This window comes from Schistocerca nitens, chromosome 11, assembly GCF_023898315.1.
Source record: "Schistocerca nitens isolate TAMUIC-IGC-003100 chromosome 11, iqSchNite1.1, whole genome shotgun sequence".
NCBI classification, from domain to species: Eukaryota; Metazoa; Arthropoda; class Insecta; order Orthoptera; family Acrididae; genus Schistocerca; species Schistocerca nitens.
The window spans coordinates 145,171,783-145,460,140 of record NC_064624.1 but is presented as its reverse complement, the minus strand read 5'-3'; the positions used below and the strand labels follow the sequence as shown (position 1 = coordinate 145,460,140).

The 288,358-nt window shown below is 42.6% G+C and overlaps 2 protein-coding genes across 3 annotated transcripts; both read left to right on the top strand.

Moving 5' to 3' along the window:
- The first annotated feature begins 39,549 nt into the window (after positions 1-39,549).
- On the top strand, positions 39,550-76,975 carry LOC126212726 (ankyrin repeat domain-containing protein 1-like). The gene is made up of 3 exons (XM_049940137.1): positions 39,550-39,640; positions 70,337-70,934; positions 76,444-76,975. Exons 2-3 carry the CDS (start codon positions 70,348-70,350, stop codon positions 76,973-76,975), a joined length of 1,119 nt encoding a protein of 372 aa, XP_049796094.1. The 5' UTR covers positions 39,550-39,640; positions 70,337-70,347.
- Positions 76,976-168,177: 91,202 nt separating this feature from the next.
- LOC126213369 (ankyrin-3-like) lies at positions 168,178-275,818 on the top strand. 2 transcript variants are annotated; one of them, XM_049941068.1, is made up of 5 exons: positions 168,178-168,291; positions 230,232-230,805; positions 234,641-234,787; positions 239,809-239,958; positions 275,337-275,818. In XM_049941068.1, the coding sequence occupies exons 2-5, from the start codon at positions 230,243-230,245 to the stop codon at positions 275,713-275,715; spliced, it is 1,239 nt and encodes a 412-aa protein (XP_049797025.1). In that variant the 5' UTR covers positions 168,178-168,291; positions 230,232-230,242; the 3' UTR covers positions 275,716-275,818. The 2 variants fall into 2 exon arrangements, with proteins under 2 accessions (XP_049797025.1, XP_049797024.1); XM_049941067.1 differs by lacking the exon at positions 168,178-168,291 and adding an exon at positions 194,089-194,235.
- Positions 275,819-288,358: the final 12,540 nt, after the last annotated feature.

Genomic DNA, 288,358 nt, shown 5'->3' with positions numbered 1-288,358 from the left:
TGAACATTTACAGCAAGTTACCGTCTTTCCAACACCGTCGCAGAGTTAGCCCTGTGGGCCGACCTTGCAGCTGTGTTAAGGGCAGCCTACAGTTCACAGGAGATTCTGAAAACGTGACGTCATTTTGACGACACAGGCTGAATCGAAGGAGAAACGAGTTGTCTGTCGACTTTCGAGATCGTTCGGTTCACAACACGCCAGGCGAACGTGACGTTCAAAACAATAGCATTCATCTCCAGTAGAGGTAATTGGAGGATAAGCTTCTTCTTTACTGCTGAGTGCGTTAAACCCGAAGTTACACCCTTTATAAACGTGTTACGTGCCCGCCTGCTTAGTTGGGTGGTAACGTGCTTGCCTCCCATGCACTGGGCCCGGGTTCGATTACCGGCCGGGTTGGAGATTATCCCCGCCCAGGGACTGGGTGTTGTGTTGTCTTCTTCATCATTTCACCCTCATCACCGGCTGCAAGTCGTCGAGTGTGGCTCCGAATGAAATAAGACTCGCACTTGGAGGACGAACCCGACTGGGACATCCTTGCCAACAATGCCATACGATCCTTTCCTTTCATTTTTTCCATGTGTTACGTTCTGCATTCATGTGGACCGAGATGTGTACAGGGGAGAGATTAAAGTGTTGGTAAGCATTATCTGCGAAACTTACTGAAAAAGTTGTGTCAACTGTTTTCCCTAATACTCCTTCATCAACACCAAAAAGACTGATCTAAAGGCAAGAAGAATCTGAAGCTATCCAGCACAGAATGCAGTAACGTGCTCATTAAAGTGCCTCAACAAAATAAACTTATTTTTAAAAGCTCTGAATGCTAGTGTGAGGAGTTGATCTGTAGTCAGAAAGGTCGGGCAGCCATTGTAACAGGCGAAGTAAAGCTTCAGCTCATTTACCTTGTGCCCAGTGAGTAAAGCCGTTTCGAAACACCAACACAGCTACCATACCTCTAAAACACGTCACTATCGGTAACGTTTGCTGTAAAAAATGAAGAAAAGCGTAGTATTGGTGGTTAAAGACGTACTTTAATCGGAGACGTTTGTTTGGGAAAGAAGTGGCCTAAAAGAACTAGCCCGTAAATTGTCTTTTATACACTTTACATATGGCTACATTATATGTGTGGCTGATATTACGTTACCTTTCTATTGCGTTGCAAATGTGTCGGTCATATGTATGCCTTTTATTTTGAATGGTAATTTGCTTTGCCAAATTATCAATGTGTGACTATAGAGGGAGAGCTAGTAGATGTACACATCATCGAATATTTCAGAGCATACTGCTGTAACTTAATAATGAAGTCCCATACAATTTTTACAAACGCGAGAAAAAGAAAAACAACAGCTTTGAGATGGCACGACGCGAATCACCTCCTGCTCTGTTAACGCTTGCTACCGCTGCCTCACAATGAACTTCTTGAAGCTCGGCCCCCGTACGGTACCATGAATGTAATGAAGGCTGTAACAGGCTTATATGACGTTTAATTATAACAAATCGGAAACAAAGTGACGTGTTTTTACAAACTTCTCCTTGAGACGGTATACTTTCATAATACGCAATTTAGGACACGAAATCCAACATGGTGTCTACAGGGACCGTGCATCGGACGCTGACGAGTCTAATAACAGTTGCTGGGGTCATCGATAGCCTGCCTGTGACGTCAAAGCAACGTGACGTTTGCACAATGACGTGTGAACTGCAGGTTCGCCCTGTCTTAACTGGGCAGGAACCACCTGCTGAGACAGTCTGCCGCTCGGTGCTGGCTGCACACGTACACACGGCGACCGGACAGCAGGGGGGCGTTTACGGACGTATGGCCATCTTAAGGGCGAGAGGGACGCGGTAAGTGGGCGCAGAACCGCAAAGCAATGCAGCTCGCCTCATGACGAACTACTTTCATTGGAATATACCCTAGAAGAATTCACACAATACGCCAAGTCAAACTACTTCAAAACGGAAGCCACTGTTTGTCAATCATTATTCTTTCAGACAAGTTTGTGTACCGTAAACCCTTGTTATTTATGCCGCAATATTTTTCTCATTATTGTGGAACATTGTTCTCGAATGATAACGAAACATATGAAATGCACTGTAATGAGTATACTTTCATATTCTGACTCACAAAATCATAATTCTATTGAGTAGATGGAAGTGTCGCTAATCACGCATCTTGTGTAAAAACGAAACCTAAACATTAATACGAACCTGGAGCGGGTCGCAAAAACGAAAACATTTCGGCACAAAAAGCACCACCAAGTAACGTACATCTGTACGTAACTGAATACTAGGACTGCTGCTGCTAATAATAATAAGAATAATAAAAAATACAAACTTCCTCAAATCTTCACATTCCAGTCAGGCAAAGTTGTTTATGCTGTCCTTTCTGTATAGGAAATTCGTGGAACACATCTTCACATTCTGGTTGCTGTGTTATGCTGGGGTTCACTGAGAGGATGGCAACACTGTTGACTCATTCCTGTGACGTGGACGACCGCAAGTTAGCCCTCGAGTCTTTCGAGGAACGAGAAAGAGAGCACCGGATGTCCATGCAACACTCTGCACCGAGGACTTTGGGAGGAGGTTTCAATTTCGTTGCTCTTCACGAACGCCCTAAAATGAATATCCTCATCACTCAAAAATTCTACCAATGGATTTGCAGTTTTCTAGCACATTTCAGTGGTTCAGTGTTGTCTCGTCCAGAAAAATTAGTTAGGGAGTCAAAATTGCTGAGTACATCTACTTTTGCACTTTTTGGTTATTTCCTTGTGTTTCCAGGATTTCAAGTACCGAGAACTACTTACTCTTCCCAGAATGTCAATTTAATTAACACTGAAATATAAACCACAAACTAAGCAGTGAACAGCTGCACTCTTTATAGAACCAAATTTAATTGAACCTCGGCCAGGCAAGCGGCCAGCTGTTGGAATGACTGGCGGTGTACTCTTTCAGTTTGAGTGGATACTGCTGAGTGTCGACGCTGGCTACTGCTGTGTCAGTGAGTGTTAGCGGCGTCTCCCGTCACGAAGCTTAACTGCCAGCAAAGGGACTTACTAGCCTCTCTGACGTACACCGCATGTCAAGTAACGGTACTGCAGAAAGTCAGTAATGGACACATCGTCACTACGTAACATCATTACTAAAACGAAACTACCTTTTTCCTTTGCCTGATCAGCTGATTGTTGCCAATTTATTCATATCCATTCAGTTCAGGAGCTGCCAATATAATGCTTTTTCCTTAAAAAAAAAAGAAGAAAAGAAAAGCAACTGCCCATAAACCGCCCCTTAAACTCTGCCGCCCTAGGCACCTACCTTGACTGCCTAGGCCTAAATATACCTCTGGTGTGTGGCGGAGGACACTTAGCGCACCAAAGTCATTCTGTGCTCCGCCGTCGCGTCAGCCTCGCTGTTGCTATTTCCCTCCCTCCCTCTACCTTTTCGCCAGTGTGGCAGCACTGCGTCAGCTGCTCGGGGAAGTCCCGGCCTTTCTCGACTCTGGGCTGGCCGCAGTAGACCAAGTTGCATCATGGAAGCCTCACAGCTTGCATAAAAAGTGCTTACTGCAGCGTCCAGGGAAAGAACTTCTGGAGGATCAGAAGGTGTGACGTCAACGAGGCTTCAACGTTAACCCCTGACTTGTACCGTCCGAGCTGGCTGTGGATGCCTTACGACACATCCAGACGTGCAGTGCTGACATATCCTGTGCTTCACAAATGTAAACTGTCTGGAAAGTTTATTGTGGCATAAACTACACTGCAGACTTCGACATTTATTATAATTTTCGATGAAGTAGTTGGGACCCATTTGTTTGGAAGATACTCAAGAAGCTTCGCACCCTTATGACACAGTGAAACAGTGAAAATTTATGTTGAAACAACTTCTTCCGGTAAAGAAAGTGGTAGGTGAACGACAAATTGAGACGCATACCCGCAGTAAAAACGCTACGTTCGGATAGCAGGTTCATCTAAATGGTTTGTGGTTTTATACAGGGTGAGTCAGGGGGAATAGTGCGTACTTCGAGAAGTGATACTACTGGTGATTCTGAACAAAAGAAATCTTCATATCGACACACACCCCATGAGAATGGTTTCCCTTTAATGTACGTTGTTATTTACTACATTATTATTATGTACATTGTAATTGTTCCCTAAGTGGTACAGCGATGTAGAGGAATTCGAAACGAACAATATCAGATGGGAAACCTGTACTGTGTAAAGTTTCGAAACTATCTGAAACTGGTGTACGATAAGTAAGTAAAATACAGTACAGCGCATGCGTGTCGCTCGAGATTGTCAGTATTCTGTCGCTCTCTTCACACAATCTGTTAGCCCCAGAGAAAATGAATCGAGCCTTTTAAGTAGGAAATTTAATGTACTCCGACCCGTTTCAGACAGAGGGCAGAATTTTGGTGTCATTCAAGAAAGAAGTACAAAACTGACATTAAGCGTGCTCTATCTTGGAAACAACTGTGTGGGTTCTCATAATGTTGCGGTTGATCAGTGTAGATAGAACCGGAGTGGTTCACGTTAGGTAATATCTTGGCCGCAGAGTGTGTCAAAGATTTTACATTCGGTTCCTGCATTACACATACATCGGAGTCAAAGTATTTTCCGGATTTATTTTGTTTCAAAGCTTTTCGACAAACAGATGCGTTGCAAGTGTGCAGCGAAATTGATTCCTACGAACTGGCGATACAGATCAGTGGAACGCTGAAGCAGCCTGTACGTACTGCGTGTCCCTCCCTGCATTTACTCCCGGCTGCTCTCAGCACTTTTGTATTCTGTGTCGGCTCCGTTGTGGAGCGACCAGAACGTCTGAGATGGGCAGACCGCTTGTTTATTGCAGTAACTCTTATTGCTGGTCGTATTTTAATGCCACAAAGTTTGATGGAACACCGGCGATACGAGAAATTTTAACGTCCACGCCAGCCAGCTACATTTTATAGAAGGCTTCTTCCCGCGTATCACAATCGACCAAGGAAAAATTAAAAATAAAAGACCTTTGAAAAGACAAATTAGGTGTGTTACATCCAGGGCCAGGAACCACAGTGGTAGACCACTTTAGAAAAAAAATTAGGAGAAGGTCGCGTGGAAGTTTCCTGACGAAATTAAATTGTAGATGGATTTCACCGAGCCAGATACAGAATGGAGGGTCATGCTATGAAAGCTTTTGTCCGAGACAGGTACTTGTCTGAAATTTGGAAGTCTTATACGAAAATTGTTGTGAGCAGAGGGTCACAGAACCGACTACTCAGCATCTTTCGTCTAAGGCCGTTCTAGCTTATGTGCCCACAGGTGTCGTAGTAACGTATGTTAAAAAAAAGAAAAAAAATAGAACAGAAAGCCGCCTGATCTGAGGCGCCTTGCCACGGTTCGCGCGGCTCCCCCCGTTCGAGTCCTCCCTCGGGCATGGGTGCGTGTGTGTCGTCCTTAGCGTAAGTTAGTTTAAGTTAGATTAAGTAGTGTGTAGGCTTGGGGTGCGATGACCTCAGCAGTTTGGTCCCATAGTTCTTACTACAAATTTCCAAATTTTATGAGCTGCGACACAGATTTTGCAATTCGTTTACTAAAGGAGGAAAAGTAACCAAGTCCTTTGTTGCGGAAGATTTAGCCAAGATTGGTGTGTCAGCTACAACAACTCACTTCTTTGATTTTAAGATGCTGCTGAAACATGGATGTGGATGCTACTCTGGAAGAGAGGAATGGAGAAGCGCTCCCGTATTCAAAAGACTAGTGATCGTTGCAGATGCACGCCATGCCGTACGCCATCTGGATGAGCAGCCATGTTTATCAGTTGCAGAACGGGAAGGCCTGCTGACGATGTCGCCATTTCTTTCTAAACTGTAAAAGGACATCTACACTAAACGTTGCAACATTTCATCACCAGAATGGTGTTGTCAAAGAACTCCTACACTCCGTGCTAACAGTCCTTGGAAGGCCTAACAGTACCGACCGGGCGCCGTGTCATCCTTAGCCCACAGGCAACACTAGATGGGGACATTGAAGGACATGTGCTCAGCATACGTCTCACCCGGCCGTACGTCAATTTCAGAGACCGGAGCCGCTACTTCTCAGTCAAGTAGCTCCCCAGTTTGCCTCACAAGGGCTGAGTGCACCCCACTTGCGAATAGCGCTCGGCAGACCGGATGGTCACCCATCCTTGCGCTAGCCCAGCCCGACAGCGCGTAACTTCGGTGATCTGACGGGGACCGGTGTTACTACTGCGGCAAGGTCGTTGGTGTTGTGAAAGAAACAGGGGTCGATAGAGAGACATTTATTTCGTCAGCTTTAATTTTGTTCTTCTCTTGTAAAAATTTAAACGAAATCAGAAACTGTTTCTGTTGACAACAGCTTGAAACTTCCCCTTTGGAAAATTAATGAATTATTGTGCTACGTTAACTGATTGTCAAACAGCTGAGCAAAACTGAACGCACTCAGACATTACTCTCTTTACTTATTCTGATCAACACTAAACCGACACACAATATTTTTAGTGCAACGCAATCTGGCTTCCAAAAATCCCTACAAAAGAATGGCCCTGACTAACAATAACCTATACCTTTCATGAATCACTTACCTCACAAAAATCTTCGATACTCGAACTACTGCAATACAGCGAGCGCCACTACTGCCAGCTAAATAAAGGATCCTAACTACTGAAGGCTCTAATTATTGATAGGCATACTTAGCAAATGAAAGATTTTGATAGAGAACAAACAATGTATTTAGCTTAATAGTGTGCAAAAGTCATAACACATATATCAGTTCATGACATCCAGTCTTACAAATTTACTCTTTCTGGTGGACACACGTCCAGATCATCCGCTCTCAAAACTCCGCAATCTCTCTCCCCACATCCACCACTGCTGGCAGCTCACCTCCAACTGCACAACACTACACACTGTTCATATCGAACTGCCCAACACTACAATAGCGAATATTCCAACAATGCCAACCAGCCACAAACTGCAGACAGCACAGCCAGTGATTTTCATACAGAGCGCTACGTGAGGTTACCAACATAAAAACCTAAACAGCCTACTTACATAGCCCCCATGCTCCCCACAAAAAATTTTACAAATTGTTTTGGGCAGTGGCCAATAATGATTTGATAAAATTTTTCATAATTACAATAACAAAGATATCAAATGCACACACTTATTGATACACTGTTTGTGGTGTCACCGCTAGACACCACACTTGCTAGGTGGTAACTTAAATCGGCCGCGGTCCTGTAATACATGTCGGACCCGCGTGTCGCCACTGTGGGATCGCAAACCTAGCGCCACCACAAGGCAGGTCTCGAGAGACTGAGGAGACCTCGTCCCCAGTTGTACGGACAACATAGCTAGCGATTGGACGTGCTAAGCCTTGCTCTCATTTGCCGAGAGATAGACAGTAGAATAGCCCTCTGCTAAGTTAACTGGCGACCACCTAGCAAGGCGCCATTTGTATCAGTGCCTATAGCTTACTAATATTCAAGAGAGATGTATTCCAAGGACTAATTAAAAGTTAAGTAACAAGCATCTACGTACTTTTCTTCTTATTCATTTATAAGTCCTCATGTTCCAGACTTCACGCCCGTCTGCGTTAGCCTTGCGTGCCCTATCGGCTACAGCATTGTGTCTAGGCTGTATGGTCTAGACACAACATTATTGGCGACGAGAAAAAGAGTTTGTATTAATTCGTTTGTGTCATGGCTTCGCCACAATCTCCGGATGTACTGTCCGAATTTTTTCGCTTGCAGAATCAGCAGTCGCAGGCGTTATTGGATGCCCTGGGACAGCTCGTCCAGGGTCAACGTGTGCTGCAAAACGATGCGGCAGCCGCCGCTTCATCGCTACCGCATCCACACCATGCTGTTGCACCGCAATTTAGACCATTCGATGCCACCAAAGAGACCTGGCACGAATGGTCTCGCCAGTTCCACTTTCATCTAGCAGCCTACAGAATTCAAGGTAACGAGCGGCAGCCGTTTTTGCTTTCTTGTGTCGGTGTGTCTACCTACCGTGTGATAGTGAAATTGTTTCCCCGACGCGACGTAGCAACTCTGTCCTACGAAGAAATTTTGTCTGCTTTAGATGCCTATTTCAAAGAAACAGTGAATGTCGTTGCAAAACGGTATACGTTCTTTCGTACAAAACGTACGGCCGGTCAGACTAATAGGGAGTGGGTTGCAACTTTGCAAGGACTTACTAGGGAGTGTGCATTTGAATGTGACTGTGGACTTCCTTATTCAGATACAATGGTGCGTGATGCAATAGCACAGAACGTTTCTGATGTTCGCATAAGGGAACAGATTTTGAAACTCGTTAATCCCTCCCTTCAACAAGTGATAGACATATTGGATAGGCAAGACACACTTGACTTTGCTCAGGACTCATTTGAAACTTCGCCAGCAGTGTGTCACATTAACCGGCCCGCCGGGCCCGCTGCACGGGACGCTAAGCAGCCCTCGCGCCCGTTACCGCAGCGGCAGCCTACCTTGCAAACACGTGCGCCGCGTAAGCAAGCAACTGCAGTGAAATCATGCCCGCGGTGTGCCACTAGACATTCGCGTGAAAATTGCCCGTCACGCCAAGCTATTTGCTTTTACTGTCAAAAGAAAGGACATGTTCAAAGTGTTTGCCAGAAAAGGCTTAGATCAGACAATCACAATAATTCCAGGCCCTTTGCTTCGCGCCGGAATCGAACCCAGGACAATCAGGCTCGTGGACCTTCGCCCATGGACATTCATGTAGTTCATTCCAACCAGTCCAGTGACACTTTAGCTAACAGTGACTATGTTCGTCCCACCAAAAGTGTGCGTCGACGTCGCCGGAAATCCCGTAAAGTCGCCAGTGCTTCTGTACCTGTATCAGTTCAAATTGCACGTGACAGTCGCTCTTGTCGTCAACAGGACAATAAACTTTTTGTAGACTTAGACTTTGAAGGCAAAGTGATACCATTCCAGCTCGATACCGGAGCTGCAGTTTCATTGCTCAATCACGACACGTACAAACGACTGGGCAAACCGCCATTGCGTGCCGCAAACGTTAAGTTACATAGTTACTCAGGACAGCATATACCTGTGTTAGGACAGTGCAGCCGAAATTTTTCAGAGCGCGCAATGTTCCCCACGCATTGCGTGATGAGGTCGCAAGAACATTGCACGATTTAGAATCTCAAGGTGTAATTGAACGTGTGCAGGCTTCTCTCTGGGCCTCACCCTTAGTAATTTTGCCAAAACCTTCCGGTAAACTGAGACTTTGTGTGGACTTCAAGGCAACAGTGAATCCACAACTTGTGACTGCCACTTTTCCTTTGCCCCGCCCGGAAGATCTTTTTGACAAACTGTGCCCGGGAAAATATTTTTCCAAATTGGACCTAGCAGATGCGTACTTGCAAATACCTGTGGACGAAGAATCCCAGCGCGTCTTAGTGGTTAACACGCATCTTGGCTTGTATCGCTTCAAAAGACTACCGTTCGGGTGTGCATCCGCCCCTGCTTTGTTTCAGCAATATTTACAAACTGTGTGTGCGACGGTCCCTACTGCTGTGAACTATCTGGACGATATTGTGATCTCAGGAAAGACAGAAGCCGAACATTTGCAAAATCTCCGAACATTATTTCAGGTCTTGCGTCAGAATGGTCTTCGCTTGAGGAAGGACAAATGTGTGTTTTTTGCTCGTGACTTACCCTACCTGGGGCATGTCATAAATGCCCAAGGTATACATCCGAGTCCAGAGCACCTCCGTGCCATACAGGATTTACCTGCACCGCGGAACTTGAAACAGCTACAGAGTGTGTTGGGTAAAATTAATTATTATGCAAAGTTTGTGCCGCGCGCTTCTTCCATTTCAGCTCCGCTTCATCGCTTACGCCGTAAAGGTGTTCCGTTCGTCTGGACGACGGAATGCGACTGCGCCTTTCGCCAGTTGAAATCGGCGTTACTTTCAAATACTTGCCTTACGCCATTCGATCCCCAGAAACCCCTTTTGTTGATGGTAGATGCATCGGATTTCGGGATCGGTGCTGTGCTTGCGCACAAAGATGGCTCGCATGATCGCCCTATTGCCTTTGCGTCAAAATTGCTCTCATCTGCGCAAAGAAATTATTCACAAATCGAGAAAGAAGCTTTAGCTCTCGTGTTTGGTGTTACGAAGTTTCACGATTTCTTGTATGGTCGTCACTTTACCATCATCACGGACCACAAACCTTTGACATCGCTTTTTCATCCGACCAAGCCTGTACCTCCGCGTACAGTGCAGAAATTCATTCGCTGGTCTCTTTTCCTCTCGCAGTACCGCTACGATATCTTGTATCGGTCCACTGCTAAGCACGGAAACGCTGATGCGTTGTCCCGTTTGCCTGTTGCTGAGGATAAAGCATTCGATTCTTCCGAACTTGCTTGCATGTTCATTGATTCGGAAACCGATGACGTGGTCGAATCGTTTCCGATTGATTTTCGTCGTGTAGCTACAGCCACAGCTGCTGACCCTGTCCTTGCTACTGTTTTGCGTTTTGTTGCTACGCAATGGCCCTTGTCAAAGTCACGGATCGAGGATCCTTTGGTTCGCCGTTTTTTTGCCCACAAGGAGAGACTTTTTGTACGACGTGGTGTTTTGTTGTTGCGTTCCGATAATGATCAGTCCAGAGTCGTGGTCCCACGTTCGTTACAGTCCTCTGTCTTAAAGCTTCTTCACCAAGGACATTGGGGTATAGTGCGTACGAAACAACTTGCTCGTCAGCACTGTACTTGGTTCGGAATCGATGCTGCGATTACGAATATGTGCTCCTCTTGCGTGGCGTGTGCCGAACAACAATCCGCACCGCCGCGGAAATTCTTTGCACGGCCGAAAGCCACTTCCCCTTGGCAACGCTTGCATATCGATTTTGCTGGTCCATTCTGGAATGCTCGATGGTTGGTTGTGGTTGATGCTTTCAGTAATTTTCCTTTTGTTGTCCGGATGTCTTCCACGACGTCTTCTACCACAATCCAAGCCTTGTCTGCTATCTTTTGCATAGAGGGTCTTCCGCAGACTATTGTTTCCGACAATGGCCCACAATTCATGTCCGCAGACTTTCAGTCATTCTGCAAGGCCAATGGTATTCAACATCTGACATCCGCGCCGTTTTCGCCTCAGTCAAACGGTGCCACTGAACGATTGGTCCGGACTTTCAAGTCACAGATGTTGAAATTGAAAGAGTCGCATTCTCGGGAGGACGCTTTGTTGCTCTTTTTGTCTTCGTATCGCTCTCAGCCCCGCGATGGTCGCTCGCCGGCTAAATTGCTCCATGGTCGTTCTCATCGCACCTTGATGTCTTTGCTGCATCCGCCACATCAGGTTCCTGTGCAGCGGCAGACTCCTGCTTTTGCTCCTGGCGACGTTGTCTATTATCGCACCTATCGCGGTTCACGGCGTTGGCTCGCAGGGCGCATTCTTCGCTGCCTCGGCCGCGCGATGTATTTGGTTTTGGGGGCCTCTGGTGAGGTGCGTCGGCATCTCAATCAGCTGCGCCTCTGCCGTCGCCTGGGTTCTGCCGCTCCCCGTCTGCTTTCAGCGACGGAGCCGTCCGGTCAGCGCCTTGGGGACCCATCTACTGGCTCGTCTCATCCCCAGGTGTTACCGATGCTGCCTTCCCTTTTGCCTCATGGCGTCGCGCCGCCGCCGCAGACGCCGCCGGCGCCGCCCGCAGTGGACGCTTCGCTGCAACCGCCCGGCGCCTCCCAGGGTCACGCGCCGCCGCTCGCTTCCCGTGACCAGCCGTCCTCCGCCATGGACCTCTTGCCCGCTCCGGACCAGATGTCGTCATCGCGCGTCGGATTCCCCGACGCAATGGAGGTCGACCCTTCGGCCCCTCCTGTCTCATTACGTGCGCATACACCGCATGTTGACGTGCACCCTGGACTAGGTTTTCAGGCGTTTCCTAGCTCCCCTCGGACCGAATGGCCGGGTGCGGGTGGCACAGCCTCGCCTGTTGTTAGGCTCCCCACCTCATCGCATACGTCGACATGCGGTCCTCCCCACGGCGGGCGGAAGCCTTATCTCACGACCGTTCGCCGATTTGCGGGGGAGGAATGTGGTGTCACCGCTAGACACCACACTTGCTAGGTGGTAACTTAAATCGGCCGCGGTCCTGTAATACATGTCGGACCCGCGTGTCGCCACTGTGGGATCGCAAACCTAGCGCCACCACAAGGCAGGTCTCGAGAGACTGAGGAGACCTCGTCCCCAGTTGTACGGACAACATAGCTAGCGATTGGACGTGCTAAGCCTTGCTCTCATTTGCCGAGAGATAGACAGTAGAATAGCCTTCTGCTAAGTTAACTGGCGACCACCTAGCAAGGCGCCATTTGTATCAGTGCCTATAGCTTACTAATATTCAAGAGAGATGTATTCCAAGGACTAATTAAAAGTTAAGTAACAAGCATCTACGTACTTCTTATTCATTTATAAGTGCTCATGTTCCAGACTTCACGCCCGTCTGCGTTAGCCTTGCGTGCCCTATCGGCTACAGCATTGTGTCTAGGCTGTATGGTCTAGACACAACACTGTTGGTCAAAAGCAAAGATTTTCTCACAGTCCATAAAGGCAGTCCTGATCATTCATCACAGTAGTATTTGTAGTTTTTTTTTTCAAAGTCTGAGCAGCAAAACAAAATGCACACGGAAGTAGTTGATTTCTATGCAGTCTTGAAGTAGTGTTGTCCGTTGTCCTTCCAATGGAAAGACAGTGCTGACTCTTGACATGGAGACAGGTAACGGGCCACAACAGAGCAAACCCACGGCAGAGTCAGTCGAAGTTTTGAAGAATATTGGTAGGTAGGTTATCACAGAGCAGACCCACTGTCGTCCTGGTAGAGAGAATGGTATTGGTGGACAATCAAAGGTGCAGACCCACTGCAGTCCTTGTAGAGACGGCCAGCAGCCATCTGTTGCGACTGTGCACGTGCACAGTCACCGTCGAAGAGTCTTGCGGACAATATGGCAAGTCCATATACCACCACTTGTGCACTCACAAAGTTCTTGGAATTGTCGTTAGAACTAGCAATGCTTCCCTTGCTGAATTATTAACACACGTGCAAACACTAACAGTCCCAACTTCTCACATATTGTGCATATACTATGATCAATAGAAACGTGTGCAGTGGAATGGAACTTAATTTGAAGAACTGGTGTCTATACAACTATAAATTTGCAACATAAGAATACAATTACAAAGGTACAGAAAACATCATTAAGAACATAATAATACAGATAACATTTGTGGTAATACAGGATTTATAAAAGAATAGAAATAAACATGTACATCAGTGTTACAGGAATTATGACATAAGTAAATAAATCAGATAAAGAGAATAGTATTCGAAACATTAATTTCACACATGAGCATTAAAACAAGACAGAATAAATAATGTCTACACATCTTTACAAGGTAAATAACACATTATTAGAAAAATTATACAACATAACTCTTATCAGATTGTTCGTCAGGATAGTCAGGAGCGGTGGGTGTTGAAAATGAAAAGTAATGAAGTTGGAATGGACGCTGTTTATTCATGTAACGACGGTACACGGGTGCCTACATAGGGCTGAGCAGCCCCAAGAGGGGTTGCCGTCTGCTCATCAGGAGGTTTGAGGAGAGAGGCAGAGGCTAGAGGAGCCACTACTCGGGGCCTAGGTCCGAAGGTAAGAGAGCGCGGAGCTGTTTCCGAGCCGCCCTCGCCGCTCCCAGACGTGTCCCCACGTGATCACACGACTGATCTCTGATTGGAGGGTCGATTCCTCAACGCGCCTTGCTAGTAGCGTACCCTCGTCAGCGCAACCAACCCGTGGGACTACAGTCACAGAAATTAACATCCATAACATAGTGATATCAATATGTGCAAAAGTTACAAAGTGGCCTGAAGGGCCTGAAGGAAGGGTCCTGAACAGCAAACTTGTGAAGTTGGTGCGACGGCAGTGGGGCGGCGCCATGCTGTGTGTGTGTGTGTCGGCGGTATGAGTGGTGGTGGGTACCCAGGCGATGGTGAGGGACACCGGAGCACAGCACACTGAAACACTCCACCCTCGTGGGGGTGAGACAATGCTCACAGGCCTGAGAAGGGGGCTTCTGCCCCGTAAAATTACTTTGAGTTCTTAAATCTAGGATTACAATGGTAATTACCCAAGTGGGTGAATGAGAACATTACAAAATGAAAATAATTTAAAGAGAAAACAAAATGAATTACATGAGTGTTACGACTCGAGAATTAAATTGGGATTCCATAGACTTTACATAGAAATACAAATTCATTACAATATCAGTTCATTGCCTGACACCTAGACTACAACTTAATTCTAAGGAGTGGGGGGGGGGGGGGGGGGTCATGCCTGATCACATGCACCAAGGTTGGCAGGTAGGTTCAGGTGTGACATTCACCTTCAGGTTGTGGGGGTTGTACTACTTCTAGGAAGGAAGTGGAACATTTGGAAAACCCACTTTTACAGAGTATCCAGGATACTATAATCAGAATCATTACAGTGATGATTACCGAACCAGCGCTGGGTAATACAGCGGTGGTTAATCGCTTGGCTTGCTGCCAATCAGCAATATGAGGCCACTCAGTCAAGAACAACTTGGTTATGTTCCTGGGTAAGGAGGTGATTGATCGATTGGATAGATCTGAATCATTGGTATTCGGTAATTTCTTTAACTTCTCATGGTAGTGGAGTTTAAAAGAGAGTTCAGGAAGGTATAAGATAAATGTGGGAATGGTGACATGAAGGATGGAGTGCAATTGAGTTGATATCCACATAGAAGCAGCGTATACGTCAAATCTTGAACTATTATACACTAGGTCACTATTATTCAGTGTTAGCCGGGACGATTCAGTTTCTGACATTGAACGGTGGCACACCAGGGTGGCGGTGACAGTCTGTGGAACAGCGAATAGAAAACTGTTGCCAACAGGCTGTGAATTATTGGTTGACGAAGTGAGACTAGAACACGAGGACATGGAGGTGTAGCAGTTTCAGCTAAAAACAGTGACATCTCGCACTCAGTAGTGTTAGTGCATAACATTACCGTGGAGCATAAGTAATGTGTTGTGTGGGTGCAACTGGATAGTTCAGCGCGAGAGAGAGTGGCGTGGGTTTGTCGATCCCGACTAACTATTAAAAATTCTTGAGTCTGCCAAACAACATGGTGGTGAAGGGTGGCCCAAGAGTCTGGAAAAGTGTATATTTGATAGCACTCATATTCGCAATTTGCTCACGTGATTGGCAAACCTCATTCGCATCCGAATACCATGCGAATTACCGATAAGTCGGACCTCCAACGCAGCATAGGAAAAGAGGAGGTGGCTTTCCCGCACGGGATAAAGCATTTGCTTAGCGGCCAAAATTTGCGACGACACATTGTGTAGGATGTGCAAGAAGGGCTCTGAGGGTAGCAGGTGTGGACTGAGTTTTCCTTGCAGTCCGAGTTCAATGGCCGAGTGTAACATGTGTACGTGTAACTGTGCTGTGTGTATATTAAATAAAAAAATCTGCGTGGTCTTCACAATGTCCAGTGTGATAGATTACGTAATCCCGAGCGAAGATGAGTCCACTCTTGGTTAAAGGATTGTTAATCTGTCGGTTACAACTTGTATTTCTCTAGTTGTGGCTAACAGGTTATTCTCAAGATGTGTCAGGCGCACCTGTTGATGTACCAACACACCGTGATTAACTTGTGTTTCCGAAAGCGCTTTCTGTGTGTCCAAATCCCAGCGTTTTGCGTCTGTTTCGTCAGGAGTCCCAAAGACAGATGTTAATAATGTACCTCCAACGGGCAACCAGGCTCGTTTGAAACGAGGCCGTGGTACTGCGTCCCTAATACTGTTCAGTTGACTCCGAAGGATTGAAATAATTCTAGTCACTTCCCACAAAGATCGGAGAAACTCGTGTTCCCTCGTCTGCGTCAAAAAGGTTTCATATTTTGACAATTGCTGAGCTGTATCATATAAAGCACGGTCTTCCTCTTCTAATAATGTTAAGTTAACATTAGCTGACACAATAGCATAATGTGGAGTATGCACCAGATTATGACGACGGCCAAAAAGCACGCCAGACGTGGAAGGGTAGACGTGAAATGGAGGCGCCGTAACGGCGACGACGACAACCACTGAGATTAACATGCTTCCCATTTCTGATGATAAATTGACAGCCGTTTTAATGGAGGTTGCTTTCAGCTTCCAATGTTGATAACGGTCGACTGCGGGAGAAAGTAGTAGTGACCCTACAAGTAAAAATTTCCTGGCTTACTTGATGAGTAATTCAGAGATGACAGAGGGGGTACAACGTTGTAGCAATAGTTACCTGGCAAGTAGCGACGATGGATCAGTTCAGTCACGCTTACTGATGAAGAAGGCCACGAAGTAGAATCGCGGCAGGCAACCAACAGTTTGGCAGCCGTGGGGGTAGTAAGGCGGCAAGACAATGGTGTAATTCAACACGAGTATCCGCTGATCAATCACGCGTCAGCAAAAAAAGACGCTGAACGCGGAGGCAGTACTACGCAGCGCAGACTAAGCGTAACTCGCTGGAAAACATTTTCCAACCTGTTATGGCACGAAGGCCAAGTGTCGTTAATTAATTTGAGATTTTGTACGAAGAAGGTTTTTTTTTTAAATGAACAAAAATGAGAAGGAATCCTGTGGTCGCGGTGTAAACCTGCACGGGCTAGGCACCTCCCACGCAATGGCCACTACGCAGGGGCACCCACCACGCTAAGGCTGGACAGGTGAAGTAATTCATAAATTTCAGAAATAATATTGAGTGGTTTTTCAGCTGTAGAAAACCCGAATGAGGGTAGAACACCTCAAGCTAACTCAATAATCATAGGATCGTTACTTACAGAAGTGGTCAATAGAGAGATTAACTGTACTGAAGTCGGAAATGAATGTTAGCGACAGCGAGTCTGTTGCTCGTGAATACAGAGGCTGGGCGTGAAGCAGTGGAGGCGGCGCAGCGCAGCTTTATCAGCGCTGAGCCGGCAGAGTGCTGGGCTCAGATAACAGCGTCGGAGAGCGCTAGTGGCTCTGCGTCCGAGACTAAGACACTGTAGGTGCAACTTAAAAGTAGCAGTTTATTGCAAAGCAATAATAAACGAATAGCTGATGTCACAGAGACGTTTCATTCCGCGTTAACAGAACAACTCAAGTGTTCAACAGGTAAATTGATATTGAATATTGAACGTTGTTGATTAAAAGAAACTGCTACTGAATGCAGTGTATCTCTCTCGCAAAATATCGTGCAAGACGTATCACCTTGGCACGGATACTACGCGGAATGAAGTGATCTTAGAGGAAGCGGAGTACCGTCATTTGATGTCTTTATTAGAGGGGTTAACCCTCGCATAGGTGTTCATGTTAAAGTTGTTTAAAAGAAACTGCTAGTGAACATATGTATCTGGCGGAAATGCTGACCAGCCATACTGTACGTCACATATACCACCCTCTACGGACTCGCGACTAAGCTGAATAATAACAGTGTCAGTTTAGAAGCGAGGGGATGTTGCATTTGGCATCCCTTGCGACGGAATGAAACTGCGTGGGAGGAAGAGCATTAAGAAGACAGATGTCAAGTTTGCACTTGGCGTCCATGACATCGGATAAAACTGCGTGGGTGGGCGAATACTATCAAGAAGATAATTTTTGAAGATACCAAATTTGCATTCGAGAGTGCCGACTTGTAAGAAGTGTTACGAACAGCAAATAATAGTGATTTAAGGTGACTGAAACGGAAGCAGGAAGTGAATAGTGAACGTACAACGGGTAGAGGGTAGCAACATTAAAAGTGAACGGTACGCGTCGCTGAGTGCATAATTGGTGTCGCGAAACGCAATAAAGGCGTGTTGTGGAAAAATCGCGTCTAAGGATTACGAACATTTCGCGGTCGCGAGTGGAACGATCGATTGTCGGGAAGACATCGAGGAAAAGGAGGCGGCAGCAACGGACGACGCAAGGACCGCCACAGATACAGAGGAGGCAGGAGCGCGTGGCAGGCAGATCGAAGGAGCCGCATAACAGCGGTGCGCCGGAGGCGGGCTCGCGGCAGTTCGGAGTTCGATACTCGGGCATAGCGGTCGAGCCAGCCTCAAATTAATGCCACGGCTGTAGAACAACGAAATTTACCTAACGTAAGTCGAACTTTAAACATTCTAGGGGTGACAGATTGGAGATTCGGGTGCAGAAGGGTATGTTGTTGAGAAACGGGAAAAACGTTAAAATGAGTGACCTAACGGAAAAGATAGAGCAAAATATGGCCCAAGCCAACGCAAATTTAGTGGAGAGTAGTGATGAATTGTTAACACTTGCTACGTCTAAAGAGCGACCGGAAAGTGAAATGGTTGATGTAGTAGGGAATGATGAGCAGGGAAAGATGGCAGAAACTTTAGAAACGGCAGAAACAGGGGTTTTGTCTCCCACTGGAAACGTTGTTAGAGAGGGTGCAAACACAGTACCGGAGGCTATACAGAATAGAGGTGAAGAAATGGGCATCAGGGAAATGTTGATAGCTATAATTAATGGTAACAAAGCGTAGAGTAAGAAAATAGAGGAAATTAAGAACAATACTAATAGGCTATATGAGTATATCAAAAAAAGCTGACAATAAATTCACCGAAATAGAGGGAAGGATATCAACAATAGTAAAAGAGCAGAAAACGTTAGCAAGTGATTTGTCAAAGGGGATAACCACAAGTGAGACTGCAATAGTGCATCACAGTAGAGATATCAGTGAACTTAAACAAAGTGTCACAACCTTCGATAAGAATGTTACTAAGGAGATTAAACAGCAAAAAGGGGAAATATCCAAAGTAAACGAGAGAGTCGAGGAAGTAAAGTCAGAATTGTCGGATTTGGTAGAGAATAGCACTGACAGGGTAGCTAGTACTCAGCAAGAAGCCAGTGATTTTACAAACAGGATCACTGATATCTTTGCTGAAAAGGTAGAAAAGAAATTAGATGCTAAATTTAAAAATCTAATGGAAACAGGTAATAATAGTGGAAAAACTAATAATGACGACCACTATCTCAGGGTGTGTACTTTCCATAATTTCAATGTGAGAGGGAAGTTACATCGCAAAGCATTTATAAAGCAATTTAAAGGGGTTTTGCCAGAAAATTGGGATGACAGAAGAAAAATAGGTTGTGTCACTAGCAGAGTTGAAGGGGGCGCTCTGTCGTGGGGAGTGAGAGCAGGAGATGCATGCCAAACTTATGGAGAATTTATTAAGAAATTTTTGGACAAATATTGGTCTAATAGTACACAAGGTAATGTACGTAACAGTATCTTTCAAGGGAGAAATTTTCTTGGGAGTGGGTACGATAGTTACAAAGATTATTTCCAGAGTTTCTGTGAAAAAAAATTGTATTTAGATAATCCACTGAGTGAGGAGGATCTTATTGCAGTAGTGTTGGTGAAACTGCCGATATCTGTGCAAGAAAAGCTGATAGGCACACCTAAAAAGAAAACTGAGGACATATTACAAATCCTGGGTTCGATTCCCGGCAGGGTCAGGGATTTTCTCTGCCTCGTGACTGATGACCATAGATGCTAAGTCCCATAGTGCTCAGAGCCATTTGAACCAACATATTACAAGCACTTGATCAGTTAGATGCTTTATCAGGGGAGGAAACATCCAGCAACGGCTGGAGAGGTGTAAATTGGAGGTCAAGGGAAAATGAGAACTGGAGATAGTTAACAGGAATCACTATAACATGAGGGATAACGAGAGGAGTGATAACGGACATAACAGACGTGGTAGAGGAGGCCGGAACCGAGGTGGTTCGAACAGCCACGGTAACAGACGGTACGAAGAACAGGGAGAGAGATATGAGGGTGGCAGGACCGAAAGAGGTCCCGAAAGAGAAATTACCGAGCAGGAAACCTAGAAGGGAGTTCGTGTGGGGTCCGAACACGAACTCAAATGAACAGTGGACCAATACAGCTCAAAAGGGTAATAAAATAGGGTTGGTGCGATATTAAAGAAACTCTTTTAGAGGAAGATGAAATAGTGAGTAAGGAAGAGTATCAATCGATAATAGATGTGGATATTAATGGTATCGAAGCAGTAGCAGTCATTGATACAGGTAGTCAGTTGTGCGCCATAGCAGAGAGGCTTTCTGACCAAATAAGAGACCAGGAAGAGGTACCTATGTTACCGTCACAAGGAGAGTCGTGGGTGCAGTAGGAGGAAAAAGCAAGGTAATAAAAAACCAAGTGTTATTGGAAGTGAGATTTCAAGGAATTGTATTAGAAGTTAATGCTATAGTGGTACCTGACCTTTGCGTAGGGCTTATATTAGGGATGGATTTATTGGTAGACCATGCAGCTGTTGTAGATTTAGAAGGGGGTAGTGTGATCCTGACGGTAAATGGTACTAGAAACGAGTTTAAGTTTGGCAGGGCCATTGAAGCTAAAGAGAAGGCGCAGGGAAAACTCTACCTGAAAATAATGCGTGAGTGTTTCCAGTGGGAAGCAGATTCGAAGGGGAGTGACTGTAGGAAAGAGAGACGAGAGCCAGTTGAGGCAGAATGGTCAGTAGAAGATATCAAAGCTAAATTTAAAAAAATCGATGATATGGACCAAGGTGCAATAAAAGAACTAGAAGAGTTGCTGGTAAAGTATCAGAAAGTATTTTCAAATAGACCTGGGTTAATGAAAGGAGAACCTTACGAGTTTAAAGTCAAACCGCACCAACCATTCAAACTGAGACCCCATGTCATACTTTTGGCAAGAAGGGAGGCAGCAGAAAAAGAGTTACAAAGGATGATAAAATTGCAAATTATCGAAACATGGACGAGTCAATATTGCAATCCGTTAGTATATGTGACAAAGAAAGATGGTTGAGTGAGAGTAACCTTGGATGCTAGGATATTGAATAAGATAATAGAGCCTCAGAATGATAGGCCAGAATCTCTTAAAGAATTATTGCAAAAGTTCGATGGTGCCAGTAAATTATCTAGCCTCGATATGACTGCCACAGACTGGTAAATAAAATTGGCTGAGAAATGTAAACAGTACACAGCTTTTGTATATAGAGGCAGATGTTATCATTTCAAAGTTCTCCCATTCGGATTGAATATATCGGTAGCATCGTTCATAAGGGTGTTGGATAACATACTGGGATAAGAATTATTGTCTGGAATGACCGTTTATGTGGACGACATCCTGACTGCTGACAGTGATTGGCAAGAGCGCAATAGGATTCTGGAAGACATGTTGAAAGCGTTACCGTGAATTTAAAAAAAATGGCTCTGAGCACTATGGGACTTAACATCTGAGGTCATCAGTCCCTTAGAACTGAGAACTAATTAAACCAAACTAACCTAAAGACAGCACACACATCCATGCCCGAGGCAGGATTCGAACCTGCGACCGTAGCAGTCCCGTGGTTCCGGACTGAAGTGCCTAGAACTGCTTGGCCACAACGACCGGCCCGTGAATTTAACTGAGTCCGAATTTGGAAAGAGCGAAATACAATTTTTAGGACATATTATATCAGCAGAGGGTATTAAGCTGAATCCTAATAAATTGGAGTCTATCAAAGAATTCCCACAGCCAAGAAACAAGAAACAAATAAAGTCGTTTCTCGGTTTGTGTAGATTTTACCGAAAATTCGCTGATAAACGGGTATTAAATGCAAAGTGACTGCATTATTTAACCGTAAAGAATGTACCTTGGGTGTGGACGGAGCAGTGTGAGAAAGAGTCCGATGACATAAAAGAAGCTCTATGTAAAGGGGGAATACTCTACCACCCTCAACTGGACACAGAATTTTGTTTGCCAGCAGACAGTTCGGACTTTGGAATTGGTACCCACCGATTACAAATAGAGACGGAAGAGGGGGTAGAACATCGTAGTATCGGATTCGCGAGTAGATTGTTGACAAAATGCGAGCGTAACTATACCATTACTGAAAAGGAGGCAATGGCCATAGTATGGGCCTTCAAAAAGTTCAGATACTATTTAATGGACCACAAGGCTTTATCTTTTATGAAAAGCTGCAGATTAACACATGGCAGACTCACTCGTTGGGCTATAGCTCTTCAGGAATGCCAATATGAGATACATAGCAGACCTGGCAAAGACGACGTAGTAGCGGACGCACTTTCCAGATTGCCATTGGGGATGAACCAGGAGAATCAAGATTTGTCGGATTCTCGAGAAATCCATTTGTTATATATGAAAGGGGTGGAATATGAGGATAAGATTAAAGGGTATCTGCGGAATATATCACAGGAACAAGAGAAGGACGAAAGGTTGCGTAGAGCAAAGGAGAAATGCGAAGAAAATCTAGAACCACAAGTGAGGCAATATTACCTAGTAGAAAAGGGAATACCATATCGCAGGACTAACCTGGTATGGGAAAACTGGAAGTTGTGTTTGCCTGAATATACCATAAATGAATTTCTCTGGTATATCCACATGAGCTATGGACATTTCGGACCTAAAAAGTGTTCTGAAAAATTGGCAGAAACATGTATCTTCAGTAATACGGTGAAGAGGGCTAGAAAGGTACTGGAAAGATGCGAGAAGTGTCAGAAAACGAAGACACCTACAACTAGTAGCAAGGGTCGGATGTATTGTATTATACCGGAAGAAATAGGAGAGATGGCATCGGCGCATGTATTCGCTCCACTACCGGCCTCAAGAGGGCGGTTTATATACGTTTTTGAGATAATGGATGTATTTTCGAAAATTTTGAGAGAGATGTACAGGGAAAGTAATGACAAATAAGTTAAAAAAAAGATTACGTTCGCACCGTGGATAAACAAAAAAAAAAAAAATTCTGAGTGATAATGGGTCTCAATTTGTATCCAGAGTATGGAAGAAGATGTTGGAGAAGCTAGACACCAAAGCCATATATACAACAAGGTTTGACCCAGCTTCGAACCTGGTAGAGAGAGTGATGAAAGAGCTGGGACGGCTCTGCAGGGCTTACTGCCATGACCATCACACTGCTTGGGGAATGTATATTAAAGAGTTTGAGGAGATACTGAACGATCTGCCACATTCGACAACTGGGGTGTCTCCATATGAGTTGCTAACGGACAAAAAGCCTAGAAATTTGATTGAGAATGTAGTGAAATTCCCAAAGAGATCAAACATGACTGTAGAAGAAGAACGGGAATTGGTGTTAAGCAGGATGAAAGTAAAAGGGTCTTATCGGAAGGCAAGGCATGATAGGAATATTATACCCAAGGAATATGTAGTGGGAGGCGTAGTACTGGTTAGAGCCCACAGGAAATCGTCCAAAATTGACGCTGAAATGAAGAAGTTTTATGAGATCTTTGAAGGTCCTTATGTGGTAAGTAGGGTACCACACCCTAATGTCGTGGAAGTGGCTCACCCTGAGGCGAAAGTAGTCAGAGGAATTTAAAATGTAGTGGATGTAAAACGATATCGTGGTAGTTACGGGGAAGCCTCTTAAGTTGACGAGCATGAATAGCAGCTGCCAGGAAGATATCTCTTTAGCGTAAAAAAAATAATGAAAAAACACTCTGATCCGACGTAGCAACTAACTTATTTGTGAAATGGCTCTGAGCACTATGGGACTTAACACCTATGGTCATCAGTCCCCTGGAACTTAGAACTACTTAAACCTAACTAACCTAAGGACAGCACACAACACCCAGCCATCACGAGGCAGAGAAAATCCCTGACCCCGCCGGGAATCGAACCCGGGAACCCGGGCGTGGGAAGCGAGAACGCTACCGCACGACCACGAGATGCGGGCAACTAACTTATTTGTGTATTAAATATAGAAAGACATGATAATATGGAAAGAGTCTGTAATAAACATAAGGGCAATGAGGAAATGATAATATTTAATCAAAATAATATTTACTTTAAGAGTAGGTCAGTAGGTGAATGACTCAGTGTCGATGAATGAGGGGCGGGGTGTTACGTCACGCGAGGCACCGGTTGGTCTTAATGAGCTTTTCTCTGACCGGCCCAGCTGACGGGTCTGAGAGTGACGTCATGAGGGTGTGTCTACGACTTTGTTTACAAACGAAGGCTTACATACTGACACAGTGGTGTTTAACAGGATGAACTGAAATGAAATGTGGTACTAAATCTTAGTATAATTATTGTTTTATAGCTTTGTTATTTGATTCCCCAGGAACTGTTGTAAAATATTATTGTATTATTCTGTCTAAAGTAGTCTTTTTCTGTTTCATGTACCATTGTAAAGTAACTGATGAATGATGAGATGTAATGTGGACGCCCTTGTAAGCAGCCCAAGGAATCTGGGAAACCTATCCGAAGCAATATCAATTAAAAAGGGAAAAACTGATAATGGCTGTTGCCTCCGGATCCCAGCGGAACCAGTGAACCGAAGAACCCTAACTTCGGGATTACAGTGAATACTGGTTCGAAAGAAAGTGTTGTCAGTGGCGTGCGAAAAAAGAAATAAATAAACCTGTCTTGAGGCATCAGTGTTCAGTGGCGCAGTGGACGGCCTGGTGCTGTAAAGTAGGGCAGATAAATTTGCTGTCTCTCTAAGGCCGGGGCCACACGAGCGGATTGTTTCCGCAACGGTCGACGGCCTGCGGCTAGACGCAGAGCCCTGTAGCCATGCGGCTAGCTGCGGAATGTTCGTGCGGAGAGCCAAATATCTAGTCATCTATTTTGTCTCGAAAAAAATTGTTTCATGTAAACGAAGGAAAGCTACATCCGTCCATGTAGTTAGTTTCTCATTACAACTTATACTTTTCGTGTAACAAATTAAAAACCACTGTTTTGGAACTCGTCTGTGTTCTGCGCTACGCAATGTCTTTCAGTCGATTGTGAGGAAACAATTAGACGAAAAAAATTTATTTTTACGCATGTTATAGCCTGATATCACAGCTTGATAATGAACTGGTTTTCTTTTCGCTGCTGCCCCTGGTTATCGTGATACTTCATAATTAAATAAAATACAGTGCATATTTTGAAAAGTTTGCAGTAAAAAATGTCGTCGCTGGCTGCGTTTGGTGCATTTGAGGTCGTATAATGCTGCGTACGAGTTGTAGCTAAGATATCGAAATTGTTTTTAACACTGGCAGGAGAGCCATATCTATTTCCAGTCTCGAGTAATGGAGTGATATATATTGTCGCTTGGCCGCAGCTGCCTACGGCGCGCCACCCTCGAGGCTATTCTCGCTCACAATGCAGAGTTGTGCCGCGTTTATTTTCCGCATGTCGTCTGTGAAGGCATTTACAGTCACACTTTATGTTAACGTTGCATCTTTAAGAGGTTCATCATTTTAAAAGTAGAAAAATACATTTGCAGATTCAGGTGCAGAGTTAGCTATTTGCTGTATGTGTCATTTTTTCTTGTCTACACTGTTTCATTCACGAAATATTAAATAACTATTATCAACACAATTTTTAAGAAAGTAAGTAAAGTCGACCTGGTAACTGTTTACCTTGCGATTAAATGACAATAGAGACGAGAAAAATAATACACTTTTCATTCTAGTACAGCGCGAAATGTTCTTAGAATGAAGATAGTTCGCTTCGTAGCCGCGAGGAGGTCAAGCAAATAGACTGAATTGTTCTCTCCTTTTTTTTAAGCTGGTAGTCGCGATGGATGCTCGACACTGTGCAGTAGGGTTAAAAATACTGAAAAAGAGAAAAATACACCGAAAGTACTGGGTGCATCCAGTAGTGAGTAGTCGGTTGTTGCAAGGAGCGTTTTACGTTATATTGAACGAGCTATGAGAGGATGAAATGAAATTTTTCAACTATTTCCGAATGTCTTTCTCAAGCTTCGATGAATTACATCACACGCTTAGAAACGCTTTACAGAAGCAAGACACGAACATGAGACTCGCTATACTTTCAATGGAAATGCTGGCTATAACTCTAAGGTAAGTGAATTCTGATGTGTAAGTATCCTGTCTCAGCCAAAAATTATCTCAGCTAAAATTAAAGAAACCCAGTAATGTCTATCACTAGTTTTAACAACACTTTCATTTCAATTAACAAAAAAGATAATGATTAGGTCAATAAACGAACAAGTTTAATTCTCTTTTCTGTATTGATATTGAATGAAATGTTACATGTAAATCTGTCTTTTGAGGATAAGAAACATCAATTAACAGAAAATGAAATTAACAGAATGGACATGCAAAAAAGAAAAGTAACTCTTTTTAATTCACTTTTCTGCGAAAACCCTCTACTTAAGAGTGAGAATCAACAAACTCTGGTGAAATAGAAGGCGATTGTTCTCTAGACGTCAGAATTCTTTCAGCTCGATACTGTTGAGACCGCATCTGCACTAATTGAGGAGCTGCACGCTGGTTGTACATATTTCCTTGTGTATGTAATGTTTGGAAATGACCTGGGCTTACTGCATGCGTTGGTGCATGTTGCATAGGTTGCTGACACGCTGCATAACAGCCATGAAATGGTTGCGATTTTGCATTTCGGATGCGCTGAAGTAGGTGTAAAACTTCCATACGGAATTCTAGTTTTTGATTTAAATCAAACTTACGCAGCGTGGGCAACAAGGAATCAAAAAAGATTTGTCTTCGTCCTCAGCGGACGGAGAACGAATTGGAGGACTATCCAGAAATTTGCATAATTTAGCTTCCAGATCTGTTTTCACTCTTCTCACTTTCGTTTTCTTTTGTGGAACTGATGAGCCTACTGAAATCTGCTCAGGTGTTGAGGTGTCAACTGATGTTACCGGATTGCCGGTGTCGTCTGCTGCCAGGGAAAATTCAAAAGGATGTTCCAAATGCTGAATTTCGTCTTCCTGTAGACTTGAAACTGAATCTCTTGTTTCTAAAACAGGTGCCAAGAACCCCTGCTGGTCAGCGTACACGCATTTTAATATTCATACTGCTTCTGAACCAGATTTCTTGACTTTCCTTACATATTTCCGATAATAGTCCCTAATGTTACGCCACTTCCGTTGTGCCTTCTGGCCTACAAAGGAGAAAAAAAAGAAACGGAAATTTAACGTAACTTTAAAATCTTTAACATAATTAAATAATGACTAAATATTAATCGTAATTTTTGTACATTTATATCTTTGGTTTTAGGTATTTGGCTACTGGTTGTCACTTAGTTGATCTGCACTATACATACAGAATAGGCAAGTCAACAGCCAGTGACATAGTGAGGAAAGTGTGCTGTGCGATTCGGGGCTGCCTGCGTGACAAGTGTCTGCCTCAGCCGACAGAGGAGGTGTAGAAGAATATTGCCAATGGACTCCAAATCCGTGCAAATTTCCCAAATTGCATAGGGGCAATCGATGGTAAACACATTCGGTTGGTCAAACCAAAGACGAGTGGTTCACTGTTTTATAAGGACTTCTTTTCCATTGTTCTTTTAGCAGTGGCAGACTCAGATTATAGATTCGGTTTTGTTGACATTGGTTCGTTTGAAAAAGATTCAGACAGCATAATTTTTAAAAAATCTACCCGGGGAAACGTCTGAACGGAAATACATTGTGTATACCAGAGCGCTCTGGCTTACCAAATGCCACTGGGATAGTATGTGTTTGTTGGTGACGAAGCATTTGGACTGTCAGAACACGTACTACGACCATATGATAGTAAAATGTTGACGTGCGAGAAGAGAATTTTCAACTACCGTTTGTCACGGGCTCGTAGGTACGTTGAATGTTCCTCCGGCATATTGTCGAACAAATGGCGCGTGTTCCAGCGAGCCATGAATGTGAAATGGGATTATGCTCTTGACATAACAAAAGCATGTTGTGTTCTGCATAACTGTGTGCGCGAGAGAGATGGGCACCGAATTGAAGACACATTTATTGTGAATGGATTTAAGACTGCAACGAACTTGGATGAAAGAAGAAGAAGTGTGTCAGCAATAAGAAACAGAGATGTAATGCCAAATTATTTTGTAAGTGAGGCTGGTAAAGTGCCTTGGCAGGACAGCAAAATCTGAGGTGTTACATAGAGCAGAAAATGAACTTTTTTATGCATTTTCCTGAATACTTACAGTTTTATTAATTTTATTGTTCTAGCTTCTTATTATCGGTAATTACACCTGTAAATTGACCTGAGACTTAATAAAACTAACTAATCAGCTATTGTTGACCCTTTCATACATTATCCAGAAACTCGTTTGAGAGCAGTGCTTACTGAACCTGGTTTGTTTAATGTTCTATTTTTAGTGATTTATCACTCTATCCAATATTGTAATTGTCCAAGGCGATCATGTGGCTTAATTCGTGCGATGCAAAAGAATCGATACCATTATTGCCAATTCTTACATATTATTGTCCAAATATGCTGTTCTTTTCTATTGTTATATTTGTGCATTTTTGTTACATTATCAATGTGTAACATGTCAACAATAATAGAAATGCAGGACTTTCTCAACACTTATCATTGTTCAGCAACCTCTGAACAAAAATACTTAACGAGTTCCAGAAAACTAATTCGCTAGCTACGTCGCAGTTCAGATTGATCTTTAAACCAATTGTATTATTCTAATAGTGGACGAAACACTTACCAACGGATTTTTTCTCTGTGCTCGAATGATCTGCGAAATCATCGAATAATGCACAGTAGATTTCATGCCATGCTGCATCCTTCTTATTTCTGTCATTGTGTTCCTCGGTCCTTACATCCCAAATACAAGGCCTTTTTCCAACTTCCATTATCAGAATGTCCATATTTATTTTCTCAATGTCTAGTGGGCACATCGTGGAAGTCACTTTGTAGTCACACGAAGCGGAGCACGCAACCGCCTGCTGCAAATGGCCGCTCTACTCCGCTCCCAGCACTGACTGCTGTCAGCTGGCCCTTCTCCGCACACCTGTCGCACCGCCCGTGTGAAACGCCCAATTGATTCTCGTGACCCACAGCGCTGCGTGTGCCGCAGCGGGTTTTCCGCCTCGCTATGGGCGATGCGGGTGGCAAGCGGCAGAATTCCGCAGCCGCAGACGTTCCGCCCCTTGTGGACTGCTGCGTCTGCCCCATGCTCCATAGCGGTGCGGTCATTTACCGCGCGTCTGACGTTCCGCAGCTATTCCGCTCGTGTGGCCCCGGCCTTAGCTGTTACCCGGGAAACGGCGTCTCGTCCCCGCCGCTGAGCCAAACGTCAAAAGTCGCAACTAATTTTAAACGCACTATCGTCTCACCTATTATTATGATTACTTCCATTTACGTGGGCAGTAAAACGTTGCGCACACGTGGACGGCGCAGTTGTCCCATCGATTATTAATCTCCACCCGTCCAAGCCACGCCCGAGCAAAGCCCATTACTGCACCATAATATATAAAAACATAGAAGTTAACAAACATCACTGCAATCGCCCCATCAATCGTTTAAAGAATGGTTCATAAAACCAACGATGATAGCAAACATAGTTCATTTTACGAGGCTTACATTCACTTTTGAAACATCGGAAAAAGCACGCCGAAATGTTTTTATTTTTATTTTTAAGTATCCCAGCAGAAGATTTCTTCACAAATCTACCCCCATTTCTAACGTTAAGTTACTCTTCGCGCAATGATACCTACCGATGTGACTGATGATCAGCTACCTTTACATAAATCAGACAACGAAACTAAATAAAATAAATCTTCCAAGGAAAACGAATTTTTTGTCATCAAATCTATTTCTTTGTATTTAACCATTTTAGTACGGAATTTAGGAAAAGAAGCTTGAATAATCTAGTCCCTAGCAGTCTGTGTCTTCCCTAACCTCCGACAACAAACAGTACATCTGTGAAGGAGACCACGTATAAAATACGCTGCTGCGACCTATTCTTGAGTAACGCTGGAGTGTTCGGGATACACAATAGGTCGGTTTAAACGAAGACATCGAAACAATTCAGAGCACGGCTATTAGATTTGTTAGGGGTAGATTCGAACAACACGTAAGTTTTATGGAGCTGCTTCGGGAACTCAAATGGCAATACCTGGAGGAAGGTGTCGTTCTTTTCGAGAAATACTATAGGAAAATATTTAGAGAACTGGGGTTTGAAGTTGGCTGCCGAACGGTTTTACTGCCGCCGACTTACATTGCAATGGGAGGGGGGGGGGGAGGAAGAGGAGGGAGGGAGGCAGGAAGATGACCCAGGAGAAATTAGGGCTCATACGGGGGCATGTAGACAGTTGTTTTCCCGCTCTGTGTTTGCGAGTGGAGCAGGAAAGGAAATGACTAGCTGTGCTACTGGGTACCCTTCGCTAATCGCCCTAAGTGGCTTGCGGAGGATCTGTCTCTGCGTGATTACTCTGCTGTTCACAAAAAAGTGCTCGGCAGAGGGTTCAATTAACAACCTTCAAGTTGTCTCTCAACCGTTCCACTCTCCAACGGCTCGCGGCAAAAACGAGCACTTACATTTTCTCTGCGAGCACGATTTCTCTTAGCTTATCGTGATGATCACTTCTCCCTATGTAGGTAGGTGACAACAACATGTTTTCGCGATCGGAGTAGAAAACTGGTGACTGAAATTTCACAAGAAGGTCCCGTCGCAACGGAAAACACCTTTGTTTTAATGATTGCCACTTCAACTCACGTATCGTGTCTGCGGCACTATCTCCCCTACTTCGCGACAATACAAAACGGGCTGCCCTTCTTTGAACTTTTTCGATGTCATCCGTCAGTCCCACCTGATGCGGATCCCACACCGCACAGCAGTACTCCAGAATAGGGCGGACAAGCGTGGTGTAAGCAGTCTCTTTAGTAGACCTGTTGATGCTTCTGAGTGTTCTGCCAATGAATCACAGTCTTTGGTATGCTCTACACACAAAATTATCTATGTGATCGTCCAGTTTAGGTTATTTGTAATTGTAATCCCTAAGCATTTAGTTGAATTTACAGCCTTCAGATTTGCATGACTTATCGCCTAGTCGAAATTTAGTGGATATCTTTTAGTACTCATGTGAATAACTTCGCACTTTTCTTTATTCAGGGTCAATTGCTACTTTTCCCACTATACAGATATCTAAATCATTTTGCAAGTCGTTTTGATCATCTGATGACTTTACAAGACATGTAAATTACAGCATCATCTGCAAACAATCTAAGACGGCTACTCAGATTGTCTCCCATGTCGTTAATATAGATCAGGAACAATAGAGGGCCTATAACACTTCCTTGGGGAACGCCGGATAATGACTTCTGTTTTACTGGATGACTTTCCGTCTGTTACTACTAACTGTGACCTCTCTGACAGGAAATCACGAATCCAGTCGTACAATTGTGGCGATATTCCGTAGGCAGGCAGTTTGGTTAGAAGACGCTTGTGAGGAACGGTGTATAAAGCCCACTGGAAATCCACAAATATGGAATCAGTTTGACATCCCCTGTCTATAACACTCATTACTTCGTGAGTATAAGGAGTTAATTGTGTTTCACAAGACCGATATTTTCTGAATTCGTGCTGACTATGTGTCAATAAATCGTTTCTTTCGAGTTAGTCTCGCGTGACTTATAATCATATGAAATATTTTTCTCTTTCTTTTTACATGAATGTCGTTATTACGCGGTGGGCTTTTCTCAAAATTAATTGCTAATTTGGTTATTAGTTTAATGTTGATTTTTTCTTTGATTTGAATTAAATTGCTTTTTGTAAGACGGTTTGTTCAATGAAAGTTAATCCTTAGCAAAATCATTAATCACGTTAGTAATTGTAAGACACACTGATGTTGTAAAACGTTAAATATAAGTTAAAAAATAATATAAACGTTTTTAGGTTCTTGCCTCGGCTTAACATTTCTACTCAAACATGAGACCTCTAATTATTATTTGCATTTGCCCACACACACGAGAGAGAATAATTTCTTACCATTTTGTTTCGTAATGCATTGTAGTCTGTGTCGTGGCTCTGGATCTCGGCTGTTAAACTGAAAATAAAAATCTTAAAGCTATGTCTTCCGTTGCAGTGGCTGTCGGCTGTGGAAAAAATTTGTATTGTAATTGAAGCGTGCGAATAATTCGCTTCCGCTGATTTCATTAATTAAAACTGCCACGTAATGGCGGCTGTGGCTGCAATTGTTGCGCTGAAAATAACTTGAATTACTGATATTCAAAGGAAGCGGACATGAGATAGGCTTCACCTCTTACAATTAAATCTGAGTAACAGCGTGAAACTGATATATTAGGTGCTTACAAGTACAATAATCCTTACAAGTACAATAATCCTTACACGCGACAGCACTCGCCAAGATGTCCGACTACTCGCATCGAAGACAAAAGAGAGAGTGATAACGGACAAAATATGACAAAACATGGTTCCTTTTCCATCTACGTGGTCCATTATTGTCAGAGAGTACCTTTTTTATTCTTTGCACTCGAAAATGACGCACAGAATTTTATATCATTATAATAATAATAATACACATGAGAGAACATTACATACTGCCTGAGCGGTTAACGTTCACGTATAATTCAATATTAAACGTTTTTTTGAAATTCCACTTTCACTTTTTTGTAATATTTCTACTAGGGACAGTACAATTGCCCCCCCCCCCCCAAATTTTTATGACACAAAATGTACGTATTAGTTCTTTTTTCTCATTAACATTTCCTACTTTACGTCCACAGTGTCCACACACACAGTTTTTACAGGTTTCATTTCACGTGGGTCGCATTTTATCATAATGGCCACAATGTTGTTTCACATTAGATTGATACAACAAATAACACAAATTGAGTTATTTACACAAAAGGATTTCGTATACAATTGTTTACAATGTAGTCATGAACTAAATGAAAATAATATACAATCAAGTTGCCATTCATCATATAATATTTTAAACATTTTGTAGATTGGGTTTTCATCCCAAGGTCGTACTGTCGTTGTGGCTGCTTGTTTTGGCTGTTGCAGCTTATGCAGTGTTCGTTGGCACACAACTACGAGCTAGTCTGATATTTATACAGTCCCAGGAGTGTTAACTGTTCGCTCCCCATTCGGCGCGGCTTGAGAAAAACCCTAGGGAAAACGTCGGCGGAACGACAGACTAACCCACTTTGGCTGTTGTCAATTAATTATTTATACGATGTCAGTTCGGAATTGTGAATGAGCATATGTTAATGAGTACCTATTTGTGACAGTATGCAAAAGAAATGACATTATGACGACAATAGATACACCGTAAGAGAATTTTTGTACGAGGTTTGTCCGGAAAATACGTATAAAAGTTGAATAATGTCTTTATGTTACAGGTTGCAGTCACCGCCAGGTGGGACTACTGCTGTAATCAACCCGATCAACGCTCAGTTCGAGTCAGAGCACTCTGCGTGGAGGTGGGAGTGTGCGGCAGCTTGTTGACAGTCACCCTTTTCCACCTGCCGTCGGCACGGAGCTCTCTCTGATTGAGGAACAGCGCGTCAACATCAAGCTTCTTGCAAAGCTAGGCAAGAATGGCCGTGAGATTTTTGAGTGTTTGAAACAGGTTTACGGAGACAATTCTCTGAAGGAACCGACCGTGAACAAGTGGTTAAAAAGGTTCCGGGATGGCCGAGAAGGAGTGAACGGTGACCCTCGCCCAGGACGCCCGTCGACATCGAGTTCCGATGCAAATGTTGAACGAATTCGGGTTCGTGTTCTTAAAGACCGTAGATTGACAGTCAGAATGATTGCTGACGAGCTGTCAATCTCCAAAACAATCGTTCACGAAATCCCGACACAAAAACTTGAAATGAAGAAATTGTGTGCGAAAATCGTACCGAAGCTCCTTACGCCAGAACAGAAAGCAAAGAGGGTCGAAAGCTGTGAGGATTGGTCGGAAGCAGAGGAACGAAGGGACTTTCTCAACCGAGTCATCACTGGAGACGAGTCCTGCTTTCACGAATTCGATGTGGAGCTCAAATCTCAAAGCTAGGATTGGAAACTAGCAGGAGAACCGAGAACAAAAAAGTCGCGAAAATCGAGGTCCAATGTGAAGACAATGTTGATTGTTTTCTTTGATTCTAGGGGCATTGTTCAGAAGGAATTTGTCCCTCCCGGCCAGAGAGTGAACGGAAATTTTTACGTTGAAATTCTGACACGTCTCAGAGCTCGTGTAGCCCGAGTTCGACCGGAGTTGGCAAAAGGGGGCAGGTGGATCCTCCATCACGACAATGCGGCCGCTCACACGTCGCTCGTTGTGCGCGAGTTTTTGGCCCGAAGCTCGATCACCGAGACAGACCACCCGCCTTATTCACTAGATTTAGCCCCGTGTGACTTCTTCATGTTCCCGAAATGCAGAATGGTGCTTCGGGGGCGGCACTTGGGAGATGTGGAAGCCATCGAGGCGGAAACGACACGGCAACTGAACAACATCACAACTGAAGACTTTCAGCAATGTTATCAACAGTTGAAACGGCGTTGGCAGAAGTGTATCGCGTCTCAGGGCGAGTGCTTTGAAGGAGACCATGTTGTAATACCTGAATAATTGTAAAGTAAAGTTATTATTTAACTTTATACGTATTTTCCGGACAAACCTCGTATATGAGACAGTATCACAGTTTCTGTAGCTATTTGTCGCGGTGTTGCTGGTGTTCTACGTCACGGCGTTCAGCCCGTGGCAGCGCCGGTAGGTGTGGTCTGCACTGTGGGTCCCTGCGGCGACGGAGAGGTCAGCGCCCGCTGGGCATAGGCGTGGCTCCCGCCGGCGTGCAACGTCAGAGTCAGCTGATGGACCGCGCAGCTGGCGATGCGCGTCTGGCTGCGGCGGGCGTGACGGGGTGGGACGAGGACCGCCTCCCCCCTCCCACCTCAGCCCCCCCCCCCACCGTGCTCGTCGACAGGATTCAGCTCAGCTACGAATCACCGGCGTTGTACATGAAACACACACGCATACAACGTAATATTTCCTTCCCGCTAGCGGGAGAGGAACGTTTATTAGTGCGGCAGTTGTTATGAAGCTTTCACGTCTCCGAGCGTCAAGCTAGTAGCATTGTCTTGCAGAACAATATGACATTGATCTTTTTCCTAGAATACCATTTAGATACGACACAGTTTTCGTTATAGAGGTAAAGGTGGATAAATGGGCCCCCACTTTGTTTTTTTTTTTCATACAACACCTTTTATTTTTAGTATAATCACCTGAAATTAACATAAAGCATTTCTCTAGTATGTCCTGCAAATAGTTACGACATGTTTTGGTTTAACTTTTTAATAGTTAAAACAAAATTTTATTTTTCCTGATAGTCTGCATTTTGTTGCGTCAAGAATTTGTGCTGGTAATATGGGCCCCAAGGTAGTTTGAAATGAAAAGAAACAAAAATTTGAAAAAATAATTTTATTTAATTTTTGTGTATAATGAAAGAAAGATTCACTGTGAACATTGTTAATTAGTCTACTGGTGGGATGATTTTCACAGCCTATGCCTAGTCTATTCACAATAGTCACACTCATAAGCATCTTTTTACACGTTACAAATGATCCCCTTTCAGCTGCAGACAATGCACCAACTTGCCTTTTTCCCCTCAGACCGATGACACGAGAAATTTTTCTTTGAACAACGCTAAGACCTGACTCGTCTGCCGGCTGGGGTGGTCGAGCGGTTCTAGGCGCTACAGTCTGGAACCGCGTGACAGCTACGGTCGCAGGTTCGAATCCTGCCTCGGGCATGGATGTGTGTGATGTCCTTAGGTTAGTGAGGTTTAAGTAGTTCTAAATTCTAGGGGACTGATGACCTCAGCAGTTAAGTCCAATAGTGCTCAGAGCCATTTTTTGACTCGTCTACATTAAAAACTCTGTCTGCAGGATATTTGTAGTTACTGAACGCAGCTTCAAGTAAACTGAAGAAATTGTCGACAGCTTGTTTATTAAACTCATTAGCACGTGAAATCGAAGTTGCGGATGGCTTCAAAATAGACAGAATATTTTTGTGCCGTGACATAAAATGGTCAAACCAAGTTCGACCAGAAACTTCGCCCTTTACAGATGGACTTCTTGTGCAAAGCTGGCAGGCCATGCGCCTGACGTCATTTCTGGTAAGGCTGTAGAATTTGGATTCCATAGTGAGAAGATATTTAACCTGTTCGTCCTCAAGTCCCTATGGTAAAACCGGTGGACGGACCAGTTTAATATTAACTATTTCTTCGACCAGTTTATCGATTCGTGAAAGCCTTTGGAGCGTAGAACGAGGGACAGAGTACAATTTAACCGCTTTTTTCAACCCCATTTTTTTCTCTTTAACAGCTACAATAGCATTTGACATATTTGCTTTGTCCCACGATTGCCGTATCGATTTTTTTGGTGGTACAAGATGTCTTCGAGGCATCTGAAACGTAAGAGTAGCAATATTTGTAAATGGTCCCATAAAATCTGATTGATTTTACGGGGCCCATAATACCAGCAGCAAAAGTGGCCCATATATCCACCCTCGACATCTTGGGAAAAACGATTTTGCCTACAGTTAGTTTGGTTAGCAACCGACGTTAATTAATGTGAAACGGCATCCCAACAACTAGCCAGATACGTACCTTACCTTAGTTTTAGTAACAGCATGTTAGAAATTTGAGTTTTATTCAAATAAACACTAACCTTTCAAACTTTTGATGACAGCGAAAAAATTTACAGCACAACTACTCACAAACCATGACAGCTACTACGTCTGCACACTCTATAGTGAAGTTTGGCAACTAGTTCTAGTAGTTCATGTGCTCTCCGCTAGAATTCATGGCCTGTACTTCCAAATATGTAGGGGGTCCATAATACCAGCAGGGGCCCATTTTTCCACCTTTGCCTCTACCTCACTTTTGGTTTTGTTAAGATCATTTAAGGTTTCCACTGCACTAGCAGACACTTTTAGGCGCCAACATACGAGTTCAGCACAAAACATTCGTTACTTCTGCACTTGTTTTTATGGTTCAAATGGCTCTGAGTACTATGGGACTCAACTGCTGAGGTCATAAGTCCCCTAGAACTTAGAACTACTTAAACCTAACTAACCTAAGGACAACACACACATCCATGCCCGAGGCAGGATTCGAACCTGCGACCGTAGCGGTCGCGCGGTTCCAGACTGTAGCGCCAGAACCGCTCGGCCACCAGCGGCCGGCTACTTGTTTTTATATGGATATTATATGGCAAGCTGGATAGAGGGATTGCAGAGGTTCAGTTCGGATTTAGAAGAGGAAAAGGAACAAGAGATGCTGTTGGCCTGTTGAGAACTATAGGGGAAAGATATATGGAAAAGGGTAGAGAAATCTTTACTGTTTTTATAGATTTAGAAAAGGCTTGTGACAGCAGTGGAACAAGCTGATGGATATTTTGAAGAGGAAAGGAGTAGATTGGAAAGAGAGACGACTGATACAGCTTGCCGATGACCACAAACATATGTGAAAACAGTGAAGGGACGTCAGTTCTGACGAAAGACAGGCCGCAGAGGCGAGACTGTACAACAGTAACTTGTAGCAGCAAGACGGTCATTGTCTTAGCGTTAACAATCTACAGAGGGTGTCCAGGACTTGTTTACGTTTCAAGCGTGGGGGAAGCAGCGTCGCAGTTGAGCGACGAAACCTTCTTCGGTAGCACGTCTGTAGTCGGCCGGTCCAGAAAGCTGTAACGGAATGTTTGGCACAGTGATGTTTTCGTGGTGTTTTATAAATTCACGTTTTTATAATTGTACGTTTATGTATTGCTGAATAATTGAAAACCCTTAAACTAAGGATAAATGTAATTACGATGAAGAGATGACCAAATATTTAGCTTTTGGGAGTGAACGATTATGGAAATTATTGTCACTCATATCAGACACTACCATTTTGTAGGGACGAATGCGATTTGGTTTCCATGTCCATATAGTGCATACGAGTCTTAGCCCCTGTTTCACAACAATAAATCATTATCATGGCATGTGAACAAACCGGTTGTCAACGCTCACATAATGCTGACGTGATAATTAAGAAGCCAGAAGACGACAAGTTTTTATATCTCGTCCATGACAACTGCGAAAATAATGAACTGTTTTCATTTGCGGACAGATGGTTTAATAGAGCACACAACTGTTTGCTGTAGGAAGGTGGAAGTGTTATACAAACATGACGCCACAAGTGGTTAGTGGAAGTCAGTATCGTTTTTGAATAATGAAAACGGTACGTAATCTCAGTTGGGAAGAAGATAACTTTTGCGAGTTAGTCTCTGATGCCATAACTCTAAATGAGGCTTTATGTAGCCTAATCACAAAAAAAGTTCAAATGGCTCTGAGCACTATGGGACTCAACTGCTGAGGTCATTATTCCCCTAGAACTTAGAACTAGTTAAACCTAACTAACCTAAGGACATCACAAACATCCATGCGCGAGGCAGGAGTCGAACCTGCGACCGTAGCGGTCTTGCGGTTCCAGACTGCAGCGCCTTTAACCGCACGGCCACTTCGGCCGGCGCCTAATCACAGATACGTGTGCCTCACGGACGTAATTTATCGTTTGCTAAATGAGATTTTCACTCTCCAGCGGAGTGTGCGCTGATATGAAACTTCCTGCCAGATTAAAACTGTGTGCCGGACCGAGACTCGAACTCGGGACCTTTGTCTTTCGCGGGCAAGTGCTCTACCAACTGAGCTGAGCCATGTGTCCGCAACAGTTTTTCTTTCAGGAGTGCTAGTTCTGCAAGGTACGCAGGAGAGCTTCTTTGAAGTTTTGAAGGTAGGAGGCGAGGTACCAGCAGAATTGAAGCTATGAGGCGAGGTTGTGAATTGTGCTTGGGTAGCTCAGTTCGTAGAGCACTTGCCAACGAAAGGCAAAGGTCCCGAGTTCGAGTCTCGGTTTTAATCTGCCAGGAAGTTTCATGTAGTTTGCAAGTTTACTTGCTTATTATGATGTTAAATGTAAACTCTGAATGCTGTTTGCACATTTATTTTTTCCCGTTTTCATATACTTTGCTCCCTAGGAATTTAAACTGCCGACATTACGGAGCGCTAGCAGCAACAGTCAGTCGCTGAGACAGCGACAAAGCTCTGTAGGGTCAAGGAGAATGAAGGAAAAAATAACTTCGGTTTCTTCATTATTACGATCTGTTAGTGCAATTAAATGTGCTGAACGTCAATACAGTGTCATTACGTTTAAAAGTCATTCAGTGACGTCTGTGCAACTTCAGCAGTGTATCCGGCATCGGTAATCGCATTTCGAGAATCGATACGACAGTGTTTACAGCACGAACCAGAAGCGGTACTGGCAGATCGGTTTATGAAGAGCATGTGTATTAGCCGTATGTAGGACTGTTAAAAGTACTTTGCATATTTTCTTTGGCGCAGTTTCCAGAACGGGAAGACAGACATAAAATATTTTTACACTTCACATTTCTTCGGTGTTCTATATTTATAATTTTATACAAAGAGCTATCAGGAGTACTATCGCCATTGTTATGTACCATGTACTTAATCGTTGTGTGTCACAGTGGTGCCCAGCAGACGTATTACGCTTTTTTGCGCTGTTTACTTTTTGAACGACTTATTGTTAAAGAAATTCCAGAGCCAGTACTGCGTGAGCAGACCACGGTCCCCCTGCGTGAAGCCCACATGGCGACTGCCGAAACAGACTGCTATTGGTACCTGTCGCCCTCTCAGCTGTTGGCAGCACTGGCAGCGTGGAAGTGCCCTGTGACTTGAGTCGTCTGTCGCATTTGTAGTGAGCTGTTTGCAGTGTGAGGGTCTGCGAGGGTATTTAGAGCTACAGTTTCCGGGTCGAAAAGTTCTTGTGCAACACGGATATCGTTAATAAGGTAAGGACGACGATTTTCATTGGTTCCTCGTGTGTTGAATTATTTTCTTTTTTGTTTTTGCAAACCCATTGCAGTTGTACAGTCTCATTTTGTTCCCCACCGAGGCTATTGCGTATAAAGCAAACCCTGAAGGTTACTATGCTCTCAGAATGCTAGCGAATTTCGTATTAAAATTTTTGGTGTTTTAAAACTCTACCGAAATTCCGGTTAAATCTGTTTTACTGACTTAAGGCATAAATGAAAAGACGGTCTCGGACGATATTTTTTCCTCGTTTTCGCGCCATTTTGCTGAATTGTTTTTCTCGAAATATTGGATTGTATTCGTACACATCTGATGCATAAAAGAACTATCCTGCTTGTAGGTAAGGAATAACAGAAGGGAATGGTGGAACACAAATATTGTAATGGAATAAAGAGTATTTCTTTTATTATCAGCAGATGCGAAGCTAAGATAGAATCTAACCCACTCAGGAATAAAAACAACTAGGTTCTGTCTGGTCACAGCGTAGACCTTGGGACTGTCAGATCCTACAATTGAAAGAAAATCAGCCCTCAGTCACTGTTTTTAACAAATTAACCTGGTTTCGACTCTGCTATCATATGACTAAAACCGTATGATAGAGTATAAGCACGGAACTGTCGTGAAAGACGGGCAGTAGTTATATCTCATATTATAAAATAATAAAGTAAAATATTAAATATGCCGAAAGAGCATTGGTATAAAGGTATTTAAGATGAAGAAAACTGTGATGGCGAGCCACTAAGGGCTGCTAGATACTTGCGTGGTGCAGGTTGCGAAACGGTCCGTTTTGCTCTTTTGGCATATTTATTATTTTATAATATGAAATATAAGTACTGCCAGTCTTTCACGACGATTCCGCACTTATACTCTATGATACGTTTTTAGTCGTAATTCTGTGACCATGTTATAGAATATAGACCATTCTTTGATTTTAATTCTGAGGAAGACACTCCTAGCAGTGTCGAAACCAGGTTAATTTGTTAAAAACAGTGACCGAGGGCTGATTTTCTTTCAATTGTAACCATTCACTGTCTCTGAACGTGCAGCCATGTACAACATTTTGTCTGATCCTATATTATTCGCTCGGCATCACACTATGTGAGACGATTTTTGATAATTCCTGACTGCGGCATTGAATATTTCGCGAGCACTCGGCTTTACGAAAACTGCAGAATACGGCACTTTACCCTCACAAATATTTAATCCAACTAATCTATTAGTTTGTTTCTCCCAGTCCTGTATTAGCAAACAGCCCGTTACGTCACGCAAATGTGTTGTAGTACAGAGCGCTTTTCCATGTAACTTCGATATTACTGCTTTCCTAGAGTAATGTTTGTGATAACAAGTACGACTGTTGGCTAGTCTTACGTTACATAAGGTTGTGCTCCATTTCGTCTTTATTGTTTTTGTGTAAGTGCAGAAATCAATGAATCCTTACATTGACCTAAAATTGATCCTCTTTCTGGAGACTTCTACAAATGTCAAAATGCTCGCCGTTATGGGTTTTTCACTTCGATTAATAATAGTGTATTTTCAGACTGTGGTTGTGGCTTATACGTATCACAGAACTCTCGGTTTTCATACTAAGGAAGTATTTGAATGGGGAAACAGTACCGCACATTAAGAACCAATATTGAATTTTTTTTTTGATAAAACAGGTCGTACTCGATGTCCTTAACTCTTTATCATTGGTCAGAACGATATCGAAATGCAACATGTGACAGTTGCAGATCGTAGTGCAGTAAACTGACTAACTCGGAATTGAGCAGTAAAATCATCAAACGTAATGGACTGATTTACTTCCAAGAATATTACTTGAAAATGAAAATATAGTATTATTAGCCTCGGCGTATTTGTACTGTAAGAGCATGGACTCAAATATTCAAATTATTGTGGAACCACGTAATTACCATGAAATTCAGTCTGTCGTAGTCGAATCATAAAAGTAATGTTGTTCTCCTCTGCAGCTCACTGCTGTGAAAAATTGTTTGTTAATTGTTAAAGCGGGCGATCTCTGCGCTTCCGCCCTGATTTGGCATTATAGGACGACGCCTAATGGCGTCCGTTGAAGCAGAGGCCGCTAGAGTTGTGGAGCTGTAAACGTCTTAAGAAAAATTAAATGCAATGCAGCTAACCCGAGGGCGCACAGTACATCGAAATAACTCACATATAAACTTTAACGTACTATATTAGCAACCTGTAACTTTCGTGGTACAATATGCCTCTCTTCCGGTTACTAGCAACAAACGAAGATGGAGGAACAACACTAAAATCTAGGAGCGTTCTTCTCCCGTATTAATTGTATATGAGTTATTACATTTAACGAGTTTGCTCCTTGATACTAAGGTTAAATTTATGTTTACAATGAAACAGGAAAATTTTACGGCGCCTATGCGGTCGGTGAAACACGTATGGTTCGTGTAAATTTACTTCGTCGTGAGATACACTTCTCGTTCCTCTCGTTCCAAGTTCTTTTTAGTGTATTTACGACACAGTTGTGGCTTGATAGAAGCTGAGAATTCACGTATATATTCTTGTTAAATAAAACCACAGGAGCTGTTGAATAACACTTCATTAGGATAAATAATTAATCAACTGCTGCTTTCATCAGGAAAGCGATTCTTACAGCTATAGTTGCCTACAATATAAACTGTATTGCTACTACATAGTGCAAGCAATACAGTTTACATCACAGCAAGCGTATCTCTTGATATTAATACGCTAAGAGTAATTTGAACGTCTTTTGTTGAAGTAAACAAAAAATAGGAATGCGAATGATGGTAGACAAACGTTCAGGATCAAGGGCTGATATAACCGACTCCCCGCGTCCCTGAAACCCTGGTTGTGCAGACTGACTGGTCCGTTGCATATCACGAGGTGTAGGTTAGGTTGAAGTAAGGCGGTGCGATCGAGAGACGGGTAATCCAATGGATGTGGATGCGAAATACAGGGATGGGCAACTGATTGCTATTGTAACATAGTCTGTCTACATTGACACTGCACTTAGGTCGCACAGGGTGAGTCAGGAGGATAGGTACACGCTTCGACATGCGATAGTGTTAGTGATTCTGAACAAAAAACTTCATGTGGACACATGCCCTATTGCGAATGGTTTCCGAGATAGAATGTTAAATATCACTTTTGTACGTTCTTCTGTAATGCATCGAAAACCGCACACTCCAACGAAAAGGTCACAGTACGCATTTCAACTGAATAAAATTTGCTACAAGAAAAGGTCCTATTTATTTTTTGTTAAGGACTAGCAGTTCGCGCGGAGAGATGGCGAGAATATTGAATATCTCACACGACGCGAGTGCGCTATAGCTTATGTGCTTTTTCTAGGCCAGTTTGAGGTTTTCCGACTTGATAGACCACAAGCGTCCTGTATGAAAATGTTCGCCTCAACTTTCACTATATTACGGTGGTACGTTGTAAACAATGACAATGAATAATACACAAAATAAACAGAAGTGTACATTGTGTTCTATCTCGGAAACCATTCTGAATAGGGCATATATTCACATAGTCTTTTTAGTTCATAATGACTAATGCTACCACCCGTCAAAACACATACTTTTCCTCCTGACTCACCCTGTATACCGTACCTCCCATATTAAAACCTAAAACTTAAAGGCAACTTCAGCAAACGTTTGTACGATAAGTCTGCCATGAATGCCCTGCCGATGCCACACATTGGCTCTGACCTGTGTCGTAATTTGAGGGGACGCCCTCTGTGCAGAGGCAACACACGACGACATTTGTCTTCCTACTACATTGTTGCTTGGAAGTGTGTGCTGATACTTTTATGTACCTTAGACTGAGAGGGGAGTGTTACTCGGCGAAGCATATGAATGTCTTGTAAGGGGAATAAATTAAATACCTCTTTTTGCTGCAGGTATTTCACACATACTGCATTTTGGTGACTGGTTTACCCGGCTTTTTCGTCATCGGTCAAAGGAGATGTGTAGTACTATTAACGGGTACCATATTTTCGAATTGATAGTGTGACACATCTTTTAGAGTACTAGTCCATTTCCTCTTACGAAATTCGTGCGGCAAGAATCGTCATCTGCAGTAAAATGTACTTTCCGTCTAGATCGGAGAACAAGGTCTCTTTACTGGTCACGCCTTGGATATTTACGATCGTGTGATAGTTTGATCTTCTGCTGCAAATCTGTAGTGTTGTATGGAGCCTAGATTTCAAATTAGTGTTCACTGATCAGTATGCAAATGAGTAGACATCAGTAAATTTGTGGTCGGGATGGAAATTTCATTGTTACCAACATAACGCACACATACGTAGAATTTTCCGTCATTACCAGTGTGACGTCAGTGCCTTCTCTCATGGAAAGAGTTACCTTGTGCTGTGATTGGCTGAAAACAGCAGTCGGAGCACAGGCCAGATTATATTAAATTTTCGCGAAGTGGCATGTTTCGGAGTCATTGCGCATTAAATTGCGCTCTACGAAACTTCAGTTGCTGGTACATTTTAAACGACATAGATACTGGAAAACGGAAACTACCTTCGCTTCCATGCATTCCAGGCACGCGATACGAGCATAAGCTAGGGTTTCCAGTACGTGGAGCTGGAACAATGGTTCTGCTTACGTGGTCCGCTGTGTTGTTGTGAAGACAAAAAGAAATAAAGGAAATCGCGGAAGAGAAGACTTGATGTGACTTCAACACTGGTTAATAGAACGACTCACTCCGTGGCGTACAAGGGCAAGCAAACCCATTTGCTGATTTCGCCTTTCAGCAAAACCGTTAAGAATACATACACACCAATAGTGTGGGAAGGTGTGTTGGGTACGCAGCGCTGTTCTACAAAGAGAAACAACTCGATAATAATATGGACACAATTTTATAGATGGTCCTCTGTAAAACTGTTTCGTTGCTCCAATTTTTAAAAAGATGTTTATCTGGAAATACATTGGTCGTACTTTGTTTTGAGACCATTTACAAAAAGGAATTCCTATTTAATGGTGACTGTGATAACAATCGGCCCGAGAAACCTTTTGTTATTGTTACTGTTTTATATACACTGCGCATCACATCATAATGGAAAAAAGAAAAACGTAATTTGAAATGAGACATTTCTTTTGCTTTTATTGAGACTAAAAAACTGTAGGTAGGCCTACAATTTCCAAATGTAGTTTTCGACAGTATGGGAAACAAATTCTTTCATGAGAGCCACTAGATTTAATTTTTCCTGCCCTGTCCTGATGAACATGGAGGAGTAGAAGGGTGAGTTTCGACGGGATCATCGTTGATCTGAGGCAAGTTTTAAGTCATCTCAAGGCGCTGAATGACCTCTCAGAGGATGCTGACAGTATTAGAACTGCCAGAACCAGAATGATGAGGCGAATAACTTGCTGAATGAACCCTACCAGGTTCAGCAATAAGTTTTCTTCCAGTAGAGGGTACGTTACATTGTTGTATACCGGTCGTAATGGTTCGCTAAATTTCGAGCTGTGCATAAGGGTTAGTCTGTTGTATTTACTCCAAGCAATTCTTCCAAACGCTGTGTAGATGGAGAGATGGAATGTAGATGGGATAATCTCTTTAAATCCTCTTGGTTGACTCTTCAATCAATCTCATTCAGAAGGGGATCAGGAATTTCAAACAAATCCTTTCTAAATTTTAGTGCTTGACACAATTCTTTGGGAACAGTTGGTGTTTCTGTGTCTTTCAATTTCACTGGAATTTTTCTCGGGCGTGGGGTATTTGGGTCTTTCATATTTAGGATTTTAGAATAATCTTTGGATATCTGCAACAGCATATCAAATGGTTCTGTAGTCGTAGGATTTGCAAGAGCTACTTTCAGAACCTCTGTAGAATGTTTCACTGGGATCTGGGCAGTTCCTCACACAGTCCAAACACTTAAGTTGCTACGGTTGTATAAAAACAGTTTCAAACTTTTCAGGCCGCTTCCCATCGCTCCGCAGGACTGATCGTTTGTATCTAAGTGAGCTCGGTACATTCAGTTCGAAAATGGTTCAAATGCCTCTGAGCAGTATGGGACTTAACCTCTGAGGTCATCAGTCCCCTAGAACTTAGAACTACTTAAACCTAACTAACCTAAGGACATCACACACACCCATGCCGGAGGCAGGATTCGAACCTGCGTCTGTAGCGGTCACGCGGCTCCAGACTGTAGCGCCTAGAACCGCTCGGCCACCCCGGCCGGCGGTACATTCAGTATTTCGGTCACTGTCGTCTGCACTCCGTCATAGTTTTCCCTGAAATGTGTCAAAAATATCGCTCTTATAGCACATCGGATGGGACACTTTGGAATCAGTCGTTGAGCATTTTGGTCTGGATTTGTTTCATTGGCACCAGATGGTAGCACATCATCTGCGTACACGTCTTTCCTTTTTCCGGATTCTAGAATTATATTTGAGGCGTCTTTCACTGTTACCAGTACATCGCACGATGGATCACAACTTCCTGGAACTTTTTCGTGCCGCCGGCCGGCGTGGCCGTGCGGTTCTAGGCGCTACAGTCTGGAACCGAGCGACCGCTACGGTCGCCGATTCGAATCCTGCCTCGGGCATGGATGTGTGTGCTGTCCTTAGGTTAGTTAGGTGTAATTAGTTCTAAGTTCTAGGGGACTAATGACCTCAGCAGTTAAGTCGCATGGTGCTCAGAGCCATTTGAACCATTTGAACCTTTCTCGTGCCAGTTCCAATGATTGCTGCAGTGGATGTAAGAACTCTTTGGCCGGTCTTGAAGGGTTTTCTTCACACCTTGTTCCGCCCAGACATATTAGCCGCACAACCAAATAGTGGGTGAGCAAAAACTCAGTTTTAGTGACAGTCATAGAAGGCAGCGGACTGTATAAACGCAGAAAAAGTTTTTATTTCGAGCGCCTCGTGGTCAACAATATGTACACAAAGTGCGAGCCACGTCCGTCGCTCAACCTGTTCTAATTCTGTAAGAAGGAGAATTTTTATACGCCGCACAATTTCTCGCTGGATAATGTGAGCCATAATTTCCAGTACTTGGTTTTGCATCGCTGGCGCCAACCAAGGGTCACGGTGTTTGAGCCGTGTCTTCAGTTCTGGCACATCATTCTTCCTCATCGGAAAGCATCGTGAAGTTCCCAGAGACCGTTTCATGACCTCTGTGTGTCTCCTGTTCGACCCAGGAATCTTAGAATTACTAGAAAAGCGGTTCTGGCTTTATCTAAATAAGTCGGGAGATGCGTGACTTGACCAGTCACAGGTGTGCTATTTTCGCTTTGCTGGAATAATTGCGAGAGACCCTCGATGGAAAAGACTCTCCTCGTTTACCCTTAATTTTTCCGTTGCTTTTTTTCCAGTTATAGGAAACTTCTTTAAGGGGGTAGGACTTCAAACGGGCCGACTTGGAGCACGAGAGGTACCACAGGACATTTTAATTTCCACTGTCTATACTTTTACGAGTAAATCCATAAAACTTTGTCAGCATGACCAGGAAGGATTCAGGATTCACACTCGTAGCAGCGAAAGTTCAAAAACATAACAAAATAATTCTTTCACATGTGAAATTTCATCATTTTTTCACTTACTATTGGCTGCATTTGTTGCTATAGGTACAGTTTTCTTCATAAGACAAACTGTTCGATGAATTTTGCACAACGTACAAACCATACTTACAGTGTCCGAAACTCTAGAATCTATTTAATTTATGAAAAAATGAATGAGCTGTTACGTTTTAAACTTTATGTTCAGAAAAAAAATCTAATTTTGTAGTTAATTATCTAAATTTTTACCACAGTTTTTAATAGATTTGGAAAAATATAGTGTTTCATACACCTGTAAGTATGGTTTGTATTCTGTGCAAAATTCATCAAAGATTCTCTCTTACTTGTGAAGAAAAATGTACCTATAGCAACAAATGCAGCCAACAGTAAGTGAAAAAATGATGAAATTTCATATCTTAAAAAAAATTATTTTGTTATGTTTTTGCACTTACACTGCTATGAGTGTGAATCCTGAATCCTTACTGGTCATGCTGACAAAGTTTTATGAATTTATTTGTAAAAGTATAGACAGTAGAAAATAAAATGTCCTGTGGTGCCTCTCCTGCTCCAAGTCGGCCCTTAAGAAAAGCCGTCTCTTTCTTAGGCCTTCTATTGTTCACTAAGAGGATGAACCGAACGCAGTCATATCAGAAACCACTGCCACTCTCTTCTTTGTATTGTAGCCACGGATAAGCCACAAGCCATTCCGATGTGTGAGGTCTTTCAGTCCTTCGTGGAAATTTGCGCTTCTGTGATGAGTGAAATTTTGTTTCAAGAACAGGAAAACTTGAAGTAAAGCCCATTGTGTTTTCATGCGAGGATGGGTGGGTCTGCGTGTTTGACAGTCCTGTGTCACAACTTTTATGTCCATCGCCTCTACCTCATTGTATGTGCCGCAAGTAAGAGGAATCATCGTAAATATTATTAAACATCTTCACTGGTGTCCAAAGTCAAAGCAAGAAACGGAAATTTTTCAAGGTTACCTAATAGGACTAGAATAAAAAATATTGTTGATACTGTTCAGATTATGTCTGAAGTTTTGAAAATAATTACAATTGGTAGAATTAATGCAATTTCTACATCAAAGATTAGAAAAAGTACTGGGATTAAGAAGAAATATGATCTTAAAAGGAATCACCATAAAACCATTCTAGGTATTAAATTAATTATACCCTTGTTAATTAATAATCTTCGTCTACCTAAACGTTCATAAATAATATTAGATAAACAAAATAATCCAGAAGAACATAAACCATGACGAACCATTAAAGAAAGTGAACCCATACTTTGTTTTGGAAAAAAAACAGTAAAAAGAGATAATAAAGTAGAAACAATGCAAAGAATACAGAACGTAATCAATTGCCACATGCATAACAGTAGACAAAAATGTTCGTTTTTCCCGACTTAACGGATTCGCACAGATCCTGACAACTCGTTAATACGCTCAGTAGGGAGTGTGATCACCTCTGGCACCAATGTAGGCCTAACAACGACGGGGAATGCTGCAAATGATGTCACCAATGTCATACTGAGGGAATAACGCCCTCTCTTCCCGCACAGCTGCTCACGGCTCATAGCGGTGAGGGGATGCTAACGTGATGCAACCTGTTTCCCTGTTGCAACCCAGACATGCGCTACAGGATTCAAATCAGGAGAGCGAGCTGGCCACGCCAAGCGTGCAATATCTTCCGTTTCCAAAAGAAACACCAGCCTCCTGTGCTCACAGAGGTCGAGCGTTATCGTTCATCAAAACAGTCCGAGCCCACAGCACCTCGCAGCAGCCGCGCGTGAGATTCCGTGCTCTCCTCCCAGTACCTGACAGCAGTTAAACCGTGCTGATTCACCAGTACAATTTCGTGAAGAGGTGTTCGAATGGTCAGCAAAATGGTTCAAACAGCTCTGAGTACTATGGGACTTAACTTCTGAAGTCATCAGTCCCCAAGAACTCAGAACTACTTAAACCTAACTAACCTAAGGACATCACACACATCCGTGCCCGAGGCAGGATTCGAACCTGCGACCGTAGCGGTTGCGCGATACCAGACTGTAGTGCCTAGAACCGCTCGGCCCCAATGGTCAACACAATCCCAGCCCACACCATTAGGGATCCTACTCGATCTCGATCTTTTTTCCACAATGTTTGCGTCCCAAAATCGTGTTTAATTTCGTGATTCAATCAGACAATTTAATAAGACAAGCGTTCTAGCACGAACATCCCATTATCATGCGCGCATGTATAGAGAAGCAATAGAAATTCACAATCACCATAACAATTTTAATAGAAAAGAGGAAGTTCTTAAGTTGGACAAAATACGGATGTGGACGTTGCGCCAGCACAATGACAATCGATTGCTCTTAATCGAGAATGATGACACTTCCAAAGATAGGCATGCCGTCGGCATCACGTGACGAATGGTGGTGCCCTCTATGCGCTCTATAAATGCGAGAGTACCTGGAGCCTCAGTGACAGTAGCCGGACGACCTCAGAAGATGTCTCCCGCAGATGGAGACGAAACGTCAGGTGGACATTTTATACCTCGACCACGGCCTCTCAGCCCGGAAGTTGCAACAGAAGACAACCCCGCTTCATAGCTGCCCTGATATCATTGTTGGCGTGGTTTTCCGTTGATCAGAATACAATCTTCCATGCAGAACACAATCGTAACGATATGTTCACGTTTTGTATGATTATATCATATTGAAGTATACACAGGACGGGGAAATACCAGTTTGTTGCTTCGATTTTGGACACCAGTGTATACAGTGAATTACAAAAGCGGTGGAAAACCAGATCTTAAAGCAATACTGCAGTGTAAATGGAAGAACATTAACATCCAACATAAAAAACAAGCGTGCACATTTCGTACCAAATCGATTACGACTGATTATTCATCAAAGGAAACTCAAGCGGAAAAATAAAATATTTTCAGTTGTAAAGGTAATGTGTACTACCATATTTGTTCAATGATGAACTGCCGTGTAAAGCACTGTTTTTGTATTTGACATTCAGCGCCGGCCTGGGTGGCCGAGCGGTTCTAGGCGCTACAGTCTGTAACCGCGCTACCGCTACGGTCGCAGGTTCGAATCCTGCCTCGGGTATGGATGTGTGTGTGATGTCCTTAGGTTAGTTACGTTTAAGTAGTTCTGAGTTCTAGGGGACTGATGACCTCAGAAGTCCCATAGTGCTCAGAGCAATTTGACATTAGGCTTTCAATTGTTAAATCAATTTAAGTAAACAGAACAATGTTTACAGTGTTACATGTAACATTTGTGATGAAACTAGTATGAAATAAACACAACTCAAATCCCGTTTTCTGTGTGTGAATGCTTTTCACAATGGTAGTACAACATGCGGGAACGAAGCTGCACTTGCAGTCTATTAAAAATTCCTGCCAGAAGCGACTGTATATTATTGCTTGCTTCTGTTTTTGTGACAAGTATACAAGTGAACATTGACTTGCAGTATACCACTGAACATTTCCTTTCGTAAGTACTGAATGGCATTAATATACAGGCTGTATCAAAAAGAATCATCTGACTTTAAAAAATCATAACTATTATGTTGTTTGTGTGTGTGTGTGTGGGGGGGGGGGGGGGTGGGGGAGGGTGGAGGGGGGGTGTGTGGGTGTGTGGGTGTGGGGGTGTGTGGACACCGCACTGTTGGAAAGAAAAGTCTCAGAGTTTTAGATGGTTCCCGTTATCAGGGTGTATACAAGGACAAGAAATAAAAATTCCCGAATTTTTCCCGGTTAAAAACACTCTCTCTCCACGGTGAAAATACACTTTTTCCGGGTGAAGTGACAGTATTCTATTCCTCGGAACTGTAAAACTTATCAATCCTTTGAATGGTTATGGTTTTATACACTGGCGTAGAATTTCTGAGCCCTTTTGAAAACGAAACTCAGAAAAAGACCATTTACGCTGTAATTTTCGTATTACGAAAGTATAAATTCGAATTCCACGAAACACCACATGTTACTTTCCGAAGCATTGAAATCGAGATTGCGATACGCTTTTGTAAGCCAGTCATAGCTCATGTCACATGGTTTCGCCAGCCGATACAGAGGATATTCAGAGCTTAGGACACGTGATGTAGTCAGCCAATAGCATTACCACTGTTAAGTAGCGTGTGCACCAAATAGGAAAAGTTAATGGTGTATATTAATATGCATAGTGTTGCTACAAGAAAAGCAGAGCTTTCACATATAATATTGGTCTGTACGATTAATAAGCTGCAAGAGAAGCTAAACTTTCACATACAATGTTGATCTTTCTTTGCGAGTGTTACACTATAAGATACATCACACAAATGTGCCAGTAAAAGTTTTCATACCGACATAAATGTCTGATCTTCTGGGCTCGAAACTTTTTCCATTTGGTCGTCCTCAAATACGTGATTTTTAAATGAGAGTCAAACGCTCTGTGAGTTAAGAAATTCATTGCACATTGTCGCACTTTGTTCATCATGCGTAAAAGGAAATTTACTTTGAACGTACGCTTTTCAATCAATCATTCACAATTATTTTCCCGGGACCTGTTAGAAAGAGGTTCGTTTCAGCAGTTGCTAGCTTGCACGCGCCAGTAAAAATTTTACGGGTAGCATCTTGGTGCTTGCTTATACAGCTAACGGCCATACTTTTGTAACCAGAAGAGGGAGAAGGTACCTGACATGCGCGACTCAACTACGCATGCCCATGGGTCCGCTCGCAACTGCTCACACGAATCTATTGTAAACAGTTTTGACGTCATGCTCATCGGAGACAATTCGTTGTTATGAAGCATTGCATAGTCTTCCTAAAGCCTTAGAGACAAATATTATATGTGAAAGCTTTGCTTTTATTGTAGCAACACCATGTATATTAATTTAAACTATTAACTTTCGCTGTTTATGTGTTCGTGCTACTTAACAGTGACGTTGCTGTTGGCTGACTACATCACGTGTCCTATGCTCTGAATATCCGTTGTCGTCTGGAGGCGAGATCACGTGACATGAGCTATGACTGGTTTACAAACGTGCATCGCAATATCGATTTCAATGATTCGGAAAGTAGCATGCGGTGTTTGGTGGAATTCCAATGTATACTTTCGTAATACGAAAATACGCAGCGTACATGATGCTGCACATCAAAGATATTTCCAAAACGTGTCTTTTACCCCGAGTTTCGTTTTCTAAAGTGCCGGGAAATTCTACGCCCATGTATAAAACCATAACCATTAAAAGGATTGATTAGGGAAAATATATTCTCACTTAACACGGAAAACGCGTGTTTTCACCAGGGAGAAAGTGTATCTTTAACCGGGAAATCCGGGAAAATTCGGGAATTTTTTCCTTTAGATTAGATTAGATTAGATAAGTACTTGTTCCATAGATCATGAATACGACACTTCGTAATGATGTGGAAAGTGTTAGGTTAATAAAAGGTGTCTATACAAGATATTACATTTGACAAAATATTACATGAGTGCGTACGTTAAGGCAGAGTCGCCTTTCTCTGGGCCCCAACTCATGCGGGCTTCCCATGGCATGAGCTGGCTGACCGTTTGCCTGGAGAAGCAGATACTCAACACCACCCCCCACCCCACCCCATTTCCTTTCACGATTCCAGCTGCGGATATGGGCATCTAGGTCAAATCTCTCTTCGCCCAAAAGTGGAATGCCATTTGGAGCACTACTACTCATAGTAATGAATTCCGCACAATCATGGGGTCTAGTGCAGTTTGACGCTCTTCTTTCGACTCCTCTCGGACAGAGTCCTATTTTACGCCGTTTACGCAAAGGTCATACCCAGCTCACCCATTGTTCCCTCCGTGACGACCCACCCACGCAATGTGGTTGAGGAGCCAGACTGACGATATCCCACATACTGGTGGAATGTCCCCTTCTTTCGGCCCTTCGTCTCAAGTATAGTCTTCCCGATTCCTTAAATTTAATAGTAGCAGTCGATCCGCTGATGGTTGAACTGGTCCGCAGTTTCCTCAGTGAAAATTGTTTTTATTTCCAGATATAAGGTTCTCTTTTAGTCTTGGAGCAGGGGCAGGTTGGTTGCGGTTGGGCCTTCTTTTCGGTCTGTGACCCCGTGACCGCCCCTTTTTTCCAGTTTTTAGGTTTGGGATATGAACCCGTGGTCTAGGGGTAGCGTCTTTGATTCACAATCAAAACGTCTTCGGTCCCGGTTTCGATCCCCGCCACTGCCTAAATTTTGATAATCAGCATTGGCGGCCGAAGACTTCCGGCATAAGAAGTCAGCCTCATTCTGCCAACGGCCTTGCCAAAGAGGGCGGAGGAGTGGATAGAGGTTCAGGGCACTCTCTTGTCCTAGGGGTGGGAAATTGCCCCTAAAGGCGGAAGAATCAGCAATGATCAACGACATGAGGATGCAGAAGGCAATGGAAACCACTGCATTAAAGACACGTAACGTGTATCCACAGGACACGTGGCCTTTAATTGAAGAAGTGTCATGATGATCTCTCCATTGGCAAAAGATTCCGGAGTAGTCCCCCATTCGGATCTCCGGGAGGGGACTGCCAAGGGGGAGGTTACCATGAGAAAAAGATTGAATAATCAACGAAAGGATAACGTTCTACGAGTCGGGGCGTGGAACGCAGAAGCTTGAACGTGGTAGGGAAATTAGAAAATCTGAAAAGGGAAATGCGAAGTCTCAATCTAGATATAGTAGGGGTCAGTGAAGTGAAGTGGAAGGAGGACAGGGATTTCTGGTCAGATGAGTATCGGGTAATATCAACAGCAGCAGAAAATGGTATAACAGGTGTAGGATTCGTTATGAATAGGAAGGTGGGGCAGAGGGTGTGTTACTGTGAACAGTTCAGTGACCGGGTTGTTCTAATCAGAATCGACAGCAGACCAACACTGACAATGATAGTTCAGGCATACATGCCGACGTCGCAAGCTGAAGATGAACAGATAGAGAAAGTGTATGAGGATATTGAAAGGGTAATGCAGTATGTAAAGGAGGACGAAAATCTAATAGTCATGGGCGACTGGAATGCAGTTGTACCCCAGGGGGTCCACAACTCTTTTGTGGATACGTGCGTGGCGAGCACGGGGTTCAGAGCCATTGCAGCCTTCTTTCTCTCCAGGGCTGCATTTCCTTTCCCTTCCCCTCCTTTCCCCTCCTTGCTCCTTTCCCCTCGCCCTCTCCTCTCCCTCTCTTGGTGTCCGTGCTTATGTTGGCCCCGCTATCCTCCTGGTTCTGTTGGTTTTCTAATTCAGCTTTGTTGCATAATCATCTCCTTTTGGCATTCCTTGGTCCCCCTCTGGGGTTTGACCTCCGTTACAAAATTTCTCCTCCGTAGTGTGAGCCATTTGGGGAAGAGCACCTTACCTAGTGTCTCCGACGTGCGCCCTCCTAGTACATTCCATCTTTTCTTTCACGTCGTTGTCTGATGCTAGGGTGCATAGCCAGCACGGTAGCCAGCCCGTGTGGTGTGATTTTTCACAGGGACCTCATCCTTCAAACTGATGAGGAGCTTCGGGACAATCTCGGACGGCGGGGTGTTCACTTTGTTCGGCGTGTTCAGAAGGGTCCTAAAGACAATCGTATTGATACTGGTGCCTTTATCCTGGCCTTTGAAGGGGATACCCTCCCTGAGAAAGTTAAGATTATGGTCTATCGTTGTGATGTGAAGCCGTACATCCCACCTCCTATGAGGTGTTTTAAGTGCTTGCGTTTTGGACACATGTCTTCCCGCTGTTCACAGGCCCCTCTCTGTGGTGACTGTGGACGTCCACGCCATGAGGGGAGTCCCTGTGTTCCACTCCTGTCTGTGTAAATTGTCATGGTAGTCATTCTCCACGTTCACCAGATTGCCAAGTATATAAGAAGGAAAAAAAAGATACAGGAGTATGTCCCTTGATCGTTTAACCTACACAGAGGCCCGTAAGAAATATGCAAGACTCCACCCTGTGTCCATGACATCTAGTTACGCCTTGGTTACATCTTCACCCCTTCCTCCCCCTTCCTTACCCCCATCCCGGACCCCTCTCCTCCCCCCCTCCCCTGCGGCTCCCACACCTTCTCCTATGGGCGCTGCTCCCCCTCCCCAGCCGGAGAAGTGTCCCACTCCTTCGGCGTCTGCCGGTCAAGGGCGCCTCTCCAGGGATGCCCCTTCCCGGCACCTTCCAGGTCAAAGGTCTGCTGTCGCGCGACGACCGCGAGAGCCGCGGTCTGTCGGCCCCCAGGTCGCCCGGTCTCTTTCTGTTCCTGATCTTGCTGCAGCTGGCTCCTTCATGCCACACAGCCCTCCTCGACCGCAGCCTGAATGGAAGAAGAAACGTAAGTCCCGGGACAAAGAGCCTCTGGTGTCACCGGAGGTCCCTTCCCCGACTTCACAACCGGATTCTGACCTGTCGTTCATGGATGTCACCCCCTCCTTGTTGGTGACGGGTGGGGACCCGGCGGTATGACTGGATTTAGCGTATTCAGCCCCCATTTAAACCATCGTTCTGTGGTTCTCCAATGGAATTGTAATGGATACTATCGCCACCTTCCGGAATTGAAATCCCTCTTTCGGCATACTCTGCAGCTTGTGTGGTTCTCCAGGAATCTCATTTTACTGATGCTCACTCACCGACCCTCCGTGGTTTCCGTGTTTTCTGTCGAAATCGGGTCGGACGCCTGCGGGCTTCTGGTGGCGTTTGTACGTTGGTCCGTACAGACATTGCTAGCACGTGGATTCCTCTCCAAACTACATTGGAAGCGGTTGCTGTTAGGGTCCACTTAGACTCTGCAGTCACCGTTTGCAATCTTTATCTCCCTCCTGACAGGACTCTTACACCTGCTGCCTTACCCGCCCTTCTTCAGCAACTTCCTCCTCCCTTCCTCCTCCTCGGGGATTTTAATGCTCATCATCCTTTGTGGGGCAGTGCCTTTACATCTAGACGAGGTCTTCTTATAGACCAATTTATTGCAGACCACGACCTGTGCCTTCTTAATCATGGCTCCCCTACTCATTTCAGTGCCGGTCATGGTACCTTTTCTGCCATTGATCTTTCTCTTTCTTCTCCCTCTCTCCTCCCTTCATTACACTGGTCGCCACACGACGACCTTCGTGATAGTGACCATTTCCCGTTAATTATCACGCTCCCTTCCCGCTCCCCGATGGACAGGTTGCCTCGTTGGTCTTTCCAACGCGCCGATTGGCCTCTATACACTGCAAAGGTCGCGTTTTCTCCCTCTTTGTCGTGTTGTATTCATGACGTCCTACGTGACGTGTCTGACGCGATTGTTCGCGCTGCTAGCCTTGCTGTCCCGCGCTCATCTGGACTATTTCGTCGCCGGCAAGTCCCGTGGTGGAGTACGGCTATTGCCATTACCATCCGTGATCGCCGTCGAGCTTTGCAACACTTTAAGAGGCACCCATCCATAGCCAGCCTTACTACCTTTAAACGCCTTCGCGCTAAAGCCCGTTATTTAATCGAACAGAGCAAGCGGATATGTTGGGAACGATTCGTTTCTTCCCTTGGTTCTACTGTCCCTCTGTCACGGGTATGGGCTACACTTCGCTCTCTCCAAGGTTGCCATCGGCAGTCCACCCTCGCAGGCCTTCACCTCCCGGATGGCATTTGTACGGACCCATTAGTTCTTGCAGAACATCTAGCGACCCATTTTGCAGTGGCATCAGCGTCAGCCTCCTATCCAGCTGCTTTTCTTCATCAAAAACAGCGGGCAGAAGCTTCCACCTTATGTTTCACCCCTTGTGAGTCAGAATCTTACAACGAACCTTTTACTGAATGGGAATTTCTTTCTGCTCTATCTTCTTCTCATGATACGGCCCCTGGCCCAGATTCCATTCATAACCAACTGCTTCAACATCTCAGTGCTCCACAATGGCAACATCTTCTTCGGGTGTTTAACCGTATCTGGCTCCAGGGTGTCTTCCCTTCTCGGTGGAGGGATAGCATTGTGGTTCCTGTCCTTAAGCCTGGTAAGAACCCCTATCTGTTCACAGCTATCGGCCAATTAGTTTGACCAATGTTGTTTGTAAGTTACTTGAACGGATGGTAGCCTGTCGGCTCAATTGGGTCCTCGAATCTTGGGATCTATTGTCCCCTTACCAGTGTGGCTTTCGAGAGGGACGGTCTCCAATCGATCATTTACTCCGCTTGGAATCCGCAGTCCGGCAGGCTTCTTCCCACCGCCGCCATTTGGTTGCAGTGTTTTTTGACCTTCGCAAGGCCTATGACACGGCCTGGCGCCATCACATGTTACTAACCCTTCATCAGTGGGGTCTTTGGGGCCCACTCCCGATTTTTATCCGCCAGTTCCTGATCCATCGGTCATTCAGAGTTGCAGTTGGTACTGCTTTTAGTTCTCCACGGACCCAGGAGACAGGCATCCCACAGGGTTCTGTCTTGAGTGTCCTTTTCCTCAGTGCTATCGATGGACTTGTGGCCTCTGTCGGTCCCTTGGTCGCCCCTGCCCTGTATGTTGGTGATTTCTGCATTTGGGTTAGTTCCTCCTCGAGGGCATCTGCAGAACGGCAGCTCCAGGTAGCTATACGGCGTGCCTCTGCATGGACCCTCTCACACGGGTTTCAATTCTCTCCTTTAAAATCGCGAGTGGTCCACTTCTGTCGCTGTACTACGATCCACCCTGATCCAGAGCTCTATCTCGCTGCACAAAGATTGCCTATGGTCCCACAGTTTCGTTTCTTGGGTCTTCTTTTCGACAACAAGCTCTCTTGGCTGCCCCATATCAGACTCCTGAAGGTAGGATGTTTCCGTAAACTCAATGTCCTTCACTTCCTTGCCCACTCCTCTTGGGGTGCAGACCATTCCCTCCTCCTCCGTCTTTATCGTGCTCTAGTTCTGTCTCGCTTGGACTATGGTTGTCAAGTTTATGGTTCAGCTGCTCCTTCCACACTGCACGTGCTGGATCCAGTCCACCATCGTGGTGTCCGTTTGGCCACCGGTGCCTTCCCTACTAGCCCTGTTGATAGTCTCCTGGTTGAAGCTGGGATCCCCCCTTTCTGTTCGGTGGTCCCAGCTTCTGGTGTCTTATGCACTCAGTATCCGTTCCTCTCCCACTCATCCTTCCTATTCTATCCTGTTCCCAGACCATGGACGTCGCCCACCCGACTCCCGCCCTCAGGCGGGTTTACCAGTTGGGCTGCGCCTTGCGTCTCTTTGCCGTGATTTTCAGCTTCCTTCTTTGTCCTGTCTTCCTCGCTCCCTCCCCTCCACCCCTCCTTGGTTAGTTCCTCGGCCTCGAATTCAGATGGATCTCCGCCGCGGTCCGAAAGATTTCATCCCCCCGGTGGTGTTCCGTTCCTTTTTCCGCCAAATTTTATGGGAGTTTTGGGATGCTGTTGTTTTCTACACTGATGGCTCTAAATCTGCTGATCATGTGGGGTATGCCTTCACGTCCTCTGTCGGAACGGAAAATCATCTGCTGCCACCTACATGTGGGGTGTTTACTGTGGAATTGATGGCAATTTCCCAGACCCTTACCTTTATTAAACAGTCCCAACACAACCGCGTTTTGTTATGTACGGACTCGATGAGTGGCCTTCTTGCTATTGACCTGTGTTTTTCACGCCATCTCTTCGTCTCTGCCATCCATGACCATCTCGCTGATATTCACCGTGCTGCTTGTTCCATTGACTTCCTTTGGGTCCCTGGCCATGTGGGTATCCCAGGTAATGAGCTCGCTGATCGTTTGGCTGGGGGAACAGTCACTTACCCCCTGTTTTCTGTAACCCCTCCTGCAGCGGATTTACGGCTTCACATCAAATCCCACTTCGCACAGTCACGGGCCACTTCTTGGGAGGCTACTCATCTGTCTAATTAACTTCGTGCAATTAAGGTGACACCAGGCCTGTGGCGTTCTTCCTTTCGCCTCTCCCGAAAGGACTCGACCACACTGTGTCGTCTCCGCATTGGCCATACCAGGCTGACCAATGGTTTTCTTTTGCGTGATGAGCCACCCCCACTATGTGGTTGTGGAGCCTTCCAGTCAGTAGCCCACATTTTGGTTGAATGCCCCCTTCTTTTGGCTCTGTGTGCTAAGTATAGGCTCCCCAGCACTTTACCTTTGATGTTGGATGACGATTCCCGGATGGTCTCTCTGGTTCTCGGTTTCCTCCGGGAAAGTGGTTTTTATTCTCAGTTTTAAGGTTTTTAATCTCTCTCTGGTGTTGGGGCAGGGCGGTGAGTGTTTGGGTGTCTCCCACTGTAAGCAGTGTTCGGAGATTCCCGATTCCCCTCCCTGACCGAAATCCTCTTTTCTTCCCCTTTTACTCTGTTTTTACCCCTTTTTTTAAGGCTTGGTTAGTCTTCCTATTCCCATACATAATTTCTACATTCTAGCAGTTGTACCTTTTACGTCACAGGTGGTCTTGCCTATGCTGCTTCAGAATAGTGTTGGGTTCGTTCTCTTGCCGACTTCCCTCATTTTTTTTTACCAATGACAACATGACTGCCCTTTTACGTTTTTACCTTTTTCCGTTTTATTTTTCTGACTTTACTGCGAAGTCCCATTAGCGGAATGGAGCCTATTTGAAACAAGGGACTGATGACCTTGCTGTTTGGTCTCTTAAACCTCAAACAACCAACCAACCAATGCAGTTGTAGGGGAAGGAGTAGAAGAAAAGGTTACAGGAGAATATGGGCTTGGGACGAGGAATGAAAGAGGAGAAAGACTAATTTAGTTCTGTAACAAGTTTCAGGTAGTACTAGCGAATACCCTGTTCAAGAAACACAAGAGGAGGAGGTATACTTGGAAAAGGCCGGGAGATACGGGAAGATTTCAATTACATTACATCATGGTCAGACACAGATTCCGAAATCAGATACTGGATTGGAAGGCGTTCCCAGGAGCGGATATAGACTCAGATCACAATATAGTAGTGATGAAGAGTAGGCTGATGTTCAAGACATTAGTCAGGAAGAATCAATACGCAAAGAAGTGGGATACGGAAGTACTGAGGAATGACGAGATACGTTTGAAGTTCTCTAACGCTATAGATACAGCAATAAGGAATAGCGCAGTAGGCAGTACAGTTGAAGAGGAATGGACATCTCTAAAAAGGGCCACCACAAAAGTTGGGAAGGAAAACATAGGTACAAAGAAGGTAGCTGCGAAGAAACCATGGGTAACGGAAGAAATACTTCAGTTGATTGATGAAAGGAGGAAGAAACAGGAGTCGATGTAGAAGAGATAGGGGATCCAGTATTAGAATCGGAATTTGAAAGAGCTTTGGAGGACTTACGGTCAAATAAGGCAGAAGGGATGGATAACATTCCATCAGAATTTCTAAAATGATTGGGGAAGTGGCAACAAAACGACTATTCACGTTGGTGTGTAGAATATATGAGTCTGGCGATATACCATCTGACTTTCGGAAAAGCATCATCCACATAATTCCGAAGACGGCAAGAGCTAACAAGTGCGAGAATTATCGCACAATCAGCTTAACAGCTCATGCATCGAAGCTGCTTACAAGAATAATATACAGAAGAATGGAAAAGAAAATCGAGAATGCGCTAGGTGACAATCAGTTTGGCTCTAGGAAAAGCAAAGGGACGAGAGAGGCAATTCTGACGTTACGGCTAATAATGGAAGCAAGGCTAAAGAAAAATCAAGACACTTTCATAGGATTTGTAGACCTGGAAAAAGCGTTCGACAATATAAAATGGTGCAAGCTGTTCGAGATTCTGAAAGAAGTAGGGGTAAGCTATAGGGAGAGACGGATCATATACAACATGTACAACAACCAAGAGGGAATAATAAGAGTGGCCGATCAAGAACGAAGTGCTTGTATTAAGAAGGGTGTAAGACAAGACTGTAGCCTTTCGCCCCTACTCTTCAATCTGTACATCGAGGAAGCAATGATGGAAATAAAATAAAGGTTCTGGAGTGGAATTAAAATACAAGGTGAAAGGATATCAATGATACGATTCGCTGATGACATTGCTATCCTGAGTGAAAGTGAAGAAGGATTAAATGATCTGCTGTACGGAATGAACAGTCTAATGAGTACACAGTATGGTTTGAGAGTAAATCGGAGAAAGACGAAGGTAATGAGAAGTAGTAGAAATGAGAACAGCGAGAAACTTAACATCAGGATTGATGGTCACGAAGTCAATGAAGTTAAGGAATTCTGCTAGCTGGGCAGTAAAATAACCAATGACGGACGGAGCAAGGAGGACACCAAAAGCAGACTCGCTATGGCAAAAAAGGCATTTCTGGCCAAGAGAAGTCTACTAATATCAAATACCGGCCTTAATTTGAGGAAGAAATTTCTGAGGATGTACGTCTGGAGTACAGCATTGTATGGTAGTGAAACATGGACTGTGGGAAAACCGGAACAGAAGAGAATCGAAGCATTTGAGATGTGGTGCTATAGACGAATGTTGAAAATTAGGTGGACTGATAAGGTAAGGAATGAGGAGGTTCTATGCAGAATCGGAGAGGAAAGGAATATGTGAAAAACACTGATAAGGAGAAGGGAGAGGATGATAGGACATCTGCTAAGACATAAGGGAATGACTTCCATGGTACTAGAGGGAGCTGTAGAGGGCAAAAACTGTAGAGGAAGACAGAGATTGGAATAAGTCAAGCAAATAATTGAGGACGTAGGTTGCAAGTGCTACTCTGAGATGAAGACGTTAGCATAGGAAAGGAATTCGTGGCTGGCCGCATCAAACCAGTCAGTAGACTGATGACCCAAAAAAAAAGATTTGGTCTCATCTTTTATGCATCTACTTTGTGTGCTTAACGTTGATTATTTTATAATTTGACTCGCTGACACGATCCCTCCACTTTTAGCAGACACTCTTTGTTCTGTTACTGACTATGGAATCGCGGGACTGATGACCTCACAGTTTGGTCCCATAACCCCTCTCAATCAGTCAGTCAATCAATCAATCAGTGCTACTGTCCCTTAGTACGTGCTTTAATCCTCAACCACAAAATAAAAAACTTTCTGTGAACACCTTTCACATACACCATTCGACGTAAAACCTCACAAAAACATTGAAACACGGTTCGCCCTCCATCTCGGGGCTATTAAGCAGCAGAAAGCACCATTAACCACAACTAGCATAAACTAATCTCACACTACAGTAAATCAGAGCTTTTCATGTACCTGGCGAGTCTACGCTCTACCAAAAGCGACGAAATAATCAATTTCTACACCAGCTGATAATCTTCTTCAAAAATCTTTTTAAACGACCAATAACTGCTTGGAACACATTTGACTCCTGACCACATTGCAGACTAATTAACGTTTCCTACGTGGGAGCCGGCCTCATCACATCTCTCCCGAGGTCTACAACTCGAGTGATGTTCGGATACAACTACTGCTGAAATTCCCGAAGGACAAGCCAAGAACCACTCTCTGCGAACAGATATATCACGCTAATTCTCTCTTTAACAAAAAGTGTTTCTTCTATGCAGTCACCAGCAAGCGTTCGTTGCGGCCAGCTGCTTCGTAGTTACCTTTGACGCACGCCGTAGTTCCGCAATCGGCTGGGCGTTGCAAGCTCGCCGACTTGACAGGACACGACTTTCCTCGATCATAAGGTGTCAGACAACTGAAACATTTTAACACAAATATAAGAAACCTATATAAACAACTTAACAAACTCGTCATTTTCCTAGCACATAAACATACACTACTGGCCATTAAAATTGCTACACCACGAAGATGACGTGCTACAGACGCGAAATTTAACCGACAGGAAGAAGATGCTGTGATATGCAAATGATCAGCTTTCCGGAGCATTCACACAAGGTTGGCGCCGGTGGCGACACCTACAACGCCCTGACGTGAGGAAAGTTTCCAACCGATTTCTCGCACACAGACAGCAGTTGAAACGTTGTTGTTGATGCCTCGTGTAAGGAGGAGAAATGCGTACCATCACGTTTACGACTGATAAAGGTCGGATTGTAGCCTATCGCGATTGCGGTTTATCGTATCGCGACATTGCTGCTCGCGTTGGTCGAGATCCAATGACTCTTAGCAGAATATGGAATCGGTGGGTTCAGGAGGGTAATACGGAACGCCGTGCTGGATCCCAACGGCCTCGTATCACTAGCAGTCGAGATGACAGGCATCTTATCTGCATGGCTGTAACGGATCGTGCAGCCACGTCTCGTTCCCTGAGTCAACAGATGAGGACGTTCGCAAGACAACTACCTGCACGAACAAGTCGACGGCGTTTGCAGCAGCATGGACTATCAGCTCGGAGACCGTGGCTGCGGTTACCCCTGACGCTGGATCACAGACAGGAGCGCCTGTGATGGTGTACTCGACGACGAACCTGGGTGCACGAATGTCAACACGTCATTTTTTTCGGATGAATCGAGGTTCTGTTTACAGCATCATGATGGTCGCATCCGTGTTTGGCGACATCACGGTGAACGTACATTGGAAGCGTGTATTCGTCATCGCCATCCTGGCGTATCACCCGGCGTGATGGTGTGGGGTGCCATTGGTTACACGCCTCGGTCACCTCTTGTTCGCATTGACGTTACATTTAAGATGTGTTACGACCCGTGGCTCTACCCTTCATTCGATCCCTGCAAAACCCTACATTTCAGCAGGTTAATGCACGACCGCATGTTGCAGGTCCTGTACGGGCCTTTCTGGATACAGAAAATGTTCGACTGCTGCCCTGGCCAGCACATTCTCCAGATCTCTCACCAACTGAAAACGTCTGGTCAATGGTGGCCGGGCAACTGACTCCTCACAATACGCCAGTCACTATTCTTGATGAACTGTGGTATCGTGTTGAAGCTGCATGGGCAGCTGTACCTGTAGACGCCATCCAAGCTCTGTTTCACTCAATGCCCAGGCGTATGGAGGCCGTTATTTCGGCCAGAGGTGTTTGTTCTGGGTACTGATTTCTCAGGATCTATGCACCCAAATTGCGTGAAAATGTAATCACATGTCAGTTCTAGTATAATATATTTGTCCAATTTATCATCTGCATTTCTTCTTGGTGTAGCAATTTTAATGGCCAGTAGTGTAGATATCAAGTTGAGGTGGTACAATCAAGTGATGCGTTTTTTCCGGCATTAAGACGGTTTGGCGCATTACAACAAGCAGCTCTTTCGCGACATCAGCACTGATCGGAGCAAAAAACATCTGTGTTCTAAGGCTGAGTGATCGTTTCCAATTATTTTAGATGACAAAACGGGCGGTAACTATGTTGAGATGCGTCTGTTGAGTGCTTTATGAAAACACTGTGCCTGCTGACAGCTGTTATAACAACACACGAAACCAGATCAAGTTTGGCTTGAGGTACAAATACATACTGCGGAACCTGGGTAAGTAAGAGTTAAAGTGACTGGGCAACGTTTTCCTCATTTGTAGATGTTCTGCTTCCAATTTGTCACATGGGTTTAGATGGGACTTTCTTCACTCTAGGGATTTCTTAATAGAGGTCTGCTACCTTCTCTCCATATTTACTTACATTGACTTAAATGTCGGCGTACTTTTTCAGCATCGATACTTTGAAAGTTTTTCAAGCCCGTATTGTTTACAAAACCATTGACACAAATGTCCAAATGTGTGTGAAATCTTATGGGACTTACCTGCTAAGGTCATCAGTCCCTAAGCTTACACCCTATTTAACCTAAATTATCCTGAGGACAAACACACATACCCATGCCCGAGGGAGGACTCCAGTCTCCGCCGGGACCAGCCGCTCAGTCCATGACTGCAGCGCCCCAGACCGCTCGGCTAATCCCGCGCAGCCCATTGGCACATCTTCATCTTTCGAAAATATGAAAAAAAATGTTTTTGTGCGTTTATTGACATTCAGCTAATGTGTCTTTATCCTGTTCTATCCTGATCAGTGATTTTCCAAGATATGTTTGAATGAACATTGGACCTATCAAAAAATTAAAATCGATATTAAAGATTAAATATAAAATTACACTCCGGTTACTTTTGAGTGCTGTTGGGCATTGTGTGGATGTCACTCGAACCTGAAGGGAATGAGGAACTGGTGCGTTACCTGACACGTATCTGGACATCGAAAAGGGAATCCCTTGGTCGATCTCAACATGCTTATGAATGGAAGTTTTAGGGGCTGAAAATGAGTCTAGTGATTATTCAGAGGTTTGTCATTTATTGTATGAACTATACAGGGTAGTCACATAAGACGTAACACCCTTTTTATTTCGTAAACTGATTACTCATATCGAAACGCAGTTTTCGGCAAATGTTTGAGCGTCGAGGGGCGCACATATTTTTGTTTGGTTAATGTTTTTAGCGCTCGTATCAACGGAGATATTTAAGTGGTACGTTTCTTTCAATGGAACTGTATACTTTTTGTTGTGGTCTTCAGTCCTGAGACTGGTTTGATGCAGCTCTCCACGCTACTCTATCCTGTGCAAGCTGCTTCATCTCCCAGTACCTACTGCAGCCTACATCCTTTTCAATCTGCTTGGTGTATTCATCTCTTGGTCTCCCTCTACGATTTTTACTCTCCACGCTGCTCTCCAGTACTAAATTGGTGATCCCTTGATGCCCGAGAATATGTCCTACCAATCGATCCTTTCTAGTCAAGTTATGCCACAAACTCCTATTCTCCCCAGTTATGTTCAATACCTCCTCATTAGTTATGTGATCTACCAATCTAATCATCAACATTCTTCTGTAGCACCACATTTCGAAAGCTCCTATTCTCTTCTTGTCCAAACTATTCATCGTCCACGTTTCACTTCCATACATGGCTATACTCCATACAAATACTTTCAGAAACGACTTACTGACAGATCTATACTCGATATTAACAAATTTCTCTTCTTCAGAAACGCTTTCCTTGCCATTGCCAGTCTACATTTTGTATCGTCTCTACTTAGAACATCAGTTCTTTTGCTCCCCAAATAGCAAAACTCCTTTACTACTTTAAGTGTCTCATTTCCTAATCTAATTCCCTAATCATCACCCAACTTAATTCGCCTACATTCCATTATCCTCGTTTTGCTTTTGTTGATGTTCATCTTATATCCTCCTTTCAAGACACTGTCCATTCCGTTCAACTGCTCTTCCAAGTCCTTTGCTGTCTCTGACAGAATTACAATGTCATCGGCGAATTTTGTATTTCTTCTCCATGGATTTTAATACCTACTCCGAATTTTTCTTTTGTTTCCTTTATTGCTTACTCAATGTACAGATCGAATAACATTGGGGAGAGGCTACAACCCTGTCTCACTCCCTTCCCAACCATTGCTTCCCTTTCCTGCCCCCCGACTCTTATAACTGCCATCTGGTTTCGGTACAAATTGTAAATAGCCTTTCGGTCCCTGTTTTTTACCCCTGCCACCTTTAGAATTTGAAAGAGAGTATTCCAGTCAACTTTGTCAAAAGCTTTCTCTAAGTCTACTAATGCTAGAAATGTAGGTTTGCCTTTCCTTAATCTAGCTTCTAAGATAAGTCGTAGGGTATTGCCCCACGTGTTCCAATATTTCTTCGAAATCGAAACTGATCTTCCCCGAGGTCGGCTTCTACCAGTTTTTCCATTCGTCTGTACAGAATTCGCGTTAGTATTTTGCAGCCGTGACTTATTAAACTGATAGTTCGGTAATTTTCACATCTATCAACACCTGCTTTCTTTGGTATTGGAATTATTATATTCTTCTTGAAGTCTGAGGGTATTTCGCCTGTCTCATACATTTTGCTCACCAGATGGTAGAGTTTTGGAATACTTTTTATAACTGTATTTTATAATTGCATTGTCTTGAAGACAATTAGTGGTACAGAGTTTGATAATAAAAAATTCGGTGAATTTTTAGAATGTGTGAGCACGGTGGCCGGAATCGGCATTAGCGGTGCAAATAACGTCAAGCAGAGCTCTCGTGCTGCACCGTCAGAATGTCAACATGTTTACCAGTTTACTTGTCTGCCCTGGAGGACCATCATTTTTCCTTCAACATTCGTCACGTGTAGACATGTACAATACGGAGAAGCTGGATATACTGCTTTTATATGGTCAGTGTAAAATAATACCGTACAAACAGTACAGCGGTATAGAGCTGCCTATCCGGATCGCCAATGTCCCACGTCCCAAGCAATTGTACGAATTAAGACGCTAGTGCGGACAGGCTGTTTGAACGTCAAAAAGAGGACAAGAAAAAATACTGCAGTTGCCGGAGAACAAGAAGAAGCTGGTATGGCTACGACGCTAATGAATTCGCACAGTAGTAAGAGACATAGGCTGTTGCAAGGAATGTAGTCTCATTAGCATCCTGCATCGACAGAATTTCCATCCCAATCATCTGTCACATCAGCAGGTACTCGACCATGATGTCGAAAGTCGTACCGAATTTTGTCGGTTTGTCGTTCAGCAACTGGGTAAGGACTCTACGTTTCTCCAGCGCATGCTTTTTTTTTTTTTTTTTTTTGCCGATAAAGGAACATCTACTAACCACTCTCGTGTAAATTTGCGTCGACGGACGTGGAGCGTAAAAGTATGGCGTGGCATCATAGTGAATTACAGTGTGAGGCCTTAATTAATCTCAGGCGTTCTAAATGGGCACTCGTACTCACTCTTCCTGACGAACATTCTGCCGGGTCCTGTAGAAGAGATACCGCTGTATACTGGACAGTGCGTGTGGGTGAAACCCGACGGTCATGCGACTAACTCGTCCCGTGTTGCAACACAAATACTGAATGAGTACTTTCCTGGATGTTGGATATGACGAAATTCTGTTGTCAAATCGCCTGCGAGGTCCCCTGATGAATCCTCTATTTTTTTTTCTTTGGGAGCACTCAAAGATGCAGTCTATGACAAAGCCCCAACTACGTCAGACAATGTGTATCGTCGAATGGCCAGTACATACGCTACCATAACATCCACTCCAATTACGCCTGTTCATCGTTCCTTCGAACGGCAACTGGCCTTGTGCTTTTCAGTCCATAGTCTACAGTTTGAACACATGCTTAAAGGATAAAATTTGTTATGTGGTTTGGATGGTTACTAAATCATTGTTGGTAAATTATTTCATATACGTGTGTACGAAATTGCATTGCAGTGTCAAATAAGTCTACAGCGTGTACTGCACGTATCTGGTAACATTGTCATTAAGCGCTTCCGTTCAGCATGGAACCTTCCCTAAAGATTATTATTTATTTCGCGGCGTACACGTGGTCACGAAAGAATTTTTAATAGAATGCTTAGTTCAACGAATATATCCCCTACGACATAATTTAGAGCAGTGTAGGTAGAGACAGATGTCAGATAACGTGTAGCTTACCTCCAAGATGCGCACAGCCATGTACAGGAAAAGACTGGTCTAATATTCGTCTTCACATTTAGATACTTAAAGCAGTAGTTGGTTTTTGAAGCGCATAAGACCTCTTTATTTAAAAAAAAAATGAACAGTCGATTTCTCTGTTTCAGCTCCTGAAAATGTGGGAGGATACATATATGCATAAATGTGAAATCATTTTCCCTCTGTGATACGCTAGAACCTAGCTTAAAACGTTTATATAAAACATCCGTAGATGAACCAGTATCTAGGTCATATGTAGGTTCGAGGGGAAATAAAGTTTTATCCTCGGACTGCTGGCTTGCCTTACGGTATCTCACATTTTAGGACATTTCTCGAATTTTTTTACGTCAGATTTCGACGTAAACCTTAACAAACGCTGTATTACTGTAACTGCCTTTTCAAGCTATTAGACGCAGTTATAAAAAAATATACGATTAGATTTAAAAAAGGAGACAGGTACCTAAAGTAATCCAAGGTTTCTAAGCAAACTGTTTGGTGTTAAATTCAGTAATTTTTTTTGGGCGACAGTGTTCAAAAACGGATATCAATTTATCAAGAAATATGTTGCATTTATCATAAGCATTTGGCTCGCGGTATACATTTCCCCAATTAACATTTCTTAAACTTTCTCTGAAGTGCTCTAAACATACCGGGCTGACTAGCCTTACACTTTTACTTATTAGTTTCTGAACTGTACACCTGGTGAAGTTGCGCATAATGATCTGATAATCCATTTATAACAGGGAAAGCATGTGTTAGTTTGACATCCTCTTGCTGTCCAAATGCGTTATCTATTAGAGTGCTACTGTCTTGAGCTATATGTGTAGGGAAAATGATCACTGATTCTAAGTAATGTCATTAAAAACACTTCTAGTTCTTGGCCTATCAGAATTGCTCAGAAAGTTTACATTGACATCGCCACAGATTAATAAATTATTTTTGTCTGACAGACAGCATAATGAGTCGAAAATTTTTATGAATAGCTCCCAGACTCCTAATGGGGACCTACACAGATTTGCTATCAACACTACATTATCTAGCTATAGTTCACATGCACAAACGTCAAAGTGCTGACAAACATAAAATTTGATTACTTCTACAATTTTGTACGTATTCGCTTGTTTTGTTTAAATGGCAACTACTCCTTTATCTATGTTAGATCTGCTAGCTTAAGATGCTAAATTATACCCACTTATACTGACTCTTTCCTTCCTCAAAGTTATATGGTGTTGAGACAAATTATGTCACTCTCACTCTTATTTTCGAAATCATTTAAACACACTAACAGCTCATCTACTTTATTTTTGATTCCCCTGACACTTTGGTGAAATAAATTGATACAACCGTTAGCTTTATCCCTATTTTCTGTACATGAAACTTCTTTTACTTTATTTTTTATTGATTATCGTCTGTCTGGACTTTGGCTTTAACCTATAAAACCTGCCTGATATCATTAACCTGCCTGATATCATTAACCACAGGGATCATACGTTGTGAGACTGTGGCCTCCTTACGGTATCTGCTAATAGAGAAGCTAACTTACCTTTCCCCTTCCTATTGAGGTGCAGGCCATGTGTAGTGTAGCCCCACCTACCGATAGCATCAACTGGAACAGCACTCACGTGAGGTTTTGTCCAGTGTCTGGAGCATCCTGTTCAGCTCAGTGTAAACATGCCTTACATCAGTGTTTACCCAGGGCCGATCACAAACCCCTACATTTGTGTGCCCAGTATCTGCTCCTATTTTATCCAGGTCACTCGTAACACTGTACCTTGGATTCATAGCCAGGATGTTTCCTGCTATTTACCTGATCTTAGCTGCATAGCTGACCTACGTTTTCTGTGTGTTAGTAGAAGCAAAACACAATTTATTTCCTCTGCAGTGCGACTGGAAATTCCATAGATGTTCCGTGTGTGTTTCAGGCGTGGTAGTAATGGCAAAATCAAAGTCGGAGAAAGGCAGTTTTGGAAGCGACCTGTGCACACTGCTGGAATCTGGCAAAGGTGCAGATGTGACTCTTGTGGTGGGCGACTCTCACTTACCGGCCCACAGTGTCATTCTGGCAGCGAGGAGTCCCGTCTTTGATGCCATGTTGCGGAATAACATGCTAGAAGCTACTAGTCGCCTTATCAAAATCACTGACGTGCAGAAGGCTGTGCTGCAGCAGATGCTATTGTTCGTCTACACAGACACAGTTCCGGAACTGGAAAGATTTGCAGCGCAACTGTTGGCAGCCGCCGACAAGTACGACTTGCCCCTACTTAAACGGCGGTGCGAGTCGCGAATGGCGCTGGACTTGAGCGTAGAAAATGCTGCAGCTACTGCGTTGGTGGCCACCCTGCACCGCTGCCCAAAGTTGAGGAGCGCCGCTGTGGAGTTCATAGCGCGACACCCCGAGGTGATGGCCGGCAGCGACTGGGCGCAACTGCTGCGGGAGAATGCAGAGGCTGCAGCAGACATCTCCAGTCTGGTGGCGGCAGCATTGCCACGGCCACCATCCAAAGAGACATCGGGATACAGGTGAGTGTGTGCGTGTGCGTGTGCGTGTGCGTGTGCGTGTGCGTTAAAAAAGTTTACCGTTTTGAAGGAGAGTAGTATGGACCAAAACAAGGAACATATGTTCAGGAAGCATGAGCTGAGAAATGGATACCTTAAGAACTGTGGGGATTTGTTCCCCTTCGTTTTTGTGGAAAACATCCCTAGTGCAAGCTATTCGCCATTTCGAATGACTTACTGCAACAGAATGCAGTCGACAAATAAGAACACATTCTGCTACTGTGGAACAGTGGAGTTGCTAATGTAATGTGCTTGTTATTGCATACGACTTGCAACTGTGAGCCATCGCTAAAGCAGGTGCTTACTAAGGCGTCCATTCACATTAGGGTGCTGTTCTTCGTGCCAGACGTCTTCGGGAATTATGCGCTCTCTGAAAAACTCCAGAGTTGGTCTAGCAGTACAGGAAAGTTATTCAATAGGAACTATACATTGCACCAGTCAACTTGTTCTGTAGATCGTGTTAGTCCAACAACTCCGGTCTGTACATTAATGGAAAATCTGCTCTGATATCTTGCCTCCATTATAATTGTAACTGGAAAGATAATGCTACAGTGCAAAAACATTTGACAAACTTTAAGAGATCCATGGATAATAAGAGGAATGTTTCCCTCTTTGTGAAATGCGTTTTGTAGGTCGTTTGTAATAACAAAGAACGTGCTGTAGAATAGATGTTTCTTCATAGTAATGATGAAAAAGTTCTCTCAGCTCTTAAAGTACGCATTTCAGAGTTTATGTTTATGGAGAAGGGTATACGTATCAATTTCAGTTAAGAGACACTACTCCAGGAATAACGAAGTTGAAATGTACAAGCCAAAATGTACCTGATTTCTGCCATGGCCTCGTGTAGCGCTCCGACTAAGAGCGCCCGCTTTCGAACCATGATGACTGACTTCTCACCAGTACCCTGTGATAATTGCCTGTATTGGTGGACATGCAATGGTGCAATTAAATTTGATTCCAGACACCACAAATCCTTTAGATGGTACAGTAATGAAGAATTCCATTTACCTACATGTTTTACAAGCTGCTACATTTACAACAGTTGTTCGAAATAGTGACCCCCACCGTCACTGCAGGCATGGCATTGTTGCACAAAGCTCATGTCATACCACTTCTAATATCCTCTGTGTCGTTTCAACAGCGCTCTAGGCGTAAAGAATTGTCTGCATGGCGATCGACTTCAGGCTCGATAGGTGTCTACTATGAAAGACATTTCACATGGCCCCGCAGGAATAATTAAAGTGGAGTGAGGTCAGGTCAACATGCTTGCTGTGAAACAGTATCTTGTCTGCCTATCTCCTTTTTCCGGGAATGTCTGATCCAGACGTTCGTGGAAATGAGTGTTTGAAGGAAGGTGGGGCTCCGTCGTATTGTAACCACATCCATTGAAGAATAAGGAGTGGGATATGTTCTGGGAACTGTGGTAATATGTCTGACAATACTGTGCACCCTGGCCCATTAAGTGGCGAAGAAGAAAAAATGGCTCTAGTATGTAATCATCGACTCTACTTGGACACACGTAGATAGATAACCTGTGTTGATGGCTTTTTGCAAATGTAATGTGGGATTCTCACCGGCACAGACATGATATTGCATCTTCTTCCATAAAAATCACACATACATGAAGTAAGGATTGACTGTGATGAGCTAAAAGAACCATCGGCTTAATACGACATTAGGTCTGAAGTCGGCAGGAGTTAAAGCGTGCTCATTTTTCCTTAATACTGGAAATATAAAACTTTGAAACATTCGTTTCCCATGCAACTGGTGGTGCTGACTGCAGGCGCCTCATCCACTCAATAACTGCTTCCTCTAAGTCCGTGTAGCTCATCCTCCTTGGCCGTTTTGTATTGTGGTACTAACTGCGCCGTTTCACTTTCAGGTTGAAACAATCTAGGAAACCTGATGCTAGCCTGAAATCGGCTTTGCTGATATTTGGTCCTGTACAACCTTTATGCTTCTTCTTACATTTTCGTGAACTCTAGATTTTATCCTGTGGCTTTGTCCACATACATGTTTGACGTATTTGTTACATCTCCTAAACCGTTACCTTAGTCTATCTCCATGTCCTCGTACTCTCTATTCATCTCCTCCTCACCCACACCTTCTCTACCCACTCCCCATATTCTCCCTTGTGTGTCCCTGTCTGCATCACGTCCTACTCCCTCCCATCTGTATATATCTTCCTGCACCATCTCCCTATTCATATTCTCCTCCCATGTCTCTCCCCCTTGTCCATTCCCCATTCCTTTCTACCCTCTCTCAGCCCATTATTCAACCTGCCTCCTTTCCTCTGTGCATACCCTCTGTCACACAGCCTTTCAGCAGGTGTGGCCATCTGTACATGGAGCCCCTGCTGAACATAGATAAAAAGGCAGATAACTTTTCACAACATGTTTATGGTGTCGTGCAGCATACACGTCAGGAGCTTGAAAACTGATTTTTTTTTACCCACTGACGTGTAAGTTGCCCTACAAAAAATGTCAAGAAGGTATGCCGCATTTCCACAGCCTATATACGATGGGCTAAAAAAACATTTTTGCCAATAGCTTCACTCTATAAGGAAGTTATAAGCCCCCCAGTGCTTATACTCAAGAGGCCAACTGTTGTTAGGCTACAGTTGGTTGGAATCGATCCAGGCGTTTGGGATTAGTTTCCAGACATAAATAAATACACTTTAGGTTCTGAACCTGCTTTGTTCTCAGCTTTATCATAACACTTGTGAATTAGGTAGTCATAAAAACTTGCTTTAAGTGCTGAAACGTCTATCATTTCCAAGTGAAGGTGTAGTCTGTTGCACAGCTCGATTCCAGTTTGCAGTGACCCATTTCGTTTTAATATTGTATTTGAATTTTGGACATTTACTTCCTAGTTTCTTGTGTTAGGTGAGTGAATGTCCTCTTCTCTAACTACAGGTTGCATATCATCAGAGTTACCAAAATACATTACTTGGCAAATTTATAAGCAGAGGGATGGAAGGCCATGGTTTTTTATAAATAGAGCCTTCAATGCACGTCTACGAACTGCATTCACCACAGCTCCTTTCGGCTCTGAAACGACACTTGCTAGTATTAGTTTCCCCCGAAAGATTGCAGCATGTTGCAATACAGATCCTGCTGCCACAGTAAACAATTATCATTTTCTTTGATGTACAGCTTGAGAGAACTATTGTACAGTAACAAATGGTGTTAAGTTTATTGCTTACATATTTACAACTGCCAGGATGAGAAACATAGTAGATACCCTCGGTGTAACAAAGCAGCTTAAATCACTTAATAAAGTCCAGATTGTAAACCAGTCAGGTTCCTCTCACTGTATGCTGATAAAATAACTCCATATTTAGCAGTTATATACAACCACTCGCTCACAGAAAGATCCGTACCTAAAGACTATAAAACTGCTCAAGTCACACCAATACCCAAAAAGGGAAGTTGGAGTAAGCCGCTGAATTACAGGCCTATATCACTAACGTCGATTTGCAGTAGGGTTTTAGAACATATACTGTATTCGAACATTACGAAGTACCTCGAAGAAAACGATTTATTCACATATAGTCAGCATGGATTCAGAAAATATCGTTCTTGTGAAATACAACTAGCTCTTTACACTCATGAAGTAATGAGTGCTATCGGCTGGGGATGTCAAATTATCGTATTTTTAGATTTGCAGAAGGCTTTCGACACCTTTCCTCACTCTGTGTGCCTACCGAGTATTGTGGATTCGTGATTTCCTGTCATCCATTTACTGCACCATTACACACGCACGTCATGATATATGAGACATCATAATTCCCACCCTCAAATCTATTATGACAAACAATATGTATCACGAAGGGCAACACAATGGAGTTTAAGAAATTACAATGGCACATGAACTCCGCTATGACAAACAGTGTGCGTAATGAGGGGCACACAATTTTACCAATGTAAGAAATTGAAATAACACTTGCATAAAGCTAACTAAAATGCCTTGAAGGAAATGTTTATGAGAAGAACAGGATGGGGCCGCAAGGGAGGAGGCAACACAATACTCAACTCAGGTGCACCAAAACAAACAACAGACACCAGGCGGTGCCAACAACGGACACGGAACTGCTCTCTCCGTTGGGGTTCCACCCAAGTAATAGCTACCTGAAACATTTTAATACTTGGAACAGTACACCAGTGATCAACAAATTTAAAAAAATAACATGACATGAAAATAGAATAATTTAAGAAAATCACATATGACTATGAGCTTAAGGTCTTTCGGTAATTAACAGATTACAAAACAGGTAAAGAGGCATGTGCCACTATTAAATCTTCCCTAATTACAGTACTAAATTTCTCAGTGCCCAAGTTGCAATTAACGCAACAAGAATTAAATCATTTAAGTGATAATGTTACTTTATAATAATAATAATAAAATCATTGTATACATCAGAGGACCAAGAATGGGCCGATCAGTACTCCCCAGTGAAGCAGTTCACACAGATGGTACTCCACGGCTCCGAGCACGCAGCCCCATACAAAATGCAACACAACCACAGTGACCCGGCGAACTACCAGAACCACCAGGCAGTCGTACTAAGCCAAAACAAGGACAGACTTTTAAAATAACGAGACCTAGCCCGGGCCAGACAACAGACCAAATGCCGGAAAATCCATAAGAAACCTCAGCCAACTTAATACCGTAACAGTTTATGAACAACATGCAAAACACAAGTCTCAGTCCAAAGACTTCCGTTTAGTCGCAAAGGTGGCTCCGACCCACATGCTGAGGTGCCAAGCGTCGTACGGAGTGCCGAATAGAGCTTCACCTTCGTTAACGGAAAGCGGAAGTACCACAAGACCAAATCTAACTGCGCAAGGCAACCTCTAAGGAGTGCCACTCGAAGACTACGCACTTGAAGATCAGACGTAAAGCATCCTGACTGACGTGCCGCTGAACGACGCACTTCCCTCACCAGCGTCTAGTAGACTAGGTAGAACAGCGTAGCCCATCGGTATACTTCCACGGGACGGTAAACGAGGATAGCGAACCCAGCGACGGAGAGACAGGACGACGAAATGACATCCCGCCGCACATAGAAGGTATTTCAAACTCAGACTCGACAAACTACAACAGGCGAGATTTTGCTCCCCCTGCGAATCAAGTTAAACGGCACACCACGCCGCTGTCCACACTGTTAACCGTAGAATCACGGTCCGGTCTTCCCATCGGGCCCCACTCGGCGTCCAGACGTAAACAACCCCCGCCGAACCGAACTGTCTCCACGCCAGGGCAGCCACCTCTTTCCTCTCCGGCCAGGGATCACACACGGAAAAAGACCGCCTAACGCCAAAGCGCCGTCTGAGTGAAAACTCAGCACTAAGATCCTCAAGTGACACTGTACGGTGGCTTATGGTGTGTGTGTGTGTGTGTGTGTGTGTGTGTGTGTGCGTGCGCGCAGATGTAAGTATTCCATTCCCATGTCACTTCATGTGTTTTGCAGCAATATGCCAGACAGGATGAAGCAGAAGATGGTGGCCAGACTTTTGGAGGCCGCTCGCAGTGGGAGCGCACGAGAAGTGTGGGCGCTGCTGCTCGCCGGAGTGGCAAAGGACGCCCGAGACGGCAAAGGAAACACGGCGCTGCACCTGGCGGCTGACGGAGGGCACGCCATCACTGTGAAGCACCTGCTCGATGCGGGACTGGACGCCAACAGTGTCAACTCGAATAGGAGGACGCCCCTACACCTGGCAGCTCAGAGAGGGAACTCGGATGTGATATGGATGCTGGTGAGAGCGTCAGCACGAGTAGACGCTCAGGATGACAAGGGGCAGACTGCACTCCACGTGGCTGCGAGTGTGAACACTGCTGTAAAAGATGATAGAGTACATGTAGTGAATACACTGCTCCTGGCGGGTGCGACAAAAGATATAACTGACTTACACAAGCGGAAACCTGAGCATTTGGCAACCGTATCAACAAGAACAGCTTTCAGCACTTCCAACACTGTTTCCAGTCCTTACATTGACTTGTAATAAAGTTTTCCTTTATTGTTGTTGCTGTATACACTACATATTTAACTAAAACAGTTAAGATTCCAACCAACTTTGATCAGGTACAGTGATCTAGATGTCATCATGCAGGCAGTGAATTTCGTTTTAGTGTCTAATCCTCTCAAGAATAAACCAACTCTCGGCACACTACTTCTACTTAAACATCTACTTAAACAACATATATCTCCAGATCCAGATGTAAAAGGAATATGAGATCATATAAGTACGAACTTTTTGGGGAAGTGTCAGCTGAACATCACCCAAGACTTCATCCACAGACATTCCTAGCTTTATTTTGGAACCCTTAATCCATGCACACATTGCCTTAGTCATAGAACTGTGTAGTATTTTTGTTAGAAGTTATGATACACATGTGCACCAGTGAATCCAAATGTATAGTGATAAAGGCTATTGTATTTGAATAAAGTTTAAGCCCACAGTCTTTTAATTTTTTGTTTTATTCTGATTTCTGTGCTGTACACAAAACTTTCCTCTGTCCACAAACGACAAACGCTGCTTACGTTGAACAGTGTTTATTCTGGTAGCAGTGTTTAAATAATGTGCTTGGGCTCATACTGCAGGGTGTATACGACCCGGGACAACCGGGAGAACCTGGAAAAACCCGGGAATTTTTTAGAATTCTGGGATGTTTTAGTTTTCAGTTAATTTTTTGTAATTTTGACTGGTAAGAGATAATACTCTAACAAAAGATATTACTGCATCCCGCTACTGCAGAATAATACTGCAGCAATAAAAAATGAGCGAGGAAAAAAAAATAAAACTTAAGTGGCAAAGAATGTGCCATGTATAAAACATAACACAGTGCTCATACAATCGTCTGCCAGTAGAAAAATGTCAGTCTTTAGGAAGCCTATGCAATGCTTCATAACAACGAATTGCATCCGATGAGCATGAACATGTCAAAACTGTTTACTCTGAGCAGTTCCGAGCGGATCCATGCGCATGCGCAGTTGAGTTGCGCATGTACCTTCTCCCGCTTCTGGCTACAAAAGTGTTGCTGTTAGCTGTATAACAGTGTGTATACGACCCGGGAGATCCGGAAAAAACCTGGAATTTTTCCATCCGGGAGTTGTTTAGAATTCCTGGAATATTTCATTGTTTTAGTTTTCAGTTAATTTTTTGTGATTTTGACTGGTAATAACCGATTAACAAAGGATATTACTGTATCCCGCTACTGCAGAGTAATACTGCAGCAACAAAACGTGAACGAGAGAAAAAAAAGAAAGTAAAACTTACATTGCAAAGGAAATGCGCCGTATACAACAACAAACTACAGTGCTCATACAAGCGTCTGCCAACGGCAAAGTGTGTCAAAGGCTTTGAGAAGACTGTAATTCTTTATAACAACAAATTGCCCCCAATGAGCGTGATGTGACAACTGCTTCAATTAGATTCGTTTGAGCAGTTGCGGGCGGGCTGTTGAGCATGCGCAGTTGAGTCGCGTATGAGTAACATCTTCTCCCGCTTCTGGTTACAGAAGTGTGGCTGGGCGCCACTACTTAATATTGTCACGGTTCGGAAATACAGTAAATCTGGGGCTGATGCACACAGCAGTCTGAGTTGAGGTGGGCAGTCACCACGTGACCTGTGTTTACCTTCAATGATTTTGTTGTTTCCTGTTCGTTTATTGCTCTCGCGTTAAATGATAACAAGCGGATTTCTTTGTCCGGGAGCTATCACATGAATTAAAATACGTTCGCGTAGTTACGTAAGGCTAAAATATGTTATTAGTTTCAGATTTTATTTTCACCTTTCTGTGACAGTCAAGCATTAATCGCCTTACAGAACAATGAAGTTATTTTTGCCAGTTTGCTAAAGAGATTTGGCACACTATTTGAAACGAAGTGTTTAATTTCACACTATTGGCTAGTTTCAACTGTTCGCTGCATTTCAAGTGCACGAATGGCATTATGCCATAATAAAGAACCAAACATGAGATACAGTACTGGTATTCCAAGAAAATTTACATACGAATGTGCATTTTAAGCCGAATTCTTCGTTTTAGTATGGTTCACGAAATTTCGACGCTCTTGAAGTATCATCTGATGTCTTGTTTTTATGACGTGTGTAAGATCTTTTAATGTTTTACACTCACGAACATGTGGGCTTCTTACGTCACCATAGCTGCGCAAGCGTGGTGACACCTGCCATCTGGCGCTCTTTGGCAACTGCTGAAACAGGTCGCGGGAAAATATTGCGAATGGTGGTTTGAAAAGCGTTACGTTCAAAGCAGGTTTCCTTTTACACAAGATGAACTACGTGCGAGAATGTACGATGAATTTCTTAAATCACAAAGCCTTTGACTCTGATTTAAAAATCAACTCTTTGAGGACGACCATTTACAAGAATTTCGAGCCCAGAAGATCAGACATTTACGCCGTTATTAAAAATTTCACTGGCACATTTGTGTGATGTTCTTAAGGTGTAACACGCGCAAAAAAGATCAACATTCTATAGTAGTGGAAGCTTAGCTTCTCTTCCAGCTTGTTAATCTTAGAGACCAATATTATATGTGAATGCTATGTATATTAATTTAAACCATTAACTTTTCTTATTTGTGTGTTTGCGCTACTGAAGAGTGATTCTTCTATTGGCTGACTACACTACGTGTCCTATGCTGCCATCAGCTGACGAGATCACGTGACATGAGCTATGACTGTCTTACAAAAGCGCATCGCAATCTCGATTTCAAAGTTTCACAAAGTAACATGCGGTGTTTGGTGGAATTCAAATTCATACCTTTATAATACGAAAATATGCAGCGTACATATTGCTGCACATCAAAGGTCTTCCAAAACGTGGTCCCCCCCCCCCTCCCCGAATTTCGTTTTCTAAAGTGCCGGGAAATTCTACTCTGGTATATAAAACCATACACATTCAAAGGATTGATGAGTTTTACTGTGCCGAAGAAGAGTATACTGTCACTTAACACGGAAAAAGTGTATTTTCACCCGGGAGAAAGTGTATTTTTAACAGGGAAATATCCGGGAATTTTTTTTCCTTGTCCACGTATACACCCTATCAGAGGCATTTGAACCATTTTGGCCTAATAGATGTTTCGTTGAATGGTTTGCACACTGTCTCTTGTTGACCCAGCATTGAAATCTGCAGCAATTTTCAGGAGGGTTGCACTTCTGTCATGTTGAACGATTCTCTTCAGTTGTAGTTGGTCCAGTTCTTTCAGGATTTTGTACTGACCACGGCAATGTAGGAGATTTGATGTTTTACCGGATCCTGATATTCACGGTACACTCGTGAAATGGTTGTACGGGAAAATCCCGACTTCATCACTGTCTCAGAGACGCTTTGTTCCATTGCTCTTGCGCCGACTGCAACACCACATTCATCTTGCCAGCCTGCCACTGTAGCAGCAGTAACTGACCTAACAGCTGCGCCAGACACTTGTCGTCTCATATAGGTGCTGCCAACCACAGTGTCATATTCTGCATGTTTACATCTCTCTGTATTTGAATAAGCATGCCTCTACAAGTTTCTTCGGCACTTCAGTGTAATTGTATTGGGTATCAATTAACAACTCAATTTTGGATTCAAACACTGTCGAAAGTTAACAAAACTAAACTGTACAACAGAATAAATAAACTTTTTATGTAACTTTATTATAGAACAGAAACAAAAATTTTATGATTTTTCAGCTAACTGTTCACCGTATAGCCAGATTATATCGTTTGAACTTGGCTGCGAAGATTTTAGTTGTGCATGTCTTCTGACTGTGTAGAATAATTTCATTTTTCTAGAGGAATAACTGTCTGATTCAAAATTTTCACATTTTTCTCTGAAACACAGTGCTGTATTACGTTCTGCTCCTTACAGAATAGACTTATAAATGAAACCACTATTTTGGTAAAACACAGTTTATATAGAGCAGGAGAAAATGCTAATAACTCACGAATTTTAACATAGTAATTTATTAACAATTGACTCCTAAATGTGTAGTTATGTGCGCCAATGAGCAGTTAGTGTTTGTGTGTAGAACTGGAAAAAAACTAGTCACCTGGCTGTTTTTCGTATGCCACAATTTTTTGGGTGTAATACGTTGAGACTCTTCCCTTCGAGTGTTTATTGTTATCACTGTATACGGGAAAGATTTAGTGTGCATGTCTGGTGAATCAGAAATTTCTGTTGCTGATAAACTGTAATTTGGACTATACTCAGACAGCCCACAGTTTCTTGTATTCCAGAATTTTGTGGTCCTAGTTAGAATGCCTTCGCCTTCTGAATGTGAATTCCACTTCAATTTCCAATTGGGAGATTGTGTCACAGATGTAGTACAGAATATATTACTTAGAGGACTTTGACAAACTGACAACTGCAAACTGTGTAGAGGTTGCGACGTTTTTCAGTTACACCGATAATTTACTTTCAAACTTTATTAGTATTCTCCCCACTGTCGGCCACTCATATTCGTTGGCCCACTTACGTTCTGCAGTTATCCTAGGTCGATGGCACGATTGTTGATGTGACTCACCTGTAAACTGTTCACATGAGGAATAACAATTACTGTAAAAATAAGTAAATCAATCCTTAACATAAAACCCCGAGTTATCTCGTTTATTATTATTTTGGTAGAAACTTTAGATCCCGAGTATACTCGGGCAACTTAACAACAGAGCTTCGAAAAAGTAACAGCCCACTTATAATTTGTCTGAGCACCAGTTCGGCCACTAGAGGGCACCTGGACCTGCATTTGTAACCTGGATGTCGTGTTTCGGTTGATGTGGTAGCCATTAGATATTGTCTCTACTGTGTGCAGCTTTGCATATCTGACAACTAAATGCACGCTTTCAACCTGTTCCCTGTATTGTTGTTTAAGCACTGCTTTCAAAAAAGGATGGCTACAGTGATCCTGGGTTTGACATAGAATTTAGTGGCTCAGAAAGTGTAGAACAATGTGACATTACTCCATTGGAGACAGTGACGACGGATGGTTAGTTGAGTGAGAAGTCTTGCCAGTAGTACGAGATAAACACATCCACTGCGCACCAGCCAGCTCCTCTGAGATTTATGTTCACATCAAATCATTGTGAAATACATGTGTAGACTTTATTGTTACAAGAAAATAACACATGACTTCAAGTTTTAGGATATTTTAGTCAAAGTCCTGTGCACTAGTATACTCAGAATTTTATTATTGGTGATTTTCAAAATTTTGTAAGTCATTTTGAGCTTTAAAAGATACAGGGTGGCGCACGAAATGTCTTACCAATTGTTTCTTCCACAATGTACGACGCACATTATATATCCCACTGGGATCTCTACAGCAGTACCAGCGGAGCTTGGAAAAAACAAATGAGTTACGAAATGACGTGTAATTCACGATACTGCCGCTAGGAGACTAGTAAGCAGCAACGGCTGGCAATGGAAGACTGACGACACAGCAACGATCGGCAATTGTTACTTTTTCACGAAACGAAAAGCCTTGTTGTGACTCAGAGGCGTTTTCGACAACAGTTTAACACACGATGGGTCCCTTGCAAGACAACCATCGACAGGTTGTACGATAAATTTGTACAGGAAGGAACAGTATTTGAAGCGAAGCGACTTCGGCCTAAGCTTGTTTGTTCGCCGCAGAATATTGAAGCGGTACGAGTTGCTGTACAGAGAAGTCCCGGGAAATCGTGTAGAAAGGCAGCAGTGCAACTGGGAATACCCAGACGCTCCGTTCAACGCGTTCTTAAAAGTGTCCTCCGTATGTACCCATACAAGATGACCTGAGCACAGAAGCTCACTGAAGAACACAAGCAGCAGAGACTACTGTTTGTTCAGTGGGCGGTGGACAGGGAAGAAACTCTCAACAACGTTTGGTTGTCAGACGAGGCGCATTTTCATTTAGACGGTGTGGTTAACAAACAAAATGTAAGCTTTTGGGCCACTGAAAACCCACAAGTGCTTCATGAACGACAACATTATGCTCCGAGGATGACAGCGTGGGCAGCAATTTCCAGTCACGGACTCATTGGACCCTTTTTCTTTGAAGAAACTGAACAGCGAGCGTCATTTGAGCATGCTTCACAATAGCTTCATTCCACAGCTACTTGCTACTGCCTTGCCCTTCAACACGCAGTGGTTCATGCAAGAAGAAGACATATTGCAAACACTGTATTGGAGATTTTACACGAGCATATCGACATGCGGATCATTTCACTCAGGTTTCCAGGTCGATTCAATCACGGACAAAATTGCCCCCCCCCCCCCAATAGTCCAGACCTCAATCCGTGTGAATTTTTTCTTTGGGGGTACCTAAAGGAAAAATTTTCCCGAAACGTCCACGTGATTTAATGGAACTCAGACTTATTCTTCAAGCTTGCAGTGAAATTACCGAAGACATGTGCCGTAGGGTAATCACTAACTTCAGTGTTCGTTTGAAGGAAGTTAGGAAACGAAATGGTGTACATGTTGAGCATGTGGTGAGTTAGAACAAATCTGCATGGACGGCTCTTCATTCTAGTTTAAGTTCCTTTCAGATTGTGTTGACAAAGTTTACATTCAAAAACAAAATGGTAACACATTTCGTGCGCCACCCTGTATCTTTAGATGTCTGTATATAATGTCATTCACTATAGGATGCTTTTCATTGATAAAAAAAATATTCTTTCGAACATTGAGGCATGTTGCTACTGTAACAGCTACTGAAAAGGTGCAGTTAGTCATGACTTGTCCGTGATTCATTAACAATTCTGTAATCGTGTATAGTGGTAAAGTTCAACTGATGGTGAGAATGCTTCTTTTGTAGATCCCAGTTTCCCTTCTTCGATAAACATTGGACAGAGAAATACAGGGTATTTCAAAAAGACATTCAGTTCCACAAGACTTTCATCATCAGTGAAGACAGAAATTTGGAGTGAATTTTAGCTTGCACATTGACTCTTAATAGTTTACCTCAGTTCCAATTGTAAGTTCCCAGTAGGTGTCTCCCTTGCGCAGTTAGCCTGTTCATTGCCCACTGTGCCTCAAGTTGAGATGGCAGTAACGAAGTTTTGTATTTTCCATTTCAACTGTTGCTGTGTTCCTTTTTGTGCTGTATCATTTCTATTAATTTATCTGCATTGGCGTATTTAATAATAGTTTGGTGGAACTCCACAAGTATGAATTTATTTATTTATCTCTTGTTGTGATATCACCTTTCTTATCTCTGAAGTATTTTTCTTGGTAATTCACAGGTTACTCACATATCTAAGTAGAGAACAGGATATTGTTGCAAGATTGTTTTCAATTCCAGAACTAAAGTTTATACTTTATGTACTTTTTTGTGAAATTTCTTATAAAGTTTTGCATCCAATGTTGAGCCATTCTACAGTATCTTCCTTCGTAGTCGTCGTCGTCTTTGTCGTTGCCGTGAGGCACCGTTATACCAAGTGGAAAGGCGCGTCGATCTTAGAGCATGAGATGTGGTAACCTTAAGTCATTGACAACACACAACACACAACGGTCACGGTAGCACCTGATTCCAGAATAGCTGCAATAGTTAGGAGCTACGAACTACCCCCTCTTGACCAGGTCCCCAAAACTTAACTCGTAACGAGATCCCTTCGAAGCAAATTGTCATAACGATCGTCTATAAAGGCTTCGTACAACGAGAAGAAATGTCACAGTTTGTGGAATAATAACAGATACGACCAAACTGTCTTGTTTCTTCTGTTTTATTTAACGTAACTTTGTTCACAGTTTTATTTCGCATTCACACTCTGATGTGGAGGATATGCTAGTGCCTGAACCCTAACTCCCGAGTTCCATCGAAATCCTTTGATGAACGGTTTTGGTTGCTCGACACCAACAGTCAATGATAATGATACGGTACTTTGTTAATGACTCTTGTAGTTTAGCCACCGGCCTCCACGAAAGTTTGTTAGGCGTAAGACAATTACACACCTTTCTCTCCGATACGATATTATTAAGAGTTCGCGTAAAAGCTAACGTTTTTCTCCTTTTCACAAACTGGAGCCCGCTCTCCACGATATAATTTAAAAAAACTCTCAATACCGCGTCCCTCGTGAGATGCGTATAGATTTAACCCGGAATTGACCGCCCTGTAGGTGTACTCAATTTAATGACCACACTTCGCTATTCGCGATTTCGTGTAACTAAATGTCCTTTTGTTACTTTGATCGTATACCGTAGTTATTTAAAACTCGCCCCTATATTTTTTTCACAATGCATAATTAGCACTTCTTTATTTCTAAGAGTAAACGAAAAAATTACTCCGTATATCGGCTTCGTCGGTATAAAGCAAAATATCTCAATATGCCCAATTTTACCTCTTTTTATAGGATCGGCTACCTTACTAATTAGTTTACTACATATTATTTCCAATAACACTAAACAGGTATCGCCGTTATATTTTGATTGTAGTCAAAAGCATGTTATTATTATTATTATGACCGCCCAAATCATAAAAAATCGCGCGGCGTGCGTTTTTAACTATAGCTTTACACTCGCCCAGCCTTTATTCATGCAATATTATATATGAAAATACAGACAGGACCGAAAGATCGATCTCTCTACCGTAACCAATAGAGGCAAATACGCTATTCAAGTTCCGTTACATCTATCTTGACTCGTATTGTTACACCATGTCCAGAGCATCTTTCATCTTAAGCCATAAGTTATCAAGAATACATGTTGTGGGGCAGTTGTGACACCGCAGTTGATCTTCAATGTCCTGGACTTCACCACAATCACATTTGTTGTTTGCTTCATCTTTAATAAGATTTGTTTTGACTGATACTACACCTCTTACAACGTGATTAAGTTTTCTCCAAAACTTCCAGCTTGATGTATTGTTGCTGTTCATCTGTTGTGAGACAGGACAGTCGTGTGGGGGCACATTTAGCTAACAAGTAGAGGTCCCCAGCTGAGCGATCGACTTTCTGAAACCAAATATACGGTGATGTAGGTTAAGATCCCAGGTATCAAACCTGCAGCCATTCATTCTGGTTGGCCTTCATTCACGAGTAACTGATAAAAAAAAATTGGAATTTCACACTGTGGTCAATAACGTAAAAAAAGTCGTATTACTGTAACCTCCCAACAGAAAATTTACTCATTTGTAACCTCCCTACAAAATTCTTTCTCATTTGAAACCTCCCTACAGAAAATTTAATAAATAATATGAATAATATTCACATTTAATCTCCCCACAAAATTCATTCACATTTAATCTCCCCACAAAAATTCTTTCTGATCTAATCTAAGCTCAAAATTCATTTACATTTAGCGTAACCTCAAAACAGAAAATATTAACATAAAATATTATTCACGTTTAGTGTAAGCTCAAAATAGAAATTCCTAAACCTCTCAACAGTAAAAATTATAATTATGTCGTTCACATTCAGTGTAATGTCCCAATAAAAAATGAATTCACTAACCTGGTAATAAAACAATGTAACTAACCTCTCAATTTAATTGTCGCTTACTTATGACTTTTCAATAATTCACTGTGAATTTAACCTGGTAAATTTTGGACCACAGCAGTGCTGTGTCATGGCCCTGAAAGATCATTTTGAATAAAAAAGGAAAAGTTCTTAACATGAGGAAGATTATTATTACGAGAGTTTTAAAAAAATTTACATGCCATTTGAGAACATTTTTACATATGGGCAAGGCTGCTTTTTACCTTATTCAATAATACTCAGGCTCAGACATCACTGCACTGCGACCGGGCCAGCCAACACGATAGACCAGACCAGACCAGACCAGACCAGACCAGACCAGACTCCAGACTCCAGACTAGCAACAACTTACTGCTACAGCTACACAGTTCCTACTGCAGTAAGCACTACTCTCTGGTCAGAGATTTTCTTATACCTTTCATATCGCAGGAGCAATACACCTCTTACGTAACCCTCCACTGGGGGGGGCAAAAATTTGGCAGCAACAGTGAGTCAATTGGACTTGCCATGAGCAACAAATTTTTCTAAAATCTACTTAAGTTGACAGTCACAGAGTATATATATATATATATATATATATATATATATATATATATATATGTGTGTGTGTGTGTGTGTGTGTGTGTGTGTGTGTGTGCAGAACATGAAATGAAATAAAGTGCACATGCACTGAATACAGAACATATCAAGCAATGACAAAATGTATACGCAATGAGTACAAAACATTTTAACAAATGACATAAGGTGCACACGCACTGTATATATCTCTACCATTTTACAAGAACTAGGAAAGGAAAGGGAAGGATTGCATCATGGTTGTAGCACAGTAGGTTACACGTAGCTGCACTGAAAGTCCATATATTTCTACAGAAGCACAACACCAAATGAGACAATCTAAAGTTCTCTTCCCTGAAGTATTAATCAGTGTAGCCAAGACACTGAAATGTCGTATTAATATTCAATGTCATCATTTTGGTAGTACATTAGGTACACCAAACAGTGGGACCATAATATCTCCATCGTTCAAGGTGGTGGACAGCATGATGTGTCAACACCACACTCCTGTAGAATTGATACTTTTTCACCAACGTAGAATTAGTGCAAAATCCAAATGTGGTGCTCCATGATCATGAGGATGGACAGGACAAACGGATATTGCATTTAGGTCAGAAGGTGAACGACGTTAAGTTTTACACTAGTCATCATAGAAAATTACACTAGTCTATCAACCGATTTGAGCAATTGTTGGCACTCATTGCCTAGTTACTAAACATTTCTGTACTATGTATGGAGTATTACAGAACAGTATTCATAAGTCATCTGATTACACTAAATATTGGCACTCATTGGCCAGTTACAAACCATATTTATACATTGTTCAGAAGTCATCATTCAAAACAGGAGTTAATGAGTGTAGCATCAAGCTACTGGTATAAATATACAATGGCATGTAAGTGACTTAAGACAAATTTAAAATACAAGAAACAGTGGCATTAATTGGCCAGTTACAAAGTATTCATATAGTTTTATAAAACATTATTCAGTATTATTCAGAAGTCATCGTTCAAAATGAGAGTTAATTACTGGCATAGCATTTATAAAGTATAAGAAAAATATTATTTACAGAAATTATTGGCATAGCATTTATGCATTATTACAAAACATCATTCAGTATTATTCATAACTCATCATTCAAGTGACATAGGACATATTCAAAATGTAAGGATTAGTAACGTCATTTGTCATGAGTCAGCTGTAGCAAGGTTATGAAATAAGTAGAGTATATGTGATCACATTCATGAATGACACACACAAATGGGTAAAAAAATGCAAGTACTAGAACAGGTTTAATAACTAACTGCTTATAGCACATTAATTTCATGAATAGCTTCTCCTGAAAAAAATACAAAATTGATTATTGATTCAGCTGAAAGAAGAATCGCATATTATGCTGAAAAGTAGTGACCTTCGAATTAACAGGTAATGAAACGTGTACTCAATATGTATGTACTCTAGCTGTCCTTTCCAAAACATTCAGTCATTATACCATGCGACATAAGACATACTGTCAAAACGAACTGCAACAAATACTTAAATAACTACATAGCATCTCTTAACTAATATATAAACTTCATCATTATTCTCATCTGCAAAGAAAAACTTAAAAGTGGTGCGTTAAGTGGCCATATAAAATTCATCACTATCATCACCTGTAAACAAAAACTTCATTATTCATATCACCACAACTTCATTATTATCGTCACCTGCAATGAAAAACTTCATTAGTCATTGAAAGGTCTCTGTTGGATTCCTTTCATGTTAATTTCTTAAATCTGTTGTCATTTACGGCATAAATTCCTCTTCTAAATTTACTGTGGCGTTTCTGACTATCTGGGAGGAGACTGAGTAATGGAACGTGTTACTTTTACACATAAACAAGAACGATCTGTCACACTACTACACGTTAAAACACAGTTTATATGTAATTCATGTCACACAGTCTCATACGGAACCTACATCCGCTTTCTTTTATATACTGTATATGATAAGATACTGTTAACCCACTTCCCTTCTGTGTGAGAGGATGAATGAGCAAATGTATTTCTAGTTGCATGCCTCAGGGTAGCAGATAAGGCTGTCTGCTAGAGAACAGTAGGACCAGCGTCGGAACAGGTAGCTACGCTTTCTAAAAGCAAAGAGGTTTCTATCCTTAGTATGGTCCTGTCTGTCCCTTGTCATGTTGGTATAGGAAGCTGCCCCTCTGGCCACTTCCGTTTGTATTTGTGAGCCACCCTCAGGAAGGGACCACGGCAGTCTGTCCGTGGCGAGCGTCTGAAGTGGTAAGATCTCCGGCTAAGCGCGTGTCTGCTAAGTCTGTAGAACACTGGATTTCTTATGTTCAGCCTAAATGAAAATTTAATCACCTTTTATTTCAGGTTTAGCTCTAAAATATCTAATGTTATCTTAAATTGCAGCGCAGTGTAATTCTCGTGTGAAGTTCAGAATATATTCCGGTAGTTGCTTTGTCACTACTTTGTGAGTAAAGTGGAACCATGTGTTGATCAGTAACTCTAACTAAGTTCATCAATCTTAAATGCGAATGTGCATGAGATTATAACGTCTCGTCTTGACAATATTTTTCAATATAGCAACTTTTCTTTATGTTCAACCACGTGGGGTGTACTTTGTGAAACCAGTACCACGTGCTTATACAATTGTTTGACCCATCAGGTTAATAGTAAGACGATAGTAACCAGTTCGAGGTTTTTCTTTTGTAAATTGCTTTTCGATCTAATTTATTTTAATTATCAAAATTATTGTGGAGTTACACTCTTTGTGTAAACCAAGTTGACCACGTGGAGCATGTGGTGTAATCATCAAAGTAGCCCTCAGATATTCTTTTCGGGAAGATTTCACAAAGAGTTGATATGAATTTAGTATACCAGTGTGTGGTAATTACATGACGGACAGGATTGTGCTACGAACGTAACTTCTTTGGGTGAGAATTGAATCGGTTGGTAGTGGTTAATTTTCTCTTGCATATGTTTCAACGTTCTTTGTGTGTTGTTTTATGAATGCAGTGTTGTATGCAGTCTCCCAATCTTGGCTCCATATTTGATGTGTTCCGTAAGATTACAATCTCACATTTTCACAATCCTAAATAAGGCACCAGTTTAGTTAGGAATCAAGTTTAATATGCTGAAATTTCAATGATCAATGTTAAAATAAATATCCAAATATAAACCGATTTATTTCTTTTTATTTAAATTATCTTTTATATATATATCACCAGTTGTCGTATGACTATTAAAAGATTATAATTAATGTTAGTCTGGTTGGGAATTTGGTTAGCTAGACTGGATACCTGGTGAAACAGTTGCTCAGTAATGCAAGGTTAACTTCCCCAGACAGCTCACAGCTTTTAACCCGATTTTATTAACGATCAGCACCGCTTTCATAGTAAATTAAGCAACAACATTACATCATGTTACCATATTCTTCATCACTATTCATCATCATTCATTATCATCTGCAAAAAGACACTTCATTATTCATTTTTCATATTACCATTTACTTCATATAACTATTCATAGTATAGAGTTTCTTATTTCTAGTATATTTCATCACTAAAACTAAGATGTGTAGTTCTGTCTGACAGCCTGCATCAATCGCCTCGTATTCTGAAAGAAAAAAATTAGTTAAGACTGCTATCATACGATGTGTATAGTATATTCTTGTTAATGCTTGTTAATTCTGATCCATTTACTCTTCATCACAAGGTATTCCATTTTCTTTCGTTCATTCCGAAGGTCAAATTCCCATTTCATAGTAATCCACTGTGGTTTGTTTAATTTATTTCTTTTACACGTTATTACCTTGAAAATGATGAATAAGGATTAATATCTTGCATTTACATCTTCTACCCATTAGATAAAGACTTGTTTCTAGTGATATAATGAAGCATACAGCATAGCATGACAGAAAACATATGATGTCAAAAACATAGAGAGTGTTCAGGTGCAAAAATGTACACACAGTCTCATAATGCAGTAGCCAAAAGTGTAGAAAAGTCAAGATATTGAGATATCATAAGGAAACATGTTAAAGTCAACTGGTGTTTGTTATATCTTAAAGATTTCGTAGTGCATACAAACAAAACAGGAAAATAATCATACATACACGAAAAATGGAAAATGTGCACGGTCTGATATATAACGACAAGAAATGACTTTCTTTGTGTTCAGCTTGTATGTTGTGTAGTTGATAGAGGCGAGAGTTGAAGACTTTAATGGAGAAAGAATTTGATAAAATTAATATGTCACTAGATAGAATTGCATAAGTGGTCATAAAATATGTAAGTTTATCTGCAAAAATGTGCATGGTCTGATGTGTAACGACAAGAAAAGCGACCTGCTAACCTTACCTTGCCAGGCACTCATCATCATCATCATCATCATTTAAGACTGATTATGCCTTTCAGCGTTCAGTCTGGAACATAGCCCCCCTTATACAGTTCCTCCATGATCCCCTATTCAGTGCTAACATTGGTGCCTCTTCTGATGTTAAACCTATTACTTCAAAATCATTCTTAACCGAATCCAGGTACCTTCTCCTCGGTCTGCCCCGACTCCTCCTACCCTCTACTGCTGAATCCATGAGTCTCTTGGGTAACCTTGCTTCTCCCATGCGTGTAACATGACCCCACCATCTAAGTCTGTTCGCCCTGACTGCTACATCTATAGAGTTCATTCCCAGTTTTTCTTTGGTTTCCTCATTGTGGACACCCTCCTGCCATTGTTCCCATCTACTAGTACCTGCAATCATCCTAGCTACTTTCATATCCGTAACCTCAACCTTGTTGATAAGGTAACCTGAGTCCACCCAGCTTTCGCTCCCATACAACAAAGTTGGTCGAAAGATTGAACCGTGCACAGATAACTTAGTCTTGGTACTGACTTCCTTCTTGCAGAAGAGAGTAGATCGTAGCTGAGCGCTCACTGCATTAGCTTTGCTACACCTCGCTTCCAGTTCTTTCACTATGTTGCCATCCTGTGAGAATATGCATCCTAAGTACTTGAAACCGTCCACCTGTTCTAACTTTGTTCCTCCTATTTGGCACTCAATCCGTTTATATTTCTTTCCCACTGACATTACTTTCGTTTTGGAGATGCTAATCTTCATACCATAGTCCTTACATTTCTGATCTAGCTCTGAAATATTACTTTGTAAACTTTCAATCGAATCTGCCATCACAACTAAGTCATCCGCATATGCAAGACTGCTTATTTTGTGTTCACATATCTTAATCTCACCCAGCCAGTCTATTGTTTTCAACATATGATCCATAAATAATATGAACAACAGTGGAGACAGGTTGCAGCCTTGTCTTACCCCTGAAACTACTCTGAACCATGAACTCAATTTACCGTCAACTCTAACTGCTGCCTGACTATCCATGTAAAGACCTTTAATTGCTTGCAAAAGTTTGCCTCCTATTCCATAATCTTGTAGAACAGACAATAACTTCCTCCTAGGAACCCGGTCATATGCCTTTTCTAGATCTATAAAGCATAGATACAATTCCCTGTTCCACTCATAACACTTCTCCATTATTTGCCGTAAGCTAAAGATCTGGTCCTGACAACCTCTAAGAGGCCTAAACCCACACTGATTTTCATCCAATTGGTCCTCAACTAATACTCGCACTTTCCTTTCAACAATACCTGAGAAGATTTTACCCACAACGCTGATTAAAGAGATACCTCTGTAGTTGTTACAATCTTTTCTGTTTCCATGTGTAAAGATTGGTGTGATTACTGCTTTTGTCCAGTCTGATGGAACCTGTCCCGACTCCCAGGCCATTTCAATTATCCTGTGTAGCTATTTAAGACCTGACATTCCACTGTATTTGATGAGTTCCGACTTAATTTCATCCACCCCAGCCGCTTTATTGCACTGCAATCTACTGACCATTTTTTCCACTTCCTCAAATGTGATCCTATTTCCATCATCATTGCTATCCCATTCTACCTCGAAATCTGAAACATTACTGATCGCATTTTCACCTACATTGAGCAACTCTTCAAAATATTCTCTCCATCTGCCCAAGGCATCCACAGGATTCACCAGCAGTTTTCCTGACCTGTCCAAAATACTTGTCATTTCCTTCTTACCTCCCTTTCGAAGACTGCTAATTACACTCCAGAATGGTTTTCCAGCAGCTTGACCCATAGTCTCCAACCTATTTCCAAAGTCTTCCCACGATTTCTTCTTGGATGCTGCAATTATCTGTTTGGCTTTGTTTCTTTCTTCAACATAACTTTCTCTGTCTACCTGGGTTCTGGTATGTAGCCATTTTTGATACGCCTTCTTTTTCCTTTTACAGGCTGCCTTGACTGTATCATTCCACCAAGCTGTTTGCTTCATCCTACTTTTACACACTAGTGTTCCAAGACATTCTTTAGCCACTTCTAGTACTGTGTCCCTGTACCTTGTCCATTCCTTTTCCAATGACTGTAATTGACTACATTCAACTAACTGGTACCTTTCTGATATCGCTGTTATGTACTTGTGCCTGATTTCCTTATCCTGAAGTTTCTCCACTCTTATCCTCCTACATATGGACCTGACCTCCTGCACTTTCGGCCTCACAATCCCAATTTCACTGCAGATTAAATAATGATCAGTGTCATCAAAGAATCCCCTGAATACACGTGTGTCCCTCACAGCCTTCCTGAATTCCTGATCTGTTATTATATAGTCAATGACAGATCTGGTTCCCCTGCCTTCCCAAGTATACCGGTGAATGTTCTTATGTTTAAAAAAGGAGTTTGTGATTACTAAGCCCATACTGGCAATGAAATCCAAGAGTTGTTTCCCGTTCCTGTTGGCCTCCATATCCTCTCCAAATTTACCCATAACCTTTTCATACCCTTCTGTTCGATTTCCAATCCTGGCGTTAAAATCACCCATGAGCAGAACACTGTCCTTGTCCTTTACTCTAACAACTACATCACCGAGTGCCTCATAAAAATTATCCATCTTATCTTGATCTGTCCCTTCACAATGCGAATATACTGACACAATCCTAATTTTCTTGCTAGACACTGTCAAATCTATCCACATCAGTCGTTCGTTTACATACCTTATTGCAACTACACTGGGTTCCATTTCTTTCCTGATGTAAAGCCCTACACCCCGTTGTGCTATTCCTGCTTTGACTCCTGACAGGTAGACCTTGTATTCTCCCACTTCCTCTTCTTTCTCACCCCTTACCCGAATGTCACTAACAGCTAAAACGTCCAGCCCCATCTTACTTGCAGCCTCTGCCAGCTCTACCTTCTTCCCAGAGTAGCCCCCATTGATATTAATAGCTCCCCATCTCATTACCATTTGTTTGCCAAGTCGTATCTTAGGAGTCCCTGGTTTGTCAGTTAGAGGTGGGACTCTGTCACCTCCAAAGGTCCGAGGCATTTTGCTCTGATTGTTGCCAGCATCATATTTAAAGTACCAGGGAAGCAGGTTGCTAGCCTTACTTGCCCCGAGTCCCATTGGGTTTTACCCCTAACGGCTGAGGGACTAACCGGTGGATTTGGTAGTCTTTGCCATATGAGCACAAAGGTGACCACGACTCAGAATATGTCCGAGATGCCCAGCCGTATTCCAAAGTAACTGGTATCCCGACTGTCGGGACCACTTACTTGGCCACTCATACGTTGCCCGTGGTTCATGAACTAGGACATGACTACAGGAACCCACACCATGAACCACCTTGCCAGGCACTTGCCAGGAAAAAATATGATAATCATCAGTAAGTAGTCACATGAATATAATTGCATCATTGGTCATATAAAAATCAGAAAATGACATTACAGTGTGATAAATCATAAAGTATGTTCATCAATAAAGGGTTTAATATTGGAGACATGGTGATTGCCTTTACTTTTTCTGGTTCGCAAAATTTCGACGTGTACTACATTGGGGTGAGGAATGCTGCGAATTCTGTATGGACCTGCATATAGAAGCTCAAATTTACTGCATCTACTCTTTCCTCTGTTGGATAAATAATGCGTGCGTACTAATATCTTCTGTCCAATGTGAAAGTCACGGCGTGTACAAACCTGTTTTTGCTATCTTCTCCGGCGCTCTGCGGCACGTTTGATGTTGTTCAGCGCAATGTCAATTATTTCATGGTGTCGTAGTCGACGAGATGTAGGAAAGGATACTAATTCTTTAATTTTGTTAGGTGGTTCAACATTTTTCAGTGTAACTGTCGGAGATGACATAGTAGATTCATTTGGTATGGAGTTAATTACATCCTGGAATGACAGTATGTGTGTGTCCCAATCAATATGTCTTTTATGGCAGTATATTCTACACAGTTTACCAATTTCTTTCATTAGTAGTTCACAAGGGTTCGAAGAAGGGTGATACCTGGATATATAGATCGGAGAAATGTTTCTTGTTCGTAACATACGTGTCCATATAGCAGATCGAAACTGTGGTCCATTGTCGGTAATTACTTTCAATACATGCCCTACATGAAATAGAAAATGTTTTACAAATGCTTTCGAAACAGATGTAGCAGTAGCTTTGCGTAACGGAGTGAAGGTAACAAATTTTGAAGTGAGTTCAACAGCGACTAAGATTTAGCAAAAACCTCTATTAGTTCTGGGAATCGGACCAAAAATGTCTACAGCGCCCATGTGTCTCAATGTAACAGGTACAATGGGATGTAACGGAGGAATATGTGAAGTCTTATCTGACTTAGCTTTCTGGCAGATTTTACATGACGCTAAAACTCGTCGAATACGTTTCTCCATGTTGGTAAAATAACAGTTCTGTCTCAGTATAAGGAAACATTTTCTGGCTCCATAATATGCGTAACTTAAATGAGTATACCAAATTAATTTGTTAACAAGCTCGTCAGGAATGCATAATAACCAGTTGTTGCTTTCAGGGTAAGAGCGGCGAAACAGAATATTATTGCGTACAGTGTCATGTTTTCTAATGGTAACATTATTCCTATCTTGCCAAAGGTGTTAAATTTCTTTCAATACGTTGTCTTTACTCTGCTCTTGTGCTATGTCTCGTAATGACGCCGAAATGAAATTTTCAAATGCAGATTGTTGAATATACATGACGCTGAAATTTGCTTGGCAGAAGTTGGTTGCAATGTCTTGCTGATTGTTGCTGAGAGAACGGGATAGTGCGTCAACTACAATATTTTGCGTACCGGGAATATGAACAATTGTAAAATTAAATTCCTGTAAATAGAGTTTCTATCTGCTTAACCTGTCATGTGTAAATTTTGCTGAAACTAAAAACTGTATAGCTCTATGATCTGTGTAAACGGTAGGGTCCATAAAGAAAATGCCTAAATCTCGCAAATGCCCATACAACACATAATGTTTCAAGTTCTGTGACAGAATAATTGCGTTCAGCAGGTGACAGAATGCGACTCGCAAAGGCGATGTTTTTAATTACTGTAGAACCTTCTTCTTCAATTTCCTGAAAAATGTGTACGCCTAAAGCGGTGTTAGAACTGTCGGTGGCAATGAAAAATTTCTAGTAAGATCTGGATGTGATAAAAGTGGTGCATTCAACAAAGCTTGTTTCAGATTGACAAATTCAGAATGTGCTTGGCTATCCCAGGACCAAATAGTGTTTTTACCCGTCAATTGACATAATCTAGGGGTGTCTAAAGCAGAGTAATGAATAAATTTACGAAAAAAGTTAATTAAACCCAAAAAGCTGCGTAGTTGTTTCTACGTCGTAGGTACAGTAATGTCACGTAAAGCTTGAAGTTTTTCCGTGTCAGGCGCAATGCCTTCTGCTGAAATTACATGTCCAAGAAATTTTATAGAAGTTTTGCCAAAGTGTGATTTGCTAAGATTACCTGTGAGTCCTTGTGCACGAAAAGTTTGTAACAGTTGTTCAAGAATCAAATTGTGTTCAGACCAGTTAGCTTCTGCAATAAGAATGTCGTCTACATACGTTGTGATTCTGTCTTTTAATTCTGTCGGAAGTATAGTATTCAAACCGCGAATAAATGCTGCTGAAGAAATAGTTAAACCGAACGGTAATTTATAAAATTGATACCAGTCACCAAAACAGAGAAAAGCTGTGTACTTTCTGCAGTTCGGATGGAGCTGAATTTGCCAAAATCCCGATTTCAAATCTAATGTGGAATAAATAGCAGTACCATGAAATTTCTATAGAAGTTTTTCTAGTGTCTGTGGGCGATCTGTTTCATTAATAATAATGTCATTGATGTGACGCGAATCAAGTACGAGCTGAAGTGAACCATCCTTTTTCTTAACAATATGGAGCGGGTTTCTGTACGGACTAACTGCCGGTTCAATAATTCCTTGGTCAAGCATAGCTTGCAATTCTTTCTTAACTTGTTCTGTGTGAATGTATGGGATAGGGTAATGTTTGGCTTCAGATGTATCGTGCTGCTTAACTTGAAATTCATACATTGTTGTTGTTGTGGTCTTCAGTCCTGAGACTGGTTTGATGCAGCTCTCCATGCTACTCTATCCTGTGCAAGCTTCTTCATCTCCCAGTACCTACTGCAACCTACATCCTTCTGAATCTGCTTAGTGTATTCATCTCTTGGTCTCCCTGTACGATTTTTACCCTCCACGCTGCCCTCCAATACTAAACTGGTGATCCCTTGATGCCTCAGAACGTGTCCTACCAACCGATCCCTTCTTCTGCTCAAGTTGTACCACAAACGTCTCTTCTCCCCAATCCTATTCAATACTTCCTCATTAGTTATGTGATCTACCCATCTAATCTTCAGCATTCTTCTGTAGCACCACATTTCGAAAGCTTCTATTCTCTTCTTGTCCACACTATTTATCGTCCATGTTTCACTTGCATACATGGCTACACTCCATACAAATACTTTCAGAAATGACTTCCTGACACCTAAATCTATACTCGTTGTTAACAAATTTCTCTTCTTCAGAAACGCTTTCCTTGCCATTGCCAGTCTACATTTTATATCCTCTCTACTTCGACCATCATCAGTTATTTTGCTCCCCAAATAGCAAAACTCCTTTACTACTTAAAGTGTCTCATTTCCTAATCTAATTCCCACACCATCACCCGACTTAATTAGACTACATTCCATTATCGTCGTTTTGTTCATCTTATATCCTCCTTTCAAGACACTGTCCATTCCATTCAGCTGCTCTTCCAAGTCCTTTGCTGCCTCTGACAGAATTACAATGTCATCGGCGAACCTCAAAGTTTTTATTTCTTCTCCATGGATTTTAATACTTACTCCGAATTTTTCCTTTGTTTCCTTTACTGCTTGCTCAATAAACAGATTGAATAACATCGGGGAGAGGCTACAACCCTGTCTTACTCCCTTCCCAACCACTACTTCCCTTTCATGTCCCTCGACTCTTATAACTGCCATCTGGTTTCTGTACAAATTGTAAATAGCCTTTCGCTCCCTGTATTTTACCCCTGCCACCTTTAGAAGTTGAGAGTATTCCAGTCAAATTCATACATAAAACCGGACATAGTACCAGGAACGTTGTCAAAACCTGGAGCTTGCTGTAAAAGAATTTTGTGTAGTTGAGTACGTTCGTCGTCTGTGTTTACATTGCTCTGTTTAACTTTATCAGAAATCATCTGCATAACGTCATAATCGCCTTCGTCTGGAGAATTATACACTCCTGGAAATGGAAAAAAGAACACATTGACACCGGTGTGTCAGACCCACCATACTTGCTCCGGACACTGCGAGAGGGCTGTACAAGCAATGATCACACGCACGGCACAGCGGACACACCAGGAACCGCGGTGTTGGCCGTCGAATGGCGCTAGCTGCGCAGCATTTGTGCACCGCCGCCGTCAGTGTCAGCCAGTTTGCCGTGGCATACGGAGCTCCATCGCAGTCTTTAACACTGGTAGCATGCCGCAACAGCGTGGACGTGAACCGTATGTGCAGTTGACGGACTTTGAGCGAGGGCGTATAGTGGGCATGCGGGAGGCCGCGTGGACGTACCACCGAATTGCTCAACACGTGGGGCGTGAGGTCTCCACAGTACATCGATGTTGTCGCCAGTGGTCGGCGGAAGGTGCACGTGCCCGTCGACCTGGGACCGGACCGCAGCGACGCACGGATGCACGCCAAGACCGTAGGATCCTACGCAGTGCCGTAGGGGACCGCACCGCCACTTCCCAGCAAATTAGGGACACTGTTGCTCCTGGGGTATCGGCGAGGACCATTCGCAACCGTCTCCATGAAGCTGGGCTACGGTCCCGCACACCGTTAGGCCGTCTTCTGCTCACGCCCCAACGTCGTGCAGCCCGCCTCCAGTGGTGTCGCGACAGGCGTGAATGGAGGGACGAATGGAGACGTGTCGTCTTCAGCGATGAGAGTCGCTTCTGCCTTGGTGCCAATGATGGTCGTATGCGTGTTTGGCGCCGTGCAGGTGAGCGCCACAATCAGGACTGCATACGACCGAGGCACACAAGGCCAACACCCGGCATCATGGTGTGGGGAGCGATCTCCTACACTGGCCGTACACCACTGGCGATCGTCGAGGGGACACTGAATAGTGCACGGTACATCCAAACCGTCATCGAACCCATCGTTCTACCATTCCTAGACCGGCAAGGGAACTTGCTGATCCAACAGGACAATGCACGTCCGCATGTATCCCGTGCCACCCAACGTGCTCTAGAAGGTGTAAGTCAACTACCCTGGCCAGCAAGATCTCCGGATCTGTCCCCCATTGAGCATGTTTGGGACTGGATGAAGCGTCGTCTCACGCGGTCTGCACGTCCAGCACGAACGCTGGTCCAACTGAGGCGCCAGGTGGAAATGGCATGGCAAGCCGTTCCACAGGACTACATCCAGCATCTCTACGATCGTCTCCATGGGAGAATAGCAGCCTGCATTGCTGCGAAATGTGGATATACACTGTACTAGTGCCGACATTGTGCATGCTCTGTTGCCTGTGTCTATGTGCCTGTGGTTCTGTCAGTGTGATCATGTGATGTATCTGACCCCAGGAATGTGTCAATAAAGTTTCCCCTTCCTGGGACAATGAATTCACGGTGTTCTTACTTCAATTTCCAGGAGTGTAGTTGTGTACGTACGTATCTGTGAACAATGACAAACGACAGTCTATGTAACGCGATATAGAAATGACCTCTGTACGATTAATTGTTTGTTCTTCTGCAGATAAAGAGTGCTGAAATTCTAAAGCCAGTTGTACATTTTCATCCTTTAACATTAAATAGGAATTTTGAAAGTCAATAATTACGTCGTGTTGTACCAAAAAATTCGTACCTAAAATAACGTCTGTTGTCAATAAGGGAACAATCCAAAAATTTGAGTGGAACGTATGACCTGCAATACAAAACGATAAATGTGTCTGTAATTTAACATCTATTCCTTTACCAGATACTGCTCCTTTTACTTTAGTTTTGCCTAATGGTAATGTAGGATAGGTATTCTCTTTGTTGCATTCGTTGAAAGTTTCCTCATTTATAACTGACATAGGTGTTCCAGAATCGATTACTGCTGAAAATTTGGATGATCCAATCTTTACTTCAATGACAGGGTGTGAAATGGTTTTTTGAATAACTGATTTTTCCTGCAAAAAGAGTGTCTCGGATGTCGTCCAAAGTAATAACATTTTCGTGAACAAGATTCTGTGTGTCAAAAGTATAGCTTACGTTGCTGGAAGATGCAACCTGTACTGTATCTAGTCAAATTCTATCTGACGTGCTGTTATTTGCGGGAGGATGCTGTGGCATTTCAAATATTTGTACTGTTCTGTTATTTCTTCCTGACGTATTACGTTCGGGATGATACCGACTGCCTGGTTCATTCATGATAATCTGTTGTTGTGGATGATTGTGCTGCTGGTAAGACCGACTGTTATTAAACGTACGCTGAAAATTGTGTTCATTACTTTTACGTCTGTCATAATAGTCATTTCTATACAGTGCATTGCGATATGAGTTGAAATGGTGTGTTTTCTGTACGTACTGATTTCCTTGTTGCTGTGCGTTACTATTTGGCGGAGCCGACGCTATACGTGTAGGAGACGAAACATTAAAGCTTGGTTGACCTTGCACATTAAATTGTTGGTTAGGTATGCTAACCAGCTGGTTTTGCTGCTGTTGCGGGGAAAAACCTCTATTGTTACCAAAATGCGGTTGCTGATAATTTTGGCGATTGCTCTAAATGTTTTACATACTGATGATTACAATTTTGTCTGTTATTAAAATTACGCTGTTATTTCTTTTCATTCCGGGAGTGTCTAATGAAAAGTGTCACTTTCGGTAAAACTTGTCATATCGGGTTTTCTTTACACGTTTCTTAATTCTAGATAGATCGATAGTTGAAGAGCTGTTTTGATAGATATGAAAGATAGTAAAAGTGAAGGCAGCAGTGCAGAAAATTAAAGATGAAATAGCATTACTACGGCTCGGGGCCCTGTGCACGCTACGGCACATATTCATCGAGGTTTAATGAATCCCCTGAGGTCAATTACGGGCTGCAAATAAATTTTAGTTTCTGCATTACAGGCAATGGCGGTGAAAATTAAAAAAGCAAATTGTCGTATCCAGGCCAATTCTAGTTTCTGCGTTACAGGCCAAGCTGGAGAAAATACAAAAGCAAATTGTCGTATCCAGTCCAAAGCGTGTACCTGTGTTCTGTCATTATTAAGTACCTTAAATTTTTTTACGGATAAAAATTGCTTATAATCAACGTTATCGTCTCTGTATGTTTGAACAGGTTCAGGATTGTATGATAATCTGTTTGTCTGTGACTGTTCGGAATCTAACTCATGTACTCTCTGTAGATTACCTAAATTATACTGGCTGTGTGAGTCTGACAAATGTTCGGAAAGTGGCGTATGCTGTGATGTGTTAAAGGCTGAAATATTTTTCACCTATCTCACTGATCGTCTGCTGTAAATTTCGGAATTCGGATGTTTGATTAAACGAAATCGATGAAGTATCGTCTGATTTGGTGTCATTATTATTTTCGATAACATCAACACGACTGGCCAATTCATCATATTTTTCAGTCAGTGCTTTTTTAGTATCGCAAGCATTAATTCGTTCTTGTATTTTACGTGCGGTTCTGTTTAATTTCTTAACGTCTGCTTTGATGGCATCAGGATCCCGTATTAGTTCTAATTGTTCAAGTCTGTCGGTCACTGTCTGAAAGTCTACTGTGTGTGTGTCTGTTTTTGTTTTAAGATCGGAGATTTCATCATGCAATTCGGTGTTCAACTGTTTGATTTCGTCTGATACTGTAGCAATATTGTTGTCTACGTATGTTTTTGCTTTCGTAAACAATTTACGCTTATCTTCCTGTCTCTGTGCAGTAATTGTTTCCATGACTTGTTGCTTTACTTTATTCTGTTCCTGTATAAATTTACGGTAACGCGTTTCACTGTTTTGTAGGTGGTGATTAAAGCGTTCGTCAATTTGGCTCTTCTGTTGGTCAAATTTCGCGTCTACCTTCGCATCCAGTGTGCGTGAAAGTTCTGCTGACATTGATTTAAACTCGTCGCGTAACTGTGTTGCGTTTTCAGAGCATTGTTTAGCGACTGCACTAATTTCATCTCTAAGTAATTTAGCAGTGGCTGCATGTGTATTACTTAATTCTTGAGCCACAGATCTAATTTCTTCACTACTGCTCCTAGCACAAGCCTTAATTTCCTCGCGTAATTGTTCTTTAGTATCATGACATTGCGCGGCAACGGCTGTAATCTGTTCACTAAGCTGTTTGGAATTGTTATCTAGTTTTTCATTAATTTGTTTATAATTGTTGTCTTGTTTTTCATTGAATTGTAGCAATAATGCTACAACTTGATCCGAGTCAAAATTACCTACTCTATCCTCTGTGCTGTGTGATGGTGTATCTACATGTGTCGCATTTTGTGCAACAGTTTGGTCATCTTCTAATTCTTGAAAAGGTTTGCCAATCGGATGTGCACTGTTGGTCACTACACCGGAATCAAATAAATCTGACGTATTCTGACTACAATGTTCATTTTCGTTAGAAACATTTATCTGTTCGTTACGTAAATTTTGCAAATCGGGTGTGTCAAGCTGGGCAGTGTTCATTGTAACGGAACGTGCCTCGTCACCAGTTGTTACATTTACTCTGGACATAAGTGAATTTGTTTGCTCATCATTACGATCAAAATCATTACTAGTGATCGGTGGGCACTGATTATCTGTAATTAGGGGATTATCACTATTACTCTGAGTGTCGCTAGTATTATCTGTCAAACTATTCGAGTCGGCTATTTCACTCATTGCACATCGCGATGTACTGTTAACAGTTTTTCGCGGCATTTTTTTACAAATCAAAATTAAGCACAAAAATGAAACAAAGGCAAAGCAAAAATGGAACAAACACAATTACAACAAAGAGCAATAAATTGCCGAAGATCTGTGAAAGAAAGAGTGACAAATCAGTAAATGCGTTGCGCCAGAAGCAAACTACATTTGAGTAAATAAGAGCAGATATATGACTACTTCTCAGAAATTCACAGGGAATACGATCCTGGCCGGTTGTCGCCAAGTGTAAGCTCCCCACAAAAAAAAAATTAAAATAAATAAATATTATTTGGTTAATGATTCTAATTTTTTGTGTAACCTCAGAACAAAATTGGTTCCCATTTATAATCTCCCTACAGAAATTCAGTCACATTTAACCTCCACACAATATTTGTTTCCCATTTAATGTAAGCTCGAAACAGAAAAATTCCTAAACCTCGCAATAAAAAATAAATTCAGTAACCTGGTAAATTTTGGACGACAGCAGTGCTGCGTCATGGCCCTGTAAGATCATTCTGAATAAAAAGCAAAAATTCTTACCTCGATAAAGTCGCCAACTATCTGCTCTTACAATAGCTTTTTCCGGCACAGCTCTGTGCAATGCTGGCCTATAGATTTCTCATTTATGAAAGGAAGCAACTGATTTTTCTTTTGCAACAATCGGAATGATCGTGGGTTGGAGAAATTAGTAAATTCTTTAAATTGAAATGAATGCCTGTTAGAAATTACTTTATATCACAAAGATTATTATTAGGACATTTTTAAAACATTTACATGGGAGTTCACATAACAATACTAGACATGCGCGAGGCTGCTTTTACCTTATACTATAACGCTCAGGCTCCGCCATCGCTGCACCACGACCGGCCCAGCCAACACGATACACCAGACCAGACTGCTCGCCAGCAACAACTTACTGCTACACAGTTCCTACTGCAGTCAACACTGCTCTTTGGTCTCAGATTCTCTTATAGCTTACATATCGCAGGCAGCGCATGAGCAATCCATCTGCTCGAGTGCGTTAGCAACAAATTCCTTAATCATGGACCTCTTACACAGTGATTGACATTAATCACTCTTAACGACCAATTTAAAACACATACAGCTTTTCTTTTGACGTACACGGAAAACGACCGTCATTTAGGGTTTTTTGTTGTTGTTGTTGAAATAGGAGTCTTAAAAGTAATTGAGGGTTGAATACTCATTTTAAAAATTTGATCATAAAATATGCAATAAGAGCAGGGGGTACAAAGTTTGTGGTTTTACTTTACAATGGCGTTATCCTTTGGTGTCACTCGAGTCGTTAATAATTGAAAGTCTCTGTTAATATAGTGTTTTTTTCTCTACACAGTTTCCAAAGCCCTCGGAGTTGGTGCAGCAGCCGGTAGTCGAACGTGTACGTGGAGCCAAACATGATCAAATATTCGTCGAATTTCAGAATGAGCTTTTCACTCTGCAGCGGAGTGAGCGCTGATATGAAACTTCCTGGCAGATTAAAACTGTGTGCCGGACCGAGACTCGAACTCGGGACCTTTGCCTTCCGCGGGCAAGTGCTCTACCAACTGAGCTACCCGTCCTCGCAGCTTTACTTCTGCCAGTATCTCGTCTCCTACCTTCCAAACTTTACAGAAGCACTCCTGCGAGGTTCGCAGGTCCTCAATGTAAGCAGGAGATCCCAGGTTCGAGTCCCGGTCGGGCACACATTTTCAGCTGTCCCCATGAACGTATGTCAACAACACTGGTCGGCAGCTGATACTCCACAGCACGTCTACGGCCTATCCACCTTCCTGGTACATTTTCGTCGAGATACGCCCCAACACGATTTTGGTAGTGGGCTGGGGCACTATCTTGTTGAAAGTAAACTCTTCCGTCTCCATACAAGTCTCGGATGGCAGGTAAAATGGATGTCTGAAGCTTCGGAAGGTACACCTCACCGGTAACTGTACCGTCAAAGAAGAATGGCCCAATCAAGCCCCGGTAAGACAACCCACATCACACATTTACTCCTGGCAAATTCACGGCTGTGTGTGCATGGACGGTCGGATTTTCGGCGGCCAAGTAGATGCACTTGCGGCGATTTACTGTACCACTGAGTTTGAACTGTGACTCATCAGACTACACAATCATCTCTGCAAACTCTTCATCGTTGTCCACCATGTTAGTAAACCACTCGCAGTACTCCAGATCCCTCACCAACTGAAAACGTCTGGTCAATTGTGGCCGAGCAACTGGCTCGTCGCAATACGGCACTCACTACTCTTGACAAACTGTGGTATCGTGTTGAAGCTTCTTGGGCAGCTGTACCTGAACACGCCATCCAAGCTCTGTTTGACTCAATGTCCAGGCGTATCAAGGCCGTTATTACGGCCAGAGGTGGTTGTTCTGGGTACTGATGGGTACTGATTTCTCAGGATCTATGCACCCAAATTGTGTGAAAATGTAATCACATGTCAGTTCTAGTATAATATATTTGTCCAATGAACACCCATTTATCATCTGAATTTCTTCTTGGTGTGGCAATTTAACGGCGAGTAATGTATTATTGAATTCTTGTGTTCAAAAAAAGAAACGGTGGTGATCGTCGATAAACGTTTGTGTGCAGTGTATGGCGACGCTGTAGTTGATAGGAGTACAGTTGGACCATGGGTAAACAAAGTCACAGCCTCAGGAAGTGCAGAAACAGAGCTCCACGGTCAGCCACGCTCGGGACGTCCTGTCACAGCCACTGCTCCAGACGTGATGATCTTACAGATTCCGTTATTCGTGCCGACAGGCGCACCACAACTCGACAATTGGCGGTACAGTTGTCGGTCAGCATTGGAAGTGCGTCTGCAATGATGGAGACTCTCGGATATTCAAAGAGGTGCTCACGATGAGGTCCACGAATGCTCCCAGCGGACCACAAGATTCAAAGAAAGGCCTGGCACCCTCGGACTTCCATCTCTTTGGGCCGCTTAAAGATTCTCTACTTTGAAGATGACGAGAGTGTCAGTCACGCAGTGGAAATATGGCTACGCCTACAGCTTTTATCAGCAGGGAATACACGCTCTTCCAGGACGTTGGTGTACGGCCGTAGAACGTGACGGAGACTTCGTAGAAAAATAGGACATGGACCAGACAGGTTGATGTATGTTGTCACCAAATTCTGACTTTTAACGAATATTTTGTGAGAAAAAAATTGTGGGGCATTACTTATTGAACGACCCCCGTAAATCTCCCGATTCACTAGGGATTGCTACTGTAGCTAAATTATTAAAGTAACATGCGTCATCGCGTGGACTTTGAGCTTGGATTCAGCACGAAAAGCGTATGTTGCAGAGCGTGCATTTCTTTCAGTGGGAGCAAATAAGTATTTAAAATATTTAGATGATGAAGTAAGGCCTCGGATTTGGAATGTTTTCCACAAGTGCTGTTTTCAAATGAACAAAGTTACAATAATATGAATTATATATATTTGCTACACCGCAATACCTCAGTTTGAGCGTACTCTAATTGCATTGATCATTTTCATACATGACGTTGTTGTTGTTGTGGTCTTCAGTCCTGAGACTGGTTTGATGCAGCTCTCCATGCTACTCTATCCTGTGCAAGCTTCTTCATTTCCCAGTACGTACTGCAGCCTACATCCTCCTGAATCTGCTTAGTGTATTCATCTCTCGGTCTCCCTCTACGATTTTTTCCCTCCACGCTGCCCTCCAATACCAAATTGGTGATCCCTTGATGCCTCAGAACATGTCCTACCAACCGATCCCTTCTTCTAGTCAAGTTGTGCCACAAACTTCTCTTCTCCCCAATCCTATTCAATACCTCCTCTTTAGTTACGTGATCTACCCACCTAATCTTCAGCATTCTTCTGTAGCACCACATTTCGAAAGCTTCTATTCTCTTCTTGTCTCAGCTATTTTTCGTCCACGTCTCACTTCCATACATGGCTACACTCCCAACAAATACTTTCAGAAACGACTTCCTGACACTTAAATCTATACTCTATGCTAAGAAATTTCTATTCTTCAGAGACGCTTTCCTTGCTATTGCCAGTCTACATTTTATATCCTCTCTACTTCGACCATCATCGGTTATTTTGCTCCCCAAATAGCAAAACTCCTTTACTACTTTAAGTGTCTCATTTCCTAACCTAATTCCCTCAGCATCACCCGACTTAATTCGACTACATTCCATTATCCTCGTTTTGCTTTTGTTGATGTTCATCTTCTATCCTTTCAAGACATTGGCCATTCCGTTCAACTCCTCTTCCAAGTCCTTTGCTGTCTCTGACAGAATTACAATGTCGTCGGCGAACCTCAAAGTTTTTACTTCTTCTCCGTGGATTTTAATATCTACTCCGAATTTTTCTTTTGTTTCCTTTACTTCCTGCTCAATATACAGATTGAATAACATCGGGGAGAGGCTACAACCCTGTCTCACTCCCTTCCGAACCACTGCTTCCCTTTCATGTCCCTCGACTCTTATAACTGCCATCTGCTTTCTGTAGAAATTGTAAATAACCTTTCGCTCCCTGTATTTTACCCCTGCCACCTTCAGAATTTGAAAGAGTATTCCAGTCTACATTGTCAAAAGCTTTCTCTAAGTCTACAAATGCTAGAAACGTAGGTTTGCCTTTTCTTAATCTAGCTTCTAAAATAAGTCGTAGGTTCAGTATTGCCTCCCGTGTTCCAATATTTCTACGGAATCCAAACTGATCTTCCCCGAAGTCGGCTTCTACCAGTTTTTCCATTCTTCTGTAAAGAATTCGCGATAGTATTTTGCAGCTGTGACTTATTGAACTGGTAGTTCTAATTTTCACATCTGTCAACGCCTGCTTTCTTTGGGATTGGAATTATTATATTCTTCTTGAAGTCTGAGGGTATTTCGCCTGTTTCATACATCTTGCTCACCAGATGGTAGAGTTTTGTCAGGACTGGCTCTCCCAAGGCTGTCAGTAGTTCTAATGGAATGTTGTCTACTCCCGGGGCCTCGTTTCGACTCAGGTCTTTCAGTGCTCTGTCAAACTCTTCACGCAGTATCTTATCTCCCATTTCATCTACATCTACATCCTCTTCCATTTCCATAATATTGTCCTCATGACATAATAAAATAAAAATACATTTCAAATTTGTAACATCCACGAGATAAATTTTAGCTACAGTTCGACGAGAGGAAATTATCTCTCTAACAGTTATAAGCATTATCTATCCGACATATACAAAACAGTGAAATAGAACAAAACGATGATAAATATTAATTATTTATACAATATTTTATGATGTAATTGGACATATCGATGTGTATCATACAAAGACAATGAGAATTGTAAATTCCTTTTATGATCCGCGTTTGTCTTCCTTTGTTTTTACCTTTTGTTGGTTGGCTTTTGTAGGTTGCGGACGGAAGACGCATATCAAACTGAGGTCTGTTAAGAAATTGTAATTATTTGTTAATTATTACTTGAGAGTAGAGTTCCTTATTATTATAAATATGAGTGAATAATTATTTGTAACTTTAATTCCTCTCTCAATAAGCATGATCTGTTTTAATTATTTCTTTCCGCTGCAAGGAGCGCAGCCATTGATGATAGTGATTTGTACCACATTTTTATCTGTGTTTCTTACGAAAGTATCAAAGGTTTGCTTGATGAAAATTAGTCTAAATAGTCCACAATATAAAAGTAAAGTTTAATAATAAGCATTAATTCAAATACTTATCCTGTTAAAAGGAAATTTGCTCTAAAAATAGAAAGTCTCTGTCAATTGTCTGCCGCCATCTTAACAATTATCTCAGCGGCAAATTCAAATTACGCAACTCTTCAGATATAAATGCGGAAGGTAATAAAAATGTTAAAGATAAATGTGCACCGGTGGTCCTGAACTCATTTTAATGAAAATAGTTCGAATCAGATTGGTTGTTTAAAAACAGTGCTCATAGCACGATCCGTATAACAAACGTTTCTTGCTGATGTATGGAGCCGAAATTAATTACGCACGAGTTGCGAAGGATATTGTCTCAGGTAACATACGTCAGTGTTGTGCGCGGCTGATATTCGGTGGTTTTAAAGATCATTTTGCTGAAGACAACTGTTCCCATCATAATCAATAATTGTATACAATTTGTTGTATGAACTGTGATTTAGTGACTCGTACACAACTTACAGACAACACTTCAGCACAACGTTAACTTTGAGTTCTTCAGCAACTTGACCAAATCTTTAGCTGGGAGAAAAATTATTAAGTAATTACTCGATGTAATGAAATAAGATTATCATTTTCATTTACAAATTAGTTAAATTCCAAACCACTGAATAACACAGCGAACGCCACAGCTGCTTGAAGTGCACCGCGTGCATGTCTCTCAGTGGGAGCAAATAAGTATTTACAATATTTAAACGATGAGGTAAGGCCTCGGATTTGGAATGTTTTCCACAAGTGCTGTTTTTAAATGAGCAAAGTTACAATAATATGGTTCAAATGGTTCTGAGCACTATGGGACTTAACATCTGTGGTCATCAGTCCCCTAGAACTTAGAACTACTTAAATCTAACCAACCTAAGGACATCACACACATCCATGCCGGAGGCAGGACTCGAACCTGTGACTGTAGCGGTCACACGGTTCCGGACTGAAGCGCCTAGAACCGCACGGCCACACCGGCCGTACAATAATATGAATTATATGTAGTTGCTACTTCTCAGTACCTCGGTTTGAGCGTACTCTAATTGCACTGAGCATTTTCATACATGACATAATAAAACAAAAATACGTTTCAAAGTTGGGAGGCAAGCTCAGGGAGAAGGTATAGACTGCCATATGAAATATATAAACATATAATGAAATACAAATACATGCAGCTGGAGGTCCAGAATCCTACACTAAACACAATAAACATTTTCACACATTTCTCAGTAGTAGCTAGAGCACGAGCTGTCGTGATAGATTCTCTCTCGTTATCTTAGTTCTGCTTATAGGTTCACGTGAAACTAATGAGCAATGTGCGCCTAACTATCAACCTTATACCTTAAGGCGCGTCATGAATTCCGATATTACTTCTGCTTGTTGCTGAGACACGATCTTCTTGACAACCTTTGCCTCTCTCCAGTGCTTTAATACTGGGCGACATATTCATTGGTTATCTTGTATCATTACGTGTTTTGTTCCTTTGTGCCAGTACTTTTCGTTACCGTAAGTCCTCATTGACGACCTCTGCGGTGATTTATTCAACCTACTGTAACACCTACAACGCCTCTCGGTGTTAATAAACCAAAATAGCTCCCAAATTAGCTCCCATGCCCTCGAAATATAAATTCAAAAAATGTCCCAAGCCCCTCCACAAGTAGTAATTTACGAAATAGAAATAAGAGACAAATAGAGGAAAATCTACAGTAGAAAAATAATAGAAAAAGAAAAGAATTTTAATCATAAATTTTGGAATCATTGGAGGGGGAAAAACGATAGAAATGGTTAAATTATTAGTTATTCTTATATATGACAAAATCAATGTTATAGTCACAGAACGTAGGTCTTGAACACCAAAGATACCGTTTACTAAAGTATAAATACACATACAATGAAATTATGATACTCCAGTCTCTATCCTCTAGTCCCTTCGAAGTCAATTAGGACGTACAGCTTTAGGAAGCAACAACAGGAGCTTTATTAAACCAGGGCGCAAGAATAAATCGCGACGAGATTTTTTTTGGGAAGCATTAATTTCAGATCAGAATTAGAACTTTTGTCATATTAACGTCACTTCGTGTGAAGATTTAAATATTTTACGGAATTAACGACTTTCGGACAGATTCGGACTTTGTATTGTGATAGTGGAAAAGCTTTACTTCACGTGACTAGTAATCATAGTTCGTGACAGTTTATGGATATTAAACGGGAACAATCGTTTTATCGAAAGTGGCAGAACATTGTTTAGTATCTCTGATATTAACGGGATTCCAGATTAGATACTTATTCAAAGAACCCCTTTGAATGCGTTCGTGTGAATGAACTGATTTATTAATAATTATTGTTAAATAAAATAACGGGTCAATTTGAAACTGACTATTCGTCTCGAACTTTACTTCGATTTAGGTTCATAAATAATCAGGTTACGTGATTTTCACCAAGAATAAACTACAGACTAGTAACTGAAACAAGTGAACGAGAATCTATTGAAAACACTTATCATGTCTGAGAACATATGCTGTTACAGCGTGTTTACCTGTAAATACCACATTAATGCAATAAACGCTCAAAATGATGTCCGTCAACCTGAATGCATTTGGCAATACGTGTAACGACATTCCTCTCAACAGCGAGTAGTTCGCCTTCGGTAATGTTCGCACATGCATTGACAATACGCTGACGCAGGTTGTAAGGCGTTGTCGGTGGATCACGATAGCAAATGTCCTTCAACTTTCCCCACAGAAAGAAATCCGGGGACGTCAGATCCGGTGAACGTGCGGGCCACGGTATGGTGCTTCGACGACCAATCCACCTGTCATGAAATATGCTATTCAATACCGCTTCAACCGCACGCGAGCTACGTGCAGGCCATCCATCATGTTGGAAGTACATCGCCATTCTGTCATGCAGTGAAACATCTTGTAGCAACATCGGTAGAGCATCGGTAGGAAATCGGCATACATTGCGCCATTTAGATTGCCATCGATAAAATGGGGGCAATTTTCCTTTCTCCCATAATGCCGCACCGTACATTAACCCACCAAGTTCGCAGCCATCGTGGATTTTCCATTGCCCAATAGTGCATATTATGGCGGTTTACGTTACCGTTGTTGGTGAATAACGCTTCGTCGCTAAATAGAACGCGTGCAAAAAATCTCTCATCATCCCGTAATTTCTCTTGCGCTCAGTGGCAGAACTGTACACGACGTTCAAAGTTGTCGTCATGCAATTCCTGGTGCATAGGAATATGGTACGGATGCAATCGGTGTTGATGTAGCATTCTCAACACCGACGTTTTTTAGGTTCCCGATTCTCGCGCAATTTGTCTGCTACTGATGCGCGGATTAGCCACGACAGCAGCTAAAACACCTACTTGGGTATCATCATTTGTTGCAGGTCGTGGTTGACGTTTCACATGTGGCTGAACACTTCCCGTTCCTTCAATAAGGTAACTATCAGGCGAACGATCCGGACACTTGGATGATGTTGTCCAGGATACCGAGCAGCATACATAGCACACGCCCGTTGGGCATTTTGATCACAATAGCCATACATCAACACGATATCGACCTTTTCCGCAATTGGTAAACGGTCCATTTTAACACGGGTAATATATCACGAAGCAAATACCGTCCGCATTGGCGGAATGTTACGTGATACCACGTACTTATACGTTTGTGACTACTGCAGCGCCATCTATCACAAAGCGGAAAAAGTGGTCCAACTAAAACGTTCATATTTCTTTACGTACTACACGAATATGTAATAACAAATTGAGGTCCCTATTTAAAAAAAAATGCGCCGTTGACATCCGTTTGACCTATGGCAGCTCAATCTAGTGGGCCAACCATAGCGCCATCTGGTTACCCCCTTCAAGCTAGACGAGTTTCGTTCTTTGTGGTTTTTTTCGTTTGACGCTTATTTCGTGAGATATTTGACCCGGTCACTATCAATGGACCAAGCTGTATAACGATAACAAAAAACCAGCGAGTACTACAAGTCGGTATTGATTCTACCTCTGCGCCAACGAGCCAGATACATTCTCTAACGTTTCTCAGTCGCGTGAATATTGTTTCGCCGTAGCGAGCCCGGGCGAGCAGCTGGTGCTCCGGAGGTATGCCCGCTACGGACGCGATATCGGAGCCTGCTGACTGCAGCACATGCCACAGGTATCGCGCGGCGCCACATCTACTCTGCCGAGCCGCTCTTGGCTGCAGCGTCCAGCGCCTCTATACAACGCAGTTAGAAAACTTTGCAATGCGGGCATAGTATTCCTTTTCCACACCAAAATAGGGTAGTGATCTTACCACCACAGTTATGTGTGTCCTCGAAAAAAAAAAAAAAAAACCGCTTCAAGCTACTTTTCATGATTTGCCACGCTGACTTGCGGTTTTCGGATTTCAAGGTAAGTTCGTCGCTGGAAAAACAACTGCAGCCCTCTGTGAGAATCTTCGACGCAGCGTAACAGCTCGTAGGGTATTGCAGGTAGTGTAGCGACCCTTTTTTCTCTCCCGACTTCCGTATCTTTGCATGAAAGTAGGTATGTTAATTTATCTATACATTGACTGGTATTGGGGGGTTTTGTTTTATCCCAGCTGGTTTTTAAGTTAACCCCAGTGAGTCACTACACGTATAGTCTTCCCAGTTCTGAAGGAAAAAACCATAAGTTGATTATATGATAGCGGAACAAACACTGGTAGCAGTTATTTCTGTAAAATATCTGGGAGTATGCGTACGGAACGATTTGAAGTGGAATGATCATATAAAATTAATCGTTGGTAAGGCGGGTACCAGGTTGAGATTCATTGGGAGAGTCCTTAGAAAATGTAGTTCATCAACAAAGGAGGTGGCTTACAAAACACTCGTTCGACCTATACTCGAGTATTGCTCATCAGTGTGGGATCCGTACCAGGTCGGGTTGACAGGAGAGGTAGAGAAGATCCAAAGAAGAGCGGCGCGTTTCGTCACAGGGTTATTTGGTAACCGTGATAGCGTTACGGAGATGTTTAGCAAACTCAAATGGCAGACTCTGTAAGAAAGGCGCACTGCATCGCGGTGTAGCTCGCTGTCCAGGTTTCGAGAGGGTCCGTTTCAGGATGAGGTATCGAATATATTGCTTCCCCCTACTTATACCTCCCGAGATCACGAATGTAAAATTAGAGAGATTCGAGCGCGCACGGAGGCTTTCCGGCAGTCGTTCTTCCCGCGAACCATACGCGACTGGAACAGGAAAGGGAGGTAATGACAGTGGCACGTAAAGTGCCCTCTGCCACACACCGTTGGGTGGCTTGCGGAGTATAAATGTAGATGTAGATGTAGATTCACTTCAACTACGTTTTGTGACGTAAGGATACGGCTGGGAATACTGCAGCCTGCTGAGCTTGTTACGCATAGTCACTTTTAGATGCTCGAGTCCTCTTACCGTGATTGCAGCTACAAAATGAATGGCAGTTACCGCCCTACTTTGAGCGAAGCATTACTGAACACTATCGATAACTGGTATTACTTACATGGAACCGAGCGAGGTGGCGCAGCGGTAGCACACTGGACTCGTATTCTGGAGGACGACGGTTCAAATCTGCGTCCGGCCATCCTGATTTAGGTTTCCCGTGATTTCCTTTTATCGCTTCGGTCAAATGCCGGGATGGTTCCATTGAAGGGCACGGCCGACTTCCCCATCCGTCCCTAAACGCCGGCCGTGGTAGCCGAGCGGTTCTAGGCGCTCAGTCCAGAACCGCGCGATTGCTACGGTCGCAAGTTCGAATCCTGCCTCGGGCATGGATGTGTGTGATGTCCTTAGGTTAGTCAGGTTTGAGTAGTTCTAAGTTCTAGGGGACTGATGACCACAGATGTTAAGTCGCATAGTGCTCAGAGCCATTTTTTTTTCGTCCCCAAACCGATGGGACCGATGACATCGCTCTTTGACCCCCTCCCCCGAATGAACCAACCAGCCAACTTGCATAGTATCCTGAGTAGAACTTCGCGGTATTTGTGTCTCAGTATGCGATTATCTCAATATGCGATTTCTGCTTAGTTTCAAATCTGTATTAGGAGTACGTATACTCGGGCAGGATTTGACTATACTGGTGTATTATATTGTCTCTCTCTGTCTTTCTCATGTAGTTAGGATTTCCACGAAAATGAATATCATAGCGGGCGATCTTGGAAAAATATGGATCTCCGTTAACCACTCCTGCTAAAGTGACAGATTAGAGGGGAAACCTGCCGGGAAATGTTAACTGAAATTTCTAGTGCGGCTGGTAGATTTGTGTTTACTCAAAACTACGTCCTTTATGGTTCTGCTTGTTCAGTCGCACAACGGAGTCACATTGCGTAAGAAACTAGAAATACTTTCCTTTATCCAATGAAAGCTATCAGCATTAGCTTGCATGCTAGGCTTTAAATGGTAGATTGTGCAGAGTGGTTTCAGCTGAGCTCTGAGCAGTCTAATTTTGGACTTACACTATGTCATCAAAAGTATCTGGACACCTGACTCAAAATGACTTACAAGTTCGTTGCGCCCTCCATCGGTAACGCAGGAATTCAGTATGGTGTTGGCCCACACTTACAAGGGGAGGCCGCCAATTGTGTAATTCAGATTCGATTCATACTGTGCATAATAAAAGCTCACGGCCAGATGTGTAATGTGGCAAAGCACCAAGATGCACTTCTCAGCCGTTGCCGAGAAAATCGACAGTTAGAAGAAACCGTTACGGTGAAATACTCTCTACGATTAATAATGTTCTACAGCGTCGTGGCGCAGCGGTAAGCGCTCGGGTTCGTAATCCGAAGGTCGCCGGATCGAATCTCGCGCCATGCAACATTTTTTTATTATTAGTTTTTTGTAATTCAAATATATATATATATATATATATATATATATATATATATATATATAAACTATTAATGAATTGCTTATGCATGTTGGTGATGGCGGATCGCTCTCCAATTGTACCGCCTCCATTTTTCCGTTTGTTTAACAGGGTGTACCAAAGCTCTCACGTCCGCACTGATTTTCGACGATGTTATAAGTTGCGCTAGAGACCGCATCTACCTTCTTTCGAAGTTAGCAGGCAACTACGCTGTTATGCGGCGGCTCGTTTCGGCCCATTCAACATCTGTCCTTCAAGTGTAACGAGCGAGTAACGGAGTTTATATTTCATACCTGCCACACCAAATTTGTGTTCGTGGGGTTTCTATTCAAATTCGAACGTTTGACTTACGCTTTTTTCGGAATATCGTTTCTACGTCTTCCGTTAACTATACGTGGTTAACATTATGAAGACAATTAATAACATTTGTGAAATACAACTTTGTTTGCGGAAAACATAATGATGTTTGAAGTCGCCAGTTTTTCCACGACAAACAACTTATTATATGCACAATTGTTGCAACTGATTTCTGGGAATTATATACAGGGTGTTTCAAAAATGACCGGTATATTTGAAACGGCAATAAAAACTAAACGAGCAGCGATAGAAATACACCGTTTGTTGCAATATGCTTGGGACAACAGTACATTTTCAGGCGGACAAACTTTCGAAATTACAGTAGTTACAATTTTCAACAACAGATGGCGCTGCAAGTGATGTGAAAGATATAGAAGACAACGCAGTCTGTGGGTGCGCCATTCTGTACGTCGTCTTTCTGCTGTAAGCGTGTGCTGTTCACAACGTGCAAGTGTGCTGTAGACAACATGGTTTATTCCTTAGAACAGAGGATTTTTCTGGTGTTGGAATTCCACCGCCTAGAACACAGTGTTGTTGCAACAAGACGAAGTTTTCAACGGAGGTTTAATGTAACCAAAGGACCGAAAAGCGATACAATAAAGGATCTGTTTGAAAAATTTCAATGGACTGGGAACGTGACGGATGAACGTGCTGGAAAGGTGGGGCGACCGCGTACGGCAACCACAGAGGGCAACGCGCAGCTAGTGCAGCAGGTGATCCGACAGCGGCCTCGGATTTCCGTTCGCCGTGTTGCAGCTGCGGTCCAAATGACGCCAACGTCCACGTATCGTCTCATGCGCCAGAGTTTACACCTCTATCCATACAAAATTCAAACGCAGCAACCCCTCAGCGCCGCTACCATTGCTGCACGAGAGACATTCGCTAACGATATAGTGCACAGGATTGATGACGGCGATATGCATGTGGGCAGCATTTGGTTTACTGACGAAGCTTATTTTTACCTGGACGGCTTCGTCAATAAACAGAACTGGCGCATATGGGGAACCGAAAAGCCCCATGTTGCAGTCCCATCGTCCCTGCATCCTCAAAAAGTACTGGACTGGACCGCCATTTCTTCCAAAGGAATCATTGGCCCATTTTTCAGATCCGAAACGATTACTGCATGACGCTATCTGGACATTCTTCGTGAATTTGTGGCGGTACAAACTGCCTTAGACGACACTGCGAACACCTCGTGGTTTATGCAAGATGGTGCCCGGCCACATCGCACGGCCGACGTCTTTAATTTCCTGAATGAATATTTCGATGATCGTGTGATTGCTTTGGGCTATCCGAAACATACAGGAGGCGGCGTGGATTGGCCTCCCTATTCGCCAGACATGAACCCCTGTGACTTCTTTCTGTGGGGACACTTGAAAGACCAGGTGTACCGCCAGAATCCAGAAACAATTGAACAGTTGAAGCAGTACATCTCATCTGCATGTGAAGCCATTCCGCCAGACACGTTGTCAAAGGTTTCGGGTAATTTCATTCAGAGACTACGCCATATTATTGCTACGCATGGTGGATATGTGGAAAATATCGTACTATAGAGTTTCCCAGACCGCAGCGCCATCTGTTGTTGAAAATTGTAACTACTGTAATTTCGAAAGTTTGTCCGCCTGAAAATGTACTGTTGTCCCAAGCATATTGCAACAAACGGTGTATTTCTATCGCTGCTCGTTTAGTTTTTATTGCCGTTTCGAATATACCGGTCATTTTTGAAACACCCTGTATGTGTGTTTATACACACATTTGAAATACAAAAAACAAATACTAAAAAAAAAATGGGTTGCATGGCGTCGTAGAGAGTATTTCACCGCAACGGTTTATTTTAACTGTCGATTTTCTCTACAACGGCTGAGAAGTGCACCTTGGTGCTTTGCCGCATTACACCCCTGGCCATGAGCTTTTATTATGCGCAGTATGAATCGAATCTGAATTTGACAATTGGCGGCCTTCCCTTGTTAGCCTTGCTGACAGCTTCCATTCTCGCAGCCATACGTTCAATCACATACTGGAAGGTTTCTTGGGGAATGGCAGCCCATTCTTCACGGAGTGCTGCACTGAGGAGAGGTATCGATGTCCGTCGGTGAAGTCTGACACAAACTCGTCGTTCCAAAACATTCCAATGTTCTGTAGGATTCAGATCAGGACTCTGCGCTGGTAGCCGGCCGGTGTGGCCGAGCGGTTGTAGGCGCTTCAGCCTGGAACCGCGCGACCGCTACGGTCGCAGGTTCGAATCCTGCCTCGGGCATGGACTTGTGTGATGTCCTTAGGTTAGTTAGGTTTACGTAGTTCTAAATTCAAGGGGACTGATGACCTCAGAAGTTAAGTCCCATAGTGCTCAGAGCCATTTGAACCATTTTGTTGTGCAGGCCAATCCATTACAGCGGTATTATTGTCGTGTACCCACTCCTCCACAGGCTGTGCATTGTCAACAGGTGCTCGATCGTGTTGAAAGACGCAGTCACCATCACCGAATTGCTCTTCAACAGTAGGAGGCAAGAAGGTGCTTAACACATCAATGTAGGCCTGTGCTGTGATAGTTCCACGCAAAGCAACAAGGGGTGCAAACTCCCTCCATGAAAAACACGACCACAGGATAACACCACCGCCTCCGAATTTTACTGTTGGCACTACACACGCTGGCAGATGACGTTCACCGGACATTCGCCTTACCCACACCCTGCCATCGGATCGCCACACTGTGTACCGTGATCCGGCACTCCACACAACGTCTTCCCACTGTTCAATCGTCCAATGTTTACGCTCCTTACACCAAGCGAGGCGTCGTTTGGCATTTACCGCCGTGATGTGTTGCTTACGAGCAGCCACTCGACCATGATATCCAAGTTTTCTCACCTCCCGCCTAACTGTCATAGTACTTGCAGTGGACCCCGATGCAGTTTGGAATTCCTGTGTGATGGTCTGGATAGATGTCTGCCTATTACACATTACGATCCTCTTCAAATGTCTGTGGTCTCTGTCAGTCAACAGACGAGGTCGGCCTGTACGCTTTTATGCCGTACGTGTCTCCTCACGTTTCCGCCTCACTATCACATCGGAAACAGTGGACCTAGGGAGGTTTAGGAGTCTAGAAATCTCTCGTACAGACGTATGACACAAGTGACATCCAATCACCGGACCACGTTCGAAGTCCGTGAGTTCCACATAGCTCCCCATTCTGCTCTCTCAAGACGTCCAATGACTAGTGAGGTCGCTGATATACAGTACCTGGCAGTAGGTGGCAGCACAATGCACCTAATATGAAAAAAGTATGTTTTTCTGAATGTCCTGGTACTCTTGATCACATAGTGTAATATAGCGGGCGCTCTTCCTAATATACTCCAGCTACAGTGACAGATTAGACGGCCTACTGCCGGGAAGTGGTAACTGAAATTTGTAATGGAGATGGTAGATTTGTGTTTACTCATAACTACGTCCATTACCGTTCTGCTTCTTTAGTCACTCAATGGAGTCAGGTTGCGTGAGAAACTTCACTACTGTCCATTAAAATTGCTACACCACGAAGATGACGTGCTACAGACGCGAAATTTAACCGACAGGAAGAACATGCTGTGATATGCAAATGATTAGCTTTTCAGAGCATTCACGCAAGGTTGCCGCCAGTGGCGACACCTGCAACGTGCTGACATGACGAAAGTTTCCAACCGATTTCTCATACACAAACAGCAGTTGACCGGCGTTGCCTGATGAAACGTTGCTGTGATGCCTCGTGTAAGGAGGAGGAATGCATACCATCACGTTTCCGACTTTGACAAATGTCGGATTATAGCCTATCACGATTGCGGTTTATGGTATCGCGACATTGCTCCTCGCTTTGCTCTACATCCAATGACTGTTAGCAGAATATGGAATCGGTGGATTCAGGAGGGTAATACGGAACGCCATGCTGGATCCCAGCGGCCTCGTATCACTAGCAGTCGAGATGACAGGCCTCTTATCCGCACGGCTGTAACGGATCGTGCAGCCACGTCCCGATCCCTGAGTCAACAGATGGGGACGTTTGCAAGACGACAACCATCTGCACGAACAGTTCGACGACGTTTGCATCAGCACGGTTTATCAGCTCGGAGACCGTGGCTGCGGTTACTCTTGTCTCTGCATCACAGAGAGGAGCGCCTGCGATGGTGTACTCGACGACGATCCTGGGTGCACGAATGGCAAAACGCCATTTTTTTCGGATGAATCCAGGTTCTGTTTACACCATCGTGATGGTCGCATCCGTGTTTGGCGACATCGCGGTGATCGCACATCGGAAGCGTGTATTCGTCATCGCCATACTGGCGTATCACCCGGCGTGATGGTATGGGGTGCCATTGGTTACACGTCTCGGTCACCTCTTGTTCGCATTGACGGCACTTTGAACAGTGGACGTTGCATTTGAGATGTGTTACGAACCGTGGCTCTACCCTTCATTGGATCCATGCGAAACCCAACATGTCAGCAGGATAATGCACGACCGCATGTTGCAGGTCCTGTATGGGCCTTTCTGGATACAGAAAATGTTCGACTGCTGTCCTGGCCAGCACATTCTCCAGATCTCTCACCAACTGAAAACGTCTGGTCAATTGTGGCCGAGCAACTGGCTCGTCACAATACGCCAGTCACTACTCTTGATGAACTGTGGTATCATGTTGAAGCTGCATGGGCAGCTGTACCTGTACACGCCATCCAAGCTCTGTTTGACTCAATGCCCAGGCTTATCAAGGCCGTTATTACGGCCAGAAGTGGTTGTTCTGGGTACTCATTTCTCAGGATCTATCCACCGAAATTGCGTGAAAATGTAATCACATGTCAGTTGTAGTATAATATATTTGTCCAATGAATACCCGTTTATCATCTGTATTTCTTCTTGGTGTAGGAATTTTAATGTCCAGTAGTGTAGAAATATTTTCGTTTATCCAATGAAAGCTATTAGCTTCTGTGGTGGAACTGATATGGCGGATTGTGCAGAGTGGATTTAGGTAGTCTAACATTGGACTTAGTTTAACCATTGGGCAATTTCGTAACCGTTTATTTGATAATGGATTTTATGATTTAAATTTACCTTTCAATAATTTTTTGTCAAGTTGGGATAATGGGTGTGTTTTAAGAAGGGGGCTAATCTTCCTGTTATTACAGCAATGCACACGTGAGCAATTCGTAAACAACAAGCGGACACGTGCGTGGCCGGACAGCTGAGCGCCGAGTGACGTCAGAGCGATGGCCGCCGCTTGGGGCTGGAAGTGGTGGGGGAGCCGGCGCGCATTCGAAGCTCAACACGCGGGCGGCAATGTAGCGTGGCTCGCCGTTTCTGGCTGAGTTTCTCCTGCTACGAGGATGGAAAGACGTTTACCAGGCAGTCGGTAATTGATACTCTGGTGTAGAAATCTTTAGTGACACGCTTATGATCTTGTCCCCTGTAAGCTGGCGAGACTAAGCTTGTCCTTATTAGTTTCTTGTTGTACAGAGTGAGTCACTAACTATTGCACTTCTATTTTTACGGCGGAGACAGTGGCAGTTTTGGAAGCACTTAAGTTTGTCTCTAGCACTTCCTTCCCCAAGATATTCATAGTATCTGACCCTCAAAGCGTTCTTAAAAACATTCAGTACAGTCGATGGAACAAAACAACCAACAGTTACATCTTGGATGTGATATCTGGATATATTCGCAGCACACACAAGGGCCGGACGATCCATTTGTTGTGGGTACCTTCCCACTCTGGCATCCTCTACAATGATGAAGATGCATTAGCCAAACAAGCGGCAACCTTAGGCACCGTCCTGGATCTGCACCTTGCTTATACAGACTACTTACGTGAAGTCAAGGATCACGCAAGACAACAATGGCAGGAAATGTGGAACGTTTCTCAACAGACAAAAGGCGGTTATTACGCAGCGCTACAACCTCGGATTCCTTCACAGCCGTGGTTCATGAGGACACATCTGGACCGATCCACGATTTCTACCATCATAAGACTCCGCTTCAATCGTGTCTCTTTCCCACAACATCTACATCGAATCAACGTTTACAGTTCACCAGCATGTGAGTGTGATCCTGAGTCGGAAGCTGATGTCAACCACATCTTATTTATGTGCCCCAAATTGGACCGTGAACGGTTGGTCTTTCTGAAGACATTGCTGAGTATGGGCTACCATCTTCCTCAATCAGCTTCTTCTCTTTGTGTACTAAAGACGTTCGTCTATATAAAGTGATAGTTAACTTCATCAAGAGTACTGGTCACAATCTGTAGGTTTTAATGGTGTACGTATATTATAAATATGTCTTGCTGATGAAGATATTTCAGAATTGGTGTGAATTGTAAGCCAAGAAACTTTTAATTATTTTCCAATTCAATTCAATTCAATTTTTAAAATATTATGTACAAAACTGTAACAGTTAAGCTTTTTATTCTTGTAAATATGCATTTCTGTAGTTGTTTATTCAATTATGTGTACATTGTCACTATGTGTTGCCGATGACTAAATTGAGTACACACTCAAAGGCCAAATAAACAAAAAAAAAAAAAAAACTATTGCCACCAAGAATAACTCCGAAAGTATGATAGAAGCTGGAAAGTTTGGGGGACAAATGTTGCATGGGACAGCGGGGACCATAATATGACGTTGGTTTTTTGTTGCTAGGTGGGGTCGCGTCATGATTGTTTTTCATGTTTCTACGATACCTATCTACATCAGTGGTATAAAATGATGGACGCAGTCCAAATAAGGAGGATTTGGTTTTTCATTTTTGCCTTAAGTAATTAAATTGTTATGTTTTCTTAATTTAAACAACTTTTATGAACAGTCTTTCATAAAACATCGATAGTTAAGAATTTGTATTTGAAATGGAAACAGGAATTTCGCGTCCAATATGTAATTAGAAACAAGATGACGTGCATTATTCATAGAAAATTATGATGACTTTTTTAATTTCGAGATGTCAGTATTTCAAATTGAACGAGAAAAAGAAGAGTTGATGCTGCAGAGATCTGAACCAACACACGAATGATCGCATTTAGTATACAGTCCATTATGTTACCGACTGCGCTACACATTCCATTCGATATTGTTTGTCATCTGCGGTATATACAACGCTGGGAAAACTTCAAAGCCGATTATCACCGTAAATTTATGAAAAACCATTAGGAACAGACTATTTCACGGCTCTTTTTAACGTGTTTCACTACGGAACAGAAAGCAGCCTCAGCCATTTTGATACTGCACGTTAACAGCGCAACAATCAGAGCACAACGCTGCAGAGACAGTGACTGTAGACGATTTTTGAAATAAAAACTACACAGCCAAAGCGTGATTAAGAAAAACGTTGAAGGCTGTTAATACATTTGAATATCTTAAAGTTTAGAGAAAGCGTTTGACAATGTTGACTGGAATACCCTTTTTCAAATTCTGAAGGTGGCAGGGGTAAAATACAGGGAGCGAAAGGCTATTTACAATTCGTACAGAAACCAGATGGCAGTTATAAGAGTCGAGGGACAAGAAAGGGAAGCAGTGGTTGGGAAGGGAGTGAGACAGGGTTATAGCCTTTCCCCGATGTTATTCAATCTTTATATTGAGCAAGCAGTGAAGGAAACAAAAGAAAAATTCGGAGTAGGTATTAAAATCCATGGCGAAGTAATAAAAACTCTGAGGTTTGCTGATGACATTGTAATTCTGTCAGAGACAGCAAAGGACTTGGAAGAGCAGTTGAACGGAATGGATAGTGTCTTGGAACGAGGATATAAGATGAACATCAACAAAAGCAAAACGAGGATAATGGAATGTAGTCGGACTAAGTCGGGTGATGCTGAGGGAATTAGATTAGGAAATGAGACACTTAAAGTAGTAATGGAGTTTTGCTATTTGGGGAGCAAAATAACTGATGATGGTCGAAGTAGAGAGGATATAAAATGTAGACTGGCATGGCAAGGAAAGCGTTTCTGAAGAAGAGAAATTTGTTAACATCGAGTATAGATTTAAGTGTCAGGAAGTCATTTCTGAAAGTATTTGTATGGAGTGTTGCCATGTATGGAAGTGAAACATGGATGATAAATAGTGTGGACAAGAAGAGAATAGAAGCTTTCGAAATGTGTACTACAGAAGAATGCTGAAGATTAGATGGGTAGATCACATAACTGATGAGGAGGTATTGAATAGAATTGGGGAGAGAGAAGTTTGTGGCACAACTTGACTAGAAGAAGGGATCGGTTGGTAGGACATGTTCTGAGGCATCGAGGGATCACCAATTTAGTATTGGAGGCCGGCGTGGAGAAAAATCGCAGAGGGAGACCAAGAGATGAATTCACTAAACAGATTCAAAAGGATGTAGGTTGCAGTAGGTACTGGGAGGTGAAGAAGCTTGCACAGGACAGAGTAGCATGGAGAGCTGCATCAAACCAGTCTCAGGACTGAAGACCACAACAACAACAGCAAAGTTTTATTTAACGTAAGTTAGTTATAACGTATCTAATACATAAGTAGGACCTACTTTCAAGAGAGTAACACCACCAGTGTACGTGTGCTACGGCTTCTGACCAATCATCGCGTTTTTGTTTGGTTGGATCAGATTTATTCTTATGATGAACGGATTATAGTGCAGTACGATCCGGTAACTGAATTTCGGCGTTCACCGGGGAGGTGATGCGTAATAGAGGGAAGGGGCCCCCGTAACTAGGGGTGAACTTTTAGTTCGGCCCTTTCTTACCACGGGATTTCGGAACAATACCAGATCATGGGGTTTATATTGAGGCAGTGGAGTGCCTTTGTTGCCGCATTCTAGCTGTTTTTGCGTGGTTTTAATATTGCTGCGTTTAACTTGGTTCCATATGGCTTTGATACGACGGGCTAGCCTTTTCACTTCGCCTGTGTTGAGGACAGGGGGAAATTTCTCAATCTCAGATGGTGAGTTCATGGCTCTCAAATAGACTGCTCCCTGTGGGGAGTATCCCTCTGCCACATGGACACGACTATTGTACATTGGGGCAACAAATCTCACATATCTGTCCCAGTCTAACTGGGTCTTCCCTACACGATACGACAGGATTCGACCAATAGTTTGTGCATTTGCTCCAGGCGCCCGTTGGCTTTAGGGTGAAAGGGTGTAGTTCGCCACTTTTTGATTCGTAACATTTCGCAAACTTGTGCAAACAGTGTCGACATAAAATTTGAGCCTTGGTTTGTGACTATTGCGTGGGGACTTCCGAAAGGCAGAACCAAGTGACTGACAAAGGCGCAAGCAACAGTTACAGCAGTCATATCTGCAAGTGGTACAAAAATTAAGTATCTTGAAAACTGATCAATAATAGACAATATACAGGGTGTTTCAAAAAGTATATACGTGTTACAAAGTATTATGAGGGCCACTCGAAAAGAAATGCACACTATTTTTGTAAAAGTACAGTTTTAATTCTGCACGTGTAAAAGTTTTACAGTGTGTAGATACTGAGGTACCCGTGGTCTACGGTGCCGGCACGGTAGCTCAGCGTGATCGGTCAGAGGGTTTAGCTACCCTCTGTAATAAAAAAACTGTGTCAACGGATCAACGAACAACCAGAACAAGTGTCACAGGACGTCCGCCACGAACAAAGTCAAAGAACAATATAGAACAAAATGAGATTTAAAAAAAAAGGGGGTAGCGTCTTTGATTCATAATCAAAACGTCTTCGGTCCCGAGTTCGATCCCCGCCACTGCCTAAATTTTTATAAATAATCAGCATTGGCGGCCAAAGACTTCCGGCATAAGAAGTCAGCCTCATTCTGCCAACGGCATTGCCAAAGAGGGCGGAGGAGTGGATAGAGGTTCAGGGCACTCTCTTGTCCTAGGGGTGGGAAATTGCCCCTAAAGGCGGAAGAATCAGCAATGATCAACGACATGAGGATGCAGAAGGCAATGGAAACCACTGCATTAAAGACACGTAACGTGTATCCACAGGACATGTGGCCTGTATTTGAAGAAGTGTCATGATGATCTCTCCATTGGCAAAAGATTCCGGAATAGTCCCCCATTTGGATCTCTGGGAGGGGACTGCCAAGGGGGAGGTTACCATGAGAAAAAGATTGAATAATCAACGAAAGGATAACGTTCTACGAGTCGGGGCGTGGAATGTCAGAAGCTTGAACGTGGTAGGGAAACTAGAAAATCTGAAAAGGGAAATGCAAAGGCTCAATCTAGATATAGTAGGAGTCAGTGAAGTGGAAGGAAGACAAGGATTTCTGGTCAGATGAGTATCAGGTAATATCAACAGCAGCAGAAAATGGTATAACAGGTGTAGGATTCGTTATGAATAGGAAGGTAGGGCAGAGGGTGTGTTACTGTGAACAGTTCAGTGACCGGGTTGTTCTAATCAGAATCGACAGCAGACCAACACCGACAACGATAGTTCAGGTATACATGCCGACGTCGCAAGCTGAAGATGAACAGATAGAGAAAGTGTATGAGGATATTGAAAGGGTAATGCAGTATGTAAAGGGGGACGAAAATCTAATAGTCATGGGCGACTGGAATGCAGTTGTAGGGGAAGGAGTAGAAGAAAAGTTTACAGGAGAATATGGGCTTGGGACAAGGAATGAAAGAGGAGAAAGACTAATTGAGTTCTGTAACAAGTTTCGGCTAGTAATAGCGAATACCCTGTTCAAGAATCACAAGAGGAGGAGGTATACTTGGAAAAGGCCGGGAGATACGGGAAGATTTCAATTACATTACATCATGGTCAGACAGAGATTCCGAAATCAGATACTGGATTGTAAGGCGTACCCAGGAGCAGATATAGACTCAGATCACAATATAGTAGTGATGAAGAGTAGGCTGAAGTTCAAGACATTAGTCAGGAAGAATCAATACGCAAAGAAGTGGGATACAGAAGTACTAAGGAATGACGAGATACGTTTGAAGTTCTCTAACGCCATAGATACAGCAATAAGGAATAGCGCAGTAGGCAGTACAGTTGAAGAGGAATGAACGTCTCTAAAAAGGGCCATCACAGAAGTTGGAAAGGAAAACATAGGTACAAAGAAGGTAGCTGCGAAGAAACCATGGGTAACAGAAGAAATACTTCAGTTGATTGATGAAAGGAGGCAGTACAAACATGTTCCGGGAAAATCAGGAATACAGAAATACAAGTCGCTAAGGAATGAAATAAATAGGAAGTGCAGGGAAGCTAAGACGAAATGGCTGCGGGAAAAATGTGAAAACATCGAAAAAGATTGTCGGAAGGACAGACTCAGCATACAGGAAAGTCAAAACAACCTTTGGTGACATTAAAAGCAACGGTGGTAACATTAAGAGTGCAACGGGAATTCCACTGTTAAATACAGAGGAGAGAGCAGACAGGTGGAAAGAATACATTGAAAGCCTCTATGAGCGTGAAGATTTGTCTGATGTGATAGAAGAAGAAACAGGAGTCGATTTAGAAGAGATATGGGATCCAGTATTAGAATCGGAATTTAAAAGAGCTTTGGAGGACTTACGGTCAAATAAGGCAGAAGGGATAGATAACATTCCATCAGAATTTCTAAAATGATTGGGGGAAGTGGCAACAAAACGACTATTCACGTTGGTGTGTAGAATACACTCCTGGAAATTGAAATAAGAACACCGTGAATTCATTGTCCCAGGAAGGGGAAACTTTATTGACACATTCCTGGGGTCAGATACATCACACGATCACACTGACAGAACCACAGGCACATAGACACAGGCAACAGAGCATGCACAATGTCGGCACTAGTACAGTGTATATCCACCTTTCGCAGCAATGCAGGCTGCTATTCTCCCATGGAGACGATCGTAGAGATGCTGAATGTAGTCCTGTGGAACGGCTTGCCATGCCATTTCCACCTGGCGCCTCAGTTGGACCAGCGTTCGTGCTGGACGTGCAGACCGCGTGAGACGACGCTTCATCCAGTCCCAAACATGCTCAATGGGGGACAGATCCGGAGATCTTGCTGGCCAGGGTAGTTGACTTACACCTTCTAGAGCACGTTGGGTGGCACGGGATACATGCGGACGTGCATTGTCCTGTTGGAACAGCAAGTTCCCTTGCCGGTCTAGGAATGGTAGAACTATGGGTTCGATGACGGTTTGGATGTACCGTGCACTATTCAGTGTCCCCTCGACGATCACCAGTGGTGTACGGCCAGTGTAGGAGATCGCTCCCCACACCATGATGCCGGGTGTTGGCCTTGTGTGCCTCGGTCGTATGCAGTCCTGATTGTGGCGCTCACCTGCACGGCGCCAAACACGCATACGACCATCATTGGCACCAAGGCAGAAGCGACTCTCATCGCTGAAGACGACACGTCTCCATTCGTCCCTCCATTCACGCCTGTCGCGACACCACTGGAGGCGGGCTGCACGATGTTGGGGCGTGAGCGGAAGACGGCCTAACGGTGTGCGGGACCGTAGCCCAGCTTCATGGAGACGGTTGCGAATGGTCCTCGCCGATACCCCAGGAGCAACAGTGTCCCTAATTTGCTGGGAAGTGGCGGTGCGGTCCCCTACGGCACTGCGTAGGATCCTACGGTCTTGGCATGCATCCGTGCGTCGCTGCGGTCCGGTCCCAGGTCGACGGGCACGTGCACCTTCCGCCGACCACTGGCGACAACATCGATGTACTGTGGAGACCTCACGCCCCACGTGTTGAGCAATTCGGCGGTACGTCCACCCGGCCTCCCGCATGCCCACTATACGCCCTCGCTCAAAGTCCGTCAACTGCACATACGGTTCACGTCCACGCTGTCGCGGCATGCTACCAGTGTTAAAGACTGCGATGGAGCTCCGTATGCCACGGCAAACTGGCTGACACTGACGGCGGCGGTGCACAAATGCTGCGCAGCTAGCGCCATTCGACGGCCAACACCGCGGTTCCTGGTGTGTCCGCTGTGCCGTGCGTGTGATCATTGCTTGTACAGCCCTCTCGCAGTGTCCGGAGCAAGTATGGTGGGTCTGACACACCGGTGTCAATGTGTTCTTTTTTCCATTTCCAGGAGTGTATATGAGTCTGGCGATATACCATCTGACTTTCGGAAAAGCATCATCCACACAATTCCGAAGACGGCAAGAGCTAACAAGTGGGAGAATTATCGCACAATCAGCTTAACAGCTCATGCATCGAAGCTGATTACAAGAATAATATACAGAAGAATGGAAAAGAAAATTGAGAATGCGATAGGTGACGATCAGTTTGGCTTTAGGAAAAGTAAAGGGACGAGAGAGGCGATTCTGACGTTACCGCTAATAATGGAAGCAAGGCTAAAGAAAAATCAAGACACTTTCATAGGATTTGTCGACCTGGAAAAAGCGTTCGACAATATAAAATGGTGCAAGCTGTTAGAGATTCTGGAAAAAGTAGGGGTAAGCTATAGGGAGAGACGGGTCATATACAATATGTACAACAACCAAGAGGGAATAATAAGAGTGGACGATCAAGAACGAAGTGCTCGTATTAAGAAGGGTGTAAGAAAAGGCTGTAGCCTTTCGCCCCTACTCTTCAATCTGTACATCGAGGAAGCAATGATGGAAAAAAAAGAAAGGTTCAGGAGTGGAATTAAAATACAAGGTGAAAGGATATGAATGATACGATTCGCTGATGACATTGCTATCCTGAGTGAAAGTGAAGAAGAATTAAATGATCTGCTAAACGGAATGAACAGTCTAATGAGTATACAGTATGGTTTGAGAGTAAATCGGAGAAAGACGAAGGCAATGAGAAGTAGTAGAAATGAGAACAGCGAGAAACTTAACATCAGGATTGAAGGTCACGAAGTCAATGAAGTTAAGGAATTCTGCTACCTAGGTAGTAAAGTAACCAATGACGGACGGAGCGAGGAGGACGTCAAAAGCAGAGTCGCTATGGCAAAAAAGGCATTTCTGGCCAAGAGAAGTCTACTAATATCAAATATCGGCCTTAATTTGCGGAAGAAATTTCTGAGGATGTACGTCTGGAGTACAGCATTGTATGGTAGTGAAACATGGATTGTGGCAAAACCGGAACAGAAGAGAATCGAAGCATTTGAGATGTGGTGCTATAGACCAATGTTGAGAATTAGGTGGACTGATTCGGTAAGGAATGAGGAGGTTCTACGCAGAATCGGAGAGGAAAGGAATATGTGGAAAACACTGATAAGGAGAAGGGACAGGATGATAGGACATCTGCTAAGACATGAGGGAATGACTTCCATGGTACTAGAGGGAGCTGTAGAGGGCAAAAACTGTAGAGGAAGACAGAGATTGGAATACGTGAAGCAAATAATTGAGGACGTGGGTTGCAAGTGCTACTATGAGATGAAGAGGTTAGCACGGGAAAGGAATTCGTGGCGGGCCGCATCAAACCAGTCAGTAGACTGATGACCAAAAAAAAAAGAGATACTTCCTTCCCGCTTGTTTTCAAACTTAGTTCAACCTCTTCCCGTGAGTGGCGCCATCACAGCATGGCTTCAAGATGGTTGCTACACTTGACGTTCGTCAGAAGCAACGTGCTGTCATAGAATTCCTGTGCTGTGAAACGAGACAGTGGGAAACATCCACAAGAGATTGAAAATGGTGTACGGATATGCTGCACTACAGTTAGCCAGTGGGCAAGCAGGTTACGTGATGAAAGCGGGCACGGCAATATTGAGGATTGTCCTCGCAGCGGCACACACTCCAGACAATGTGCAGAGAGTTAACGAATTGGTGACTGCTGACAGACGCATCACAGTGAATTGTCACGCTATGTTGGGATAGGGGAAGGAAGTGTTTGCAGAATACTGAAAGTGTTGCTGTTAAAAAAGGTTTGTGCCAGGTGGGTTCCCAGGATGTTGACACTGGCTCACAAAGAAACAAGGAAAACGGTTTGCAGCGAAGTTTTGCAACAGTACTAGAATGGTGGAGACGAATTTCTTGGAGGAATTGTGACAGGTGATGAAACATGGCTCCATCATTTTTCACCAGAGACGAATAGGCAATCAATGGAGTGGTATCATGCAAACTCACCAAAGAAAAAAAAAATTCAAAACCACGCCTTCTACTGGAAAAGTTATGGCTACGGTGTTTGTCGAGTCCGAAGGACCCTTGCTTGTGGACATCGTGCCAAGTGAAACCACCATAAATTCTGATGCATATGTGACGACATTGAAGAAACTTCGAGCTCGACTGAGTCGTGTTCGACCACATCGGCAAAAGCAGGATGTTTTGCTGTTGCACGACAATGCACGGCCACATGTCAGTCAGAAACCGTGGAAGCGATCACAAAACTCGGATGGACAACACTGAAACACCCCCGTCTTACAGTCCGGACCTGGCTCCATGTAACTATCATCTCTTTGGGAAACTGAAAGACTCTTTTCGTGGAACAAGTTTCGAACAAGGTTTGTGCACACTGCCAAACAGTGGCTCCAACAGGTTGGTCCAGAATTTTACCGTGCTGGTATACAGGCGCTGATTCCAGTACGGCGTAAGGCAGTTGAGAGGGATGGAAATTATGTGTATAAATGCAAATATTGTTCCTAAATGATGTATCTACACACTGTAAAACTTGCAAACATGTAGAATAAAAGATGGATTTTTTAAAAAATAATGTGCATTTCTTTTGGAGTGACCCTCGTATTTTGTCCAAGCTATCCATCGCTGCGCCTCGTTTGGCAGTTGGGGAAACGAATACATAGTCTAGTTTATGTTAATAGCCGCTAGATGTCACTTGTCTTCTGTTTTGCTTGGTAACCACCATATGTTTGAAATGGCTACTCGGCAGCAGAAATCATTTTCTGATATAGAGGTTGCGAAGTGCAATTCCGTGATTACAGTGCAAAGACGTTTCAGGTTGAGGTACCAAATTAATCCTCCGAATGGGTGGAACATTCGCAGATGGTGTCGACAGTTTCTAACTACAGGACGTGTGTGTAAAGGAAAGAGGCCTGGCCGCCCCCGTGTTCCTGAAGAAAATGTGGCACGAATTCAAACTGCTTTCCCACGTAGTCCTTCAATACCAACTCGTCGTGCCAGTCGTGCCAGTCGTGCCTACAACAACCATTTGGCGTGTTTTGAGACGTCGGTTGGTTATGAAGCCGTACAAGTTACAGCTGTTACAAGCTCTGCGTCCTGCTGACAAACGCGAACGTGTTGCATTTTATAACGAGATTCTTGATGCTAAAGACAATGGTAACAGTTCAACTCGTCATGTTCAGTGATGAAGCGACATTCCGTGTTATACGCCAGGTAAAAAATGTTGGAATTTGGGGCCTACAGAAGCCACATGCAGCCATTGAGCATGTACGAGATTCGCCCAAAGTCAGTATGTTTTGTGCGACATCCCGATTATCAGTTTACGGTCCATTCTTCTTCGATGGAAAAACGGTTGTCAGCAGTATTTCGCTATGGTACAAAACTGGTTGTTTCCGTGGCTGCACAAAGACAATTTCATTTTTCAAGAAGACGTGGTACCCCCTCACCGGAGTCGCCAAATGCGTGAGTATGTGAATGAAATTACAATGAAATGAACACCCTTAGCTGCTTACAGGCGTTGACATACGTCAACGGGGACAGATGAAAATGTGTGCCCCGACCGGGACTCGAACCCGGGATCTCCTGCTTACGTGGCAGATGGTCTATCCATCTGAGCCACTGAGGACACAGAAGATAGCACGACTGCAGGGATCTATCCCTGGCACGCCTCCCGCGAAACCCACATTCTCAACGTATTGTCCCGCACTACATTCGTAGTGCCCCCGCCCATTATACTCATTACTCGCGGCGCGTTGCCGATTCCCGTAAGAGTTCGGGCACTGTTTGTGCATCCGCACAGAATAAGAAGATGGTCAAGTGGCCGGTGAGCATTAACTATGTCCGAAAGAACAGATACCATCGGTGTCGTACTGCCCCCGCCCATTATACTCATTTTTCATCTGTCCCCGTTGACGTATGTCAACGCCTGTAAGCAGCTAAGGGTGTTCATTTCATTGTAATTTCATTCTATCGAGCAGCATGGTCACCGATGGTATCTGTTCATCTTAGTGTATATATATACACTCCTGGAAATGGAAAAAAGAACACATTGACACCGGTGTGTCAGACCCACCATACTTGCTCCGGACACTGCGAGAGGGCTGTACAAGCAATGATCACACGCACGGCACAGCGGACACAACAGGAACCGCGGTGTTGGCCGTCGAATGGCGCTAGCTGCGCAACATTTGTGCACCGCCGCCGTCAGTGTCAGCCAGTTTGCCGTGGCATACGGAGCTCCATCGCAGTCTTTAACACTGGTAGCATGCCGCGACAGCGTGGACGTGAACCGTATGTGCAGTTGACGGACTTTGAGCGAGGGCGTATAGTGGGCATGCGGGAGGCCGGGTGGACGTACCGCCGAATTGCTCAACACGTGGGGCGTGAGGTCTCCACAGTACATCGATGTTGTCGCCAGTGGTCGGCGGAAGGTGCACGTGCCCGTCGACCTGGGACCGGACCGCAGCGACGCACGGATGCACGCCAAGACCGTAGGATCCTACGCAGTGCCGTAGGGGACCGCACCGCCACTTCCCAGCAAATTAGGGACACTGTTGCCCCTGGGGTATCGGCGAGGACCATTCGCAACCGTCTCCATGAAGCTGGGCTATGATCCCGCACACCGTTAGGCCGTCTTCCGCTCACGCCCCAACATCGTGCAGCCCGCCTCCAGTGGTGTCGCGACAGGCGTGAATGGAGGGACGAATGGAGACGTGTCGTCTTCAGCGATGAGAGTCGCTTCTGCCTTGGTGCCAATGATGGTCGTATGCGTGTTTGGCGCCGTGCAGGTGAGCGCCACAATCAGGACTGCATACGACCGAGGCACACAGGGCCAACACCCGGCATCATGGTGTGGGAAGCGATCTCCTACACTGGCCGTACACCACTGGTGATCGTCGAGGGGACACTGAATAGTGCACGGTACATCCAAACCGTCATCGAACCCATCGTTCTACCATTCCTAGACCGGCAAGGGAACTTGCTGTTCCAACAGGACAATGCACGTCCGCATGTATCCCGTGCCACCCAACGTGCTCTAGAAGGTGTAAGTCAACTACCCTGGCCAGCAAGATCTCCGGATCTGTCCCCCATTGAGCATGTTTGGGACTGGATGAAGCGTCGTCTCACGCGGTCTGCACGTCCAACATGAACGCTGGTCCAACTGAGGCGCCAGGTGGAAATGGCATGGCAAGCCGTTCCACAGGACTACATCCAGCATCTCTACGATCGTCTCCATGGGAGAATAGCAGCCTGCATTGCTGCAAAAGGTGGATATACACTGTACTAGTGCCGACATTGTGCATGCTCTGTTGCCTGTGTCTATGTGCCTGTGGTTCTGTCAGTGTGATCATGTGATGTATCTGACCCCAGGAATGTGTCAATAAAGTTTCCCCTTCCTGGGACAATGAATTCACGGTGTTCTTATTTCAATTTCCAGGAGTGTATATATATATACAGGGTGAGTCACCTAACATTACCGTTGGATATATTTCGTAAACCACATCAAATACTGACGAACCGATTCCACACACAGAACGTGAGGAGAGGGGCTAGTGTAACTGGTTAATACAAACCATAAAAAAATGCAGGGAAGTATGTTTTTTAACACAAACCTACGTTTTTTTAAATGGAACCCCGTTAGTTTTGTTAGCACATCTGAACATATAAACAAATACGTAGTCAGTGCCGTTTGTTGCATTGTAAAATGTTAATTACATCCGGAGATATTGTAACCTAAAGTTGACGCTTGAGTACCACTCCTCCGCTGTTCAATCGTGTGTTTCGGAGAGCACCGAATTACGTAGGGATCCAAAGGGAACGGTGATGGACCTTAGGTACAGAAGAGACTGGAACAGCACAAAAAGTCCACATGCTAACACCTTTTTATTGGTCTTTTTCACTGACGCACATGTACATTGCCATGAGGGGTGAGGTACACGTACATACGTGGTTTCCGTTTTCAATTACAGAGTGGAATAGAGTGTGTCCCGACATGTCAGGCCAATAGATGTTCAATGTGGTGGTATCATTTGCTGCACACAATTGCAATGTCTGGCGTAATGAATGTCGTAGACGCCGCAGTACATCTGGTGTAATGTCGCCGCAGGCTGCCACAGTACGTTGTTTCATATCCTCTGGGGTTGTAGGCACATCACGGTACACATTCTCCTTTAACGTACCCCACAGAAAGAAGTCCAGAGGTGTAAGATCAGGAGAACGGGCTGGCGAATTTATGCGTACTCCACATCCTATGAAACGCCCGTCGAACATCCTGTCAAGGGTCAGCCTAGTGTTAATTGCGGAATGTGCAGGTGCAGCATCATGCTGATACCACATACGTCGACGTGTTTCCAGTGGGACATTTTCGAGCAACGTTGGCAGATCATTCTGTAGAAACGCGATGTATATTGCAGCTGTTTGGGCCCCTGCAGTGAGGTGAGGACCAATGAGGTGGTCGCCAATGATTCCGCACCATACATTTACAGTCCACGGTCGCTGTCGCTCTACCTGTCTGAGCCAGCGAGGATTGTCCACGGACCAGTAATACATGTTCCGTAGATTCACTGCCCCGTGGTTTGTGAAACCCGCTTCATCGGTAAACAGGTAGAACTGCAACGCATTCTCTGTTAATGCCCATTGACAGAATTGCACTCGATGAGTAAAGTCATCACCATGTAATTGCTGATGTAGCGACGCAGGAAACGGGTGAAAGCGGTGACGATGCAGTATGCGCATGACACTACTTTGACTCAGTCCACCGGCTCTCGCAATGTCCCGTGTACTCATGTGCGGGTTCACGGCAACAGCAGCTAACACACCAACTGCACTCGCTTCTCCTGTGACGGGCCTGTTACGGACCCGTTTGCGTGCTACGACCATACCTGTTGCATACAGTTGGCGGTAGATGTTTTGCAATGTGCGGCACGTTGGATGCTCTCTGTCCGGGTACCGTTCTGTATACACCCTGCAAGCTTCAGCTGCATTTCGTCGACACTCGCCATAGATGAGTATCATCTCCGCCTTTTCAGAGTTCGGATACACCGCGGTCACAGTTCCTACAACACTACACTATCACAGACGTCTGGTAACACGGTGTACTACAGTTGGTCTGCTTGCGGAGACGAATGCAGAATAACAATAGCAGCAAGCGCTACATGCGGACACTGCGACAGCTAGACCAAACCCCAACAGTGCACTACAGCCACATCCGTAAACACGGTCGTCATCGTGAACATGTCCCTACAGATGCTGCTCGCCGACCGTGGCCCGTGTTTGTTACAACACGCAACTGAACGTCGGAGGTTTCATGCAAAATGGTTCAAATGGCTCTGAGCACTATGGGACTTAACATCTGTGGTCATCAGTCCCCTAGAACTTAGAACTCCTTAAACCTAACTAACCTAAGGACACCACACACATCCATGCCCGAGGCAGGATTCGAACCTGCGACCATAGCAGTCGCGCGGTTCCGGACTGAACGCCTAGAACCGCTAGACCACCACGGGCGGCAGGTTTCAAGCATCAACTTTAGGTTACAATATCTCCGGATGTAATTAGCATTTTACAATGCAACAAACGGCACTGATTACGTATTTGTTTATATGTTCAGATGTGCTAACAAAACTAACGGGGTTCCATTTAAAAAAACGTAGGTTTGTGTTAAAAAACATACTTCCGTGCATTTTTTAATGGTTTTTATCAAACAATTACACTGTCCCCTCTCCTCACGTTCGGTCTGTGGAATCGGTTCGTCAGTATTTGATGTGGTTTACGAAATACATCCAGCGGTAACGTTAGGTGACTCACCCCGTATACGGAATCTGTGTAGAAGTAGGTGCATGTGAGAGATTCCGGAAGGATCATAGAGATAACTTGTTTTACAACTAACAACGTTCAGGTGCCCACTCTGCAGCAGTTCGTTTGTAAATAAAAGTGCACGTCATTGTTGTTGTTATTATTAGCTCCAGCAATAGCAGCAGTAGTTGCTGTCACCTTAACAAGGGAAACTCCCGTTCGCAACCCCCCCCCCCCCCCCACATTCAGTGGTAAGAAGACCCAGTGGATGGCCCGTCAAAATCTGAACACAGATCAAGTATGAAAACAGGAACAACTTGTACTGGAATTAAAAAAAATAAATAGAAAAGCAAAATGGAAACAGTGAACGGTCCAAGAACAAGAACTACGATATAGAACAGCCAAAACGAAAAATGGCGTCGTGGTTAAGTGGATACGTTGATCAAACCTCTCTCGTGCTTTTTTTTTTTTTTTCAGCGCTTCGCTTTATTCAAATTTGTGCCTGTGTCGCTGTGTAACGTCCGTTTGCTACAGCGAGTTGTAAGATAGGGACCCATAATGACAGCTGACTCTGCACAGCTACTCTATTAGCAGCCGAAAGGAAGCGGCTTTCCAATGGGAACCGCAGACCTTTGATGACAAGGCGACATGTCAGCCGAATCCTCCACCGGAGAACATGTCCGCTGTGCCACACGCGGCGTTAGTGAGAGTATGAGGGTCCTATGAGAGGCGTCTCTTAGCGACGCACCTAATTTGTACGACCGGTAACTGAATGAGATACGCCTGCTTGCCCTACATAGGTGTTCGTAAGAATGTGAACGTGATCACTCCCTGATGAAGGCAACAGTTTCATAATCACACAATTTCTCTGTGCTCAGTCGAAACTATTTTTTAACTTTTTGAAGTTGCGTTTCTTTTTGGAAGCTTTGACTTTTGAATTCCTTTGTTGTAACATAGTTCATTCCCGTTTATTTGTTGTTTTCTTTTCTGTGAGACTATAATCCTCCTACCTCTCCAGCTAATTATGATTTCCTATATGACCTTGTACTTAAAGACCCTAATATTTGGAGAAAAGGCATTTACTCCGAAGTATAATGCAAAACCGAGTGAAGTAGGTGAAATTATAACCGAATCGCCACTGCTAAGTACTTTACCAATGACGAAGAAACAAAGTTCGGTTGAATTATACGTTTTTACCACGTAAACTAATTTTTAATTAACAGCACTTAGTGGAAAATCTGGAAAAAAAGGATTTCAAAGCACGTCATTAATGAAATTACAAGTTCCTCACTGGAACAAGAATAATTAAATTGAAACGGAACTTTATGCTCGTAAGCAATCTTACATAAGAATAGTTATTGGCGTATTGAGTTAGGAACAGTACCTAAGGCACACTTTCAAGTACTTCACACCAGGCATATCACAGTAGTCAGGTAACAATCAAACAGCAAACACATAAACATATTATATTAATTTCAAACGATCAATTAAAGTAAGATTGTTTACTGGCAGTGGAAAGAAACTTTTTGTTACGTTACTCACCGTAATACTGATTGTCGTAATTGTAGCAAACAGAAAGGTTGTTTGAATTTACTCATTGCTAAGGACTGTCATTTACCTAACAGTTACTCAGATATTTCTTTGCAATAAAAGTTATAAATTATGCCACAAGCTATAAATTAGTGTGTCTTGACAATGAAATTCAGTGTGCAACTTACGTAATGTTTTACTACCAATCTTTTATTACGAAAGCTACTCTATTTTTAGCAAAAGAATCAATACTGGCTTTTGCATCATTCCATTTCTCACATTATTCGTACTACATCCAAAGATTTAATTATTACATAATTGACCAAAAGTTGGAAAAATTACGTTTTGATAATCCACTAAGTTAATGATCACTTCATTTTCAGTTCATTTTCTGATTATCTTGCTTCATACAAAGGGATAGGATGGATACCACTTGAATGAGACTTGGAAAATTATTCACGTGACCATATGCACGACAACCGTGTTATTTAAGCAATAGAAATCCAACTAAGCTGGTCAATCTATTACTCTTCTCGTTATAAAAAGTCTACATCTGACTTCAGTTTATGATGCCGTTGGTTTGTCGAGTGGCTGTATTTAACAGTAAAATAGGGCACAGGTTGATCTTCTTGCCAATAACAAGGGCCCACACTACTCTTGATTTTATGTGGATTACTCTTGCTGCATTTGTGCTGTTCCCAATAAATGCTGTGGCTTGCCTACATTATCCGCCAAACCAACCATTTCAGTTTTCACTGCTCTGCACTTCGGAAACAGACTTTTTAATCTCCGTGCTTCCGAACCTTTTTTTGAGGGGGGGGGGGCGAGGTGGGCGGGGGGGGGGGGGGCGCTTGCGTGCCCAGTGGTAATGCATTTACAGTTTATTGCACTTTTTGACAATATGTTTTCCCTGACAAAACTAGCTTGTCTACTCATGAAATGTTAACATCCCATGCGTACTTTCTTTCTTAAATAACAAATAGCATTTGTAACTTGACAACATATTTACAAGAATAATACTCAGCACAACTAATAAATCAAACTTCTCAAAATATGGTGAAAATGTATGTTCATCCACAGAGTTGTGGTGTTATAAGACGTCTATGTGGTATCTCGCTTGCTCTCAACATTCATCACATTTACTTGTGACATACTTAATCGTTTGCGTAGTAAAATGCACTGAAATTGGCATCAGCACCGACTTTTCCATATATTCGTTTACAATCTCATTCTAATGTTTCTGCTCCACCGCAGGTTTAAAAACAACAGTTTCTGATGGAAAACATCAGAAGTAAGTGACTGGTGTCAAACAATATTGCGTATCGCCTAATGGGTCTGCCTCTACAGGAATTGCTGTAAGTAGGCTGTTTAGGTTTTTATGTTGGTACCGCCACGTAGCGCTCTGTATGAAAATCACTGACTATGATGTGTGCAGTCTGTGGCTGGTTGGCATTGTTGGAATATTCGCTATTGTAGTGTTGGGCAGTTGGCTGTTAACAGCGCCTAGCGTTGGGCAGTTGGAGGTGACCCGCCAGCAGTGGTGGATGTGGGGAGAGAAATGGCGGAATTTTAAGAGCGGACGATCTGGACGTGTGTCCACCAGAAAGAGTAAATTTGTAATACTGGATATCACGAACTGCTATATATATTATGACTTTTGAACACTATTAAGGTAAATACATTGTTTGTTCTCTATCAAAATCTTTCATTTGCTAACTATGCCTATCAGCAGTTAGTGCCTTCAGTAGTTTGAATCTTTTATTTAGCTGGCAGTAGTGGCGCTCGCTGTATTGCAGTAGTTCGAGTAACGAAGATTTTTGTGAGGTAAGTGATTTGTGAAACGTATAGGTTGATGTTAGTCAGGGCCATTCTTTTGTAGGGATTATTGAAAGTCAGATTGCGTTGCGCTAAATATATTGTGTGTCAGTTTAGTGTTGATCAGAATAAGTACAGAGAGAAATGTCTGAGTACATTCAGTTCTGCTCAGCTGTTTGAAAATCAAATAACGTTTATCAGCACAGTAATGTGCTAATTTTTCTAAGGGGAAGTTTCACTGCCTTACGTTTACAATAGTGTTTTCGTTGTCAGGACGCCGAGAATCTGGGCTCCTTTGTGCAACGACATGTTCCCCACTATCATAACTACTGAAGCACCCGGTTTCTTCATTCTCTGTCCAGTTCTGTATTGGAACATCTCACTGATGATGTTTATTTCCCAAAATTCCTTCTCCAGCGTCCACATTTTGTGAAGACTTAAAACCAGAATTAATGAAGCATTTTCTAATTTTTTCGCTTCATTCCGAGCACTTTTAATCCAGTTAACAGCGTCACCTACGGTCACAAGCTTGGTTAGCTCATATATGCATGTGGCGGTGTCCATTTTCGCAACTACGGAATGCAGAACCATCTTTCAGTAATTTAACATAAAAGATCGGATCACTCTCTGGTCAAGAGGCTGAAGATACGATGTTGCGTAGGCAGGAAAAAACTTTTCTTCCACGTTTGGTAACTTTTCGCTGCAATCGCATGGTGTATTAGCTACAAAAAGTAGTAATTAAAATTCTTCTGGGCACGTGCCCTGAGGAAGGCTGTTGCAATTCCGCCGAAACGTCGGTTTTAGTTTATTATTGTTGTTAGTTTTTAGCAGTGATGCGGCATAATACCCAGAAGAATTTTAATCACTATGACACCGGCCGCGGAAGCCTACATTCTTATATACAAAAAGTAGTATTTCACGATTGTGAATGCCCATTTTGGAATTTAAGTTATTCACCCAAGAACGGAGAATGTCACATGTCATACGTACATTTTTTATTTGCATTTTGAAACACCGTCAACGATTTTGTGTATCTATCACTAGTCGTTATAATTTTTCACTGCAGAGGTTAGCTCAAAGACCGATCGTTAATCTTTGTTGCGCCGTTTTGCTACCTTCGCACTGACCACTCTTCACAGTAAGTATACATTAAGTTTGTTTACAACTGCGAGTAAAGACGACCATCAGCTATAGAGTGCAATGGCGACAGTGAAAATTTGTCACAGACCGGGGCTCGATCCCGGCTGCCTGTGCAAGTCTCCGGGCCAGACGCAAACTCCCACGTGTCGTGAACCACGTGTCTGTGACCTGGACTCGTACATCCATTATGTCTGTCCAGACGTCCTCCTTGAAAGTCGCTTGCCCAGTATTGGTAGATGTATACTTCGCAGTTAGTGTTTTGTCTGAAATAGCATTAAAAAATCATTTACGTCGTAAATGTCGCTATCACAATAGCCACTTGTTTTTACTCTAAGTTTCGACTTCCAGTCCGGTACCACATCTTGACTAACTGCTGATCTTTCTCCACAGACTGCTCAGGAAGCAATTCTGTATCGAAGACGAAATCGATCTGCCCAGACGATGTTTGTATCGAAATCAGGAAGTCCAAGACAAGAAGCAAATTTAAGAGCTTTTTCTTGTAGCGCGGCAATTCTCTGGCACATGCTGTATTAAATCACTCCAAAACAGCATTATTAACGCCTTCAGTTGGTTGCTACCGTCTTTTGCATGAATGGTGCAGACCCTGGCAGTTGACCCTGAACGTAAATAAATGTAACATATAGAGCATACATAGGAAAAGAAATCCACTACTGTACAGATTAGATTAGATTAGATTAATACTTGTTCCATAGATCATGAATACGACATTTTGTAATGATGTGGAATGTGTCAGGTTAACAAAAGATGTCTGTACAAGATATTACATTACACAAAATATTGCAAGACACTAGTGTGTAAGTTGTTTTTTTTCCCTTAATTTAATATCGAAAAATTCAGCCAGTTAGTAGAAGGAGTTGTCATCTAGACATTCTTTTAACTTATTTTTAAAGTTAGTTGGCTATCTGTCAGGCTTTTGATGCTGTTTGGTAGGTGACCAAAGACTTTCTGTGCCAAAGTCAGATTTAACCCTGCATAGTGAAGATCATCCTTTCTCCTGGTGTTATAGCTATGCACACTGCTACTACTTTTGAACTGGGTTGCATTATTAACAACAATTTTCATAAGTGAATATGTATACTGTAAGGTTACTGTGAGGATCCCTAGATCCTTAAATAGATGTTTGCAGGATTACCATGGGTGGGTTCCAGCAATTATTCTGATTACGCGTTTTTGAGCAATTAATACTTTTCTACTCAACGATGAATTACCCCAGAATATGATGCCATACGAAAGCAGTGAATGGAAGTAGGCATAGTAAGCTAATTTACTGAGATTCTTATCACCAAAATTTGCAATAACCCTAATAGCATACGTAGCTGAACTCAGACGTTTCAGCAGACCATCAATGTGTTGCTTCCAGTTTAACATCTCATCAATGGACACACCTAAAAATTTTTGAAAATTCAACCTTAGCTACAGACTTCTGTTCAAAGTCTATATTTATTACTGGAGTTGTGCCATTTACTGTACAGAACTGTATATGCTGTGTTTTATCAAAATTCAAAGAGAGTCCGTTTGCTGAGAACCACTTAATAATTTTGTGAAAAACATCATTTACAATTACATCACTTAGTTCTTGGTTTTTGGATGTTGTTACTGTACTTGTATCATCAGCAAATAGAACTAACTTTGCATCTTCATCAATGTGGAATGGTAAGTCATTAATGTATATCAAGAACAGTAAAGGACCTAAGACCGAACCTTGTGGGACACCGTACTTGATAGCCCCCCCCCCCAGTTTGAGGAATCAGCTGTTGTTTTAACATTACATGAACCACTTATTTCAACTTTCTGCTTTCTTCCAGTTAAGTATGAATTAAACCATTTCTGCACTGCCCCCCTCAAACCATAATGATCCAGCTTCACCAAAAGAATTCCATGATTTACACAATCAAAGGCCTTGGAGAAATCACAAAAAATACCAATGGGTGATGTCTGCTTATTCAGAGCATTTAATATTTGATCAGTGAAAGCGTATATAGCATTTTCTGTTGAAAATCCTTTCTGAAAACCAAACTGATATTTTGTTAGTACTTTATTTTTACAAATATGGGAGGCTACTCTTGAATAAATTACTTTCTCAAAAATTTTTGATAGACCTGTCAGAAGAGAGATTCGGCGGTAGTTGTTGACATCTGACATATACCCCTTTGTATGCAATGGTTTTACAACGGCATATTTCAGTCTATCGGGGAAAACACCCTGCTCCAAAGAGCTATTACATACGTGGCTGAGAATCCTACTTATCTGTGGGGAACAAGCTTTAAGTACCTTGCTGGAAATGCCATCAATTCCGTAAGAGCTTTTACTTTTCAGTGAGTTTATTATTTTACTGATTTCAGAGGGAGAGGTTGGTGGAATTACAGTTGTTTCAAACTGCACAGGTATGGCCTCTTATATTAGTAGCCTTGCCTCTTCTAGTGAATATCTAGATCCTATTTTCTCCACAACATTTAAAAAATGATTATTGAAAATATTTTCAATTTCTGATTGTTTGCTATTACACTTGTCATTCAGTTTTATGGCACTTAAGTCTTCCTGTGCTCTTGGTTGCCCTGTTTCCCTTTCAATAATATTCCAAATTGCTTTAATTTTATTATCAGAGTTACTGATCTCAGACATGATACACATGCTTCCGGACTTTTTAATAACTTTTCTTAGTACTGCACAATAGTTTTTATAATATTGAACAATTTCGGGGTCAGTGCTCCCTCTTGCTGTTAGATACAGTTCTCTTTTACGGTTGCAAGATATTCTTATTCCTTTAGTTAGCCAAGGTTTTTTATATGTTTTCTTGGAATTATGTTTAACTATTTTCTTGGAAAAACAATTTTCAAATACCCTTAAAAATGTATCGTGAAATAAGTTATATTTCAAGTTTGCATCAGGTTCCTAATACACTTCATCCCAGTCGAGCTGCTGTAGGCTTGCCCTAAAGTTTGCAATATTTATATTGTTAATTGAACGCACTGCTTTGAAAGTCTGATTTGATATACTGCATGGAGCTATGTCATATACTGTAACTAGCTGTGCACCATGATCTGAAAGACCATTCTCAACAGGATAAGCATTTATGTCCTTAAACTTGACTTGGTCTATAAAAAAGTTATCTATCAATGTACAGCTGTTCTTTGTTATCCGAGTAGGAAAATCAATGACAGAGCTCAAATTGAAAGAACTAAGTAATACTAGAAGGTCATTCTTCCTATTACACTCTTTCAGGAATCAACATAGAAATCCCCACAAATGATAATTTGCTTCCCCCTGTCTGACAGATAGCACAACAAAGCATCCAAGTTTTCTAGAAATAGCTGGAAATTCCCTGAGGGGGACCTATACACTGTTACAATTATGAAAGTGCCATCATTTAGTTTAAGTTCAGTGGCACATGCTTCCATATGTTGCTCTACACAAAATTTTTTAGTTTCTAAATTTTTTACACTGTGGAAGCTTTTGACATATATGGCAACTCCTCCTCTCATCATATTATCTCTACTTACATGTGCAGCTAATTTGTACCCATTGATGCTAACCTTTTGCATATCAGTGACAATGTGATGCTCAGACAGGCATAGTACATCTATTACATTCTCGGTTTCTATATCTTCTAAACAAAGCAGAAGCTCATCAATTTTATTCTTCATCCTCAAATATTTTGATGAAATATACTAACATTATTTTTCACTTTACTTTTGTGAGTATCTTGAACTTTTTTAACATCTTTAGTACTTGCTTCACTGAGTTTCCCACTGGACACTGATCTTACACTACACACAACATTCCTGATTGACCCAGCTCTTGGGCTACGCTACAGGTTAGTCTTTCATCACAACCAAGACATCAGGACAACATGGACAGACAGTCCAATAAAACACTCTGACAAGTATTTTTCAGTAACTGCATAACAAAATAATTGGCAAATAAGACAGCTAAAACAAGAGGAGAACAGAATTTTCATTATTTACTTTCAGTGTAATACACATTTCTTTTTCATCAGTTTTAAATTCACAAATAGACAATATTTAACTGAGAGACCAGTAATTTCTATTCTGGAAATAGAACATTACTGATGTTAATACACACAACATTCCATACTGACATAGAGCCTTGGCAATGCTACAGGTTAGTCTGTCATCACAATCAAAATTTCAGAGCAGGATGGACAGACAGACCAATAAAATAAACTGACAAGTTTTCATCTATAACTACGGGGCAGCCTATTTTCTTGAATGATTTGGTAAAGGATGAGCAGAATGTAATGTTACATATCTACTCACAGTGTATTCCACATTTTTTATCATTCCTTTAAAATTCACAAATCATATATATATATATATATATATATATATATATATATATATATATATATATATATATATATATATTAGAGGGAAACATTCCACATGGGGAAAAATATATCTAAAAACAAAGATGATGTGACTTACCAAACGAAAGTGCTGGGAGGTCGATAGACACACAAACAAACACAAACACACACACAAAATTCAAGCTTTCGCAACAAACGGTTGCTTCATCAGGGAAGAGGGAAGGAGAGGGAAAGACGAAAGGATGTGGATTTTAAGGGAGAGGGTAAGGAGTCATTCCAATCCCGGGAGCGGGAAGACTTACCTTAGGGGGGGAAAAGGACAGGTATACACTCGCACACACACACATATCCATAAATTCTCGTCTGCAGAAGGAAAAAGGCGGACATTGCTTTGATACCGGCGGCATCAGTAATTCGGTGAGTAAATTCGATAAGAGCCAATCATGATGTCCGATTCATTCACATCCTTTGTGCTGGGATATAGGGGCCTCTACATAGCGGATGGGACGTTTGTGTGTGTTGAAAGCAGGAAGGGTAACATGCGATAGAGGGTGTGCCTCGTTAGGTCCACGAGGGAGACTGCATTCGACATTATTCTGCGCTATTTTCGTAAACAGGTTCTGTTAGGGCAAGAATTTTCTTGCATACAAGCTGAGACATCAAGAAAAACGAGAATTAACAATTTCTGGGACATTATACAATTTCCGTGAGGTCGGCTCAGTTCTTATTTTCACATAGTCGTGTGACATGAGTATAAGGTTGAGAATGTTGTTAGAAGTGCTTGCGACAATCGGCCCCCGCCTGTGCTTAGACAGTGATCTATTTCCGAATAAGGAGAACGCTCTTACTATTAAGGGTGTTTTCAGAAGCATGCCACCTTGTGGCGTCTGTGCTTTGAAAATAGGTCTTCGCTCCCGTACGATCGCAGCATAACACTATTATAGACCAAGGTAGGTTTAATAACATAAATTCTTGTCCTGTTGAGAATGGGCTTTCCGATCATGATGCTCAGCTAGTTACAGTATATGACATAGCTCCATTCAGTAATTCAAAACTACCCTCCAAAGTTGTGCATTCAATTAGTGACTGAACAATTAGAAATTTCAGAGAAAATCTTCAGTAGTTAGACTGGGATGTGGTGTACAAAGAACTCGATACTAATTTAAAATATAACTTATTTCATGATACACTTGTAAGAGAATTTGAAAACTGTTTCCCCAAGAAAGTAGTTAAATCTAACTATAAGAAACCATGCAAAAAGCTTTGGCTTAGCAAAGGAATAAAAGTATCTTGTAACCACAAAAGGGAACTGTATCTAACAACAAGAAAGAGTAATGACCCAGAAACAGCCAAATATTATAAAAACTATGGTGCTACATTAAGAAAGGTCATTAAAAAGTTCAGAAGCATGTGCATCATGTCTGAGATTAAAACCTCTGAAAAAAAACCAAAACAATTTGGAATATTATTACAAGGAAGACAGGGCAACCAACAGTGCTGGATGTCGGCATCACCATCAGAGCGAATGGAAACTTGATAAACAACAAGCCGGAAGTCGAAAACATTTTGAATAATCATTTTTTAAATGTTGTAGAGAAAATAGGATCTAAATGTTCATTAGAAGAAGCAAGGCAGTTAATGGAAAAGTCCTTACCCACACCATTTGATACAATTGAAATTCCGCCCACCTCTCCTTCTGAAATTAGGAATATAATAAACTATCTCAAGAATAAAAGCTCACATGGAATTTATGGCATTTCCAGCGGGATAATAAAAGCTGGTCCCCAAGAAATAAGTGGGATTCTTAGCCACATATGTAATAGCTCTCTGAACAGGGTATTTTCCCAGATAGACTGAAGTATGCCATTGTTAAACCACTGCATAAAAAAGGGGATACGCCTGATTTCAACAACTACTGCCCAATCTCTCCTCTGACTGCCTTATACAAAATTCTTGAAAAAGTAATGTATTGTAGAGTAGCTTCACACCTTTGTAAAAATAAAGTTTTAACAAAATGTCAGTTTAGTTTCCAGAAGGGTTTTTCAACGGAAAATGCTATATATACTTTCACTAATGAAATATTAAATGCTCTGAGTAACCGGAAGTCACCCGTTGGATTTTTTGTGATCTATCAAAGGCTTTTGATTGTGTAAATCACAGAATACTTCTAGCTAAGCTTATGTACTGTGGTATGAATGGGACAGTGCTCAAATGGTTTAAATCGTACCTAAATGGAAGAGTGCAGGAAGTTGAAATAATCAGTTCACATAACATGCAAAAAACTGATGATTTCTCAAACTGGAGAACAATCAAGAATGGGGTGCTGCAAGGTTCGGTCTTGTGTCCTCTGCTGTTCTTAATATATATTAATGACTTGCCATTCTATATTCATGAAGATGCAAAGCTGGTACTTTTTGCTGATGATACAATTATAGCTATCACACCCAACAGACAAGAATTAACTGGTGAAATTGTAAACGATGTTTTTCAAAAGATCATTAAGTGGTCCTCTGCAAATGGGCTCTCATTAAACTTTGACAAAACATAGAATATACAGTTCCACACAGTAAATGGAACGACACCATTGATAAATATAGACTTTGATCAGAAATTGGTAGCTAAGGTAGAATATTCAAAATTTCTAGGTGTATGAATTGATGAGGTGTTGAACTGGAAAAAACATACTGAGGATCTGCTAAAACGTTTGAGTTCAGCTACTTATGCTATTAGGGTCATTGCAAATTTTGGCGATATACATCTGAGTAAATTAGCTTACCTCGCCTATTTTCATTCTCTGCTTTCGTATGGCATCATATTCTGGGGTAACTCATCATTGAGTAAAAGTGTGTTCATTGCACAAAAGCGTGTAATCAGAATAATTGCTGGAGCTCATCCAAGATCATCCTGCAGACACTTATTCAAAGAGCTAGAGCACTGTAGCCTCACAATATATATATTCACTTATGAAATTCGTTATTAACAATCCAAACGATTTCAAAAGTAATAGCAGTGTACATGGCTACAACACTAGGAGAAAGCATGATCTTCACTACTCAAAGTTAAATCTAACTTTGGCTGAGAAGGGAGTAAATTATGGTGCCACAAAAGTCTTTGGTCACTTACCTAACAGCATCAAAAGTCTGACAGATTGCCATATCGCGTTTAAAGGGAAATTAAAAGAATTTCTTAATGGCAACTCCTTCTACTCATTAGATGAATTTTTGGATATAGTAAGTGGATAATTTTCCCAACCCCCCCAAAAAAAGAAATTAAAAATATTGAGTGTCATGTAATATTTTGTGTAATGTAATGTCTTGTATAGACACCTTTATTAACCTGACAAGTTCCACATCATTATGAAGTGTTGTATTCATGATATATGGAACAAGTACTAATCAAATCTAGTCTAATCTAATCTTATCCAAGAAAGCGGTCAAACAGATGAGAGGGATGATAGTGCCCTCTGGTGCCGGTACTGTGTACTAGCTCAGTTGGGCTCTGGACATCGTGGCGTACATATTGGACGACGGTAGAGCCTCAAATTGTTGAGATACAGACTGGTGCATGATTTCGACAGTTGCTGATTAGCAATCATGTTTGCAGAGTCTTTTAGTGATTCACGTGTCTGTAGGCTGTGTGACGTGACCCCAAGCATGTCACAGTGTGTGTTTTGTAACAGTGTAATAAATATACTCCATTCCTAAATAAATTGTTCCAAAATAAATAAAGTACACTCCTTCCTCTCTCCACCAGCCCAGTGCAAGCTGAGGCCTTCTTCCACGAATCCCTAGGAAAAGGGTGTCGGATGACTTACGTTAGTCCAAGTGTCCTTTCTTTTCGCAATTTTCTTAGGGTAGCAGAGGTAGCCCAATTGACCTATCTTCCCGCCAAAATTCAAACTTCCCACCTGCTCCTAGGATGAGGTGACAGGTTAGTGGAGGTAGCTCGAGTGACCTATCTTCCCGTGATTTTCTTAGCTTAGTAGATATAACCGTGGTGTGATGAATTATCCTGTTTTAATTTGAACTTCCCGCCATTTTGGTGAGGGAGGGAAGCGTGGCACTTTCCCGCCAAATTTCAAACCTCCCGCCATGGGTGTGTGGCAAGGGGTGTGGCACTTGCGTCATCAGTGACGTCATGGACTTCATCTGGAGTCTACCTAGTTTGGGATGACGTCCTGGTCTGGGGTGACCTACTTTGGGGCAACATCCTGGTCTGGGATGACCTACTTTGGGGCGACACCGGCCTTGGGGTGATGTCCCCCTTCGGGTGATGCCCCCCTTTTCACCCTACTGGCGGGATGTTAGAAAAGGAAGTATCAGAAAAATATGAGTCCGATCCAAGAATTTAAATTATTTTGTTATACGAGTGCATTCTTGTGTTTAAAATGCTCATTGAAAGCCGTTTGTCACCAGTTTTCCGTTTTATTTATCAAGAAATGATGCCTGGTTTGCCTACTCCCTATCCTTCGATAATACTGTGACTTGCCCCCTCTCCCACCCAATTCCACTAGTTTATATCGTGGTTACACCCTTCGATTTCACATTCATAGGGACAAACCGTGAGGTTATTCCCCTGAGCAGATTCTCAGAGCAAAAGAGTATTCACTGAGAAAGTTTGCACTTTCATATGAATGAAAGATTGGAAGCGTATTCTCCGACGAGAGAGTTTCCTCCCCACTTCCTGCCCACCTCCCTGAGAAGGTTCTCTGTGTGTGTCGTCCGCCGTGTCACGCACAGAACGCACGCGTAACGCCAGACTTCATTCAGCTCGCTCAAACAGGCAAATCATTTGGTGTACAAACATGGAACTGGGATCAGTGTGTTCTGGAAGAGGCACTACGATCGATTTCACTTTTACGTGGGGCAACGAACTATTAAGACGATTAAAGACAATTTAGAAAAATGCGTTTTCTGCGATCTTATCGAATTAACGATATGCGGGAACCTCTTCTGTTACTGAAGTTAGGTGAACACATTATGTGAATGAAATCTTAAAATTACACGATTTTTCATCTACTCCAAAGCGGAACTGTGGCAGAGCTTTCTAACACTAGATAATTTTGATTGAATACGACGCGGAACGATCTGCTCGCGTGTCAAGGACGCAAGCGATCGCCTGTGGGGTTCGTTACGAGAAACAGATCGCTAGGTTTGTACTCAACCAGCTGATAATTCTTCTGATTCGTCTACATTTCTAACGTAACAAGATATTAGATTTATACTGTGAGAAGACATGATTATGAATATCCGGTAATGTCAGCCGCACAGTTGTTGTATCTATACCAAAGTCTTCTCCTACATCACTTTGAAAAAGTGTTTTAATTTTCACTTCGTTTGGAAGGTCACCCCTCTTTTTTTCATGATTTTCTCGAAGGAAATGCTCCAGGCGCCAAAAAGTCGGTAAAAATTAACCTCAACAGAACTTACTCAGTTTGATGTATGATACAAAGATCACTTCAAATAACAGAGAATGTTCTCGACTTGTGATAGGCTCCTCTAGTTTTACTGATACGAAATGTTCTTTGTTTTGAGCGACCTCCCCCACACCTTTTACTCAAGCTGAGGACGTTCTCGGACGGTGTAATCCTCCGACTCGCTGGGAACGTTCTCCAAAGTTTAGAATATAAAGTAGACTCTCCGTCGTATTCATACGACGGAAGGTCGCGTTTTTGTAAGTTGCACCAAACCATGATGACGCACACTCATTGAGGTAATTCGGCTCAGAAAGTTTTCCTACTGGTTGGCAGCCAATACTGGACTTGCAACAGTCTGTTTCAGAAATTGTTACGTTATTCACTCTGAAGCTGCAAATCGAAATGTATAATTCTATCCCAAATACAGCAACACTACTTGTGACCAACGTTTACCCCACAGGATACAAAGTACTTTTTTCCAAGGTTTATACCTTATACCTGTGAATTTCTGCGGGCTTTTGGCAGAATCGCGTGGCACCAAGACTTACTTAGGGTCTTTTCAGTTAATGGGGCCCCACACTGGATTGTCAATCAGCAAAAACGTCGTGTTACATAGTGCTTCCGTGTTTATTTCTGTTCCTTTTCTCTTTAACCTTTGCTCCATTCACTTTGGGTTGTCGAGATCAACTTCTCTTCCATTTCCCCCACCATCGGCGTCCCTGCGACAGTGCCACTCTCACTCCAGTCTCGCGACTGGAGAATTGAAGTCGACGTCTGAGCGAGATCTCTGCCACGACTGGAGTTTAGCGAGGAATACGACTGAGCAAGTTCTGGCAGCCCGAATTATGCACAACTTTTCTCCTGTTTTTTAATTTACGATTTCCCAAGACATTTGCAATTAATTTTCAAAGTTACTACGATCCCATATCGTGATTAAAGTACTTTAAAGAGAAATCTTGTAATTCATTTGGAGTTGTGAATAATAACAAGCCCAACACCACATTGCATTCGAGCACTGCAGATGGGGGGCGCCACGAACTTGTAAGTCATCTTCAGCCAGGTATCCGAATACTTTTCATCACATAGTGTATGTGAAGGCATCGTCAAGATCTAAAATGGATGTTCCAGCATCCAGAAAGTGCAGAATTGTCTAAGTCTACGACAGATAGGTAGCAATTATGTTTTCCAGTCATTAAACAATCGAAGCACACAATGAACATCAGTACAGTAGTTACATGTGTAATGAATTTGATCTGAAAATATACTATGGAAGAAACTGGTTGACATGGCCAAAGATGAATAACATGTCTATGTTGGACAATCCATGTTCACAGGAAGATCATAGATACATAGAATCAAACATCTTTGGAAGAACTATGTTATCTGTGAATACATTTATAAATAAATACATCTGTGGAAGGGCAGTGTTATCTGCGACCGCAAGGTGTAAACAGTGTGTTTGCAGAACAAGAATATGATATCATCCAGAAGAGAATACTCACGTTATATACAAGTTTAAATTAGAAACACGTCCATATGTCATACATACCATGCTACAGAGAACTGCGAAAGTTTGCTATTAAAATATTTTGCGTCGTAACCAATATGTTGCAGACCACTAGAGTGTCAGGCCTATGGCCTGAGTGCCAAAGTTGATAGCGATATGAATCAACATATTAGTAGCTCAAATTCGTGCAGTCTCTACTAATTGAGTTCTAGGGAGACGATAACCCAAGATTATGGGACAGTACTGCACTGGTGTTAAGGATGCGAATTACATTGTCTCAAGGACGATAAAGACACCCCATTTAATGATACATTAACAGAAAAAAATGAATAAATTCTAGTGTCCGATTTCACCCTCGGCTTTGACCACAGAGTGAGGATTCAGATGCACGGAATTTATTTTCTATTGTCGACATACATTGCCACCGCGGACATGTGATCTTGGGGTGGCATAGGTTTCTCCATAAAACGTTCTATAAATTTTGAATGCCGCCATATCGTTAGTATAGATAGGTTCCCTTCGTATGTTTTGTGTATTTGGGACAGGTGTTTTGTAGACACCTTACCAATTTGAATTTGATACCTAGAATAAACTATTCTCACAGCTTTGATGCGCAAAATGAGCGGGCATCACGTCACAGCACCGTCACATCAGCGTGCATTCACACTGTCTCTCACGTCACGTAACGTCAGTTCACTTAGTCCGTGTCAGAGTGTAGTATTGCAACTGAGGAACTACGGTTATTAATGGCCAAACCAAACCTCATAACGTATGTTCTTGATCAGTTTTGTTTGTTGAAATACTGAGATGTGAAACAATATTTCAAAACATCGACATTTCTGTGCTATGGAAAAGAGGGCGTCTGTTCTGTTATTGTCATACCTGAATAATTTTTCGCTTCCAGATATCTCACATTCCTTGTGTTAAAACATCCAGTGGAAATAATTCTAAACCTTTACAATTTGCCACGAAAACAACATACAATAATACAATAGAGATTAAGAAGATACAAAAGCACAAGATCAACTACTATAACACGAGCGAGCGCCGCAAAATAGGTTAACTTACGATGATAGCAGACGATGATACCGTCGACACTTCCTTGCCGGGAAACCTTGGCCTGCCGTGACGTGACGTGACGTGACGGTCTGTTGATGACTTGTCTGAATGCCGCCATTTCAAATGGATTGCGGAATGTTATGACTTGACAATTACGGGACATCACGGCCACGGTGAACTGGTCTTAAAAAGAGTCATCCTGAGATCATGTGACAATTTCGGCTTAATGTTGACAACGTGTGCAGCACGAAATGCACACTCCAGAGATTTTTCTACACTGTGGCTTTGACCGACGTCATATCTGAGTCACAGACTCTACTTAGAGGCGACATATGAAGGCAATGAGATTTATTCCTAAACCAAAGAATGTATTTCAGAAAAGAAAGATAATACACATACATACAATAACATCCCATTGCAGCTCACGCGATTAATTACATTGTCACAAGTTACATCGGAAAGAAATTGGGGTAACAAAAAAGAAAGTAAGAACATAAAAAACATACATGCATTAAATAAATTATTATCACAGTTTACACGAGCAAGTGAAAGAACCATAGCTGGCCTTCAAAGTCCACTACAATATCACTCGTAGTAAACTCGTAATCTACATCTACATGCCGGCTGTTGCGACCGAGTGGTTCTAGGCGCTTCAGTCCGGAGCCGCGCTGCTTCTACAGTCGCAGGTTTGAATCCTGCCTCGGGCATGCGTGTGTGTGATGTCCTTAGGTCGGTTAGGTTTAAATAGTTCTAAGTCTAGGGGACCGATGACCTCAGATGTTAAGTCCCATAGTTCTTGGAGCCCTCTACACCTACATGAGCACTTACAAATCACACTTACGTGCTTGGCGAAGGGTTCATTTACCCATCTTCACAATAATCCTCGATTATTACAATCATGAACAGGGCGCGAAAAAACGAACACCTATATTTTTCCGAGCGACTTCTGATTTCCTTATTTTATGATGATGATCGTTTCTCCCTATGGAGGTCGGTGTCAAAAAAATATTTTCGCATTTGGAGGAAAAACTTGGTGATCGAAATTTCGTGAGAAGTTTCTAGAACAACGAAAAACGCCTTATTGTTAATTATGTCCGCTCGAAATTCTGCATCACGTCTGTGTCACTCGCTCTCCTATTTCTTGATAGTACAAAATGTGCTGCTCTTCTTTGAACATTCCCGATGTAGTCCGTTAATTATATCTGAACGCACCCCACACAGCAGCGCTCCAAGAGCAAACAGACAAGCATAGTGTAGGCAGTCTCTGTAGTAGATCTGTTGCATCTTCAGCCAATAAAACGCAATCTTTGGTTCGCCTTCCCCCACAACATTTCCTGTGTGTTCTCTCCATTTTATGTTGTTCGCAATTGTGATTCCTAGGTCTATCTATATCTGGATCCCGCTCCAGCTACTGCCAGTTCTGGGTGCTGACGAGTCCTCTCCATTTGGCTCGGTCCTCCCACCACTTTTCTTCCTCCACATGCTGCCAGGTCACACCTCTCCTTTCCACAGATATTTTCACTCCCGTTTTCCACCGTGTTTTTGGGCGCCCTCTAGGTCTTTTTCCATCCATCTTTAGTTCTTCCATAATTTTGGGGAGTCTCTGCCCACACAACCTCTTAACATGCTCGTACCATCTTAATCTCTTTTTTTCAGTTTCTTCTCTCATGCATTCTTGTTTAAGGTCCTTTCTGATATCTACGTTCCTTACTCTGTCCATTCTTGTTTTTCCCTTAATTCCTCTGAGAAATTTGATTTCCCCCTGCTTGCAGTTTGCTCCAGTCCCTTTCTGTCATTGTCCATGTTTCTCCTCCATAGGTAACAATAGGGAAGCAATAACTCTCATACATAAGGAGTTTTGCTTTTTCTGAAACTTCATTATTCCAAATCAGGTGTTTTATTGTTTGGTAGAAATTACCTCCCTTCTGTAACCTCCTATTAATTTCGTTTGTTATTCTTCCATCACTAGACATTTCACTCCCTAAATAAGTGAAACTGTCTACCTTGTTGAGGGGTTCTCCATTCAAAGTAATATATCCATTGATCCCTCTCACTCTTCCAAATACCATTACTTCACTCTTATCTTTTTTTAATCCATACCTTTTCATTATTTCCTTCCACACATCAAGGTGTAACTGTACATATGCCTATTTATCACCCCATATTACCATATCATCTGCAAAAATCATCGTTTTGTCTTTTTCTTTTACTATATCTTTAACTGTCCCATTCATTCTCTCCATCACAACATTAAAAAGTGCAGGAGATAGAATACTTCCATGTTTAAGTCCTTGTCTAATTTCGAAGTATTCAGAGTTCCCTAATGATCTTCTAATTCTATAATTGTATCCTTTGTACATTGTCTTCATTACATTAATTTATCCATCTTCTATATCTATTTTCTTCATTTCTTACCAGAGTCTTTCCCCGTTAACTGAGTCATATGCCTTTTCTATGTCGAAAAAAACAATTATCACCCTTTTGTTATATTCCCAACTTTTTTCTATCAGTTGACAGATAGAAAATATTAGGTCGATTGTGCTTCTTCCTTTCCTAAACCCATGCTGTTCTTCACTTAGCTCCTTTTCTATCTTTCAGTTATTCGATTTAGTAAAATTCTTTCAAAAGTCTTGGCTATGTCACTCATAAGGGTTATTCCTCTGTTGTTTTTACAAAGTCTTTTTGCCATTTTTTAAGATGGGAACAACGTCTCCTCTTCTCCAATCATCAGGTACTTACTATTTTACACTTTGAAGGGTGCGTATCGTGCCACCACCTATCGGGTTTTCATGAAACTATGAGGGCTCAAACGGAAGTATTCCACGATTCCCCACAACATATTCCTCATTTCTTTCAAGCAAAACTGGCGGAGGAAAATAAATGTGCTGCATTACTTACTTAATGCCTCTGGTTAACCCTAAATTACAAATACTGTAATTACTCCGAAAGTACTAACTAGATTTTGAAGAGCGAAATGCTGTAGACTTGGTCTGTTTCAGAACTACGATACTAACAGCAGAAACTACAACAGTCCTATTGCAAAAAGCTAAATTGATACCGATATCCCTGCGATTAATATAACTATGAAAACAGACTGTACGTCGTTCACCGAAGCCTTTCTCACAGTGTTTAATATGGGGGCAAATCGTATTACAGTATCTTAAACGAGTCCAGAAATGTGACTTGTGGTGCTCAGCTGTATCACTGTGTGTCTTGGGATGAATGATCAGTGTGCTACAGGTGGCTTCACTCGCTTTATGGGCGACTGTCGACAGCTCCACATGTGAGCGATCGTTCGGTGATTGGAGGCAAAGTGACTCTGGCGCCGGAAGGCTACGGCCTCTGTCATTTAATCACTAACACGTATTATGCACTTTCCTTTCAAATCCTCACGATACAAAAGACAACCAAAAAACCCAAGATCTGCGGAGTACATGACATTCCCTCAGAGTCACTAAGATGCTTGGCTACGCCAGCCAGGATAAAACATTCCCCCCCTGGTGTGCAAGACATATGAGGCAAGCAACGTATCCTCAGAGTTCAAGAAGAACGTAACGATTCCTGTCCCAAGGGAGGCAGGTGGTTACAGGTGCAAAGACAGCGAAACTTCACTTACCTGGCCCTCCTTAATTCAGATATGTCGCTCATCTGAGTAACTATATAGTATAGGATACCGCAGAGGGAATAATCGATGGTGACAAACACTAAATTTAAATACAGCCACTGGCATACAGGGATCCAAGCGCAGTGGCAGTTAACAAGTCAACATCGAGTTGTGTGGTTTGCTTTATTGGCCCATCTGTTGCGAGTATAGAGGGACATCAAAGAGAAGGAACGTGCTTATGTCCACGGTCAACAAGATAGTTGTCATGCAGAGGATGGATAAAGTAGAACTGTTGAACAAAATTGTTGTTTAATTTGTTGTTGGAGCTTCAACGATGTCAGATAGGAAGAGGAAACGGAAAGAAATTGAACACCTTTGTTTCGAAATGGTGAGTTCTTATGGTGATATTACATCCTTTTGTTCGTCTACGGCCAATGTAAACAATTCAGCAGGGACACCTGTGTGGTCCTGATGAGCACAAACAATGTACGAATACGTCTAAAATTAAATCCACCGGTTATTTCACTGTATAAAAGCCATTGTACTTCTTCTGTATCTTCGCAAAATTTAAGTGAAAGTAACTTACAATTTGTGTGTTGCCATGAAAATAAATTTAACGTGTTTGAATGGCATTTAACCAATCTCTTCTGTTTCTTTCATTACCTGGTTACCCCTGTCCCACCTACATACACTCCTGCGTCCACACGACTGCTCTGCAATTCACACTTACCCAAGTGCCAGGCAGAGGACTCGCCAGACCGCCTCCGCACCCTGTCTGCACCGTGCCTTTCTCGAACACCACGTGGATGAAACGACCACTTAAATGTGGTGTGTTGTCTCTTAGTTCAACACGGCGATCATTTCTCCCTGTGTAGGTGGGCGTCAACAAAATATTTTCGCCTATCATATCCGTGTCACTCTGGCCCTATATCGCGATAACATGAAATGAGCTGCCCTTCTCTCAGACTTTTCGGTGTCTTCCGTCAGTCCTATCTGGTAAGGGGCTATACTGCACAGCAACACTCCAGAAGAGAACGGACGAGTTTCGTGCAGGCATTCTCTTCACAAGACCTGCTGCATCTTGTAAGTGTTCTGCCAATAAACGCCGACTTTAGTTAGCCTTCCCCGCAACATTATCTATGTGATGGTTCTAGTTTAAGTTGTTCGTAATTGTAATCTCTAGGTATTTAGCAGAATTGACGTCCTTCAGATTTGTGTGAGTTATCGTCTAACAGAAAACTACCGGATTCCTTTTAGTACTCGTGTGGATCGTGTCAACTGCTGCTTCTCGCATCAGACAGATATTTTGTACTTTGCAGCTTCGTGTGGCGAGAGTTTCAAATTGAAACCTTTTGTTTATCGTAACTTCACACAAACGGATTTTTTCCGATAGCGTGAGAGGTGTTGAATTCTTGGGCAGCATTTATACTTGCTTTGGGCTGCATGCGACTCGTGCGCTGTGCGTTGGACACCCCTGATGTAGATTAACGACAACAGTGGGCGCTGTAACACATTATTGGGTAACGCCAGGTAGGACACCTGTTTTAGTCGATGTCGTCTCGTCATTTACTGCGAACTGTGACCTTTCTGACCGGAAATCACGAATCCAGTCGCTCAACTTGGACGGTACTCCGTAGGCGTGCAGTTTGATTACAAACATAGTGTGTGTTCCAGAATCCTATAGCAAATCGACGTCAGTGATATGGGTCCGTAATTCAGCGGACTATTCCTGTTCCCCATCTTGTGTACTGGTGTGACTTCTGCCACTTTTCGGCCTTTAGGTACGGGTCTCTCGTCGAGTAAGCGATTGTATACGATTGCTAAGTACGGGACTGTTACATCTGGAAACTAATTGGTGTACAATCTGGACCTGAGGACCTGCCCTCATTAAGTGATTTAAACTGCTTAACTACTCTGGGGATCTGGACTTCAAAGTTTCTCATATCTGTAGCTGTCATTGATTCTAATTCTGGAATACTTACTTCATCTTCTTCGCTGAATTTGGGAAACCGCTTTTAGTGACTGTCATAGGAAACATCAGAATTCCTATCGCTGAGTGCGGGTGGTAGCTGTGTCTTTGCTCTGGTGTACTTTTACTACGACCTGAAACTCTCTGATTTTCTGCCAGTTTTCGAGACACACTTTCTTTGTGGGAACTATTAAACTCATCTCGTGTAGAATTCCACGCTAAATTTCCAGCTCCAGTAAGGACATCGCCAGTCACGATTTTGCGTTCTTTCTGTCTTGCGACGTCGGTACCACACTTGGTAGTTCTCATGCACGAAAGGCGTACCTGTCAAGTGAAGATGTCCATGACCCTAGGTATTAGAGAAGGCAGTTAGTCCTGAGTACACATTACATTTTTACCGTTTCTGTTTGATCAATGTAAACCGTATCTGAATCGTCTGATAAAGAATAGTGCCATCAAAAGGATGTGAAGAAAGGCGGGAGAGAGGTCAGACACATTACACCAAATAGCTAAAAGGGTTGTGACTAAGACGATACCTGAAAGTAACTCGTACAAAAACATTATGATGCAGCCATGTTAAAATCTCAAGCACTTTGGAATTGCTATAAAGGTCCCATAAAGCTTGTGAAAGCTATCTAGAATCGACTGGAAAATCCCCTACTTATCCATGTCAAAGACGATGGAATACACAACATAACCACGGGACCTGTGCGAAACACGCTCGCTGTTACAGTTTTAAATAATGTCAGTATTTCGAATAAGTTTAGTCATTGGTATAAGGGTACTTGGAGGAATAAGAGGAAACATTTTTAAAAACTAACCGAACGACGTGAAATAATAATCGTGGATTATGTATGATACGTTCATGTTTCCAGAAATGTGTTTTGCATTCGGACTGTTTGTCCCGGTTTGTACGAGTGGCAGAGGTCAGGGACTGTCAGAGCATCCACGTAACCTGGAACTTCCACTCGGGAGACATTTTCAGTTACAGTGAGCACGTTAGATCATGGTGGCTCTAGGTAAATCAGAATTGAAGGTGGCAATGGCAGATATGTCTGTCGTTTCAGAAGGTGTACTCGATTAGGAAAGTCAACTTGTACAATGGCAGATACAGCGGATAACTGCAGCGGCCACAGACATTACCTGTTACTGTGCTGTATACAAACTGTCCAGTTAATAAGTGCTTTACAACAAATAAAATTATTTTTGTAGCAAGGTGGTATGAAGAGGCAGACTGTGTTTCCTGTTTAATAGCTTCGTAAAATATAGGTGTGAAGCTCGGCATCCGCCATACCCTTTTGCGTGTGACAGTTGAGTGTCCTTTATGCTAAATTTTCCGCAAGTAGCAAATTCTAGTGCAATACTGATATGGAATGACAGAAGCCGGTTAAAAAACTTTCTAACGATACCTCATTTACCCCCGTACGATTAGTATGTGTTGAGAAAAAGAGATGTTGGCTTGTCTACTAGTATGAAAAATAGGCCTTAATTTGAGGAAGAAATTTCTTAGGGTTTAGGTTTGGAGCACAGTTTTATATGACCGTGAGACACAGACTGTCTGAAACCCAGAACAGAAGAGAATAGAAGCATGTAAGACGTGGTGCTACAGGAGAATATTGATAATTAGGTGGACTGATAAAGTAAGGAATGAGGAGGTTCTCAGCAGAGTTGGTGAGGAAAGGAATATATGGAGAAAACAATGACAACAAGAAGGGACAGGATGGTAGGACAGCTGTAAAGACATGACGGAATAACTCGCACAGAACTAGAGGGAGCTGTAGAGGGTAGAAACTGTAGAGGAGAACAGAGACTGGAGTACAGCCAGCAAACAGTTGAGGACCTGGGTTGCCTGCGCTACTCTGAGGTGGAGAGGTTGGCGGACCGCGTCAAACCAGTCAGAAGAGTGATGAGTGAATAAATAAATAAACAAACGGTACGGAGTGTCGAATAGTGGTGAAGACAGCGATGATGATACTCAATGACAATGACTCAGAAACGTCAAGATGTGAAGGGGACGTCAGACAAGAAGTGATAACTGATTACAATGGTTCCGGTTCGGTAATTTCGTGGTCCGCTAATTGCAGTGTAGATAGGAGTAAATTCCGTTCGACACGAAATCTAGATGTAAAACTTTCTTTGGAGATCCTCCACAATCACCTTTTTATGACAGCTTGCTAGCAAAGATGGCGAGTGAGACGAACAAATGTGCTGAACAGTTCATAAACGCACACCCTGGACAAATTAAAACAGTGATCGTGTGTTAGAAAATGGGTAGAAAAAAGTATTGGGGAATTGTAATCTTTATTCGATATCTTATTCCTCTCAGGGATTATTTAAAGACTTTTGAAATGTACTATTTGAGGTTCCTTCATTTTAATGACAAGAGTGTTTTTTGTTCAAAATGACTCTGGTATTCCCGCTGAATTGTGTAGATACAGATCCGTCATTGATCATCTATAGAAAACATTTGAGGAGGCTTTTCACTCCCGGACATGAGTTATGACATCATAAATCGCAGTTAATTGTGGAAAGGGCGGGACGTCTATCAATCTCGCTTTGATATTAAATAGTTTCGCTTGTGTAAAGCAGGTAGCGATTCTTTGTGACACTTTGTAACTTGCAGTGGAAAAGACATTGTGTTTAAGCCACAATATAGTGAATATCCTCTAGTGTCTAAAGTCTTTGCTTCACCCATGTTTTAACAATGGATATACTTTGCCTACAGACAGGTTCTATATTATTAATGAGCGGTTCGATTTTCTCGTTTCTAAAAGCAGTGGCTGCATTGGAACTGTTAGTATTAACGGGAGGGAAGTGCTGACAGCTCTGAAGGAGGCAAAACTCGAGAGAGGTAAATGTAAGACCTCTTACAGAGGGAAGCTGATGGCAGTGCGGTGGCGAGACAGCAGAGACGTGTACACGCTTTCCTATGTTTACAGTGGCGAGCTGCGGCAGACTGAGGAGATAAAAGTGCAGTGGAAACCTGGAGTCATACTGGAGTGCAGGGACAGAACGGCTGGCGTTGATTAGCTGACCAATACGGGACCAGTTATTCGGCCACGAGCAAACGTCTTAGAAAATATATATGCAGCGATTTGGCCATTTCATGGACGTAGCAGCTCTGAATCCGTACCTGTTGTACAACCGACTTGGTGGTAAAATTCCGAAGACTTGAGTTTCAAATGAACCTCACAGAAAGAGACAGTATCGATGTCAGTTGATGCTCTCAGCGTGGAACCTTGACAGGTGTCGGTGCCGACACGTCTGGTGGGACGACTTCTTCCGGAATAACACACACAGTCTTTCGCGTAAAAGCAGGCACCGACGCGAAAATGCCGTGTGTGTTGCCAGTCGGGAATAAGCGAGAAGAAAAGCACGTGTGTTTTGTGTAGAGTGCGAAGTTGGGGTTCGTGGAACACGATGCTTTGAACAGTATCATACAAAATCTAATTTGTAATAAATTTGTTCGACAAAGCTGCACATACACTGATTCCACCAATATTATACTCCAAAATATCGAATTATATTTATTTTTATAAAAAGATCGTTATTGTGGAAAGCTGGAAACTATTTTCTAATAACAGTCGCCCAGCTTGAAAAACTGACGCCAAAGCGCCGACCGAGGTGAATCTGTGACGTAACCTACAATTTACTCGTGAAGCAATAATTTTTATAACTGCAGCTTGCTCCTCTTAAAGGAAGAGAACGTAAACACATATTTGAAGCATGAGAAAATATATCTCGTTTGCTCTCTGTTCCTGTCATGATGGACAGTCTCTTTGACACGTAACAATTTTATATGCAGTGTAATGATTCACAGATTCTCACACTTCTATCGATGTTCTAATAGACGAATATTTCTTTCAGAGTAATTGTTTTTGCTTCAAGAGCGAATCTGTTGTAAGATTCTTGCCGTTTTTGGCAGAGATGTAGCAACAATTGTGGAATTGATGTGATCCGTGTTGGAAAAGTTTAATTGTTTTTGATGTCTTATTACCACATTTGTGTGTTTTTCATTTCATCAACAGTTGTGTTGGCTTATTTCGTACCTTACGTAACGCAGATACTGCATTCCATAGAAGTTTCCCATGTCTCGCGTTCATTGATCCGACTGGAGGTGTTGTGAACAAAACTTCACGTCGTCGAATAAATATACGACGTCTTTCTGCTGAAGGTCAAGTCTTCCGCTGTTTACTAGCCTTTTTGATTCCCTTGAAAGAAAACGACATCCTTCATTAAATATATGTAACTTACAAGAGAATCGTAAGTAAAAAGTCGCGAAATGTACCACTTCATACCTCCCACGGTCCTTAGGAAATTAAAAAAAAAATGAGGTGTAATGTTTTAGTTACTGCAGATTTTTACAGCATTACAGACGTTCCCTGTTGAAAAACTGTGTTACAAATGAATCTAAATGATGCTATTCGCATTCCTCGTATCTCGCATTCAGAACTATAGCTTAGTGTCCGCTTGGAGCGCTGCTGTCAGGGATGCATAGAGAGCGGGAAGGAGTGTGGGCAGTGTGTGTGTTGGACTGCGGCGACATTCACCACGAGGGGAGCAGAGGCGGGGGCCGCCCCCTGCACGCGAATGAGGCGCTTCTGTCTCCAGCTCTGTCTCCCTCCCTCCCTCCCCCCACTTTCGCCGTCTCTGTCCATCTGCCTGCCTATCTGTCTACGTATCTGGAGGACGCAGCATGGTATCTCGGAAGGAGACTTACCAACAGGTGTGGGAGTAGCTTGAGACACGCCTCAGGGACGTGTGTTGCATGCACTGCTGTCCACGTCGTATGCTAATGACCTTGGAGGCAATGTTAACAGTCAGGCCACAGTTGGTGCAGATGATACATTCTCTATAATGAAGGAGTGTCTGAAAGAAGCTGTACAAATATTTATTCATATTTTCACATGATTTCAAAGTAAAGGAGGCTTCGACAAATTGCTAATAAGCGGGAAGAAATGTAAGGCTAATCGTGTGACGGTGGCTCGACGAACACCCTGCCATCTACTTCAGTCTGTTTTGCAGAGAAGTTACGTACAAAATTGTGCTCTTAAAAACACGCAAAAACGTCGTATTCTAAGGTTGTTGTAATATTAATGAGTCACTTTTGGAATCAGTCAACTCATACAAAGACATGGGTGTGGCACACTGAGGTGATATAAAATGGAAGTATCACATAGTCTCAGTTGTTTGAAAACTAGATGGCAGAGTGGACGAGACACTGGATGAATGCGGTGAGTCTACAAGGGAGACACCTTACTAAACAGTCGTGTGGTCCATCCTAGACTATCGCACGAGTGTGTGGGATCCATTATAAAAAGAACTAACAGGGAATATTGAACGCGTACAGAGGAGGGTAGTGCGAATAGACAAAGTAGTGTTTGCGTGAAAGCCTGCTTACAGGAAATTCCAGAGCCAGCAGTGGGTGAGCAGGGCTCAGCCGGCGTGGGGACGTGTGCCCAAGTTCTGCGAGGGGCTCTCCCACACCCTCCCCCCCCCCCAACCTCTCAGCCCCTCCTCAAACACAGCTAACATATCTCCGTGACGTTCAAAAGAATTCTAACTTCCGTCATTAACGTAGTACCAATGTATCAGCAGACTGTTACCGCAGGGGACCTACTGTCGTTGCAGGAAAATAGTTAATTGGAGAAGAAATCTTAGTAGTTATGGTTATTACAAAAATGTTAATAAAAGACTGCTACGGCAATCCTTCCAATTCAATGAAATTCAAAATCAGGTAAGGTTGACAAATTTTGTTCAGGATATACGCTTCAATGTTTTCATCACTCGACTGTGCTCTGTGTTCACAACAAATTGAGTGAGTTGTAGGTTATAAACACAAAGGGTGTACACAAAACATCTTTTCCTCGCTATTTGAAGAGCAAATTCATGAATACTATCTTCAGAACTCAATTTTGGAACCACGCCGTGTTCTATTGACAACATGGGCGACATGCCGCTTCGGAAATAATTCTTGACGAGCTCTGAACGTGGAAAGCTTGTTTCAGCGGAGGCGACAGTTCCTGACACGGCTGGCAAAATACTGTGGGCGATGTAAATCCCGTGAAACGGGTTTGCAGCGTCATTCGAGTATTTCAGTATTAACGTAGGAGTTTTCACGTCATCGTGCTGAAGCAACACTGTATTTCGAACATTCACAATTTGTTTCACTTAGCTCTTTCTCAAGGTTTGTAGACAGGATTTTCAATTCTTCGTCCTGTATATATTTTAAACTGTCTAGAGAAAACAAAAAGTCGAGTACTCCGAAATACTTAGCCATTTGGCGAAACCTCTCTTTCAAACTTTTTAACACTGTCTGATACGACAGGGTAGAGAAAATCGATCCTATATGTCTCCTCCAGAGGTGTACATGTTCCGCTTTTAACCCGCCCATGCTTACCCGGTGGCCAGGCGGGCAGGCCGCCGCGCGTTGTCAACAGAACGGGCAGGCTGCTTCACTCCCAGCCAAGCCAAGCAGAACCCAACCCGGGCAGGCTGCGGGAAACTTGCTTGCCTGCCCATATCACTGCTGAGCTGCGCTACGCAGCCGTTTACTCTGCGTGTGTCATTGTCGTATTATGAACGTTAATTAAAAGTTTTTATTTTACCTGAGCACCAAAAGACAAACCCCAACATTATATATTAATTTCAGGTCAAAAAATATTGGGTTTTATTTGTATATTCTTCCTTTACGCGTATATTTCGGGCTTATTATCTATATAAATAAAAATGAATTGCCAAATGTGTTGATAAGCGTAAAGCTCGAGAACGGCTGGACCAATTCGGCAATATTTTTTTTCCTGTGTTAGTAATTCTCAGGACAAAGTTTTTATGAAATAAAATTTTTCGAAAATCGACCGAAAAATTGGAAAATTTGAGAAAAACTGAAAGTGCGTTTTCATTGTGTCCGTGTGTTTGTATTGCATACAATCTTGATGAAATTTTGACCACTATACCTTGAAACCAAGAGGAAGGTCACAGTCGACATAAAATTTCGTAGGGTGCATGGCAAAGGTTACTTTACCTAACGGAATTCGACAAATTGTACGTTTTTATTCCGATCTTAATGAAATTTGGCACACTTGATATTCAAAGCAGGATGAAGGGCGCTGTCTGCTTAAAATTTTGAATCGTGCCTGGCGGAGGGTACTTTACTTACACACTTCTACACCAACCTACAATTTTATTCCGATCTTGAAGAAATTTTGCATACTTGACCATCAAGAGGAACGTTACTGTCTACATAATATTTCGAACAGTGTATGGAATAGAGTACCTTACAAAAGATTTTGACATCGTTTGCGGGTTACCATGAAATCGTATTTTTTAAATCTGTCCCTTTCAGGAAAGGTTTCCCTGTTGGCACTTTGAACTCCACAGGACAGGGAAAAACACTGTATCTTCACACACAGTGCACACACAACACGTGAAGTGGGAAAGTACGGCAGGCATATGTTTCAACTGACGACAATAAAAAATCATTCTGTGGGAAACAACCTGCTGACGAGTGGGATGTAGAAATGGCGCGGACAGGGGCTGAGAAGCAATGAACCGAATATACGCATGGGCAACAGCCATGTGTTGACAATAAACAGTACTGTAGCGCGTCGGTATCACAAAAACCCTGGTTCCCTCGACTCCGGTGCGGGCATAATTTTATGACAAGGGAACCTCCCCATCGCACCCCCCTCAGATTTAGTTATAAGTTGGCACAGTGGATAGGCCTTGAAAAACTGATCAATCGAGGAAACAGGAAGAAGTTGTGTGGAACTATGAAAAAAATAAACAAAATATAGAAACTGAGTAGTCCATGTGTACGATAGGCAACAACAAGGAGCATATGAGCTCAGGAGCGCCGTGGTCCCGTGGTCAGCGTGAGCAGCTGCGGATCGAGAGGTCCTTGGTTCAAGTCTTCCCTTGAGTGAAAAGTTTACTTTTTTATTTTCGCAAAGTTATGACCTGTACGTTCGTTCATTGAAGTCTCTGTTCACTGTAATTAGTTTAGTGTCTGTGTTTTGCGACCGCACCGCAAAACCGTGCAATTGTTATTGAAGTCGCGAGCTATATTCGCTGGATTCATATTGCCCACGGAATACATCTCACGTATTTAATGCACTCTCGTCCAAAGTAGTGAACAGTCAACTGCCAGCCAGGGAGCCTCGTTAGCAGGAATACTCGCTCCTCCGTGCGCTGTAGTCGACTGGCGTCGTTTGTTTCGATGTTTGTTTAGGTGTAGCGTCCCCATACTACGGCGCAGTTACCTCGCATCGGACGGACAGATAATAATTGTCTAAAAATTAAAAAATTAAACTTTTTACTCGATGGAAGACTTGAACCAAGGACCTCTCATACCGCAGCTGGTCACGCTAACCACGGGACCACGGCGCTCCTGAGCTCCCACTCTCCTTGATGTTGCCTATCTTGCACATGAACTACACAGTTTGTATATTTTGCATATTTTTTTCATAGTTCCATACAACTTCTGCCTGTTTTCTCAATTGATTTGTGTTCAGTTTTTCGAGGCCTATCCACTGTGCCAACTTATAACTAAATCTGAGGGGGGTGCGATGGGGAGGTTCCCTTGTGAGAGGTACTCAAGTGGCCACAGCAGTGTCACAATGAGCGTAGAATTGGATTACATTACGCTAAAAGTACATTCAGAAACGTGTTACTTAATTTTTTTCAGCTTGTCCGCAATAACAAAATTAGGGCGACAGTCTTCGTATTACATTCGCATGTTCTGCGCGGGGTCCCTGGAAGCGCTGCCCGCTGTGTGAGGCCCCCGTAGCAGACTGCAGTTGGTACCTGCCGGCCTCGCAGCCGTTGGCAGCACTGACTGCGTGCCACAGCCCAGGCGTCGGTCGCATTTGTAGCGAGTCGCGTCCAGTGTGAAGTTCTGCGTTGCGATTTCGTGCTGCTGCTGCTGCTGCGCCGAGAATTTCTTCTGCTACACCCACACCGTTAATAAGGTAAGGACGACTGTTTTCATGCGTTCCTGTAGTGTTGAATTATTTTGTTTGTTTTCTTTTGGTTTGTTTTTGCAAAGTCACGGTAGCTGTAAGGTTTCATTTACGTTCACTATGGAGACTAGAGTTGGGCAACACGGTTCTTTTTCCCGATTCGATTCCTACGATTCAATCTCACATTGCGAATCGATTCCTACGATTCGTTCACGATTCTTTCACGATTCATTCTAGTCTGCAATGGCACGATTCTTACGGAATGCAAAAAGTTCTACATCTTACTCACATATAGCAGGACATGTCTGAAATTGTCAATGGGGTTAGAATCGAACTGTGTCATGACGAGATATGCCAGAAATAGTTTATTTATAAGTAAACATGCATATGACGTTACAAGTGTGATTCTCGATTTATACGTGTAATGCCTTAATTGATGAAAGGACACTATGTCTAACCTAAAACATATCTAGGATGACTGTTACTATTGGATGTACGGTAAGTCCAACGTGTTCGTATTCGGATAATGTTATACCGCCATCTCACAAAATTTTGATACACCTCTACTGTAACATCCAATAGTAACAAAGATTTACGAAATTGCGATGTAAAATACTTATTGTGTAAAATCGAGTTTTTCGGGAAACACGGCAATATAGATAAACTCAAAAATCAAAATCCATATCTAAATATAAAATTTCATCCAAACTGTTGAAGCCGTTCCCAAGAAACAAGAAATTCGCGTTTTTGTTTTAAAAAATCTTTTGTGTAAAATTGCATGCTGTAAGGAAAGACACCTATATACAGATAAACATGAAAACCAAAACCTTAACTACATTCAATACATACTAACAAAGTTTTACTAGATGGCGTCATAAAAAGATGTGAAATAGCGTTTTTATAATATAAAATTGCGTTTTTACGAATGGAACTACGTACGATATATATATATTGTAAAATTAACTTTTTACGAAAGAATGGAACTATGTAGGTGAACTCAAGACCAGTCTAAATACAAAATTTCATCCAAATCGTTAGGGCCGTTTTCGAGATACGCGAAATATAACACATAATTCAAGTGCTATTGCTCGTGTGTAAAGAAGGTGTGTGTGTTTTGCATTGCATCTGCAAGAAATAAGAGGTACGTATTTATTCATCATACTTGGATTTCTTGATTTTAATCTGTATTGGGAGCTGTGTACTCGCTGTATATCATTTCTGTCATCACTAGTTCGTGCATTACTCGCGCAAACTAAGCTGACGTCGGCGCGGTGGCTGATGGTAGCGGTAGTAAATGGGAAATGCCTTTACGCTCGTTCCCGTCAGCCACCGCCAAGTGTCAGCTTGGTTTTCACGAGTAATATCACGGCCCACGAACTTAGTTTGTTCGTTCCGAGCTTCCTCTGTTCACACGCATCCTCCACTTGACTGCCATCCGGCGGTCGTAATCATTCGGCACGACTCGGCATGATTCGGAAGTTCCCTTCGAAGCATAGCGTACCAAGAATCGATGAATCGTTGGAACTTGGAATCGTCACGACTCGGAAACACGCAATCGTTCTTACGATTCTTTTGAACGACGATTCGTCCGTATGACGATTCGATTCTTACGATTCTTTATTTAGAGTCGTTCAAATGAACGACTCATTCACGAATCGCCACAACTCTAATGGAGACTATCGCTTATAAAGCAAACCGCGTTCGGTTATTACGCTCTCAAAATACTAACGAATTTCGTATTACAAATCTTGTTATTTTAAAGTCCTACCGACATTCCTATTAATTCTGCTGTTCTACGGACTTTAGGCATGAGTGAAAAGCGTAGGCTCGGACGAGATTTCTACTCGTATTCGCGCAATTTTGTTGAATTTTTTTTTCGTTCGTATTTGTTCGTATTTGTACACATGTGATCCATAAAAGGATTATACTGTGTGTTAGGAATAACAGAACAGAATGACGGAACACTGCTTCTGCAAGTAGATAAGATGCTATGGCAACTTCGACTATTGAGGAATTAAACAATTACTTTCCGTCAGGATACTGCGTAGACCTTGGGACAGTCTGATCCTATTCCTAATGGCTTGAAATCAAACCAAGCTAGACGCATTTTGACAGTTCCATAGTGGAGCATTGAATCCGGTATTTCCCGAAGCAGTCAGCTCCACGAAAACTGCCGAATTTAGTACAATTGATCTGTTAGCTTCTTTCTCCCAGTCCTGCATTAGCAATCGTCAGCACGTTAAGTCACGCAAATGTGTTTTAATACAGAACGCTGTTCCATTGAATTTCGATATCTTCACTTTTCTAGAGTAATGTTTTTGGTGACAAGGTAGTCTGTGGGGTAGTCAGTAAGACTGTATGTGTTAGTGCAGAAATTAATGATTTATTACGTTGACCTAAAATTGATCCTCTTGCTAGAAATGTTGTCAAAATTCCCGGCGTTAGGGGCTTAGTCTTCACTTCTGTTAATAATCGTGCATCTCCAGGCAGTGACTGTGCCGTACACTTACCAAAAAAGTAGTCGGTTTTCTGCTAAGGGGTATCTGGACGTGTGAAGCAGTGCCCCACGTAAAGGACCAGTACTGAAACACTTTGGTAGTAAAACCAGCCATCCTCAGAATCTTTTCTGATACGTGTTTGTCAGTGCTCAGAACGATATCAAAATACAGAGTATCAGTTACAAATCTCACTGCAGAACTCGACTATTATGTATATTCTTGATGGAACAGTCCATAGCTGTACTTTCGGTTCATAGCGTGCACGCTGGACACTACGAACAGGCAGTCCACCTGTGGACTGTTCCATCAAAAAATAAGTTGGGAGAAACTGAAGATTCACATACATGTTCTTGTCAAACCAAACGGGTGCTGCTGAGTAATACTTTATTAGGACAAATAAAGAATTATTCAACTGTTGCGGCTTTAAGAAGAACGCATTGTTACATCTGTAGTTGCCTACAGTATAAGGTGTGTTGCTGTTGCGTAGAGGAAGGAATACACAGTTTATATCACAGCAAGCGGATCTCTTGTCATTAATACGTTGGGAGTAATTTCATCGTCTTTTGTGTAAGTAAATGAAAAATAGCAATGCAGGTGGTTGTAGACAAACTTCCACAAAGAAGGGCTGATACGACAGCCACCTCCCTGAAATATGGGTTGTGTTGATAAATTGGTCCTCATCCATAGATACATACATACAATTGATCCTTGTTGCATAGAGCATTAATACATTTCGTAATGATGTGGGATGTGTCACTTGAACATGTTTTCTTTACACAAAATAGTAAATATTTTTATAGTTAATACTTCATGTCTAAAGATTCATCTGTTCAGTAAGGTCAAGGGAAGTGTCCGATTCCAGATGATATTGTTTAGTGGTATTTGGGGAGTTTTTTGATGTCGGTTTTTTCGTCTTTTTGTGCGGTTTTGTATGGGGTGGGCGTCTAAATTTGTTTGTATTTAGTTTGCCCCCACCTAAAACACCCCGTTTCCCGCGCTTGTCCCGTTAGTGTCATTACGCTTCTTGTGGAAAGTGTGTGTGTGTGTGTGTTTGTTTTTCGATGTATTTTCGTCCTCACAATGTGTACATAGCGACTTTATATGCGCCATATTGGAATCGTGGTTTATGGTCGTTTCCGCCATATTTGTGACGTCATGGGTCAAAGCAGACGGGCGGGATCGGACGCTTCCGTATTTCCATAATTTTCTTTTCTTTTCAATGTTGGTTAGATATCTGCCGGATTTTTAATGCTATTTGGCAAATGACCAAATATTTTTGTGGCAACATAGTTCACACCTTTTTGTGACAAAGTGAGATTTAATCCAGAGTAGTGAAGATAATGGTTTCTTCTAGTGTTGTAGCTATGCACTTCGCTGTTACTTTTGAATTGGGGTGGGTCATTAATGACAAATTTCATAAATGAATATATGTACATCGAAGGTATTGTGAATATCTCAAGTTCATTAAATAAACGTCCACAAGGTGATCTTTGGTGGGCTCCAGCTGTTAGCATGATCACACACTTCTGTGCCATGAATACTTTTCCTCTTAGTGACGAATTGCCCCCAAATACGATACCATGTGTAAGCAGTGAATGAAAATAGGCATAGTAGGCTAATTTAATGATGTTCATCACCAATATTTTGCAATAACCGCAGTAGCCTAAGTAGCTCAACCTAACTATTTCAGCAGATCATTGATGTTTCTTCAAACTCAATTTCTCATCAGTGTACACATCCAGAAATTTTGAATACCCTGCCTTAGCAACAGACTTGCGTTCATAGCCTATATTTATCAGTGTTACGCCATTTACTGCACAGAATTATATTCACTGTTTTTTCTCAAAATTTAATAAGTGTCCACTTGCAGAGAACCACTTAGTAATTTTGTGAAAGACATTATTTACAATTTCCTTGAGTGTGATTACTGTACTTGTATCATTAGCAAAAAGAAATAGCTTTGCATCTTCATGAATGTAGAGTGGCGAGTCATTAATGTATATTAAGACCAATAAGGAAACAGACTGAACTCTGTGGGACACCGTTCTTGATACCTCATCAGTTAAAGGACTCTGCTGGTTTTCGCAGACTATTTGTACTGTTAGTTTCAGCCTTCTGCTTTATTTCAGTTAAATATGAATTAAACCATTTGTTCACTGTCCCACTCAATCCACAATACTGAAGCTTGTCTAGAAGAAATTCATGATTCACACCATCAAAAGCCTTTGAGAGGTCACAAAATATTCCAATGGATGAAGTTCGGTTATTCAGTGCATTTAATATTTGATCAGTGAAAGCACATATATAGCATTTTCTGTTGAAAAGTCTTTCTGAAAACCAAATCGACATTTAATTAGTACGCCATTGTTACAGATAAGAGATTCTGCCCTGTGAATGCATGACTTTTTCAAGAATTTTGGATAAAGATGTCAGAACTAAGACTGGGTGGTAGTTGTTAGCATCAGACCTATCCCCCTTTTTATGCCGTTGTTGAACAACAGCGTATTTCAATCCATCTGAAAAAATTCATATGTGGCTGAGAATCCTACTTATTTGTTGGGAACAAGCTTCCAGTACTCCGTAGCACAGCAAGAGGTGTAGGTTGGTGTGGAATAAGAAGGTACGGCTGAGAGACGGATAAGAGCATAAACGTGAATGCGAAATAAAGGGTGGAGCATGTACTTGTCATAAGAGCAAACCAGATGTAAACAAACGCAAGCGCGGTGACTGGTCAGCAGCCGTAGCTCTCTTACCACTGGTGGTGCTCCGCTCTTGGAAGTAGGTCCAACTTAAATGTTTGATAGCTCATTAGTATGTCAGTGTGGAAGAACCTTTCAGACATTCTGACGTATTAACAGCCATCAACGTCTGTCTTAATCGTACTTTACCTACGTAACTTTTATCTTAAAAATTATGTACAGTCAGTGTCTCTGTAACCAGTACTTGTGCTCTGATGGTCTCGCTGTTCATACGTACCGCGAAAATGGACGACACTGCTTCCTGCTTCGTAGTGAAACACGCGCCTGGAACACCGTTAATGGCGGGAAACAAGTAGTTAATGTTCTTCACAAGATTACAGACAAAAATCAGCTTTTGACTTTTTCGAGTAGGACTATGTATTAGTAATAAGGGAGGTGTTAACTATATGCGTGGCGTGATAGACAGGGTCGTAGACTGACCATCGTGTGTGCCGGCGGGCGGTGGTTCTACGCTCCATGTGGTGCGTAATTTTCTTTGTTTGGTTTGAATACCTAAAGCATTTAAATATGAAACTCATCACATCTACATATACATCTATACGGTTACTCTGCAATTCACACTCAAGTGCTGGGCAGAGGGTTCATCGAACCATTTTCGTACTACTTCTCTACCATTCCACTCTCGAATGGCGCGTGGGAAAAAGGAAGACCTATATCTTTCCGTTACAGCTCTGATTTCTCTTATTATCATGATCATTTCTCCCTACGTAGTTGGGTGTCGACAAAATATTTACACATTCGGGAGAGAAAGTTGGAGATTGAAATTTCGTAAATAGATCTCTCCTCAATCAAGACTGCCTTTGATTCAGTGACTCTCAGCCCAACTCGCGTCTCATATCAGTTACACTCTCACCCCTATTTCGCGATAACACGAAATGGGCTGCCCTTCCTTTAACTTTTTCGATGCCCTCTGTCAACCCTACCTGGTAAGGATCCTACACCGCTCAGCAATATTCCAGCAGAGGATGAACAAGTGTGATGTAGGCTGTCTCTTAGTGGGTTTGTCACATCTCCTTAGTGTTCTGCCAGCAAAGCGCAGTCTTTTTTCGCCTTCTCCACAATATTATCTATGAGGTCATTCCAATTTAAGTTGCTCGTAATTGTAATTCCTAGGTATTTAGTCGAATTGACAGCCCTAAGATTTGTGCGATTTATCGTATACCCAAAATTACTCGGATTTCTTTTAGTACCCATGTGGATGACCTCGCAATTTTCTTTGCTTAGTGCCAATTGCCACTTTTCGCACCATACAGAAATTCTCTCTAGGTCATTTTGTAGTTGGAATTGATCGTCTGATGACTTTACTAGACTGTAAATTACAGCGTCACCTGCAAACAATCTAAGGGGGCTGCTCAGACATGTCCTAGATCATGTAGGTAAATCAGGAACAGCAGAGGGCCTATGACACTACCTTGCGGAACGCCTGATATCACTTCTGTTCTACTCCATGATTTACCGTCTATCGCCACGAACTGTGACCTCTCTCGGAGAGGAAATCACGAATCCAATCACACAACTGAGACGATACTCCATATACACGCAATTTCATTAATACTCGCTTGTGAGGAACGGTATCGAAAACCTTATGGAAATCTAGGAATATCGAATCGATATGAGATCCCTTGTCGACAGCACTCATTACTTCATGGGAATAAAAAACTATATTTTCTGAATCAGTGTTGGTTATGTATCAATAAGTCATTTTCTTCAAAGTGATTCATAATGTTACAGTACAGTATGTGCTCCAAAATCCTCCTGCAAATTGAGGTCAGTGATACGGGTCTGTAATTAAATGGGTTACTCCTATTTCCTTTCTTGAATATTGGTGTGACCTTTGCTTCTTTCCAGTCTTCAGGAACAGACCCTTCGTCAAGTGAGCGGTTGTATATGATTCGTAAGAAAGGCGGTGTTGTCTGCATACTCTGAAAGCAACCTGATTGCTATATCGTCTGGACCTGCAGACTTGCCTTAGTTAAGTGATTTGTTTCGCAACACCAATCTACTTTTGTCACTCACGCTAACAACTGTTCTGGTTTCGAATTCTCGAATATCTGCTTCGTCTTCTTTCGTGAAGGAATTACGGAAAACTGTATTTAGTAACTCCGCTTCGGTGGCACCATCATCGGTAAGGCTGCGTTCACACTGCCGGCCCGGCCGGGCCGCCGCCCGCTTTGATATCAAACACAATGGTTCTGAACTGCGGTGTTCACAGTGGCGGCCGGGCCGCGCCGACACGGCCTCAGCCTCCCGGAGCCGAGCCGGCCACACCCCGAGTGTCTTAATATTGCCGGCGCGAGCCTGTGGAGCAGCACTGCAGCTTCTGCGGTACACGCATCACTCGTCTCCCTTCTGCTCTCATCACAAGTGTGACTGCACACGTCTTTATTTCAAGATGTTACCTCACATTTCACAATCAGTGAGGAAAAATTACGTTTATTACAATGATACTTGCGAAATTACTTTTATTTCATTTATTTAATCTACTGTATTTACATGCATTTACAGCAATGGCTTGCCAGCGATAGCGGCCCTGCCGCCACTGAACAGATCGCATTTACTGGTAAACGGAGGCAGATACGAGTGTCACTGAGGGTCGGAAATGTGTCCCTACCAGATGACAATGCATTGTAAAGTCATGCTGTGGCACATTACTATAAGCTGTTGTCTGTGACATCTTTTTGCGATGTTCTTACTTTAGTGAATGCGAAATAACATATACATCACATTAACTTGTGTCCATCAATTTGGTATCAGAAATTCGCCTAGTATGACAGTAATTATGCAGTTTCCAGATTATGGAACGAAGTAACCAAGGAGTGTGTTTCAGATAGTACACAGAAATGTAAATAAATTCCCTTTATAATTTTTTTGTTTTATTTACAATGAAATGAGATACACAAAAATACAGTAAATAGCTAAGTACTTTCAATTCCTAAATTTATTTTTGATAGGTTTTTTAATTATTTTAGGTTGCATTTTAAAACGAAATATTCAACAAAAGAGTTCCTGACAGTTTTCGAACGTAATACGGAATTTCTGTTGAATGTGGCACCAGCTTTCTGCATATCTACATCCATACTCCGCAAGCCACCTGGCGGTGTGTGGTGGAGGGTACCCTGAGTACCTCTATCGGTTCTCCCTTCTATTCCAGTCTCGTATTGTTCGTGGAAAGGATTGTCGGTATGCTTCTGTGTGGGCTCTAATCTCTGATTTTATCCTACATCTACTACATCTACATCTATACTCCGCGAGCCACCTTACGGTGCGATCGCGCACACATACAGACGATACATTTAGGTTTTTTAATGGGTTGATTGAAACACTGTCCCACTCAGCCTTGGTTTCATTGTATTCATTTCCTGAAATAGACTGTTTGTAAGAGCTATCCACAGATATTTCTAAGTGGAGATAGGGTCGATCTAAAGAATGTAATTATTTACAGCTTGCGGTACTACTCACATGAACTGTAAAAGCGATAAAAAAATGAACTTTTTGCGCCTTAGTCAAACTTAGACATAGAAACATCTGTAAATGTATTCATATTTTTTAACATCTGCTGTTTATTACATGCAACTAGAAAGAAATCATGTAGAATGTTGCAAGCTTTTATTACAATGCATCAGGAGCAAGATCTCATCTTAGATTAATATACTCTTATCTCTTAGTTCGAAATACGAAATGTACACAACACTAATTGTAGGATGTTGATGACAAATAATTGTCTTTTGTGATGCAACGTGTGGCTAATTATAAAAGCATAGCAGATGATTGTCCAGTAGCCGAGGGAAAAATTCTTGTACATTTGGATTTATCTAGACAATGAGACCATTAAAATAATAAGAGGGACCGACACTAGGTCTACGCTGATCACTAGTAATTAGTTTTTTCTGTCCTGCATTATATGACTACACTGAACCAAGCTGTAACCGCGCGAACTCAGTGGCTTGCGGACGCGGCACTGACGTCACTGAATAGCTCGCATTACTTGAGACCAGAGACAGACATCAGTATCATTATCATTTCAAAAACTTTTTGGTACTTTAGCTACATTTCATTCCCAACAATGTATGGTCTAAAACGGATCTAACAGTAAGCTACCCGCTACATAACTTTTTCACTACAAGATTTGTAAATAAAGTGCCCAACGTTGGCAAATAGCATCATTTCACAATGACTGTTAAGAAATATGAAAAGATAAATGATTCAATACGAGGCTAAGATGTTACACTACCACGTGTACAAAAATCAGATTTTTTAGCCGCATACTTTCTTCAAAATCGGTTGGAAAGCGTTACGAAACGAAGAAGTCACGTGAAACGAAAAGTAGACTTTTTCTTTTTTCACGGCGTACGTAACGCTTTTAAGGAAAAAATAAGTTAATAAAACGATGTGGCGAAGACTTGTATACCGCTAAGAATTTTTGAAACATGAAAATCGGAGAAGTGGATTTTCCCCCATTTCGCCGTCCCGGCGCGGCGCGCAATGCGAACGCAGCCCAACTTCTCCATCGCTATCGCGCAGTGGCGGTGTTGACTGTTTTCTGCCACTGGTGTACTTTACATACGACCAGAATCTCTTTGGGTTTTCTACCGTGTTTTGAGACAATGTTTCATTGTGGAAACTATTAAAAGCATCTAGCATTGACGTCCGCACTATTTCGAGCTTCCGTGAAACTTAGCCAGTCCTCGAGATTTTGCGTTCCTCTGAATTTGGCATGCGTTTTTCGTTGCTTATGCAACATTGATCTCACGTGTTTTGTGTACCATGGTGGATCAGTCCCGTCTCTTAACTTAGGTGGTATGAATCTATTGCTGTCGATACTGTATCTTTGAATTTGAGCCATATCTGGTCTACACTTACATAAATAGCTTGGGAGGAATGGAGACTCACTCTTAGGAAGGCATCAAGCGAATTTTTATCTGCTGTTTTAAATCGATATATTTTGCGTTTATTTTTAATGGTTTTGGTTGATACGGTTTTGAGCCATATATGGCAATTAACTCATACGTCAGCAATTTTGAGAAAAATGCACATCTTGCAGTTTACAATTACATATCACACGAAAATTTCTCGTTTTTATTGCAAGTATACATTCTTAGAGATATTTTATAAAAGATTGTTAAAGATTGTTGAAGATAAAACATTACGTAATTAAATTTTCTGGAGAAAAATAAAAAGTCAAGTACTCTGTTTGAATATGCCCATTGTTTTGTAGGACAGATGTGGTTTCACATGAGCCAGAGTGATAAATGTTGCAGAAAGATGGAAGACAATTTTGACGGCGTCGAGCACGCTGTAAAAATGAAGCATTTTTAGAGTTGTGATCTTAACACTGCAGTCTGAACCCGGCAGAATTGATATGGAGCCAAGTTAAGGTATTTGTCGCGAGAAATAAGACATTACGCTGTCAAACGTACTGCAACTAATGCGCGAAGCTTTGTGACACGTCGCTGCCAAACGATGGCAAACTGCAGAACAGCACTTCACGAAAGAGGAGGAGGAGGAAATGTGGACATTTTTCTGGCTTGGGGTTCTGTCTCTGATAGACTCGTTATCAACGTAGCTGTGCTGAAGTGTGTTCAGCGGTGTCCGATGTGGAAGGAGTTCAGAGATTACCAGACAACTGACTCCGATACCTTCAGTGGCTTACGTATTTTACTACAGTGTGCTTTTACGCCACGCACAGCTCATGTAGAAAAATTACCCTCGTTAGTCACGAATTTTCATCACTCCTGCTTTTAATTAAAATACTATGTTCGCTAATATCGATGACATGTTAAATTTTCCGTCCGGTCACCTAAGGAGAAAACACCCGAGTTTTACCATATATTATTTCCTTCTGTTTAAAAATTCACATCCACAGCTGTGTTGTCCTCTGCTCGTCTCTTTCTACGTCTGAACTGCCTCTGCTCACACCAGTGCACGTTAGCTGGACCACTCGCCCGGCCAGCGCTGTCAAAGCTAAACGCGCCGGTAAAGCTGTTGTCCCGTATTACAGCACAAGTCGATACGCACAGCATAAAACGAACCCTCATCATCGTACTTGATTGCACTTGTGACCGCTTGGTTTCCGCTCCACCTGAAACTAAATCCAATGAGGTTCCAGCAAACGCGGAAGAGTACATAGTGTAATGTTTACATGAAGTTTATTGTGATGGACGGACTATGGTCCCATGTCCAGATTTGCAATATACTCAGCGCACTTTTCCGCATATATCATGCCTTCCAAATTAAAACCTAACACTGCTAGGGCACAACCACGTACCGTAAAACAAGACTCCCCACCGAGTGTCCTAGCGATGCCACACACTGGTTTTGACCTGTGTCGTGATTTCACGGGACTCTCTCTCTACTCCCAGTGCAGAGCCAGAACACAACACTGACGTTTGTTTCCCTCCCCCATTGTTGCTTGGAAGGCAGGGTGTGCTGACACTATTCTGCAGCTGCGACTGAAAGGGCAGTTTGTGATTTGGTGAAGTGTATGAATGTGCTGTGATGGAAACAAACTAAATAGTCCTTGTTACTACACGTATTTTACGCATACTGCATTTTGGTGAGTGGTTTATCCGGCATTTTCGTCGTCGGTCAAAGAAGATCGGCAGCGGTAGCAACAGGTGCGGTATTTTATTATTCCTAGTGTGGACACATCTTGTGGAGTACTGGTCCGTATTTCCTTTCACGAAATTCGTGCAGCAAGAATCGTCATGTGCTGTTAAATGTGCATTCAGTCTGCATCGGAAGACAATATCTTTACTATTCACTCTTTAGGTGTCTCTGATCATCTGATCTTCTGATGCAAATCTGTAAAGTGTTATATGGAACCGAGAGTTCAAATGATGGTTCACTCATCAGTATGAAAATGAACAGACAGTAATAAATATGTCATCGGGATGGAAATTTCATTTTTAGCTACGTAATGCATACGAAGTTGTACGGAGAATTTTTCCGTCATTTAGACGTCAATAACTTTTCTCATGACTTCAGTTCTATCGTTTTGTGTTTGTTGGGAAACAGCAGTCTTAGTAGACGCCAGGTTATATTCAGTTTCCGCGAAGCGTAAGTGGTGCATTTCGGAGTCATTATTTATTAAATTGCACACCACGAAACTCTGTGATACATTTTAGGGTACATAGGTATTGGAAAACTGAAACGCCCTTTGCAAGTGTGCAGTCCAGGCATGCAGTACGGAGCATTGCACAGCGTCTCCAGTACTTGGAGCTGGAACAACGGTTCTGCTCGCTTGGTCGGCTGTGTTCCTGTGCAGACAAACAAAGGAAATGGCGGAAGACCAGACTTGATGTGGGCCGTCAAGACTGGTTAAAAAAAAAGAAACTTATCCCACGGTTACTCCGTGAGTTGACGACATTTGCACGTGACTGTTATAATTATTTATGCATGGAAAAAGTTGTCATTTGTCATGGCTGCTACTGGATATGAGGTCCTAAGTTCCGTATTATCAAACAGCACCGTTTCAAGGCAACAGTACATGGAAGATACGTAAAAACACGTCACTTTCTTTCGGAGGTGTTATAATCAGACGTCATAAGGACATATCGGCTGCTAAAGCCTTCATTACATTCAGTTTACGGTGCGGGGGCTGATCTTCCAGCGGTTGATTGTGAGGCAGCGGTTGTAAGCGTTGAGTCACAGAGCAGAGGGTGGCTACGGAGGTGACTCGCGTCACAGAGTAACATATAGTAACATATACAGAGAGGAAGCCCCCCCTAAACCACTGTCCCGGGGGTGTGCTCGTAGTTCCGTTAGACGACAGTAGATGTCAGGCGTGTCGCCTGGTTAGTTTCGGAAGATCACGCTAGAGACGCTTCGGCAACGGCCTCCCTGACGTCAAGGGTAGCGTGGTGGGGTGACAGAGGGGTGAGACCGAGAGAGCGTAGCCGCATCTGTGAGGGCAACAACAAGCAATACTATTATAGAAAATTTGGGCCAACGCTTTCGGCGAGCGCTTCCGCGTGACGTCACTGTCGAGAAGAGACGATTTTTCACGTTCGTGCATGGCCGTATTCCGCTTAAACCACCATTAATTTGCTAAACTGAAGGGCGATGTAGTAAAGATATGAGTTCGATTGAAACTTACCTACACAGGGACTTACTGCTTCCTACGGCAATGAAATTATCATATTGTCTTTCTAGTAATGACAGATGTATAACTACGTATTTTGGATCACCTTGACATATACATTCTATTGGTTAACATTTTCTATGAGATAAGTTATAACTTGGCATCCTTCAGTCGTTATTAAGTATTACACATTTTTAATAGTACAGGAAACGCAACAATCATAAGAGCTTTCAGTTTCTAAACGCAGTTTCGTCAAAATCAGCAATAGTGTATAACATTTTTTTCGTGCAGATATTAAGTAGAAAGGAAACGATATAATTCCATTTACTTGTCATTTCTGCGTTTGATGATCCTGAAGCTTCAGTATTGATCGCCGTACTTCAACAATTCAACAACAAATTAAATACCTTAATCCCATCTGGAATGAACTGCGGAAGCTCTCCATGTGTGTGCTCCTCTCTGCAGCTGTTTAGCCCTCATTGTCTTTGCCGACGTGTTAGGTGCCTTATCCGGATGTAGGCACAGTAATGATCTTAGTGTAAATTGCGGAGATCTCTTGAGAAATAGTTTGAAGCTTTCGATTAAAAGTTTTGGCAGGTTTTTATTCACATCTGCTTCTTTACACAGAGAGCTGCGTTTGAAGAGACGATTAAGCTAGGACGAGATAGTTCCTCAGTTGCTGCAGAGCTTATAGGACCTTTTGATATTACTATTATCTTGTCACTATGATGTCCAAGTGATTGCTCTATGGAGTCGGATCTGGAAGAAATACATCCAGTGATGTATTTTTGCGTCTCTTTCGTGGCCAGCAGTATACAGACTGCTTCCAGGCTCCATATTAACCACATGCAATAACAACCTGTACCTTTCAAATAACTTCCGGGAATTCAGCCAGATAACACTTTCAGCGACCGCCGATATTTCGGCGGGAGAACACCCCGCGATTTTCAAGGCAAACTGCTGAAAGTGTTTCCTGGCTGAATTCCCGGAAGTTATTTGAAAGTTGTATACGCCAGGAGAAACTCAGGTCTCACAACCTGTACCTGGCTATGTGGTCCGTATACGGCGTCACTTTCTTAGTCGTAGCATATGCCAATCATTTCATCAAATTCTCAACACACAAATTTTCTGCTTCACTTAAGCTTGTTTTTTGCTTACTCGTGAAGTGCTTTTAGCAAAACTTTTGTGTACTTTAGTCGTCAGCACTGTGTAGATACTTAATGCTTTGCATTACTTCCTCTCTTTGCTTAACGCGTGAAACAGTAACGCGTGAAACAGTAATAGCGGATAACAATATACTGAGAACGAAAAGCAAATTAAACACTGAATTGTTTTCTCTCAATGGTGATAATTCTTCATTAAGTTTTTTTCATTTCATCCTCGATAATACCTTTCTCTCATTCCATGCTTTGATCTACTTTTTCTAGCATGTTAAGTGCACGTTTACGAGTTTCACGAGCTTATAGAATTTGCAGTCGGCTTTCAAACCTATTTTGGTTGAAGTTTCTTTATTTCAGCTTGTAGATACTGTAAACAAACGTCCTCTCTAAAGTTTTTGCTACAGGCAGTAGCATTTTTAATGTTAATGCTGTCACTACTGCTACAGAGCTGAACCCACTGAGCAAATGTTTCAGGAATTCGAGGGAACTTATGACAAGTAATACTACTGCCTTTTAGTCTTCTGATTACAGTTTTCACACACAGCCGTAGGACAATTCGGCATTATTAATGTCAAACATAATGAACAAAATCAAAAGAAGACAAAAATAAACAGCAACAACATGAAACTTTATCGCTTCAACACGTAACAGTGCGCGCGAACCGTGCCGAGCTTCTCGACGGTGACGTATTGCGCAGATCGGAGCAGTTCTGCGCAGACACTATGGGCCCTACCTGAGGCAGCAAAGCCTGAGACAAGTTCTTCACAGTACGTGAAGACAGACCTTTTGAAATAAGCAATGTTGGAAAATACTTCTAACAAATAATGGAAAGGAGCGCCGCAACAAAATTTTGCGCTTCTCCGCTGTGCGCAATTTTGGCTGTAGCAGCTGGCTTATTCTCTAATAGGGAGCCGTGATGAGCCAATATTCATAGCTAGGTTTTATGCCGAAAACTGGCCTTCTATAACAGACGTTACAACATAGTGTCACAAGACAATTATGTTACATAATTCTGCATACAGCTGCAACTGGCAGCAGTAACATGTGTTGCAATTAATGATATCTACTTTATCCTCATTTCATAGGACATAGGAAATGAATAAAAACGCCGACCAGTCACATAAGGATCAATAATCTGCTTGAATACGATTACACAAATAATCGCTCCTTTAGTCAGCTCATGCCGATTCATAGAATGATTTTAGGTTCGGTTTGTTACGAAGAGTGCGTTTATCGTTGCAAATGACTGAGTTAGGTGTCTGGGCATTTAACTAATGTCTCAGAACTGGATGGTGCCCTGTGCCGGCATTTGAGGGGAAGTGGTGGTGGGGATTTCCACTGCCACGGCCTCGTGTGCAGTTACCTGCTGCCCGCTGTCCGAGCAGCTTCGCACCCCAGCGCCATCCCGTGTCATCTGACAGAACTGCTGTAATCCCCCCGTCCCGCACCCCTGTCCGCGTCAACAGGCCCTTACGGAGGTTGCCTGTCTGTATATCTTTGTCTGTGCTCGCGTCCTACCATCTCACCTTCACGTTTGTAAAGGTTCTGGGACTTCTTTATTACGTTAATTGCAGTTAGTTCTTAAATATTATTTTGTACATACAGTAGTTCCCTCTGTCTGGAGGTGTGCGTATCAGGTCTGGGTTGTCGTTGTCAATAATTTTCAAATCTACATATTAAGTGTGAAACTCGCAAATGCGAATAAATATTCACACGTTGATCATCTGGCAAAGCAAATTACCGTTCAAAATAAAAAGCATAGAACTGACTGACACATTTGCAACAGAATAAAAAGGTAGCGTAGTCTCAACTATACATAAAATGTAGCCATATGTAAAGTGTAAAAAAGACAATTTACGGGCTAGTTTTTCTAGGCCACGTCTTTCCCAGATAAACGTCCATTTTACTACAACAAATGTTACCGATAGTGACGTGTTTTCGAGATGTGCTAGCTGGTGTTAGTGTTTCGAAACGGCATTACTCACTGGACACAATGTAAACGAGCTGATGGTTTACTTCGCCTGTTAGAATAGCTGCCCGCTTTTTCTGACAACGGACCAACTCCACACATCAGCTTTCAGAGCCATCGGTGGAAATATTGTGGCTATGTCAGGCCAATACAGGTGACTTCTTCTTTATCGTCCGAGCGTGTTGATACCGCAGACGTGAGGGATGTCTTGCTGCAATCCGTAATGACAAATGAGAAAGGCTCCTAAGAACACGCCCTGTCTCTAAGCACTGCAGCGCCACCACACAGAGGTCGGCATTGAGCCAAACAAGGACTCGCTCTGCTCAGTTAGTGACCTGCGATGAAGCAGTCCTCATCTAGTTAGGACACGAGTGCTATTAAAGTCTCAGATGGAACTGTTTTGTAAATGTTGTACTTATACTGTAAGGGATCAGTTTGTAATTGTGTGCATCAAGTGATGCTTTATTGTTCGAAGACAGTCATAAATATTCGGATCATCCGTGTGGCAAAGGACTGTATAAAGTTAAGTAAATCTTATCGTTCTTGTAATAAAGTGAACTAATGTTTCATATGTTGTAGTTTCAAGCATACATCTCCTAGGGCAATCAAAGAGCATACAGCTATGCCTGAACGACTGTAGTTTCTCCTGGTAGTAACAACTTCTTTAGCCACCTAAACATCCCAAGACAAAGGGGAATAGCGATTAAGCAGTGGAAAAGAGTGACTTCATTACCGCCGAAAAAGGTGAAGAGCCAGCATTGGGCAAGGTGCTGGTGGTTTTTTTATGGTTGGGAGAATTGAGGGAGGGTCTGCCAAGGCGGTTTGTTAACAGATTATGCTTGTAAAAGGGAACACCGTCACAGGAGCAGTCTACTCAAATCTCCCGACTAAGCATCGTGGAAAGTTGTCCAAGGAGGCGGGTTCCTACACACACCTACAGCAGTATCCGACAAGCCACCTAACGGTGTGTGGCCGAGGGTACTTCTGATACCACTAATTCACCCGCTCCCCCATTCCTTGTTCCACTCACGAATGGCGCGTGGGAAGATTGATTGTCGGTATGTGTCTGTATCAGCTCTGATGTCTCGAATTTTCTCGCCGTGGTCATTTCACGAGATGTGGCTGTACGTAGGAGGAAGTAATATCTTGATCGACTCTTCCCGGAAAGCGCTCTCTCTCTCAATTTAAATATTAAATCATTCAACGAAGCATAACGGCTCTCTTGTAAAATACCTACTGTTGGATTAGTTGAGCACCTCTGTAACGCTCTCGCGCCGACTAAACGATCCTATGACGAAACGTGAAGCTCTTTCTCGGATCATCTCTATCTCTTATCAGTACCATCTGTTAAGGATCCCAGGTTGATGAACACCACCAAGAATCGGTTGAACAAGCGCCTTGTAAGCCACTCCCAACACTTTAATCTCTCCCTTATCCACAGCCCGATCCACACGAATGCAGAACTTCTGTCTTCAAAATGACGTCGCGTTTGCAGAAACTCCTGTTGCCCTTAACACAGCTGCAAGGTCAGACCACATCGCTATCTCTGCGGAAGACGAAATATTAATAGTAACCTCAGACTTTTTTCAGATCCAGTTATCTATGATGTATTGTCTGAAAGAAGCTGCATAAATATTCAGTCAGATCTTGATAAGATTTCGTAGCGGTGGAAAGACGGCAACTTGATTTAAATGTTCATAAATGTAAAAATGTGCCTCCAGAAATCTAAAAAGTAGTATTCTATGACTATAATATCATCGAGTCACTGTTGGAATCGGCCGACACATAAAAAGTACCTGGTATGAGATGGAATGACGACCTACGCTTAGTTGTGGGTAAAGCAGGTGACAGACTTCCGTTTACTGGTAGAATACTGGGGAAGAGCAGTCAGCATACGGTGGACTTTGCTTACAAACCACTCGTACCACCGGTTCCAGATTTTGCTCAAGTCTGTGGGACCCGTACCAAATAGGACTAACAAGGGATACTGAACGTATACACAGAACGGCAGCACGAATAGTCACAGGTTTCTCTCACCCGTGGGAGTGTAACAGAGTTACGCAATGAACTGAACTTCCAGACTTGTAAAGACAGACCCAAACTATCCCGGAAAGTCTGTTAAAGTTTCAAGAAGCTGCTTTAGATGGTGATGTTAGGAATATACTACAACCCCCTACGTATCGCTTACATAGAGATCGTGAAGACAAGATTAGAATAATTACTACACGTACAAAGGCATTCAGTCATTCTCTCCATTCGTGAATGGAACAGGAAGAAACATTAATAACTGGTGCAGTGGGACGTACTCTCTGCCACGGTCGTTTGCAGAGTATATAGATGCAGATGTAGATGCAGAAGATGATGTTTAGCATCGTATTATCACAGCGTCTTTCGTAGTTTCGGGCCATTCTCGTTCTAATTTTCTTCTGTTTTTTCATCGCAGTGCATCTTAATTTTCGTTTCACCACAGACGCAGGAATTCTGCTGTAGATTTCTTCTGCACTTTCTTGAGCCGGCTATTCATCCACAGTTGTTCCTACCTGTACTTTAGTCGATTCCAAGTTGAGCTCCCATTTATCTCTGTCAGAATTATCTAATTTCGTTCCTCGTTTCAACTCGCAAGTACTTTGGATTTCTAAAATTTTTAATGATTCCAGTTTAAGTGGTCTGCCTGTATGTATTTATCATTCGCTTAAGGTTTCTGTGCAGGTTCTGTATCTGGAACATCGAGCGTTTCCGTAACTGTACTTCCCACTTGCAAAACTCCTACCATTTTTTTCTCACCGAAGTGTCTAAGTAATGCCCGTACTTGGATTTCCTATGTTGTCAATCAACCTTGACATTTGTATTCATTGCGTCCACCGGAAGATAATGGCGTATTTACAGCTACACGTGCAAACTGAGGCAGTCTGTTAGTGGTAGATGAGTGGAACTCAGACATCTGACGATAGTGAAATGACATTCTTTGAAGCCGAGACATTGAAGTTTCGCGACGGATCACAGTGGAATCCTCTTTTTCACAAGTGTTAGGACATTCTTAAAGTAGTTTGAATAGTTACTGGGAGTTCTTTCAGAAGCAAATGGGTTCGTTTTACCGGCGATGATCTTTCTAGAGTTGACAAACTTTTTCAGAATTGCCGTTTTTATACAAAGCATCATCAGGAAAAGAAGGGTGAAGTACGAATAAAGCTTCGTAACTATATTTTCCACGTCCACTGGTAACAGGTCTGCTGAAATTTCGATACCGTTACATCTGGCGGCTGCCGTGTAGCTCACACAGACTGTTTCTTCTCAAACTCCCTGCGGGTTGAAGAAAACGTTAAATTATCCTTCGTGATGAAGTGCGCTAACTGAAAGGTGAACCTCGCACCGCTTCACACTAAATTGTGGGACACACTGCGAGGGTAATCGTGTGGCTAACTTTGTTCAAAAATAAACAAAATAAAAATCCAAGTGCGGCGTTCACAGATCTGTTTACTACAGTAGTGCGACACACTTCGAATTACACCCGAAAATATCGGCGTTCAAGCGTTCGCACGGCTTTTAAGTACAAAACATTGTGAGCATTTCAAATCAAAATGCCTGGATGTGAGAACGTACTGTTGTAATCTTAAACTAGTGTAAACTCTAATGCAGTCCTCGCTAGTAACATTCTGTATTACGTAGCTTATAATTTTATAATCAGTTTGGCGTTTTAATTAACGAAAATAGAAAATTTTTATTTTTGATTTCTAATCGGATGAAAACACTTCTAATCACAAGAAGTTAAAATCCGGTGCAAAAAAGTGCGAGTTTTCAAATTTTAAATGAAATACAAGCTGATTGCTCGACATTGAGTTGTACTGTTGGTGTACACTACAGTTTCTTCCTGAGGGTGTTTTTGTTCTGTCGTTGCAACTACAAAAATGCGTGACTTTTTTCACCAGACGCGTTTCGCTTTGTTGACGAAAAACATTATCAGCTGTACCTTAGTAAAGCGAAACGTGTCCGGTGAAAAAATCACGCATTTTTGTAGTTGCAACGACAGAACAAAAATACACTCGAGAATTATGAAGCAACTACGGACACTACGGCCACACAAATGAAGAATTTATAGTTTCTTCATTTCAAAATAAGTAATTTTTCAGTTTACTACAAAATTTTAATTAATTACGAAGTTCCTTATTTTGGCGCTATTAGTAAATAAAAAACAAGTATTAATGGCGCTCGGGAATCTTGAAATTCTATTTTTTGCAGTGTTCTTTAGAACTGAATCGTAGTTCATCAGGAAACTGATTTCCGAAGACTGATTTTGAAACCCTGTAAGTGTGTGGAGAGTCAGAGGGCAGAGCAGAGCGGCTGGTGAGGCCGCCTGGAGAGACTCGGTGGAGCCCTGGAGAGCCGTCTGTGTCGCGAAGCGCGGCCGGACAGCTCAGCCTGGAAGTAAATTTGACGGAGAAGGGGAGGGTCCAGTTCGAATCTTGGCTCTGGGGCACGACGTCTCGTCGCACAGACTTAATTTGTGGCTGTCGTCTTCTTGTAGCAAGAAAGACGACTGACTAAATTTTTCGGAACGCTAACTGCGCGGCAGATGTGTCGCCACGAGAGAGCGGCAGCAGAGCCAGCGGCACGGATTGAGGGGGAGCAGGCGCTCCGTACCCAGGACGTGGTTCCGGTGGACGTATTCCTGAAACACACAAAAACATTCCATTACGAGGTACATAATATTTAAATCAGAACAATTACGTCAGCGTAACGAATGTAAACACAACAATTTGCAATAAACCTGTCACGAGTACTCACGACGGCCACTTTCACCCAGAAGCCATACTTCCCCAGTCATCGCATCTTTCAGAGCGATTCTTGGGTAGGTGCCTTACCAGGATAATTTCTTCTCATACTTTTTTATTTAGTCTTATTCCTTCCAGGCCGTCATCGTAAGATTCCGATCTCGCCGTTTCTCCTCTTACAAAGATTGTTCTTAAAATATGACTCAATGGCCTTGTGGAACCTTTACATAGACATCGAAACATACGGTTGATGACAATCTTACCACCGATATACGGGTATACAGAATATTTTATACCAGGCGAGGGTGTTCCAGCCTTGTGACTGCCTACGCTCTTATCTTCGCTTCCAATGTTACCGGCACGTAGTGGCGTTTCCCGGACCACACTTGACCTTCCCGTACTGGATCTGTGCAATACGCTTTTGCATTACACGTATCTGGCGCAGATCCATTTTCCGGTGTTTAAGTTAGAATTTCCATCACTCTTCTTTTTAATTACACTACTATGTTAGCTAAGAACGAGAGAATGCTAAGCATTCTGCTCGGTCAGCCAAGAAGCGTGCGGTATTGCTGGAATAGTGCCGAACATTACTTCATTCTCTTCAAAAATTAAATGACATTCTAAGCTACGTATATTGTCTGCTCGTCCCTTCTCACGATTTAACTGCAACGTTCAGATTACGGCAGGTTAGTTGGACCAGCTCGCTGGACAGTGTTGTACAAGTTAGATCCGCAGCTAAAGCTGTGGTCCCGTATTACCGCTCAGCCGACGTAGCGGCAACGCACAGCGCAAAACGTATCCTTACTGTACTGCAGTCAGCTCGGCTGCCGCTCCTCGTCAAACTAAACTCGGTGAGATTCCAGCAAAAGCGGAATAATACACAGTGTAATGTTTACATCCGGTTTATTCTCATGCTGGTCGTAGAATAACGGCCAGCTAATGTATTTGATACTGTAAATTCCAGAGCTTCTCATGGCAGTCTGGTTCACTTAAAGAGCGAAACCGGGCAACAAAACATACTCAGTGCGACCGGTGGCTGTCGTCAGAAACTTGCACAGCCGTTCCAGACACACGGCTGGTCGCTGCTGAGCCGACGAACATCGGAGCACCGGCAGTGGGGACCCGGCGGCAACCAGACGGCGGCGCTTTGCTGTTCCCGCCAGCAGACCCAGCTGCAGGCGAGGCCGGCCGGAGTTGCCGTCTGCACACACTGAACAGTTCTCGGCCTCTTTTCCGACACGAGGAAGCGGGGTATTTGCGGAAATTGCGATAAAAAACGGGACACTAGGCAAAAAAAAACATATTCTGCATATATGACTGCATTGCTTTACCAACATACATAAAAACTAAACTTCATACACATAAAGACACATTCTAACAATGCGCTTCAAAACATGATTGTAACGCCACTGCTTCATTTCATAATTCATTGTTTTTCCAGAAAATGATTACAATTGAAAATACTGAGAAGATGATAGAACGATTTCTGACAAATGAACGATAATGTAGACATCAAAAATACGCAAACAGTTCAGCTACTGTACGGCGTGCACTGCTAGTAACTTGGTACTTGTCAGAATACCTAACAGCTTTCGAAAGCTCTGACTAGGTTAGTAGCAGATTGCAGAAATCTTTGCAGGTGAGATCTTCATAACGAGTCTCAACTATTACAATTGCTTCAACAGTTTGTCGTAAAACGGTTTCTCCTAACAATCCAAAAGGAATTCACAGTTGAAAATGCTCTTTCCACAACAGCATTTGTGCCTGGTAAAGCACGAGCAAACCTCACATGCGTCTCTATACTTTTACATGAAGTACCTGTACTTTAAAGTGTATGGAATACATCACACCATCTCTCAAGAGTTTCCAAATTAGTTTTTTCCCATTCCTCAAGTTTCTGGGATACAAGTTTGTGCAGGCATCCTGTCTCAACTGAAATGTTGCACATCACTCTACTGTCTTATGAATTTCAGACAATTTAAAAGTTGAGCCCAAGAAACGGAAATTTTTAGTGTTACCCAATGAAACTATTTCAGAGAATGAAACACACAAGTTCCCTTCTCTAAATAAGTCACAAAAGTGTCATAAAACAAATTGATAACTGGCTCGTACCGGACTGAAAATGCCTTCCTTTACCCAGTTAATTAAAATCGAAAAAATAACTGAATACCAAGTTTCCTGACAACGATTTTTCTTTAAGCAGCTCTCTCTTCACCTGAATGTGTAACCGAAATCGTGGTTGTTTCAAACTTTTGGATTGAATCTCAAAATATTTTCATTAGCTTTGTGTGAAATGAGGGCAAAGACGTGTCCGTGGATTCTCACAAAATTTGCACCAATGTGAGACACCTATCCTGAGACAGAAAATAAGATTTCAGAGGTTTATACAGATCAGTAACTCTTGTGACTCCCGGCAACAATGACAACCATCTAGTGTTAATACTACGTAGAACTTGTTTGTATTCAGTATCAACGAAATCACAGAAGTATTTCAGTTTCTCCACACGCTGAGTGTAAATGTGAAAATACTGGAAAAATTTAATTAGCTGTCGTTTCTGTGTGAGTGGGAAGAATTTCTGCACTCGACCTCCGCTCTGTACCACGTGGACAACATAATGGATGCCTTCAGTGCTCATCTCGAGAACGCTGTTCAGTTTGCAATAAACATTGTTTGTTCCTGCAATCTTGTGCCTATCAACGTTGAAATTACAATTATATGCACGAAATGTGACAATCTCGTAAACTATATTTTTCTTTTTTAAAATACCCAGACTACAGCTAGCTAATAATGCTACCGGTTCTCCGCCATTGTTGATAAGAGAGATTCTGTTGCGCTGACCAACTTTCTGAACGAATGAATTATCCAGCTAGAATCGGTACCAGCTTTCAGGTTTTGTCATTTGATGCGTCAGCCATCACAGGCAGATACTTTGCATCTTCAAATCCTGACTCAACTTAACACACTGCGTAAGGCCATAAAACGTTCACTAAGATGGACTCCCATTGTGTCCCAGAACATAAGCGTTTCTTCTCAAACAGGTCTCTGATGACAAGAACCATGCAGTCCTTTAACAGAAAATACGTGTAAGTACGTGTATGTTTTGCGGTAACGGTGCTTTTATGTTCGCCTGTTTGTAGTTCATTCGTACTAACAAAGCAAGTTACACTGTCAGTTCCCGAACAAACTGCCAACAGGTGCTTCATTGTCTTCGTGTGATGCGTTATATCGGCAAGCCTTGCATGTTTATTCAGTGGAAAAAACTGAACGACGCAGCACACATTTTACCTTCGCATAGTCGTGGTTTCCTTCAAAAACGCGAACTCGTCTTCCATGGATTTGGAGGAAGACGACTCTCGTTTCCCCACAACGGACAACAGAGAATGGAGCGCACTGAAGCAAGTTTGCCGAATCTAGTGTTGAAACTGCCGCCTGCTTCTCGTTGTTCTCTCAAACAGTCCGAAGACATCGTGTCGGTCGCATCTTCTGCAAATGTATGTCATCTACCAGTGAATAGCTAGTTCGTAACTGCAAGTACAATTGCACGTTGATAGCCCTGTAACGTTCTTTAACGAAAACTTGTTACATCCGTCCGTTATTTCTGCAGTAGTAAATGATGGATACGAATCGCGAAGCTCACGCTTGAGTCACTTTCACCGAGCGTGATGACCGGAAATCTTCTGTTCACACCTCTCCTCATCCTGTGACCAAAATACAGCTTCTGTATTCCATCTTTGAATTCTAGGCAAAGCAAGACTCCCGAAAATCTTTAAAAAAAACATGTGTGTCATGCGAAATTGATGTAGAAATAATTAAAAGCAGAAAATGAAACAAAATGTCACTTCTGATTACGAAAAAGCGGGGCATTTTGCCTCCCATTGGATAGTCAACGGGACACAGAACGAAAAAATGGCCATTCCCATTAAAGACGGAGCTTCTGGTGACGCTAGCCTAGGTCCTAGTGTGTACATGCCTTAAAATGGCTTCTACATGCGACACCTCATCGGAAAGACGAAAACCGAATTTCGCAAACTGCTTTTCGGTCTCGTGGTTACATGTTAAGGCCTGAAACGCATTTTCTGCCCACGGCACCAGGATAAGAGCTGTTACAGTATCTGATTTAGTCTGTGCAACTGCTATTCCTATGCACGTAGACGAGGTGTAAATAGTTGGTCTAATATTTCTACTTGTCCTTCACTGTACAAAAAGCCGCTCTGTCCATATTACCTGAAAGTTTTTCAAAATAAGAAGAAACCTCTCAGCCCAAGCACGTTTGAAAACCGGATGCGTTTACATGGAAGCGAAAATAGATTGCGGAATTGGAAAACAGGCAACTAGAAGCGGTTTACAAAAATCGATTAAGGCTTTATATAACCACCCAGAAGCGGTATCGGGAAGTCGATATAAGAAAGCCGTTTTTTGGAACGCCATGCGAAGGGGGTGTGTGGTGCCAGCTGTATAGCGCGGTACGAGATAAACGGACTGAGGCGGTGGAGGAGGAGGAGGCAGGCGGCCCGGCAGTGCCGACACCGACACCTTCGCTCTGCTGAAGGCTTTCCTCGCCTGCCGCGCGAGCTGGCAACGCCGCCCCGTGACGTCAGAGCTGGGTGGGGGCAGCCACGCGCCCCGGCTGTCGGTGCGGCCCAGTTGTGACGCAGCAGCCGTACGGAGAGCAGTGCGCCGCCAGAGCATCTCTTCTCCGCGAGAGTTCCAGACGAAGGTAAGGCGGGCAGCTGGCCTGTGCTGTAATTTCAGGGAGCTGTGGGTGTTGTTCTGCACGCTTTTGTCTGGTTTGTCGCCTAACTCACGGCAGACCTGCTCCTAATCCATTGTCGTACTTTGATTACTAAATAGAATTGTTGCCAACAAACGAATGGCGAATAGCGTGTTAAATTACCCTGTCGAGTGTTTAATAATTCGCTGCTTGTTATTTGCCGTAATACTGCAGTCATCTGATCGTTGAAAGCTTCCATTAGAATAATGTGGAACGAACGGAAAATAGCGCCACATTCCGTCGGGCATTGTTTCTATGTGCCTGTAGTCCCTCGCAGGTATACGTTCTGGGTGTTGACAAATTTTTAAATTCAGATAAATGTGATAGCTCGAAATTAATAACGTCTGCTATGTAACAGCTATGCTCATCAACACATTCATCAGCAGCTGTCCATAATAATAATAATAATAATAATAATAATAATAATAATAATAATCACTTCTCTGCAAAGAGGAAGAAATGGTATTGTTGATTTTGTTGTTTTGTCCAAAATTAAGTAGTTTATGGTAAGAACGGAATAATATTTGAGCTTCCACTACCCTCCGTTTCGCGTTTTTTGTGTAACTTTCAGTTTTCGTGGTTTTGTATTTTTTTCGGCAAGGTTCCTAATTCATGTGTTATCTAATAAACGTCTGGGCCGAAAATCCTGTTGGCTTGTCACGCTTGATTTCGTCATTTTCTGTGACAACGGATTTCGTCTTGAATGCCGTAAATTCTTTGCGGCCAACTTTTCCAGGTAATTTTCTTTTCTGTTAGCACTTAATACACGTTCAATAGAGTTCTCGTTGCTACTCCACTAGAAAGCCGATTTCTTCACAGTAGACAGCCAACTCCAGACAGAAACAGCCGTTTGCGTAAATGATTAAATTCAGTTTGTACCATTTGCCGACAAGGTGACTTGACTAGAAGACAAGTGAGGCGCTAAGAGCCGTAACGGCCAAGAGCACTTAGTCTTCGACCCCCAATATTTAAGTGAATATCAGAGAAACCAGTGACAGCTCTCAGTGAGTGTTCAGATATAAGTACAATGTGGCCCTACAGTACAGATAAACTGACCCAACAGATGTCAGAAGCATGAATAAATTCTACTGTCTAACAATGGACGATTAGGTGCTTCATGGTTCTCAGCCCCACAAATGTATTACTGTACGATAAATTCCAAAACATCTCGTTCAGAATCTCAGAAAATGTTTTTTTCCCCCTCTCAGTATAACATACGCTGATGTCCGATCTGATTTTGCTATGTACAGTGTGTGCCTGTGGTGTATGCTGCCGCTAGCGGGATTTATGGCGAACGCAGATAAATTTGCTGCCGGGTGCTACCAAGTGGTGGCATTGACGTAGGAAGTAATTGAGTGGTAAGGGCTAGCAGTGCACGCCGCGAACCGCGGACATTGTTCATCAAACCCTATATATTCGGTCGGTAGGGAATTATACGCCACGCCAGTTGCGCATGTGCAGAAACTTGTATAAGGCCCTTTCCCACCAAAAAACCGCGGGACTGGGCCTCGGTTGCCACGTGCGTCGCTCTTTGCACACGAACCGGTGCCGCGCCGCCAATCACAGACCGCACTGAGCGTGACGTCACTCACACAACCCCGGGCCACACGAACTTTGGCCGAAGCGCTCTGGCGTAGACGCGGCGGCAGGTATGAAACACTTACCATCCGATTTAAAGGAAACGGTTCAGTGAAAAGATTTTATTCTTCTGCGTCTTACGGCCTGATGCCTTTTGTCGGTAAAGAACTGACTCTTCGTCGTGGTTGCGTGCTCCATCGTATTTACGTAAACCATTACACGAATTTTTAATGAGCTTTCAGAAGTGAAAAGCCATTGCGTGGGCTTTGCCTATAGTTCATTTCAGATAATACATTATTGCGTATGAAATACAGTCAACATACCGAAATTGTTTTTAAAGTTGAGAGCAGAGCGGTAGCTATCAGCGTTCTCGAGATACTCAGTGGTTCGTCGGCGGGCCGCCCGCCATGCGGCACGCACTTCGCCCTGCTCCTCGTCAACCACGTGGCTCTTATCGGCCCCAGATTTCCTAAACCGTTCAAGAAATCGAAACTTTCTTTTTTTGCGAATGGTAACTTCTAATGATTCCAATATTTCGTCGGATGATAAATATCCAAAATTTATTTACCTATCGAGATGTGAAGGTAACTACAGTTTTTCAGCATGGATCGATTTAATTTTTTAAACGGCATTTGATAACAAGCGAAATGAGAATTGCAGTGACATGGAACACTTTCATATTTACAATACTCTAACTTGACCTACAGAAACTAATTTGATGGTATGTCATAAGATGTAATTTACTAAGTATGTACAGCTGTTGATCGTTTCCTTTGGTATAATGAATCCTTTTTTCTTGCTGCAGTGTACTTTATTTGCTAAAGACGCGTTTGGCCTTTGCTTTAAGGCATCTTCGGTGGAATGTAGAATGATTCAGTTAGTTTTGATATGTGACGCTTGTAGGTTATAAAAGTTAATCGTATTTTTGTGTGAAAAGGTAATTACTTAAACTTAAATAGTTTTTGGCGCAAATCTGCGTTTCTCCTCACGTGGTCAACACATTTTTGTGTTCACTCTTTTTTTCTCGTGTCAGTAGCTGTTGACATTTTGCCAAAAGCTGTAATTTAAGGTCGTAACTACAGTGTGTTCAATTCATGTCTCCACTTCTTTCGTTTATGTACATGCTGCCAACCCAACGAATTATATGCTGAAAACTGGTTGTTTACTTCTGTTCAGTGACAGTTACAGAAAGTTGGAAGTGAATGCAATAATTGTCAGAGTGGTTGAAAAGTTTGGTGTTCAGCCGATTTCAGTTTTGGTTTAAGTGTTTTGTGGAGGAGTTCATGTAAGAGTAATTCACTACTTACATTAGTAGATAAAATAGTAGAATAACATTTCAAAGGATGATGATTATTACCAGAATACTAACACCCAACCCCTTTGTCCCTACTCTTACATGAACCCTTCAAAAAATATTTAAACAAAAAATCGAAAATCAGCTGAACATGAAAACTCTTAACTACGCTCTGGCAGATACTACTTTCGCATTCAACGTCCTATAACGCACCCTAACTACACACACACACACACACACACACACACACACACACACACACTCAAAGGGAACAGACTTCAGTTTCAGCATATACATCGTTAGGTTGGCAACGTGTAGATAAACAAATCAAATAAGAGACATACATTGAACACACAGTAGTTCCGACTCTGAATTAATTTTTGTTAAAATATCCACCGCTAGTGATGGACTAATTATGCTCCACACCAAATAGCGCAAAGAATATTAAAATTGTAAAGAAAAAAAATTAACGTGAATATGTGCTTATGTCGCAGCTTTCGCTCAGTTCATACTCTGTACAAATCAAACCTGCATTTGGATTGGACTTCCTTAACTCCTGTGGAGGAAGCTGTGCAGTATACTGCTGCATCCATTTTCAATAAGCTACCGCTCGAATTCAAAAATCTTAGTAGTACATCACCCACTTTCAAATCGAAATCGAAGTGTTTCCTCATGGGTGGTCCAGTCCTTCTATTCTGTCGAAGATTTCCTTGAAAAATTGAGGTGATTGTTGTTGTATTGTTCGTTGACTTTATGGATTGACTTTTTCGCGTTCGTTAACATTTTTTTTTGTCATCACTTTTATGTTGTAATTTCATGTACTGACAGGCTCCATGACCTTGGAGATTTGCTCCTCAATTTGGCCCTACGGAGCTTGACGTGTAAACAAAAAAATAAACAATAAGAAAAAATGTCTGTGTACTGCCAGTGCATTCTAAAGTCACGGATAATACGTAACCATTCATTGTTTGTTGTCTCATGAAGGAATACATGTGTTATGGAAAATGCTACAAATGGCAGAGTGGCCAAAATGGTTATTAACCTGTGTGTGTGTGTGTGTGTGTGTGTGTGTGTGTGTATGTATACGACCTGGGAGATAAGGGAAAAATCCGGGAATTTTTCATCCGGGAGAAAACCGGGGAAAACCGGGGAAAACCCGGAAATATTTTAGAATTCCGGGAATTTTTCATTGTTTTAGTTTTCAGTTAAATTTTTATAACTTCGATTGGTAAGAACCAGCGCTCTAACAAAGGCTATTGCTGTATCTCGCTACTGCAGAATAATACTGCAGCAATAAAACGTGAACGAGAGAATAGAAAACGAAAATAACACTCGAGTTGCGAAGGAAATGCGCCATGTGCAACATAAAAACACAGTGCTCATACAAGCGTCTGCCAATAGCAAAATGTGTGAAAGGCTTTAGGAAGACCTCGTGACGACAAATTGCTTCCGATGAGCGTGACGTCACAACTGCTTAAATTAGTTTCTTTTGAGCAGTCGAGTCGCGTATGAGTAGTACCTTCTCCCTTTTCTGGTTACAGAAGTGTGGCAGTTAGTTGTATGAGCAATAGCAGCAAGCAGCCAGGTGCTGCCCGGAAAAATTTCACTGACGCGCCTAAGCTGGCACATTCACGCATGCGTAACAGGCCCGGGTCTAGGGGACGAGTGGCAAACTGCGGTATCTGTCCCGGGCAGTAATTTCGGGGGGGGGGGGGGGGGGGTAAAATTCATATTCTTGACGAAAAAGACATCGTTTCTCAAAGCGCCTAGCATCCAGCACACGTTGTTGGACTATCGAGTCTTCATATGATTTTGAACCGCATCACTAGGATTTTGAACATTTTTGAACAAATTATAAGTCGATTCCTGAATGAATCATAAGTTCAAATTTTTGTATGCGTGCGTAGTGTACGTGATGTGTATGCCAGGGGAATCCCCGTCGCATCTAGAAATAAACTTTCCTGCAGACAAAAGGGGACAGGGCTACACAAGCTGAGCGGAACAAAGCCGAACGGGTGAATGCCAATCGCTGTTTATATGGTTGACTAAGATTGCGAATGATAAGCGTTGTTATAATTATTAGCGAAATCCATAGGCTGAGACTACCAGAGCGGAAATAAACGAGTAACAGGAATAAGAGGTAAGAAAGATTACTTATTATCTTGTCGGTGGATCCATGAAAAGGAAATTCTGACAAGGAAGTTTTGGCCAGACCGTTACACTAGTAAGGGCCAGTCGTACAGTCCCGGATAGCAGCCGCTAAAGCTGTATTCTGGTAGTGGCGCGGAAAGCGCGTTGTACGAATACGTAATAACGCCTGACCGGAGAATAAACGTGGGGTAACTAAACCGGTGATTGAGGTAAGGTTAGTGGAGTTAAGCGGAGAATAATTTTTGACACTGGCAGGAATAGTTACAAAATAAGTGGTAACAAGGTTGTTTGTTCGGACGAGGAAGGAGAAGAAACGGCGACATCACATATTACGGAAAAATTTGAAGATTCCAAATTTATATCAAGTTTCGTACTACTACTTTTCGATCTCCTGCTTGAGAAGCTAGTGTGTGTAATTGAAATGTGTAACTGTTTCCTAACACAAAAACGTTTTGCTTGTAGGTGGCCGAATAACGAACTTGATATTGGCGCTTGGTGAATTATATTATGTGGTGTTATAAAAAAATGCCAAAACATCTTGTTTATTTGGTGTGTGTAAAAACTGCTGCAATATTATGCAGGCCTATTTCGTCTAGCAGTGACAAAATACGCGTAATCATGTGCAGAAACCACAGTAGTCTTAGTTACTATTTGTATTAACAGCTTTTTCAGTACTAGACAGCGACATATCGTTTTCTCATGTAGCAAAACGTTTGACGAACTTTGATGAGGGAATAGATTCTTTCCCAGAAAAGAAAGCACGCCATGTAAAGCTGTAGCAGGAGTAGGGAGAAAAATGCTAGGACTTACGGATTGAAGAAATGTGTACTGTCATGCTTGTCTTTTGTATTTCCTGGTTTTATGTATCCTATATATAATTTTGTCACAAAACAGCAAGTTGTTAGCTAATAAGCAATAAAGAGTGCAAATTTTGTAGAGAGTTCTTGTTCTTCGGATTACAAATAATACCATCCAATATTAATTCAGTTTTTTTAGGAGGGGCAGGTGAGACAGCGCAGGACATTTTAATTACCACCGTCTTGAATATAGTTTGGTGGCTTCCATTACACAATATTCCACGTTTGAATTTCACAGAGCGAAATACTGTGACGAGCGATAGAAAAATGCTGTGTGGAGAGGCGTGGCATTGCACTTTGGCACACTTCTGACCAAATAACATGTCTCACATTTCCTCGAACACGTGTGTTTTATAGATCAAACCCTTCAGAAAGATGTGCGCTACAAAATGAACATATTTTTTGAAAATATGAAAAAAAACTCTTGTATTACCCCGGTTCGTAAATATCGTAGATACAGGGGCTATGCACAGAGCAGTCTTGAGTTGTGGAGAGGTGGGTAGTCTCCACGTGGCTCATGTTTACGTTTTAGTGATTTTGCTGTTCGCTCTTCGTCTATTGCTCTCGCATGAAATGAAAACATAACGGATTTTTTCTGTGCCCGGGTGCTATCAAGTGAAATAAAATATTCACATAATTACGGAAGGCTAAAATTTATTACTTTAAGACTATTTTTGTTTTCACCTTTCTGACAGTCAACCATTAGTCGCCTTGCAGAACAATGAAGTGAATTTGCCGGTTTGCTACAGAAATTTGGCTTTATTAACCTTTTCCGCAGAGGCAGTTAACTTATTTGAAACGAAGTGTTTATTTCCACATTATTAGCTAGCTTTAACTGTTCGCTGAATTTCAAGTGCACATTTTCATCTTCTAGCACGTTTTGCATTATGCCATAATAAAGAACCAAATATGAGATAATACAGTACCGGTACTTCAAAAAATTTTCATCCGAATCAGGACATGCAAATGTGCACTTTAAGCCGAATTATGCATTTTAGTATGGTGCACGAAATTCCCATGCTCTTCGAGTATTCTATAATGTCTTTTTTTCTTTTATGACATAATGTAAGATCTTTCAATGTTTTACACACACGAACATTCGGGCTTCCTGCGTCAACGTAGCTGCGCAAGCGCGGTGCGCCTCTTACATGTCGCTCTCTGGCAACTGCTGACACGATCCTATTTCTAACCGCTCGCGGGAAAATAATGCGAATGATGTTTGAAAAGCGTTACTTCATAGTAAATTTCCTTTTACGCAAGATGATGTATGTGCGAGAATGTACGATGGGTTTCTTAAATCACGGAGCATTTGATCTCATTTAAAAATCAACCCTTTCAGGACGACCATTCAGAATAATTTCGAGCCATGTCGTTGTTACAAATTTTACTGGCCCGTTTCTGTAGTGTATCTTAAAAGTGACACGCGCAAAAAAAAGAAAGAAAAAAAAAAGAAAATATTATATGTAAAAGTTTAACTTCTCTTGCAGTTTATTAATCTTAGACACTAATATGTGAAAGCTTTCCTTTTCTTGTAGCAACACTATGTATGTTAGTTTAAACCATGAACGTTTCGTGTTTGTGTATTCGCGCTACTTGACAGTCATGTTCATGTTGGCTGCCTACATCATGTCCTGTGCTCTGAATATCCACTACATCGACTGGCGAGATGACGTGACATGAGCTATGACTGGCTTTGAAAAGCGCATCGAAATCTCGAAATTCAGGGAAAAAAACAAGTTTTTTCCGCCTGATACGCAGTAACATGTACACTTTATATTTTCGTGTTACGAAAGTATCAATTCGAATGCCACCAAACACCGCATGTTACTTTCTGAAGCATTGAAATCGTTTCCTAAAGTGCCTCGAAATTCCACGCCGGTGTACAAAACCACAACCATTCAAAGGATTAATAAGTTTTACAGTTTCGAGGAATAGTATGTCACTTAACACGGAAAAAGTGTATTTTCACCCGGGAGAAAGTTTATTTTTTATCGGAAAATCCGGGAATTCTTTTTCGTTGTGCACGTATACACCCTGTAATAACCTTCATCATTTGCTGACAGTCGCCATAAGAAAACTGCGTTCAAGTCATAACTTTCCCCTAACCTATGGCTGTTTGCAGAAACTAATAGAGATATCACAAGAATATGTGCTAGAGGCTACATTAAACAAATATTCTGGCAATAAATACGCAACTGACGTACGTAATGAAAAGTTATGTTATTTGCTGTTGGGCTTCATTAATAGGAAAAACAATTCTTACGTGTGTTGATAGTGTTCCACAGTAGTCTATCCTCTGCAGGCCTCTTCATCGCCACGTAATTACTTCATCCTACATCCATTCTAATCTGCTTGCCATTGGCAAGCCTCGGTCTTTCCCTACAATTAAGCCTCCATTACCAAACTGAAGATTCCTTGATGCTTCATAATATGCCCTGTCAACCAACTCCTCTTGTAGACAAGTTGTACCATAATTTCCTCTTCCTCCTCTATTTAATCCAGTAACTCTTCTTTAGTTATACGATCTTCGTATCTATCTTCAGCATTCTTATTTATTATCACGTTTAGAAAGCGTCCATTGTCTTCTTGACAGAACTGTTCATCGTCCATGTTTCACTTACATAGCTGAAAGCTGAAGGCTACGCTCCACACAAATACCATTATGAAATACCACTCAACCATTAAAATTTATTCGATGTGGACAAATGTTCTTTTTCAGAAACGCTTTTCTTGCTACTGACTGTGTGCACTTTGTATCCTCTCTACTCCTGCTTTCTCAATAACTGCTTCCCTTCAAAGTCATTGGAGTTTGGTTTCTTTACAAGCTGTAGATAATCTTGCGTCCCTGTTTTTTACCACTGATACCTTCGGAGCTTCAAAGAGTGTCTTTCAGTTAATTTTGTCAAAACCTGTCTTTAAACATGCAAATGCTATAAACACAGGTTTGCCTTTCTTCAGTCTGTCTAATTAGCTGAGTGGTAGGATCAGTATTGTCTCTCGTGTTCAGACATTTTACAGGAATCTAACATTGCGCTCATATCAGTTCGTATAGCCTCTCCTCCTCTCCTCTCTACATACTCCTTCCGCCATATATCCTTCTCTTATTTCCTTAGTTCTGGATACCCAAATGAGCTTTCGGCAGTTGCTTCTCCTTTGAGCAAAGTTTTCTTTCTTATTTAATGTCGGCACCCAAGTTTTCAAAGTGCAAAATCGCTTTTGCGATTTTCGACTCTTGTCAGCGTATTTTTAGATATCTCTGTTCCCCATGGTCTCCTTTATTTGCTACGTTTTTATATTTTTTTGTCTATTAAATTAAACATTCGTGTTTCATCCAAAGATTTCAACTGTACCTTTTTCCGATTAACATTCTCTGCTGCAGTGACCAGTTCTTCTCTCAATGAAGATATCTATTCGTATTGTAATCGAATCCTTCCTCTGTTTCAATCAGCCGTTGCGTGTAACATTAACGAAAAACTCTGCGCCTTAACCCTTTCAGGTTCCACGTCCTTAATCTGCTTCCGTTTACTGTCATTTTGCGTAGTTGTAAACTGCAGTCAGTAACCAATAAATTATCGTATGTGTGCGTCTGTACCCGAAAATGGCTTACAGTTTAAAATCTGATTCGAAAACTGTTCCAAGGCCGGCCGCGTTTGCCAAGCGATTCTAGGCACTTCATTCCGTAACCGCGCGACTGCTACGGTCGCAGGTTCGAATCCTGCCTGTGTGTGATGTCCTTACGTTAGGTTTAAGTAGTTCTAAGTTCTAGGGGACTGGTGACCTCAGATGTTAAGTCCCATAGTGCTCAGAGCCATTTAAACCATTTTTTTTTCTGTTCCACGTATGTATTATTCTTTCATGGTTATCGAGCAAAGTGTTTGCGGTCATTACATTATGGTCTGTGCAGAATTCTATCAGATGGATTCCTCTTTCATCCCTTCCCCCTAAGTCTATATTTTCTTACTATTTTCTCTTTTTATACCTGCTACCGTATTCCAGTCTCCCACCGCATTTTAAATTTTTGTCCCGCTTAACTGGGTAATCTCTTTTACCGTACATTGTTTCAGTCTGTTCATTGCCTGTGGCGTGAATGATAGCGTTATGTCTATCTTGGTAATGATGTCAACGTTAATGGCAATTTGGAGACTGAGCAGAATGAATGTTGTGGTTCTCTTCATTGGCAGTTGCAACAGCCAACTGACGCTACTGTCAAGTAGTAAATGTGAGGGCAATCGTAGCATGCTTTCGATTGCGATAGTAAACGCAAATTACGAGTGTATCATTGTAGACTTCGGAAGCAATTGCCGGATATCTGGTGGTGGTGCTGTTACAGTGAAACACCGAAATCTGGAGAATGTCGACTTTCACCGGTGAATGTCAACATCCACGTAGTCGCTTAGTGTATGTCCGAAATATTTCCTAAACACCCTTATTTCTGACTTAAACCGGTAAATGTTGACATTCACCATGCACTAATGGTGAAAGGTGAACATGTTGGAGATTTATATTTTCTTCTCCGTAATTCAGTCGCTATAAAACGTCACAGATGTGACGTAACTTTTTCGCCCCTTTCTGAAAGGAATGACCAAGAACTTAAAATACACAGTACATTCTACATGAGAAAAGAAAATAATATAAAAAATTACTTAATTATATGATTCAAATCTTATTTATTGCAACAACTTGAACTATTATGCCACTTTGAATTGCACAAGAGTCCCTTGCTTTTACAACTGCATTATTATTTTTTTGGGAACTCTTGCTCTTGCAACGATGCCTTGTATAGTCTTGCCCCCCCCCCCCCCCCCCTTCTAGAAATAGCTGCAGCTGCTTGTCCCAGCGACATCTCTTGAAAAGAAATCTCATCTATGGAAAGTAACTTTTGTTTCCAAATTACGAACTGATTACGTGTGTAAAGCTGCATGAAGGTACCATTTTTATTTGCCAGTTTATAGAAGTCGGAGTCTTCTATTCCCACAACAACCGCTAACACATTTCGGCTATCTGTAAGACTACGGTCGACATCAGGGACTCGTATTCGTACATTATCACCAATTTGAGCAGGAGGAAATTGTTTTTGTGAGGTTCGTAACATCTTTGTTGCTTGCAGTAGAAGATTTTCTTTCGCGGCCGCTCGTTTTGTAGAAATCAACTCTTGTTTTTCAGACAGAATTTGATGTGAAGACGTTGTAAGTTGTAGGTCTTCTTGAATATTTTTCTTTGGAATGTGGTTTTCGGTATGACCACAGCTAAACTTTTTTTTATATAAGCATTAACAGCTTCTTCAAGCTGTCTTTCGGTTTCAGAAGTATTGGCACTTTCTTAGAGTTCTTCAGTTTCAATATTTGCGATGTGTTGGCCAGGCAAAAAAGACGATGCTATGCCTCTTCTTGTTTTAACGCCATACATGGCTTCATAAGGACTTTGGTGTATTCCTTCGTGGTATGTAGTGTTCTTGGCAAATTGAACAAAGGATAAACCATCTGACCATTTATTTGTGTCGTTACCGTTCATTTATGCAGTTAGCGTATTCTGTACATCCTGAATGGCCCTTTCAACTGAGTCTTGTTTGAATGTGACGAGGCTTTCCATGAACTATTTTAACATCTTTCCACGTAGCGCATATTTCGGATATGACTTGATTACTCTAGTCTTTACCATTATATGACTGCAATATTGCTGGTGCACAAAATGTTAAAAATATTCAAAGAACGTGATGCGCTACTTCTTCAGCGCTTTTAGTTTTCAAAGGTCGTAGCTGGACAAACGTAGTTAAATGATCTTGACACACCATTATGAACACATATATTCGCCATCTCTGACTGCAGATCTATCAGATCAACTTGACATCTTGAGTTCAATTCAGAACTAACCATTGGCTTCACAACAATACCTTTCTTAGGTGCACTGCGTTTCATTTGACGCTGTTTGCATAAATTTAAATAAAACATTACAAGTCCATACGTAATATTTTAGTATTTATCTTGAAACTCTTTAGGCATGCATGTTCTTCCTCCGTGGCCTATTCTGATGTGAGTTTCATATACTAGACTATACTGTACAATTCCTCATTGGTAAGATAATATTGTATGTTCGTTTCCCCTAGTTTCGATGGTAAAATTAACTTCTCTTTATCATTAATTTTTAAAGCATCAAAACGTTTTAATCGTCAGTCGTTTTAATCGTCAGTCGTTTTAATCGTCAGTCGTTTTAATCGTCAGTCGCTTTAATCGTCAGTCGCTTTAATCGTCAGTCGCTTTAATCGTCAGTCGCTTTAATCGTCAGTCGCTTTAATCGTCAGTCGCTTTAATCGTCAGTCGCTTTAATCGTCAGTCGCTTTAATCGTCAGTCGCTTTAATCGTCAGTCGCTTTAATCGTCAGTCGCTTTAATCGTCAGTCGCTTTAATCGTCAGTCGCTTTAATCGTCAGTCGCTTTAATCGTCAGTCGCTTTAATCGTCAGTCGCTTTAATCGTCAGTCGCTTTAATCGTCAGTCGCTTTAATCGTCAGTCGCTTTAATCGTCAGTCGCTTTAATCGTCAGTCGCTTTAATCGTCAGTCGCTTTAATCGTCAGTCGCTTTAATCGTCAGTTATCCAAAGGTGTGTTGCATTTAATTTTAGCGGAAACCACTTCAGAAAGCGTTTTAGAACACTTTTCTTGAGAAATATAAAAACAGGGTGTCTTCTCCATTACCCGCAATTAATGCATATAACTTTACATGAAAAAGACCACGATTTACTGCTGTATCCATTTAGTATAAATTAGGGTACCGAAAAAAAAATTAAGAAAACGTTGCTGGCGTTATCAAAGCTTGCGTAAGACTGACAAAGCTGATTGACTCCGAGCAGAACAAAGGATTTGGCGGGAGAGAGCCAGTTTTTTTTTGTTTTTTTGACTCTTATGTTTTGGACCTCCACCAGAACATATCTGTGATTGTCGACACACACCGGAGAGGGTCCGAATGTACAACAGTGTAATGAAATCTTCTATCTTTCAGCGACGTATTTGGTATCTGTTGACATTCAGGGGAGAAAGTCGACATTCTCCAATTTCGGTCATTCACAGTAACAGTGATATTGGAAACACAATATTTTACAAAAGGCTGAACAAAAATAAGTTAAAAATGACGTGTGAATCTTGTGTTACGGGTTACAAACTACCGTATGTTTTGTAGGACATGAAGCCTTCGCCATAAGGCATATTTCATGAACACCTGTAGTCGGAAGGATAGTGGGAGGATAGTTTTCAGTTATCGGCTGTCCGGTTGCCGAAAAATTATGGAGAAATAAAGTTGCTTATACTCGGCACCAAGGAGTCTATCAAGTTCATCATCCGAAAGTGATGCGAGAATGTAAGAGACGAGGACGGTTTTGCAACAGAATATCAAAATAGATTCACAAAATATTTGTACCTTTATGAACGTCACGGACAAGCGCACTGTGAAGAAAAAAAAAATACATGAGACGGCCAGTGACGAGTGTCTGAGAAACATCCACTTGCCTGGTCGCGGCAACACCGACTCAGAGGCAGGCCTCGGGGCTTGTTGGTGACGTCACGTCAGCTAGGCACGGCGAACGCCAGGTGTGTTGCAGGCAGAAACGTAATGGTGGTGTCTCCCACCCTGACACAGGAAAATGTGAAACTATTGGCGGTAGCTGACCAACACACATTGTTCTGAGAGATTTCTGCAATCAATTAATTGTGCAATTCATTACACTTGTTCACAAATAGTGTACTCCTGAACTTAAATTTCCGCCTGTTTTAGGGATTGACATACAAAAACAACTTTATGGACCAGAAGCAACAGAATTCGTGCTTCTTTACCTTATTTGCAAATCTGAGGAAGTTACGTTTGTACTGGGTTCCTTTTACAAGAAACTGTGAACATATTGGTGCTCTTCTTTAGGTATCTCGGTTGACTATGGGGTGACGAGCACTGAATGTTAATGAAATATCTTGCGATTGAACACGCTGGAGGAGGGGGTGGGGGACAGAAGAAGAGGCAAAAGAGATACTTGTTTTATCAAATGCAATTTTTTTATCTTATAAAGTTTCTCAATTCAGTTGCAAGAGGGGAATATTTATCTTTTCTAATCTGCATGTTCAAAAAATGTTTCAGCTCAGCAGTATTTTCGATGTACGAAGCTATTTTATTTCCTGTTTAGAATTCGTTTCGTTCAAAACGTCTGTAATCTAATGACTGGCAACAGTTGGACATTTACACATGTAAATTAGTTCACATTTTCAGTGAGGATGTCAAACGAAAATAAATAAAAGAAACGAGTTCATTGTAAGGGGGTTGGGGTAAGTTTCGATCACAAAATGGATCAAGTAAATATAGTTTCTTGAATGTAAAATTTCCGAAGCTTGCGATGGGGCAAATCACCTTCTCATATTGACCTGCGTTTGTTTCAACAGGATTCAGTAATTCAGAAGTAAGGTCTTTATTTGTAGCTGTACGATAGTATGAAAATATTTCATCTAAATAAAACTGCAGAATCCAAAACAACACCAAACAGTTAGTCCCAAAATGAGAGATTCATAGTGATAAGCACGCCCAGGCGTTTCTGCCTGCAACAGACGTGGCGTTCGCCGTGCCTAGCGGACGTGACGTCACCATCAAGCGCCGAGGCCTTCCTTTGAGTCGGTGTTGGTCGCGACTGCTCCAGACGTTTAACTGCTGGTCGTCTTTCGTGTTTCGAAAGGGCGGTTTACACGTCGCCTGGAGAAGGTGCACAAGTACTAAGAAACTGAAAATAGCGAATTCTCGTGAAATGTGCCGAGTGATGCGTTTGTTTCGGAGCAACGTAGAGGCAATATTCTTGCGTCCCGCCTCCTGGTGACACGGAAATACTACGTTGGGCCAGTTTCCCAGCAGAGTTCACCAGCGCAATTCGCCCAGAAGAGCTGCGTTCGCCTACGAATGTGGCACTCGTTGAAGGGGGAATGTCTTGTGCCGCCCCCCCTCTGGCGGCGCCACCTCGCCAGCCCACTGCGTGACCCGCCCCCGCAGTGGAGCTGACCGCGCCAGCTGCGGCGTGCAGCGGGTCTCCCTCCTCCCTGCCACAGCAGGTTTCAGCGCGCGGCATGCTGGGCTGTTTCCCCCGTCGCCGCGCAGACCGCCGGTCTGCCGTGTGGAGTGGGGCGGGGCGGACGATGAATGTACTTTGCTGCCGCTGTTTGCAGGAACTGTGTGACTGCCTGAGGAACAGAAGAGACCAAAGTTCAGGGTGAACAAATGGCTGCAAAGAAGAGACCAGTTCTGTCACTTAAAGCTGCTACCAGTTCTTGAGTGTGACGATTTCAGGGACTATCTAAGGATGGATGAAGAAACATTACAGCCGCTTTAGACCTGTACACATGGTCGGACAGGGGTGGACGGAAACTGTCGCTGACAGGTACAGATTGTTTCTACAGCTGAAACCAGGGTCATGTCGTATTCCCAGCCCAGACTAAGTGCAGTCGAAGCTGCCGACACAGACTGCAGCATATCGAAGGGCATATCTGTCAGTACGACATGCAGTCCGTCTTGTTGTCTGGAGTCTGTTACCTTCGTTCACAAAAAAGTGTGATACCTGTTTTGGGTAGTGATACGCAGACATCAGTTCAAAGAGATAGAAGCACAAACTAATTTCATAATGAACTATATTTGCGGTGTTTAACCTGTAAGGAAGAAGTCGTTTTCAGATTGTCTAAGTGGTGCCAGACAGTAGGAATGAACACGAAACTCTCCTGCTAACGCCATTTACGAGAGCAGCTTGCTACTGAACTCAGAATAGAAACGAAAGAAAATTTCGGCTACACTCAGGAAAGCCCTCTTGCGTAAGAAATGTTACTGCGTCTTTGCGAAACAAAACCAGAGCTAAAACTGCCGCTGCCCAGCGTGGTTTGGAGTAGAGAAAAACCTTTGTCAAAGTGGACAAGCCATAGCTCCAGTCGCTTGTTTACGCTGTCACAAGAGTATTGTGGGAAATCGTAACCCATTAGTGTCCGTCAATGCACGATAATTCCAATTGCATATTCCAGTGTACTCAACGAGATTCTAAATCGAAATACAGTGGTACGTAGTTACTCTGAAATACGTTCAACTCGAGGTGACAACGTCCGTCTTAATACCATGTCCGGGTCACACTACAATGCCCTTCAGAGGTGCAGGCACTCTCCTCTCGCGATTACAGCTGTGGTAAACATTTCGAAATGGATTCGCATTTTACGAATCGGGATTGACGTGGGCTGTGAAAGTTTGTTCGGCATTCGGGTTACTCCCGCACCGGCATAAATTTTAGTATTTCGCAAACAGCGGCAGTCAAGCCAGATCCGGAAAATACGAATACTTTTCGAAATAAATGTAAAACTGTTTCGCATCTAAATGAACTTACGAACGTTTTTACTACAGATATGTTTGTAGCGCCTACCAACTTGCGTATCGTGAAAAAATCAGAATAAATGACGATTTCGGGAGTTTTTCATTAGTGTCTCACATATTATGCTTGTATATCTTCTGTATAAACGAGGTAACTTAACAATGAATCGTGAACACTGCAGGGTCGCTTATACTGTTGTAAAACATAGCTGACATTTTAATTTCGAGAAGCACTGTAGATGAAACTCGCATATCTACATTCGTTTAAGGTTGTGTCATAAGGCGTGAGCGGGTAGCTCAACCGGCTTCCTCGTCGGAATCCTCCTCCGGGATATAAACTCAAAAGCCAGAATACTCGGGTGTGGTTGCCGTTTTGCTGAGAGGCGCAGAAGCAAATACTCCGGCTGCAAGGCCGAAACACTGAGGAGACACACAGCCACTGCGAGAGAGAGAGCGGTCTGCTACCGGGGAGCGGCCGCCCGCCGAGGGCAGCCCAGGCTCCACAGAGGCCGGGACTTCCCCGGGCAGCTGGCGCAGTGCGGCCACACCCGCGGAAAAAATGTACCTGTTGCTGTGTGGGAGAGGAGTGTGCGGCAGCGAGGCTGACGCGACGACGGAGCGCAGAACGGCCTTCCTGCCCCCAGATTCCAGTTCGGGAAAATGGGAACAGATGTATCGAAACCGACACTTTTTAAAATAATTGTTTTTTGCACATTTTCTCCAGAACACACTCCACACAATAAAGAGGAGTACTTTTCAGCTGAGCGTGCAAATCTCAACACTTTTTATGAGACAATGCTGTCTTGAAATCACGGCAGCTTTCATCGTAATTGAAATAAGTGTACAATCCGTTTTTAGTAGATCAACTGAAGCTCTGTTTCGCTCATCCCTCAGTGTATTGTTCGTCATGGAGAAAACTTTCTTCATGAATGCATTTGAAGAAAATGTACTTTAAAACACTGCACAGTCTTGATGCGCCAATCATTTCTATAATGCAGACTCACCTCGGTGTTGTTGTCACAGCAGCCAACTTTGCTCTCAAGTGCTCGTTCCCTCCCCCCAAAACAAATGGGGAACCATAGCATTATCTACACCAAGGAAATCAACAATGCAAAGTGATCCGTCTAATTTCAAAATATTTTGAAGCACAGGATTTTTCCAAGTGATATGCAATCCATTAAGGACAGAAAGTTAGTCATAAAAAAACGAACTATTTATTTCAATATTTCACACAGACCTTATATATGTCTGCATTTTTCCAGTCGCGTTTGTCTTTCATGTGGGATCTGGTCCTCCAATTTGTCTAGCAACTGTTGCACCATATAACAAAAAACGATAATTTATCCTACGTTCTACCTCCATTTTTATTTTCCTTATCACACGGTATATTTCACAAATTAAGTTTCTTTTTTTTTTTCTTCAAAGTTGAGTACACCCTTCGAAAAAATGTCATTTCAGTTTAATAAGTCACAGCTGCAAAATACTAACGCGAATTCTTTACAGACGAATGGAAAAACTGGTAGGAGCCGACCTCAGGGAAGATCAGTTTAGATTCCGCAGAAATGTTAAAACATGTGAGGCAATACTGACCCTACGACTTATCTTAGCTAGATTAAGGAAAGGCAAACCTACGTTTCTAGCATTTGTAGATTTAGAGAAAGCTTTTGACAATGTTGACTGGAATACTCTTTCAAATTCTGAAGGTGGCAGGGGTAAAATACAGGGAGCGAAAGGCTATTTACAATTTGTACTGAATGTAGATGGCAGTTAAGAGTCGAGGGACATGAAAGGGAAGCAGTGTTTGGGAAGGGAGTGAGACAGGGTTGTAGCCTCTCACCGATGCTATTCAATCGGTATATTGAGCAAGCAGTAAAGGAAACAAAGAAGTTCGGAGTAGGTATTAAAATCCATGGAGAAGAAACAAAAACTTTGATGTTCGCCGATACATTGTAAATGTCAGACAGCAAAGGACTTGGAAAAGCAGTTGAACGGAATGGACAGTGTCTTGAAAGGAGGGTATAAGATGAAAATCAACAAAAGCAAAACTAGGATAATGGAATGGAGTCGAATTAAATCGGGTGATGCTAAGGCAATTACATTAGGAAATTACACTAAAAGTAGTAAAGGAGTTTTGCTATTTGGGGAGCAAAACAACTGATGATGGTCGAAGTAGAGAGGTTATAAAATGTAGACTGGCAATGGCAAGGAAAGCGTTTCTGAAGAAAAGTTTAACATCGAGTGTAGATTTAAGTGTCAGGAAGTCGTTAGTGAAAGTATTGGTATGGAGTGTAGCCATGTATGGAAGTGAAACATGGACAATAAATAGTTTAGACAAGAAGAGAATAGAAGCTTTCGAAATGTGGTGCTACAGAAGAATGTTGAAGATTAGGTGGGTAGATCACGTAACTAATGAGGTATTGAATAGGATTGGTGAGAAGAGTTCATGCACAACTTGACTAAAGGAAGGGATCGGTTGGTAGGACATGTTCTGACGCACCAAGGGATCACCAATTTAGTATTAGAGGGCAGCGTGGAGGGTCAAAATCGTAGAGGGAAACCAAGAGATGAATACACTAAGCAGATTCGTAGTGGGAGATGAAGGAGCTTGCACAGGATAGAGTAGCATGAAGAGCTGCATCCAACCAGTCTCAGGACTGAAGACAACAACAACAAGTGCAAGGAAAATTGAACATACAGTTCCACTAAAATAAGTTGTATTCCTGAACTATACACACCTATCAAGTTGTTTTTGATATAGCTGGGGCAATCATCTACACTAGGAAAGTATGGCATAATTGCAGGAAGATTTTTGAACACACTTTCTATGGCAGGCTTTAGGCTTACCTACCTTGCAGGTACATATCTCGACAAAGCATTGTATTTCGTATCAACAAATTGAAAGAACTCTCTCAACTTAAATAACCTTTTAGATGAATTTAAGAAATAGTTGAAAGTCTTAATTACTAACATTTCAGTATCTGTTGACATAGCGTTCGTACCACATTTAAAGCAATTACGGAGTATATGTGTGTGTGCAGCAATTTGATTTCACTCTCCCACGATTTTCCTTTTTTAAGTGAACATAGTTCCTCTTCCCACAGTTTGCATTTGCATTGTGTACAGGAAAACTTGAAACCTGGGACAAACTCGCCTTGTGTTTTGGAATCGAGAATTCTGTGCTTGCGCATGGAAGCAGCTTACATAAATTGGATAACTTTTTTGATTAGGCTACCTTTGTTGGAAGCGTCATATAATGCCTCACATTTTGTTTTCCCACTCGTGATTTTACTTGCAGTTGTCGAATTCGGGCATAACTGAGAAGCCGGCCGGTGTGGCCGTGCGGCTCTAGGCGCTTCAGTCTGGAACTGCGTGACCGCTACGGTCGCAGGTTCGAATCCTGCCTCGGGCATGGATGTGTGTGATGTCCTTTGGTTAGTTAGGTTTAAGTAGTTCTATTGGACTGATGACCTCCGATGTTAAGTCCCATAGTGCTCAGAGCCATTTGAACCAATAACTGAGAAAAACACTTCTACATTGCAGTGAGAGCTGACATAGCTATGATGTTGTTCAACTGCGTAAAATGCGAATGTAAGCTCAGACTAGTTATCTGTAAACGAAAAAGAAGCAATAGTAATAGCGTTTTTGTAATCGCCTAAGCAGGTCTATTATCACCTTGAAAATTAGAAATGTTTAATTAGCATTCAACTATTACATTCTTCTTGAAGTCTGAGGGTATTTCACCTATCTCATACATCTTGCTCACCAGATGGTAATGTTTTGTCAGGACTGGCTCTCCCAAGGCTGTCAGTAGTTCTAATAGAATGTTGTCTACTCCCGGGGCCTTGTTTCGACTTAGGCCTTTCAGTGCTCTATCAAACTCTTCACGCAGTATCGTATCTCCCATTTCATCTTCATCTTCATCTACATCCTCTTCCATTTCCATAATACTGTCCTCAAGTGCATCGCCCTTGTATAGACCCTCTATATACTCCTTCCACCTTTCTGCTTTCCACTCTTTGCTTAGAACTGGGTTTCCATCTGAGCTCTTGATATTCATACAAGCGGCTCTTTTTTCTCCAAAGGTCTCTCTAATTTTCCTGTAGGCAGTATCTATCTTACCCCTAGTGAGATAAGCCTCTATATCATTACATTTGTGCTCTAGGCATCCCTGCGTAGCCATTTTGCACTTTGTGTCGATCTCATTTTTGAGACGTTTGTATTCCTTTTTGCCTGCTTCATTCACTGCATTTTTATATTTTCTCCTTTCATCAATTACATTCAATATTTCTTCTGTTACCCAAGGATTTCTACTAGTCCTCGTCTTTTTACCTACTTGATCCTCTGCTGCCTTCACTACTTCATCCCTCAGAGCTACCCATTCTTCTTCTACTGTACTTATTTCCCCTGTTCTTGTCAATTGTTCCCTTGCGCTCTCCCTGAAACTCTGTACAACCTCTGGTTCTCTCGGTTTATCCAGGTCCCATCTCCTCAAATTCCCATCTTTTTGCAGTTTCTTCAGTTTTAATCTACAGTTCATAACGAATAGATTGTGGTCAGAGTCCAAATCTGCTCCTGGAAATGTCGTAAAATGTAAAACGTGGTTCCTAAATCTGTCTTACCATTATATAACCTATCTGAAACCTGTCAGTATCTCCAGGATTCTTGCATGTATACAACCGTCTTTCATGATTCTTGAACCAAGTGTTACCTATGATTAAGTTATGCTCTGTGCAAAAGTCTGCCAGGCGGCTTCCAGTTTTATTTCCTAGCCCCAATTAATATTGACCTATGTTTCCTTCTCTCCCTTTCTTACTCTCGAATTCGGATGACCCATGATTACTAAATTTTCGTCTCCCTTCCCTACCTGAAAAATTTCTTTTATCTCATCATACATTTCATCAATTTCTTCATCTGCTGAGCTAGTTGGCATATAAACTTGTACTACTGTAGTAGGTGTGGCCTTCGTGTCTATCTTGGCCACAATAATGCGTTCGCTATGCTGTTTGTAGTAGCTTACCAGCACTCCTATTTTTTTATTCATTATTAAACCTACTCCTGCATTACCCCTATTTGATTTCGTATTTATAACCCTGTATTCACCTGACTGAAAGTCTTGTTCCTCCTGCCACCGAACTTCACTAATTCCCACTATATCTAACTTTAAACTTTCCATTTCCCTTTTTAAATTCTCTACCAGCCCGATTAAGGGATCTGACATTCCACGCTCCGATCGGTAGAACGCCAGTTTTTTTCTCCTAATAATGACGTCCACTTGAGTAGTCCCCGCCCGGAGATCCGAATGGGGGACTATTTTACCTCCGGAATATTTTACCCAAGAGGACGCCATCATCATTTAACCATACTTTAAAACTGCATGCCTCCGGGAAAAATTACGGCTGTAGTTTCCCCTTGCTTTCAGCCGTTCGCAGTACCAGCACAGCAAGGCCGTTTTGGTTAGTGTTACAAGGCCAGATCAGTCAATCATCCAGACTTAACCACGCTTCAGCTAAGTAGTTTGTATTTCAAACACCGTGTGCAGCCACGGCCCCTGCAGCGTTGTGCTCCCACTGTCGCGCTGTACGAAAATGGCCGAGGCTGCTTCCTGTTGCGTGGTGAGGCGCGCTCGTGGAACACGGGTAAAAAGTGCCGATAAATTGGCTGTTCTTGCTGTTTGTCATAAATTCAGAGATAATCGGCTTTGAAGTTTTCCGAGGGACTGTCACATATAGCTACAACGTAACTAAAAGTGAATGTACAGCGGGGCGTAATGGCTTGGTGAATTATTGCAATACATGGTTCGCTGGTTAAAGTACTGCGCCTCGGGCAGGTTTGTCTCGTTCAATTTGAATTACCTGCATCTCGTATTTGTAAAAATCATCATTTTTTATGAATAATGCAAAACTTCCTGTTTTTAAGTGCATATTGTACGCGAAATTTCATTTCAATTTTAAATTCTCAACTATCGATATTTTATGAAAGACAGTTAACAAATTGGGAAAACATAACAATTTAATTATTCAGTGCAAAAATGAAAAGCTAAATACTCCTTATTTGCACGGTGTCCGTTCTATGCCACAGATGTGTGTCGTAGGAACATGAATAACAATAATTTTCACAGCATCGCGCACAGCATACAAATGAGGCATTTGCTACTGTACCATTACAGTATGAATCCAACAGAACTGACCTGGAGCCGACTGAAGTTATTTGGCCCCAGAAATGAAAAGACTGTTCAGCTCCCAGACGTACTGGAACTAACGCACGCAGCTCTTTCACCGGATCGGCCCGCGCAGAGCCACCGTGAAATTGTGCCGACTTTGAGCTGTAATATCTCGGGCAATCGTTTTTGTAAAGAAATAAAATTCGGCCGGCCATCTTGTACAACTTTATGCGTTCTCCTAAGAACCATATTCAGCCAGAAAATTGTAGGTAAATCGGCCAAAAAATTAGGCACTCGAAAAAATTTTAGTTTGGCTTCTTGCATCTCCTGAACTAATGCTATGACGAACGTGAAACTTGGCATGTAGTAACCTAACAACAAAAGGTTCTTAAATACAGAGTTACATTTCCAAAGCACTTTCCAGTACTGAATGAATTAAGCACAGAATTGAGGATTTCATAAAAACGTCAAAAATGCGGTATTTTCATTCCGATTTTGCTAAAAAAAACTGTGCTCCATAGAACATACTAAGCTGTACAACTGGAATGAAAGTTGGTCGCGAAAATCAGGCCCGAAAACAATGTAAACTTCGGGTTAGCATGTCTAGTAGTGTGAACGCATGATGAAAATGAAATTTAGAGTGCAATGGATTGACTGCATAAAGATAAGGAAAAAATTTTTATTCCCCTACTATTTTCGAATAATCCACAAATTAGTCGAAAATATGTTGATTTTCATGAAAAGATGAAAGCAGGTTGTATTAGACACTCCTTTTTCAAATACCGTTTTCTATTAATGGTTCAAAGCCATTCTCATTCGAACAACAAATTTTAAGCCCCCCACCCTCCCCAGAACAGAGTTTAATTTTCAGTATTGACCGACAACAGAGGCAAAGTAGCAAGAAAAATCGCACTGAGAAGAGTTTTAACATTGGCGTGTTGTTTCTCGTAGATCGAAGCCGTTTAAATCAGTTATGGAAAACATGTTTTGTTGTACAAGTAGACAGTGTGATATACATTTGTACTGTTAAGGATGGAAGAATATAAGTGTCCATGTTACGTGTTAATAATTTAAATATACTGTATGCAGATTAATGAAGGGTTTTGTTATACTGGCGCAATGTACTCGGCGTAATTACATTTCACACAGTACAGATATTGCGCCATCTCAATCACCAATGGGTCCGTTCATTTGCCAGTAAACTGCTACATATGAAGTCAGGCTTCGTTTAAATAATTTTACACTTGTTGCATCTACCGGGCTTTGGCGGAGATAAAAATAGGTTTATATTTCTTACATTTTTGCCTTTTTTTTTAGTGATTTATTCAGAAGTGTGAATAAATTTTCTCAGAGTTAGTTCCCAATGATGAGTAATGCTTCTTTGTATGATTAGTCTCAAACCAGGGTGCAACACGTAATGGAACGTCGCAAGTTTTGCATCGGTATCCAGTTTCCGGCGCACTTACTGTTTCGTGCAAACCACGCATCTGCGCATTAGCGTACTTTCCTGCGAATGTTCACTCACAGCAGCCGGGAAATGCCTCCGTGTGAATCGCAGAGGATTCTCGTCATGGCAGTACCTTCCCCTACCAGCTTTCCTCCGCTCTGTAGCATATTTTTCTACAATCTCCCTTACGAGAGAAAGGTGAAACTCTGCGGGTGCCAGTTTTCGCCCTGTTACCACCGGTGGAGAGCATGAACATTTAGAATGCACAAATCCAGAATGTGAAAAAAAAATACTTATTACGCGCTGATTCCACTGACCTCAGTTACATGTCACAACGGTCAGCTGCACCCATACTAGAATTGTTCTCTACAATACATTGCGGTTTCTCTATTTTTTCGTCAGTATTTGTCAGTCTTCTCTGTTTCAACCATTCGTGTTGTGTGACTTCCGGTCATTATGTACACACGTCTCTCGTATCGCACCACTTGATTGCAAGGACCTTGTCAGTTTCTCCTCGTTTTAATTTCGTTTGCAGTTTTGACACGTTACGCCTGTTCTCACGAGTAGTGCCACACGCGGCTGTTCCATGATGTGAAGCCAGAGGAACAGGTCCGGCTGCAGTACCAGCCAGTCATTGACATACAGAATATGACCCTGTTCCAAATATGGTCCCAAAAGAGTTGCCACTTCGTCGCCACAAATTGTAGAACTCAATTTCTGTTGGTGCGTCTGTATACACAATAAAATTTGAAATATACCCACTGTGACAGTTACACAGTCCGAATGTCTTTATTCCGAATCTACTTCGCTTCGTTGGAATAACTTGCTTAAAAGATAATCGTCCTTCGAACAGCAAGAGACTTTCATCTATACAAATCTTGTGATGTGGGCGACATGAATTACGAAATGTCTTACGAAATTTGCCAACACTAGCCCTAATTTTAAATAGACTGTCACTTAACAGTACTCGCAGAGTTATCACTGAAGTGTAAGATTCTCAGAAGTAGACAAAAACGGTCTCGGGACATAATTTCGCTGAAAACTGGTGTGTTCAAAAGTGTATCTCTGGACCAATAAGCAGTTAATTTTAGCTTCTGAACCTGCGCCACCAGAAGGCAAACAGCAACAAAACGATACATTTCCATTTTGACAGTCGAGAATTCACAAAAAAATGGTTCAAATGGCTCTGGGCACTATGGGACTTACCATCTGAGGTCGTCAGTCCCCTAGAACTTAGAACTACTTGAACCTAACTAACCTAAGGACATCACACACATCCGTGCCCGAGGCAGGATTCGAACCTGCGACCGTAGCGGTCACGCGGTTCCAGACTGAAGCGCCTAGAACCGCACGGCAGCACCGGCCGGCGCAGGAGAATTCAGATTCTGTAGTATTTTCTCTGGTGTAAACGTAAAACCGAATTTGTTTCGTCTGCAATAAATTGAAAGTTCTTGAGACATAAATAAAAAAAAATGAAAGAATGTTTGGGTCAGTATCTGGTATGTGTCCTGAACTCGTCATCAAAGTAATGGTTTAATGGCTGGAAATCGGTTTCTTTCCAGTCAAACGTGTCACGTAAGTGCGCATTTTTCTGAACCGTTTCACTGTCGCTTTCTGATTCCTCGGATTGAGAGGAACTGCTGACTGTAATTCTCGCTCTCCCCTCTGACATAAATGGCTGAGGACTACAGCTTCGAGATTCTGTTGAAGACCCATCACTGTTAGCAACGTCAGATAATTCACACCCACTGTCGCTCTTAGTGCGCATATCCAGGATTTCTTTATCTGTGCAACCACGGCGACGTGACATTTCTCACGTAGAAAACAAGAAAACTGACGAAATTACAGGAATGTAAGTCGGATTCTGCAGAGAGCGAACGCAGCAACATGCACTCTCGAACTACACAGTCAGACCACTGAACAGCTACGAGAAGAACAGGGCGGAAAGACAGCTGTGCGTGTACGCACGTCCGTAGCGGCCAGGAAGCTGTGCCTCGGCGCGCCTCAACTCTGCCGGTGGCGCGGGCCGCGTCAGCACTGCCCGTGGCGCCGCAGGCAAGAGGCGAGGCCGCGCGTGTCCAGGGGAGGCGTGACGAGCTGACGAGTCTGCCTCCGATGCACACCGTCTCCACACTGACCGAAGTTCGTGACGTGGAATGTAAACACTGAACGCAATTAACGACGTTTACCCTCTCATGTGGAAATTAAAATGCGATTTTTAATGGTTTGTTCACTGTTACTCTTCCCCATGTCCTCACAAATGTTTCATTGTCCTACCATGGCTCACTTCTCATGGGAGCTCTCTCGTGCGGTGAGTGTAACTACAACACCCCCCCCCCCCCCACCACACACACACACACACACACACACACACACACACACACACACACACACACACACACACCAAAAGTTTAGCCGTTCCCAGAACTCCTGAAGATAGACGTTCACTGTGGATATCGTATCACAGACGTCACCGAACCCATCCAGAAATGTAAACAACGATGCATGGGCAGCGCCTGGTAGACGGAGCGGGTCCGACAGCCAATCAGTTCCAGCCATTCCACCTGGAAGGAGGTACACGGCTCGTGTTGTATGTAGTTTCCCTTTGTGCTGGGAAGGGCTCTCAACAAGGGAAGTGTCCAGGCGTCTAGGAGTGAACCAAAGCGACGTTGTTCGGACATGGAGGAGATATAGAGAGACAGGAACTGTCTGACATGCCTCGCTCAGGCCGCAGTGGATGACCGCTGCCTACGGATTACGCGTCGGAATAACTCTCACAGCAACGCCACCCTGTTGAATAATGCTTTTCGTGCAGCCACAGGACGTCGTGTTACGACTCAAACTGTGCAAAATAGGCTGCATGATGCGCAACTTCACTCCCGACGTCCATCCCGAGGTCCATCTTGGCAGCCACGAGACCGTGCAGCGTGGAACATATGGGCCCGACAACATGCCGAATGGACCACTCAGGATTGGCATCACGTTCTCTTCACCGATGAGTGTCGCATATGCCTTCAATCAGACTGTCACCTGAGACGTGTTTGGAGGTCAGTCTGAACGACGTACGCCGCTGGTGGTCACGGAAGGCGCCGTAACGGCTGTACGATACGTGAATGCTATCCTCCGACCGATAGTGCAACCATATCGGTAGCATATTGGCGAGGCATTCGTCTTCATGGACGACAATTCGCGCCCCCATCGTCCAGATATTGTGAATGACTTCCATCAGGATTACGACATCGCTCGACTAGTGGCGAGCACGTTCTCCAGTCATGAACCCTACCAAACATGCCTGGGACAGACTGACAAGGGCTGTTTACGGACGACGTAAACCACCAACCACTCTGACGGAGCTACGCCGAATCGCCATAGAGGAGTGGGACCATCTGGACCAACAGTGCCTTGATCAACTTGTGGATAGTATGCCACGACGAATACAGGCATGCATCAATGCAAGAGGACGTGCTACTGGGGATTGGAGGTATTAAAATCTGGACCACCACCTCTGAATGTCTCGCTGTGTGGTGGTACATCATGCAATGTGTGGCTTTCGTGAGCAATAAAAAGGACGGAAATGATGTTCATGTTGCTGTCTATTCCATTTTTTCTGTACAGGTTCCAGAACTCGCGAAACTCAGGTGAGGCTAGACTACTTTTGGTGTGCGTGCGTGCGTGCGTGCGCGCGTGCGCGCTCGCGCACTTCAAATAACTGACATCGTCAGTTGAATCAAGATTATTTCGTGAGATTAACGATTCTTCCCTTTGACTTTTATTGAAGTTAGAATTTTGCCTCGTGTAGGTTTTTCAGAGGCATTTATTTTATACAGAGAACTTATGACCAAAACGTCTGTGGCAAAAAAGAGTGAGTAGAATGGGAAAGCAGTCCAAGTAGCAAATTTTTGCATTTTATTTATTTGATGACTAATTTCGGGCCGAGACCCATTTTCAAATCATAGCATTTACGAACATGTCAATGTTCGTAGTGTATTTTTGAAACGTTCGGAAATGTCATTTCCGATTATGTTACGACGATTTCAAAATGCGTGTCGGCCCGAAACTGGTCATCGAATGAATAAAAAGTAAAAATTTGCAACTTGGGCTGGTTTTTTATGTACTGATGAATAGTAGTTGTTGCCCTATGGTACTGCAGCATGCTGGAAGTTCGCAAAAGAAAATGTGTTTGTAAGGTGCAGTAGCTGCTGTTAATTTTTTCCAGAGGAAATCTGTTTCTCACATGTATAACACTCCAGAATGATTGCAGCTTGCCGTACTTCAGACATTTGGTGGGTGATTTGATAAATGTAATCGATACCTCTTGACCAGCTTTTTCCACTCAACACTGATATGGGTTCTGACTTTGAGACACGAACAGGTTTTAAGTAGTCCTTTAAGGACTGCATGGTTTTCGGAGGTTGCTGGTTAGAGTGGGGAAGCAGAGCCACTTTGCCGGAGGACAGGAGAAAGTGTGTCTTTTTCAGCAGGAAGGCCGTCCTGGTTTTTAGTCGGGCGAAGTGTCTCATATGTTACTTACAATGCAATAGTGTTGCACAATCGCAGATCCCCGACTAAGTGCATAATGAAATGCATCGTATGTGTCAGGATGGGCACTGACTGTTGTTGTGAGTGGTTCTGCCCATTAATCACTTCACGATGTCTGCATACAGGGGGGAAAAAAAAGACGAAAACTGACGTTTGATAGACACACAGCCGTCCATTTATGTAGCCTCACAGTTGCATTTGTGTGCGCTGGTGACGTGATGACGTTCAGAGGGAGCACATGGTCGTTTCCTTTCAGCTCTGCAGGAAGTTTCAGTACAGTAATGCAAAGTCTATAGTTACCGCCGATGGATGATATATTGCTCATAATTACGGACTCGCTATGTATTACCCGAGTTGTTTACGTGTGAGAGCAGCAAGGCCCTTATATTTACTGGAGAAACCAATCAGTTAGTCCCTTAAAAGATAGTGTGATTCTTCCTCCTCCCAAACTGAGTCTCACTTATCTACACCCTTGAAACGACTGAAGTGCATGGCAGTGGGTACATCCATCGTATCACTTACTAAAGTGCGCGTCATTTATGTTGGCGGCCGAGTTTAGGTTCATTCTGCGCATCTGACGTCACAAAATAGTCAGCCAACGAACAGAGAACGTTGCCAGATCCCGACTGCAGTGCAGAGCATGGACGAGTGTCTTCAGTTTTAGAAACGTTCAGTCATAAATAAAGTAACTGAACGAAAGCAAGGTCTTGATAGCAGACTTTCTTTTATAGAAAGTTTGGAAAAAGCATTGTTTGTACCAATTGCTTCATATTCTATTAATTAAACCAAACAAGCAATAAGACTCCTAGTTCAGGCGATAGCAAGGAAACGTGTTTGTTTCAATCTCACGAAGCGCTTTTTCGCAATAAAGAACAGCGGTAATTGTTTATTTCCAATTGTACTTCGACGAAGCGTCAATAATTCATAGTCATACCAACATTGTTTGTCAGTATTTTGCGTGACGCTTTAGACTCCTCATGGCGTGCTCTACATAGATGAGTTGCGTTAGCGCAACGGGTAAAGTGTTGGGTTTCTACGTGAAAGGTTACGAGTTCAAACCTTGTGCGGTGCTTAATATTTTCATTATTCAAATTGAAATTTATAGTGCTTTGTCTCTTCATTAACCCTTTCGCTGCTGCAGACACGTGCTCCCCGCATTCCGCGATGTGCGCGATTTTGTCATCACTGCACTGCTCGCCTGTGCAGACACATGGTCTTCCCACTGCTTTGACACACTTATCATTCTATTTCACAAAAACTATTTGCTCCAAAAATTAGATTTTTACACGTCTTCTTGACTGATACCTTCCCCCCATAAATTACTTAATTTTGTTTCGATGTCCAACGCAGTTTTTATGCAGCATTAAATGTAGTAAACCATTGCACGAAATTTTGAAGAGTTTGCACAATAACTGGGTTGAACATCGAAACAAAATTGTCATTTATGGGGGGAAGGTATCAGTCAAGAAGATGTCAAAATCTAATTTTTGGGCCAAATAGTTTTTGTGAAATCTAATAAGTGTGTCAAAGCAGTCGAAACACCATGTGTCTGCACAGGCGAGCAGTGCAGTGATGACAAAATCGCCCATAGCGCGGAATGCAGGGAGCACGTGTCTGTAGTGGCGAAAGGGTTAATGCGGCCGTGGTGGCTTTACTTCATAAACTGCGCGCTCCCCCCTAAACGTAAGCTTGCGTACTGTACTATGGCGCTGCTTCTCTTAGCGCGTGCGTCGTGTGCAACTGGCAACGCAGCAATCTCCCGTGTCTGGGCGGGCATGCGCGAGCCGCCAAGATAAAAGAATTGAACTATAGGACTTTTTCATGGTCCATTCACGTTCAGGGGTGTGTGAAGAATCATTAAAGTGCCTCTGTGTGTGTGCAGTAATCAGTCTTCGTGATCTGTGCGAGAGCAATAAGAATGGAGTTCTGATGTATTCGCACAGTCAGGATTTGACGTTGGTTCTACAGACTTTCTAAATGTGCTTTTATGGAATATTGTCTCCTCCAGAAATAACCTGCACTCAGTGCAGTCCTTAGCTCCTCGAAAAGCATGCAGAATGGCAAAATTCTGGACTGATGTAACAATTGCGGCATTCCAATAAACCTTGAAAACAAAAGTCAGTGAAATCACTCACCCAGACGCAGTATAGAAACATTCCTATAATGCATATAATGTCTCGTAATCAGCACGAAACACGCCGCGCAGTGTTTGCGTACGAAATAAAATGTTCACATGCGAATATCTCCTAAAATAAATCACTCACAAATCTCTAGCTTTCACAAAATATTCAGTACTGTAGTCGCTCTTTGTCAACGACAAGAGAAGCAATAAAACGCGCAAATTTCTTTATTTTGGAATAAACTTAGGCGTTTACCAGAAGATGGCTCCCGAACGACTTAATAGACTCCTAGATCGGAGGCACAAAGCCATACTCGTACGCACGGGATATGCTTAACTCCTATTGGCTAATAAATTAAACAACCAATCAGATCATTTCGAGCACTTGTACACTTCAGGTATTTTTAATGTCAGCCAATCAGATTACTGCAGGTCATTTAGACGAGAAATCACGTAATTCCGAAACTAAATAAAATTAAACGAAGACAAAATTAGATTCCATTCCGCAACATAAATTACTTACAAATTTAATACGCAACGCCCCTTCTGGCTGCCTTTTACAAAACCAAACAAAGTCGGACATACGTCACAAATTCCACTATTGTACAAGAAATGTTCTCACACATACATTTACTTAATTTCCATAAAATTTCAACGTATCTCGTCAGACCCTGCAAAACACTTCGATAACCATAACACAATGAAATAATAATTTTCCAAAGTACTTTCTATTTAGTCAGAAATCTGTGGTAATGAAACGAAAGGAAATTCCAGACAATTAGATCTTATGGACCTGTACTTCTGGTTGTAGTTTCAATTGATGCTATAGATGAATCCATCACAGTCGTCCCTTGCGTAAGAATTTATATCTCCGAAAGTACTGAAGTTATTCACTTGAAATCAGCTGGGCCAGCGTGAGAACCAAAATTCTGCTCTCCTCCCAGCTCCGTGGTAAGCTACGCTTTCGATGTAAGATGACAATTCGTAATAATTAGCTACATTGCAAACCCAGAGAGTGGTTGAAAAAGTGTTCATATAGCTGACATGGCCAGTTTGATCTGGTTGTTTCGTTAAACTGATAAAACTGACCGAGTGAGTTAACAGTTGATCAGCCACTCACGTCTTGCTGCATCAGTGACCTGCTGTCATCCGTGTACTGCTTGCCGTGGAGTGCATCCTTCGTTGGACCAAACAGACGGAAGTCGGAAGGTGCGAGATGCGGGTTGTTCAGCTGTGAGTGATCCATCGGTCACCTTGAATGAGAGCACGTTCCCACATCGCAGCAGTCACAGCCGTCTGCAGCTGACCGACACGTGGAGGTCGGCCAGATATGCACAACCTTGCTGCGACGATGACGCTGCTAGGCCGGGCGTTGATCACCAGTAAGCTCCTCTGACGATGACAGACACATCGCACTACGACTCGCGGTGCTTCTGTTCACTGCCAAATCTCCTCAGACGTTCTGCAAGCGGGTATGAAGATCTCCGATGCTACGGTTTTCATCCGAAAGAAACTCGGTGACAGCTCTCTGCTTCGGTCGCAACTCCTTTACGGACGCCATTTTGGAGGCTACATACGGTGCTGTCAGCTGTTGGAATTCCATGAAGCTGTAGGGGCTGAAGTGGGAATATTCCACGATGTCTCACAAATTTCGCATTTTTCCCACAGAAATTGGCCGAGAAAAAAGTGTAGCGTTGCAGATCGAATGCCCCCGTAGTTTTATAATTAGCTCAGTTGGATGATGATTATGCTTACGTATTTTAATCTGGGTCCTTGATCTTGGTGTCGCTAGATTCTTCACAATGCCTGTCTTCTTCTCAGCATCTGGTAGCAAGAAATGCGTGTCTTTCAGAATAGCTCCTGCTTAGATTTCTCCCTGAGGTCACTGGAAATTTGTTTAATATCGTTCTCGGCCGAAAACAGTAACATCTTATTGATATCTGAGCTGCTATCAATCGCACAGTGAAGCTGTTACCACAGCCAGGACAGACACACAGCCAAACCAGTTACAGAAGTACTGGCTTGCACGTCAACTAGTTCCGAAAATGACGAAGAGATTAAGGAAATGCTTTTTGAGAGAAAAGAAATTGGTCAGATCATTAAACGAGATGAAAACTAGTAATGAGTCACTCGAAATCGATAGGCACAATACGAGGCGGAAGTAAGTTGGAGGAGAAAAGAACTGAAGTAAGGGAATGAAAGGGGAAGCTGCCTGGCAGAATTTTGCACAGAGCGCAATTTAACCACTGTTAACAGTTCGTTAGAATCATGAAAGACAATTGTGCACATGTTAGGAGTCAGAATGCATCTCACTATTTGACACACACTATATAGTCCTAATATTTACTATTACTTAACAAATAAAAATGTGCTCGGATGGAACCCTGCTTCTCTCATAATGACTCTGGTAATTGCGAATGTCCATTCCAATCAGCTGGAAATTTTTTTCCTGAAGCAGAGATTACGAGTTGCAATTTGCATTTTAATCAACGACGTGGAAAGAAGTCCCCTCTTAAGAAAAACGTAGAAAGACATTGTTATCTAACAATCTATCCGGAGTACGATATATTGTCTTAGAAATATTGGATCATTGTTGGCTGTCTATTCAGAAAATACTGTCTGAAAAACTAGTTTCGTCGATTATTTATTTCTGGACCAGTTGGTTGATACAGACCAGATGCCATCAGAGATGTGGAATTACAGTGGAAGGCCCCATCACATCGAAAACGCCTCTGAGGGGTGGAAGAAAGTGATCTATTAATATCAAAAGCTCAGGCAAATGTTTACTCATTAAAAAAAAAACTTCGAGAGGGCGTAGAATGCTTTTGCTGATTAATTTCTAATTTGGATGGAAAAAGAATAGAGAAGTCTGCAATTCATACTGATGAGGCGACTGTAAATATTCCAAATTGATGGCACCGTGAAATCGTTTGACTTTTGTGACCCACACACGGAAATTACACTGTAGAAGAAAACATCACCACCATTGGAAATCATATAAATATTGAAAAGTAGTTTAATGCACGTCGTACTCATTGGAAAGCTTGTAAACAACTTTAATGATGGACGAAATGAAACCACTTCCTCATGGTTTTTCTGGGAAATGACACACAGACAGCTAAATATCTGTTGCAAATTGGAACATTCGGTAACGAAGACTGGTAGGGCTACCTTAAAGGTCATGCCTCTTCTAGGGCACCAGCACGGCACTCCTATTGAGAGAGACTCTATGAAGAAAAACTTGTGTGGGTGGGCAGCAAACAAAACCGGTGCAGAAGACACAAATGACAAGCAGCCACATCCACTCATTCGCCCTTAGTCTGCAGACCTGCTGCAGACCACTGCACGGTGTGTGGTCGAACCACTGTCCTCCCGAATGAGAGCCCAGAGTGTCTCACCGCCGCGCCCTGCATATCCAGTCCACTACTTGCATTTCACACACGTTTCTCTGCCGGTTACATGGCGCAGACACGCACGAAGATTGTCTCCAAAATATGCTGAAGGTGATCGGGACCATGGCTCTCTGTCTACTAATAATTCACACGCGATTCCGCTCAGTATCTTGGCAAATTTGTGATTACCTAGAAAACCGTTTGAGTGAAAGAATCTGCGAAAGCTCAGTGTAAACTAGTCGCATTGTGAGTGTCTCAAAAAAGTAGAATACTACACCACTGATCTCCGGATACATTAAAGATTTATAAGACAATGACGTCTGTTTCTTAGACGAGGAACATGTCGATGCTCAAAGACTGTACAGAAATGTAAACGGCTTTACAGCTTTTACCGCTATGTTTAATTACATGCAGCACCATTTGGATGTAGGAAAATACGGTAACAATACCTGTAAACAACAGTAAAAAGTCGTTCATTATGCGATTACAACGCCAGTGTCCAAAGTTTTGAGCCTATAACATTGAGTGCATACATGGAATGGGGAGGCGAAAACACAAAGCGATGTAAAACGGAAGCAAATGTACAACTAACTAATGAGGGATGGGGAAGGAAGACTTGGGTTGGTCGGGTGGCTTCCAGAAGCCTGTAGTGTACGTGTTGGCCTGCGACCCTGCGCTGACCTCCGGCGCTACGCTCTGTACAGCACTGCCTCGGCGTCTCGATCCACGTCGACCTGGCGTGACAGAAGCCTTCGGACGAATTCTTAGGCACTCTGCTAGCACCATAACGATCCGGCAGAGCTCTTACGCTGGTGGAATGGAGATGCTGATTCGGCACGTTTCGAAAAAAGTGGACGCCGTGCTCGCGAAACCCACTTGTGTGAATTTCGGAAACCGGTTTACACTGTAGTATGTGGAACTATTTCACTGACTCCGTCGTTTGCCCCCACATACGACCAGGAGAGTAAAGAGTGATGTCGGAGCTGTGATAGAGCTTAGTTTGGTTTAGCCATGACGTATCTGTCATGTAATAAGTATTCGTACGTTCCGTGGGGCAAAGATGCTATACAAACACGTCCACGCCAAAAGGAGATACAAATATATATTTGTGCGAAAGTTCCACAACACATGTTCTGGAAATGGAGACAACGAGTTTCATTCCTAAACTGCTCAACCTGGAAATACCTTGGTACACCATAGCTTGCAACATTCGGATAAAATGGCGACATGATTTAAGATTGTATTATGCAGCATTCTTTACCACGGAGGTGGGCGCTGCATCTTTTTCTGAAGAAAGAAGACGCAGATATCGATCTGTTCAAAGGAGAGTTAAAGATACCAATGAATTTAGACTTACAGTGGTTCAAAACGGTTCAAATGGCTCTGAGCACTATGGGACTTAACATCGGAGGTCATCAGTCCAATAGAACCTAGAACTACTTAAACCTAACTAACGTAAGGACATCACACACATCGATTCCCGAGGCAGGAATCTAACCTGCGACCGTAGCAGGCACGCAGTTCCGGATTGAATCGCCTAGAACCACTCGGCCACGGTGGCCGGTCACGTTTAATCGTGCCTACCGTGAGACATTGACCGAGGAAACCGATTTCTGCATTACATGTGCATTGCTTCTGATGAGGTGTCACGGATCTGAGGAACCTGAGATAAGGAGGAAGAAAATATTTCTCAGAGGTGCCACGAGCTTGGATTTAAATATAAGTCCTGTAACTTTAGTGCTGAAAGAAGTTTGTTGCTTTGCCATTATTTTGCTATGACATATATAAACCATCTTTTGACTGAGAACAATAACATTTTTAGAAGGTGAAAGCAGTCTATCATAGCACCACGCTGGTAGTTATAAACCTTAGGTGGTCACAAAGCAGTACGGACCCTTGTCATTTTAATGAAACTGGTGACGTTGCAATTGATTCAGGGTGGACAACACTCACCAGCTGTTGTTTCATTTCGTACAGGTCTGCATGCGCCTCGTACAAGTGTTGAGGGTGCAGTGTGAGGGCTGCTCAGTGGCACTGTGTTTCAGGACCACCCACCATGTCGGCAGTTACGGAGGTTCAGAACACCACAACCGAGGCCCTGGCCGCCCTGGTAGACGGGGGTGAAGACGGCCTGGTGACGCTGGTGGCGGGCGAGACGAGGGTGGCGGCTCACAGGGCCGTGTTGGCAGCCGCGAGCCCCGTGTTCGCAGCGATGTTCGCGCACGACATGCTGGAGGCCAGCTGCGGCCAGGTGAGCGTCGACGACGTGGAGGGCCCGGTGCTGAGGCTCCTGGTGGCCTACACGTATACCCTGCAGGCCCCCCAGCTGCCCGACACGGCCCACCAGTTGCTGGCAGCGGCAGAGAAATACGGCTTGTCGGCCCTGAAGGCTGCCTGCGAGCGGCAGCTGATCTCGCAGTTGGCCGTCGAGACCGCAGCGGCGACGGCCGTCACGGCAGTGAGGCACTCGTGCCCGGACGCCACCAGGGCTGCCGTCGCCTTCATAAAGGACCACCTGCAGGTGATTGCCACGCGGGGCTGGGCGGACGCTCTGCTCGAGTACCCGCAAGAAGTCATTGAAGTCTGCAGTATGCTCGGTGAGCCACCAGCAGAAGCCAGGTAAGCATGATTCCCTTTTTGGCAGTGCTAGTGTGAATTTGACGTCGTCCTTGGTTTGTTCGCTGCCTTGGTTTGTTCGCTGCCTTGGTTTGTTCGCTGCCTACATAACATAACACCTTAATGTCATCTACTTTCTGATCGTCGGTCACGATGCTAAGTCTCTCGCTGTTTTCACTTCTTCTGCTTCTTATCAATTTCGCCTTTCTCTGATTTACTCTGATTCCATATTCTGTACTAATTAGACTGTTCATTCCATTCAGCAAACCCTGTAATTCTTCTTCACTGTCACTGAGGGAATCAGTCATCAGCAAATCTTACATCATTTCACCATAAATTTTAATTCCACTCTACAATCTGTCCATTATTTCCGTCATCGCTTCTTCGATGTATAGATTGAACAGTAGGGGCGAAGGATTACATCCCTGTCTGACATCCTTTTTAATCTGAATACTTCATTCTTGGTCTTCCACTCTTACTTTACCTTTTGCCTCTTGTACATATTGCAAATTACTCGACTTTTCCTATAGCTTACATGTATTTTTGTCAGAATTTCTAACATCTTGCACCACTTGATATTGTTGAACGCTTTCTCCAGGACCACAAATCCTATGAACATCACGGAACTTCAATTTTCTTTTCCATTCTCCTGTGTATTATTTTTGTCAGAAACGTGGATGCTTCAGCTGTTAAGCTGATTGTGCGATAATTCTCACACTTCTCTGCTCTTGCAGTCTCCCAAATCGTGATGATTATATTTCTCTCAAAGTCAGATTGTATATTGCCAGACTCATACATTCTACACACCAGTGAGAATAGACATTTTGCAACCTCCCCCAGTGATTTTAGAACTTCTGATTGAATGTTGTCTATACCTTATGCCTTCTTTGATCTTAAATTTTCGAAAGCACTTTTAAATTCTGATTCTACTCACCAATATTTTCCATACCGACTCCTGTTTGTTCTTCTGTCACGCCATCGGACAAGTTGTTGCAATCAGAGAGGCCTTCAGTGTACTCTTTACAACTATCCGATCTCGCCTCTGTATTTAACACTGGAATTCCCATTGTGCTCTTAATGTTACCACGCTTGCTTTTAATTCCGTGGCAGATTGCTTTGACTTTTCTATATGCTGCGTCAGTCGTCCCAAGAACTATTTCTTCTTTGATTTCTTCACATTTTTCGTGCAGCCAGTTCGCCTCAGCTTCTCTGCACTTCCTATTCATTTCATTCCTAAGTGACATATTTCTCTCTTACTGAATTTTCCTGAATATTTTTGAACTTCTTTCTTTGATTGATCAACTGAAGGATTTCTTATATTTTCCATGGTTTCTTCGCAGTTAGCTTCTTTGTACCTACGTTTTTCTTTCCAACTTCTGTTACTGTCGTTGTTAAAGATATCCATTCCTCTTCAACTGAACTACCTATTGAGCTGCTTATTATTGCAGTATCTGTAGCCTCAGAGAACATAAATCTCATCTCTTCTTTCCTTAGTACTACTGTATTCCACTTCCTTGTACATCGATTGCTCCTGACAAGTCTCGTAAAATTCAGCCTACTCTTAATCACTGCTAAATTGTTAAGAGTCTATATCTACTCCTGGGTATGCTTTACAGCCCAGTATCTGATTTCAAAATGTTCGCCTGACAATAATATGGTGTGACTTTAAACCTCCCATATTTTGATTCTTCTCCAAGTATACCCCCTCGTCTAGTGATTTTTGAACAGACTATACCAGCTATTAAGAGGATAAATTTACTGTAGAACTTAACTAGCCTTTCTTCTCTCCTATTCCTTATATCAAGTACATATTCTCATGTAACCCTTTCTTTTACTCCTTCCTCTACGATTACATTTCAGTCCCTCCATGACTGTTACATAGTACTGAATTACCTGTTCAATATCCTCACTTTTTCTCTCTCTTCACCTTCAACTTGCGACGTCATCATGTATACCTGAACTATGCATGTTGTTGGTTTGCTTTTGATTCTCACGAGAACATATCTATACTCACTTTCTGCCCTGCCTTTCTATTGATACTGAATCCTACTGCTGTTGCTACTACCCTATTCTCATGTGACCAGAAATCCGTTTCTTATTTTAGGGCTTCCCAACCACATTCGAACTCCTCACTTTCCAGCTCCCGAATCATAGAATGTTATCCTTTCGTTGGTTACTCAACCTTTTTTTCGTGGTCACCTCCCTCTTGGGCCACCTCGCCTGCTAGTTTGAATGGGGGACTAGCCTTTTGCCAATAGAGAGGCCGTTATGGCTCTTTTTGAATCACATGCCACATGTCATGTTGATGCACGTTATGTATCTTTATGCAGTGGTTTACATTGCCTTCTGTATCCTCACATTGTTGATCATTGCCAATTCTTCCTCATTTAGGACCAGTTTCCGACCTCAAGGGAAAGAGAGTGCCCTGAACATCAGTCGGCCCCTCCGCCCTCTCTGGAAAGACTGTTGGCTGAAAGAGGGTGACACCTTATGCTGGATGTCTTCAGACACCAATGCTGATTATTCTTATTCAAAATTTAAGTGATGGAGAGGTTCGAACCTGGGACTGAGGACTTCCCTGATTACTAAAAAAGATGATACCCCTAGGTGACAGGCCCCAAAGAGCAGGGTATGACTCCCTGAGATCCAGTAAAGCAGGAGCTATGAGCACTGGGGCTAGTGCACACTGGGGGGAAACAAGAAGAGAATAATCCAGCCAGCACAATAACATTGTCACACACAATGCTGTGTCTTACAATCACATTTCCTTCTCGTCTCTGTTCAGCTATCGCCCTGAATATTTTCCGTGCATTCCCTTTCACTAAACAGACAGGCAATCTCTGCCCTCCTGCCTTGTTTGAAGTTCTCCGTGGCGTTACCAAAGGTCGTCCAGGGAATGCCATCAGGTTTCCTGCAACTGGGATACAGCAGATCATATTGGCTGTCCACCTACAGGTGTAAGACATATCTCCCACAATGTTGTTGCCTCTGTCTCTTAGATACATTTACTCCATATAAGTCTATTTCGTTTCCTTTTCAACTTTTTTTAAATCCATATTCAATAGACTACAGGTTACTTCACAAGTTGGAACCATTGTCCATACACGGTCTAACCCATTTTTTTCTTTTAATGGTGGTCTGTACTGCAAACTGCTCAACAAGAAAATTGTTTAAGAAACACATCACCACTGCTATCTTTTCAAGGAATCGAATTATGAAGACGTTAGATACATATAGTCCTATTTGCTTTACTGAAATGCAAATTTTGAATATACTCTCCATAAATTTTATAGCATAGCTCTTGTAATTCTTGTCCATCTTCTTCATTCCCTCAGGCTCCACATCAAACAACCCCTGCATATCCAACAGTAAGTTGATGCCCCAACTTATCAGTTTGTTTCCCTATCACTGGCTCTCTCTCGCTCTCTCTCTCTCTCTCTCTCTCTCTCTCTCTCTTCCTCCAGTGATATAATTCAGCATCCATATATCAGTTTTCAGATTACCTCACAACCAAAAGTAGCAGCCAGTTGACTTTAACTGCTTCTAAATTCTGTCTGATAGTTGTTCTGTCAGGGCAGCAAAATTGTTTGCCCTTAAGTTTGGGATTTGGTTTGTGCTTCATTTTGAACAATTTGTTTTGCATCTTAAGCTACGCCAGTGGGGAATATAGCAGAAGTAGTGCAGAAAAAGACCAGTTAATTGGTGGCACAGTCACATTGACAGGCTGGTGTTGTTGGCACTGAGTGTTCTGTTGCCCCAGTGGACAGTCCCTCAGCTGTACCGCCTGCAGTGAGCCCCTGTGTGAACACGCCCACCCACACAGTGTTTCTCTGTGCAGCTCGCCGACCGCCGCAGGGGGCGGGTCCATCCCCAACTCTGACCGTCAACCCCGCAGCGGCCACAGCCGAACTCCTGCTGCAGCTGCGCCTCCCATGTCTGCCCGACACACCCCTCCACCTGATGACGCAGCCGTCTCGCGCTTCCGGTGAGTTGTGTTACCACACGTGCCGAGGTCTTACCCTCACAGTACTGCTTATTTTGGCATTAACCAGCCAATATAGTAAATAAAATAAAATACAGATTCCTTCAGTTTTTGGATAGAGGTTACAGCTGCCAATAAACGTTACTCCTTTCTCACTTTTTTGGCTATGATATTTTGTAGATTGAGCACATATGCAGAAGATTTCTCATTCTCTGTATTTGCCGTGAGAATTACGTTCAGTTCAGAGTCACTCAACTGTAGTTATGTAGGAAGTGTCGCATACAAATCATACCCATTCCCAAAGATTCTTTATATATTCATGTGTTGATTCTAGATTTTGTTTCTAGTGATTGTGTGTCTTACAAATTGATTCTGAATTAAATGGGTGTGGAAACGGGATTTTTCACACAATTCCACTCAACATAACTTATGTGAATGGTTGTAGATATAAGTTATTGAAGACACTCAGGAAGAAATGGCGAAAAAAAGGTAAACAGAAATACAAGTAATAATGACAAAGTTAATATTTAGTACCGGAATGAGGATACAGCTTGTTTTGGGTATGTCTTAAAATGTCATTCGAATATTCCTTAAATGGTTCTCTGGTCAGTTACATCTGTAGTGACTGTTGAAAATCTGTGCCGCACTGGAAGAGGAACCCAGATTTGCTGCTTATTGCAGGCAGTCTCCTTGAGCAGTAGGCTGCTTGAGCACACCTCCACTCAGCTTCTCATCTACACTTGCACAAGAGTTTATCCCAGGGGACTTGTGGGAAGAGTAGCAAAAGGGAAATCGAATCGGTGGATGTGTTTATCTTACTGCAGAGGATGTACATGAGAACCTCTGGTGGTGGTGTCTGCAAACCATGGGTAAAAAACATCATCCACAATGGTAATTCCATCTACGCCAGCAAACGCACTCAGCTGCTCTCGATAAGTGAGAAATGCTATGGGTGTGGCTGAGTGGAGATGCGTACAGCACTGTATGGCTCGTCACTCGTAAACAAACTCCTGCAACTGATGGATGATGGAGGTCACCAGGTGTCATGATTAGTACATTCTGTCATGCTCGTCCAGTTACGTTTAAGTGCGCACCAGTAATGTGGTGTGTTATCGTTAAGTCACTCTTCTGGTGCTTTAAAAGTTCCTGTATAGCTGCCTTAGATATTTTGGATCCATCAGGTAGTGTAATGCCTGTATCCAAGAAACGGTTCCGTAATAACTTTAACAGGTGTGGTACATCGAAGAAAACCCATACATTCTTGGTGTCATCTGCTTGATTTACGAAATAAATTCTCTCTGTATCGACAGACAGTTCCTTCCAAACTTTTATATTTTTTCCGCCCATATCACACGTCACAGCAACAACACCGATTCCAGATTCCTCAACTGCATTAATGATGTTCTGAAGCAAATTACTGGTCATCACAGTGTCAAAATCATAGTAAACTGGTTGTTTCCACTGCTTACACAACCCACGTATCGTGCAAACTTGTACATTGGAATGTGGTCCGACTACTATGTCTTCAGACGAACCGTAACATATGCGGCCATCAACATTGATTACGTGAAATTTCAGAACGGCTAGTCTCTCCTGAGTAGTAAAAGTGTGTGACTTGGTTTTCAGTAAACACAGGATATCTTCAAGAATACCAAGTCTGCATTTAAATTCCTTCGTCCATTTCTGAAGGGTTGCCCTGCACGGCAAAGGAATTTTTCGCTTTAGCAAATAAGTGTATGCTTTAGGTGACAGAGCTCTGAAAGTAAATGCATGGGCAATGTCCTCTGAATTCCACTTTACCCTTTCATTTTCGTTTAATGGAGATGTTATTTGCGCTGGTGTAAAACACTTTGACAATACACTATTTATACTTTTGTGCAATTTGACTTTTTCTTTCGCGTCAGATGACTTTTCTGCCCGCTTCAACGAAAGAACACGTCAGAGATCGCTCGTTTCACTTCGTAAGGCTGCATCACATTTTCTTAGTGCCGCTTGTTTCATGCATTCAGTTGTTTAAAAATTCAATCTCGGCACTCAGTTCCTTAATTTCCAAATCCTTATTCACTACTTCAGTGGGTTCATGAACGCCTTTCAGTCCAGTGCCATTGTTTTGTTGTTAACGGAGGATGCTCCTCACTGGATGAGCGTTCCCTTTCCCTGGAGGTTAATTACAGCCTTTACAAAACATTCTTTTCCTTGTTAACCCATAATCAACTTTCACTAGTGGCCTTACCTACCTAATGTGTACTTTCGACTTGATTTTGTAATCGATGAAATAAAATCACATAATTGTCACCTGCCTTACTGGAATTATTGTAGCCTATGGAAATTTTTGCAGGAAATGTTTCTCCCACCTGAGCAGCTGTGATCTTCTAAGAGTTTAGGTTTCACCAATACTAGATCATACAAAAAAACTTGGTGACAAGTATCAAACTTTCAGAACGTTCTCCTGGTACCTTTGTTGTATTAATAACTGCAGTAGTGTGGTATTGTGTCAAGGAAAGTTAATTATTTTCTAGTTCTTTATTTTTGTGCTAGGGGCATATAATTTTACTAAGAGAAGCGATGTATTTGATTTATAAGGAAATCAATCATAGGCAGTCACTGTTGTTCTGAGAATGGGTCCATTGTTGTTCTCGAAGTGGATTCCTTTTGTTATAATTTCTGAAGAAATTTATTTTTTACTTTGAGGTGGTACTAAGCAGCTTTGTTTATGCAATGTAATGTTTTTTTGAAGAGGTCATTCATTATTGTAGTTTCTTCTGTTACTATTAACACCACCGGTCATTGCAAAGACGAGACTTGTCTTCAGTAAACGTAGCTTACGTAGCACAGATAATCCCTCCAGATAAATTCCAGGTGGTAAAAGGCGGCCTAAAAAAAGTATTGTGCAATTGCGTAAGAAAGTCCATAATTTTTTCTATGTAGCGTACTACATTGATGCATATTGCCTAAAAGGGCCACCCATAATTTTACTGAAACAAGTAGATTCATGCATAAGATCATAGAGATTTTGTTTTACATGTTCTCATACAGGTTGCAATAAGTTTAGTTATCAGCCATAATTTTTTATTGGAAGTTATAAATTATTCTTGGAGTGACTTACTGAATGTTGTACTCTTGACGGTCATGAAGATTGTTGTTGAAGCCTTTGAAATTGGTGCACAAAGTATTTTGTGCGTGTATGTGGTAAGTTCGCTGAACAAATCAAATCAGAAAATAATTTTCTCATTTTGAGTTGGTTTGTCTTGATGTGGTGGTTTACTAGTATGGCCCAAATGATTACTGGCAGACGTCATGAAATGTGACCAGTTAACCATCATACAACACTTTAATTCAATAGCAAATATTGCGGAATAAAGAAAGAAGTAATTTAGTGTTAAATGTCCTATCGAGCGCAAGACCATAAGAGACAAAGCAGAATCTACAGCACTCAAATGTGGGAAAGTAAATCGATAGTGGCATTTCAAGGGAAAGGTCACAGCATTTGCATTGATCAGTTTAAGAAAAAAAAAAAGGAAAATGTAAACCAGGATGGTTGGGTGGACATTTGAGCCATTGGGCGTTAACGTCAAAAAAGAAAATGTTTGGTCCTTAGAATAAAATGTACAATCAGAGGCTAATGAGTCCTCAGAATGTAACAGTATGCATCTGGTGTGACAAAGGCCTTTTGTGCTAAGAAATTGTTCCCAGGGATATGTCCATAGTAGTAAGCATCCGTTGTATTCGTGGTTGTCTGCAAATAATTTCATTGTGTCATTTGAAATAGTAATATGTGCTCATCAAACCAAAGGTGAAAAGTAATTTTGATTTTTATCGCCTCTATGTGTCTTGTCAACAATGACGGGTGGTGTTGATTTCAACTGTCACACAAAACTTTTCAAGCCATCATTTCAAGTTAAGACATGTCACTCGTAGCAACTGGCAAAAATGAATTCGATAATAAACATTTTCTTGTGTGCAGTCAACAATGATGAAGCATGCAGGCTTAGATTCCCACTCCACACAGAACTTTCCGTAAAGTTATTTCCGTTTCAGACATGTGCACATCTCGCTACAGCTAAACTAAGCAGATGTTTAATGTGTATTTGTGGTTAGAAAACAATGATAGGTGCTGGATTCAAATCCCAGTAAAGGTACAAAATACTTTCTCAACATTTCAGATTTTCATCCTGCTATATTTGGATATGTAATGTATTATTGCCCTTGGTTAACAATTCTATTGTTTGCTGGGTTTGAATCATCTAACACAAAACTTTATGCTATGTCATTTCAACATTTGCACACACATGCTTCCGTGTGGCCAAAATGATATTTAAGATCTTTCATACTTACTTAAGAGACAATAGTTGCTTAATTGTAATACAAATGTCTTAGTCATGTAATTTCAAGTTGAAACTTAAGTTTCTGGAATGTCATTTATTGCAATAAACTTGAGTTTACAAGTGTTGAAGACTGTCACCTGATTATACCAGGTTTCGTGATATTTACATTATCGTGACATTAGTCTGATTGTGGACTCGGTATTACAGATCAATTTCTTCAAGTATTGTCTTGTAGTAACCATTTTGTAGAGTGAAATGCCCGTACTGAAAAGAGATCGGAGGGACTGTAAGACTGTAACATTATGTGGGTACATACAAATTAGGTGGAGTGGAATTCAGGCCGTTTGTATAGATTTGATGGTGATAGTACCTGAGCTGACTTCTCCAGTAATTCTGTAATTGAGTTTTTGCAAATGTTGGGCATTGTATGTACCTTCTGGCTGTACTTTGTTTTGAACTACCTGTTGTATGGTGTTCAGTGACTGCCGTGGGAAGCTCGGGAGGTGCAGTTGATAGTTACTAGCTTACTGGTCATTCATTTGTATTAACGGGAGCCCTATCCCCATATTTGGCACATGTCGTCCATTAGTTGCCAGTGTGTGGATGGTCCCTCAGCAGTGCTGGCCATAGGGAGGCACCCCCACATCCCCACGAGGAAACGCCAGCCAGCTCACACCCTGCCTCTCTCTGTATGTGCAGCGCACCAGCCGTTACGGAGCTGAGTACCACAACCAGAACCACCACCACCTCCGCCGCTGCCGCCACCTCTGCCAGCGCACCTCGCCAGACACCTGCTGCTGCGCGGCCCACGAGTACTCAACCTGATGAGGCCACTGTCTCTCAAATGCGGTGAGTTCCCTCAACACACACACACACACACACACCATTATATGGTAGATCAGACATAAATACTGAAAAGCCTCAGAACATACATTCATGGGTGGTGTCCTCAGGACTAGATCATAGTATCATGGGAGAGAGGTTAATTAAGAATAGGTTGGTAGAGAAAATAGCTATTGTCAACAGTTCAGTGACTTATTCTCATCAAGATCAGCAAACCAATGCCAACAATAATTCACGCAATGTGATCCACAGAAAATTTAGTGGCAGGTAGGGTGAGTGCACTGAATGTGTAACACTGTGTCAAATGAGATAATTGTATGTTACTCTGGATGTATTCGAATGGTCTAGCAGAGGTCACACATAGACACACATTTATGAGAACATTTATGGTTCTCGTCAGGAATGAGACGGGAAAAACAACCCAATAATTTGCTATAAAGTTTCTGTTAGTAACAAAAAATACACTCTGCAAGCACCAACCAGAAGCAAACATCAGCAGAGCCTTAGAGTGTCAGGGTGTGGTCCACCTTGGTTGCCCCACTGCTGTAACAGCCAGTTCCAGTAACCACAGACATGCAAAACAGAAACTCTGCCTCCTGTTGACAATGTCTGTCTGTGTGAGCAACAGATTTGCAGTGCCATGAGCACCCAGAATCCAGTCATTTGTGGTATGCGTTCCTCTCTCTGTCTTTCCCTTCAGTTTTTAACCTCAACAAGTACCTCTAGTGCCACAGCAGTTATTCCCTGATGCCTTCAAATATAACTTACTATGCTGACCCTCGTACTTGTCACAGTTTTCCACATACCACACTATCCTCACCTGTTCTCCAGAGACGTTCCACAGTTCTGTTATGAGTTCACCTAGTTTAAACATCCTTCTATAGCACCAAACTTAGAATGCTTAGATTCCCCTCTTGTATTTTTCCATAATCCACGATTAATTTTTATGCAGTACTGTGCTCCAAACATACATTAAGGGACATCCAATACAAATTAAGGCCTATCCTTGGTATTAGTAACTTTGTTTTACAAGGAATCTCCTGCTTTCCCCTGCAACATTACTCCTTATAACAACCACGCTCTGTCCCTCAGTGTAAATTAGCTTCATGTGTAATAGTCACTACAAGCAGTCTACTGTGTGGTCCTTAATTCTGATGTAAACTTTGCAACCAATGTTATTTCTGCTACTCCGCAATACTTTCCTCTTTCTTCCATTCATTAATCCTGATTTAGTGTTCATTCAACTATTTATTACATTCATAAACTCTGGTGATTCATTCGAACTTTCAGTGAACACAGAAATATCACCAGTGAATTGTATTAAACGAAATTGTTTTCACATTCAGTTTTAATTAAATTCCTGGACGTTTCTTCAATTCCACCAATGATTCTTCAGTGTTCATCTGAACATTTGTGGAGACTACCTGCATCGTTTTCTTTAATCATCTTTGATTCAGAGTACCAATTCTTGTTGATTATTGCTCATATTCTATGTTATCTGCTGTACCATATACATACCTTTTAGAGAGAAAAAATTCACTGTTTCATGCTGTCAAATGTCATGTAAAGATCTACAAATCCAATAAATATCTCTTGATTTTTCTGACACATTCCTGCCACTATAAGGTTGAAGGTCGAGTTGACCTCCCTGGATCCATTACTCCAAATTTAGCATCCTCAAACAGATCATCAACTTTGTCTTCCGTTCTTCCGGATGTTGTTATTTTTGTCAGTAAGTTGGATTCATGAGCTGTTTAGCTCATTGTGCGTAAGCTATCGCACTTACTAGCACTTGGTCACATCTGTAGTGTTTGGATGTCTCTTTCTGGCTGTCTGTTGTTATGATTTGTGTCTCATCGATTATATAGACAGACGTGAAAATTCATTTGATCACCATTCATTATCGCATTATCTAGACACTCATAGAAGTTAAAATTCACATTCCATTCCTGTGTACTTCTGTATCCTATTTATTTACACACTGAATTCACGTAACAACTCTCTTAAAATTTACTTCACTCATTGTCATAACTAAATTGTGATCTGACTGTACATCTGGTCCTGGGTACACCTTAAAATCCAATACCTGATTCTATAATGTGTGTCTGGTTGTGATGTACTCCATCTGGAAATGTCTTTACCAACTAAAGCTCTGCCTCCCTCCTTAAGAGCTGAAAATGCCAAGATACCGAAGCAGCCATACAAATGTCACAGAACACAGGGCACAGCCTTGCAGCAAGTCAGCCATCCACATGTGGTGGAATGGTGCAGGAGGGCTCCTCCAAAGGGAGTGCTTGTAATGGCAACACCGACCACCATAAATGGCAGTCAGTGATTACATTAAACCTCTATGAGGAATTTTTGTGAAAGTTGTGACCGTGAGATAACGTAATGGGAACAGTATAATCAATCTGTTTGACTGGGATTCATTTCAAAACACTCCAGCAGAGTATAACCAACACTAAAAAGATGGGTGAGGAACAGATGTTCTCCAGCACAAAAGCAAGTCGTAATATTACATATTAATATGTGTTGTTGTTGTTGTGGTCTTCAGTCCTGAGACTGGTTTGATGCAGCTCTCCATGCTACTCTATCCTGTGCAAGCTTCATCTCCCAGTACCTACTGCAGCCTACATCCTTCTGAATCTGCTTAGTGTATTCATCTCTTGGTCTCCCCCCACGATTTTTACCCTCCACGCTGCCCTCCCAATACTTAATTGGTGATCCCTTGATGCCTTAATATGTCACCAGCCTAATTAGGAATTATTGTCAAACAATGTAATAAAGCTCAAGGCAGTGCTAAGGCTAACCTAACTTTCCTTAACGCCTACTAAACTCTTTCTTGACATCTGTTCGCACTAGAACACAGTAACCTAACCTTGCAGATAAATGTAGTACTAACTTGGAAGTCAGGACGATGTACCTTGAATGAACCAGATGCAGCAGTTAATACAACCGGTCACCAACACACATGATACTAATAGCATTACTGAACAGGGCAGAGCATGAAATGATTCTGATTTAAATTGGGGTTTATTATGATCATACTCTACAACATAATTGCTTCGTAGAGTTTCTCTATGCCATTACATGAACCAGCTTGCATTAAAATAGCTAACACAGTAAATATTTCTTTCTTGAGCTCAGTTTGAAGCAATTAAACAGAAAGCAAATCTAACTACAGTGGCTCTGGAGGGACCTTTGCTTTGCTTCATAAACCAACTAGCCTAGCACATGAGGGCTATTAAACTTTAATGGTTTGATGAACCATGCTCATTAACAAAACTACACAAGTGTGTATGGGAAATGGTGAGTATTGTCATGAATAATTATTTATTAAGTGAAGCACAACAAAATATAACTCTTCAAATAACAAATGTGCTTTGAAAAGCAGTCTTTTAACCTTCTCAAAATATGGTTGACTGTGCAAATGCCAAAACAATTTTAAATTCAAGTTCAAACACGTACTCATAAAATGAACAGTGATAAAGCTTTGTAATTCTGATCAAAGTGCATAATTAATAATCTTTTTTACTTCTATTCAATATTATTATTCTTTTAACTAACAACTTTACTATTTACTGGTACCTTTTTAAGTAAGGCAAATTATTTAAGAAAATGATTGCAGTTCGATTTAAAAACGCACTGGCAGTGTAGTATTTCTCAAACTATAAAACTGAACTTTAAACACAACTCCACACATCAGGAAGTAATCACAACTATTTCTGAATAGTCTTTTCATAATAAATTAGCACACTTGGAATTAAATTCACTAGGATAGGATTCCTGGTGAGGTTTGTGATTTGGGATAATCACAGGTGCAAGATAGAGCTTTTAGCAATACCATGATTATTATTAAAATCAACCAAATTTCACAAATACCTGGTCCATTTACGGAGTGCCAAATATAAACATTTTGGTGGAAGGCTGGTGGCACTGGTGGCGTGATTTGCAGTGGCTGTTAACATGACGGCGATGTAGTCATGGCAGTACTGTTGGCCTCGCCCTGTTATAGATCTTCTGAATTATATTTTTGCAGGGCCGAAAACCGTGCCATTATACGTGGTATCACCAAATGCAGAATCAAAGGTGCATAAATAACGCTCTTAGCTCCTCTGCCTCAAAACTGCAAGAATATGAGCCACAATGTTCCGCTACTGCCAGTGAGATATTAACCACAGCACTGCTCAAGCCAGACTCCTTAGCCGTCGCAAGGGACAAGTTGCCGCTTGCGTGAACGACACCTTTTCCATTCTGCCAGGCTACTTCTGTAGCTGCAGGGATTCCCCACATTTTTTACATTCAACCCTGCATTCCCTAACTATGGACCAAGTCATTTACAGTGCATTACATAATAATCATTCCAGTAGTTATTTACATTAACAAGCTTAATTTAAACTTTGTTCCAAAAGTTCACATAACTGAAATATGTATACATTATCAAAGAATTTCCATGACAGATAAAACACTCTACATATGACAGATACAGCACTCTACATAAGCAACTCTACAAATAGAAACATCAATACAAAGTAGGTCAAAAATGGATGTTACATATGCCCCATGGTTCACTGAAGATTCCTGCTAGGCAAACATCAATAACACCTTAATGGTACCAAGCAGTTGAAAATAATAATCACTTCATCCAGAGTTGAGCATGAAAAGAATACATTAAAACACTATACACCCTATACACTTCATTACCAAAACAAGAAAGCAACCTTATTCAATTATGTACACCTGTCATAACTGACTCTCATATTGTGAAACAGAAAGTTGAGTAGTAAGCAAAATTCATCTGTATTGCCAAGAATATTGGGTAGCATTTTGTAAGCATTCAAGAAATGTAGGTATACACATACAAGTATACCCCCTACATATATCACAAGCAATTCGACCTTGTACATGCAACACATCCTATAGCGTGATTTTGAAGTTACAAAGGAGGAAACTATCAATGCTGATTCTAATAATAGTAGTCCATTCTTTGATATTTACATAAACAAACAGATTTAAACTGAACTTACTATTCGTTTCTTACTGCCTTTATTTGAAACACAGTCCCTCTTTGAAAACTGTAGCAAAACACATACAACACTAACAGATATGAAAATAAAATAATTTTGATACCTGCAATAGGAACTTGCACTGCATTTGACAACATTAACAAATTACATATTACATTAATCAATTGGCTGCCCATTTTGGGTTTTGGCAGTCTATTACAGACAGTTTTTTTTGCCCCACTTTGGCAAGTCTTCTATGCTGCCCATTCTGTATTTAAGGCATTCCACATTTCTTTTCAATTTGACAACATTTGCTTGTAGCTCTATCAGTACAGGGTATCACAAATTTAGAACAGTTTTTAGAATCTGAAACTTCTAAGATAGTAACAGCAATTTTACATACGTAACCTTTTTATAAGAACATAAATTACAGTTAAATACAGTATAGTATCTTCATAAGATAGATACATTATTTCATCTACAGCATAATATACATTTTTAGTCTGATATGATTTCTTCATTTATTCATTCCTAGGTACATACAGTTTGAGATTCACTACATTATGGACAACAAGGAGCTTCTTCGACTCTGGGTAGATTAAATAGTAGGCATTGTTGTGAGGTGTGTCTTGTCCTGTGAATGGCCCATTCTATATACATAAATTTAGATATTTCGTGGTTAAGTTCACTTGATTATTCATGGGTCTTCAGAAGAACATAGTCTCCAATTTTGAACATGGCAAACTTCAGGTTGCTATTGTGCGTTTTAGATCTCGTTTCGGCTTTGTTTTTTCTTTTACCAATTCTTTCTTCTGGGCTAATCCCAAATCTGTAAACGGTGGGAACTCTAGTTTTTCCTCATTTAAACATTTGCTCTTAGTATTGAGCAGAATTTCCCCAAGTGTGAACTCAGTAAACCCATGAGGCAAGGTCTTCATTAAACTGTCAAATTCACATACAAATCTGCCCTACGCTCAGTGGTTATGGTGACAATAGGTCCTACATAACCATGCTATTTCCCTCGTATACTGTTCAACAGGGTTGCTGCCTGGATGGTAGGCCGCAATATATTTAGTTTCTACACCATTCTGCTGCATGCCATCTTTCCAGGTTTTGGAATTAAATTGGGGCCATTATTGGGCAGTACTGCACTGGGTTTTCCAATGGTTCTTAACCTTTTTCAGGAGATGCAATTTTATAAATTTAGAAAATACTTCCAAAATCAGTAAAATACATTTACAATTACCAGAAGTTGTGGGGAGGGGTCCATACAGGTCCACAGACAGTAAATCCATGGTATCTTTAGGTAACGTGTTCTGCATTGGGCCTTGATTAGTTCTATTGGTTACCTTAGCTCTCTGGCAGATGTCACAAGACCTAATACATTGTTACCTTTCGACTCGGACTATTGGCAATCACTATAACACTAGCCAATTTATCTAGACACTCCTTTGGCCCAATGATAGTGAAAATTATCTGACTTCTGTATCAAATTGGGTAGGCCAACACACCATCCATTCTTCAGTAATGAAGTCTTTCCTCTCATACAAGATACTTTTAAAAATCAAAGTTTATTTTCACAGATTTCAAAGTTGGATGCTCATTTTGATGATATCGCATGCTTTTGCAAATCTGTTCACATTCATGTTTGCCTGAACTTCTTCATGTAATTAATTTGCAAAGTTCCATCTCCATTGCATTCCTTGGGTACTTCATCAGTACCATTGGGACAATTCATTGCCACATAATTTTTTGTACTCTTTACATAGCAGATTTCATAATTAAATTGTTGCAGGTATAAAGCCCATTTGGTGAGCCTGCCATTTAGAAGGCAACAATCTTTAAGGAATGTTTGAGCTTTGTGGTCAATGTGTGATGATCTTAAAACCCCACCAATCTATAAATTTCTTGAGGTCCCATAATATGGCCAAGGCTACCTCCTCTGATATGGTGTAGTTCCTTTTGTTTCCTGTCAATGCCCTGCTGGCAAAAGCTATAGTTCTATGTGCTCAATTTCCTGTGCCATTTATCTCCTGGAAAATTTCAATGCCAATCCCATAGATGCTACTGTCAGTATTCATATTGGAAGTCTCTGACAGTACTGGGTGATGTAAAACATTATCATGTCAAAGTTTAATCTTTAAAGATTCACAATCCTGCCGACTCTCATCTGTCCAAACAAAAGCACTAAATCTTTTTATAGATTGTTCAAGTGTGGATTATTGAAGGGTTGCCCCTTAACAAATTTTCTGTAAAATCCACACCAACCTAAAAAGGCTTACAACTGTTTCCTATTTTTTGGTGGGGGAAATTTTTCTAAGGCACGTAGCTTTCTCCAGGTCCTTATAAATGCCGGTATTAGTAATTATATGGCTCAAGAATTTAATTTCTAATTTTACAAGTTCACATTTCTATAATTTTAAAGTGATGCCTCCTGCTTGAAGAGCAACAGTTTGGAGCTTTTTTTGCCAGTTTTCATTGGAGATAAATAAATCATCTACATAAATAGTTAACCTGGAACTCAACTCCTCCACTAACACAAAGTCCAGAGCTCTAATAAACACTGCCAGAGAGGTATTCAGTCCAAATGGAACTACTTTGTATCGATAACATTTCCCGGTAAACAGGATTGCCTTATATTCATGCAATTCTAGACTTAATGGGATTTGCCAATAGCCAGCAGTCATGTCGAAACTGGTTAAATACCTCATTATGAAATTTTTGCAACATTTTGTCCAGATTTTCAGGCCTGTGCACCTCTTTTTACTTTGTTTAGAGTTTGTGCATCAATGGCAACATGTACTCCTCCATCCTTGTTTACAATGATAAGTGGACTGATATATTCGCTGTTACTGTGTTATATCACTCCTCATTCCATAATCTTATCTGTTTCATTCTGTATGTCCTGTTTTTTAGAAAAAGGTACCGAATACGGTTCCACAAAGAATGGATCATGATCCAGAGTTGCAATACAGTATCCAAAATTAGCCAGTCCGGGTTAGCCGAAAATGATCAACTGTTGCTTTCTAAGATAGTAATAAATTCTGCTTTCTCAGGGCCGGCCAGAAATTCTGCACACGTGCGGTGCTCCTGCACATGTGCAACTTCCGGGTCACAGCGTGCATGCCGCAGCCGCCAGCGTTCATGTAGTGCATGTTTATGCACAGATGTCGCTTTATGCACTTGCTGGGGTAATCTGTACCAGCGCATTCTAGTGCTCTTTCCACAGCTTGCAAGCCAACCATGGGAAGGTATTTTGCGTATTAAAACATTTAAAATACTGTCACAGTCTACTCATTGAGACGTCTACTTTTATGTTACCAGTTTAACCCAGTAAGACAAGAAATACAGTGACAGCACGCAAATGCGCGTAATGTTTTTGATCTAGTATTTAAGAAAGAGAGCAGTCAGCGACTTACAGTGAACCTTATTCATGATTTCAAATGACATTAAACTAATGCAAAGTTTCCTATAACTAATTCTCGGTGCCCTCAGTTACACCCACATAATTTCTGTCTCACTGACCTCTGAACAGAATGATAACCGCAGACCTCTCGATCACCTGCTATTTCAATACTATTACCAGTTCTGTCTAAAATCTGCATAATAACCGACAATTAGATGAAGGTTATTGTTTATCGACTTCAGCTGAGCGTAGCCCTTCACACATTAAAAAAACCCTAAATGTAAGTATACATTGGAACAATCGGTTTAATGAGCAATTTTCCTGATAATGTACCATGGAGCAGAATGATGCAATTATGCACAGTTAGTAAACAATAATTTTTAGTAATGAAAGGAATAAATCCAAACACGTTTATCACTGGTCATGAGGAATGATATAGTTAATATCGGGCATAAAAGCTCAGCTCATTGACGAACGCAAGCAGTTGTGAAGATTTTCATCACTTATGCTTGATAGAAACCTTGATTTATTCATTTTCATCACCTAGAAAAACCTTTCACAAACATATGTCAACCCGAACATGGACATAAGTCTTGCGGCATCTTTGTGCCGGCGTGGAAATTCTTGTTGTGAAAAATTTTCATAGAATTCTTTTGAACTTCGCACTGCAAGGAACTTGTCCTTCAGTCTTGTATTGCAGTGTAGGTCGATCAGTTCCATCTGTAGATCATTCGGAGCATCTTCAACTGACGACGAGAACGGTCTAGCAAAGAGGCGAATGGCAGGAGACACTCGTATCATCTGCAAATTGTGCTCGAAATTGTTCCTTAATTATTACAATTTAGCACTTTCATGGACCAGTCCAAGAGTCGGGAAATGTGCAGTGTTTTCTGTCATTAGCTGGCGCTCCCAAAGTGCAAGCTTCCTTTAAAAGGCATTTACTTTTTCCAACATGTCAGAAATTAAATTATTTTCACCTTGCAAACTGACGTTCAGGCTGTTCATGTGAGACGTAATGTCCACAAGAAATGCAAGGCCTGATATCCAACAAGGGTCTTCCAACATAGGTTCACTTTTTCCGTTCTCATGTAAGAATGTTACTATGACCAAACGTAAATCAAAAAATATTTTCAGCATTTTACCTCAACTGATCCAGCGTACTTCAGTATAGTAAGCTATGTCGCCGTACTCCGCTCCTAATTCCTCCAAGAACTGCCGAAACTGGCGATGCTTATGCCCATGTGTCTTCAGGTAGTTTACAGTATGCACAACAATTTGCATGACGTTTGCTAAAGTTACTGATTTTGCACAAAGCGCCTCTCGATGCAGAATGCAGTGAATTCCATACGTCTCATTTGTGCGCCCTAGCTTTTGGCTCCATCTGTGGTCACTGAGACTCACCGATTCCAATCCATACCGACACCATCAATTGCTTGCTTTCTCGACAGCTTGGAGTAAGTCCGCACCTGTAGTAGTCCCTTTCAAGGGTACTAAGTCCAAAAGTCCTCTGTTACAGAAAGTGCGTTATCGACACCTCATATGTATATCACAACTTGGGCTGTATCTGTAAGATCTGTTGCTTCATCAAGCATAACAGAGAAAGCAACAAAGTCTTTTGCCTTATTTACTAGCTGCCTGTGCAGATTGCCGGCCATAGCACTGATACGTCTTGTCACTGTTCGTTTGGATAGACTGTAAATTTCCTCAGTAGCGATTCACGAAAAGAACACCTCCTTTCCTCTAGAGACTCCCACCCGAGTTCCGGAAGCATTTCCGTAACACTCGCGTGATGATGAAACCTACCAGTAACGAATCTATCAGCCCACCTCTGAATTGCTTCTATGTCCTCCCTCAATCCGACCTGTTACGGATCCCAAACGCTCGAGCAGTACTCGAGAATAGGTCGCACCAGCGTTCTATAAGCGATGAACCACATCTTCCCAAAATTCTACCAATCAAGCAAAGACGACCATCTGCCCTCCCCACAGCTGCCATTACATGCTTGTCCCACTTCATATCACTCTGCAATGTTACCCCCAAAATATTTAATCGACGTGACTATCTCAAGCGCTACATTACTAATGGAGTATTCAAACATTACGTGATTCTTTTTCCTATTCACCTGCATTAATTTACTTTCATCTGTATTTAGAGTTAGCTGCCATTCTTATCACAAATCCTGTCCAAGTCATCTTGTATCCTTCTATAGTCACTCAACAACGACACTTTCCCATACGCCATAGCATTATCAGCAAACAGCCGCACATTGCTATCCACCCTATCCAAAAGATCATTTATGTAGACACAAAACAGCAGACCTACCACACTTCCCTGGGGCACTCCAGATGATAGGCTCGCCTCCGATGAACACTCACCATCGAGGGCAACGTACTGGGTTCTATTATTTAAGAAGTCTTCAAGCCACTCACATACTTGGGAACCAATCCCATATCCACATACCTTAGTTAGGAGTCTGGAGTGGGGCACCGAGACAAACGCTTTCCCAAAGTCAAGGAATATGGCATCCGTCTGATACCCTTCATCCATGGTTCGCAAGATTTCATGTGAAAAAAGCGCAAGTTGCGTTTTGCAGGAGCGGTGCTTTCTAAAGACGTGCTGATTCATGGAGAGCAACTTCTGTCTCAAGGAAATTCATTATATTCGAACTGAGAATATGTCCAAGAATCCTGCAATAAAACGACGTTACGGATATTGATCTGCAATTTTGAGGATCTGTCCTTCTACCCTTCTTATATACAGGCGACACCTATGCTTTTTTCCAGTCGCCCGGGACTTTACGTTGGGCAAGAGATTTGCGATAAAAGCTAGCTAAGTAAGGAGCCAATGAAGTAGAGTACTCCCTGTAAAACCTAAATGGAATCCCATCAGGACCTGGAAATTTATTTATTTTCAACCCATTCAGCTGCTTCACAACCCAAGGGATGTCTATCACTATGCCCTCCATATGGGAATCTGAGACTCAAACGGCGGTATGTTTGTACGATCCGCGTGCGTGAAAGATTTCTCAAATGCTAAATTTAAAATTTCAGCTTTCGTTTTGCTGTCTCCGGTTGTCAGGCCAGACTGATCAGTGAGTAACTGGATGGAAGCCTTCGACACGCTTCCCGATTTTACGTAAGTCCAGAATTTCCTTGGGTTTTTAGCAAGATCTTTTACAAGGGTATGACGGTGGTAGTGGTTGAATGCTTCGCGCACCACTCTTTTTACAGCAGCAAGAATCTCTACTAACTTTTGCCTGTCCTCATTCTCCCGATCTTTCTTGCACCGTGAGTGTAAGTGCCTTTGCTTCCTGAGCATTCTCCGAATTGCGCTGTTAAACCACGGTGGGTCTTTTCCGTCCGTAACCCACATTTTTGGCACATACTTGTCCAATGCGTGATTTGTAATGTGTTTAAAATTTGCCCGTAATACTTCCACGTCCATCGTACCGGAAGTCAATGAAGTTGATTCATTTACTAAGTGGGATGCTAACAACTGCTTATCTGCTCTTTCTAGTAAAAATACTCTGCTAGCCTTTTTCACCGAGTTTTTAACTTTCATAACCATAGTCGTAATGACAACATCATGATCACTAATCCCTGTCTCAACACTGACACCATAGATAAGGTCTGGTCTGTTCGTGGCTACCAGATCTAAAATATTTCCATTACGCGTCGGCTGTCGATGTAGCTGCTCAAGACAGTTTTCGGATAATGCGTTCAAAAGTAATTCACACGACGGCTTGTCTGTACCACCTGTAACAAATCCACAGACATCCCAGTCTATACTAGGTAGGTTGAAGTCGCCTCCGACTAATATAGCATGATCTGGGTACTTCTGCGATACAGAATGTAGACTCCCTTTGAATGATTCTAGAACTGTGACGGTGGAACCTGGTGGCCGGTAATAACACCCCACAATTAACTTTATTTCCCCTAGCCCTGTTAAGCGTGTCCAGAGAACTTCACAATCACACTCTACTTCGACCTCAGTAGACACAACTGTCGACTGCAATGAAGACACCACCACCTCCTACGGTGTCTAATCTGTCTGTCTGATACACATTCCAACCCTCACTAAATATTTCAGAACTTCCTATCTCAGGGTTCAGCCAGGTCTCAGTTCCGAGAATAATTTGCACGCCACACGCTTCCTGGTGGGCAGTTAACTTTATTCCGAACACACTGGAAATTTACTGCTAATATCTTGATAGCTGAAGTGTCTTTACACAGAGCGCGTCCTGATTTCTCTGCCTGCACGTCGACTGGTGAGTGTTCATCAGGACACCTCGCACTACTGCGTAGCCTAAAAAAAAAACCATGTGCATGCCACCAGTACTCTGCTACCCGAGTAGCCGCTTCCTTTGTGTAGTGCACCCCTGCCCTATCTAGGGGCGTCCCACAATTTCCCACCCAATAGCACAAGTCTAGAAATCTGCAGCCGAGACCATCACAGAGCGGACGAAGTCTCTGGTTGAGACCCTCCACTCGGCTCCAAACCAAAGGACCCCGATCTACTCTGGGAACGATGCTGCAAATAGCTCTGCTTGCACCCCACGCGCGAGGCCAGCAGTCTTCACCAAATCTGCCAGCCGCCCGGAACCCGAGCGACAGGCATCACTGGTGCTGAAGTGAGCAACTACTTGCAGAAGACTGCACCCCGTACACTCGATAGCCGCAGTCAAGGCCGCCTCCACATCTCGGATGAGGCCCCCCAGCAGACAGACAGAGTGCACGTTGGAATTCTTTCCAGCCCTGTACGCTACTGCCCTAAGGGGCTCCATCATCTGTCTAACGTTGGAGCTCCCAATAACCAGCAAGCCTTTGCCCCCGTGTGGCTGCTCGGGCCCTGCTGAAGGAGCGGCCACCTGCCCACTGCCAGGATGAACGGGCGAGGCCAGCCGGCCAGCCTCCACATTGACCCTCCGCCTCGAGCAATGCGAATGCGTTGCAGTCCGCCACTCACCCTGAGGTGAGTCCTTTGCTTTTTCAGAGTACCTGCCATTTCTCAGTACTTCTCTGTCAAGGTTTCGGACACCAGGGGTAAACGGGACTGGGTATGTTGCCGTCTTGCTTGTACCACATAAACAGGGAAGTGGAGCCGCCGCCGTTCATTTAGGACACATGTCTAATAACAGATGTCACTGTCGTTTGCTGTCGCACATGTGCGCACATGATCAGCACTTCCACATCTCTGCATACTCATTTCCACTTTGACCTTTTTAATACATGACACATGGTCGTGTAACTGTTTTCATTTCTGAAGAAGTCCTAAGTACGATACATGTGAATGTGATGCTTTCAGTTTATCTTGTTCTCATCGTGACAGCTGGTTAGTCCAAAGACTGTGTTTATGTATACATTTTCTGGGAATTACCTTTTATTTTGAGTAAAGAGGTCCACGTGACAGTTTTAGATTATGCTCTGGTAGCGCCGAAAATAAGCTGTTGCGATCCTGCAGTTGCTATACTCAGATTCCTATGTTTCATGCTGTCCATCCACCCTACACTTTTCGTCAGACTCTTTTTCCGCGCCCTTTATAATGTTGTTTGATGGCAAACCTCGCTCCACCAGCACTGCTTAAATTATTCATTTCTTAGGTGCGTTATGCATTATCACTGAATGACCGCCAACCCGGGCGTCGGCCTACATTCCGCCAAGCGTCAGCAGCTCGTGGTCTTGCCGTAGTGTTCTCGGTTCCCGCGCTCGGAGTCCCGGGTTTGATTTTCAGCGAGGTCAGGGATTTTCTCTGCCTCGAGACGATGTGTGTCCATCATGTCATCATCATTGGTGTCAACTGAAAAGGATTTGAAATACGGCGGCCGAACTCCCACGCGTGGGGCCTCCCGCCCAACAATGCCAAATGATCATTACATTCCGCCATGTCACTAGAAAGCCAGCACACTATCTACAAAATTACGAAACCAGCACCATACTTGAATAGTGACACATTACTGATTGTGAGCACATTCAGACATTAATCACAAATTCACGTGGTAGTAATGCAGAAGCCGAATTGACTTTTCCATTAATTCCCCGTCTAATGCAGCCCACAGACCTTTGTCGCTACCTCAGCGAATGATTGTTGCCGCTAGCGCCGAGGAAAGTTGGAATTCTAAACTCTCCCGCAAGGCCCAAAAATCTCTAAAGTTAGTACATACTCACAGCACTGGGTAGGACAAAGTTCGAACATAATGTACGAGGTAGGACTGGCAGCTTGCATTACCAAATACAATTTTTTCTTCTGTTTGACACAGTTGCACTCAAAGTTTTTGATTTGTGGGGACAATTTCTACATAACACTGTCGATCTCAAACACATGCCTGCAAACAATTTATAGCTGTTAATGTGATCTTCACAAAATTTTTCATTCCAGAAAAATTAGACGTTTCCCATTAGTGTAATTAACATTGGTCTCTGTCGTTGGAAATGCTAAAGTACAAAGCAATTAGGGCACGCGTATATAATAGCAATAACTAGTATTTTTATATTTGTACGGATTAGTAACACTTATTCAGGTCCAGTAACGTTACTAAGACAACTGGTGTAAGTTTCATCTAAACGTACTTGTACAGTATACTGAATACGACATTTCAGAGCCCGTGTTATTCCGAGTCACAGTGCGAAGTTCCGCTGCATGTGCTTGCTGCGTCTCCAATGGAACAGGCACGACGGCGACTATAGCGTGTACTCGTACTTCTGTACATGTGAGGCATTTTACCTGGAAGTCGTTTGCCTGATGTCGGCGAGTAAATACAATATTGCGACCGGTCGCGATAAGCGGGAAACACGGCTTCGAGTCCCGGTCCAACACAAACTTTCACTGTCGTCATTCCACTGTACATCTGACGGTTGTCCGTATTCGCGAGTGCGGAAGCGTTTCTCGTATTTCGCAGCACCTGTAGTCACCGCTTTGCCCGTTCCTTCGGAGGTGCACAGGAACTTTGCACCGTAATTCGGAATACCACAGGCACTGCAATAACGCAAGTAAATTCAATGTTAGTCTGTATCCGTAAAGATAAGATTGTGGCGGTAACTCTGTCACTGATGCAAACTTCCGATTACCCTTCCAGGAAAAAAAGTCAAATGTAAATACAACGCATCGAAAGAAGCCTAGCAATGGGCAATTCCGTTGAGTTTTTAGTACTCAAAGCGACATAAGTGAACCCCTGTATCGTAGTCGTATCTCTGCGTAGCAACGTAAACAGAGACTGCAGTTTGGTTCGCACTGCTAAATAATTTAAAAATATATTTTTATTACGGACAGTTGTGCTTTGGGCGGTGTCAATTATCATTCATAGCCTTTAGACAAGCAATTACACAAAAGTTTCGTTTGTCTGGGACCAGAATAGCGGCTTTTGCGGCCGTCCTGACCGGGCGCGCTGTGGCGCTTCTGTTTGGGTTTTACGACTTTACGTTCAGTCTCTGCGTTACAGTGTTGTGTAAAATTGATTCTGGTGATGCAGCATTTTAGTTTCCTTGTTTTCGCGAGCTGTTAACTGCTGACATGGCAACCACGTTTACTAGGAAGCTTATCCTAAGATTTGGATTTGACAAAGCAGCCCGTAATGTTCAGCCAAGTTAACTGGAAACTCATGACTGGATCGTTGACGTTATTGACCTTACTTCGGATCAGACACACACTTCTTATTATAACTTGGAGCAATACTGCTTTTTTGTGAAGCTGCTTTCCTCGTTGGTGCTGGAACGGATTTTGCAGAAATTTGAAGGAAAAGCCGAATTCCGCCATCGCGATAATTCGGTGAGTGGAGTTACCATTTCAAATGCTGATGTTGATTATAAACAAGTCAGAGAATTTAATTTGCCCCCTGAGGTAGAAAACTGCTACTTAAAAGACGTATTATCTAAATATGGTGACATCAGGCAAATTTGTAATGAATGATGGTCAAGCCAGCATAGATTTGTTCTGTCGATATGCATGTCAAACACAACATTCCATCTCATATTTTGGTTTGTGGCTACAAAGCGCACGTAATATACAATGAACAGACTTTGATTTGTCACATATGAAAGTGCGCATCTCCGGCAAAACTGTCCAAAAAAAGTGTTTGTATTGCAGAATAATTTACAACAGCGTGAAAGGTTATCATTGGCTGATCTTTTGACCGAAAATCAATGACGAGTGGCGACCTTTCCAGCATTACGCGAAATGTGGGCGACGGGCCACAAAATACTCTTTAAGCATTTCCACCTTTACTCAGGAAAGACACTGCAGACAATCCGGCTAGAAAAAGTAGTATAGCCACTAACAAGAGACGTCGAACTTGTAACGGCAGTAGCACAGATTTCACACAATATTGTCTGCATAGATTCAAACTCTTGTCTCAAGTGCATGAGTAGACAAATCGAATCCGCCACCATTACCGGAACAGGTCAAAGTGACGTTCTGTAGCGCTGGGCGCACCATTAGATGGCAATGCGCTCGTCTTGGTGACGCAACAGCGCCGCTGCAGTACCCGTACGTCAACCAACGCAGACAGATTCACTCGCAGATGCAACTGAAACCAAACGTGACGAGGTAGCGAGTGATTGTCAACAACAGGCGACGTCACAGCCCAAATCCCAAGACGAAGAAGCGGAGTTTTACAGCAATAACACACAAACAGCAAACGAAAGTGATCATGGAAGTGACGGGGCGTTGGAAGAACGTTTGCAAACTGCGTCTGCGCCGCCTTTGGCAGACCAGACGAGACGGTGGCACACGACTGCCACTCAGATCCACCGACACCGCCCTCAGTGGAAAACTGCTCAGGGGGTGGGCGGAGCAGACATTTGGTGAAGGCCAGACTCGATGCAAATCGCAAGAAAAGTAAAAAAAAAGGTTCTAAAGCAAACCGGGACAGTGGTCTCCAGTCAGATTCTCAGGAAGTATCCGGCATGGAATGGCATGAAATGATAGACTAGCGGGAAAAAGGTCACTCCCCTATGTTAGTCATATATGATTACCACGTTAAACATTAATAGGATACAGTCGGATGTTAAAATAGCTGCTCTGAAACAGTTTCTGTATGAGTCAGCGACGGATATTGCTCTCCTACAGGAAGTGGTATTCCCACAATTAAATTTGTCCAGTTACGTCGATTTTTATAATATTTCCACTGAGACGAGTGTCGCACGGCCATTTTAGTTAGAGAAGGCATCCCCGTAGATAACGTTGATAAATTAGAGTCGGGGTGAGGTATTGGAATAAACGTAGCAGGAGTCACTATAGTCAGTTTATATGCTCCTTCTGGCAGCAGTAATAAAGCTGCAAGAGCCACATTCTTTAATGAAAGCGTAATTTCTTTACTGAGGAAAAACCCCCTCCAACTTAATAGGGGGAAATTTTAATTGTGTATTGAGTCGAAAGGATCAAACCCCAACTTCAATTACTCAACTGACTTGAGACGTCTCGTTGCTGATTTAAAAGATGCGTGGGAAATAAAATAACCAACAGTGGTGAACTTCACTCATATTGTTGCGAATTCATGTAGTAGAATAGACAGAATTTACGTATCGGAAAATTTAGCAGATAAAGTACTGAAAACAGAAACTGTTCCCGTTAGTTTTTCCAATCACAGTGCGTTGTTGACCTGCGTAAGTTTAACACCACAACCTACCAGAAGAGTAAGAAGCCAGTGGAATCTAAATATTTCGTTATTATCAGAAGACGACTTAGAAGATGCCCTAACCAGAGCTTGGGAAGTGTGTCTCCATTCACTGAACAACTTTCCAAGTGTGATAGAATGGTGGACCCAACGAGCGAAACCGAAGCTAAGGAAAGTTTTAATATCTTTCAGTACAGATATGGCCAGAGGAAGGAAACAGACTGTAGAATTCTACTGCAGCGTGCTAAGGGAACTCTACGATCAGACAGATGCAATTCCTACAAGATTAAAAGACACCAAGCAAGTAAAAGGAAAATTATCAAGTCTGAAACTTAAGAAACTGGAGGGACTTGAAATGAAATCCAAAGCAAAGTCAGTCACTGAAGATGAGACTGCTGCATTGTACCACCTTGTCAGACACGCCAAGAGTAGTAGTTTCGTGGATGAACTTCAGATTGACGACGGTACCATACTCACCACCCAGAAGGAAATAATTACAGAGATCTCAGTGTATTATGAACGTATGTATGCGTCAGGGGAAACAAACGAAGAAGAATACGATGAGCTGTTTGGTGCATATCTTCCATGAATATCGCGAGGAGATGATAACATTTCTTCGGACATCACCAAGGAAGATGTATTAGAAATCGTGTGCAGCTCCCCCGCTAGGAAATCTCCAGGATCTGACAGACTGCCCATTGAATTCTATAAACGATTTTGGACCCTAATAGGAGAAAAGTTCACCGAAATTGTCAGTGAAGTCTTACAGGGGAAGCCAGTGCCTGCAGAGTTCAAACAATGCTGCAAAAAAATGAACAACCTACGGTCGATTTCGCTTTTAAATTCGGATTATAAAATTATAGCTAGAGTAATTAACAAGCGCTTTACGCCATGCACCGCTGACATCATAGGTCAACAGCAGACTTGTGCTTTCAGAAGGCAGCAGACTTGTGCTTTCAGAAGGACGATTGTACAAACTGCGGCCTTGTATCGCGATGTCATTGCGCTAGCGCAGGCAAGTAACATAAAATGTGGACTGCTTTTCATAGACGTCCATAAGGCATTTGATCAAATTAATCACAAATACCTGATAGAGACAATGCGTCAAATGGACTTCCTGCCAAAAACCATCTACATCCTCGAGAACGTGGCTATGGGTGTTACTGCACAAATCTCCGTTAGCTCTCAACTGACAAAACAAATTGACATAAAAAGGGGTGTTACCCAAGGAAGCCCCTTATCCATGCTCCTGTTCGACATACCGCTGGAACCTCCCCTGAGACAGCTACAGCACAGGCTGACAGGCATTACCATGACCGTGGTAGGCGCTTAGGCTGACGATGCAGGCGTAATCATCAGAGACCAAACAGATGTGACACAACTAGAGATGGTACTTGCAAAATACTGTTCTGCACCAGTTGCGAGGGTAAATGGAAACAAAAGTAAATTTCTAGATGTAAAGCGGCTTGCTAACTTGCGCATTGAGTGGGTGAACCATGTTAATGAAAGCAAAGCCCTTGGAATAGCATTGACAACTCCCCTTTTAAAAATGATAGCAATAAGTTGGTGGGAGGTGGCAAGAAAAATCAAGGGAGCTTTGATTGAAAACTGTCAACGTAGCATAGACCAGTTCCAGAGAATACTGTTTATCAACACGTATATTTTATCCAAGGCCTACTGCATAGCACAGGTTCTCCCCATTCCATCAATGGTGGAGAAGGCGATCATGTCCACCTTAGCAAAGTTCTTGTGGAAAGGGGAATTGTTTCAAGTGCCGGTAAAGACAGCAGTTTTGGATCCACGCAATGGAGGAATGGGTCTGACATAAAGTGTAAAGCGATGGCATTGTATGTTAAACGAACATGGGGCATAATGTGTAATGATCCAGGGTGCACTACAGCAAAACTATACGACATTGTCAGGCCAGAAAGTGTAGAGCCGCCGATAAATATACAAAAAATAAGTTTTAAGCTAAAACACATTAGGGAGTATAATCTTGAACTAAGTTATCTCAGCAAAAAGCTTTTAAACTACAAAAATGTTACAGCAAAGGCGATTTTAGCTGAAAGACGGAAACATGAAAATATGGAAAATGAATTCGAGAAAATACTTAAATATCAGAATCACAATAAGAACTGTGGTAACATGCTCCGAAATGTATTCAAAAGAATGAGTATAGGTTAGGAACTGGATTCGTAGTAGAGGGAATGGGTTGGGTTCACGTTCCCGACCCCAACCTCACCTGCAAGTCGCACATGAAAAATAAATCAGTAGTACAGCAGATACAAGAATATGACGGCAAACATCTGGTGTCTGATATAAAGGAGTATCTTGAACTCCCCAAGGATGCGTTTAGAAGGCTGGAACTGACAAACATAAAAGGCAGTGAAGGATTTTGCGATGTCGCTGTTCGGGACTGCTCCTCTGTCCACGTAATTTACCCTGGAAGGAACACTCGTCAAGGATTTACTGAATGAAATTATGATGATGAACCTCAGGCTGCAGAAGAAGAAAATGTGCGTGCTGAACTGCCGCCAGTTGAAGGTGACAGTGAAGGTGCTAATTTGTGCTACTGCTAAAGACTCATTCTGTGAACACTGTAATGTAAGACTGCAATTATCTGCCACCTCATTTATGTCATTTCTTTCTTTTTGTCCAATAACACAAATCATGGCAGTGGGTTTTCCATTTTCCATTGTAAAGTACATGAGGAGAAACATTGGTTTTTTAATCAGAATAACAAAGTCGATTGGGAAACATTCAATTTTTATACATATAATAATGATAAACAAGAACCGCAGTGGTAATTATCGTAAAAACAAACAAAGCAATAATTTTTGCGACATCTTGCGCAACAAATAAAAACGGGCGTTTGCAATAAATCTGTAGAAAAACATGCCCCATTAACATTTACGAAAATGTTCCTAGTTTCTGATAATTTTGAGGCAAGCCAGTCATACTGAATCATGTCTCGGAATATTGGTGACGATGATTGATGGAGAATTATAGAATGAATTTTGATACAATCTTCCCGGGAATTATTTCACGATTCTCCTGTTACAATGCGCTGCAATTTTGCAAGTGCTTTACGAAATTTTTAACTTGCCTGTAAAAGTAAACATCACAAGTTTGCACCAAAGAAGTGCATTTTTGAGGTATGACTTTTAGAGACCAAGTTGGCATATTTTCGTCATCTTGAAAAATTGCATCATATGTCTCCGGAATCGTTTGAACTCCCCAAGAGTCAATGAGAAGTAAATATTTACTCTCCCCGACGAAAGATTTTAAATATTTGCGGAGAAAATTCATGCATAAAACTGTTGTTCCTTTTCCGGACTGCGATGATGTTACGATGACGTTCGTATAAGTATTGCCATAGCCATGTATTAATTAGTGAATACGAGGTCCGAAACGACCGGTCGCTTCTTGTAAGCATATGAAGACATGTGGGAGCAGTTTTCCGGATAATGTTGTTGAATATTGTGCGGTGTACGAATGCGTCACTTTATTCAAATCCGACTTTTTCACGAAAACTGTTTTACTTACGTTTTCAGTGAGATTGATATTGGTATCAAACAATAGAATTTTTAATATTAAACAATATTCGAATGTGTATGTAAATATCTTTTTCTATAATTAAATTTGAAGTGATATATTTTACATCGGTAAAAACATTCTGTACGCAGAAAACATGTGTTTCCCTTTTGGGTCAGTATGTATCGCATAATCCTCGTCGTGGTATTGAGGGATTAACCGGCACGTCTGCCGACGAAAGGCCTCCGCAGACGCCTGGATGGCCTCCATTGACGCCGCCTCTTTTTTCGAAACCAGTTTCGTGATCTTGCGTTGTGAAATTCTGTGCTTCTGTTTAAATGCCGTGACCTATCGATCAGACGCCTTGAATTTGAAATCGCCGAATTGTGCAGCCGCAACCAATGTCCATTGCTGTAAATTTCTTGTCGTGACTTAAGGGGATACGGAATCGGATTTTGGGTTAAAAAATCGAATTTTTTTATTGGCGTATTATATTCTGCCATGTTTCCTCTTTAAAATGACGTATCATACATAGCTCTACTACAATTATAACTATTTTATTTTTATATATTTGTGAGATCGGGTATTGCGCTCTTCACAGTGGTATAATGTTCGCTATGTCAAATATCTGGGAGATGGTGACTCTAAAGCATTCAAAGAAGTTTTGGAAAGCAAACCATATGGGAACAGTGTAAATATAAGCAAACTTGAATGTATAGGACATGTGCAGAAGAGAATGGGTGCCAGGCTGAGAAGGTTAAAATCAGTTATGAAAGGGAAAAAACTAGATGATGGGAAAACCTTGGATGGCAGAGGAAGAATGACTGATTCCATAATAGACCACATTCAGAACTGCTATGGCCTTGCAATCAGGCAAAATACAGGCAATCTTGAAGAAATGGGGTGAGCTATATGGGCTTTATATTTCCACACCGCATCCACGGATGAGCATCCACAACATGGTTTGTGCCCCAAAGGTGAAAACAGCTGGTGTAAATACAATAGGGGACTAACAACAGGAGAGAAATACATTCACCACCACAGTCTACCATCAGCCATCATGGCAGAAATAAAGCCCATTTTCAGAGATCTGGCTGACAGAAGTCTTCTGATGAAATGTCTTCACGGAAAAACGCAGAACCCCAACGAGTGCTTGAATAGTGTGATATGGCATCGTCTCCCAAAAACAGTGTTTGTCGGAATTAATACACTACATTTTGGTGTGTATGATGCTGTGGCAACCTTCAATCTTGGAAATATAACTAAATGCCAGGTCCTTCAAAAGTTGGGTATGTGTGTTGGTTCCCGTACGGTACGTGCTATGTTCTTTTTAGATCAGCACAGACTAAGGCATGCTGATAATATAATCAAGACATTAGTGAAAAAAGCAAGACAGGTGCAGAGGGGTGCCAAAAGAAGACTTGAAGATGATTATGAAGACTGTGAAGGGGGTATTAGCTACGGATCAGGAATGTTTTAATCTTCTTTCTCCGTTTCCCGTAAGTTTACTTTTTACTTCATCTAGGAACATTATCTCAGGTACTGGTCAACCTAGAAGTCTGAAATTTTTATGACGTAGTGACATAGGTCCCTATTACATACTGAAACAACGATTTTTTAATTACTTGATTTACAAAAGACTTAGGGGTGATAGTCTAGTAAAAAGCGATGGAAAAAATTTACTTAAAAATAAATGTACAATATCTCTGTAAGAAAATACTTTGACAATAAACTGTTGTTTCAGTATTGTTGTAACATATGAATGCACATACAGTAAAATTTTTACCACTCTGTCTCCAGTAGTTTGTGAGAAAATGTTCCCTATAGTAGGCATATATTAACATTGCGGGGATAGGTGATTCCGTATCCCCTTAATGATGTTGCTGTCTTGCTTCCACAAAACGGTCGTAGGTCCACGAATCTATCGCCTCAAATTTATCCATTCGCGTACCACCACTTTTAATATCTTTCTCCCATTGGGAAAGATTCTTTTCTCTTCAATTGCCGGATCCTTTTTTCCCAACGTCGCCAAGGACCACGTGAGGTGCGCTTTAGCAATATTCACGACTTTGTAGGCTATGGGAATCATGTCACTTTTAAATCTTTTCGGTGACGGTTTATATTCGTCTGGAGACGAATCATTTTGTGGCACTTCGAACTGTTCGTCGTTCTCCTCACATTCTTCACAATCCTCATGAGCGTGAATTAATTCCTCTTCAGTTACGAATGTTTTTGCGCCAAAAAGTTCCAGTGTATAATTATAAAGTTCTCCGGCCAATAACATAGCATCGTGAGAGATTTCTTCTGAAGACGTCGATGCAGTTAAAATATTTTCCGTCAACAGCTTTTCATAATACACCACTGCGCCCTTCAATCGTAATTTTGATAGATCACTATGAACGGACTCTTCAGGAATTTCTTCTCCTATTCCAGATGAGCCAGCAACTTCTTCAGTCGTGTTTAACCGCGGATCGGAATAACACGTCGAAATTTGAAACAGGCATGTCCGTTCACGACGAAGTCGAAAAACAAACTGCCGTTTACTTCTCACGGCTCGCGCACAGTCCTATGCGCAGATGACCGTTATAATCCCAAGGGGCCCTTACAAAGCCCCTTTAAACCTTGAAACCCCATGAAACGAAATTGAACAACGAGCACGAATATTTTTCAGTGAATGAAAAACTTTACATTCTAGGGCTAAAATAATGTCAGTTTGAGAAACTTTTTAATAATTGTGGAATAACAAAAGAAAATGAAACAGAAGAAAAAGAACCCAAGGCCTCTGGCATATGAGTCCGAGCCCTAACCATTTTTTAAAATTGGTCATAACATTCCACAGTAGTACATAATTATCAACTAACATTTAAAAGTAATAAAACAAACGAAAATTACAGGTTCCTTGACATATTAGAAGAAATCAAGGCCTAAATCAGATAGTAATGTTCGTCACTTGATAGTATTTGTTTTTCAAAGATTAAATTCTCGTTTCTTCATGTTCTGAATCGCACAAACGAAAATGGAGTTCACATGACGATTCTTCTGAGGAAGTTGGCGTATGTATCATAGTAATTATTTATGCGTAGTAGCTTGTGATGCTGGTCGGAGATGTACGTCCAAAAGTCTCCTTTGCTCCTTTTACTTGACAGCAGGTAAAACACCGCGTGTCCCTTCAACCAGTTGACGGCATTTTTCTTTGAGGTGGGGTATAATTCTTCTTCCGGGTATAAAAGGCACGTTGGCGTTATCAAATACGGCGATTTTCTCTGCATAGTTGATAATATTTTTTCTGATTGACAACCATCTATTATTTGCATTTCCACAGACAAATTGCTCATCTCTGTCAATCAGGTTGCAAGTGGTACACGAAGGGGAATCAGCCAGATGAATGGAATGTAGTGTGGAGTTCGTTGAAAATTTCCTATTCACAAAATAATACCACAATGACTTGAAGGGGTCCTCTTTCACCACGCAAAATTTCGGACAAATCCCCGACCCCGTGGTCGTGCCGTCTCCTTGTGAGTTATGGTGGGGAGGTGGCTAACCTCCACGTGACCTGCGTTTACGTTTAGTGATTTTGCTGTCTCCTCTTCGTTTATTGCTCTCACGTCAAACGAAAACAAAATCGATTTCTGTGGCCGGGAGCTATCAAGCGAAGTAAAATACATTGATTAGAGTACAGTAGACTAAAATATGTTATTAGTTTCAGAATTTATTTTATTTCCACCTTCCTGACAGTCGGACCTTAATCGCCTTGCAGAACAATAGTTATTTTTGTCAGTTTGCTAAAGAAATTTGGCTTTTATTAATCTTCCTCGCTGAGGCAGTGAATTTATTTGAAACGAAGTTTTTAAATCCACATTATTGGCTAGTTTCAGCTGTTTGCTGCATTTCAAAAGTGCACGTTTTCATTCAACCAATTATTATGTTACTAGCAGCTGCAAACACGATTTAAGTTTTGACAGAAACTTGTCCAGATTTTAGGTATAATCTACCGTGGTTGCTTACATACTTCAGCACTCTCCCCATAAAATCTGCAGGAATGCAATCATGCGAGACGAAATGAAATTTCGAAACCAAAGACGAGAGTATGTTCGATATCTGACCTTTGGGTTGACACAAATTTGTGAATAGACGCGAAATAGTATGAGCGTAGAATCGCAAGTGGAGAGGCACATCCTGCAGAAATCTGCGCACTGTACCGTGTTGGCCTTTCGTGCAGCTGCCTCTTAACGTGATCTTATTTCGGCGATAACAGAACCAAGTCAGGAGCACGCCTTAGGTAGCCAAGGTGGCCACTGACTGTCGATGTGGACCAACAAAGAAATGTTTCGAACAGGTTTTAATCGACCTCCACGGAATCGGAATTTTCCACTAGTGCGGAAAGGCCTTCATTACGACACAGTCATGAACCAATGCTCTGTGCAGACGGGTGTTTATTTGGAATGATTCTTGTGATGGTCGGGGCTAGGTTCTCACATAAGGCAATCAATTTAAGAAGTACAAACAGCACATCATCACCTCTGGTGACGTCATTCGAAAAATGTAGTGTTGCACTGTGGTTCCAAACGGACATAAGAGACGTGACTTTGCTACTTGTTGCGCGAGAGTCCTTATAGGTTGGGCCATGACAGAGCCCTAACCATGCCAGGTTGAAAGTCAGTCACCAGTAAGCTTCCTTACGCGAGAGTGTTTTTTGATGAATGTGCCACTCATCGTGCAAGATCACTGGGCAGCTGATTCTTAGTTTATTTCGGCATGTGATGTGGAAAATATCGGTGCTGGACTGAGATTCAAACTCGGATCTCCCTTTTCGTCACGTCTGATGCCTTTGTGTTGATACTTTCCACCGTTCGCTGCGCGGTCTGCGCGGCTGCCCCCGTCAGAGGTTCGAGTCTTCCCTCTGTGATGGGCGTGTGTGTCGTCCTTAGCGTAAGTTAGTTTTAAGTTAGATGATGTGACGGAGGGTACCGCGAGTACCTATCGGTTCTCCCTTCTATTTCAGTCTGGTATTGTTCGTGGAAAGAAGGATTGTCGGTATGCTTCTGTGTGGGCTCTAATCTCTCTGATTTTATCCTCACCGTCTCTTCACGAGACGTAGGAGGGAGCAATATACTGTTTGACTCCTCGGTGAAGGTATGTTCTCGAAACTCCGACAAAAGTCCGTACCGAGCTACTGAGCGTCTCTCCTGCAGAGTCTTCCACTGGAGTTTATCTGTCATCTCCGTAACGCTTTCGCGATTACTAAATGATCCTGTAACGAAGCGCGCTGCTCTCCGTTGGATCTTCTCTATATCTTCTATCAACCCTATCTGGTACGGATCCCACACTGCTGACCAGTATTCGAGCAGTGGGCGAACAAGCGTACTGTAACCTACTTCCTTTGTTTTCGGATTGCGTTTCCTTAGGATTCTTCCAATGAATCTGTCTGGCATCTGCTTTACCGACGATCAACTTTATATGATCATTCCATTTTAAATCACTCCTAATGCGTACTCCCAGATAATGTATGGAATTAACTGCTTCCAGCTCCTGAGTTGCTATATTGTAGCTAAATAATATGGGATTTTTCTTTCTGTGTATTAGCAGCACATTACACTTGTCTACATTGAGATTCGATTGCCATTCCCTACACCATGCGTCAATTCGCTGCAGATCCTCCTGCATTTCAGTACAATTTTCCATCGTTCCAACCTGTCGATATACCACAGCATCATCCTCAAAAAGCCTCAGTGAACTTCCGATGTCATCCACAAGGTCATTTATGTATATTGTGAACAGCAACGGTCCTACGACACTCCCCTGCGGCACACCTGAAATCACTCTTACTTCGGAAGACTTCTCTCCATTGAGAACGTCATGCTGCGTTCTGTTACCTAGGAACTCTTCAATCCAGTCACACAATTGGTCTGATAGTCCATATGATCTTACTTTGTTCATTAAACGACTGTGGGGAACTGTATCGAACGCCTTGCGGAAGTCAAGAAACACGGCATCTACGTGGGAACCTGTGTCTATGGCCCTCTTGGATCTCGTGGACTTCTAGTTTCCAGAAAAGTCATTATACTCGAACGTAATACGTGTTCCAAAATTCTACAACTGATCGACGTTAGAGATATAGGTCTATAGTTCTGCACATCTGTTCGACGTCCCTTCTTGAAAACTGGGATGACCTGTGCCCTTTCCCAATCCTTTGGAACACTACGCTCTTCTAGAGACCTACGGTACACCGCTGCAAGAAGGGGGGCAAGTTCCTTCGCGTACTCTGTGTAAAATCGAATTGGTATCCCATCAGGTCCAGCGGCCTTTCCTCTTTTGAGCGATTTTAATTGTTTCTCTATCCCTCTGTCGTTTATTTAGATATCTACCATTTTGCCATCTGTGCGACAATCTAGAGAAGGAACTACAGTGCATTCTTCCTTTGTGAAACAGGTTTGGAAAAAGAGATTTAGTATTTCGGCCTTTAGTCTGTCATCCTCTGTTTCAGTACCATTTTGGTCGCAGAGTGTCTGGACATTTTGTTTTGATCCACCTACCGCTTTGACACAAGACCAAAATTTCTTAGGATTTTCTGCCAAGTCAGTACATAGAACTTTACTTTCGAATTCATTGAACGCCTCTCGCATGGCCCTCCTCACATTACATTTCGCTTCGCGTAATTTTTGTTTGTCTGCAAGGCGTTGGCTATGTTTATGTTTGCTGTGAAGTTCCCTTTGTTTCCGCAGCAGTTTTCTAACTCGGTTGTTGTACCACGGTGGCTCTTTTCCATCTGTTACGATCTTGCTTGGCACATACTCATCTAACGCATATTGCACGATGGTTTTGAACTTTGTCCACTGATCCTCAACACTGTCTGTACTTAAATCAAAACTTTTGTGTTGAGCCGTCAGGTACTCTGAAATCTGCTTTTTGTCACTTTTGCTAAACAGAAAAATCTTCCTACCTTTTTTAATATTTCTATTTACGGATGAAATCATCGATGCAGTAACCAGTTTATGATAGTTGATTCCCTGTTCTGCGTTAACTATTTCAAATAGTTCGGGTCTGTTTGTCACCAGAAGGTCCAATATGTTATCGCCACGAGTCGGTTCTCTGTTTAACTGCTCAAGATACTTTTCAGATAAAGCACTTAAAAAAATTTCACTGGATTCTTTGTCCCTGCCACCCGTTATGAACGTTTGAGTCTCCCAGTCTATATCCGGCAAATTAAAATCTCCACCCAGAACTATAACATGGTGGGGAAATCTACTCGAAATAGTTTCCAAATTATCCTTCAGGTGCTCAGCCACAACAGCTGCTGAGCCAGGGGGCCTATAGAGACATCCAATTACCATGTCTGAGCCTGCTTTAACCGTGACCTTCACCCAAATTATTTCACATTTCGGATCTCCGTCAATTTCCTTCGATACTATTGCACTTTTTATCGCTATAAACACGCCTCCCCCTTCACTATCCAGCCTGTCTCTGCGGTATACATTCCAATCTGAGTTTAGGATTTCATTACTGTTTACGTCTGGTTTCAGCCAACTTTCTGTCCCTAGTACTATGTGCGCATTGTGACCGTTTATTAATGAGAGCATTACTGGGACCTTTCTATAGACGCTTCTGCAGTTTACTAATAGCTTATTAATATTGTTATTCCCCATTGCGTTTTGCCTACTACTACTTTGTCGCGTCTCAAGAGGGGTCTTGTCGGGCCTAGGGAGGGAATTCTCTAACCTAAAAAACCCACATGTGCACTCCACACTTACTCCGCTACCCTTGTAGCCGCTTCCTCACGCCTGACCTATTCAGGGGGACCCTACATTCCTCCACCCGATAGCGGAGGTCGAGAAATGTGCACCCCAGATCTCCGCAGAATCGTCTGAGCCTCTGGTTTAAGCCTTCTACTCGGCTCCAAACCAGAGGACCGCGATCGGTTCTGGGAACGATACTACAAATAGTTAGCTCAGATTCCACCCCGCGAGCGAGGCTTTCCGCCTTCAGCAACTCCGCCAACCACCTGTACGAACTGAGGACGACCTCTGAACCCAGACGGCACGAGTCATTGGTGCCGACATGAGCAACAGTTTGCAGTCGGGTGCACCCAGTGCTCTCTATCGCCGCAGGCCGGGCCTCCTCCACATCTCCGGTGAGACCCCCCGGCAAGCAGACAGAGTGAACACTGGCCTTCTTCCCCGACCTTTCCGCTATTTCCCTAAGGGGCTGCATCACCCGCCTAACGTTGGAGCTCCCAATAACTAATAAACCTCTCCCCCCGTGTGCCTGCTCGGACCTTGCTGAAGGAGCAGCCACATGTCCACTCACAGGCAGAGCGGGCGATGCCACACGGCCAGCCTCCACATTTACCCTCCGCCTCGTGCGCCGCGAACGCCGCTGAACCCGCCACTCCCCTTGGGAAGAGGGTGGCCCAACCGTGCCCGGTACCCGCGAGGATGTCTCGACAGCAGGGACAGTGGGTGACGCATGTGTACACCTGGGGTGTACCATGCGACGCACCAGACTCCCCACTGCCGCTACACTCCGAGGCAGCAGCCTGAAGACGGCTGACCGCGGCCATAAACACGCTCAGCTGTTCGCGGACAGTGGCCAGCTCCCCCTGCGTCCGTACACAGCAGTCACACATTCTATCCGTCCTAAGAAATCGATTAACTGTAGAGAGTTAATCAACTTTTAACTAGACTGCTAATTCACTAAAGGCGGCTGATAGGTAACTGTGGTTACTAGACATTTCTTGTAGAAGTAGCACTACCAGTCTAAGGACTGTATTGAAAACACTAGCACTACTGGCACTATGGCTGACTAAAGGGACTCTCTCTGACTGTATTCAAAACAAACACGAAATCTATAGAACACTATTACTGGCACTCGACAATTAAAGCTTCCTAAAAGCAAAAACACACGGAGGAAGCAGTGACAAGTAAAAAAAATACAGTTAATACTTACATTAAGGTAGCTCGCTGCACAGCAGACGTGACGGAGACTGCAGTTTCGACGACACTGACACTAGTGGCACTATGGCTGACTAAAGGGACTCTTGAGATCAGTTATTGTCCTGAATGGTGGTTACAAAATTAATGGTGCGCGTTCTTGCCTGGAGAGTGAAAATGATAATGCATGAGGTGACTGGCCCGTATCGAACTACGGTGGGTAGAGACAGAACAACTATTCAAACTGTCCGTGAATATAGCGACATGGTAGCTGCGGCACATGTTCACACGCTCGAATGCGCCATAAGGTCGCTCGATTTCGGGAATGCTTTCGGTAGGGTGAGTCACCAGTGCCTTCTTGAAACAATGACCGTACTGGATTTTCTGCAATATTTTGTCCAGGTAATTGGTATAATGTTGAAGAACAGCAGTTTGCAAATCATGATCAGTGGTCAGCTAACAAGGCAGCTCGCACTCAAAGAGTTGTGTTCGACGAGAGGTGGTCCTGTGTGGAGGGCCTCGTTCGCCACTGCCGCTGAGGCCCTGCTAGCCGCTCTGCAGAAACAGCTACGAGGGCTGCACGCATGCACACACACACACACACACACACACACACATACCGCCACAATATCGTGTGTAGGTCATACACGGGTGACGGGGGTCTCGTGATCTCCGGCGAGAGCGAGTCGCAGAAGGCGTTGCAGGTCACCAACAAATACCAACTTGCATCAGGTTCAAAGCTAACCAACACTAAACCACACATCATGAATGTGGGGTGCGGAATATCTTTGCGAAACATGCGAGACCTCAGTCCAAGTTGTGGTCTGGACTACAGCTCTAACGTAAATCGTACTGCAGCTGCAAATTCTAAGAAAGTGCTTGCCAGCGTGCCAGTTGGAGTCAAAGAACATAGAGAAGGCATGACGACATCCAAAGGCCACACTTTGCACATATGTAGATGGTCTCTAAAGTCAACTGTGTGGCACATGTTTTACCCATACCAGGTGAAACAGCAGCAGGATTTCTGACATCTTTGGGTCATTTTGTAACTCGTGGTAATATTTTTAAGATAAAGTTTGACACGTTGACCATCTCAGGCGGAAACGGGGGGGGGGGGGGGGGATTAAATATTGCCGACTTTGGGAGATGCGGAAGAAGACACAGACGACCCTCACGCCGCACTCACCAGACGAAATTACTCCCACTGTCTCGAATCCACCCATAGATGTACGGCACGTCGCCAATGGCTTTTATCATTTTGAACAATTTTGATTCGAACTCAGTTATACTCAAACCAGAGTTTGCCGTCGAATATGGTAAGTCAAGAGCATGTATGTGGAATTAATGAGAAGCAAAAGCGGAAACGTGACTGTACAAAAGTAGCCACACTACAGCTGGAGGGCCATCTGGACAAACATCAGCACCCCTCATCTACCTACAAGTGTGAAAACTACTCGGTAGAGGGCAGTAAACAGGAAAGTAGCAACCAAAGTGAAACTTGAGGCAGTCCACCTGGGTGGTCGGCAGCACGTGAGAGAATTACGACCTGATAGCAGGCGAGGTTGGTACGCGCTCAAGTGAACGACATCTGGTGAGTTATCACATAATTGTTAGCCACGATAACACGAACTCTACTCCCAGTACCTTGCCTTACAATTTTTTTGAATCGTAGCGACGTGCCGTGTGAATAAAGGAATGCTGTAAACTGGCTAAGAGGACAAACAACGTACCACCTGCCAGCAGAGGGAAAGGAGACGGGCGGGCGCTGGGTGGGTCGCCGCACGCACGCCGGCCACAAGCGGGCCACGGGGCGGCGTGTGCGTCGCTGAGGCGGGAAACTGCGAGAGGAACTTCGTAACATGTTTCAGTACATACAGTTACGTGTTACAGTGTGCAAACTGAATAGAAAAAGGCGTGACCGCAAGAACATCATAACAAATCGTCCTTAAGCTCTTTTGTGTTAAACGGTGTTTCTTACTGCCTTATTTATTTTTAAGGAAACAGAAATCTAATTTAAAATACATAGGTCAGAAGCACTCTATTTTGTGTTGAAGGAATCTCGGAGGAAAAGCTGGTCCTCACGACAGAACACGTGGTACTTTTTAGTTCACTTTATTTCACTTCGTTCCGTATGTCGAAAGTCCTTTTAATGAGAAGCGACTGCGCTGATTCTGCTGTTCTCCATTACACTCATCTTCACCCGCTGTATCAGGAATCGCAGCACGGAGCTTCCAGCGCGTGCAGTACTCGGGGATGGCAGAAGACCAACTTGCCAAACGAGCCTCGGGAACCGAGGCACTGGGCGAGTTACAAGATGTTGAGAAATAAATCGGAAAGCAAACCATCGTGAACACGGAACTTGGAAGGCGTCGCTCTCAGCTGAGTTAGTGTGCAAACATGGTCTTTCAGATGATATCCTAAAAATTAAAAAAAATTAGAAATAACAAAATAAAAGAATTATGCGCGAAAATAGCGCAGCGACTCGGTGACAGGTATGGGGGAGGCGTCGTGGCCAGACCTCGGAATGGATAAAAAATTAAATGAAAGAAAAGGGGTTAAGGGCGCGAGTTTCTAGTCTGCATGTAGTGGATTCGAATACCGCAACTCGCATGAATTTTAATTCGTGGTAATACTTGCTAGTTAAGAAAAAGTTGAAATGATTCTTGCTACATATGCTGAAGGTCTGGGTTCGTTTCTCACATCCGGCAATCATTTTTAACAAGCATAAGCAGCATCTCTCCCACCTCTCTTAACCTGGAGGAGAGTCGCTACAGGTTGGGTCCTGACAGAGGCGGAAGTCATGCCGGGTCGAAACTCTGTCACCAGTCACCTTTCTTAAGCGATATCTTTTTAAATCAATGAGCCAATTGCTGTACAAGGCCGCAGCGCACTTGACTTTTACTGTATTCGAGCCTGAGACGTGGAAAATATTGACGATGGACTGGAATTCGAACTCAGATCTCCCTTTTCGCCACGTTTGATCACTTTCAGGTGATGCATTTCCACTGCTTCGTTGTCTCCACTTGTCTGCAAAGTCATAAAGACATTCACAAGAGACACATCCCTGGGTTCGAATCCTGGCATGTCACTTTAAGTTGCAGCATGAGCTCAGCAAAATACATGTGAGAAATTATTCTGATTTTACCGATTCTCTGGGCTTTGTTAACAATAATGGTGGTACTGGTTTCGAGTCCCAAGTCAGACGGGCAGCTTTTCGTCCTGTCGTGTCAGTTTAACATGCCACTCCTAGCTACTGGTGAAAGAGAATAGTACAGTCGAGGTATCTTTGTATGTAGTCAACAACGATGTGTCTAGGGTTCCATTCCTAGTCAGCAGAAAATTTTCATCGTTGTATTTAAAATTATGACATGTCCACATTTCGCTGCTCAACGTCCATGCGTGACTAGAAGTCAGTGTGGATAGGTGTTGGTTTCGAATGCCCATAACGCAAAACACTTTCGTCTGCTGGTTTTTGTCATCTCATTGCTGGTTAAAAATGACGGTTTCTCACGTTTCATTGTGCTTAGTTAACCATCCGATCAAGTGCTGCGTTCGAATATCCGGGAAACACAAAACTTTATGGCAGATCATTTCGAGTTTGAACTTGCACACTCTTCGTTACTTGTGACTGAAACCATACTTGACATATTTCTTCTTTACTTGTTAGATTGCATTCCCGGATAGTAGCGCAGTGAGAAAACTTTCGTCGTGTCATTTAAAGGAGGATGCTGATTTCTGAGGTTTCATTTATTACAATAAGTTTGAATATGCAAACGTAATGGCTGTGTAATGTCCAATAACACGTTTCCTGGTATTTGCATTACCGAAGTGTCAGTTTGCATCTAAACTGATGGTCGCACAGAGCAGTTGTCTCTTGTGGCCTCATGCAGTGAACGTTTTGTACAGGCAAAGACTGTACCGAAAACAGAGCAGAGGAACAATGTTACGAGGACTGATTACAAATCAGGCGAAACACAATTCAGATCGTTCCATAAAGTTTCTGGCGTGCAGCCGCATAAATTCAGCCTCTCCTAATATTTCGGCCGAACACCGTCCCGCCATCTCCAGAGTGAGCTGAGGTGACTGACGCTGGCACACTTGGTCCGTTCTTTTAAACCCGAGGACCGAACCACTGAATTTATGCGGCTGCACGCCAGGAACTTTGTGGAACAGTCCTTACGCTGCAAAAACATCAAGATGGACGACAACTGAGATCGTTCAGATGATTGAGCATGATAGCACATGTTAAATACATGTGCGTGTGCTATGAGGCCATAAAATCTGACGCATACACACAGTTTTTTTATGGGGGTGGTGTTGCCGAGTTTGTGTTTATCTCTCACATGTTTTGAATAAATTGTTGTCTATGTGTCAGAAAGTTTCAGTGTTTGGTGAGGCTGAATCAAGAAAACTGCCGGTAACTGCAGTGAAATTTTTTTGCCTGCGTACCAGGAAAGTGTGTGTCTGAAAACCAGGAGATGGGATTCTTCTTGTGTGTGACGTCTGGCAGTGAAGCTGCAGACAGAGACCAGTATCAGCTGCAAGATGGCTGTTCTGTAGTGGAGGTGAGCGACTGGTTAGGTGTAGCGTCCCGAGAGCGAAGGAGCTGACTTGCAGGAATGAGTGTGACAAAATGTGGTAATGAAATTCTTTCAGAGGTTGTATAATGCTATTTGTAATGGACGATGAATGAAGATTTTCTTATGAGAGGGATAGAACAGATTTGCTGTAATTTAATACATACACACAATTGCGCACTGTTTTGTACTGTGGGAGGGGGATACGGTAGGTTTGTTTCAGGACAGATTTGTATTCACAACAGTTGTTTCCTCGTGTGGCTGTTTTCCCCATTCTGTGTGTTGTGTGTTTGTAGCAGAGAGTGGCAGTTTGTGTGTTTTGTGCAGGAGCCTCTCTGCAGAGGAGAGGGGCAGGAGGCTGGTCCAGGCGGCTAAGCAGCAGGCAGTGGGGGAGCTGAGGGCGCTGATCGCCGCAGGGGCCGACGTGGCGGCGAGGGACGGGAGTGGGCGGACCGCCCTGCACTGTGCAGCGGGCTGGGGAGACGTCGAGGCGGCGAGGCTGCTGGTGGGGGCGGGGGCGGCGGTGGACGCCAGGACTGACGGTGGGTGGACGCCGCTGCACTGTGCGGCAGCCAATGGCCACGCAGAAGTGGCGGCTGCGCTGCTCGTCGCGGGGGCCGACAGGGGGGCGACAACTGGTGATGGGCGGACAGCGCTGGACGTCGCCAGGCGGTGCAACCAGAGGCGCCTGGTGGAGATGCTGTGATGTGGCAGACAGTCCAACGAACTCTGTGCAAAAAGCAGGAACTGAAAGAGTTTGTAGGAGAGTAACATTCATAATTTTTTAAATAAAGATCCAAAAAAACTCAGTCCTATTGCGACTCACTAATTTCAGGCCTCCTCGAGTAACACACAGCACACAAATACTCTAAGCAATGCTGTAGCAAAACCCGGACAACTCCAGATAACAGCAAAATAATTCAGGTAACAACGGACAATCCTTCTCTCAAGAAAAATGTCTCGAGTACACTTCCAGACTAAACTTGGCAAAAGTCATCAGTTCATTGTGAACAATCACAACTGCTCTATAATATCTGATCGCTGATAAGTATTTCACACCAGTCTACAAGGTGCTGCATCAGACTATTCTAATTTGCAACATACCGAGATTGACGCTATATCAGTTCTATCACGACAATTTTTGCTCCTGATACCAGACTCAATTTACTTCTCCATATTCAGCAAACATTCTACTCTACCGTACCTGTTGTGTTTAATAACAATGAAATATTAGTAGCGGTATTCACACCACATAATGCGACTAACATCTGGAACCATACTGTCAGTCTACATTTAACTAAACACAATCAGACCACAACATGAGACGCATAGCAGATGTAAAGGAAATCCTCTCTATCTGCTACTGTTGTCTCTACTTGACGCAAAAGATTGCAACAAGCAAAGTAATCCTAGTTGTATTCGAGACAGAACACCGAGGCCCGAGTTTCAGCTCACGAAAGCAATTTCACAACGACGCACAGGAGTCTCGACACTCGTCGGTCACAACGGCACAGCTGAGACGCTAACGCAAGTCGTGGAGCTACAGGTAATAAAATTACACTTACTTTGACTCATACATCGAGTAAATAAGTGTAGTGGAGAGTGTACGCCTGTCAACTCAGTTGCTGTCACCTCGCTTCATTCCCTGTGGCCGTGCTGCAGCCGCAGCTGACGCAGCTCGCCGCTCCCTGCCAGTCCGTGGCTCCTGCCACGACTGTCAGCGGCCTCTCTGCTTGTGAGGCGCCAGCAGGCAAACGGCAGAACAGTCCGTGAGTCCGTCACTCAAACTTCACTCACAAAGAGTACTGACAAGGCGCAGAAGAAATCCTCACACACAATATTGCCTTCACGAATCTTTTCAACAGTAAAATTTCTTCTCCGAGACCTTCGTTGTTCACGTCTACACTGTAGCAAGATTCGTCGTTTCCCACAAGCTCTTGGACCGGAGAATCGTTTTCGCTCACGTAGTTCCACGGGAAACGGAATGTGTCCGTGTTGCGTGTGGCTGCACACGGTACGGTCAAGTTCCCTACAGCTGTGTAATAACGTGGCAAACATTTAGCTGAAAACTGTTCCTCGAGCTATGGTTTAAATCGTTCCCTGCTGCTTCATCAACAAAGCGTTTTCTTCTGCCGTGCCGTTTCTCTCCGTCATCAATCATTACATTCAGTTCAGGTGATATTCCGATATTTTCTGCTACTTCGCAACTTCCTGCGTAAATAGTATCCCAACATTTCTCAGCTGATTTAATTCTTCCGCGAGACACTTATTAATACTACTTGAAACATATGTTTCTCCGGGTTGTACAACTTTACGTATGTTTATTGCAGCTAATAATTTCAAATACTTCTGAATGCTCCTTAGTTCAATGTGTTGCTCCCGCAGTCCATGTTATTAGCAAGTTCAACCGCCCATTGTAAGCCTGGCAAATTCTCGGCAAATGGATGCATGGCACCTACCCACACAGACCCTCTCGTTGCCGGTATTTTCTTTTAAAACTTTCCATAGCTGCCACTTTCGTTTTAAATGAGTTTCTCAGAAACAGCAGTTGTACTGGAGACAGAGGAGAAACGTCATGGGGAAGTATCGCAGTTAACTCGAGTGCTTCTTTTTGCCACGTCTTCCCCACATGTGGCACATGTAAGCTGACGTTTCGATGCTCTGTGTGCAACTATGACTTCCATATGAGACACAATCTTACACACCGCCGTGATATTAAACACTCTTAGTGGAGGTAACAGAGAGCCATGTTATGCATCTCGCCGAAAGTTCGGGACGCGCCTGACGCCCTCCACCTGGTGTTGTCTGCTACTGCGGTTCACTGGAACTCCACAGCACGCTACAGCAGAGGGGAAACAGCCCAGAACTCCGTCCCCTTTCCTCGTATCGTCAGAACACGCCGGAATTCACTGCTCATATCGCTCAATACCCGCACGCCAAATAGTCTGAAACGTGTTCCTGTTTAAACTCTTTTATGTAAATGTCTGGTTGGTATCTGAGAAACTGGTAAAATTTATGTTGATATGTAAATGGGTTAATCTCAGAGCAGGGCAGCAGAACTGTTTTAAAATTAAATGTTGATCGGAAGTATGTGAAGCACGCTACACGATGCGAAATCACCATGCAGGAACTGGAGAATCTATTGTGATTTCGCGCGCTGCGTTGATAGCTACAGTGCTGTGCTATAATGCAAAACACATTGTCCACCTTGGCACCATGATTGTTACATCGTTTCATATTTGAAATATTTTGTGGTATGTTATTAGTTTTGGGGTAATTTCTACATTTCGTGTTTTTACTGATACGTCTGTGGTTGACAGCCTCCAGCTGTTCCAGCACAATATGTCTCCAGAACTGAGTCTGAATGCAGTGCTGCACGACCCACACCCTACATGAGAAAATCATTACGAAATATTATCAGCCCTGTATATGTTTACTGACAGCTGCACAGTAAAGGCTGATATTAGGAAAAGTAATCTCTTTTTCTCGCATTGCCAGTTATAGAACAGTCCTTACAGGTTGCGATAGTCCCTAGGAGACTACAGAACAATCAGGTGAAGAAAGGTTCAACCATAATTTCGAAAATGTAATTCAAATGACGCAACGGATATCTAATTGTGCAAAAAATGTCTTAGAGGTAGTGGAAAAATAATTAACATAATCGGTGTTGAGCGAACTGCCATCGAAGAAAATGGAAAAATATACAAAGTAATGGAGCTAAATAACTACAAATATTCCAAAGTTTAGTTTTAGACCTCTTTCCTTTGGCAGATTCTTAAAATACAACGTTGTGTGTATGTCTGTTTTCACCTCTGCAACTGAATGAAGCGCAGAAAACTGAAGGTTGTACCATAACTAAACTGCGGAACATCATTTCTCAGCGGTTCTATAATTACGTGTTTTGTGATGCTAAATCCAAATTTCGTGTTTGGTGCATTGTAGGAGATCGGCTTCACAACGAAAGATCCAGAAAGCCTTAAAATTTTCACTCTCTTCTCAGATTTTCGTCCGTTTCAAGAAGACTATGCGTTTCTCGAAGTTGAAACCCGGCACGAAATTACAGCAGTCAATCTCTTCTACAAAACGCACCAATCAGGTCTGATTTTGTGACGAGCGGTGACGGCGATAGAGAGCGCTGAAGAACGGCGACTGCCGAAAATTCGGAACGCTCCTTTAACAGCCTTCGTCTGTTGTTCTCTGGTATTACTGCAACGGTACGGCACGCTTCAGCAGAGGGGAAACAGCCCAGAACTCCATTTGTGTTCTTTCCATCAACAAACACAACGGCATTCACTGCATATATGTTGTGATAAAAGTAAAGTGATATCTTTTGAAACGTGTTCGTATTTATTTAAACTCGTCGTTTAAAGTGTCTGTCTGGTATCTGAGAAATTGTTGAAATTTGATACCGAAATGCGTAAATCTCAATACAGGGCAGCAGAACTGTATAAAAATGTATGTGAAGGACACGCTACACGATGCGAAATCCCCTGTAGGCAGTTCATCAAACAATTTGCCTGCGAGAGAGCAGGCCGTTTTGAATGTAATTTATATACGCAACTTGTCTACAAAACTAATGACTTAGATTAAAATGTTGGCCCTGGATACTGTTAATTCTTATCTTTAGATATGGAAACAATGACTGTACCAGAACTGCTTTTGTATTTATAATGCAAATGAACACAAAATTTAACGCATCTGAGTTTGTGTCAAACTGCTTAAAAATTGACAAATAACACCTTTCTGAAACAATTTACCGATCAGAAACGTCTGAAATGATGTGATATCTTCACAGATGCATTCTGGTGTTTGGCGGAGGTAAGTCTGAGTACCACAGGTGTTTCAGCCTTTTCCTGTTGCAGTCGCGAATGTGTTGTACTCTCATCAAACAGTTTGAAATCGACTGAAAAACTTTACACCCACAAGAGTTAACAGCTTTCATAAGTTTCAGATCAAAGTATCAGTTCCAATTACGATTAGCAGAAGTGCCGAGCGCATCCTTCACGTACTTCCGTTCAAAATTTAGTTTTTATACAGTTCTGTTGAACTGTATTGAGATTATGAAATTGCATTGCCCTCGTTTTCCTAAAAGCTCCTTCACAACTGTAGTGGACAAGGTTCATTCTCACGCTAGGATTACTGTAACTGAGGAACCAATAGAGAACGGAGCTGAAATTCTGCCGTTTCTATTGACATGCTTCCCATGTATCAATGATTCGGAACGGAGGACTCTAGAATATTCGGTAAGTAAAAGGCCGTGCCAGGTTAGTCCTCAGGGACGGTGCGAGAAATATCTTTGGACTACTCGTCTGTTAAGAGCTCTGTCTGGTTTTTCGTCCTTTGGCGAGAGACCGACGTTGGGCGGCCATTGCTCCCAGAATCCGCGCAACTCGAGACGTGTGTATTACAACCGATCCAGCGCCGTCACGCATGCAGCACGCTATAATCTGGAGAACTTGGTCTTGAATTGTTCTCACTGTCTCAACATGGTATTAGTTAACTGCAGGAGCGTCTACGGAAAGTTCTCAGAACTAATCTCGCTTATAAGCGGTAACAAGGGTCACACAGCAGTAGGGACAGAAAGCTGGGTGAAACGCGAAGTCAGTAGCAACGAGATTCTAAATTCCGGTCGCAACGTAGGTCGTAAAGAGAGGTCGACCGCTGGTGTTTAAAGCAGTGAGAAGCAGGATTACATTAGAGAGATCATTGGAGATCCCAAATGTAAAATAATTGGTATCAAGCCAAGCATTAAAGTTGGATCAAACGTGGTAATGGGACGCTATAGACTCAGCAGCAACAGTGGCGGAACAGTTTGAGCGGAAGCTGGAGAATATTTCGCGTGAATTTGCTGGCCATGTTATAGTTTTAGGTGGAAACTTTATGCTGCCATGTATACAGGGAGACTCAGGTGGCTAAAACTGGTGGTAGGGCCAGAAAATCATAATAAATTAATCCAAGTGCTTTACCCAAAAACTAACTCGAACCATTAATCTGAGAACTGCCACGTGAAGATAACATCTTAGACCTGCCGGTAACAAAGAGACTCGAACTTTTCGAATGTGTTGGGGTAGAACTGGGAATCGTGGATCACAAGGCCGTTACAGCATCACTGAAGACGACTGTAAACAGGAATACAAAGAAAGGTGGGAAGGTCGTTCTGCTCAGCAAGAGCGACGAGAAACAGGCTTCAGACTACCTGAGCAGTCAGCACTAAAATTTCCTCTGCAGCACAAACAGCGTGGGTGTCAGTGGAAGGAGTTGAAGAGTATCGTACAGTACGCTGTAGGATCACAGCGATGAGTTTGAGGCACCGATTTCCATACAAGTGCGCCTCGGCGCACGCCAGAACACGAGAGAACAGTCTACAGAAATGACAGAGATCCAAATGTCAACAGTGGAACTCGAGCCAAAGAAAGAGTTCTTTGTGGGAAGCGATACACACCTGTAACTTGCTGCGTTACTCTCTACGTGACGAAAACCTGCGTAAACATTCGGTCTGGTGGTTTAGGCAAACACGTTTACGGCACTTTTATCCACGTACAAGTAGCTTCAGGGGGCGACATTTACGCCGCGGGGAAAGTCGTAGGTGGGGGCGCGACGCGGAATGTGGGCAGCGAATCCGGCCGAGGGCCGCGCATGCTCAGAAGCGGCGGGCGTGGCGGGAACAGGAGGTAGGGGCGCTGCGAGCAGAGAGAGAGAGAGAGAGAGAGAGAGAGAGAGAGAGAGAGAATACCGGCCACGCGACGGGGAGGCCGAAACTAAATCGGGATTATCACTTAGCATATAAAATTTGCAACACTGTTTAGCGATACGAGCTCCAGTTGCACTCGACAATTCAAAATTCAGCCGTGATCGGAGACACCAACGTCCGGTTGCCAGTTAATGTCACGATGTTACAAAGATATTTTCTTCTGTTCTACGAGTAATTTCGCAGTTGTATCTCAGCAGCTTACATCTACCTAATGGCAGTATACGGTGTACAAACACTAAACACTATTTTGATAACAGTTTTTTCACTTACGAGACAAAACGTTATGTTGCAATATGAAATTTCTTCTGCAAACGTCAGCCATTCGCAGTGTCATAACAATAACAAACTACACAGTTACAAGTATGTGAAATACGGACATGTTTTCATTACTCGACGTATGTCGGTACAAAATCCCCCTGATGTAACGCTGTCTCCAGCACACGGCAGGCCAGCTTCCAGCCGAGTAGACAGCCAGACCGCCCGACACACACTGCCTGCTACTGCCGTGAAAGGAAGCAACACCTGTGCTGTCGGCAACAGACCTACAACGAATATGGTTGTACCGATACTACAGAGGTTGAGTGCAATTGTCAAATTCACAACTTCATTCAGATTTGTGGCCCAAAGTACTTGAAAATTGACACAGAAAATAGGACACCCCGTTTCCATTTCTCATTTAACTGCCGACACGAGATATTTCTGCATTATGGGCATCTTCCAAAAAGCGTGAGCGTCCAGTTTAGTGGTAGTATCAACTCCTGAATCCAGTCGAGGGTGGAACGTAGTGGAGTACAGTAGAAACAGACCAACACTTCACCACCACTTACACACGTAATTTCATTACCGCATCCTACACAATCCAGGAAGGCCATCCTTGCATAAAAGATTGCCCGGTTTCGGCCGACAGCTGTGAATTCTGTATGTCTGGAGAGACGCCCACACGGCCGTACTTCTTTAATACACCGATTCTCGTCCGCCGACCCAAGTTTTGGTTTTTCGCGTCCTCTGCTATTTATATCCAATATTGCGGTAGTAACTGCGTTAATCATTTCGTACCACGTCGCACGCAATCTTCCACACCGTCGCCGTGGTGCTGAACACCCTGTGTAGAGGACACAGCGCACTCCTGTACCCAGTTGCTGCCTGTAGCGAGGTGTGAGACGTTACGACAAAACACACACCGTGTTCTCCAGAACTGAAAGTAATGCCGTTAAGTCGATCTCACGTCGTACACAATTCGAGCCACGCTCACTGCTTACACGTTTCGTTATTTATCCACAGCCACAGCTACACTACGCCCAACAAAGAATAAATCTGTACCATCACCTCATGAGCGTAATTCGTGTTAAAAATATTCTTCGCATTCAGTCTCGCCACACAGGTCATAGGGAGTGCCGTGAATGTTTCGCGGCTTGCTACGGAGATTTAGGATTGGCGCCAACTGAATGCATCAAAATGAAACACTCATCAAAGGCAAACACCTGTAAGGACTGTGTGAAGAACAAAATTGTTGTTAACCTCTCAGATGAGCGTTTAAGTAGTGCAGCATGTGGTTCCTTGGGACTGAAATGCTCCATAAAACAGACTGCTGGTTCTCCGAAGTGAAGAAATCGTAGGCAGTTACTCTCGTAATGAAACGGCCAACGATAGTGACGTAGATGACCAGCAAATGTTTCCGAAATTAATTTAAGAGTTACAATTTCCATGCCGCAAGTACGGAAAGCGTTGGTGTATGGGGTGAAAGAACTTGCTGAGAAGTGTGTCGTAAGGAATGCTTACACATTGGTAGCCCTGATGGAAACCAATCCGATGAATAGGAAGATGCAGAATAACGTGAAATCCGGTCGTTAATAATCGGGACGTTTAATATACAAACTTTGGACCTATTTCTATGAAGCAATAGAAAAGTCAATCAGTGACAGAAACACCATTTTGTATGACATGGTTTCTGATATTGCTAACGATATAAGGAGCGAAGGAATTTGTGCTTCACCAAGTTGGACTACCCGCTTCGAAAACATCGCAGAAAATCACGTCTAGAAAGATAATAAAGAAGGTACCGAGAAGAAGGTCTTAAAACTGTATTATTCAAATTTCGGTGTTGGTACGTTTCGTTTGATATGTAAAGAATACGATCGCTATTCACAGTGAGTCTACCGTGAACAATGAAACCAGTCTCTGAATTTGCGATAAAAGGACGCTTTCATTGAGAGACGTAAAGAGGCGGATTTTGAGTCAGTATCTGCACCCACATTTCTATACAGGGTAATATACATTATCACTCTGGATGGCTCAGTGTTCATTGTTACCTGTGTCAATCGGCTGGAAAGTGCAGGACTTGTGGAAAGGTCAACGTCTCCCACAGACAAAGTAGTGACAGACTCATCGACATCTGGAAAAATGGCAACATGAGTGTTGTTACAGTTGTAATGCATTACGCTTTCCTTCCGCTTTCACGAAGCAAATCCCTCTTCTTTGTAGATTTGTGTTTAGCTGAACGAAATGAAACTAAAAAGCTACCGTCTTTCCCAACCAGAATTAACCATCGAAGTGTTGCCAGAAAACAGTTCCACTCTTCCGCTAAACAGCTACTTTGCACATTCCGCGTCATACGCTGATAACTATTAAATTAAGTTCAGCCTGTGTCACATCTGTAACGAAAAAAGTATTTTCTATTTCTGGCGACAATTTTGTGGGGCCTTTCGTCTTCCTACGGCTGCTTACGTCCGTCTGAGCAGCTGCCAGGGAGCGCCAGGAAACAGGCGTCACTGCGCACGCGCGGCGGCGACTACGTAGGAGGCCCGAGGTTCCTGTGAGCAGTTGCCAGCGCGTTCGTGCGCATGCGCAGAGCTGAATTCGCGTATGAGCAGTGCCTTCTCCCGCTCCTGGCCACTTGAAACGCGGCTGTTTGCCGTGTGAGCAGTAGCAGCGAGTAGCCAGATGCTACCCAGAAATCGTTTTTAATAATGCCAGATTCGCGCATGCGCAGAGCAAGCTGAGTTACAGTGGGGGGTCATTCTCCACGTGACCCGTGTGTATGTTTCGTGATATTCCGGTCTCTCTTCCTTTACAGCTTCCACGTCAAATGAAAACAAAACACATTTCTGTGGCTGGGAGCCATAAAGTGAATTAATATGCATTCTCATAATAATGAAAGACTAAAATAAGCTCTCCTGCACAGGAGAGCTTCTGTAAAGTTTGGAAGGTAGGAGACGAGGTACTGACAGAAGTAAAGCTGTGAGTACGGGGCGTGAGTCGTGCTTCGGTAGTTCAGTTGGTAGAGCACTTGCCCGCGAAAGGCAAAGGTCCCGAGTTCGAATCTCGGTCCAGCACACAGTTTTAATCTGCCAGGAAGTTTCATAAAGTAAGTGTGTTCGCGTGTTATTTAACTGATTATTACTGACAGTGTCTGCTTACTACGCTGTGTTGCACGGGATCAGTGGGGAGCATCTGAGTTACACTGGACGAACATGCCGTTTTGTACGCTCAAGATATCCAGTTTATTACTTTCAATAAATGGGCTGACACCGTCTTACCAGCAGATCTCCGGTCTTCCCCATGTGACCACCGAAAGTTAATAATTATTACAAATGTTTTTAGGAGATCGACTGACAATTTTCGTCGCACCGAGACTTCGAAATTGCTTCACTGCCTTATGGAATTTAAGTTAAGCTCAATTTAATCAGGATAGAACAGTATTGAACTGTGTGAATGTGATAAGCCTGCTTTGTGAATGAAAATTCCCTTAATATACGCTTGTTTTTTACTATCCTGATCAGTGAAGCTAAATCAGGCCGGTGTGAGAGAGGTTTTTAAAATTCAGATTCCACAAAAAATATTAAAAGTTCCAGTCATTCCACCAGGAAGGGGGTACACGGCTCGTGTTGTCTGCAGTTCAACCACACCTAGACGGGCAATACCGCGGTTCGATCGCGTCCGCATTGTTACTTTGTGTCAGGAAGGGCTCTCAACAAGGGAAGTGTCCAGGCCTCTCGGAGTGAACCAAAGCGATGTTGTTCGGACATGGAGGAGATACAGAGAGACAGGAACTGTCGATGACATGCCTCGCTCAGGCCGCCCAAGGGCTACTACTGCAGTGGATGACCGCCATCTATGAATTTTGGCTCTGAGGAAACCTGGCAGCAACGCCACCATGTTGAATACTGCTTTTCGTACAGCCACAGGACGTCGTGTTAACGACTCAAACTGTGCGCAATAGGCTGCATGGTGCACAACTTCACTCCCGACGTCCATGGCGATGTCCATCTTTGCAACCACGACACCGTGCAGTGCAGTACAGATGGGTCCAACAACATGCCGAATGGACCGCTCAGGATTGGCATCACGTTCTCTTCACCGATGAGTGTCGCATAAGCCTTCAACTGGACAATCGTCTGAGAGGTGTTTGGAGGAAACCCGGTCAGGCTGAACGCCTTAGACACACTGTCCAGCGGGTGCAGCAAAGTGGAGGTTCCCTGCTATTTTGGGGTGGCATTATGTGGGGCCGACGTACGCCACTGGTTGTCACGGAAGACGGCGTAACGGAGGTACGAAACGTGAATGCCGTCCTCCGACCGACAGTGCAACAACATCGGCGGCGTATTGGCGAGGCATTCTCCTTCATGGACGACAATTCGCGCCCCCATCGTGCACATCTTGTGAATGCCTTCCTTCAGCATAACGACATCACTCGACTAGAGTGGCCAGCGTGTTCTCCAGACATGAACAATATCGGACATACCTGGCATAGATTGAAAAGGTTGTTTATGGACGACGTGACCCACCAACCACTCTGAGGGATCTACGCCGAATCGCCGTTTAGGAGTGTGACAATCTGGACCGACAGTGCCTTGATGAACTTGTGGAAAGTATGCCACGACGAATACAGGCAGGCATCAATCCAAGAGGACGTGCTGCTGGGTATTAGAGGTAGCGGTGTGTACAGCAATCTGGACCACCACCTCTGCAGGTCTCGCTGTATGGTGGCACAACATGCAATGTGTGGGTTTCGTGAAAGGGCGGAAATGTACAGTTTCCGGAACTCTCGGAACCGAGGTGATGCTTTCAATATATAGAACGTAATAGTAAATATGTTAACCAGATGTAATTACTTACCAGAGTAAAGAAGGTCGTAATCAGTTCTCTACATTTGAAAGCCAGCTTTACAGGGAAGACCCCTTTGCAAATAAAACGCAATCGATGGAAGAGTTAAGTGGCGGCACCCATAAGATGCTCATTAACCTGCTGATAAAGAGAAGGCGAACAAACCCATTGCTACATTTCATATAGGAATCTGTAGACAGCATTCGAGGTTCCAGGATGTAATATTAAAATCGATAATAAGATGTAATCGCTTACCAGATGAAAGACGGAAGTACTTATTTGGCCATATGTCAACACCAGTTTTCCAGTAGCTCATCTTCATTTGGAGTTAAAGCCCAGCAGGTGGCAGAGTAAATGGTGGCAGCCAGAATACACAGCTTAACCTGCCGAGAAAGAGCAGGAGAACAAACCTGTCACTGAACAGGTCTACTGGGAGTCTGTTATTTGCACTTCTGGATTTTGTACGTACTGCGTATAGCTCAGACGCTGAGATACACTTCTGAGTCGCTTATTATTCGCTCGCAGTCTTTGCTCACAGCAACTGTGTCGCTGGAAGGTCTGTTGGTTTTTGTCATCGCTGCTGGGATAAAGGAAACATTTTTTTTTTATTTTGTAGCACTGCAGTCGCGCGTAGTTAGATTCATTGTTGAATCAGACAGCCATGTGAAGGAAATTGAGATCTTTCATTAAAAATTGTTTAATTTTCACTGTAGGGGTTTTTTCATGTCTGTCAATTATTTTTCTAACAATTGTGAGAGTAAGCATTTGACATAAATGTTGTCCTTTTTCAATGTAAGTGCATGTTGTAACATAAATTTCATACAGTTAATAATATATCAGATAATGTAAAAACAGTTTGTTAAAGGCATATTTCACCTAAGAGCATTGTCCACATCCTCGGTCCAAGTCATTTTTATTTAAAGGACTCTCTCACTCAGTGGTGTGTATAACGTAGTTTACTTGCTGGCTGGAGCATCGCCAATAAGCTCTCTGCAACTTTAGTCAGAAATTCGCAACTGGCGCGTGGAGAGCAGCAAGCACTGCGTTCCCAAGCACTTACATTACGAGGTGAGACATTTCCATTTCACGATCTGTTTGATATGAAAATTATCAGCGCAGAGGGGCAATTCCATGAACAACATTATTTGGCAGATCATTAAAGCACAGGGACAACTTTGTTTAATTCAAGAGATTAACAGTAAAGTTTCAGCAGAGCATTTCCATCAAGCAACAGGAAATTAGCAGATTGGAGCTTTTTCCACACACAAACAATACACAATGGTATACACAATTTTTCACTGACACATCTTTTGCTCTCGACAACACAGGTGAAGAATCAAAGCCAAGGTAGACACTTGTGAAGCAGCAACAGACGAACCAAACAACACACTGAATGGGACAGATATTTCAGCACACCGTTCATAGAATTCATAATGATTCAACTTTGCTCTCGCCACATTCAGTTTTGAAGAATAAAAATCCGCCAGTCAAAATA

Bases quoted from the DNA above. Each gene is read 5' to 3' on its own strand.
- LOC126212726 (XM_049940137.1), top strand. From the start codon at position 70,348: ATGGCAAAATCAAAGTCGGAGAAAGGCAGTTTTGGAAGCGACCTGTGC. The intron at 70,935-76,443 runs GTGAGTGTGTGC...TGTGTTTTGCAG, and splicing joins AAAGAGACATCGGGATACAG to CAATATGCCAGACAGGATGA.
- LOC126213369 (XM_049941068.1), top strand. From the start codon at position 230,243: ATGTCGGCAGTTACGGAGGTTCAGAACACCACAACCGAGGCCCTGGCC. The intron at 234,788-239,808 runs GTGAGTTGTGTT...CTGTATGTGCAG, and splicing joins GCAGCCGTCTCGCGCTTCCG to CGCACCAGCCGTTACGGAGC. The intron at 239,959-275,336 runs GTGAGTTCCCTC...TGTTTTGTGCAG, and splicing joins GCCACTGTCTCTCAAATGCG to GAGCCTCTCTGCAGAGGAGA.